Genomic DNA, 288,358 nt, shown 5'->3' with positions numbered 1-288,358 from the left:
TTTTACTTTTTGATTAACTGTGTGTCTGTCCCTCACAAAGACCTCAGCATGGCATATTCCCTACCCTCTACACAGCTACTTACTGTGTTCTCTCTGCCATTCTCAGGGGTGAGTTTAAATGTGTGGCTGCAACTCTGTCAGCTTCCCTTTAGCAGTGTGTCTGCTTTGGCTGTGCTCACACAGGACAGGAATGCTGTATGTGTGTGGCAGAGTTGTGCAACTCTGAGAAAACAGCCCAAAAGGACAAAACCTCACAAGAGCACTTGCAGCAGTCTCTGCAACCACCATGCAATGAAAAACAGTCATAGAAGATTAAAAACACTAGTTGAATATTAGACAGTTGCAAATTTACCTCTGTGAGGAAGAGGACTAAGAGGACTCCCCTTTATCAGCAGCAGTCCTTATGGCTCACGCCTTACAGCCCATTGGAGCAAGGACAGGCTGTGGCACTGCACAATCTCAGGGATGCTGCTGCCAAAAGCAAGAGGCAAGTTCCCACCTGGCAGATGTAGAAATGCTCCTGTACTGAGACAAAACTGAGCTAGCTCACCGCACACTTCCAGCACGGAAGGGCTGAAATAACCTCAGGATTACTCTTTATAGTTCAGCAATAAAAATATGTACCTCAGTAGCTAGTAAGTGGTTATATTGAAATATATGAAATTTGAATGTTCTCCTTTATAACCAGAGTTAGTCGCTGGTGCATTCTTACCTTGTATCCCTCCTCCTGGGGACACAGGTGCCGCAGGGAAGCTCACCACCTTCTGCTATGCTGAAAGATATGTAATAACTCCTCTTCCTTGTACTCCCTAAAACACTGTTCTGGAATAACTCTTGAATTTTTAATGCCTGGGTGGGAAAAAAATCCACTTGTCTTGGATTCTGGATTCAAGAGAAGAAATAATGTAAGAGAAGAACGTAAGAGAAGAAGTAATGTTTTTGCCCTCTGTGAGCTGGCTGGCCAGTGCTGCCAGCAGCTCTTGCTGCACATGCAGGCTGTGTTCCTGCATGGAGGGAGGTGTGTCTTTGCAGCAACTCTGATGCTCTGTTGCCGAGCACCGACTCGACTCCTGCATCAGCAGCATCAGCAGCATTCTCAGCAGTGCTGCTTGTCCTGCCTGCCTATGCCTGCTGCAAAGACAGCATTTGTAATTTATCATTTACTTTCCACCCCAAACTATCTGCTGGCCTTGCAAGAACCAAATTTCTTGATACTACAAGTGGGTTTTGCCCATGGTTTATTTAATCTCATCATGGAATGCATTTCTGTTATCCATTTACCTCTATTTCTGGCAACCTCATGGTGGCTCAAAAAAATGACTTTAAAGAAGCTGAAGCTGTTTAGCTTTGTTGACTGCTAAAATATGTTATCCTGCATGAAATCTTTCACATCTATGCATACTCTCAAAGGAAATGGCATGCACTGTTCTACCACTGCTAAGGACATGGTGCTGAGAATGCAAATCAAAGGCTGAGGGTGTCAAGGCTGCCTGACACTAATGCTGAAGGAGTCACATTGGTAAAATGTTGAGAAAAAGGCTTTGGCCAAGAACCGCATCTTAAAGACATTTGCAGTGTTGGGGGTGAATATGTATTTACCATTGTTTGTTTGTTTCAGGATAATTCAATTTTGCTCACCTGAAGACCATTACGGAGTATTTTATGCCTCCTACTGTTCTTACTATTCTGTAATTGGGAATAAATAATCAAGTTGGTGGCAGTGGATTTGCTGTGAAATAACCATTAACTTTAATATGGAATGTGGGGCTGTTTCTTTTTGACATCTTCCATGTAAAAATCTCAAAATGTGCCATAAATAAAAATTATGGGAGAATCTCAATAGTTTACTTGCTATTATCCTTCTTCCCAGTTCCACAAACAAACCAAAACAAAACAAAGGCGCTTTGAGAGCAGGTAAATTTATTTACATCAAAAAATGGCAATCTGCTTGCTAATGCATTTTCTCTGCATTTTAAAATATGGAATAATCCCATTGTGAGAAGGGACATATCTACATAAAATATGCATGCACACGTGCATACATTGCTAATATGATAAGTAGATTTCCTTATAATGTACATTTACACATGTTGCATTATCTGTAGTATTTTTCTTGTAAGTGGTGGTGGTAAACTGAAATTATATCTTATTTTTTTCTACTTTGGAGTTTTACATTTTATAAGCTCATTCTTCTTCACAAAAAATTGCACAACATTTTATAATATGAATATTTAATAGTTAAAGGTTACAAGTGAGCAGGAAACACACCAAAAAGGTGATTGACAAAAATGTTCCTCAGCTGGTTACACACAGGTTGTAACCCAGAGCAGCTCAAAAACAAATGCTATTGTTAATGGGAAGAATGTGCCTTTTCATACCCTGCAGGGATAGTGTGACTAACAAAGCCATTCAGAGCCACTGAGCATTTCAAACGTTTCTACAAAAGGGAGTTACAGCACTATCATCCTTTCTTCCAGGAACCAATAAAACAGACTGCATGTTAAATCCTAACACATCTCCCGCTCTCTCAGGAGAAGAACAAAACCACGTTGCTGTCAGGATTATAAAGGCTGATGGGTTATTATGTAGTGGATTACTCAGACTCTTGCTGACCTTACTTACACTGAGGGGCAATATCTTTTGCAAGGCTGAACTACTTCTAAACACTTTCTCCACTGAGTTAAATATACACACAATTTCCCAGGAAGGTTTCCTAAAGAAATACTTTATTACAGATACCTAATTTCTCAGTGGAAAACCCTGTGTTGTAGTCATGGTACTGTATTTCTTCATGTCATAAAGGGGAATTTCTGTAGGGAGAGACTTGGTGCCCAACCTTTACTCAAGTCTATCTGTCAGGTGGTGCTTCTCCTTCAAATCACACTGCATAAACCAATGACCTTTTCTAGTGCCACTGCCCCTCTGGGGGATCGAGGCTGAAATTTCCTTTTGCATGTAAAGCTGCTGAAATTAGCATTTATTTTACTACAACACACTGATTAGGTAGCAAAGCCTTCAAAGGCATTGCAAGAAATCATGTCAAGTTCATGGCTAGAAGGGAACACACTGACATTTTAGGACCTTTCTGAGAAGTTCAAAGAATGAAATCCCATAAACTTTCCTTATTTTTTCACCTGAATAAACTGGGATATAAGTGATGTCTCCCGGCACTATCTTTCCGTTTTCCCTGAGCTCTGATGGTTTTTCTCAGAGATGGTCCAAAGACAGCTTGTAGCTCCTTTCCTCACTGGATCTTTACCTGCAGTCTCCATTGTCAGAGTGCATGTGCCTCTCACCTCACTTTCAACATTCTCTATCTCCCTCTTGGCCTTCCACCACCCACTGCCACAGCTTGTTTGAGATCACACCTAGTATATTCTGGGCTGGTTTGGTATTTTTTTTCTTTGTTGCTTCCATGCCCTAATTTCCCCTTTTCCCTCCTTGTTTCCACTTCACCGTGTCTGGATTTTTCAATCTTGCCCTTTTCACCAGTGTGAACATTTCACCCAAGTCTGTCTATACTGAAAATATATAAATTTGTAATGCTGCTTTTACATTTAAGGAAAGTCTAGATGAGTATGATTGCGTAGTGCGTTACCTTGTATTTGTACAATGTAATATAATGCACTGAGGCACTGTACTATCAAGTCATTAGGGGACCAGTTGTCAGACTACGTAGATTGATGTTCCTTCTAGTTTCAGAAAATGCAGAAAAGTCAGTACCTCATAGGCCAAGGCTTCCTTGTGATCACCTTGTTCCTTCTCCAGCAAAACGAGAGAGGAACAAGGTCACTGTAAACTCTTTAAACACATAAACCTCTATAACAGGTCATTTCTAGTGTCACAGTAAAGGCATAATTCTGCAATAGAGAAGTACCTGGAAGAAGAAGAAATGTCTCTATGAATGTGCCACAGAAAGAAAATTATGTTGTCCTGGCTTGACAAAAATATTGCTGAGCAGGCTTTAGTCATAGTTAAGAGATTGCCATATTCAACAGTGATGTGAAAACATTTGGCTGGACTCCAAGAAGAATATTGTATATTGAAAGTAGAAGTACACTGCAGATACAGGGTCCAGCAATGTTTGACTGAAGCTTAGCTGCTCAGAACACAGAAACTCTGTGGCCATCAATCTGCAAACACACAGCAGTTTCCCAGTGAGATGTAATCATACAATAGAAACGAAAAAAACTCCACTCAAATACATGGCTTTTTAGTAAAAAAGTATGTCTCCAGTGGCAAGTACAAATACTCTGATTCGCCATCATCCTACCAAATCACTTCTGTGTGCCTCCTACTTGCACCGTTATATGGAATTTATTACTGATTTCCCCTGAGATCTAATTAGATGACAGTGATAAGTATTCTTTCCTTGCCCTTGTCTGAAGACACTGCCTGTTTCCTCTCACCACCTTCTCTTCTCTCACCTGAGAATACTTTCTTCCTTTTCCCACCTATTTGCAATTATTCAGTTATGCACTGAATGGTTGGCAACTCCTAAAATATTGTTTTCACCTGTTCTTGGAACTTCTGATAACCTAAAGAGCTCCGGTTTTTTTTTGGTGCTGATAATGTGCCATTTTGAAAGTTTCGCTTTTTAGTTTCAAGCCCTTATGTGTGCCACGAAAATGTAAACTTTACAGAGTCAAAAACTGGATGGCATGAATTCAGAGACTAACTGCTCTGTTGCCTGAGGCTCAGAATGATGTTGTTTCTCATCGATAAATGCTTCCAGCAGTTAACACAGAAGAAGTGAAGCCCTGATAAAGACAGTGGCTGCAAACTGCTGTCTGTGTGAGGCCTGCTGTGGTCAACACAAGTCAAGCAGCCCCTCCTCCTCCCAACATCTGTGAGTGCCAGGTTTACAGAGGTGTGGACCATTTGTTCTCTCATCAGTGAAGCCTGTGCTTTATTCCCTTTCCTTGGTAGGTAAATGGTACATAAAAGATGCTTCATGCCTTGCCTAAAATCTAGTACCCTGGCTTGTCCCAGGTTTTCTAACAGTCAGTAGTAGTTCTTCCCTCAGGTGATATGGTCAATTAAATATAAAATGGGAATCATTAATATGTGATTAGCTTAGATATTTTGCTTGTTTGTTTTTTTTTTCCCCAGCCCCATGAGCCCACCCTGTGTGACAGGAAGCCTGTCTTTGAATCAAGGAGGATATTTCAGAGCTTACTGCAATGGCTAGTTTTCTTTTATCCAGAGGGTTACTGAGGAAAAGCCTTTGGTAGGCTTATGGGGCTGTTATCCTCTACCTGACTATCACCCTCTTTAATTAGCTCAACCTCCTTTCTATGAAGGGCAAATGATGAAGTATGTGACAAGTAGTTTAGCCTTGCTGTCCTGGCCTGGGTTCAAGACATTTCCCTTGATTCCCTGGGAAACAGCCTGCTCTTGAAAATGTGGGTGTTGGAAGATGAGGGCCTGCAAAATTAAGGAGACAAAAAAGGCTGGAACAGACTATAGAGAAGGTAAGAACTGAATGCTAAGTGTCTGAGTGGTAAGTGGAAGGTCTTGGTGGCAACTGCTTTTACACATGAATACCAAATTTTTCCAGCAAAAGAAGGAATAATTTACCATGCAAGTAGCAGATGGTGTCACCTGTCTCTAAGTGAGAAGAATTATTTTCCTTTTCTCTTCTGTCTGTGAAGAAGCCACTGAAGCCACATAAAAATTGAGACTGCATAAAGTGCAAGGAATGCCTTTCTATTGGGAGCATCTAAGTAAAAGTATTTAAACAAAGGCAGGCGAGCCTTACTTATAGGATGCTGTTTAACTCACAACTCTACTGATCCTCTTCAGACAGGAAGAAAGGGAGTGCTTTTACTTTATGGTTTTCTTTCAATTTATAAACCTTGTATGTGCAAGTGATGACGATTGGGAAGGAAACCAAAGTACATATTTAAGAGTTTTAAAAGAATACAGAAAATTAAATTTCTTTATAAAGAATGGATCAAATATATTGTACGTGGGGAGAAACAAAAATGGGGAGGCTTGTGATTGTTTCTCTAACCGTGTTTGCTGTCTCAAGTGTTTACACAGCAGTGGCTCTTTCAACTGGGGAGTACAAGCATTCCCCATATTGTGAAATTTGTGAAAGCAAACAAAGGTGACTGAATCCCAGAATCAAAAAACTGTGTTTTAGCTTCTTAACTAGCTGCATGCATAAAATGAAAGATTTTTAATATGTACTGTAATGCACCAATAAGATTCATGCTGACTTCATGACGAAGCTTTGGCTCTTCATCATCCAGATGAGGGTCTGGGTTGAGGATACTAGTCTTTGTGAAACTGTTGTGGGAGTTGTACTATTATGGGCACCTTTAGTACTATGATGGTGTCATATGTGTTTGTAAATGATCATACTTGTTGGGGTTTTTTGCACTTGACCTTGTTTTTCCCAACTTTAAACTACTGGGATTTTTTTCTAGTTGAAAGGAGGTAGATTGAAAATGAACATATCTGTTTTCAGTTTTAAATTTCAGTAAGTAAAAGTAAAAAGTCTTCAAATGAGAGCAAAGTTCAGTAATGTCCAATACAGAAGAAAAAAAAGCCTAAACCATATTTTTTTCCTTCTTCTGAGCTTACTGGTCAAGGATCCATAAGCAATCTCTAGATTTTTGGCAGATATACAGATAAAAATGCCCACTGGATGTGTTACTTTTTAGAGGTATGCCCGATTCTTCTGTATCTTCATCATATACTTGCTGGTTGTACCTGACTGGCAGATGGTAATGAAAGATTATGCAATTTCATTTAAAAAAGCTCATTATTAAATGTTAGTGGAGAGTACAGGTTTGGATAGTATTCATTCCTTTAGTTGAGGAGGTTCTCTCCCTCAGCCTGGGACAGTTTGGCTTGTGAAGAGCAGTATTAGGTGACTTTAAAAATAGCCACACAACTGTAACAAATGGAAATCTGGAACTATATCGGCAAAAAATTAAAACACAGTGCTACTACATGAGATATGAAAAAAAATCCATGTCTTGCAGATGTGGCATGGCACTGTATATTAGGCCTTCCAGAAGCTAAAGAAATCGATTTGGCTTGCGTGGTTTCCTTTGATTTTTCCAATAAATATTTCAAGACACTATTATTTTTAGCAAAGGATAGACGTTGCCTTGTAACTTAGAGAGGGAACTGTCACGATTTCTAGCATCTTTCCTCTTCTAAATTATTGACACGGAATTTTATGGAGGCACTAAATCTGCATTATATGGGAAAACTGTTGTTTAAACATGTTTCAAAATGGCTTTTTGTGGTCTCTTTGCAAACATGTGCTTCTTCTTCCCAAGACCCCCCACGGTAATGTTATCTCAGGAATGTCCTGAGAAGATGTCCTAAGGTGTTCTCATTGGCCTTGTTAACCCCTTCCTGTAATTGGGTGTTCCTGTAAGCCCCTTGAGACTTCTAATTGGTTACTCTGTAAATCCTCCTAAACCCTATAAATGTAACATCCCCAACAATAAACTCTCTCTTGCCTCCTCTCCACGCCCAGTGTGCTGTCTCTGTGCCTGCCATGGGACCACATGGGTGGGTGGAGGAGCGGAGGACACGTCTCCCCTCCAGGCTCAGGGCCTGAAGAAACCCCTGATGGTGGACTTCCCTTTCCCTATCCTTCAAGACGTCGGAATGGTTCCTCAGATGGAAATGGAACTAGAACTGGGCCGCCCCACGCCATGGGGGGAAAGGGATCCAGAGTAACCCTCTGGGACTTAATTGCTTTGTTACAACGCTTTGCTGAATTGGGACCCTGGAAACGTCGCCTTCTCCCGGTGAACCGGCGCACAAGGCGCGGTGAGGGACGGGACGGGCGAGGAGGAGGAAGGTGGATGGGTCGCTTCCCCCCGGGAGGCCTCGGGTGGCCTAGCCATGTGCTCCGGTGTCTCTGGGTACCTGTCGAAAGGCCTCAGTCCGAAGGGGGAAGAATCGACACACAAGACACATGAGGGTAGTGAGACAAAGAGATGTCTGCCTGCTCAGCGCAGCAGGCAGCCTTTTATTAGGTTCTCCCACTTCTACTTTCCCACACACACAACACAAACATATTTCCACAAAAACACTGAGGACTGCGCACCTGCACTTCAGCCACACAGCTCAAGGCTGTGTCCATGGGAACTATCTAGTTAGCTTCACTGCTCCCGTGGAAAACGGCCCAACACCCCGCAACACTCCAAACTCCTCAAACTTCAGTTGTGGGGCTGTGACTTCACCCCGCACTCTGGGGCCCCTCAGGGGTCGTCCTGTCCCATCCCGTCCCGTCCTGCCGGGGGCCGGAGCGTCCCCTGCCCCATGGCGGCCCCAGCACCCCGCGGTGCGGGCAGGAGGCAGAGGGAGGAGGGAAGATGGCGTCGTGTGAAAAGATGGCGGAGGTGGCTGAGGGAGGGGGGTCGGTCGCTGCCGGCAGCTTTCCTTGTTAGGTGGCTCAGAGCGCCGGGAGTAGCCCTGAGGTGCTGCATTATTGCTCACCCAGCAATGAGAAATGCATCGCTGTGTTTATTTGCTCTTTTTTTTTTTTCCTCCTCAGGTGCAGGCAGGAGATATGACCACTTCAGCATTGCAATATTGCTACAAGGTAAATAGGGTGACCAGCTCCCTCAGCCAAAGGCCCGTCAGCGGAGGTAGAAGAGCTGGGCCACGAAAATAGGCAACACCTATTGCTTTAGGATGCACTGGCTCTCTTGCATGCCGGGGAAGGTCACAGCGTGTGTTTGCTGTACCTTCCCTGTGTGGGCTCAGGACAGCGGTGGTGTCTGCAGCCAGTCCCCCCTCAGCCTGCTCAGGGTGCCCAGGGCAGCCCCACGCACCGTGGGAGAAAAAGGCAACTCCCCTTCTGGCATCTGTGTAGTGTCAGGTGTCCTCCCCCTCAGAGATACGGAGCGTGTTGCAAGGAAGACGCCATCAGCAGTATCCAAATGCCCAGCTGCTGGCACTGCGGGGGCTTGTGATACTCCTCTGTAGCTGCCATAGGGTGCTGTGGTGGGTGCTGCAGTCTGGGATCCAGCTCTGCTCTCATTCCCAAACCTGTGTACAGGGGAGAAGGTGTCTATCCCGATGAGGTCTTGACACTTTTCTTGATTTTCCCTGAAAGATACTTCCACCAGTAACCTGTTTTTTGCAAGCGTCTACCAAACAAAACCTATAGTTTTCTAAAAAGATTCCTTAACTTAAAAAAAACTATAAAAGCATCCACAGTACATTTACTGAACATCAGGGAAAAAATGTATCCTCAAGTATCCTTTTACTTTTTTTTGGGGTGTATATATAATGCAAACAACATCTTATGTTTTTAAGTAACTTCCTTAGCATTTAAAGCACATATGGCAAGGGATTACTCAAATTGCTGTTAATCAAAATTCGTTGGAGAATTACTACTCTTAAGTAAAGTGACTGAGTATTTGTTAAAACAAGGGTGTTGAGATTTTTTCAAGGAGTCCAAAAGAAATAGGCAAGAGCTCTATAAAACTTGCAGTCCCTCAGGACCCTTTGAAGACCCATTCTTGGTTTGCTTATTCTAGTGCTGGCACAATAAAAGCCAGCAAAATATAAGTTCTCTGTTGGTTTGTCCCTGAAGATAATAGAAGGGGAGGATGAATTTGAGTAATTGTGATAGAGGAGTGAACTGCTTATTTTGTGTAGTAATGAGATACAGCTTAAAAATAATTTCTGTTCCAAATTAGCATGCAGGAAGGTATGGAATGCAAAGCAGCTCTGGTGAAATAAGTGACTTAAAGAGCCTGACAGCAAACAGTTATTAACTGTTGTGTCAAGAACACAATAACAATGCTTTTAGAAACTTTCTTATCGTTGTGACATACATGCTAACAGTTCTAAAATTAGCTAGTAGATCACAGCCAGAAAAGTACAGCTTTCAGAATGGAGGCACATGAAAGCAGGGGATCAGTATGGACTTTGAGGAGCTTTGCCTTTGTGTACTTTTTTTAAGCTCAGTAAACAGATGAGATTTGAGGCCAGATAGTCCCTGAATAGTCAGGGAGGCAGCTAAAGAGATTTAAATATGCTTTACTTTCAGCTTAAATCTTCAGATGTGGCTGAAGTTACAGCAAACTCTGAGGGCTGTGGGCTGTTCCAGTAGTTTCCTGAGGCTTGTTCTTTCTGTTCATTGCTGCATAGAGCTCTTTGGATTCTCTTCTTGTCCAGATAATTTAATATAAGGAAGGTATTGGCTATTAACTGACAAGAACTGTGGAATGTGTAAAATGATGTTTATAGTGTACCTGCAGTAGAGGAGTAAAGAATTTTGGTGTAACTAATGTAAAATTGATATCTTGAGGAAAATAGACTATATTGAAGAAACAGTTGTTTTCCTGTATATATACAGGAAAATTATATATATTGTATATATTGTCTTTTAAAGTAACACTATTGAAAACTGAAACAGCACCTACTAAATTAGGGAACTTATACGTGACTGGTAGTTGCCAAGCAGTAATTACAAGGGGAAAAAATCATTATCCACTGGGATTTTGTGCCTGGGTAACTGAATGTCTGGTCAAGTCTCATGTCTTTACTGCTTTCCTACCTCCTCCATTTACATTCTCCTCCTATTGTGTTTCCCTAGCACAGAGTCCTACTTAGCATCTGGTAGGAATGACCTCTAACAAAAAAAGGAAGTAGTACAAAGCAGAAACTTTCTCCTGGGGATGATGTTGCCATGTTTTCCCCCAATCTGAAAAAATGATGTAGAATATTTTTGCTCTGTTGCATTGACATGAAGTGTTCGGACGTGTTGAAGTATGTGAATTGGGTTCAATTCATTGAAGTGTAGTACTGTAAATCTTTATCACATGAAAAATGCACCCTTCCTCTCACTGCAGTGAGTTGAAATCCTGAAAGGATTACATTTCCTGAAATGCAGCGTGGCTCAAGAAAGCAGTGGTAAATTAGGGAGGTTGTGTTACTCTTGTCTCAGGAAAGGTGAGCCCAGCCAGGGAGAATGGAGGTGTTCGGCCCCTTGACTCTGAAGAAAATCATCAGGTGTTTTGAGTTACAGGCTTTGTCATCCTTATCCACAGGAATCTGAACTGTTCCTGCCTAAGTTGAAAAAGCATGTCGGAGAAGTCGGGAGAGATGCACACAACATGCCAGGCTAAGGCGGGAAGAGTAACTCTCAGAAATACAGCTCTGAGAGAGCTCTGCAGAAAAAGCCCCAAGGTAAACATGGGTCAGTCACTTTCTTAAGAAAAGACTTAACTGTTGTCCTAGGATGTAGTATAACAGGAGTAATTCCTGTAAGAAGTACTGAACCCATCCTTTTGGTCTCCTTAGCACTGGGAGGACTAAGACCTACTGTATCTAATCATAGAACTACCTTAAGAAAAACATGAATCAGATGAAATTTTTCCAGATGAGTGCAGCAGAACTGTGGAAAGTGCAGGAAAGGTGAGCAACATTTCCTCACAGAAGGAACTGTTATCCAGTCTAGAGAAGAGAATGTGACCCAACTGTCATGGGTCACAGCTTGGTCCAGTGAACTCTCTTTAATGGTGGCCCACAGCAGAAGGCTAGGGAGCAGCGTGAAAACTAGACAAGCTTAACTTGGTAGATTTTCAGAATCCTGTGGCAGCTGGAAGCAAATCTGGAGCCATGGCACATCATTTTCCTGAGCCAGTGGTGGTGGCTGACTAAAGGGCTGTAACAGTCTTCAGACAAATGATATTCCTGTGGGTAGGAAAGAAATACCCTGCTAATCATCTTTTCTCAGTGGATGTGAAGTTGCAGGTGTAAATTTTAGCACAGGAGGTACGGGTAAATTGTTCAGAACAACTAGGCAAGGTAGGTAGAGATAGCTAAGTACAAGCAGGCATGGCCAGGCAGAGTATACAACCTCTAAACTCATTCAGTTTTTAAAATACTAGTCAAACCAAGTCTTCTTGGTGCAGGTACATCCTGAAATAGGGGCTGGAGCAGCTTATCTGTGCTTTTGTATTCCTTCCTTTGACTACTTATCACCACTTCTATATTGCTGTTCTGCAGCTCTAATTTTAGCAAAGATTCTTTTGTGCAGTACCAATCTCACACTGTTCATGTACCTATTAATGTGCTTTTCATGTACAGACATTGTTCGATATAGTACTTGTTCTGCCTCTTTTTCCTTTGATTGATAAAATGAAAACAGGAAGAAAAAAGACACCAGTGCTCAATACAGTAGTATCTTTCTGTCAGGTGCCTGAAAACTGTTAATGAAATGTATTCTGTTCAACCATAGAGTGTTCTTGTAAACTAAAATGGTATAAAATGCATCTTTACAGTTACTTTATTCTTTTCAGTCAACTGTGGAGATACATCTAAGCTGTAGGGTGTAGAACCAAGTCAAGGCTCTGATCACTGCGTGTCTCTGGAGAATTGGAGGCCTCGTTAACTGTGGCTTGTCTCCTGTGTGTAGTTGTAGTATTTCCCCTCTTCTTGGATATAGATTTGTAACCTGTCTATCTGTGGGGGTCAGGTGCTTAGGCATCTGCATCTCTGTGCCTCTTTCAATCTGATTCTCTATATTTTTTCTGATCCAGTGCAGAAGGTGACGGTGATATCTGTGCCAAACAGCAGTGCACCTTCCAGCAGTGTTCCTGGGACTGCTGGCTGCTGAAGGTAGTGATACAGGTAGCTGATCCTTTGCTCACATGTTATGAGCTTATTTTCTTATGCCCAAGTCCTAGAATTAATTCTACCAAATCATTGTAATTTCTCAATAAATTCAGTCACAAAAGAATATCAGAGGAACAGCTATGTATTTAGTACTATTACGTTGAGTGTTCTGCATTTTATCAAATGTTCATAATCCTATTCTTACATGTATAGGAAAAAAATATTTAGTAAGGAATGTGGTAAAAAAGAGATGATGTTTCAAATGCTGCTGTAGTCTGCAAGCAGTTGAAATGCATTTAAGTACAGCAGCTAAAGAGAAGTGTTAAGAAAAGGTGCTTTGCCCCCTCTGCTGTGGCAGCCTTGATTATAAGTGCTTTGTGTTCAAGCTTGATAGTTCTGGGAGCAGGATGCTATCTAATGTATCCTCTAACTGCTGGTGTAATGAGAAGCATGTGTTCCCTTAGCATCTGCTGCCAGATGTTGGCAAGCACTCGGGGACTGAGGCCATAACCTTGTCGCTCACTGCTTGGGCACGCTGCCACTGCTACATGCTGCCAACTTGTATGTTTTTCAGGCCAACTGAGAATAGTACTTTAGTTTGGAATATTTTTAGTTTGCTACTGGTTTTACTTGGCTGGAGCTGCCTAAACTAGTGTCATCACACCAGGAGGGATGGTCTTAGCTTGATGCTACTGCTTGCATGTTAGGACTTCTTTTCCCTTCCACCTTCTTAAACTGCTGTTGAATTAGCTAACTGTATTCTTCTGACAGATTCCCTGAAGCAGCAGCAGCTCTAGTTGAGACACCAGTTGCTCAGACCTTTCTGCAAGGATCTGTGGGGTGATAAGACTTTTTGTGGAATCTCCAGGCTGCATTCCTCCTCTGTTTGCTAAATGACTCATTGTGTCTTCAAGCTGGGATGGGGAGTTCAGGCTCCTTGCATTGTTCTCCTCCCCACAGGCTGATGTCGGAGATGCAGACTTCCTGCTGCCTTCCTCCTTCTCCTCCTTTATCTTGTCGCTTTTTTCATAGGGATCGAATATGCTTATTCTTTGTCTTTCACCTCCCAGAAATTCCCTTGAAATGCTAGTCAAGTCTTGTGAATAGAACAAGTAGGGAATTAAATTCCATCTCTGTTCCTTGTAATTGGAACTAATGAGAACTAAGTATCACGGGAGAGATGATGATGGTGTTTGTGTGCTATCAGTTGTAAGCCTGACCTTTCCCCGAGGACTTTTGAAAAGCTGAAGTTTTCCATTTTCATTGGGTATGATGTAGAAATGTGTATAGCAAAAATGGCTGTAACTCAGTCATGCAAATGGTTAGGAAAACATCAGCTGAAAAAAATTTTCCCCCTCTGAGAGAAATTTCTTCTTCAACACACTAGGATTTAGGTTTTCTTCTAGATAATAGGTTTATAACATATATAGTAAGTTTTCAATTGCACATTAGCCAAATGTTGATTTATTGGCAGGGAGTAAGGAAAAGCTGCTGTGTGAATTCTAGCATTTGTTTCCTGCAGCTTAGATTTGCGATATATGACTTCTCAAAATATATTTGTACTTTGATAAGACATTATGAAATGCAGATGGATATTTCTTGAAAGAAATATGTTTCAAATCAGACGTCCTTATCTGATAATCCGGAGTTGTTGTCTTAATTTTACCACTCCAACTCTGAAATTCAGCTTCTCTGTGGTACAGTAAAATCATAGTCATTCCAGGATTATTCCAAAGCATCCAGTTGGCTTTTAGGGAAAATCACACATGGCTTTTATTTCATGCTCATCAGATAAAATCCTTTGCTCTTGTCTGTGTTTACTAGGAAATTACTCATCCATGAGGGTTTTATACTTTGGGAATAAGAGGGAAAGACTGAGGATAAAAAATGAGGGAGGTAACTCAAAACATTTGATTTTGTCTGCTCACGGGTATTTTCCTTTTAAATGTGGACCACTTGAGAACAGAACTGTAGCTGGGTTTTTGTTTTTAGAAGACATATGAATAAAGAAAGTGTATTTCTCTCCCATAGAATTTTGAGTTTGGTTGCTCTCCTACAACAGTGCTTACTTCTTGATTTAAGAGCTCTTAAGGCTACTTAATGATAAAGGGAGTTCCAGATAATTTTTAAAAAGATTAACATAATATTTGCATGTAATGAAAGGTAACTGTTGGTAATTAAGAATTCTTTTACCTTGATGAGGAGTACAGGCTTCTGAGGTAAGTATTGAGACTTAAGCAACTCTATGCCTCAAGGCTAGTTCACATGGATGAACTTAAAACAGCACTTTTCACCTTAGTTTAGCCTTGAGGTTGTAATTATTTTTCCTCTCAGTGCAGGCATTGCTGTCATTCTCCCATGTTTTACATTCTCATAACTTGATTACTAGTTGTGGCTGTATCTTAAATCAGTCTAGAAACTTCTCTTGGTGCAGAATGCTTAGTAGTGTACTGAATAATGAAGCTGGAGCACAGCAGGATTTAATGTCCTTGGTTCTATTTTAAGTGAATTCCATGGTAGTTGTAGAGGGTAGCAGGTGAGTATTGCTGATGACAAATGCTTGTATTTTCACATACCATGGATGGTAACACAGCAGGCTTCCCTGCACAGGCCTGACAGTCTGACTTACAGTGGTCTTGTGGGATGGGGAAAATATCCCTTTACTTGTGCACAAACCTCTTTTCTGTGCTGGCAAGACTTTTCAACAGAGGCAGGAAATGAGCTGAGCATGTGTATCTTGTAGACGCTGGACTAAAATCCTTTAATGTCCATAGGGAATGAAACAGGCTTCACTTGGTGGAAATTCCACATTGGCAAACAGCAGGAGATGCAGTTGCTTCACTTTTAAGATGAAAGATTGGTTTGTGTTGACTTCAGTTTGAACTTAAAGCTCCAGGGAGACTATATATTTGAAACTTTATTCTTTGCCCAGTTAATCCATTCCCTCCAGTAATACCTACAAGCTCTACTTAATTTTTTCTTCCTTTCCTTAGAAGATGTATCTGTGCAATAGTATTTCCTTCTTGGCATGTATCCTGGGAATACTGTCTTCCAAATGGAAAGCAAGAGAGTTTGTACACACAGAGATTCGTATCCTATCCTAAGTAGTTCGCTGGATAGAATTAGTCAGAAAGTTTTTGTTAAAAAATGTATTATTGCATGTGCCTAGCAGGTGGGAGACTGAAACTCATGCATTTGGGTCTTGTACAGGATAATGGCCAGTTTGCAGTAAGCATACTGTTTTTCATTCATGACTATTCCTAAAAGGTGATGTTCGGATTTCATGCTTCAGCATTTCAGTGTCCTTAAGGAACAGATTTGTTGTATTTCTGTCAGCCATGGCTTTGCTTTTTTTAGGGTTGTTTATTAGGATGGAAGGCATGCAGAGAATTGGAGCAGGTGTCTTTGCTCAGTGGAAAAGAGCTGTGAGATCTCTGGGATCTGCAGGTGATTTGAGTCTAGATTTCACTTTTTCCCCCCATCACATCTTGTGTGAGCAGACTCTCTGATATGATGCTGAAGGTGCCTGTGCCTCCAGGGTCATGGAGAAATGGTTTCTTACCACCTACTGAATGATAGTTCTGATTTTGTACCAACTAATTTTAGTATGCTGGACTCCCATCAAAGTCTTTATGTAAAGTTAAAGTACCTATTAACAAGATGTAAGGAAACTGTAGTTAGGAGTTGAGTACAAGAAGGCAAAGGAGAAATGGAAAAATTATGAAGTATATGAAAAGTTATGAAGTATAAATTGTATCTGGGACTTAACAGATATGGCCAAGCTTATTCCCTGACTTGGTGATGAATGTATTTGCATATGCTGTGGTGCAGCTTTCTGCACAGGGGCTACACGGAGTAAGAAGAGTGTGCAGAACAGAGCTTGAGTTAGGAAGGGGCATTGCACAGGTAAGGTACTGTGTCTTTGCTGCTCAGGTTACCTCTCAGTCGCTGCTGTAAGAATTTGTAGAAGCTGCTTTGAATGCCTTAAAAGGATTTGTTTGTAAAGAAGAGTCTGAGAGAATGGCCAGCTGGTATAATGGCTCCTGAGGTATTTAGCAGTGCATGTCCCCAGCTTTCCATAGACTGTCTTATGTTGTTTGGTGATCACCCTGCATCATTCTCTGTATCCCCACAGCAACACCTCTGTCTAAGGGAACTCAGCTTCTTTGAGATGCCGAGGGTGTTGGGAGGCACTGCTCTGTCTGAAGGTGACAGCCTTACTTTTATTGTGTGCTAAAACAACAGATCCTAAATATTTTTTCAAGAGAGAGGGAGAAACAGTATATGAAACAAGACATCCTGTATTTTTTTTTGAATACAGTCTAATGGAGGAAAACTGTCTTTGGCCTGTGATGTGATAACAAGAAGTACTGAATTGACTTTAGATTGTCTACTGGTTCAAAGGAAGTACTGGCTTCCAGAAGGGTTGTTGTTTGGCCTTTTAATCTCTTTGGAGAACTCTCTAGCAAGCCAGGAAGGGGGTAATCTTATTTATGTAGCAGCAGTAGTAGAGGCTTCCATGCAGAGATGAAGGTGATGTTCTGGGCACTGGTAACCAGGAACCAGGAATTGGTAACCAGGAACAAATGTTCGGTGTTCTCCAGAGAATTTGGGCTTTTGAAAAAGTTACATCAGGGATCCAAAAATTCTTGGAACCAAGTGAAATGCTAGATCAAAGTACGCCTTTCATTAGAGATGCTCTGATATGACATTTCCTGAGTAAAATGAATTTGGGGTGGTTCTTGAAGGTGCTGGAGTGATTTTTTTGTGTATACACTGGCCATGTTGAGACAACAAAGTGCAGATGCAACCATTCAGTGTGAGACAAAAAAAGGGAAAAGCCTAGAAGTTAGAAAAATGGCAAGTGACAAAGCAGCAAGTGATAAAAGGCTAAGCTTTGTTTCACTTGTGAAAAAGAATCTATCCTTTTTGTGAATAGGGGGCACAGTTCCAGTCTGTTATTGTGTCCCCTATCTGTGATTTAATAAGCATTTTCCATCTTATTTCAGTGATAGGAATGTAAATAGGCAGAAAGAATTATTAAGTGGTGGAAGTGCTGGATCTTTTCCCTGAAAAAGCAGTCAAGGTGGGTCACACAAAAGTGACTTCTCCTAAGGGAAGGACAGGAGTGATTTAGGTCATAAGCATTCATTATGTTTCAGCAGTGTGAGCATGTCCTGTGTCAGTGTTAGTGGATAAATGTTCACAGTGTGAAATCTGTTGACCTTCATCTATAGGTTTGCAGTCAACACTAATGATTCTGTTCCATATATATTTTTCCAGAGAGAAATGTATTTTACATAGGATATGGTTTTAAGGTCCTTTGCCACTCGAAGCCAAAATTTAATAATCGAGTTTCCATTGGGACTGAAATAAAACTGTTGAAGACCATGGATCAAATGTCACAATAACTGTATAGGAAATTCTTGGGAGAATTTATTGCAGCAAAACATGGAATCACAGAATGATTTGGGTTAGAAGAGACCTTAAAGATCATCTCCTTCCAACCCCCTCCAATGGACAGGGACACATTCCACTATCCCAGGTTGCTCCAAGCCCTGTCCAACCTGGCCTTGGACACTTCCAGAGATGGGGCAGCCACAGCTTCTCTGGGGAACCTGTGCCAAGGCCTCCCCACCCTCACAGGGAAGAATGTCTTCTTAATATCCAATTGAAACTTACTCTGTTTGAAGCTTTCTCTCTTGTCCTGTCATTTGTAAACTTTCCAGTTCTCTTGTAGCCCCCTCAGGTACTAGAAGGCTGCAGTTCAGTCACCCCAGAGCCTTCTCTTCTGAAGGCTGAACATGGAGCTTGGTATTCTTTAGACAGGTTTTCCTCTTATCTGGTGACCTAGGTAGGAGGAACAGGTCTGTTCAGTCTCTGAACAGCTCTGTTCAACCACTACTGTGCTTTCACCTTTGCTTCATCACAAGGGAATCCTGATTAAACACAATGCTCCTTGTATGCCTGAGGATTCCAAAGGTAAACTGGGCACGGAGGGATTAACACACCACAGAATCCCGTTGTGCACTGTAGCTGATCAGGGAATGGGCTGTACTGCATCTTGTGGAACCAGAATTCTGTAAAGAAAACACAGTCCAGAAAAGTGGTAGTTTGTTTTTTGGGGTTTGTTTGTTTGTGATTTTGGTCGGGTTTTGTTTATTTGTTTTGTTGTTGGTTTGTTTTTGTTTTTTTTTTACTTCTACAGGATATTAAAAAGACTGGAGACTAAATTAAAAACTAATCTTTTCAGTGGTAGCCTACTAGTTTTAATAGTACCCTCTGGCTAGCTGTGGTTGTGCTATTAGCCTGTAATTCTGGAAGCTGAGAGCCCTGAGTGCTTGTTTTATTTCTGTAGCTGCCTTTGGTTTTTTACTTCTTACAGCCAGAAGATAAGAATTCATTAACTCCCTCTCATCCCACCATTTACCTTTCAGGCTTTTTTCTTAACAATGTTTAATAATTTTGGGAGCAGTTGCTCCTTTTCATTTGTTTGTTTTCCCTTTTTTTTCCACTGCAGTAAGTATGCCGGGTCATGCCCAATTAGTATTGATCAACTTCCCAAATTATGACTGGAAAAATCTCTCTCTTTTTATTAAGGAAATGAGATCTATCAGTGATATAAGTCTGATTCAGAAAATTAACCTTGCAAATCCAGCAGTAACCTTTGTGCATCATTGAACTTTGAGCAGTGGGATGTAATCCAGCAATATAATGCTGGCAGGTTGTCTGCCAGTACCAGTAATCATTAGCTACAGAATTAGGAACAAATGGGTTACTGTTTGGGTTGGACTGGTGAGTTTGGTACCAGTGAAATGATGCTTGTGCAACCTGAGGGAAATCTTCCTGCTATTGCTGTGCTGTGGAAGGCCTCAGGCCAGGCTGCTTTGTTTTCCTATTTTCACACTTCTTTCTTTTTGGAAGTATTTTTTTCTTTTTTTTTTTCTTTTTATTTTTTGAGTTGTTGACATTTGCCATTAGCAGTCATCTACTGGCAGGTTACAGCAGTGATCTACAGAAAGAAAATGCTTCTGTAAGATGTCTGCAAAAATAGCTCCTACCCTTCCTCCATATTCTCTGCTGGAGTTCTTGTGACCTGCTGTCAGTCTGTCTAAGTCTAAACCACCTGGCTGCCTGACAGGCAATACTTAGAGGCCATTCAATTTGCTTTAGTACTCAGCCTTCTGGTACTCAGTAGGGTTGGCTCTGTGAGGTCTGAAAATGGCTGGCTGGGAAAAAGTGGCTGAACTATGTGGAGCTAGGCTGGAGTTTTTCCATACAGTCCTCCTCTTGGCAGGGATTTACCACTTCACAAGAAGGAAAAAAAACCAGCAGTGTGATGGCCTCAGCTTTGGGCTTTGAAAGTGACTTCTGAGAATCCTGGGGGGCTGCTTAGGGAAAAAAAAAAAAAGTGTTGAAATAACTTAATTCTTCTTTCATCTGTCCTGCTTTAGTTAGAGTAGGATTTTATGCCACTCCTTTCCTCTGGAAGCAAGGCCTCAGATTATTCTCTGTTCACTGAGTTGATACTCCAGATGGTTTAAAAAAGGGCAGGTTACTTTCAAAAGTTCATACAAAATGCTGGACTATTTCCCTGCGGATGCATCTGGCTGGAGAGATGCTCAGCAGATGCACCTCTGAGAGTCCCCCCATGTGTTGGTAACATCTGCTTCTCACTACATCTTCTTTTGGATCAGCTTTCGGAGCTCATAGTGAGCCAGTTTCCCTGTGAAGGGCTGAGAGAGCAGAGTAATTCTTCGTCTAGTTAGGAAGGAAAAGAGACTATGAAGCAAACGAGCAAAATAATGAGACTTTTGGCTCCTGACTCCTCCTTAGCTCCTGGAACAGTGATGTCCAGAGCGCCCATTAGGGCAGTTTTGTCAGAAACTTGCAGATCAGACTTTTATTGTAGATATTCCTGTCTGGGTAGATTTTTTGACAGCAGATGTTATAACTAATTTAAGCACACCTTTCTAAATTACAATGCAGTAAGGATTCATTATTGTTTCATGCTAATGCACTTCAATGCATTTAAATAGGCTTTCTTGCCCTTCAAGATTAGCAGTGCTATGCAGGGGTAGGGGGAACCCACTTTGATAAAACCAGTATTCAAGTAAAAGTTTGAGACCTTACCAAAGGGAGATAGAATGGAAAAATATGGGCAGAATTTTTTCATTCTGAAAAGCTCTTAGTAGCAGGTATGTTTTGCTACCTTTAATGGACTGCCTATGTGGTTCAGTCAGAAGTCTCAAACAGCTCTAGATTTCTGGAGTCTGACACACCAAGATTTTAAGAGGGTTTACAATTTGGGGCCTGTACACAGTGCTCTTTCTTTATGACTTCCATGCAATTATTGTTGACTTCTGAATGACTCTTTGCTGTCTAACTGGGAGTTGGACATGACCTTCAGGATCCTATTATATAGAGTTTTAAAGAATTAATCTTGTGAAAGTAGGCAATTCTACTCTTCCCACTCTGTCAAATTTTTCCAGGTGGTATTTTGGCCTTCTGCTGCTTCGTCCTGTTCCTGGGTAATTTTATCTACATAAACTACTACTTTGTCATTGCCTTGAGAAGGTATCTTGGATCTTCTAAATATCTTCAGTTATTATGCTAAACTTCACATGGTTAAAAATGAGGCTGAGCCTTCTCCTCTTCCCCTTCCTCATTCCATGAATATCATTGGGCAATTATTTAGCATGTTGTGGCCGTTTCTAAATCTTGTTGACTTCCCTGAGGTACGAGTCCATTTATCCATTCAGACAAAAAAGCCTGTTGTATCCTTTTGTCTAGTTTTGACTCTGTCGCTGTTTCTGATGTAAACAGTTCCAAATTTACTCTCTTCTGTTCATCTGGAATGGTGATGCCAAAGTATCATTTGAACAGAAGAGCTGAGGGTCTGTCACATTGTGGGCTTCCTTTCAAATAGCAATCTAACCTTTCTTGTCTTTGTTTGAAAGTCTTTCATAATATAGCCCTAAACTAGCTAAGATAAATATGACATAAACATTTTACTGTATCTCCTAACTGCCAGTTACTTCTTTCCTTCAGTGTTTCTCTTTGTTTGTTTGCTTTTCTTCCTTTTGTTGCCCTTCCAGTATGTTTCCAATCCAGGGCTTTAAAATCCTTTTCTTGTCATTCTGTGTAGACTGTCTTAATTAGTTAATAATCATGGGAAGAATTGTATTAAGGATATGGTGAACATATGGGTGTATGGTTTTGTGGGTTAAAACTGTTGTGGATATTTTGGATCATGAAAATACATATTTTGCTTAGGTTGCCTTCTGATACCTTTTTTGGCACCTAGATAAGGATACAGTTGTGCTGACTCTCATGTCCATACTCTAGGCACTACAGAGAATCTAGATGTTTTCCATGTTCTCTTTACTTTTTTGCACTGCCATCTTTTCTTATTCTCTAACATTATGGATTGTGCAATCTTCTCCTGTGTGTTATTTTATTTACATGCCTTTCATTGTCCAAGGCTTATTTGTTTCCTTGGAATTGGTACAAACTGTGGTGGTGTCTTGAGTGGTGACCTGAAGTGTGGTTTAAATGGGCTTGTCTGCTGCGTTAGGCAATGTCTGAATATGCATGACCTCTGTGTTCCAAAATGCCTGAACGTGGTTTCTGAATGTGTGAAATACAATGTTGTAGCTGTGATTTTCTCCCTGTTTACTTGTAAAGACTTCTCTCCTTTAGGAAAATTGTTTTTTAAAATCTGAGGTTTGTATGCTAAAAATCTTTGCTTTGGTTGATTTGCTTAATAAATAGTTGAATATTAAAAATATCCTTTCATCTCACTTATTTTTGTTGGCCTGGCTACCGGTTGGGAAAATCAATTTTATAGCAATGCAGCTAAATACTTATGAATGATGATGATAACTATAGACATCTAGAGGGAAAATTCCGTGTTTGCAAAATATCTGAATGTAAATGTCTTCAGTGAGCAAGCTTGACTGAGTCACAAATATAGTCATGTATATATATATTTTTTTATGTATATATATAGTCACCAACCCGCAACTTGTAATGTGAGGAGATGTAGTGAAATTAATTTGAATGTGACAGTATGTAAAATGTGCTTTGTGGTTTCACTGAAGCACTAATCCACATTTTTAGTATGGTTTCTTGTTTTATTGCAACTTTATCATGAGGAAAAGGACTAGATCCATGCCTTGTATTGTTGGACAGATTTGCCTTTTCTGACCTGTTTTGTCATAGTGGTTTTCTTTCACAGAGAAATGAGAATATTGATATTCAAAAGAGGCTTACACAAATGCACTAAAGTTTTTTTGGTAATTAAGGCAAAGCAGATGGTTGCTTGCTACATTTATAATATTGCTTAACTTTTATTTTGATTCATTAATGGAAACCATAAAATCACATAATGAAGCAATAGAGACAAGCCAAAAATGGAAAACAGACTATTAGAAGTACTTCTATTACCAAACCAATAAAAATTGACAAGTAAACATAATTGTCATTTTATTTATATGGCTTTCCTTTAGCGTAAATATTATTGAATATACTGGGGGAGATTGCCAACAGCGCTGAATGAATCAAAGAATTTTCTAATAAATTGCATTTGGATGGCTCTTCCCTACAGTTTGTTGGAAAAAAAAATTACAAAGACAAAAAACCTAAGTGTTTGATTTTCTGTTTTCCTAAATGTATGAACTCTTTCTGATACAAGGTGTTTCTATCGAGTTTTTCTGTAATTAGACTTTTTCCCATAGTAGCAATAAGAAACATTGTATTCAAAATATATTTAATTCTTGATTTATAAAAATAGTGTGTGTACTGTACTCTTCTCCCCACCTAAGCCACCTGTGTCCAAATCCTTCTGTGCTTACTGTTTTGTGAAGCTCAGGCCTTTAAGACATAAACCAGCATGTTTTTCTCTGTAGCTGAAATTTTAATTTGTGGTGGGTTGCCCTTGGTTGGATGCCTGGTGCCCACCAAGCCACTCTATCACTGCCCTTCCCAGCTGGACAGGGGAGAGAGAATAAGATGGCAAACAACTTGCAGACTGAGATCAGGCACTTCACTAAAGCAAATGTGGAAGTTTGCACACGCACAAGCGAAGCGGAAATAAGAGGGTTTATTCTCTCCTTCCCATCAGCAGCAACGTTCTGCTAATTCCCGGGAAGCAGGGCTTCAGCACATCCAGTGGCTGCTTCAGAAAGCAAACACTGTAAATAACGAATGCACCCCCTTCCTCTCCCTTTCCTTAGCTTTTATGTCTTAGCTGACATCATATGGTCTGGAGTAGCCCTTTGGTTAATTTGGGTCAGCCGGCCTGGTTGTGTCCCCTCTCAGGATCTTGCCTGCCCCCATCCTCTTGATGCAGGGGGTGGAATATTCAGAGACAGTGCTGATGCTGTGCCAGCCCTGCTCAGCAGTAGCCAAGACACTGGTGTGTTATCGACACCTTTCTAGCTCCCAGTGCAAAGCACAGCACTGGGAGGGCTGCGGTGGGAAAATGAACTCCAGCTCAGCCCACTCAATACACAGTTCAATTCCTTTAAGACAATATTCATACCATCTAAACTTACATATTTCCTGAGGCAACCAGATTAGGAGCCAGACTGTTGCAGATGCTTCCTCTAGCCAGAGGAAAAGAAGAGGTACTCTGACAGGCAGTCCCACTTGTGCCTCCAGTGGGGATTTGCATAGGTTGTGAGTGTCAGCCAGTTCTTCACAAAGGTCTTAGGCTAAGTTTTATAGCTTTTGGAGCTTTTCAAATGGCAGAGTATAAAAATGCTGTAAATTGTTGTTTGAATTTGATAAAACATCACTCTTCACGATATGAAGTGTCCTGTGGGCTTCCTCTCATCCCTTGGCCCCCTATTCATTACAGGGACCCATGACCTCTTTGGGGCCACCCTAGGTTTATGGTAAGGACTTTCATAAGCTGCACAGGCTGTTTTGCAGCCCCAGAAGAACTTTTTCAAATAGTTTCTGTTGTTTCCACTTACACAGGGCTGGGGTTGGAGCAAGTAGGTGATGTGTCTTTGTTGTGCCATCTCAGGAGGAGTTCTTCCTGAGCACCCAAAAGTAAATGATTATGTATTTTCTAATCTGATCTTCTAAATAAGACTATACATTGTTTTTGTACAGTAACAATGATTTTTTTTATGGTTGTAAATACATTTTTTATAAAATGCAGTGTGATTTTTTTTTTTTTGTGGGCAGTATTGCTCCCCTCATTATTTTTGTCTCCCTTTAATGCTTGTAAGTGGTTAGGCAACTCTGTAGAGGTCGAAGTTATGACACAATAATTTCTTTTTTATTGTTCCATTATGTTGTCTTTCCAAGTTGAGCACAGCATTCTTTGTCTTCCCCCTATTTGCTCTGAATTACAAAAGTTGACAGTTGGTTATTGCATGTCTCAACATAATGGGCTGTCTTATGTAAGACTTATTTCTGTATCCCCTCTGTTTCTGAAAGCAAGTTTGTATACTATTACTGTAACTAGGCAGCTAAATTGTGTTTAATTTCTAGTACTGTGTCTCTACAGTAATTGCAGCCAAAAAACCCAGCATATGTAAAGTCAAGCATTTTGGAATTGCAGGCACTGGGCAATACTACCAGTTCCAATGCCATCTGTATTCCCCAAGCACACTGTTACCACTTGTCCAAGTTGCCTGCTGCTTTCTGGGTCCTGCAGGCAAACCCTTGAATCAGCAGAAGCTCTGCAGTGACTACTTGTGTGTGTTTGAGTAGGGTGCCCTATAACACACACTCGTAGGATTTTGAAAAATTACAGGGTACTTCATTGTCACAGGTTCACCCTACAATGTGGAATTCTCCTGTAAGGCCCTTTCCAACCACAGCCTTGGAAAGCAACATGTAGCTAGGATGGTGCCAGATCACTGGGTACCTGCAGGATGCTGTTCCCCAGGTCCTGTGTTTACATATCCCTGCAGAGAACTTCTCTCTTCCAGCCCATTGTTTTCAGATGCATGTCACAGGCACTGAGGTGCAAGGGTGTCTAGAAGCAGCTCTTGAAGGAGTAGTTATTTTCAGCTGGAGAGGAGGAGAGAGGATGGGTCTTGTCTTTATTTCTACTGAGTCTTTAGCAAAACTTTTATGGGAATTCCACATTTGCTGGCTGCTGTCTTCTGAGTAAGGACACCAGGGTACAAACCCAGTGTTTGCTTGTTGCCACTGTGTATTGGGGAAAAAAAAGGGATTTATTGAGGCATTTTGTCTGTAATTGTTGTGATATAAACAAAGGAATAAATGTATTAAATATTTTATTTTTGCAAGTTAGGGAATGATGCCATAATACAGGAACAGCTGTAGCGTCTAATGAGGGAAGATGGATGCTGTGTATGAAATCAGTCTATGTGTGTTGCTTATACACTGACAGCAATCAAATGTGAAGAAGCTGCCAGTCAAAATGCTGACAATGTGCAAAACTATAAAATAATGAAGCAAGTGCTTCTGATGTTTAGTAATGAAATAAATGTGTCAGCTCTTTCAGTTTAAAGCAGCTCTACAAAGAGGAGAAAAAGGGGTATAATATCAACATCCATCCATCATCTGGTTTATAGCAGTCCATATATTTCTCTCTTTTGATATAATCCCAGCCAAAAAACCCTCCCATCCAGCTACACATTACATCATTATCTTGTAAGTAAATAGATTCTTTCAGGTTTATACAATTTAAAGAATAAGCATCAAAGAGATGTAGTTCCCATCCCCCTTCATTTAAAGGACTGGAGATCAAGACAGTTTCTATTTCTATCTCCACTACTTAAGTCTTCAGAAAATCTCATATTTCCTGAGCTTTTTATTGTTAAAGGGAGTGTTCCTGCTGTATCAAATATTGGAACTCGTCTGTAATATTTCCTGTTCTTCCTCATTCTTTGTTTTCTAGCTCTTTTCTATCAGCCAAGTTTAATATTTTGGTGTTTGCCACAGTAGCAGGCAGAATAATGTCTACATGTTCTGCAGCCACATGAGTACCCTGCAGCCTCCAAACCATTCCTGCCATATCAGTCTGCAGTACAGTTACTGGAGTTCACCTGCATGTGGGTGTGTGTGAGAGAAATTCACTGCAGCAGGAATGCAGTACAGGGTAGCACTTTGTGTAGTATCTGCAGGATGAATCATAGAACCACAGAGCTGAATAATATATTTACAGGGATAAATAATACATAAAAGCAGAGAAAGAAATTAAGAGGCAAAGAAGGAAATGAGTTATAGCTTTAACAGGGTTTAGAATTGATAAAGCAAAGGAGCTTCAGATGGTCAGCTTTCCACTTGGGCCTGGCTGGATCATTCAGATTTGAGCTGAGGTAATAACAACTGAAATGTTTCCCAAGGTTTTCATTCACATCCTTTAGAAATCTGACCAGGCTGTTTACAGCATTAGGTGAACTAAAATACTGTCAGAAAGCTAACCTTACTAAGCTGTTTCTCCAGCTTTGTTTTGTCTTGTGTCTATCCTAAAAACATAGGATTTAAATGTAACTTTTGCATTTTGGCATAATTAGAAAGCATGAAACTGGAATTTTTCTTGGGTTTTGTTCTCTGCAATCCCCCTGTCCCCTCCACCTCTGAAAGGGAAGATAATTAATAAGGAGAAAGATGAGAGGGAGGGGGAAGAAAGTAAAATGTAAAAACTATGCCGTTAAGTAAAATTGAACTCTTCAGCCTGTGTTACACAGGGCCTTCAGAGTGAAGTCGAGAAGACTGCATTACTGTGGAGTGTGAAGTAAGATAGCATGCAGGTACCCCCGAAATGCCAGGCAGTGGAAGGACTGCAGAAAATTTATTTCCAAAGTCAAGAACACCAGACTCACAAGCAAAGCTGTAACGGCGCTTCGAACACACCGGGACTGACAAAGACCCGCCCCCTGTTCTTCTTCGGGCTTTAGCATCGCTAACAAGGCTGTGAGCGTTCTCTCGCTCCTCACACACGGAGGGAGAGCCTGAGAGCCTCTCTGGAATGCAGGGGGAGAAAACATCAAAACTGTCTTTGAGGAAGATGTTTCTTTTAGGCGGGAAAGCTTTCTTAAGCGAATAACTCTGTCTCCTCGTAGTGAAACCTTCCGGAAGAGTATTCTATCCTCACATGGAGGTGAAAAGTAGTTGAAAGGAAGACTGGTTACTTCTAGGGGCCAAGAACATGGTGTTAGTGACAGACTTGGAAAACACACCTATATTTGTTAATGCTTCCCTAGGAAGTAATTCTGCAGGATTGCTGTTCCTTGGCTAGTGCTGTGTTTCCATTTTTGGCCAGCATAGGTCAGCAAAGGGTTTACATGCAGGAATGCAGTGTCATTGTAGGCATGTTGCTTTCTGGAATATTAGTGAGTTCACCTGAGCCTTTACTTTTGTGATGCTTTTATTACTACGATACAATTCTAAGCAACATACAGTAAAAAGAAGAGAATTTACAAGCTTCCCAACTAAAACTATCCATATGAGATGTAACTCTGTAATGTTTAGGGAATTGTCACACCTGGAAAACTTGTGGCAGCAAATGTAAACTGATCCCTCTTTTTGCTTGTCCTGTAGGGAGCTGTACTGTTTCCTGGTTAAACAGTAAAAATTGTTTTAAAGAGGAATGAGTGATACTCATGTAATTAGGGATGCATAAACATAGCTGGGGGGCATTAGGCCCAGCATCGCCAGCCAGCAGGGTGAGGGAGGGGATTGTCCCACTCTGCTCGGACCTGGGGCGGCCTCACCTGCAATATTGAGGCAGTTTTGGGCACCACAGTATAAGAAAGATATTAAGCCAATTAGAGTGTCCAAAAGAGGGACACAAAGATGGGGAAGGGCTGTGTGAGGACACTGAGGGTACTTGGTTTGTTCAGCTGGAGGAGACTGAGGGGAGACCTCACTGCAGTTCCAGCTGCCTAAGGAGGGGCAGGGACTGAGCTCTGCTCTGGGGGGACCGGGGACAGCACCTAGGGAATGGCTGGAGCTGTGCCAGGGCAGGGTCAAGTTGGATCTCAGGCAAAGGTTCTTCCCCCAGAGGGTGGTTGGCACTGCCCAGGCTCCCCAGGGCAGTGGGCACAGCCCCAAGGCTGCCAGAGTTCCAGGAGGGTTTGGATGATCCTCTGGGGCACAGGGGGTGACTCTTGGGGATGGGGCTGTGCAGGGCCAGGAGTTGGACTCGATGATCCTTGTGGGGCTCTTCCAACTTGGCATATTCTGTGATTTTGTGATAGCTGTAGCAAGGCAGGAATATGAAAGCAGGTTTTCTCTGCCAAGTTGTCAGAGGTGTGGAGGAGGGGATTTTTTTTTTTTTTTGAGATCTCACCTACAGCCTTCGTGAACTGCGAAAAAACATCAAAAGGGAAGTGGAAGAGCTTGTTGTGAGTCTTTAAGGCAGAACTGTAATTTAAAATGCTGAATTGTGAGCCCTGTGGGTTTGAATATCAGATATTTTATCCTGTGATTGATAAGGCAAGGAGGTATTCTTATTTGTACTACAGAAGCATTCATGCAGCAGGGAGCTTAAGTATCTTTCCCTTCAAGCAGCTGATGCTAAAATACAGAGGAAACAAAATATGCCTTGAACTGCATTTCTTTGCCTGTTAAATTAAGCTTTTACAAGGAAAAACTCTTCCCTTAAAGCTGAAGACCAACTTTTTTTTTTTTCTGGTTTGTTTATTTTTCTTGCTTTGTTTTCTAATTGCAGATAGAAAAGATAAATTCTCTCAGCCCTCCTTCTTCCCATGTTCTCTGAATAGCCACAGGGGTCCAGTAAATGACCTCTAAAACTCAGGTGCTTGAATGGTATTAAAACACAGAAGTGCTCTTCCTGAAACAAAAGGAAAATTGGTTTCATATTGGACATTTTTCTAACTGAAATACTGAAACATAGTCTTAAATCACGTGGTAGAAAACTGCAGATACTAATTTTGTGAATGGATAGTCCTGCACCTACCTTTCACATACCTTTTTTGGGGGGGTTGAAGTGGGTGTTTTACACTTTTAAAAAATTGAGTCTCTTTATATATACAAAGCTTCCTGCAATATATTGTTAGGATAGAAAACTTCAAGTGTAAAGCTTGGCTGAATGATTCATTCTGACAAAGGCTGAACAATGCAATAATTCCAGTCACCTGAAATTAAAGAAATACACATACAGACATTACTCCTGACATTTTGAATACTTTGAGAAGCAGATTTTTTACAGCCTTTCATGAAACTTCCTGGAGGTCTAGGTGAGATCAGCTCTTGTGCTGCAGAGCTGCAGCTGAAGTTCCCACTTCTGAGTTTCCCAGTCCTCTGGAAAAAAAAACATTGTAAGAGTGTCACCACAGCACCCAGAAGCTAAAGGGTATTTGCCACAGGCTTCAGTTAGAGCTGTGGAATTTAGTTTTTGTATCCGTGCTTCTATGGTCCATACTGCAGAGGCAGCAGCTGTGCCAAGCATGGCTTTTTATTGAATTCTAGACTTGTGTCGGTTTAATGACCGGAATTATGATGAAATGGGAATAACTTGTATTTGTTAGTGTTTTATGAGCATGGGTTTGTATGATTTATGTGTGATTGGATCATCAGAGTTTCCTTAACTTGACTTTTCAGCCCTTCTGGGAGAGAATGAAGAATCCTTTGCATGTTAGTCTTAAAAATCCTGCAAAATTGTCCTGTCTGCAAAACACTTACACAATGAAGTGAATGATGGCATCTGTTCTCTGAAGACACTGAGCTTTCGTATGTGTTTTTCAGTTTGCTTAAGCTTAGTTATTGAATCTTTGCCATGTTCGACTAAACTGAACCTGCTGTGTGGAGAAATTGTCTGCATCTTGGATAGGATGTGAGACAGGCAGCTCTGTGTCTCGGGAACTGGTGCTCCATTAAAGGATTTCAAAGCTGATAAAGTGCAGGCACAGGATAAACCCAATTCTTCTGTGGTGATCGACCACCTGCAACCGCTTGCTATTGTGCACAGTCATGTTCACAAGCCACCTCTCAAGGAGCATTTATTTAGAAAGCACAGAGGTAAAAAACACTATCTAAATTCCTGATCATAAAATTGAGCTTTTGTACTGAAAATATTTGAAAAAGACAGCGGGTGTTCTGTGACAGTGTTCCCTCTGTTTTCACTCGAGTCTCAGCTGTGTTGTGCAGGTTTTCCTTTGTTGTATGCTGAGTTCCTCCTTTCATTAAAGGAGCTTCAGAAGTCCATAGGAGTTGCAAACTGCCCAAGGTAAATGGAGTGGAAAACAAGATCAAAGTTGCCTTATACCATGCCACTTTTGTTAGTGCAGTTGGATACAAAGAAAGATCTTACTTTGTCCTGTCAGATGCTCTGCCAGTTGTATCACTCTTATGTTATCTACAGATGGGCCCTTTGTAAATTCTGTGTAAACAGAAGAGCAGCCCTCCTGACAAAACAGTAAGAACAAAAGCCACAAGCACCATTAGCGTGTGTGTGTGGGGTGGGGGGGGGTGTGGAGTGTGGAGTTCTTCTGGTTGTTTTTGTTTGTTTGTTAATTTTTTGGGCTTTTTATGCGCAAGTAAGAAAACTAAAACGGCACAAGTAGCATTGAGCTTGAAGAGTTTTCCAAGTGAAATAGTAGTAAGAAATGGACATTTCTAAGGAATTTTCTGTGATATGTTCAATTCTTTAAGAGCTTTAAGTGCTTTAAGATTCTTTAAGTGCTTTTCTAAGTTACATACTCATTGTTACAAATAAGTTTCTAAATTTGATTGCAGCACCAAGAGGATGTAATGAAGTTATTAATGCTTTTAAAGAAGGTCAGTGAGTTTTGAGTGATCTACAGCTTATGGCTGTCCAATAAATACAGTTGTGCTGAAAATCTGTATACAACTGCGGCAAAATTAGCTTTTTGTCAATTTTAACAAGAAATGGCAGCTCACAGCTTTTTATTTTGTAACTCACTATCCTTCTTTCCACTGTTATTTTGCTTCAGCTGTGAAGTATTTTGGCCACATTGCAAAAAGTGTGCACTCAGCTCTTTCTAAATATACTTTTTTTTTCAGTAAAGAGGCTTGCACAGAGCTGCTGCTTCCTGAAATTTATCCCCTTTGTCCTGGCCCAGCAAGATGGTACCTGCCAGTTGCTGTTTGGCCCACCAAGGGCCAACCTGCTTGAAAGCAGTTCTTGAAACGTCATCTCTTCTCTGTGGTTCTTGTTTTGGAGCAGCAGTAACTGCAGCTCAAGCCTGTTGTTCTTTTAAAGTGGTTTTATTCATGCTAGTTCTAGCCTTTCTCGTTCCTGAAGATGACCTTTCATTCCCAGTATTTTTCCCTTTTTCTACTCAGTCCTTCTGCCAGTAACTTACAACTGTGGACTTCTTTTACAGCATGGAAAGGTGAGAACTCCTCTTATCAAATTATATTGTGGCTACATAAAAAATATGCAGAAAAAGGAAGGATGGCAGAGATGAGTTTGATTTAGGGGAGAATATGTGATTATACTGAGGATTTACAGATGCTTCCTAAGTGGTCTCTGTTGGTTTCTTCATGCCTATTTACTTTCCTTGCTGAAGACTTTTTCTCCCCAGCTGAAACTAACAATTCCAAAACCTTTAGTTAACCTTTCTGCTGCTTAAGCCAACAGAGAACAAGTAAACCAAAGTTGTCTGAATTAATACCAAATTGCAGGAGAGATCTTTTTTCCCCTGCTTTATTTATGCTTTTATATGTATAAATTATATCCATTTCATTGTTTTGAAACATTTCCTCAGATATTACCGACTTTTTTTTTTCACATTTCCCCCGTCTGCTGAATTTTCTATGAAGAAAAGCCTTTTTTTGTCCCTTGTTCTGGTTATCACATTTTAAAAAGTATGTAGGAAAATTCTACAGGGCTACAGAACAGCCTTAGTTATGAAATACAGCCTGTATGTGCCTTAAAGTAGGAATTGTCCTTTAGGTTTTTCACTTTCTAAGTCTTCTCTTTCAAATGATTGTAGCAAAAAATGAGAAGATAGTCATTAGCCCAGGGGTTGCTCACTGAGCTGGACAAAAGAGTAAAAAAATAAGATAACTTGAAATTGAAGAGGCCTAATTAAAACCAGAAAAAAGGTGCATGTTGAAATTCATTAATTTGTGTAGCAGCTACACTGGGTTCCTACAGATTTTTTGGTACCAGAAGTGGCAAAATCAAGACTCTAGATGTCTTTTTAAAGGACCTAAGACTTCAATTTAAGTTGTATTTGACTTCTTGCGAAAAAATTACAAAAAAAATATTGTCTTTGTGATGTGAGACACTCAGTAGAGGTGATTATAAGGTCATAAAATATATAAATCTCTGATTTGTCCCTTTTCCTGTTTGAGAACTCACACAAGTTGAGTTTGGTTTGTCAGCTAATCCTAACAAACGGGAAGAACTCATTTCAGTGCTGTGAGGAAGTAATCGCCACAAGTCAGAGCCCTCTTCAAATAGTGAGAGACAATCTTCTCTTGTGCCTCTAAATACTTTACTGTTTTGGCTGTGCCTGTGTCACAGTACAGGTTCAGTGTTAGCTTTTCATGCTTTTGAAATCAGAAAGTTAAAATGTTGGGTGACTGTTGGAACTAAGCAAACTCAGCAGCTTTTGTTTCACCATAAGGGTTCTGTGGTTTCTGGAGGAACAGGAGGGTTGGGGAGGTGGCAGGAACTGGTTCCTGGGGAGTGTAGGACAGGATGTCTGCTCACTGCAGACATCTCCTCTGTCCAGTCCTCCCAGTTTATGGGAGCCTCACTCCAGGTCCCTCTGTGGGGCTGAGGGTTTTGTTGGAGGTGACTGAGGCTGGAGAGAATGGGTATGATCTGCCTCCAGCCGGGGCTGGTGCAGATGGTGCTGTGCCAGGCTGGGGGCACAGTGCACGAGAGAGGTGCTTAGCCATGGGGGGCTGTGCTGCCTTGAGGAGCACAGCATGGGCTACAGGGCCCCTGTTGTCACTTAAAATTGCATACATGAAACTGTGATGTTCTTTATTATCTCTGTTTTCTGTATTGGCTAGTTGAAACTGTCTGAGTGTAGTTCAGACAAAATGACCACAGTAATCACTCTAACATGGTAAGGACTGTGAGAAGGTTCTCAAGATTCTGTTTTAGCTTGTATATATAATGTTGCATTTTGGATATGTTACAGCTCCTTCTGAGTAGAGCAGCTGACTTAAAAGCACCAATGGTTATAGAACTGGCTCTCAAAAAGGGAAGCCCATGTTCCAGTCCTTGGACATATTCCTTGAGAATATTTTTATTTGATGCACAGTGCAATAGCTAGCACAGGTCACTGAGAGAGAAGCAAATGTGTGGGAGCAGGAGGTCTGTCATCTTGTAAAAAAAAATCATTCTTGAAGCCCTGTTGTTCATGCTGCAGATCGCTTCTCAATAAGGCTTTTCAGATTGGAGGGACCTGGACACAAAGCCCTCTGTAATCTTGAATTATTACTGTGATCCTCTGGATTCTGGACCTCTGTAGTCTCCCCACCTTTCAGCTGTCACACCTTTACAGTCGCAGCTCTCATCTCAAGGAGTTGGAAAAGAGCTGAGAAGGTTTTTCTGAGCTCAGAAAACAGATGGTGTTTTTAAGGCATAAGGTTTCCTGGATTTGTTTTCTCCTGCCTCACCTTTACTTGCTGAAATAGGGAAGGTACATGTAATTTTTCCTGGAAGAAGAAAATGCTGTTCATTTTGACTTCAATCAGTTTTCTCCAGAGAACCTCTTCATTTTGATGCACTGAAAACTTTTCAGAAGAGAAGAGATCTTTTTTATAAAAAACGTATAACAAATACAGCTGAGATTGCTGTTGTGCCCATGTCCGTGTTAAAAAACTCTGATTCCTACACATTGTGGGTAGCATAAATTTTTCAGGGTGTGTGAACAACTGTTCTACACTGGGGATGAAAGGAAACTGTAGCCAATTCCCTTAAAAGAAATTCGTGACCACAAAACATGAAAGTTCCACGTTACAAGATGGGAAATGAAGTGAAAGAAGAAGAAGCCTTTGAAAATCAAAGCAGCAAGTGTCCTCATGACATAACATAAAGGAGCTTGTCCAGTTTCCTTTTGAACTTTGAGGAGAAGCATCACAGTCAGTTTTTCTCGTGTTTCCAGTGTTTGTAGTGCAGACACTGAAAGGCAGGTGTGTGTTTGGGAGATGGTGGGGAGCCTGAGGAGCTTCTCTCTGCAGGGAAGGACCAGGTTTCCCCACTATGGTAGTGTGGAATATCCCGGAGTCCAAGGGGCGCTTGGAGGAGAGCTGGGGAAGGATAATACCTAGATGAGTCCAGGCTTTGTTTGTGCATGGCTACAGACAAAGCTGGTAAGTTCAGAGAAAAATCTGAAAATTTCAGTTTGTAGATAATAAAATAAATTTCCAGAAATTTGCCTGTGTGTGCCACCCTTACTAATTAATTCACAATGTATTTTTCCCTGAAATGTTGCTAGAGAAGGGGAGTTAATTTTTCAAGAATTGATATGCGTGAGGTAGGTTGGCAATAAAGACTATGAGGACTTTTGGAAAAGACTCTGCATTTTAATTAAATCCACCCTCTGAATTTTTAAAAAGTAGTTTGAAAACAAAACAAAACTCATTCTCACATTATTCATTCAGAAGCCTTAGGACTGTTCCAGCTAATCAGGGATTTTTGGCTTTAAGTATTACACAAGCCCTGGGTATTAGACTAAAAGACATGTCAATGAATATATAGAAAATTAAACAGTGAAGTTAGTTTTTGTCTTCAGAAAATATTAACCTTGTTCGCCCATAAAATGGAAGAACTGTCAGAATATTTCAGTAGGAATGAAATGCTGCAAATGAGAGTGAGTGTTACATGATAACCAATTGTCTGAAAGAGCGAGCAGTGACAGATGGCTTGTTACGATGCTTAGGGAATTTTTTTTGTCATTTTCTGTTGTCACTAGAAATCCTCGTCAGGAGTGAGATCTGAAATGATTTTCTGCTGATCAGGGGTTTATCAGGAAATTCATTTAGTATGAAAGTTGCTGCTCTTTGGGAGAAGAGCATGGAGCTGAATCCTCAGCACTCTCACTTACAATTAGAATTTATTTTGTGTAGCTGCTCTGGCTTCTGGCAGAGGTGAAGTTTGTTCTCTATGAAGAGTGAAGGTCAATATATGTTCTAAGCTTGTCTGTACAGTAAAATAAAGGAAAGCAGAGGTATGCTGGAAAATCATACTTTCAGTCTTCTGCTAAAAGATGTTTTCAAAAGTGACTGAGGAGAATGAAGGAATTGGGGAAATTCATTAGAATGAGGCATTTATTAGATACCCCACATTTTTCTTATTTCTTGAGATGTCAAAGGTACGATAATTCCAAAAGGGGGTGGGGAAAGGGGAATACGTTGTCTTCAAGTGAATGAATACACATGGGAGGTTAAGCTGCTAATCCTGTGCCTGGCTGTGTCCAGCCACTGCGGGGTCACCCCCACAGGTGGGGTGCTCTCACACCAGTCTCTTCTCTGGTAGCAGAGCAGCCAGATGCCACCCATCCCAAAATTACTGTCCTGGGGACTTTCCGTCTGAATTGCTGTGACAAATCCTGAATTACACTTGTCTCTAATTAAGGAAACTATGAATCATTATATAGTAGAAGAGCCCCTAGATCAGTCCTTCACATCTGGAAGGATACCTTTCACCCCTTGCCCTGGCCTGGTGGTTTCCTCTTTCTTTGTTTAAAACAGCGAAATCTCTGTACACTTCAGGACTTCTTTAGTTGAGGAACTTGTGTTCAGCTTCTAAAACTACTCACCAGTCAGCCTTGTAAAGCACTCTTGTTAATGATCTGGCACCAGACACATCACTAAACACTCTTCTGCCTGCTAAGAAACTCTTCACTGCAATTCAAGGTGTACACAGGTTTATGTACGTGGCATGTGAAATTTAAAATATTTGTTCATGGCATTAAAATACTAAAAGTAAGCACCACCAGGTAAGCCCATGAAAGTAGGAAGGAAAAAATAACTTACAATCTTATGGCCCTCTTTAATGCACAAAAATCTCACTAAGTCTATTTTCACAAATATGTAGGAATATTTTTTTTTTAATCTTCTGTATTTACCACTAATGGGAGTTTTGCTTGCAGCTTCCCACACTCCGCAGTTAAGAATGACTCTCCCTTTTAATGTTGTTTTAACATGATTTCCTTGTCATTTCATTACTTATTGTAGATCACCAAAATTACTGGTTTGCAAACTTTATCACGGTCTGGTAATAAAACTTAATAAGATCAGGAAACATGTAAAAGGCTAATGTATTTTAATGCTGCAAATGTTAGACTAGCAGTCACTTTATCATTGAACAATAAAGTTTAACTCTTCTTTATGGAAGTGGAGATGTTATAAGAACGGTCTCATAATGTGACAAAAATGTGCTTCACCTGGGCTCTTAGTAGCTCTCCTTTTCCATGTGCAGGTGCTGTGCACAAAGCTGATTAGTTTGTGAATTTGTTCTGTTATGGGGCTGGGGCATAGCCCCCCCCCATGACTCAAGCTAGAAATGAGGGTGGTCTTCTCCTTTTGGCACACCTCAGTCTAACAGCCTGAGACAGCGTGGCAGTGAAGGCCAGTGATGTTATTGTAGTCATTATTATTCCCTTAAATCCTGACATTACCCAGCAGCTGCCAAGTTCTGGCCCAGGAGTCATTATGTTAGGGACTAGGGAAAAGCTGCTCTTGCCCTTCTGGCAGCTGGCTGGTGAATGCTGCACCACTGGCTTATGGTACTGCCTGGGGGAATATCAAATCCAGAGCTATCAAGGTGATGTGTGAATAGAACGTAGCAGAATAAGTTTATAAGGAATAGTGAAGAATTGCCAGTGTAGAATTAGTGAACCTGTAGTTACCTCGTGCAAAATTAACAAGAGGCATTTGCAAAGGCACAGCCTTCTGTTGGGTGAATAAAATCACTGTGGCCAAGATAAAACAGAAAATAGAACTAAGTGTATATGACATTAGAATAAATAATTCATGACAGCTGTAAGAAGAGGTAATTCATCCTTATAAGAGTGGTTCAAACACTACAGGAAGCAACACAATATTAGTAAAAAGCAGTGTTACATTCTGTAGATGTTTCTGTGCTCCACAGCAGCCTCCTAGGCTGTGGCACAGACACCTGCCCAGAGCACCTTGCTGAACAGCATGGAGTCAGCAGAGGACCATGTCTGAAGGGAGCTTGGATAAAGGACTGACGAGCTCAAAGCTGGTAAACTGCCCAGTGGTTTGGATTGCAGCAGTAGTTGATGGCCCTGGGACAGAAAGCCTGTCCAATGGGCTGTGATCAGCTAATTGATGATTTTGTATGCTTGTTTGTTTAAATGCTAAGCCAGAGCATTGGGCCAGCAGCTTTGAATACAAGTTGATAAATTAGTGTGTGTTTCTGGAGTTATCAGCTGATGAATGTGGCTTCACAAAAATACCCATACTTGTCACTCCTTGCCCCAGAAGGCTTCTCACCTTTTGGAAGTAAAGTACTAATGAAACTAGGGCATTAGCCACCTTTTATGCTGCTTCATATATTTTGAAATAGGTATCTTTACATTCATATTTAAGATCCAGGAGCCTACCATAGCATATCTATTTTAAGGTCTAAACCATCTTATTTTAAAATTGAAGCATGACAAGGGATTTTGCAGCCAGCTCTGCTCAGTGGGGATAAAACTAATCAAATTTTAGATGTCTATTTGTCCTTTCTTCTGTTTTGTACATCATTGATAAATTAACATTTTAATAGGAATGATGTCCTGTGTCTTTTAAACCCACTCCACAGACAGGTGGATTATTATTCTTTTTGGAATTATTATTCAGGAAACCTGAATGTATACTTTTCTACTAGAAAATTCTGTTATCGTTATTCAGAGAATCCTAGAAAAAGAAACACCTAGACTTTTGTTATATTTGATTATGAATTGTATCCCAGTGTCCAGGGTTAGCTCATGAGCATACATATCACCTTCTTTACCATCAATATCCTCTCATTTTTGATTTTCATGATGCAGTCTCTGGAGTACTCTCAGAAATTGTTCTTCCAGTGTATGTAAATCAAGGATTTGATCCTTGTTTCCAGCGTACAGCTTGATTCTTCTAAGGCAGATTGTTTATTGAGATTGTTTCCTAGCTGTTTTTTTATTTCATTAACAGAAAAAAAGTTGTCAAAAAGGATACAAGTTATATATTTTCTTGTATTATATTTGCTGTCTACCTAGAAGCCAGTGTATTGATGAGAGTTAGTTGTGTAGCAGACTTTGCCATTTTTGAGTAAGGGAAATGAGCTAAGCAGATAATCTTATAAAAGTGTGCCATCATGTTAGGGTGACAATATACTGATGGTTGCTCCTGACACCACAAAAGCCTGCCCAGCCTAACTGAGCCTTCATGTCAACCTCATCTGTATTATCTTATAAACCAATGAATGCTTGAGGTTGTATTAGCATAAATCTAGCAAATGAGAGGTGTGTGAGGCAGTTTTCTGGAGGCATGATGTTTAGCACGACCCCTGGAAGCCAAACCTGCACAGCAGAGCCAGGAAGGAAACGTGTCTGTTCCCTAATTGGGAAGAAAGGCTGGTGTCTCTGTGAACCCAACAGCCAGTGCCAGTGCACCAGCCCAGGCTGCCAAGCTTGGCCCAGGAAGCATATTGGGAATGGTATGGAGAGTCCTGCATGGGGGAGATGTCAGCCTGGAAAATAGTTTTTGGAATGAGCACAACATGGGTAGTTTTGCTGGTACTTCTCTAACAGACCTAGATTGAGGAAGAGAGAGTGCACTGAGGTAGGAAAGTAGAACAGTGGGATGCTGAGGAGCCTCTGAGAATCTGAGGGGGTACCCATATAATCCCAAACAACTTCTTAGTAGAAGTAATTTCAGGGTAAACAGCTGCACAAATGATAAGTGTGAAGGGAAGTAAGGGCGATTCAAAGAACTGCTAAGAATTATATAGAGCACAAGGAGAATTACCATCACTTGCTGAAGTAGTTTCATTCAGTTTCTTAGAACAAATAATATTTTGCCTATATAGCATTTTGAAAAAGGTATGTGATACTGTTACATTGCATGGAATGATTCTCCAGTAGGGCAAAAAAATGCCACTCAGTTAAAAGGTGGCTTAAATATCTAACAGCCCTCTTAGCTTGTGACTGCAGCACTACTGTGCTGTGCCAGGCATCGTAGGTTAGAAGAACTGGGTAATTCCTTGACTGTCCAAGTTGGGATGGAAGGTATGAGTGAATAGCTGGAAACAGTGAAATAAGTACAGAAATGTGAAAGCTTTTTCTTTACCAGCTGCATGATGAGATCTGTGATTTTTTATAAAACAATAGAATTATTCTCTTGGAATCCAGTTTACAATCCAACTCATTTAGCAGTCTGGTGTGACATAGTAAAATCTTACAAAAGAGTGGTACAGTTTGAATTTATATGTTTACAGCTGGCAATAAAAAAAAGCCCCAGAAGTTTAATTTCCCCTGTGTACTATACACTGCATTAATTAGACAGGCGAGAGAGTATCTACAGTTTCAGAGCAAATGTGAGTGAATATTTAGTTACAATGTTCTAAAACATTCACAAAAAGTGTTACTGTGGAATGGCTGAGAGCAAGAAAAGGCACAGCAGCAAATTTGCAGTAGTTTTGTCAGAAGAAAACAGAGAATCTCTGCCTGTAGAGATGTAGAATGAGGACATCTCAGGAGCAAATGGCCAAATATGTCAAAACTCTAGACTGCTGTCCTTTCCAGAGTTTGCTGTAATCCACAACAATATACCTGTGCTGCATTGCAGCCTACAGCTATGGGAAGTTTTTGGGGAATTAGGGAACCCCCTTACACCAGGGTCTTACTAACAGAAGGGACAGACCAATGGGTCAAGATGGCGCCAAGAGAACAACATTTCTTATTCTTTGGTTACTTTACAACTATGGTGAGCAGGTGACTTCCTGCTAGCAAAGGCCTTTCCTCATACCTTTGATGTATTGGTGGGGTTTTTTTATGTAAGTGATCTTGGCTCTTTGTAATCCTGCCATTTCTAGGTTTTAGGAGGCTCCTCTGCAGTATGCCAGCCTGGGAATAAATTATGGAAGTCAAGGATGTCTTTGCGTATTGTAAGAAGTGTTCTGTTTGCTGTGCTGGTTTAAAGGTAAACCAGCAGGGGAAATGAACTCAACTCAAAGGAGAGATTATAAATCAGAATAACAATTTAATAAAATAATACAATAAATACAATTATACAGACAAACAGTTGATTTTAACCCACAAAACCCAAATGTATAACCCAGCACCCTGGGGCATGAACAGAGTGGTGTTCGTTGGGCCCCCTGAGTCCAAAGTAAAAGGAGAGGGAAAAACCTGTTGGTGAGGGTGCTGGTGCAGTCTGGTCAAGAGTGGTGATTGCAGTCTGGTTGAAAAGTGGTGGTTGCAGTCCAGTCGGGAGTGGTGGTCTCAGTCTTCCTCTGGATCCCACGAGTGGTTAAAAAAGTCCCAAGACTCCAGGATTATCTATCCTCCAGTTCAGGCAGGAATGCCCAGTACCTCCCTCAGGGCAGGGAGTTCCACAATGGGTGCAAGGACAGGAGCATCCTCCTATCTCACAGGCCTCTTAACACCCAGTTTATAGCCTGAGGAGTCAGGGCTGCTCTGGGCAGAGGGTGAAATTGGTCTATTGATAACAGTTTCTGGGAAATGCCATGGAAGGCTATAGAACACACAGTTTAGGGTTACACCCATCCAGTGATGAACTGGTCCCAGCTGTTCTAACCAGGACATTTGCTCAGACAAACACCAAGCTAATGCCTGAGAGTTGCCATCTTTTTAATGACATTTGTAGTGTAAGTATTCCACATGTTCTGCATTACTTCCTTGTGAGGTGTTGCTATTCAATTAGATTAGATTCACTCAACATCTGAACTTCAACAGGGAAAAGATCAGGATGAGTTTTGAGAAAGATTTTCTTCCATTTTAGATGCAGTTGACCTATGGTGGGAACAATGGTAGTGAGCTGGTTACATTACATTAAGGATGAGAGGTAATAAAAGGGCTTGACTGTTTGTGATCTTTAAGTAGCACAAAATATCTGCAATGGCTGTGCTAACAGCCTCAGTAGAATGTTGTTTACCTTTAATTTGAATAGTTTATGCCAACTATTTTGTCTGCTTAAATATTTCAGTTTGATAGTGTTGTTCAGTTCTTGTCCCAAGCTGGTGCACTCTTCTCAGTTATAAGGCCTGCTGTATCCCAGAGCTGACTGCAGACACATGCTGTACTAACACTTGAGATGAAATGTAGGAGGATGGTGTTACTACAGGTTGTAGTACAAACTGATGATTGGCAAAGATCTAGTTGCTTTTCTGGCTGCTGCTTCCTTTCAGGGAAAGATATTTTGCAATATACTTATTTAAATGATTTTTTTTTTAAAATTTGCAGCACTACACTCAGTAATTGTCTTACACTAAGAATACCTAAAAGTGAACAAGTATTATGGGTTTTTTTGTAAATTAACAAGTATTATGTATTTCTATAGAACACTACCAACATCTTCATATAATTGCTGCAGTATTATTTGCTATCTTGGGAAGCCAGATAGGTTTTGTGAATTTACTTCAGCTGAAGAGACCTTGTCTGATTCTCAGAAGTTTTAGATTACTGTAAGTATTTCACTCCTTTAAAGTGCTTGATTCTAGGGATTATGAGAGGCAAAACCAGTACTTAGTTTTTGACATGAATCTTGGGAATCAAAACAGCTCTTGCAGAAGGCAGAGGCTGAGAAATCACCGATAGCTGTCCTTTAGTCTTCCAGAAACACATTCCAGTCATATTTTGAAATTGCTCATGGGGAAACTAAATCCCTTCTCAAAGTACCTGGCAAAAGGTTTCAGAAGGAAGAGTCAGTAAGGATAAGCTGAGCTCCCTACAATGACAGAGGGACCATAGCCCCACTCCTGGTTGCAGCTGCCCATCCACCTTCATTCCTCCAAGGTCAGCCTTCCCTCAGCTCCTCAGGTGGGTGCATCCCAAGTCTGACCTGGATGTGCATGAACAGTTGTCATGGGTGGGTTTCTTTAGCCTGTGCTGCTTTGACAAAATCCAGGAGCATTTCCATGAACAGCTGTAGCAGAGGGGCTTGTAGGGTATGGTAAGCAATAGCAGAGGCAATAATATTTCATGTGGGTGAAAGAAAGAACATGGACTCATCTTTACTGTATGCCAGGAGGATGGGTGGGAAAGATCATGACTGGTTTAGTTGGAAATACTAACATCCCTCTTCCACCTAATCTCCAGTCTCACTTTTCCATTTTCTCCACTAAACTTCCCACATATCAGCAGTATGATCAAATGAAACAATATTTCCCAAAAACAACTTTCCAGAAATATGAGATAGTTATTTTTGTGCACAAATAGATCTGCATGAAATTGAACAGACTGAGGGGGGAAAAAAACGTTCAAGCCAAGTTGCTTAAGCTAAAAAAGGCCGTCTTCCTCATACTCCAAGACAAAACATTTGCATTCTGGCAATACAACCTCATATGGCCTTGTGCAAAACCCATCTTTCTGTTATATGTGAATCAAAGGATTTCGTGTTGTTAGAGATGGTCCTCGCATTTTTCCTGGGTGTTTTGCATAACAGTGACCTGAAAGCTAAACCAGGTTGATGATGATGTTTTCTAGTAGACAGATGCATTGTTATTCAGTATTCAGTGGTAGAACAATGGGCTTTGTGCCTTGAAAATTTCTTTCTTTTGGGGTGAGAAGAAAAGTTTTTCTGCTATGCCTGATATTAACCACTCTTTCAAAGTTATCAGGAACCTCCCTTATTTGTAGCAGTCAAAAAGATTTGCTAGGAACATACAGAAATAGTTTTAGTATCTGTTAGAGGACTGTATTTTATACTGCTTGTAATATTTGTTTTAAAATCCTTTCCTTTCATAATAAAGGAACCAAATCTTTCTTGTTAACTGCAATATAAAACAGGACCTTCACTTTTACTCCTTCACTTTCCATAACAATATTTAGCATAGAAAGCAGTTGCTTACTGTCTGTTATTTTAAACTGATCTCTCTATTCAATTGTAAATAAATAGCAGCACTGGAATATTTAATTGATTATGTTTAGTATGTCTATGGTTCTCCTTTTACATACCCAAGCTCAAGTCAGTCACAGGAAGGAGGTCCCAGCATTAGCAAATTTCTTCCTTCAGTCACAGTGTAAGTGCTTTTTCTTCAAAACCTCAGAAGGAAGTCATCAGGTATTGGAAAGCATGGCAAAGCAGAGAAGTGGAAGTGTATTTTAAGTCAGTCTGTTATCAGATCTCGATAATAATTTCATGTCCAGCAAAATAATGCTTTAGTTTAACTTACTGCTTTATAGGATGAAGAGTCTTAAGTGCCTTGAAGCAGGTGGTGTTTGGACAGTACATTTGTGCTGTGAAGCAGAGGGGTTGAAGCAATCCAAGCCATTAGGAGAGCTAACTCAAGGGCTCTGTGAGTCCCCTGGGTAAAAAATCATTATACTGTCCAAACACTTTTGGCTGTCTTGGTGATGAAACATTTCCTGCACCAGTTCAGAATGCAGTTTGTGCAGGTCTCTCCTGCTGAGTGAGGTGATTGGATCAAAGGCTCATTGGATCAGTGCAGCCGAGGTTGGCACGGAGCTTGTGAAAACAATAGCATGGCTATCATTTAGTGATTGAGCCATTATTGATTTAATTGGATTTAGTGGGTGTGTAGAGGCCACGATTTCTCTTAAGGTGATGAGGGAATGCTCTCAAAATAAGAATGCAGAAGGACTGAGAGGCTGTAGAGCTCATGTAATGAAGATAATCCTCAGGTACCATCCCTGTGCCTAGTCCTATCTTCCTTACCTGCTGGAGGTGAGTAACAGGGCTGTAGCTGCAAAGTAGAGCAAGGTGGCCCTAAAATAAACAGTACTCAGCTACACCTTGTAGTGGGTATTGGGGGGGTGAACATTTTACATAATTCCCTTTCACTTTCTTTATCTGAACCTCCAGGTGTGCCCTGTGCCTTGGAGCTTCTTTATGCAGTTCTCCTAGAGAAATCTCCTGTTTCAGTGAGTGAAATGCTGGGATTGGTATTGAGTCTGTGTAGACCATAGTTGAACTTAAAACTGTGTTGCTCATAAGCAATGTTTTCTATTTAAGAAGCAAAACAAAAGGAGTAGTTGGTAGCATGTGCTTTGTTTTTCATGTTTTGCTTTATTTTTTAAAGTTGGCAGCATTGCCTCTTCTCACATTTCCCTGGTTTAGCATATGCTGTACACCTGAGTGCATTTCATATGCCTCAGTGGGTTTTCAATAAAAGACAGAATCAGAAGTTATTCTCTGATACTGCAAATGTTCCACAGCTGGTTTGATTGAACGAATTAGGTAAGGATACCTCATAGCCAAACCGTACGTGGAATCAAAGTTAAACTAAGGAGATTGGATCTCTGACCTGTGTCTGTGGTGGTGAGGAATTGCATGTCTTGGAGCATTTTTTTAGACAGAAGAGTGAAATGAGGTCTTTCAGGGAAGAGGCTCATGGGGAAGAAAGAAGTGTGCTTTGGATAAATAAAGCCGGATGAAACCTCACTGTAATAACATTTGAGCTTTTTACCAACTGCCACAGAACCACAGAATATCCTGAGTTGGAAGGGACCCAGAAGGACCATCAAGTCCAACTGTTATTGAATGGCCCATGCAGGGATCAAACCCCCAGCCTTGGTACTATTAGCACCATGTTCTAACCAACTGAGCTAATCACCTTCTGTGCTTCTTTCTTTCCTGGGAGACATGCTGCTTTGGAGAAGCACAGTATGGTGTGATAAGACTGTCATTCAAATTTTTTTTTTGTGATTTTTATTAATGAATTGCCTTCATTGTTACTTCTGTCACTCTAGGGCATGCTGTACCGAATAAAAACTATGAATAAGCATTGCCTGAGCTATTTTCAAGTTGCATACGTAAAGACAGTGAATTAGGAAAAAGTGAATGCTGAGTATGTCCATGAGCAGTGAAAAGAAAACCTATTAGGTGCTTTGATTTCTTTTTTATCATGTCCTTCTGTGTTTCATTTGATTGGCCATTGCATTGAGACAAAACACATTCCAATTATCTATAATTGGAAACCGAATTACATTCTTTAGAAGAAATTCTGATAATACAATACCTGCAGGAGAATGTAAAATGATACAATGTTTTTCTGAATTCTTATGATACAGTAGCCTGATCCTCATTGTTCTGATTTCTAATGGTGATCACAGGTATGCCTGGGACTGGATCAAATCCCTATTGCAAACCTGTCTGGCACATAGCAGCCTTAAGAATAATGTACTGTTGTGCCTCTTTTTATTTAGGATGTATTTTAACGGATGTGGTTTTGTCAGCTAGACAGCTCTGGAGACCATGCACATATCAAAGTGACAGATGTCTGGCTGTTAAAATCCCGTGTCATATTCATGAGGAAAAACAAGATCTTTCTTTTCCATAGACTGTTCGAAGTCATTACATTTGGGGCTCTCCTGGAGAGCTGCACACATAATCTGGTTTTCCCTCAGCATTATTCAGCTTCCTGCTTGGATGGTGATTCTCACTGTTGCAAGACTTCAAAGCCAGCTGTGGTTCGTGGCCCTCGATGCTCACCTGCCCCCCAATACCTGTGAGGTGAAGGTATGGCAGCCTGCAGAGGGGCTGCCTGGCTGCAAGAGGCAAAAAGCAGCTTCATTCCTTCAAAATGTCATATGAGGTCTTTTTAATGAATGAAAATCAGAGTTGATGGCAGATTATGAAATGCAAGGAAGAGAAAACAGGCTAAAATCTATATTACTTAGTTTGATGTAGTTAGTGGGCAGTTCTTTTTTATTATTATTATTACCTTCTGCTTAGTACCCAAATGAATTGGATTTTGGCATTTAGGGGCTTGATTTTAAGTATGATTTTAAGATAACTGTGTATTGGTTCCTCATGGGGCTAGGAGGCTAATGTGCCTTGAGGGATATCTGGCAGTGCTCAGAGCGTGGTAATGAAATTAGCTGGGAATGTTTCATGTGCCCTGAGAGCCTGTTCAGGATAATCCCCTTCTGGCACAGAGGCCCTTGGGAGGACTTGTGGGACAGAAAAGAGGGAGAGAAATATTTTCTGTCGTGTTTCTCTGACACCTTGCTGCTTAGACTGCCTGACTGGTATAGAAACATCAACCCAATTGCTACCTTTGCTGTACTCAAAGGAATTTAGGGGGTGGCTGAGCACAAAATGAGCTCTGGCTGCTCCCGAGGCCATGACAGGTGGTCTGCAGAGCCACCAGCAGGGCAGCCTGTGCCAATGGGACAGTCCCAAGTGCTCGCCTCCGTGTGCTGGAAGAAAGTTGTGGAGCTGGCAGTGGCCTTTTGGCCTCAAAATTGGGAGCTATTGAGGTTGTACCTCAAAGAATAAATAAAATGCAAGAATAATAAGGGTCTTGAAGAGATAAAAACGCAGAGGTCAGTCTTGCAACCTTTTCTGTTTACCATGGTACTGGGAGTTTCTGTGTTATGGGCAATAAAGGGAACAGTTATTTTTTATCCATGTGAGAAAACTTTAAAGTCTGCAGCTAGTCAGCACACAATAGTAATTTGCATTTCAGAGAGAAAATGTTATGTATTGCTGAAACATGCCACAACCATGTCAGAGTTCTCAATATGAAAATTTTCTTAAGCTTTCTAACTATTGCTAGAGATGAAAAGAGAGGGAATGCCAGGCACTTCCTTAGCTGAATCAAGTTAACAAGGTTATGGATACTACCTCTAAATTTTTTGATGATGTATGAAAGCACACTCAAGCACAATCTAAGTTAGTGTTAACATTTCTGAACAAGTGAGACAGCTTTTGCAAGATTTTTCAAGTCAAGCTGCACTTGAAGATTCACAAGCTGACATTCCCATGGAAAGAAGCTTTTTATTTGTGGTGTGTAAGTAGAACTGCTAGATGCATCATCAGTTATGTTCAGAGTAGATGAAAGCTGGGAGAAAATAAATTTGGAAAGCAATTGAACATGGGCTTTGAGAGAGATGACGTAAGTAAGGGTGAAGTCTGAAGAGGTGCGTGGCATTTTGCAGATCAATATGTTGTATTAAGACATCTTGAAGTTGTTTCAAGTACTTTTCCCTTTGATTTTTTAATAATATTGAGATGCTAGTTATTTATCTTTTGCTTTACTGAAGACCTTGCCAAGATCTTGGGGTAACTCAAGTAGTGGTTCAGTCTTCACTCCTTCTGTCTCCAGGCTTTGGAGAGTGTGCTCTTACACTAAAGAAAACCCAGAGACATCCAGCCCCTCCAGCAGAATGACACCATGTAGGGCTTTCTATCTATAGAAAACTGGAAATACACAAAGTCTTTCTAGATCTGGAAGGATTAGCATGGCCTTACATTTGTTGAAGAAAAGAATCTGTTTCTGTTTTTGTACAGTTTTTGCCTATGAAAATTTGATGCTGTTGCAGAACAAAATACAAAACCTGTAACTTCTAAAAGGTATTGCACATGTGACACAGAGAGGTGTGATAGAAATTTGCTCCTTTTTTAAAACATATTTGTAAGCATCTTTTGCAAGAAAAGTAATTGTCCTAATTTTAATGAATGAAATAATTTCTTCCTTTTTAATGCCATGCTATTCTCACGTTCAAAAACAAATAATAGCGATATGTGTGCCTATTTCTTTTTTTGTGTAATTTGTACTGAGGAGAAGAGAGTCTTTCTGGAAGGCAGTCTTCATTCTAGTTCCTGAGTATTAAATATGTTTTCTTTGGGTTACTTGTATAGGGTGCTGTGAATCTATTGACTTCTGCTGTTCCATCCTTAGGATGAAATCACCATTTTTTGTGATTTTTGTTTTTGCTTGTGAGTAGGAGGCAATATCTCACCAAATGTCATAGGAATGAGGCAAATTCTGGATATGGCTCCTATCACCCCAAGAGGTCTGAAGTTGCATCCAGCAGTTCTAATATTGCTTTATTCACCTGAGTCCTGTGAGCAGTGAAACACAGATGGAAGGAGGGCTCCAGGCAGAAACTGTAAAAGCAAACTGAGGAGATTTCAATACCTTCTTTCCTAAATATTTACAGGAATGTTTTGCTCTGATACTGAATAAAATTGATTTCCTCTGGAGATCTACCTCATTCCCAATTCATTAATCAAAAAGCAAAACTCAGCACTGTTTACAAGTGCTCTTTAAGTTGCTAAGACATGCAAAAGTAAGAACATTCCAAACCCACCTGGATGTGTTCCCGTGTCACTTGCTCCACGTGACCCTGCCTGGGCAGGGGGGTTGGGCTAGATGATCTCCAGAGAGCCCTTTCAACCTGTGATTCTGTGAAAATTCGTAGTAGCCCAGTGATCTGCTACTCTTAACTCCTAACTGCGGCACACACATGAAGTGACATTCCAATGTTTCTGTCTTCATGACTAACCACAGTCAGGCCACTCAGATCCGTGCTGGTGCTGCTGTCTGTGTCAGCTCAGTTACAGCTGCCAGCTTCCTACTGACAGGAGGTTACAGCTGTTCCAAGTCAAGTTGGAACATTAGTGTCCCATCTTTTTTTGCTCTTGGCAATGAGCCCAAATTTTCTCAGCTAAAACATGAAGAGATTTACTTTTAACTGAGAACAAATATGTTTTGTGTGGAAGGGTAAAAGAAGAGTCCTGAAAAGATGGAAGACTCTCCTGGAGAGTAATTTTTGTATTGAATCAGAAAAAAAAATATTGTGGTTTTTCACATTCTTTTTTCATTATGGGAGATTTCATGGGGAAATTGAAGCTAAGAGGAAACTATTTATTAATAGCTTCTTGTTAATTGAGACATAGTTGCCTTTTAGTTTATTGCTTGGCAAGTCAGTAATACCCATGCTGTCATCCATGACGTTAACCTCCAGAAATTGTTTTCCTTATTTTCTAATTTAAAAGAGATAAAATGAAATTATCTCTGTAACAAAGCTAAAATGGAAGTTAGGCTTGGGGTTTCTGTGTTTCTTTGAAATAAAAGACCTTGTGCCCACATCTGAATCTCGTATGTTGAGTATCAGTATTATGATTAGTGAATTTTTCTTGAATTACCATTTCTTACTACTGAAATAGATTTTAGACCATAGCAACACTCTCAGTATTTTCTAGAAATACATAGACTAATTTTTCTTTTCTCTGTCAACTTGGTGAAAAGAAGAAAAAAAAAGTTATCAATCTTTATTGCACTTTCTCTGAATGTACAATACAGAAATAGAAACACCCCCCCTATTCTGACTTCTCCCTCCCGTGCAGTTTTGGCGGTGCCCGTTCTGCCCAGGGACAGGTCCCTCAGGAGTGGTTGTTATCACGGGACATGGAAGTCCAGTTGCTTATTCTGCACTTCCCATGGAAATGCCTTTATTGGTAGGGTTCACTGCTGCCTGCTTGTAATGCTGCCACAGTGCAAAACAGGGTGTGTAAGCCCCTGTGTCTTATTAAGGCACAGGAATGTAAGTAGCCCTGCATCATGAGATTTTTAGGGAAAAGGTGTTTATTATACTTCATTTTGCTTTCACGTATTGAACTTGTAGCCCATTGAGGTGTTTCCCATTAAAGGAGAACAAGAAATGGGCAGCTTGGCAGAATGCCAATGAAGGAGATTATCTGTGTTTGAAAATAGTTACCTGTAAGGTAAATTACCAGTTTGCTCACAAGTTACTCCTGTTTTTTAAGAGATGCAAGTGACCACGTTCTGCCATTTGGGACAAATGAGGCGCTATCAGATAGCATATGTAAGAAGCATACAGGGATTCTTGATTAAGTTTATGATCTACTTGTCCTTTTGTGTTGACACTGCAGTTCTGGAGAGCAGCCCCTGCGGGGTCTGCCACAGTGAGAATAGCTGCCTGCCTGAAATTTGTTCGGTGCAGCTCCTGACTTTCCTGCAGGCACAATTTCTTTTGATCGAGTCCCAAGTTCAAGAGGAAAAAGTACCTCTACCACAGAATATTCTGGGTTGGAAGGGACCCTCAAGGATCGTTGAGTCTGACTCTTAAGTGAATGGCCCATAAAGGGGATTGAACCCGTGACCTTGGTGTTATTAGCACCAAGTTTTAACCAACTGAGCTCATCTCAGGGTTATCTTACAGGCTAGAGAAAAATAAAAAGTTTTGCATTTGCTCTTTGCCAGAAGGCATTTAGTCTTAATAAGCTCAGTTTTATGGTGATACAAGCCACAAACTACAAAGAACTGCTGTCTGCTTCCAAGCTTTTAAGGAACATTTAATTTCTGTAAGAAAGGAACCCACAGCCATGGCATTACCTTTTCCTAGTTCAAAGTTTTAACTCTTTCCTCAGCTTAAACTCCTTTTCAGGAAGGTTTTCTGCATAGCTGTACCAACAACTTTTTTGGTTGTTGGTGTGCAGATTCTTATTCAATCTTAATTAAATTTACTTTTTATTCCTGTATTTGTCCCCAGATGTTTGGTCTCTAGTGAGTATAATGCTCAAAGATTTTCTGCACGTCACAAGTCTCGGGAGAGCAGCTAATTTTTCTATTATGTGCTTGCACTTGCTGCAGACACAGCTGAAATGAGGAGAGGTGTTCTCTGACCTTGACTAACAGGTACTTTTGACAGCAATGAGTGTATTTCAAGAGGAATGAAGATACAGTAAGTCCGTAAGAGTCGCTTATGCAAACTGTCATACCCTTGGGAACTCACTGTCGTGTATTACAGCTTTGACTGGTTTCCAATCTGAAAAATACTATAAAGGAGGTGGTTATACATATCCCTGGGCCTGTACTTCACCTGATTAGCACTGTATGGAGACAGAAGGACATGTGAAAACCTCGAGTGAGTGAGTGAAGGCTTTTCTGCAGTGCCCTCGTCAGATGAAGGGGACTAATTGTCAGTGCTGAGCTGCCATATCCTGAATTTGTAGCTCCTCTGATATTTCTCTTTGCATCCAAACCAGGCTGGGCTAATTATGGGGGATCAGGGAAGAGTTAATTCTCACGAGAGCTCTTAAAAAGGACAGCAGTGAACAACTGACAGTAGAGCTTGTAATTTCTGTCAGCCCTGTTCATTTTGAGCTCTTGCTTGCATAGCATGTTAATAGTTCAGTAAGTTGTTAAACTGCACTAATGAAAGGTCTAAAAACTAAAGGAAAATGTGTTTTTGTGAAAGTTCTGTGAACACCTAGAGACAGACAAAAAAGAGGTTAAAACTTTGTTGCCTCTCCTTCATAGTGATACTCTCTAGTTGAACTTGAACACCTCTAGCTGTGGGGCTGCTGTGGAGTTTTATTCCATCCTGTCCCTCCAGGGACACTGTAGTGGCATTAGCCTTAATCTGCATCAGAGATAATGGTATGAAAATTTCTTTTTCTTGGGCTGAAGTTGGGCATAAGAACACTTCTATGTCAAAGTTTTTATATGCCTCATGACCTGGAATAGAAAATGGTTTTTTTTCAGGACCAGTTTCTTCTGTTAATTATCTTTATATAAATCAAAGACCTAATGGAATTCATTAAGCAAGGCCTGTTTTGGTTTTGCTGAAAAAATAAAGGCATTCAATACCACAATGATTAGTTATATACAACAAGGAAGACTAGAGTCTTTAGGAATAAATAAAGTCAAGCATCTTACTGGCAAGTGAAAAAATAATTATTGAACTGGAAGATAAGTTCTTGAGCAGTACAGGAGAGATGACAAAAACCTCAGAAAGTTGTTAGATGTGGTTTGAAACTTGTATTTAATCTTGTGATGTGGTGAGAGAGGAGAAGAGTGAGATACTGAAGGACAACTGCAGGATTAGAATCATCCCCAAGTTTTTACGCAAGCACTTCCTTCGGGGGAGCTCTGTCTGTCCGTACATTGTGCGTCAAATGGCCCATTCCCGAATTTCATGGATGCTGAGCTCCAAGTGTTGTTGAGAGGCTGGCAGCATAATAAGGAGTTGTACAGTCTGTAATTCAAAACCCAGGCAACTGAGACTGGTAAATCTAGAGAAGAATGACCTTGGCCTGCAATTTCAGCAGCAGACTGAGTGAGCTGGTTTTTTTTTTCTTAAATAATTTCTGCTAAACTAAAAAATCTGCCAAATCAGAATTGTTTCATATATCAAGAGCTGGCAGCCGAGTGCCTCAATAATTCTGTTCAGGACAAAGTAGTAACAGCTTTCAGATGTGGCCCCTGCAGGATGAGATTCCCTTTTAAACATCGTGGGGACATGAACATTTGAATTTATTAAATATGTTTTCCTTGGGGATAATGATTTACAAAATTGCCTGAAATTGTGGAAGTCTCACCATTAAGATGGTGTTGCAGCAGTCCTGCAGCAAGTATGTGGACTGGACATCAGTCACTGGGTAACAGCATCGATTCCCTTTGCAAAGAAACTTTGCTCAAGTTTTTCTCCCCTATCATGCTTACTTTTTTCCCCTTTTTCCTCTTAAATGGCATGAGAAAATACTAGAAGTCTGTGTACTCTCAGTGGTCAGTGGCACTGTGGCAAGCATCTATCCACCTTGTTTAATTTTTCCTCTCTTCCCCACTCTTTTTTGCCTGTTGCAACAGTTAATATATCTTTGGGCATGGTGTCTTTTCACCTAAACAGCCGCACACATCGCGTGAACAAACAGTTGAATGTTCTCCCCTCACTGTTCTTCACAAAACTTTTATCTCCAGCTATACAGAACCTCTCCTTTGCTTTGCAGATAATTATTTAAACCTCTGTGTACTTGGTTCCTGTTCTTGGCCAGTTGAATGCTGGCCCTTATTATAATGAACAGTAATCTTGGCTTGTTGCAAGAAGTTTTAGGCACAGGACAAGCCTGAGCTGTAAGATTTCTGCAGCTGGTTGATAAGAAGCTTGACTGCTGGGAACCTTCCTGAGGTTCATAAAAATGTAACACTGGAGAATAACAAATCCTTTAGTCTACCACTACACCACTTCATTTCTGAGCAAAGGCAATACTGTACCTGGAAGATTACAAAAAGCTATAGCACCACTTATATTCCAAGAGTAAGTTTGCTGCTGACCAAAGGAAAGATTTTTAAATCACTTCTGCGTGCACTGAATATTTGAGGCCATGCTTGCATATTTTATATACAAACAATAATCCATTCTTCAGCTGTCATGGTGGATCATCAGGTCACTGCTGAGTGTTCAAGAGTGGAGGTGTGGGAATAGCAAAATCACTGATGTGTGACAATTTTATAGAAGCAGCCCATTACTTTGAGGAAATGGCTCCTTTTAACCTGTCCGGTGATTGAGCTGGTGCTTTCTCAGACAGGAAAAACTCTCTGCTTTAAGTGCAGCACATTTTTCGTGCACAATAACATAATTTCTGTAGCCTTCAAATGTTTTGGTTTCAGAAAGGCCTTTTTTTGCTTTTCTAGTCATAGAACTCAGGTGGTTAAGCAACTCTGTGCTACATATGAGCTGGGATTTTGTTTCAGCATGAAGAGCTAATTTAATTGAGTAGTTCTGAGTCACTTGCTCCCAGCACTGTTTTACTGAAAATGACAGGTTTGACAGAAACCTAAGGAATCAGAGATCCCAGAGACACTCGAGGATTCCCAATCATCCAGGAGATGTTGTTTTTCTTTTGTCAACTGGACACGTATAAAAAAGAATTCTACGATTTATCAGTTCTCAATTGCTGATTGTTCACCTATGATATACAAGAAGAAGAGATTGTTTGGGGCCTGATCAGTACAGTCTCAACAGAAATTCAAGAATTTTTTTAAAATCCTTGACAGGAGTGTCAGAGCAAATGATTACTCTTGCAATGTCTGTCTCATTACATGGTAAACTGTTCTGTTATAGTATTACAACTGCTTAGTTGTCTCTTGTTAATGAATAATGCATCAGTGTGATGTGGTGGGCTTGGATTTGCAACCTGCCAGATTTGGGGCATGAATAGCAGTTGCTTGTACTTGTATGCTTAAGTGTGCTGGCTTTTATATCCTGTGTGTATGGATTTCTGACTGGCTGTGGAGTGCCTGGTCAGCTGTGCAGGGTCACCAGTGCCGTCCTCAGCGAGCCTGTTCTCTAAAGGTGATAATCCTGCTGAAGAGGCATTAGTTGTTCTAAACAGGGAGGAGAAAGACTTCCTGGGGTGCAGCCCGGGAGGCTGGAAAACAAGGGCTGCCTGTCACTGGAGAAGGTTTGGTTTAAACTGTTTGGCTTATGTTGATATCAGCAGTGATACTCAGAATAAGAGCATGCAAGTGGAATTTGTCTACTTCTGATTGGGGTGATACCACCTTTCTGTAGTTTCTGCTTCATAACTGTATGGAAATTGTGTTGCTCATGCAGAGGAAAAAGTTGTATTATTGGGTTTACTTCATTCAGCCAGTGTAAAGAAGTTTAAAATAGATACTGATTCTTGTAACCATTTTACTTACCTCTTTTGAAACGGAGGCTGTAATCATCATTCATGAATTTATGTTAGTGAAATTTTGGCAGCATTTCATGAGAAAGATCACTGGATCATAAGTTATTATGAACTTTTTTCTTAAGTATATGAGCTACCGCACTTGTGAATGGTCCTGCTAAAATAATTTTTAATATTGATGGGAACAGCTGCGTGTCAAGTAGTTTGAAATCTGGCTTTGAAAGAGCTCCACAGTTTTGATGAGTGCATCATCCACAGCATAGCTGAGGAACCTGCAAGCTGTTGGTTTATCAGCTGAGAGAATACAGATATATTAGAAGTCACTAGAGAGCAGGCTGATTTTTTTTAATCTTTTATTTTATTTTTTATGAGAAAGCTCAATTTAGTCAAGCAAGGACATAGGAGGAGGTTATAATTCAAGCCACCTTACTTAGTTCAATTTCTTTCATAAAAGACATAAAACTCAATTAAAGTCGATGATTGAGGAAGGAAATTAGGTGAACTGGGAGCTCTAAACAGATCTACAAAAGCACTTGGAAAATTAAGCACAGATTATTCTGTTCATGTACAAAGTCATTTAGATGGTGAATGGAAACCATATACTGTGAAACCCAGCAAATATTCCGTGTTCATAAATAACTGAAGCTCCTCAGGGTAAAATATTCAGTTGCAGTAGACACCTAATCATCATGGCTGGGCTTCACAAATGAAGATTTGGGGAGGGCTCTACCCACGTTGGTTACAAGCGCGTTGGTGGCTAAATAGGCCAATACGAGACAGGCACGTCCGGTTGCAAAAGGCAGAGCAGAAAGATGAGAAGAAATAAAAAGGACATAAGACCACTGAAGAATATCCAATACATGATAAAGGACTCCGGTGCAGCTGCATCAAATGCCCCAGGTTAACAAATGGTGTCAAAGTAAAGCTGGTGACCAAGCAAAATGAAATAATTGAGGAGGATGGATATTTACCGGTGGTATCTGGTAGAAGAGCCTTGTGCCAACCAATATGCATATTCATAAAGAACAGTAGGTTTAAAGCTTAGTTTTATGGCTTAAACATCTAGAATTAGGTACATGATGTTTGAGGTTCAAATATTGATTCTGGAGATTGATGTTTTAAAAAGTATCTTTTAAATATAATAAATATACAAAGAAGAGAAGGTTACCCAGAAATACTTTGCTACCGTTCTGTGACATATCTGTCTATAAAATGACTGTAATTCCAAAGCTGCTTGTAATTATTACCAGTGCTTGTTCAAACAGTGAGGCAAAGGTGGAGGATGTGAACAGAGGAAAAAAGTCTCTTCAATCCTTTATCAAAAACTACATACACCAACACTGGAGGTATAGACTTTTTAGATGAGGTCTTGTCCCAGATATGTTGCTGCTGCTGTTGTTAGAAAAAGGTAAATTAAGGGACTTTAATTTTTTCCATTGAAGATTCCTGAACTACTGCCATTATAAACCACAGCAGTGACCATGCCATCCCCTCAGGATAAGGGGGCAAATGGACTCTAGAGCAGGGGGGCACGGGCAGTGCTGCAGAGATGAGCCCCAGCCCCCGGGGGGGCTCACCGTCCACTCACCAGCCAGGGCACACAGTCCCCTCTCTGACAAGGGGGATTCACTGCACTTAGTCCTGTGCTTTACATCTTTACTAAATATTTGCACAAAGGGGTGAAAATAACTGTAATGAAGGTAAAGATTAGGCTGATGCAACAAAGACATCTTGGTTCTCTCCTTTGTGTAGCTATTGCAGTCCCACGGAACTGGCTTTAACTGTGTTATTTATCCAGGTTACCATAGTTCTGTTCTTTCCTAAAACAACCTCACACGAACAAATACAACCTGGGCTTGAGAGCTTTTGTTTAACAAATCAACTTTAAAGTACTTTTAGATAGTTTCATGGCAAGTTTCTTCACAAAACACGATGCTTCATAATCACACAAACCATTTGATAAGAATTCACAAACTGTGTCAGACATTGTTGTTGTGCTTTGGCTTCTTTTGCTTTTTCTGATCCCGTGGCTTAGCTGCTGAATTGCTGTATGGTTCTCAGCTTTTCCATAAACACAACATAGAGAACGTTTTGTGGGAGTATTGCAGAATTGCAGCAAGATTTTCCAAGAGCCAACTGTGGTACCTTTAAGTTTATTTCATAAAAAGTTTTTTGTTGCTTTGTTCTTGTATTCATTAAACCAGCCTCTAAACCAGTCTGAGATCTTTATGGGCTTTAGAGGTCTGGTGTGACTCACAGAGTCTGGTCTGATGCTCTGATATTCCCGTCTTTATACAGTGTCTAAAAATACCGAGGCCAGAGCCATCACTAAGTCCTGTGTCATCAGCAGTGGCTGGTGATTATCCTGCTGGGACTCAGGCAGCCCCACAGGACATGCATCCCCGCTCCTCAGTTGTTTCCACTCACACAAGGCAGCAAACGTGATTCCACAGAAAGCTGAGCATCAAATACTGCATGCAGGTGAAATCCAAGGAGAAGGGATTGTAGCTTCACTAGGAAAGGGGAGGAAAAGAGCTGCATTGCATCAGGACAGTGTATGAAATGCTCTGTACAACACCCTGGAAGGGGAAGGAGAACTGAAGATGGCAGCTCATTGCAGCAAACAGTGGAACACAGCAGCCCTGCTGAGAGTATGGAACTACAGCCCTGGCAGTGCTGGGTTTGTGTTCCATCCTGCTGCAAGGCAGGGCTGAGGAAGGGAGAGGGAAAGACAGTCCTGCTGGGAAGGGTGAGAGGGGGCTGGGGTGTGCTTGCTGCTGCTGGAAGTGTCTTAAGCACGTCTTACAGTTCTCACCTTCAGGACTCTGCTGTAGGCAAAAGAGGTAGCAGGATGGAAATGTCTTTGCTGTTTCAAGCAGAGTGTCCTCCCAGGCAAGTACCTGACTTGTCTTGAGCCAGACCTGCCTTGGCTTCTACCCTCTAGCACCTGGTAGAAGGAGAAGGGAGAGAAATTATATTCTCCAGAAAATCACGAGGAGGAGTTATAGCCCAGAACCCCAGTTTTTGTTTGCTGCAACAATAAGCATATCTCCTTGATGTGCCCTGAAAACAATACAAAACAAGGTCTTTTTTTCCCCCCCATTCTTTCCGAGTTCAATGTCAGCTGTCTGCAAACAGGAAAGAATATGGACGATTGGAATTGTCCCCTTCCTATGTCATTCTGGGTTCTACTTCCTATTGTGGGGAAAATCTGGGTTCAGTTAATCCAGATTCTGGGAGACTTCATATGAGTGGGACTGTCTGACTTTCTGTCAGAACAGGGTGCTGAGGTAGGTGAGCCTTTGCTCTGCCTCACTGATTTCTAATTTCCAGTCGAAGACAGTAATTCTGAGTGTCACTCCTGGGTGGCTTCAGCATCTTGTAACCACAGATGCAGAGGGGAGGGAGATTTGTGCTCAATAATTGTTTTCATCTGAGGAACAGAAAGCCTGAAGTGTATTACTCTTTTGAAGTCTGTAGTTAAGTATTGCACTTGATTAGAAATAAGCTAAATATGTGCAAAACTGCATTTTGCAAACTAGCTTGCAGGTTTTTACATGTTTAATACTCTCTTGGGAAAGATTTTAGACACATTTTCTATCACATAGTGCTGATGTTTGTTTGCTTTGGAGGCAGGTTTCTTGTGTTGCATCTCCCTGGTGAATCTTTACTGTGATGTCAATCAGTTGTTCAGTACTTATTTATTGACATAATTATTTCCCTTGCTAATTCCCTATTACCTATTTTTTCTTGTTGCTTTCTTTCATAATGCAGTTCCTCCTCTCCCCAGTGAATGCACATATTCTCTATTTCAAGGGGATTTTTTGGGGTTTGATGTTTGTTTTCTTTTTGCTCCCCTCCTACAGCTGATTATCATTTTTTCATAATTAGAAAATCAATGTGATCAAGAGGTCCTTACCTTGCTAGCTCAGATAGTCTGAAACGCCAGCTCCAGCTGCAGTTGTGTTGATAGCTCCCAGGAGAATTCAGATTACCATGGTGATGTTTGCTACCTGTGGAGACAATGACCAAAAGCTTCTGAAAACGTGAGTCTTGTAAAAATTATTTTGTTATTACACCAATATGTTGCTATAGACATACTGGCTTGGGTGGTTTTGTGGGGAAAGAAAGGCACAAACACAAATACACACAACTATATATTTTTTTCACTTTGATGTTTTCATGCAAACTGAGTGATATGGAGCTGTGGTCTTGCCACAGTTGGACTGGAATTCCCTTCCGTGCAGGACACTTCCTATTCTCTTTTTTCTGAAATTTACAGTATTTAACCTATCTACAAGAAGCCTTTGGAAATGAGGCACAAAATCAAAATGCAGTCTGCAGAGCATTAACTGGATGTCTAGCACTGGCTTTTTCTCTGGGCCATGTGCTTAATGACACTGGACTTGAGCTTCTGTTCATGGCACTGGCTCCTATTTCTGTGCAGCTGCATCACACAATCCTTTTCTATTTTGGCAATTAATTCAGCGTGGGCAGGAATTACTGTTCTATAAATGAAATGAGGATGCTGCTGCTGGAAGAACTGGAAATTATAATTTGATGGTGAGGTGATTTAGGAATACATAATGAGGTAGAATTTTGGATCCTAGCTGTTGCAGGGGTAGACCTCACTACTGGGGGATTTTTGTGCAACAGCGTGTCAGAGGGCTGTATCATTTGGCTGCTTGGTGTTTCCTCAATAAAAATGTAAATTTTTATTTAAGTGCTAGAGAGAGCAGGCTTCCAGATGATAAGAGCAGAAATTGGAGAAATCATCTATGCTCACAGTAGGTTCTGCCTCCCTCGAGGCGTTGTTGCCTCCTGGTGAGATCCTGGAAGGTGCCTGGACTCAGAAGGATGTAGAAGTAATTTGATTTTTTGACAGACATCCTGTATAGATCTCTATGTGAAGTCCGAAATAGGCTTTACCTGTGGCATTGTACAATAAGAACTGTAAAACATCTTAAAGGACAAGGTCTTGTTGGATATAGGGAATTTAGAGTGATCATATATGGACTGTTCTCCATAACAGCAGACTTAAATCTGAAGCTGTAGTACAACATGCAAACCCTGTACCACTTATCAAAAATGAGATATCAAGATATTGTATTATTCACTGATATCAAAATCCATCCTATTTTCTGTCTTACTTTCCTTGTCTGTCCTAAACAGTATACCCTGAGAAGGAGAGGACAGAGTCCTGTGGGCCTTCTGCTGTGGAATGGGCATGGCCAGCTCCTGGCTGAGACTGCCAGACAGAAAGGCAGTGCAAATATCACTTGCCCTCCCACTGCTCTTTCAGCAGACACAGGTTTGATTCCTGTTGCTAGCTAGCCGGGGTGTATTGATCCCTCCAGCAAACTGGGTAATTCCCTCAGCCCTTCCCTCCATTCGCTTGTTCTGTGCTATCAAATTCTTCCTTTGCACAAGTCTGAAGGGAGATGTGCAGGCTGGTTCAGTTCAGGGCTCCTGTTTAGTCTCTGCAGTTCCTCGGAGATGAAGTCATTTTGTTGCCATCTTACTTCACAACATGCAAGTGCTGTTGGGCACATAGGCTGGGGATGGCATTGGAGCACTGCCCAGGAATCTTCCCGAGAGCAGCAGTTCACCCTCTGCTAATCATATATATGCATTTCAGTGACCAAAATGTGATTTTGGTGGGCCTGTGCTGATTTGCACTGATGGCCTCATCTCATGACCTTTCTTTTCCTAATGGTTTGCAGAGAGAAAGAGGAAGGAAATTCATATGGCCAGTTCAGGCTTTTTACCTCCATTGCATCTGCAGATAGTCTGGATGGGTAGCAGAGGTAGTGTTACTTTCTTTGATGCCTAGACTTCTGGGATTCAAGGTCTCTTCTAAGGTATTAAAGAAACTGCAGGAACTTTAGTCCTACTGTTATGCCAGGAAGATATAAAAGTTTCACAAAGGTAAATAACACCAGTGTGATAATTATTTTATTATGATGAGTGAGAAAATTGAGCTTTTTATCTTTTAAAATTCAATCTAAAAGCAGTATTTCATTCTCTTTTTATCCAATAAAATGACTGAAAATAGTTTTCCTTGGAACACAGATAAGAAAACAGCAGCGATTAAAGATAATGTTGTGGAATGTCTGGCAGGGTTCAGTGCATCAATAACCCTGACACGTAATTAAAGTAATTGAAAATGCCCTGTGTGTGTTCTCTGATAGAAGGCAGTAAAAAGACCACTGAGGTAACAAAGCTCTTGCACAATATCAGACATACTTTAAAATCAATCTCTTTTATTTTTAATCTTTTATTTGAGTCCTTTAAATATCCATAAAGCCAAAACCTAAACCTGTATCAGCGCCTTTAGCTAGTCCTACTGAAAGAGAGTGGCTCATATTTCATTCAATTCATTGCTAAGGTCAGCAGAAAGGACTGGATTTCAGCTGAGAAACAGGGCCCAGGGGATCCTCCATGATGCCAGCATCAGGCAGAGCTGAACTGGTGTCTCTCTCCTTTTTCCTAGCAGTATTCTTCTTCCCAATCCAACCTTGATCCCCCCCCATTCCCTCTCCTTTTTTTTTTTTTTTTAAAAAGTAAACATGCTTGTACTTCTCCTTCCTTTCTGTACTCATACCACAGCTGTCTGAAATTAACCCTAGGATAATAGGAAAACTTGCTATTTTGAAATTTTGTAGGAGGAGGACATGTTCTGGTGTAGGTTACTTATTTCCAAATGGGTCCTGGACTTCATTAACCCAGAACTCTGCATTGGAAAAAATTAGGAATCTTTTGGGACCACTCTAATTTTAACAGAAAGGACAAAACCATATGACACTCTGCAAATTACTTAAAGGAATGCACAAAGGAAAGTATTTTCCATGAAAAAGCAGCAAGATATCTGCATTTCTTTTGCCTCAGTGTCAGACTCTGCCAAGGGTTGAATTTCTTACTGGATTTTCTTCATCAGAAAGTGGTGAGGGCATCTGGCCTTTAAAAAATATTGAAGTAAAATGTCACCTTTCCATAGAAATGTTGTTTGAAATCCCTTACTGTTGTCTGACAGTCAGAGCTAGATCAGAATAGAACAAACTGTGGCAGTAGGAAGGGACCTTGAGTGACTATCTAGTCCAAATTGCCTGAGAGCTGACAAGAAATCTGAGGTTTCCTTCTTCTATCCCTCACTCCCTCACAAGATCTTTCCTCTAATACTTGACTGCATCCTAGTTTTTCTGCTAAGGACACATTGAAATCACAGGCTTTGGAATCAAGAGTTCCAAGTGATTATAAATATGCTCATACTGAACCATGATTGTATGTACGTAGTAAGCCCCAGATTTTTTTCCAATTGGAATTATAACTTTGATGATGAGATACTGAGATACAAATGGAGGTAGCCAGGTTGATTTTGCTCCCTGTCTCCCTGATGGACAGTGCTGCAATATGAAAGTATTCTGTCTAGGGTTTTCTTTCATGAAAAATAAGGAATGCTTTTGTGAAAATAGCTTCTTAAAATTAAGAAATATATAATGAAAGGCATATGTTGCTGTCATGTTTTTCTGGAGGAAGATGGATGTGGTTAATGACTTCTGGTGTATTTTATTAAAAAATCCTTACATAGTAAGGGCTAAATTATTCTTAGTTCTTGCACTAACAGATGATATCATGGTCTCAAGAGACTTGATCTATACGAGTAGTTACACGTCAGACAACCTTCAGAGTGATTCCTAGGGCTCTAGAAATGAGTGGGGAAGAGCTCAGCACTTGGGCCCCTGTGAGCTGGACACAGCCACGGCTCTTTGGAGAAGTTTTTGCTGGCTCAGAGGGCACAGATTTGGGATGTTTCTGTACCCATCATCCTTTTGTGTAACTGAGCAGCAGCAATGAATGTTTTATTCTTGCCTCAGGAGGAAATAATGAAGATTAGCATGACTGGCAGTTAAATGTAGGGATGAAGAAAATATGCTCTATACATAAAATTCAGTGTGTTTTCCCTTAATTGGTCTTTAAGGCAAGCACAGGGAATAATCCATGTTTCAGTTAGTTTGGAATTGTATTTGTGAGTCACTTAAGGTTAATTACCACGCAGTACTGAAATACATTACTGCCACACTTGTGATCTGAGGGTGAGTGTACTCCAAAGTGTTACCCTTGAATGATCACCAGAAGAGACGAGTCCTGAGCTTCAATAAATCCTCACTACAGAGGTCAGGGGAACCTAAGTCAATGGAATTAAACCATAACATATGCTTAAACAGAGAGATTTGGGTAGGATTAAAATTAAACATGCAGGATAAAATTTCAAAAAGATATTTAAGCTTCAGAGATTCAGAGAAGGATGTGATTTGCATATTAGTCTGCTCAGTACCTAGTGGACAACAGCAGTTGTTTGCATTTGTAAACATGTAAATACCTCAGAAAAGTATCTTGTTCTTACAGTAGTGAGCTTGTGAGCATCCTGCTCTCCTGCCCCGCTTGTTTTATCTTTACAGTGAACCTGTTATGAACTCCTTAGTTCCTAAGTGAACAGTAAGCCCAGAACAAAGCAGAGCCTTGTCTGTGTAAAGTGTACTGGTGGGGGCAAAATACTAACTGTCAAGAAGACTGAGAGCTGAGATAATGAAAAGAGTGGGTTAGACACTACAATCATGTTTATATTTGGATTGTTCTTTTATTAGTAGTTTCATTTTTCAATTACCAGCATTAACTAACTATGCTGCTTAACCAGAAGGCACAGATAATACAGCTGATAACATGCTTCTGAAGGAGCTGTAGAGGAACTGTACTCATGCATGTAATACCAAACAGTAATTTCCAGCCAAATTCCAACATGGAAAAGTTAAGAGTTACAGCAGTACAGATGTTTGCATCTGTACATTAAAACCCCAATAGTTTTGGTGTCAGATTGCATTGTATGTGCTCTGATGACCTTTTTATTTGCCTTCTCTCATCTCTCTCTTCTTTCATAACAGACCTGTGGATATCTTAAAAGATGAGCTGGGGGATTGAGGGGCTGGTCAGGCAGACAGGCAGGGTCACCCATCCACAGCCAGTGTTTGTCTTGGCAGCTCTGCCTCCAAGAACAGTCTCTAACTAGTCTTTTCCAGTGTTTCACTGTCCATCTTGTGAGTTTGTTTTATTTTCCTGACACCTGACTAAAACTTCCCTTGTCCCACTTCAAAACTATTACTTCTTGTCCTGCCTATGGTAAAGTTTATTCTTTTGTGTTTACCAGCTGCTTTATATCAGATATCTTTCCTTGGTGCTCTTCAGTCTAGGCAACTACAGTTCCTTCAGCATCTCTTTTAAGATCATATCTTTCCAGATCTCAGATTTTGCTGTTCACAGTATCCCTCCTTAATTGAAAAACATCTGCATAATTTGCTTTGGCATTGTAGCCTGCTTAGAACAACACAAAGCATCTAGACTCTTTAAGAAAAAAGCAGGGTTATCAAAATGCCTCTCAGCTGGCACATGCCTCACCTCACATGCTTAGTATGGATCATAGTTTATCATTGGCAGATACAGGGTTTTGAGGGAGTCTACAGGGGCGTTGTGTGGATCCCTTGTCAGAGCAGCATTGCAGGACAGTTTAATGGACAGCTGGCACTGAAGGCAGAGACTGCCTTCCTTTGTGTCACTTCCCTCTAGCATCCAAGTGCTACTGGAATTTACATAGTTTATGGCATTGTAACCATGAAAAACACACAGTTTAGACCTGGAGAACCAAAGCTTCTTTGCCAGGAGATAAAGTGATTCAGATGCAAAAAGCTTTTGCTTTTGTTTGTATGTGCTCTAATTACTAAACAGGGGTTGGGGAGGGGTTGCATTTATGCTAGACTGCTTAAATGTTTAATTTTGGATTGGAATAGGTTCCAAGAACAAGTTGCTGAGCACTGGCTCAGCTGCTGTTTTAGCACTGCAGGAAATGATGGGCTACGACAGGCCAAGAGGAGTGCTTTTGCTAGTGGTGGGTTCAAGATTGAGGTGTTAAGCAGGGCTGGCACCTGGAAGGTAGGAGTAGCTTGACTTTGAGAACACCTCATGGCATGTCAGTGGAACCTGAAGTTCTCCTGCAGTCTCTTTAATGCTTGAGAACAGAACATTTACTGAGATGCCTGTGGACTTGAGGGCTACACATTTCATTACTGTACATTCCCCTCCCCAAAGAAGCATTTGGGAGCCCCATCTGTGTATGTGAGCTGGTGCAGGCTCACAGACATCCGTGGCTCCTGAGCCATTGTTTCCTGGCAGCTGTAGTGAACATCAAAGTAAACCTTTGTGGACTGTTACACAGGAAAGGTAATTGGATGTTTTGGAAAGCTATGAACAGCCCTGAGATAACTGTGTGTCATTTGGTTCTAGTGTCAGTCCTTGCCTTGTGAATTTGATTTGAAAACTGTCAGCCTAAGGTGAAATTCTCGTAAATGGGGTTATAAGCGTAGAAAATCTCTCTGATTGCAAGAAAGAAAATGGAGGAAAAGATGGAAATTCCTGCAAGGTGAAATGTTTGAAAGAATTGCATAACGAGGCTAATTGGATATATTTTTTTATCCCCTAAAAGTGTTATGATGGATGCCAGAGAACGATGTAAGAAATCCACTGTCCATATGCATTTGTTTCCTATGGCTAAATGTAAAACCTCCATTGTGCCTGCAAATGAATGCAGAAAACAGATGATATCCATGAACTACCACTGAGGAAATCAGCACGACAGCCAGACAGTGTAACTACTTTACATGGGCCCTCATCCCAGGCCCCACAGCTTCCAGACATGCTGTCACAGCAGAGAGCAGGGAGTTTCAAGGAAGATAGCTTCCCTGAATTAACAGTAAGTACTTGGGCAAAGATCTGGCTTCATTTGGGAAAATTCTTTTTGGCTTCAATAGCTGGGAGTGCGGCCCAATTAGGAACTGTGGGATTTAGCAGGTCACTCCATGTGGATTTGAGCTGTGGATTTGTTGTTCATTTGCAGAACAGAGACTGGACATTCTCATTGCAGACTGATCTATCTGTCTGTATGTGTGGGCGTGAGAGAAGGAAAAGTGCAAGCCTCAAGGAAAGAAACTATCATTTTCTCAACAAGATGAAAAGGAAATTAGCTACACTCTATCGTTAGTACCATCTAGCTGCTCCATTAACGAGTCAGTGATAATAATAAGTTGCATTGGGAAAATTAGACCATGCAGAGATTAATAAGGAAAAAAATAGAGTGACTGGAACATTAGACTTGGACCCCACTAGAATGATCAGACCACTGGATAAAATGTCAGGTGCCCAAATTAGGGCATGTTTTCTATACTATATTTCTGTCCTATGGGGTAAGGAGTAAAAATTTCAAAATTGTGATAAGGCAAGAAAAGGTAGGTTTGAATCAGACAAACCAAGACTATATGCTCTCTGTCGGTACATTACAAAAATAATGCAAGAAATGCAGGGTATTTTAGAATTTTAAAAACAATGTTGACCTTTCTGGACCCTCCTCTTTTTCTGTACTTCTTTTCCTTCCCTGCAGTCCTCCTTTGCTCCTTCAGCAAGCTCTGAAGCCTCACAGCCCTCAGCCAGCTGTTGTTGCTGGGCTCCGGCCTCTGCAACGCATGGATGAGGATTTCTCCTGGGGCAAGCAGGCAGCCAGCTCCAGGGGTTACCTTTTCTCTTTGCCTTCTCCAGACTCAGCTGGCAGAACTATGGACTCCCAGTGCCACAGAGCTGCTTTTCGTTCAGGATCAGGAGGAGGCTGAGGGTGTGGCCAGCCTGCTCTAGGTCTATCCTATGATTACCTCCAGCAAGACATGCAGCCCTAATTCCAGAAACTACTATATTGGCCCGTTTGGATCTTGCAGACTGCATTTTGCTTCATTCAGAGTAAACAGTGCCAACTAGAACTGCAACAGCTAAAGGTAAAGGCAGATGGTAGTGATTTCTTGCAATAAGGCAAAAATTCCAAAATACTGCTTCAAGATTTTTGTGAATTTAATTTCAGATTCTGTAGGGATTGGATTTCAGTTCACAGTATTGTTTGATCTGCAGGCTGCTGATTAACTTTGTGTACTTTACAAATGTTACCCTTTGACATAAATTAACCGAATCATGGTTAATTCCACATGAAAGCAAAGGGGATGTTACTATTATCTTTTACATGTGGCAGTAAGGAACTGTAAAGCACTTTTTGTACCTAATTAGTTGAGCTAAATGTCCAGTAAATAACTTGGAGTTCCAGGCTAAGCATGAGCTAACAATGGAGTTTTCAGTTAATAGAAAAAGTCACCTGCTTTTCTCAAGAAGAAACATCAATGGGAAAGTGGTTTGAAGTATGCTGGTGGAAACCAGTGAATGAATTATTATTAGTAATACCTGTAGCAAGTTTTACCAGATTTGTGGTACTTTTGAAGCTGCAGCTGCAGTTCTGATGGGAGTGGGATGACTGAGCCAAGGCTCTCCTTTCTGCACTGTCTCCTGTGTGCTCATTCCATGGGGTGAGCCAGGAGGCAGGCAGGGATTTAGGGAAGCAGGTTCTGTGCAAACTCCTCCCTGTTCCTTTCAACTTGTGTGAAGTTAGGTGAGGAGGCTTCCCAGTGTGTTCAGAGAATGAAAAGGTGATGGTGGAGATTAGGATTAACTTTTAACTTCTCCCATTTGCTGCCTGGTTTGGATTCAAATGACAGGAACAGGGTTTTGGGAATCATTACCAATGGATAGACCATAAAGGATCTGAAAGGTAGACTGTGGGGTTGAATGAGCTATGGTGATGGCTACTGCATGGAGGTCTGTTTTCATTAAATAAATATTTCATGATTGTTTTTAAATACAGATAGTTTCCTGAATATATCTACATCTGTCTTCCATTCTTAGAATAGAATAGACCATAATAAAAAATGCTTATAATAAAATAGACCAATACTGCAAAGTTCTGTAATGCAAGGGAACTGATTAAATTTAATTAATGTGTAATCAAAAATTGATGTGCTTGGATCTGTACAAGCTACTTATAACTCAGGCCAAACCAGGAATAGCTCGACAATAATGCTAAAGGTTGGAAGTGTGTGCTTTCCCTTCCTCATACAGAGAAAGATACAGCAAAATAGTGGAACCCTGCAGGATCTGGCTCTAGGGAACAGGCTAGAGGAGATGCCAATTGATGAGAAGCCATGGAGGCAGACTAAAGGAGATGGACTCAAGGAGTATGTGGCATAATGGAGAGTTAACTTTGACTTGTGATGTTCTTTAATCGCTGATGTGTAGCCATTGTGGCAATTTATAGGGAGTTGGAGGGTAAAACCAGGATTGGTCTTCTATGAAGTGGGCATGCAGAGTCCCTCTGGAAGCATGACAAGTGGAGAAGGTGTCAAATGAAATCCCAGGAAGGTTTCCTAAAGGTGCACAAGTCCTACCTTTGCAGCCCTGCGTTTGCAATCCTACTAAATAATGTCTGTGTGTATGTCTGTGAGGTATGTGTGTGCTTTCTTTGTATGTCTGTCTATCTATCTATCTATCTATCAAGTAAAGAGAGAATGTACTCTTTGGGAGTAAAAAACTTAATGTTTCAGGTGTTGTTGTTTATTCAAAAAATCAGTCAGTAACGGAGTCCTGTATACGTTTGATGCAGTGGAATGTTCTCTGAACAGAACAGCCATAATAATTTAGAAATTGGCTGGTTTGTTCAGAATTTTCAGCCTCTTTGCACCAGCAGTGAGCTCTCTTTCTTCCCTTTATTCACTTTTAGTCCAGATTTTTTAGTCTTTTCTCCATGTTTCTGTTTATCATTGTGCATAAACCCCAGTCAAAATGCATCAAACCAAATCCAAGGGAATTAACACTTTTAACCCTATTGCTTGTGCTCTCAGGGAGGTTTTGTATTGATCCAGCTGCCTCCACAGAAGAGATTACTTTCTTCTTCTGTGTATACTGAATGGAGAGCAGCTGTTCTCTTGTCCCCCACCCAACACTTCCATGAGGATAACAGGCAGAAAAGAGGGCTTTATTGAAACACTGGAGAAGTTAGATGAGAATGGAGGAGCTACCCAATCTGCTTGGTGAGGCAGGAAAACAAGAGTCTGCAGTAGTGCAGAATGCCAAGAGCTGAGCCTGGGATGAGATGGAAACGTGTAAGTTTTCATTTGCAGCCTATGGAAGTCCATTACAGTTTGGAGTTTGAGGGTACCACCCTGGGCATGCCACTGCAGAATGGGATTGACTGCAGTGGCTTGCCTGTAATGAATTCCTCTGACTGTTCAGTTACTAAAGCAGGGCACAGCTGCTTGTGCTGAGGCACCTCACCTGTGTCCTGTTTGTAGCAAGCATCGCTTTCACCTTCGGATTGTTAGAGATACTTTGATGCCAGGATCGCCATAAAGGGAAAGGTGTTTTCATCCTACAATGTAACTAGTAAACGAAGTTTGAAAAAGCAGTAATCTCATTATCAATAAACTAATAAATTTGCCTCATGGTGAAAAACGTAGTCTTTGTTGTGTGAGGACTAAAAAAGTTTAAATCTTTCTGGAAAAGAGAAAGGGGGAGTATGGTGGTAGAACAGCTTAGTCAGAAGATGGATGAGGCAACAGTAGCTTGATATTGATCTCTGTCCGTGAACTAGATAGGCACGGGCTGATAAAACATCCCTATTTCTCTAGGTGGCATCACATATTTCCAAAATATCCTCCTTAGCCGCTGGCTGCTCAACCTTGGGAGTGAGACCTGTTCTCCCTTTCAATGGGGACTTTTTATCGGGGACTAGAACGGAGATGTTAAACTGGCAAATGCAGCAGTGTGAGGCTGCAGCCAGTGAAAAGGTTCTGTTTGACATATCAAGTACGAGCTTCCATTTCATGGAAACAATGCCTTTTCAGATGACATTGGCTCAGCATTAAATACCACAGGTAGCAATGATGCAGAAAGCCCACGTGTTTGTAGTCCTAGTGGTATCTGAATTGAAGCAATCCGATACATCTATTCTGAACAAGTTTGCACAACACCTGAATGGAAATGCAGCTCCTGAGCCAAAAGGGGAAGAGGAGGAGAAGGCCCCATTTTCCTGGCATTTCTCATACAGCTTTTTGCCAGAGCTTGGCTCCTTGGGTGCCTGGCTGTGCCTGCCAGGGCTGTCCTTAACCTCTGCAACCTCCTAGCCCTGGAGCGGGGTGAGAGGCTGCAGAGCCTCTGCACCTCATTCAGCACCCCAAATGTCCAGGAAAAAATTGATGCCTCCATTTAATGTGTTAGAAAGAACTTCTGTGATACTGTTACCTAGGTAATAGGGCAAGTAAATGAGCAACATTGCTGTAAGACAACCTGATAAATGAGACCCTACTTACGATTCTAAGGGCTGTAAATATGAATGCAAAGGAGATTAGTTCTTTACGAGGTGTCTCTCTATTTCCTACAAATCAATAATACATGGCCTCTGTTGTGGAAAGCCTTTATCTGTGTTTGATCTTGCCTCCCCCAGAAATGGCTCTGCATCTGCAGACAGGGATTTAAGTGTGAACAAGAGTTTGCACAAGTGAATCACTGTTCAGCAGATCCTTTATCTTACCCTTTTGTCACTAAAGTTGCCTTAATTTATAGGTGTCATTTTGTAGTGCTGCTAATTCTAGTTGGCTGTACCAAAGGAAAGTATTTATCTTCTGTCATTTCTCATCTTTTTAGATTTTAAGAAATTATGTTTATGATTAGCATGACTTACATCAATGAACTTAGGTGGCTGGAAAGCTCTTAAAAGTAAAAGATGCTCATGAATTACAAACCTAATAATTGTTTATCACCCTTTTATTTAATAGCACACTAGATAGGTAATTTGTTTTCTGTCTCAGTATGCAAAGATTGATTCCTTAATGTGTCTTGATGCCCAAAGACCTCATAGAATAACTAAGTTTATATTTAAGTACTGTTACATTTTTCCTTTGTTAGTAGGCACAGAAGGTAAAATATAGCAAATTTGGCAATCTTATTTTAACGTATTTTTTCAGGTTTTTAAAAAGCTAACTATTGACTAAGGAAAGATCTGTTTCTTATGAGCCTATGCAGAACTGTGACTTTGCAGTAACTTAATATTTTCTTTTGATTTTTTTCCCTGTATGAATGCTTTCAATAGTTTATTCACAGGAGCATTGACAGTGTTGTTACCTTCCATTATTTATAGGCAGATAGTTATTGCTTATCCAGCTAAGAAATGAAGGTGAGTTCAAAGCAAAGCAGTTTGGTTTCTTCTGTAGCAAAGACATTCTCGGGTAACCTTTTTAATGCCAACTGCAGACTGTGCAGATAGAAAAGTTCAGTGGTGGTGTTCTGCAGCAGAAGTGAACAGAAACTCCCTCTCCTGGGAGATTTATGATAAAAGCTCTCCAGAAAACAGATCAATATCTACATTCCTGGCTTTTTCTTATATCATTAAATTGTATTAAGAGTGAAAATTACTTCAGAAACTGAACATTTAAAGATATGCAACCTAGTATGTTATACCTGGAAATCCATGTTCCTGGCATTTTTAGACAATTACATTAATAAATGTCCCCTTGCTTTTGCTTTTACTGCTCTTTCTTCTAATTATACTGCATATGGAAGTTTTGTCTCCTCTATTTCTTGGATTGCCACAAGTGACGTGTTACAAAGATTAATATTCTCTCCAGGGGGAATTCTTCATTTTAATTTACTTGACAAAACTGTACATCAGCAAACTGACTGGGAAAGCTGCTGTGCTTTCCTTTCCAGTTCACTATCTGTTTGCATGACCAAATTCCTTTCTCTGGGCAAGAAATTTCCCAGTGGTGCTGGGAGTCTACTCTTCCTACCAGGTAGAAGGGACGTATTTTTAGTTCTTCTATAATGATTTGCACTAGCACATGCATTGCAGGTTGTTGGAAATCTCTCCAGCAGTGCTTTAGCTTTGCCTTACCCCGGAACATTCCTGCTTGTGTTCCTTAAATAGCTGTTCTCCAAAGCCCAGGGGTTTTGTGTGTTTTTGAAAAATATTCTTGCTTAATTTTTCACTGAAAGACCAAGCCATTCACTTGCATTGTTTGCATAGTTACCACTTCCAATGGAAATTAGGCTTTTCCCAACACTTGCATCATAATTAGATACTAGAAATTTATGAAGGGTGAGGTTTTTATTCAGCAAAATTATTCAAGCTGTTGATGGTGATTATTTATGAAACCACCTGTGAATCAGTCTGACTTTATTAGCATTGAAAATTGTCTTGGTAATGAAAAATATTAACTCCTGCTCATATAAATAATAATAAAAAAGACACTTATTTGGAAATCTGTCATGTAGGAGAAAATGTTCTTACATTAAACATTTGCTGATAAGTAAGCATGTACTGCCTCTGTTCTGATAACAGTTTCCCTCAAATGCTGATTCAGGTTTGCAAACTCTTTAACACAGCACTGCAGGCTATGAAATTACTTTGTCTTATAACAAATTATTCAGAAACTTTGTATTAGATGGAGGACTGCCAAGTCTCTACTCTGGGCTGAGAAGCAGTACTCATGTGAGCCTATTCTATATTAAGGCTGCCAGGAAATAAAACCCTTTCCTTGGCATTAGCATCTGACTACACTGAACTTCTCAGCGTGACTCCACAGATGCTTTTTGACAGTGGGAATGCTCACACCTACATGGGACAGGAGAGTGTCTTAAGGTACTGTCTCCTCTCCTCCTCTTTCTCCTCCCAGTCTGGATGCAGCAAGTGGCACGGCACACTGATATTTTGGGCAACAGTCCCTCATTTCTCATGTGCTGGAGTGCTGCAGTATTCCCATGCTGGAGTTCCTTCAGCTAAATCAACCTTTCAAACATATGCTTCTTACAGTGGTTCTATTTAATCTTTGACTGCTGTTCCTTGGGCTTACATTGCTTTGGAGAGGACCATGCGCCCCAGGAATGTGTTTGCCAGTGATTGATGCCCTGTGCTGCAGGCCTGTTGGAGGGTGTGCCAGAGGCCTGTGTGGGCTGTGCAGCCAAGCCTTCTGTGTCAGAGACTGCTCCAGTGCAGCCTGTGGCACCAGCCAAAGCAGCCTGACAGCTCCCAGCCAGTCTCTCACTGCCTTGGAAAGTGCTGGTCCAGCCAACTGGCTGGTGTAGCCAAGAGTTTTTTATTTGTTTGTTTGGGTTGTTTTTTTTTTCTTTTCTGTCCTCAGACTGTTAAGCCAAGCACAAAGCTAGTCGAATTCGTTCAGTTACAACAGAATCTTGTTCAGTGACTGGGATTTCCTCTTGGCAGAAGCTTCTTCCATTTTGATCAGGTTATCTAAGCTGAAGGCAAGATATTTAGGACATTTCTGAGGGTTTTATGGTGCTTCATCCTGGCTTTATGGAGACTGCATTAATACATTTAATAATTTACGGTCAGATCACCACCATCCTGACCTAGTAGTCTAGTGTGGGAATGAGTATGGCTCGTGACTCTGAACCTGCCTGACACTTGGTGTTACACTGTGATCACAACAGTCGAGCTTTTCTCTGTTTCAGTGTAACTGATATCAATTCAGAGTAATTCCACTTGGCCAGCCAGGGTCCAGTCATCTGAAAGACACCTGGGATGTACTTTCTCTGCAGAGACCTGTGCCTGTTTTCTTATTGTGACTACCTACTGAAGGGATTACCCTGGGACAGAATCTTCTTGCCTTTCCATTTGACAACACCTGCCTTTCATCTTTGAATACTTTGTGATGAGTATTCTTACCCGATCCCCATTCAGTATATTCTTTTTTTGAGAGGAGAGAGTGGCTCAGAAAGTCTTCTGCAGGAAAGGTTTTCTTCCCCCAGACAGGTAAGCAGGGCTGCCAGTTCAGTGAAGCCTGTATTGGCACAGCCAGGATCTGTGCTGTCGGACTGCCACTTCCTTCGTGGCCTCACACTCCAGTGCTGTGACTTTTGGAGCTGGTTCAATCCTGTCTGTAGGCCAGCATTACACCCACCACTCATCGGATCACCACTCCATGCTCCATGCATGACTTGACTCCACTTTGCAGTGCCAGGATATCCTGCCCACCCCACTGGCCTCCATCCTCCTCCTCTGTCAGTGGTAATGGCTGGAGAACCCACGGAGAGAGCCAGCTGATGGCTGTGTCTGTAACCTGTGCCACCCTGAGGCTTCAGCTGGGCACTTATGGCTGGATAGTGGCATCGTGAGTGAACATGTGAGTGACACTTTGTGCTTTGGGTCTGGTGTCCTGTCCAGTTCCCTGATCTAGAGGCCAACGAGGGCTGTGAGTCTAGATCAGAAATATGGGAGCAGATCCAGAAAGGTGACTGAGGTAATTGATGAGTGAGACCAACCCACAGGTGATTTTGCACCAAAACAAAACTTTGCAGAGCTCTTAAACCTTCAGATCCACACCTAGGCTCTAAAATATGTGAGTAGGTTCTTTTTTTTTCCCAAGTGCTGAGACCCTGTTCTTAGTTCTTGCAGAAGAACAGTTGCATAACATCTCAACTTAGGTCAGCTCTGTAGGTTTTGGAATACTGATGGGAAGAATAACTTTTGGCTTTATACATATATATATATATATATATATATATATATATATATATATATATATATATATACTTATTTTTTTAATTCAACTTTTCTATTATTTTTCCATAACTTGCGGTAATTGAATAGTATTGTCTCTAGCTTCCTTAATGTCCTTTAGTATTGCAATTCAGCCAAACAGAGGACTTGTTCAAAGAGGAGGAAAGTGAAGGTGGCTTCACTGTTTCATTTGTTGATCACCATCACAGGGAACTGGAAAATCAGAATCTGAATACCATCAATGCAGTGAGAAAGTCAAAATACTGACAGAAACAACCAGCTACTATTACATTAATTAATTGTCATTCATTGCAGGTGAACACAAAATAAATTAATCCTTGGCATCTTGTCAGTATTCCTGCATAGGCAATTTGTCAGATTATTAAAAATACTGCTACCTGCAAGTTGGCATTGGGGTATCCCCAGAGAGAGAGTTAATCCTAAATCAAACTGTGTCATATTAGAGAAGGTCTCTATTAGTAAGTAATTAAATGGCTTATAAAGTTGATTAGTTGGTTTTAACACAGTAAAATTGCTTATTTTATGGGAATATTAGTGTATTGTTGTTCTTACACTAATTTATTGCAGTTCTGTAGAGTTAGCCGTGGTAAAATTGAACAGGATTAGAACTCCTGTATTGGGAATTAGTAAATCCGTTATTATAACTGGTTTCCATTTCTTCAGAAAGCAAGACAGGTCCACATTGCTGATTCTAGTAATTTCTAAGTTCTGTAACACAGGGAGTGGGATCCAAAAGAATCCCCCTGGGTAGATGCTTTGGATTGCATTTCCTTTCCCAGAAAGCTCTATGAATTCACAGATTAAGAAATAATTCTGTACAAAACCAAGCTCCAGTTCTCACATCCACCAGTGCTCCCTAGCAGCACTGAAATTAGTAGGAAGCCCTTCAATCTTTCATCTCAGTGTAAGGCTAAGTGAAAATCTTTCAACATTTAAAACTCTTTTTGTAGCCATCTCCCCCATCTGGGCACACCCAGGTGTCTCTGGGAGACAGCAGGGGTGGAAGGTGGCCACACAGGTGGGAGAAAAATGATGTTTTAGCAGTGCCCTCAGAGTGTTTGGCACAATATGTGGAGAATTGTGCCTAATGAGCTCCCTGGGGCTGGGACAGGGGTTTGGAGCTTTTCCACAGCCCCACACTAGTGGCCAGTGTGGGAACCCAAAATAGGGGCTGTCTGCCTGGTTCCTCGGATGCCCTTGTGGTTCACCAGCCCCACCTTGTGATACAGAATAATTGGGCGTAGTATTTTTTTGAGACTGCCAAGCAGAGCTGGGATTCAGCAATTCTTTAGAATCCCAAGAAATGAGTAACTTTGTGCACACAGTGGTTGGCTTCGTTCTGCTCTCACAAATGAATCTGAGGGACCTCTGTAACATCAAGAAGTGTAAGTGAAAACAGAATTAAGTCATAAATGCATAGATTATGTCCAGTTCCCAGTGGGAATCACACTGAGACTTGGTCACAGTTAATGAAGAAAGATGAGCTATTGTGAGGCTCCTGGGGCAGGAGGGAGCTGTAGTCCATGAGAAATCTGCAGGAAAAGATAACTATGAAGCAAGGAGTGATGGAGGGAGAATGCTAATCTTAAAAGGTTGTTTGGGAAAGCACAAAGCTCTGCAGGAGCTGTTTGCTGTCCCTCATACTGAGAACACCCCAACAGTTGGATGTTGCTGTGGTTTGGTGTTTGCAAACTTGGGTGTTGCAGCTCAGCACTTGGAAAAAATTAAGGCTTCAGTCACATATGAAAGTGTGACATTCCATAGCTTCGTTCCCATAACTAGGAAGCAAACTCCTGACACATCATTGTGCCTAGCTGTCTGTTGTTGTCACAAAGGAAAGACAAGATCTAAGCTATGAGAAATCCAGGAAAAGTTAATCTGGGGAATGAAGTGTTTGTGTGGAGTGTGTGTGTGCACAAAGAGAAATGTGTGTCTAAGGAGGGCGACATGTTTATAAAATATCACCCGTGTGTCTGTACAAATATGATTTCACCATTTTCTGGAGATTTTATATTAATTAGAATTTGATTTTATTTTCCTTTGCTGTAAAGATCCAAGCTGTTGCTTGTTTGGCCGTACAGAGCTTTCAATAAACTGGCTGACAGTTACCCCGGTGTACTTCACAGAAAGGTCTCTCTGCTTCAGTAAACAATCCAGATTGTCAAGACTGGTAAAGTTTCTTAGAAGTCTTTGCACTTAGCTGTGCCTTGTAACCATCTTTTGATGTTTGGTGTTTCCTAACTACCTCTCTGCAATAAAATACCTGGGTTTGTGCTCCCTCCCTTCTCTTTATCAGAGAGAAGTGCAGTTGTTTTTTTTCCCTGATACAAGGCGATCCTTACCTCTGCACAGTTGGAGCAGAAATTGGCTTTTCGTTAAAATCTAGCTGCTCTTTACAAGACTAATTATTCCTTCCTTAGATGCTCAGTAAACACTAAATCTTTAGTCAACTGTTGAGATGAGTGTGAGATGAGCACTGCACTGGGTGCTCATGAGTGGCATGGCACTGAATGTGTGCAGACATCTGAATATGCTCAGTTAAAAATTCCTCATTGGTGCTTCTAAGAAAAACTGAAGAAAAGTGGAAAAAAGCTTTTCATGAGATATATCTCCCAACTAGTTCTACTGCTATTTCTGTACTTCCAGAAGTAATTGGAATTTGGCTCAGCAGCAGGAGTAAGTCTGTCATTCGCTACGATTGCTTACTTTAATGCTTCTACTTCTTCTAGGACTGATGGGGAGACTGCTGCCAGTGCATTCCCAGCACAGAGCTGAAAATGGTTTCTAACTTCTTTTTCCTAATGTCTTTTCTGGTGAGATGGCTGTTTCATACTGCTTGGAAGTGGCAGGATAGAATTTCAGAAGTATTGTGAAAGCATACGCAGGTAGTAGGGCAGGATCCAAAGGGAACTGGAGCTGTGATTGTTGCTGGGTGAAGAGCTCTAACCAGCTGGGATTTTTGGTCCTTGTTTTCCAGGTTTCCTTAACATCACTGGAGGTGGCCTGCCTTGTTGCCATGAACATAAGGTGCAGATAGGTATACACTGCTCAGTTTTCTTTCCTGACTTACAAAGTCAGCATGTTGTTAGCTGTATGGTGGCACTGCATAGTAAGATTCTTCTTTTTCATGTGTCATATTCCAGGACGTGTGCCTTGCCATGACTATCATAGCATAAAAACACCTTAGTAAAGAAAAGAGAATTTACAACAAGAAAAAACAACCAGGAGAAACTGTAGCAGGGAGAATGCCAAAACTGAAACCAATACACCGCTGAAAGCTCAACAAAATAATATTTATTACAAAGAAGTATCCAACAAAACAAGAACAGATTCTCACAGGTGGCTGGGCCAAACACAGAAAAAAGCACGAATACAGAAACAAAATCGTTACTGAAAATAATCCAGAAAACCCAAATTGTAAGAAAATATAGCTTGAATTTCACCATCAAGCACCTTGAGAAGAGTGATCAGCAGAATCTCTCTGATGCTGAGTGAGCCACATGGAATTTCTTATAAGATAAAGATTTCAGCAGACAGTCAGAATTTCAGCATGGACAAAATTTTTGTAAGCACGTGTTTTTAGTAGATCTAGGTCTTGTGTGAAAGCATGTAGATTAAATATCAGATTTAATGTAATTTTGAATGAGGCTGTTTTGGAGCAAGGAACAGCTTAAAAGGGCTTCCACTGATCTTTTAAAAAAAGTAAGAATCCAAAAGCTACATGGTGCTACTCTGAGGTTTCTTCTCTTTGAGAAATGCCTCTCAGAAGGTCATCAAACCTGTATATTATTGCCAGGTCACTCAAAGGCCACAAATCTCATTCCATATCCACTTCCCACTGCTTGCGCTGGTTTTTTCCCTTCTTTTGAACAAAGTGATTGCAGACATTCAGAGAGACAAAATTAGGGAAGCACAGAGCAAACTTCCATTTGATATATTGATTATAATGTTAAATAAACTCTCATCTTTGTTGGAACTCAAAGATTTGGAAGAAATTAGTAGTTTTGGGCTTCAGTGTAAGTAGAATATATGTTATGGTTATCAGCCCATGGGTTTGTTGTTGTGTGTTTTGGTAATGACTCCTATCTATTGAGGAGAACAAATAAACAATTTCCTTTCCAAGTGTTACAAGCACTGGAATAAGTTTAATACAAGCTCCAGTATCTGTATTGATCATATTGTATCTGGCAGTTGGCACCAGCGCTCTGAGGGCTTAACTCTGAAAGTAATCGCTCTTCAGAATCTTTCTAAACATTTCTAAACAATTTTCAGAATCTTCTTAAGCATTTTATCAGATTCAGAATATATCCAGAGCCCTGGATAAGTGTCAGAGCTTTCAGGTTCCCTGTCTCCTTTAGTGCTTTCTGCAAGGTGCTGTGGCATGGGAGCAGAACCTCAGCTGCTGCTCTTCCAACAATAGCAGGGGCTGTAATGGTCAGGGGGAATGGTGAGGTGGGCTGTAGCTGTCTCTGTTGCTTGCCAATGTGCTTGTGGAATGAAAATAATGAGAAACACCCACAAGAGGGGGGTGGGGTTGGAGTTTCTTGATTAGCAAAATAAGAAATGGAGAAGCTTCTTCTTCCAGCCCTTCCTTGCAGTCGTGCTGCTAGAGGGATCAGGCTTGGCGTGTCAGCTGCATGGTGAGGCAGAAACCCAGCACTGCTGCCAGCATGGAGCCTTGAGGCTTTGCTTCTGGCTGCCACTGGGCACAGCAGTGCTGCAGAAGAGGCAAACTTGTCCAGCTGAGCCAGGCCCTGGGTGCCAGCTGGCTGACTCCCTCCCGTGTGAGATATGTTCAGATGAGGAATGTCAGCACAGCATGGTTGTGGCTGGAAAAGTGGGTAGCAAGGACTTTGGGGAACCTGAAACAGAAGAAACTGTGGCATAAGAAAGGCTGAAACAGAAAAATAGATTTGGATATACAGTCTCTCTGTGCCAGTTTCCCACCTCTCTCACACTTTCTGCTTTCCCACTTGGCTCCCAGACTTGCACATCCACCCCTAAGAGAAGTGTCCCTCTTCTTCCCTCTCTGTGTCTTACATTCCTCTGTCTCCAGCTGTCAACATCTGCAACAGGAGAGAGGAGAGCAGAGCAATCTTGCCCTGCAGGAGGGAAGCTTGGTAGCACATGTATTCAGATTCTAGTTGCAGAGACAAAATTCCAGCCTAAAATGAGAGTACCATAAAAAGACTGAAGAGACCATGTATTTGATTGTGTTAAAAGTCTTCTAACTTTGTGGTTAAGAGTATATATGCACCCCCATAGTACGAGACTGTCATGGGTGACAGTGGGTCTGTCAGCACCTTGGCACATACTGACGAAGCAATAGATGTTGACCAGATCAAAGTATACCCCTGAGATGGACTGAAAGAGAGGACTGAAAATGGAGGCCCTGATCCTGACAACATACTGATGCATCCTGAAGAAGCTGTCCCGTGGGAACAGAGAACACTGTCTCATGAGAACAGGAGCACTGTCTCATGAGAACAAGGACCTGTTTTGAACGAGAGTAGTTGGGAAGAACATCAACATGAGAGAAAAATAAGAGCAGGTGCTCGGGACTGTTGTGGGAAAGAACTGGGCTGTTTTGAGAAAGAGCAAAGTTGTTGAGAGAAAGTAGAGTTTAGAAAATGCACCTATTAGCTGTAAGAATTCTGGTGTGAAAGTTTGAACTGTCCTATCCGTGTGCACTACGTGTGTTCAAAAAACTGTACTTAAGGGGCTGCGCAGCAGCCCCGGGGGTCCCTGCTTTTTTCTTGGAATAAACTTTGCTGGAACCTTTTTTCGTGTTGCTTTGGCTGTTCCGACACTTTCAGCGACACGAGACATCTTAAACCCATGCACACTTATGAAGGGGTGCTCTCTTGCAGTAGATTCCCAGATCTCCTTCCTATTTTCTTTTTTTCCTAGAGGGCATTCACAGCCTTATCACAGAATCATGGAATACTTTTGGTTGAAAGAGACCTTCAAGACCATCTCATTCCACCCACCCTGCCATGGGCAGGGACACCTTCCACTAGACCAGGTTGCTCCAAGCCCCGTCCAACCTGGACTTGAACATTTCCAGGGATCCTGGGGCAGCCACAGCTTCTCTGGGCAACCTGTGCCAGGGCTTCCCCACCCTCACAGGGAAGAATTCCTTCCCAATACCCCATCTATCCCTGCCCTCTGTCAGTGGGAAGCCGCCATTCCCCCTTGTCTTGTCTCTCCATCCCTTGTCCCAAGTCCCTCTCCAGCTCTTCTGGAGCCCCTTCAGGCCCTGGAAGGGGCTCTGAGGTCTCCCTGGAGCCTTCTCTTCTCCAGGTCAACCCCCCCCCAGCTCTCCCAGCCTGGTTCCAGAGCAGAGGGGCTCCAGCCCTATAAGCATCTCTGTGGCCTCCTCTGGTCTCACTCCAACAGATGGATGTCCTTCCTGTGCTGAGGACCCCACATGTGGATGCAATATGTGCTCCCAAAATTCATCTCATGATTTGATTCAGAAATTCATTTTAAAAGGACTGGTTTTAGAACTATTCAGAAGTTGTTCTCATTAATGGAAAGGGGGGAATTGTAGGCAAAAAGCCTCCAAATATCCTTTTTTTCTGCAATTTCTCTTATTTCTCTCTCAAATCCAGCATAAGTCACATCATTGAACTAGAGTGCTACCTTGCAAATAATTTTTATCGAAATCCTTAATTGTTCTAAGATGCCACTATAGTGACGTGCTTTTTTGACGTGAGAAATAAGTTGATCATAAATGTTCCTTCTGCCTAAAATAGCAATTCAGGTGAATGGAAACATTGCATGCAAACACTTCTCACACTGTTTTCTGTGGTCTGTTATTAGGGCGTTTTGAGATTGAAATAGTTAATTTTTCCACCTTCTTTAGCTGAAAGTGATGATTGTCAAAATCATTACCTTCAAATTATTTTACTATTTCGTTTAATGAAAATCAGAATTGTTCTTTTTTTTCCAAGACAAAGTGAACTTTCGCAATTTAATTTCCTGCAGGACATAAAATTTACTTTTCACCATCTCTGCTCATTAGGCTTTAAATGAAAGGACTTTTTTGAACTAGAAAGACAGGCATTTATCCTTCCCCATAGTCTGGATCAGGAGCAAGATGTCAGTTCCTGCTCCATTGTTGGAGGCTGACTTTCCTGGGAATTTGTTTAGGCTGTGTGTGAAACCCACTTTTCCCAGCTTTGAATCTGCTGGTTGAACTAAAACCAGTCCTGAGCCACCTGTAGCTGGCTCTGGGGCCTCATAGGCAGTGACCAGATAATAGTTCTGCTATTTCTGAATAAAAAGACATAAATGCAGTTGCTTGGCAAACTCCTGAGAGTTGAGGATTGTTCCTTTTTATTCTCACGGAGCATGCAAATACCTCATTTTCAACTGGGGCTTGTGCCAATATAAGAAACCGTGTCAAGATTCATGGTGGCCAAGGTGGAAATGAAATAAAGTTATTATTTAAGAAAGCAAAGCAAAAATCCCACATTCAAAAAGAATGTGATCCTCCCACAGATGAATTTTAACAGAAATGAAATACAATTTTGTTTGAGCCAGCAAAGCAAAGCAACATGACACCACATTTCTACATCTATTTTCAACACTGATCTAAGTGAAAACTGCTGATTGCTGTATTTGTTCCAAGCAGGGATGTACCACAGTTGCCTTGAATTTTCTTGCAAACAATGAATCGCTACTGATGGCACTGCTGGTACTTCTACAGCTATTATCATATATTTAGACAAGCTCATTATCAGCATTATGGATGTTAACACTCTGTAAGAGCTATCAGCCTATCCTGGGAACAAAGAGAAATAAGCAAACACACAGAAGTTATTTTTGCAGAGGGTAGTTTTAAAAAGCATTCATGTGTATTGCACTGTTTGCATGCAGGTCCTGAGCCAGTGGGATGGAGCCACATGCTGAAGAGTGTGTTTGCCTGTATGAAATAATTGCAGATAAGAAAAAAGGAACCTATGAAAGGAAAGGCTTCATTTCAATATCTTCTCTCTGGTCAGTTCTTGCAATTGAATTCTATTTATGCTTTTAAGTGTCCTTAAGTTCATCAGGTAGGGTTTCATCACGTAGGGTACAGCTTCTGTCTTCAAATAGTTCTTAGTCAGCTGTCACTGAGAAGTGGGTGAGCAGTGCAAGGAAAGTTTTTGCTGTTCATCAGCGACAGAACTACATCTGCTGTAAGGCTTTCACACAGTTCATGTGTGTGTGGAGCTGCAGCTGGAGATTAGATGGAAAAGGCTTGAAGTTGAGGGTTTCCACTTTTGTAGGGGAACATCCACACGAGCAGCAAAATGCGGTCACGGAGCCTGAACTACAGAAACCATGACTGGGTTGTGTGGTCAAACATTCAACCAGGGCATGGGAAGGAGGGATCTATCCACATGAGTAACTTCAGGCATTTGGAGACGCATTTATGTAAATGTGTCGTGATTTGAACTTTTCCCCTTTGTGTAAACGTGCCCCTTTTTCCTTAGGGGTACACCTGAGCCATAGGGCTGTACCTTGGGTGTCTGTCTGACTTCTTCAGAAGTTTGTGAGTTCTGTAAGAGATGTTGTTAGGAGACACCAGCCCCAAATATCTGAAGCTAGGGGACTAGTAACATTTTTTCAGGTCCCTGCTTCAGTTGGGAGAGAAAATAAATTTAAATGGATTCCTCCTTCTGTTTTTGTAGCACCTCTCTTGCTCCCTGTCTGCTTTGCTATTACTCTATAAATCAGACACTGTAATTTGAGCAGCCAACATGGCCGAGGCATTCAGCCTGTGGAGCAGGTTGGCAGCAACTGGGAACACACGTGGGATGGAGTAACTTCTTCCTTCACCAACAGCCTAAAGCTGAGTAAGAAGTCCTACACCTTCCATTGCATTTCCCAGGCAGCACACATAGGAGCTCATTGCTCTGGAGGGTTAGGAGACACAAAGGTGCAAAGAGCTGGAATTCAATGGAAAAACTTAACTTTAAAAGTTTTCCAAACCCTGCAGAACTTGTAGACCTTTTTGTTCACTTGTTCACATCTTCTTTGGCCTCCTTGCTTTATTTAATTTAGGGGCAACTGCAGAATTCAATTAAGCAAGACACCACTCTAGGAATTCATTCAGTGCTGCCTCTTGATCTTCGAAACTCCCGGCAGGCAAGTGAGATTTCCAGGCTGGTGAAATCTGCAGGGAACATTTTGAAAATCTCATATGACAGGGAAAGAGTTTGAATTTCAGGGAGCAAAATGGTCAGAATAAATATGCAGCCCTATAAATGCTTCTTTGAGGGTAATTTCATACTGCTGTAATTTCAGTTTTGCCTGGAATTTTCGTGGAATAGCTTTCAACATCAAAAGCATCAGAAAACACAGTTACCTTTTTCAATGGGAAGCCTCCACCCTTCAAAAGGAGTCTGAGCTTTCAGTAATTTGATTCCAAATAAGTATGTAATTATAGATTTCAATATAAAACTCTTTCACAAAAGAGTTTTCCCTGAGAAGGGTGCAGATCTGGGCTTTGGTGTCCGTGGCTCAGTGACTATGGGACAACTAGCACTTTCAGATAACCCCAGAGCTTTCAGCAGAACTGGGTTCTTAAATTATTCGTGTCCAAGTTGGGAGAGGTTTATCTGAATAACTTAAGTTTATCTGTGAATCTTAAGTGGTATCTCAAGTACAGCAAAAAGGATTTGTTTGCCTTAATGCAGACATTTGAAAACAGTACCAAAGTCTTTGAAGATATTTGTTTCCTCTCTGATTCAGAAGCAGGAGCAGCTTCATTTGAGAAATGTAAGAGGTACCTTTGTAAAGGTAAAGGGAGGGAGAGTGTAAAGGGAGGCAGAGTCCATGCCATGTCACTAGGCTGCAGCTTTCATGTACCCTACCTGAAATGTGGGCAAAAAGTTGCCTTTTTTTCTCCCGTGTGCTTCACCCAATGCCATGACAGACACTGTCACAGCCACCCTCCGGGGACTCCATCACTGACACTGCTGTACTGGAACACAGCCCAGAGGCTCTGCTGAGCAGGGATTTATTGCAGGATGGTCATGTTTTACTTGCCCTGCACTGCACCTGCCTTCTCCTTACCTGCCTCTCAGGGGTACCCAAAAATACCAGGCTGTTTGAAAAGCATAAGCTACACCCCTCAGGATAAACTGCTTTTAAATTTGGGTGTATTCAATGGTATATCAAGTGTTTCATAATGGAATATTGCATTTTTGTAGAGCAGGAAAAAATGTGAGGATAATCCTTAAACTTCCTAAGTTTTTGCATTGTGATGCAGTCATACAGAGTTTAGCATCTTCAGCAGATTTGCTTTTTCCTGTGTGCTCTATTTCTATTTTAATTATCCTAATGAACACTTGCCATGCTTTTATTTTGATTTTATCCTTTCAAAAGACAGGCCAGGTGTTCAGGTGGTGTATGGCGATTTATACCAGGAACACCTTACCCACAGTGTGCTGATGCAGGGAGTTGTTGCTCTTCTGAATTCAAAAGCTGTTTTTGAAAAAAGCTTGGGGGGAAAAAAAGCAAAATAAGGCTGGAAGGAGATAAGGATCATCAAGACCCGATTAAAGAGAAGCTGGAGGGAGAGGCAAAACAATGCCAGAAGGATGACCACTGAGACAAGCTCTCCATCCATCTGTACTGGCTTTTCCTCTAAGCATATCCCAGCAGAAGCTCCCACATAACTTCCTCTGACATCTGGAGTCTCTGGTGCCAGGCAGGGCTCCAAGCAAGAACTCTCTAGTTTGGCTTATTACTGGGGAAGCAGCAGCAGCAGCGTAAGATCCCATTAGAGTTGCACTCAGAGGCGTCCCTGGGTTTGGCTACAGGCTTGCATTACAATTTCTGCTCAGTCTGCAATACAGGATCACAGGCAGCAGGATGGGAAACATGAAAATGCTGCCAAGGAGGCGTGGGAATCTTGGCCAGACTGCTCTCTGCTCCCTCCATCACAGATCTTGCCCCGGTTGCTGTGCCTGGCTGCAGCCACTGGGGCTGTTCTGGGCTGGCTTCGCAGGTGCCAATGGGCTCTGGCAGTGAACAGGGTTACAGCTGACAGTAGTGTCATGTAGCACTGCCTGGTTTGGGGGGTGGGAGGGAAGTTCATTGCATTAAGATATTCTGATATTCAATACTGAGGGGAGTACAATGGTGGAAATTTATCCCAGCATCTTTTGTCCCAAGTAGATTCCTCTGCCCTGAGCTCCTCTGCCCCACCTCTGATTGTGTGCTCATCGTTTCAAGGGTTGCTGTGAGGATCAGGCACCTGGAAGGATGCCCAGGTTATTGGAGGTACAGGATAGGTGTGTGAAAGCAGTCATTTAATTTCCCATAAATCCTACACCTTGCAGGTAAACCCCTGTGATTTATGGCAGGAGGTTTGGGGAGCCACTGGGGCGTGGAGCGGGGTCCCCCCTGAGGCAGATGGCTCAGAACCAAGTGCAGTGAGAGGGGCAGGGGGGACTCTGGCCTTTACAGGCCTGTCTCCCGAGACAGGCACACAGTTGGAGAGCAATCCTTTTAGTCTCCTGCACTTGCTGGAGCCCGATGTTTCCTTAAACATTCCAGGTAGTGCCCACGTCCTCTGTAAGCCAACATTGCCTGTTTGGATAAGATGAATTTGTGCCAGACTGTGTTAACTCTTACTGCACTCACAATGGTTGCTGCATTTGCCTGCCCAGTTTGAGGGTGAAGAAAAGGCTTTCCAGGTGCTTTTGATTGCCCTGAATCTGAATCTATAGTAAATAAATTCAAAATTTACTCTCTTACACAAAAAAACTTACTGAGCTGGAGGAGAATAAGTAGCCATGTATTTGCTTCATAGGCACCAAAACCAGCCTCCCTGAAATCTGTTCTTTCCCCCCTCACTGTCGCTTTTCCCCAGGGAATCCCTCAATAACATGCAATTTGGTTTCAGTGTTGCACTGTAAGCAATTGATCTTTTCCCCCAGAAATTATGGGTGTAAATCAACTAAACATGGCATTTAAGACCACGTGGCAGTTTCGTTGATCTTTATGTATTGTTCTGAATTAGTCTAAACCTTGATTAATTTTACAACACTAAATAACAAATCTAAATATATTAAGTTTACTTTGACTGATTTAATTTACAGATGTTAAGGGGTTGAAAAGGATCAGTGGGTAGAATATATGCTATGGTCTATTATACCCCAGTCCAGCTTAACTGTGTGTTACACTTTAATTTCAGGCTTCAAGAGATTTTGCCCACACAATCTCTTGCAAAGCCTTTTGATTCTTTGATACCTTGAGCTCACATCCGGACAAAAAGCTACACACTTTTCTCTGAGAGACTTCTTTTAATTTGGTGAGAAAATAGGCCAAAATAGGTCAAAAAAGGCCATTTGACTCAAATATTCTGGGCTTTCTCTCAAAGCCTGTACCACATCTTATGTGTTTAGATGAGGAGATGATGGTGCTCTTTTCTGCACCTCTGCTCCGTAGCTGAAACCAATGTGCCTTTGTAAGCACCATGGTGGATGAAGTCCTATGGCTCCATATGGACAAAGCATGGGAACAAATACTGTATTTAATATGTGAAAGAGAGCCCAGCAATGTAGGACTTGGACTCTGCAGGAGACAACTGGGGCTTCTTTTCTGTCCCTTCCCTGTATGTGTGAAGAACAAAATATTCCTCTTTTGAACAATGAAATTGTCATTTAGTTTATAAGCTCAAAGGGAATTCCTCCATTGACTGAAGTGTTTATACAGCCTAATTGCTGGAAAAATTTGAAGGAACAGCTCAGCTGGGGATGGGGCAGGGTGCTTCTATTGAAGTGGGATTAAGCCATTTTTACTAGATGGAGCAGCCTCCAATAGTTCAATGAGCAGGGAAGGGCAGTTTCAGTACTGAATGGCTGCTCTGTACAGCCATTAGAGTGGAGTTTGTTACTGACAGTAAGAAAGAGAATTTCCACTGTTTTCATTTTTTCTCTTCACTGAGGGACATTCACAGTATTTAACATACTTCTAGGAGATCTACGATTGAAATTCATGTCTTTATGCTTCTTGTTATTGTCAACAGACATCCAAGTGGGGGTTTGAGGAAGGCACCTGAAGGGGGATGGAGGAGCTAGAGGGAAAAATGGGTGTAAGTAGAGAAAGGAGAATACAGCTGAGAGGTTAGATGATTTCTTGGAGCCAAGAGTAGGCTTTGGAAGGAGCATGAGCCTCAGGCCACCCAGCAAATGGGCTTGTGTCCTCACAATAATGCACAGGACAACAGAGAGGACTTCAGGAGTATCATCCCAAAACTGTGCTGTGGTAAGGTTCCTTTCTGTGTTTGAACCTCCAGAAGAGTTGAGGATAAGCACACAGGTTAGTGCATCCACAGCAAATGCTGCTGAAGGACCCTGTTCTGCAAAATGGGTGCTGGTGACATGCTGCAAAACTGGGTACCCTTGCATGAGAGAGAGGGGGGAATGGCAGGAGGGAATGATTCAGACAGTGAGTGATGGAAACACCAGGAAGGGATGTTCTCAGTGGCCTTCCAAAATTCCTGTTGACATCATACTAAATAATGATATGTTTTTGTGCAGTGATAAATACTGCTCCTCTGAATGCTGTACTCGCTTCACTGATTTATTTGTTACAAGTCATATCAATGACCTGTCTTTCATAATTAAGTTGACTTGCTCTTCACTGCCCTTGGCAAGTGTTACTCAAAATAATGCGACCTAAAATAGTATATCTCAGTCTCCAGGGCTGAAATTCAACTGCTAATGCTCTCCCAATGATCTTCTTCAGTCTTTTCCAGACACAATGGTGACTGGAGGTAAAATACTTTGGGAAGAAATGGCAGTGTGTTGGTTGGGAATAGTGCTGCATTCCTGTAGTTATGGTCCCAGGGCATAGCTATACAGAAAGTTTTGTTTCTTCTCTTTCCAGCCAAAAATTGCAGCAGATTGTTGAAAATAAAATAGTGACAAGGTAGTAAAATCCCAGCAAAGTAATTGGTGAGGGATAGCTTGTCGTTAACAAATAATGTTGTAGTATATAGCTACAAACTTCCTCGTGTTCAGCAGGGAGAAATAAAAAGAACAGCACAGAAAGTAAAAGGGATCATTAATTGAGTGAGAAAAACAGAAGTATTCACAAACACTGCAAGTGAAGGAAAGAACAGAAAGTTAGGGAAAGTTAAGGAAAGGAAAATGATTACATGAGAAATCTACAGAAAAAATTTACATTGTGTCAGATCAGTCCCAGATTTTTCCAAGGTTCCCAAGAAAGACCAATCCTACACCAAGAGAAACATGAACACAGAGCTGTTCCCAACACCCCTCTGAAGAGAAAAGATGTGTTTTCCATTAAGCTGCTGCTCTAGTACCCAAATGGGCTGAACTCAGTTTCTGACCTTTTAAAATTTCCCAGGTCACATTGGGCAAAGTTTCAGATTGCTCTTGTCTCAAGGTTTAATGACAAATCACTGTGCAGGAAGAGCTGTGAGCTGATGGATGCTGAGGGCTGGCTGGGAATTTTTTAGGTGTATGTTTGCGTGGTGGGGAGCAGGGCTGTGAGCCTCGGCCTCCCTCCCCAGGTGATGGACTCTCTGGCCTGGTAGAGCCTGTACATTGCTGCTCTTGGTTTTCTTCCCCTGCCAGACCTATTAACTACACAGTAATCAGTCAAGCTACTAATTAGGCACAGGCTGGGTACGTTGGGCTGGTGACAGCAAAGGCAGCAGAGCTCATCTGATGGCTCGTTCGCAGTGAGAGAGGGGAGCTGTGTCCTGCCCTTTGCTGAACTCCCCTCCCATCTCCCCCTGACTATTTTCCCCTGCCTTGCACTTGGCCCCAGGCCCCCTTCACCCTGCCATGAGCCAGTTCAATGACATACCAGAAAATTGTCTGCCTTTTGTTTCCTCTTTTGCCTGATTGCTGTTTTCCATCACGTCAGTGCATCCAGGCAGGGCTTTGCTACCAGCTAGAGCCAGCAGAAGGTAGAAGCAGTAGCAATCATGCAGGAGTAGAGATCGGGAAGGAGGGTGCAACCCTTTTGGCAGCAGAGCTGATACATTGTCTCCTCATGTCCTGTGGAGCTCTACTCTGCCAATCACCCAATTAAATGGTTCTACTAGGAAGGGTGGGGATGAAGGACAGAAGAATAACACGGGGAGCCAGAGAAAAAATAAGATAAAATGCTTTCATGGAAGCAGTCCAGCTCTGTGCTGTGTAGACTTCATGCTCTGCAACTCTGGCATCACATTCTTGGTGCATGAATAATGAATTGCTTGCCATTTTGACAGTCTGTCCCAGATTTGGCTCACCCCACAGTAGCTAACTAAAAGTCTCTACTGCCAAGGTTCTTCTCTTGGCTCCCTTTAGAGATGGAAAAAAGGGTCGGGCACACCCAGGCAGTGATTTGTGCAGCCTGGTTGGAGCTGGGCTTTGTCCCTGTGTGGAGGTGCCAGAGCGTGGCAGCGGAGTGCCACAGGAGCTGGGCCATTGCCCTTGTCCAGGGGGAAGGCTCCTCTCATTTAATGCACTTCTGTGTGCAATGAGTTCATCATTAACTGGGCTCTCTTTCTTGGAGAGAATCTGTGCCAGATGTGCTGCTCTTCATTCCCAATCCCTGATGAAGGCTGCAGTGCCTCCCCTGCTGCCAGGAAGGACTCCTGCCCCAGGCACTGAATTGTTTAGAAGCTCATCAACTCTCTTGGCAGGGACAGTCAGTCCTCCTGCATGGATGAATCAGCCCTTGGGGGAGGGTTGATGGGTAAGCAGCAGGTCTGGTGTTATTCCAGATGCTACAGGGAGCACGAGGATCCTGGGGCACCTGCGTCACAAAGTCCAGCCGTGCGTGGGTGCCTCGGCCATCCCTGGGGCTCAAAGCACAGCCCTTGACATGTGTCCTGCAGCTGGGGAGGCACCTCTGTCCCTCCCAGGAGGGACATCTGTGACACTGTTCAGGCTGGGGGAATGAATCACCTCCCTTGCTTGTGTGGTTTTGGCATGTGCAGGGGTAGGGAAGGTATTCTCCCTTCTGTAGGGCAGGGCTTCTTCTGATAGTGTTGGTCTTGTCTGTTTTGGGACACTCCTGCCCTCCTCCTTCCCCGAGGTGTCCCTGAAAGGGAGGATGCTATGGGGCTGAGGGTGTCCTGGTGGGAAGAGCACAGAGTGTGTGGGGCCTCAGCCCCAGCACAGAAAGCTGCCTCCATTAGAGGCCAGTGGTGTCCTTGGGGGACAAGTGGTGGAGTTTGGGGCACAGCTGAATGGATTGGGTTTGGTCAGCAAAAGATTAAAGTTCGGGTTATAAGGTTTTTCCCATGCTTTTTTAAATTGCAAATGTACTCTTCTGTGATGATTATTTTAAGATAGCCCTAATTACCTGAGTATATTTTATCCCAATCCATCCCCAGGATGGCTGGTGCAAGGGTTGACAACAGAAGAGATAGTGAGAGATAATGATAATATAAATGGAGAGATGAAATATCTACATGAGAAATCCAGATGCAGTTGAGTTCTCGAAAGTATTTTAGGTTGTATATTTATTCTGCCATATGAACAATGACCTAATCTGCTGTAGGACTGAGTCGTAAAATATAATACATTACCAGAATAGTCTAAAAGTTTAGTGTTGGTAACACACAGGTAAGTCACTGTGAGTAGGAGGTATTGTCAAATGGAAAGGGGAAATAAAAATGGTAGCATGGGGGTGATAAAATGGATAAAATCAGGAACTTGAAAGCAAACCAAGCCAAACCTTTGGTTACAGGACAGTGTGTTTCTGAGATCCTCTACAGGAAACAATTCTTTTGGGCCATGATTTGAAGGTATATCCATTTCAATATCAGTTAAGTTTGTTCTAACTTTTATTTTGGCAGTGGATATGATGATAAAATGTTTTAGAGTTTGAATTATATTTAAATATTAAAATATTTAAAATTTGTGTATAAGACTTAGAGCACAACAAATGGTAAAAAATCCTATTATTTAGGTATAGTCAGTATGAGGCTTCTTGTTATCAAGGCTGTGAAGTATTTAGAAAGCAAATCTTTCCTTCTTAGATTATTTCCCTGAAAACCGAGGGTTGAACCTGGTAGGGCTCGTTATAGGAAAACAGGAAATTAACAAGAGGCATTTGTACACTTGACATGAGTAAATAATTCTGTTTGCATTTTGAAGATATAATATTCTCGACTGAACTATCAGCAGCTATTTGGGCCTTTCATATGTATATTTGCATGTATCACTCTGTTGTCCCAGATAAACAAGCTTGGAGTTCTTTGCATGCATAATAATGTTATTATCAGTTCTGTGATAAAACCAAATGAAAGTGCTTTCTTTCTTGATGCAGCTTGGCAGCCAAAACATCCTCTGGGTTAGCAAACCTGAAAATAGTTTTGTGCAATTTTGCGCGAAAGAAGAAGGAGAGATGAAGGTAAAAGGATAACATGAGCTTGTTGGTGTGAGAGGGGCTAGCAAAACACCCAGGTCCAGCTGTGGAGGGGAGGAGGAGAGGAAGTTTTAGCCAAACTTTGGTAATTGGTGCTCAAATTCCAGCAGAAAGAGTAATCTCCATGCGCTTGCTAAGTGCTGTGCTGCTGCAGAGCCCTTTAAGGATTCAGCTGAAATTTCCTTGCAGGGTAGTACAGAAATCTTGACCTGAGAAAGCAGCCAGAGCTTCCAGTGCTTTATGTTGGATCGTTAATAGGTGTGGAGGAGCTCAGGATCTTTAAGATTCAGACTGAGTGTAGATACCACTGACAACACTCTGCCAGCTTATAAAATCAATCTGATAAGGACTGTCCCCACACAAGAAGCCAGGTGTTAAGAAGAACATTAACAGATAAAACACTTTTTTCATCACAGATGGGATGCTAGTAAGGATGCCAACATCTTTGCTAGTCCTCCTGCCCCTACTTTTGGCTGTACAACCACTTCCTTGGGCCCCCTTACTTTTACCCTGGCTTAGATAAAGATGGGGATTTATGGAAAAATCTGTCTGTCTCCAGTGCTCAGTGAAAGAAATAACACTATTTTTCTTTACTTTTTTTTTTTTTGTGTTTGAGTCCATGGTGAAAATTCTGGAAATGCAATGATTGGGTTAGGTAATGACCAAGTTTGAAATCTTAAGCACTGAAATGAGATCCTGGAAACAGGGAAAAGTAGACTGAGCTGAGAAGCAACAACACGTAAATTAAGCAGATATTGATTTCACTGAGGTGAACATCAAGTTTTATTGATCCGAGAGATAAATATTGACTGAAACATCCTCATGTGTTCCCTAAACCCTGCGCTGTTGTTTCTCCTCTGACACAGGTTTCCTTCTTTTCCCTTGTCCCTTTCCAAAAAATAATATCTTACCTCAGCTGCTCTAAACTTCTGCTGTTTTTGCAAAGACAGCGTTGTTTTTCCAGCTCACTGTTGTAAACATCAGAGACAGGAAAAATGGCTTTGACTTTATAAATCAATAAACCCCTATGCCCAAACAGTTATTAACAAACTAAACAGGTGCTTTGAAATCTAAACAGCCTCTTATAAATTGATAACAAAAGGCTGTGCAGCACAGTCAAGTTCTTGGCTCCACTTACAGAGAAAATCTTTCACAAAAAATGTAAAATTACACTTTGAAAAACTGATGATTTTTGATACTTTACAGAAAAAATTATTACCTCATTCCTAACGCTGTCTAAAATATTTCATTGAAATGATCCTTTACTGCCTTCATGTAAATAACAGTTTACAAGGACACAGAAACTTTGCAAATAGTGGAGAAATGAGTATTTGGAGTGAAGGAGCAAAATACACAGTATGGGACATAAAATAATGAAACAATTACTTTTGAACTATATGGGTGGATATACCTCTGTGTTAATGTGATGGAAATTCAAACATTTCAGACCTCAAAAGCCTCTACATGATTACAGCATGTTTGTTTGTTTGGACAAGTGCAGGCTCTAGGTGAGGAAAGAGGACTTTTTTCTGTAGATCTTGAATGTAATTTAGGTTGAAATATTTTGAAATGTACAAAACTCTGAAATAGTTTTCAGGATTTTATAGTGCTTGAGGTTCTGTATGCTGCATGGGGAAGACTGCCCAGGAAGGCAAATTAGTGAATATCATATGGTAATACAAAAAGAAGGAGAAAGAGACAAATGGCTACAAATTCTCTCCAGGCAAGTTCTTGCCTTTAGAAGTGCTAAATAATTTTGTTTCCCACTGGAAAGACCTTCACATTAAGCAGTCATGAAATGTGGAGGCAGTAAGCCTCCACTGACTTTTACTCCCTAGACCAGTTGAAAGTTATTCTGTTACCCAGTGTTATCTCTGATCCTTGAGTGTTTGAAATTGTCAGGTTGGGCAGCCAAGAAGAAACCTTAGTAGAATTTAGACCTGCATTATGATAACTTAGAGAGATTTCACATTGACCTTGTTATGAAATTGCTTATTGGCTTATTTCACCATGAGGAAATTGTATGAGATTGTGAGTAAAAATAGGAGGAAGCAAAAAATAAATATGATATTTCAAACTTAGGTTTGATTTTAATTTTCTCTATGGGTTTACAGAGCTGTGGAGATTCTTTCCTTCTCCTGACTTTGTCCTTAATAGGCATTTTTGCTATTCTCAAGATTTCCACTGTCTGTGGAGGTAAACACAGGATTTCACCCAAGGTGGCCTTGCAGTCAGCTGGAGAGAAAGGCTGCAGGAATAGACTGGAGGCTCAGGTGATCCCCAAAGTCATAGGATTAATCTTGATTTGTGATGGCTGTGTATGTGTAGTGTTGAAAAATGTAAGTGCTCCCAGGAAATTTATATCGTAGCTGTTTATCTTATTGGTCTTGTTCTTCAACTCTCTAAAGCTTCGTTGATTTAACAGAGGCATGGCTTTTCCCACAGCTTCCTGCTTCTTCCTCAAAGCACCCTTATTGACAGGAAAAAGAGTTATAACATGGACAAAAAGAAAAAATGTTATGGTGGAGTATGTGACTAAACAGCATGTATCCACAACAACAAGTGGATAGATACGGATCTCAAGCAAAGACAGAATATTATGAGTGGACTACTGTGAAGCATATGAGAAGTTTCTCAGCAAATCAAGAGGCATTTTTAAGTCATTAAATAATTATTTTAAAGCAGAAGGCAAATTAAATTGTTTTCTTTGCAATATGGCAAAATTTAGAAGATGAAATGCTTTTAAATGAGGCATTAAATCTACAAAGGTAGCACTGGTTCTGCCCATTGCCTTGGGCTCTTGAATATTAGATTCTGCCTTTCTTTCATAAACTGCTGGGTTGAGTGTCAGATGCAATTTTGACTTTGTTTTGATGTTGGACATCACAGATGCTTTGAATACACAGTCATGAGTAGAACATAGAAGTAATGGAAGGACTCATTTGTAACTTGATGTCACGAGGGAATACCTCGTGATGTACTAACTGTGTTATTAAGTCAAATGAGATCTGACTCATGAAAATTGCTCTGTAAACCCATAGAGAAAATTCAAATCAAACCTAAGTTTGAAATATCATATTTGTTTTTCACTTCCTCCTATTTTTACTCACAATCTCATACAATCCTGAGACCAGAAAAACAAACTCTGATAGACAGAAGTTCTTCCCTAGTTCTGGTTCTTCAGAGCAATAGGAATCTTTCCAAAAAATCCTGTTCCTATGAGAATTTTAACACATTTTGTAGCTCTAGAAAGAATGAGGTGTTTCAAAAAAAGGATTCAGCGAGCATCTAGCCAGCCAGGTAGCCTTCTGATTAGCAGCTCCAGTGGCTGATCTCTGCAAAACTTTCCAGCAGTACAGATGTAATAATACTTATTTCATGAAATGTGTAAATACTTATTTCATGTCTGTTTGCAATTATTCTGGCTCTTTAGGAGATCCCAGCAAATGCTGCAAGTTAGGATACTATTGGAGGGAAAGGACCTTGTGGCTGTACAGCCTGCTCTAAGTTCTAGCATGTTTTACTGACATTTGCATAAACAACACTGACAGCCAAAATCAGTGTCCAAATTTGTAAACAGTGACCTACCTGCATCCCAAGTTAATTGTTTTATATGAAGAGCAGGTCCTATAATGATTGTCTTTTTTTTTTTTTTTCCTGGTAGTCATTCAAACCAGTCATGTTTGCAGACTAGTTTCTTATTGTTTCTTGTGTGCTTATCTGTTAAAAACAGTGAGTGAAGTTGGAGGATGAAGATATGGTCTTGCATCCTGTTTTCTGGAGGTGGCAGCAGCCTGTGCCCCTGGCTTTACTGAGCACATGTGGTGTCCCTGGAGAGCTCCATCACAATGGCTCTGCATGGGTTGACTCAGCAGTGCCAGCTTTTCAAACAGTACAGAGACAGGGTTGTAGTTTTCTGCTTTGTATCACAATTCCTGCTGTTATAGGCAACAAAAAGAGAGAAGGAAATTTTGTGTTATTTTTCTAGAAAAAGTGACTGAGCTACACCTTCTCTGTGCTGATATTCTGTCAATTGACTTAATAAAAATGACAGAAAATATTACCAGAGGAGAAAGTGAAAAGGTGTCATGCAGGTTTACTAGGAATAACTGTTTACTCTGTGTAATCATAACTTAATGAACAGATCTGGAAAAATGTCCGTTTTGTGGGCAAGTTAAAGAACCGTGTGCTTTTAAACATCATTTAAAGTTTTCAGTTAGTGTGCACAGATGGGAAGTGGATGTTTATTAGTCATAAAACAACACATTAATGGTTCTCTGGTGACACTGAGTAATCTCTTTGAATCTGAGAGAGTAATATTCCAATGAGTCATTCCACCAACAGGGGAGTCAGAGATAGGTGGCTTTCTGGAGGCTCCTGTACCTCTCCATTGACAATTTAGAAAGCCAAAATATGTGACTGAGTCTCACTGGTTCATTTTTTTTGATGGTGAAACTTAGGGATGTAAGCCCTGTCATCTCCATGACGCAGGTCCTTAGATACTGTTAAGCTACCAGACAGATTTTAAAGTGAACATCGAGTCCAAATTTCTTGCATCGGTGTTAGGGCATCTCTCGTGACAGACTTGGGTATCTTGTGAACAGCCTGTTCCCTGCTTGGGTGTGGAGTTAAGCAGCCTTACTCTTTAGAATTCTTTGCACTTTTCCTGGGCTCAATTTCAAGCTTTTATGGCTCTTTGCTTTCAACTTCTGTTTCCCTCATGTCTTGGTGATGGAGTTGTGCCACATCATTAACTGTAAGATGTATGGCTGTAAATGTTCAAAGAATGATGGATTTTATTATGCTGCCACCACAGCCATGTTGAGGAGGCCGTCTTTAATATATTATTGATGCACTAAACCATTATTTTTAATAGCATTGTGCACTGGGAGAATGCTGCCAGTGGAATGGAAGCGTAGATGAAGATGAGTTCTGGAGCAATAATTTGGTAGGAAGTCAGTCTCTCTGAAGCATCTCTGGCTGAGCATATGGACTCTTTTACTTTGAGCCATTAACTGTGGAGGAAGGATTTACTGCTGGAAATGCAGGATAATTTGACAACTGTTAATTAATTCCCATATTGGAAGAAGTCACATGGATAGAACTTCACATGGGAAATGTTTGCTTCTTTGTCAGACTTATCTAAATGAATTCCCTGTGGCAGTACAGCACTGGACATTGTAAGCACATGGCTTGCTTTGTTTGAAGCAGTTCATGCATGATTTCCTCCTTTGCCTCCATTCTTGGTTTGGATTTCATTTTTTTTTTCTTTTTCTCTCCCATTAAACTGAAAAATTAGTGTCTTTTCCAACTTAAAGTCTCTGTAGGCAATTGCAAATCTGGAGTTTGTTATGCCACCAAATATCTAAGCCTTATCTCCTAGGAGTAAAGAATTTTCTCTCCAATTTTCCGTTTTCCAAAGTATAAATTTTCAAACATCTTCCTTGCCAGCATGAAGGTTTGAGTGGGTCTCACCTGCCCCCAGGGGTGAGTGCACACGATGTGCTATTTCCACAATGACATCTCAAAGTCTGTGAGAAGCCCAAAGGGAAGCAGGTAACCCCCTGAGATAGTGGAAAACTCGTGAAAGAGATGTGCTAAAAATTTTGTTTTAGTACCCAAATTAAGGCTTCTGCAGTCTTATTTAGCTCACCTCTTGCAAAGTGAAAACAGGGTTGAACATTGTTATTTACATGCATGTATTGTAAATACAGTCAAAGAAACTCTGCAGCCTGACATTACCCAGAGGAAATGAATCTGTTCCTCTCTTGTTTTGTGTTTTAAAAGAGAAATTCAGTGCTCTGCCTTGAGCTTTTCCCTTCAGAGGAGGTCTCTCCCCAAGGGCCCAGGGCTGTCTGAGGCTCTGTGTCTGCACATGAAAGGCGAAGGGAATGGGATGTGACAGACTCTGCTGCTTGAGCTAGAAAGAAAAACCCAGCAAATTCCAGCAGTAGGAAGGGGGGCAGGAGGATAATTTCAGGCCAGGCTGGCGAATTTCACAGGCTCGAGTTTGATCGTATCTTCTGGCTGGTAAATTTAGAAGCCTAATGCATTACATGGATATTAACACCTGCTCTGATTGGATCCTGGTAAAGGTAATAGGATAACTCACCCTGACATGAATGCTGGGATTTCACCATGTGCATTCCCACTTTTCTGCAACACTAACACAGGTCCTGAGATCGCAAAACATCTCACTGATGTTTAAAAAAGTCAGAACTCTAATAACTCCTACAGAGCATGACAGAACATGATAAAATAAGCAGGTGAATGTCACTGTTAATGTTGCTTTTCTGTCAAATCAGCAAAGCCAAAGGCTGCTGTTAGCACAGGGGTGGATTACTCCGCTCAGGTTCCGGATGTGTTTTCTTCAGGCTCTTTGTCTTGTGATTGCATTGTGACTCTTCCCAAAGCCTCAGTGTAAAACTCTACTGCTTCCCACCACTGCTCTCCCTTAGAGCTCCTGTCTGTGCCAGCTTCTCCTTCAGGTAGAGAGATCCCAGCTCTGCTCCCTGGTTCCATCTCACCTTTCTCCATTAGGAGTAATGGTTTGGTCAAGGCTGAGGATTTGTCCTCCCGTGGTACAGATCAAGAAATTAGTACAGAACATGCTCAATTTCAAAAATAAAAAGATAAGTATTTTTTTTCTGGTGGTCACTGCAGGTGAAGGGCTAATTTTACCTTTATAAGTTCTACCATTCACCTGTAAATCTGCTGTTATCCCCTGGGCTCTGTTCAGTTGTTAATAGTATGTACACTTTATATTATACAATCTGTTTAAAATTTCTTTTTCCTTGTCCTTCAGAAAAAAAACCAAACCAGCACAAAAATATTTTATAGGTATTTTATATATAAAATATAGAGTTCTAAACCATGCTGCTGCTCTTTCATTTTCCATCCTTGTCAATAAGCACCATATTTGTAACTTTTATTTTCTTTATTTCCCATCCTGAAATTCAGTCCCAGCAGCTCTGTTGTTAGATGAGAACCAGTGAAGTTAAAGCAAAGTTCTTGTTGGCTCAAAAGGAACAGAAAAGCTTGTAGACAATAGCTCCTCATTGACTGAAGTCGAAAGGCAATTTCAAGAGGTCTCTGATGTTCCTAATTAGCTTGTGTTCTTTAAAAAGCCATCCCAGGAAGCTAAAACCAAACCTTGTAGATGGAAAACAGCTGAAAATCGTTCTCAAAAAGAAAGTAGCCTTCACTCTGTCAACACTGCAAACCCTGACCCACTGTTCTCCTTTTCTTCGGGCTTCTATGTAAAATTATGAAATATTAATTATTACTCTTACCCACCAAGAGACTGATTTGTTCCCAAAGTAATGAAATAAAGCATTCTTATTGAAACAAGCAAAGTATTTCCTGCTGATTGTTCTGCTGGTTTAAGTTTAGTGTTCTGTAAAAATGGCAAGAGTATATTCCAGGGTGTACCAAACAAAATCTGGAAGTGACATATTTTTTTCACAGAACTGAAATTCTCTCTTATGGCAAGCTCTCATCCTGAGAATCCTTAAAGGAAAACCAACTGAGAAAGGAAAAGAAAGCACTGGAAAAAAAAGCATGGATTGTATGGTATTTATTGTAAGTCTCAGGGTTTTTCTTAATGTACTAAATCTACTTAATTATAGGGAATTGAAGCTTTGGATTGGATTGTTTTTTTATATGTTACATGTATTCCTTGCATGAAAGATGTTATGCAAATATATCATCAGCTTTGGCCTTGGCTCATGTTTAAAAGTAAAATAATCTTTAAGCATGTTGGGATATGTGGAGAGAAAAACACGCTTCCCAGCATGGTACTGGGACCAGTTCTTGAACTGGAGCATATGACTGGGTGTGCCAATACTTGTGGGTGATTAACACTCTTCCTGCCCTTGCCTGCGGGGTCTTTAGCCCGCAGGAGGCTGATGGAATGCCATGGCACACACCAGCAGTCCCTGCTCCCACAGGAGACCCAGCTGAAACCATCCCCCTTAACAGGGTGGCAGAGGCTGCAACCTGAGGAATTATCCAGCAGAAGGCTAAAAAATGAAAGAGGGAAGCTGACTCTTTTCTAATAAACTGCTCGCAGTTGCAGCATTGCGGCTTTCCTGCATTTTTATGGCCCATTGATCTTCTTCCAGGGAAATGGCATTTTAATTGCTGTGTATTCATTTTCTTTTCCTGTCACCTCTCCAAAGGAAGCTGCTACTGCTGCTTTGCCTGAGGAATTTCAGTGGTCTTTGTCAGAAGAGGCTCTTTGTTTTGTTGTTACAATTCTTTACCCGTCCGGTGTCCGATACCGTTTCTCTTGGAATTAGTGGATAAGTGCCTCTGGTGTGTGTCATTAGTTCGGTGCTGGTTGTGCTTAAGTGAATAAGCTCTGAGGGATCTCAGCTGAGCTGCAAGCAACCGGCTCAAATATTTGCATCCATGTCACGGTTAATCTGCAAATGTTAATTTGGATAAAAAGGAAAATGTATGCCTGGAGAATGCATCAGCTGCCACGTTTGCAGCGACATTGGTGAAATATCATGGAAAGGGCAGTAGTTTTGATTTTTTTAAGTGATCCATGTCTTTAAGTGTCTTTAAGTGTCTTTCCTTCCAATTTTACCTTCTTCTCTGTTACTCTAGACAAAGCCAACATGGTATATTTCCTAGGTGAATCAGAAAATCATAGTAAAAATCATGTTAGAAAAATATCTGTTAGGATGATGAATTTCACTAAAAGTATCAGCCAAGCCTTAGGGATTTGAGTGGGTAACACCAGTTCTAAAACTTCTCCTTTATATGTTTTTAATTCTGAAATGTCTATTTTTTCTCCACAGTTATCTTCTTTGTGGTTTTTTTCCCCCATTATTTTCTATTTCTATCCACGGCATGAAGTGTTACTGTCAACCTTGTCACTTGTAAGCTGCTATACTACAGAGGTATATATTGAAATTTGTGGTGGAGGTGCAAGACTGTGGTGGATTTCTACTCAGTCTCTTGCCCAAGTTGCCTGGGTCAGTAAGAATCAGCTTGAGAGATGTAGATAATGTTTACTTTTCCTGTCCTTAGAACTGTTCCCTCCAGGGCTCGAGCCCTTACTGACGAAGGTTTGCCTGAGAGGTGGCGTGGTCTTGAAGCACCTTCCTTGATTCATACCTGGAACTAGCAATAAATGAAATCTGAATGTTTAAATTATTTTTTTGCCTTTAAAAAGGACATTAATTTTGGAAAAGTGTTACTGGCATTTGGGCAAAACTGCTTCTCCTTCCGTAAGTCCTTCGACATGTGTAAGACAACAAATGGACAGAATATAGCCAAGGAAGCAGCTGCTCCTGTTACTCATTGTCTATCACAACTTTTGCCTTTTTTTCCTTGAATTTTGTTGTTTGTCATTTCCTTTGAAGGATGGGTTAGTACAGCCCTTCCTTAGATTCAGAACACTTAAGAATTATATGAAAATATACTGAATATCACCTTTGTTAGATTACATAAAAGATATGTTTTAAAGCCAGTAGTCTTTTGACAGTAAGACAGCAAACTAAAGCACATATTTTTTGGGGAAAACACCCTATTTACGTAGCTGTCATTAATCATTCAGGAAATAATGAGCTGTGAGGAACTAATGAAAAATGTTTTGGAGATGCTTTGTGTACAAATGAGAGGGTGTGCATGATAACACAAAGATAAAGCTAATTTCATAAAGCATCTCACAGTCTGAATATGTAGTCATAAATCAGCTGCAGTAGTGAGCAAAGGCAATAACCACACAAAACCTTCTGATCAGATACTGAGACCTGTCTGCTTATTTCATTATTTGACTTTTAGAGTCTTAATATCTGTAATAAATTTGTGGATTCATAGAAAAATACATATGGAAAGGACTACGAGGTGTCTAGTCAATGAACTTAGGGCTTGTGGCCAAATGATTAAATGTAATTTTAAAAAGTGGTAGCAAAACCAAACCTAAAGAGAACAGGGGAAAAAGTTGGGACATGATGGCTGAGGTGCATGACCTTTCAAATCTAGGAAAGGAAGGAGGAAAAGCCACCATTAAGCAAAGTACAAACAGCCTGCACAGTGTGGTGGCCAACAAAAAAAAAATATAAAAATCAGTGACCAAACAATGCTTTGCTATAAAGTCACCCTGCTTCCCATTCACTGAAGTTCTTCCATGAAGAGGAGTGTCTGAAGGAAAAAGGGATTTTTCAGAAGTAGCTGTATATGTCATTGTTTCACTTAAGCATTGCAGTTGTGCCTTATGCAATTTTAATTTCTGTTCTGAGGATGTTGATTGCATCTGGAGCTGCGTCCAACACTGAGTTGTTACAGGCTCATAAATATTCTGAAACTGCCAATGTTGCTGAGATGCTGCTGAAACCTTTTCAAGAATATCCATCTAATAACAATTTCCTTGGAAGGAAGTGCTTTCAGAAACCTGCCAGGGTCTGTTTAATGGGAAAGATTTAATAACATGGAGCAATTGGTGAGGCAGACAAATTAACAATGTGCGTGAATTTGTATTTGCTTGCTAAGTATGTGCCAGTGTTAAAATCCCTTAACAATAAGCTCGTTTTTCCACCTCCATAAAGCCAATTATTACCCACATTATGCTGCACTGAACTCTCTCAGTTCTCAGTCAGTCTTATACTTCACACTGAATGCTTATATTTAAAGATCTGAAAATTTTTGATAATTTTGTACCAGAAAAGAAAAGGGAAATATCTGATAATATACAAAACTTCTGAGCTTTTGTAGTAATGAGCTTATGTAGTTTATGTAGCTTCTGAGCAATGTAGTAACATTGTGTAATATGTGAAAATAGTATCTGATAACTCCAAACACAAACGTGTCTCTATGATCTTAACCAGGAGCAAAATTTCATCTCTTATGGTCCTGTCACAGTAACAAATTATCTTACAAAAAAAAAAAAAATGGAGCAAGTTCAGTATTGTAACGCAATTATTTAAACTTGTTTGGCTGCTAAATTTAGGGATTAGGAATGAAGGGAGAACAGGTAGAGCATTAGGAAAGTAACCTCCTTTGAGCTGTTTGCCATGAGATTAGAAGAGAGGTCATGAAACTGGGAAAGGTAAAGCATACAGAGTAGTTTTGTGCTTCCTTGTAAAACTGGTGGTTTCAAAACCTAATAAATCCAACAATTGTTCCCATCTGCATGTGTATGAGATTTTAATTAAGACAACACATTTGCTTGTATTTTTAAGGGTCCTTTACAGCGGTATTACATCACTAAGATGCTCTTGATTTTAAGGAGTTTCTTCCTACTCATCTATTTCCAGAAAAGTAAAGGATTTAGCAACTTGTGTTCAGGGCAGAAAGGTGAGTTCAGCCATCGGGCATGGTGATGCTTTGCAGGGAGATGGAAACAATCTCTGTGGCCTTTTTCTAGGCACATCTGGACTCTAGCAGGTGTGCTGCTCTTGCTGGCCAAGAGCAACATGGGGCATCGACCCACCCCTCATTGCCAAGCACCACTGAAACCTTCCTAGGTACCCTGGAGCAGAGCACTCCCTGTAGTGTCAGATTTTAGAGAAACTCTTTTTTGGCAGGGCTGCCCTTGACAGAGGAGTGCAAAGCCCCTCTCTCTCTGCCCTCTGTCTGCTTTGTGCTTGGGGATGTGGCTGCTGCTGGGCTTTGGGGATTGTGCCATGAACGGGCAGAGTTAAGACATGGTCCCTTGAGGGCTGACTTGGTCCCTTTACTCTGTCATGGTCATAACTGGAAGTAAAGTCCTGCTTTCTGCTTTTGAATATGACATGAAATGTTGTGGTTTGTGGTGTCCAGGGCACATCAGCCTCATTCCTTCTGTGCCAGGGCTGCTTGTGGTGTCAGGTGCATGTGTGTAGTGGGGGTAGACTGGCACCTGAGTGTGCCTCGGGGCAGGGCACTCCCTTCACCTACCCCAGCTCAGGTGTCTCCCTTGGCTTGGCAGGGCCCGTGTTTCTCTGCTGAACACAGCCATGCAGTGCTGAAAGCATCCTCAGCCATGACAGTGAACCCAGCCTCTGCTGCCTGACGTGGGCATTTTGTTTAAACATTCTGCTCCACACACTGCAGCAGTTGATGTCATTTCAAACTAAGAATGGCAACTGGTATCCAGCTCCTTAGCTGTGTCATGTTGGGGCACCCCATGATAAGGATGAAGCAGCGAGGCTAAGCTTTTTTACTGCCTTAACATCAGACTTTCCTCATTTCTGTCATTTCCAGGAACTCTGATAGAGCTGTGAGTGCTGATATTGTATTTACCTGCTCCTAATTTAAATGCTTCTAGGAGGAAGCACTCCCTGAAGCCCACTTTTCCTCTCTATACTAAAACTAGATTAAAAACATAGGCAAAGCAGGCTCCCTTGGCCTTTTTTCCCCAGTGGAAGCAAAGCCCAAACCCTAGTGCATGCCTACTGATGATTTTACAGCTTAGAGCAATGGTTTTTTTTAATTCTCTACAGTTTTCTCTATAATACTAACTTAATTTTTTGCCTTCTGCAGGCACCTCTGGTTATGTATTTGAACTCCACAGATCTTGTAACATTCACCCTATGGAAATGTTTTGATCTCTACTGTTAAGAATAGTGTCTGCTTCACTTCTTGTAGCTCACAAGGTGTTTTCAATATTTTGGACAGGCTGTTGCTTGTTTCAGAGGTGTCAGTGTAAAAATAAAAGAACACATCCTTAAAAAAGAATTTGCAGGGAGATTTTTTGGAATAAGTTTGTATGTGTTCAGCCATCTTATTCAATGCACTTTATTAACTGAAATAAGGAGTTTTGTGCCGACTGATAAATCCAAACTGGATGGGAACTTCTGTGTTCAGAAGCAGCATGTTCAGTGGTAAAGTAATAACAGAAAATCCTAAAGGACTTATGGATTTTGTGGTACTGAATGTGCAGCCAAAATTTAATCTGGTCTTCTAAAGCTGTGAATCATCAGAAGATATGGACAAAGTGGAAGAATATTAAATTGTTGAATCATATTTGAAACTGAAATAAAGCCGAAACATCAGTTCCTTTATACCCACCCATGTACCTTCACACATACAGACATGCTTTAACTGGGAAGAACATCCAGGTCTTTGCTTCTGTTGCCAGAGAAAAGTAGTTTGCAACTAATCCATATCTGGACAAGCTCCTGAACCAAAGATGACCCTTGATATCTTTCACACTTGAGCATTTCTATTGCTGCTGTAATTCTCAATATACATTTCTTCCTTTATCTTTCTACAACAGTAATAATGATATTACATCTTCTATTATACCCTTCTTCTATTATACCCTAACAACAAAAATTGTCCTTATCTGGCTGATTTGGTAAGCTGATTTTCCACTTCTGCTTCAAGGGTTCTTGAAACTCTAAGTCAGGGAGGTTTTGCTCTCTGGCAATTTTAATGAGGTTTCACCAATGGCAACACATTGTCAGGTTTTGCAGCTGCATTTAACCCTTAGTTTACTCCTCTCAGTAAGTTTTAGACGCATGAGAAAGATATCTCTAGCATTTATTCGGATAAATGGGCAGATGTTCAGCTGCAGTAAATTGCCACATGGATTTACCCCATGTGAGTGTTGAGCTCTGATAATTAGCTTAAACAGTGTTTAAACCCTTAGATTTGTTTTCCCGAGGGAAAACTGAATTTCTGTTAGATGAAATGTTAGTGGCAAAAGTGTTCTAAAGAGTATGAATATAAATGTGAATTTGAGTCTGCTTATTTCATAAATTCCTTATGTAAATTACGTCTATCTGCTAAGGGAGTAGATAAAATGCAGTGTGACCCTGAAGATAGTGCAGATGGCACATTACAGGTAGCAACTATCTGAAATATTAGTTCTGGTCAAAAAAATTGCAGTCAGAACATGTGCTGAGTTGTGTTCCTGTAAAATTCAAGCCTAATGAGAAAGTTTGCAAGTAGGCAAGGGACATAGCATATCTCCAGGAGAGTCAGATCAGTCATTCATCCCAACTGGGTATGTGCCTGGAGAACATTTTTTCAGGGAAGTTGTACAAGCAGAGGTACTGCTGATGAATGCTGCTTCACATCCCACTGGAACTGAAAGGCAGTGGGGAAAGGAAGGAGCAGCCCCTGGGCCGTGGGATCGGTGTCCTTTACTGGGACAGGCTGTTGCAAATATAGGACTCCCTTGGACATAGGAACACAGGTAGCTTAAGCAGGCTAGATATAATAGCCTCTTTATTAATTGAACAATTAATAAGTCTACAGCATGTCACAACATCTCCTCAAACTTGTGAGTGTCTGCAGGGAGACATTTGCTGATGTTCTCTCATCCTCTTACAGCAGCAAGCTGAAAATCAAACCTTTAATTTACGATCTGAAGTGATACAGGTTAATAGGCACTAGAAAGATATCAAGCATACCAAGACTTTCAGAAACAGATTATCCAAAACTCTAGGAAATGTAGCATTGATACACAATAGGAAAGGAGGAATGGATATGCTTGCAGCCCATATAGACAACTGCAGCCCAGGCTGCATCCCCACAGTGTAGGCAGCAGGGTGAGGTAGGGGACTGTGCCTCTCTACTCCACTCAGGTGAGACCCCACCTGCAGTGCTGCCCCTAGCTCTGGGGCCCTCAGCACAGGAAGGTTATGGACCTGTTGGAGAAAGTCCAGAGAAGGCCACAGAGATGCTTTGAGGGCTGCAGCACATCTGCCACAGAAACAGGCTGGGAGAGCAGGAGGTGTTCATCTGGAGAAGAGAAGGCTCCAGGCAGACCTTAGAGCCCCTTCTGGTGCCTAAAGGGGCTCCAAGAGAGCTGGAGAGGGGCCTTGAGCAAATGCCTGCAGAGACCAGACAAGGGGCAATGGCTTTAAACTGAAAGAAGGCAGATTTAGATAAGATATTGGGAAGAAATTCTTTCCTGTGAGGTTGGTGAAGCCCTGGCACAGGTTGCCCAGAAAGTTGTGGCTGCCCCATCCCTGGCAGCATTGAGGTTGAATAGGGTTTGGAGCAATCTGGTCTAGTGGAAGGTGTCCCTGCCCACAGCAGGGGGTTGGATTTAGATAATCTTGAAGGTCCCTTCAAACCCAAACCGCTCCATGACTTTGATATTGTCCATCTGATTTGGGTTTCCCTGGCCTTCCCAGGAAGAACAAAGCAACTTTTGTTTGTCAGAACAAAGCACCTGTCTAAGGGGAAATACTAACAGCGGGCTCTTTGGGTAATTTTAGCTCAGGCAAAGCTTTGGAACGTAGCCCAGGAGCCATAGACAAAAAGGCAAAGCTCTATGGCAAATGTGTACATTTTCGCCTGACTGTAAAGCTTAGGTTTGCTTCGCTGCAGTTCCTGCTACTGCTGCTTTGCCACCGGGGGGGCTAAAGGTGAGTCCTCTTCCTGGTGCTCCGGTGAAGAGCAGCGCCATCGTGAGCTCAGTTTAGGCAAGGGCGTGGATTTCCAGTTTAGTTCTGTGGAAGTTGAGGGACCTGTGGGACCTGTGCGGAGCATCTGTGAGTCTGCTTACGGAGCTCACTGCTGTGTGTTAGTGTCTCCTTTCCTTCCAGTAATGGAGTGGTACTGCCAGAAACTGCAGACCTTGAGGAGGCGAAGAGGTTGTTTATAGTATTTGAAACTTTTACTGACCTAGTGAATTAGGATATATGACATAAGTTCTTGATGGAAGCAGCCGACAGTGAGACCACCAAGGTTCAGTTTGTTTCTCCCTGATGGCAACTCAGAAATGATGCACAGGTACACCTTAAGTAGGCATGAGGACTGCTATGATTTACTGTTTTAAGTAGATCGGGTACTTTTATGCAGCTAATGCGAAACTAAAAATGTAACTTCTGTGTTAAAAGTGTCCCATAATATAGACATTGGATGCTATTTTGAATCCTCTAAGTAACAAAGAATCAGAACACCTATATGAGGTGGTTTTTCTAGTGTTTACTTCTAATCCTTATTTAAAAAAGTTCCTCCTTTGCAATTACTTTCAGCCTCCAACAGCTGCAACTTTTTCTGCTATTTTTGAATGGAAAGCTACCTAAAATCTTAAGTTATTTTCCCATGGAACCTGTCATAATGTGTTGTAAGCTGATGTAAACCATAATCAAGTAATCTCTGTAACCTTTCTTGAATAAGCCGAAGTAGCCTGAGCTTCTCAGAAGTTTCACTGTGATGATTTCCAAAGGTTTTAATTTTTCATGCACATACCTTTTTTAATTTTTTTTATTTCTAAAGCACACACTGAAAAATGAGCACAGGACTTGGTTAATACTTTTTGCAGAAGTAATGGACTCTCTTTACCAACCTGATGTTCTTCTGGTTATATTTTAAGCAATATCAGCTCTAGTGTTATTCTGCAAGGTAATTATTGATTCAGACCTGGCAGGGCTCCTAAGAACTTGTTGGGGTATGGATTCTGTGTTATGGGGTATATGATCTTTCTTTTATTAGCACTCAGTGAAGTTAATCAATTCCTAGTACTCATTTAAGTGTTGACATTTGTTCTCTAACTTTTCCTCAAGATTGATTTCTGCTTTGTAAAAATTCCTTTTTAGAGATTTATGGGCCAGATTAATGACAACAACAAAATTAGGAGTGTGAGATCCTTAGAGCTCTGGGCTTTAGTGTGTAGGAGATCAATAGGGGCGTGTTGTTCCTGAGTAGGGTGAGGTTGGGGTGTCTAGTACAGCACAGCTGGGAAACACAAGCAAGAAGGGAGCATGGAAGTGAAGCTTGGGTTAACAGGTGTGGGTCTTGTACCTTAAAAGACTTCAGAGGAAATTCTGTATGTCCAAGCAATTTGAAAATAAATATAAAATAACAGGGTTGTCTGCAATTTTGAACAGTCACACAAAGTTGAGTCAGAATAATACCCGAGTCAGGGGAGCTTGTTTATTCTTGATTCATGAAATAGTTCTGGCCCGAAGGAAAAGACAGACTGGGCTCCAATGTGTCCCAGAGATGGGAGGGTGAGGAACTGAGGGTAGTGAGTTTGCAACTTCCTGATCAGCTGAGAGAGTGCTGAAGTTGTGACTCTGGTGTATTCATGGAGGATGTTAGGAAGAGACTCAGGCAACTTGTACCACAGAACTGCAGGCTGGCTGTGAGGGCTTCCAGATGCTACCAAATCTGGGTCCCTTTTCCGACTCCTGATCACTTTTACTGGTGTCAGTTTTCCACACTGGGCGAAGTGCTTTACTGGGCAGAGGACTACACTCTTGCTTCCCCCAAACAGAATTGTCTACAAACTTCTTTTCTCTGGTTTCTGGCTGGTTGGGAAGAATTTCCACCCTGCCTTTGCAGTCACAGGAAATATAACTTCTGCAACTTCATCTTTGGTGTGTTTACAACCTTTGGCTGTTTCCAGTAATAACACCCTCTTTTGTCAGTGTTTGGTTAAATCATACAGAGTTGATTTCTTTGTTGCTGCTTTCTGAACTCCATCCAGTTTTTCTTTTTTGTTTCCTCCTCTTGAAGTGTCAAGAAGTAATTATTCTGTCTTCTCAGGGACAATGGAGAACCCAGGAGGTAAATTGAAGTATTAAAGTAAGAAAGAAGAATGGAAACAGGTTTAAATGTTGAGCTCTGCATGTATATTTCAAACCAGTATTTGTAAATTAGAAACAGAAATATTCTGCAGAGCTTTTATGGTACAGCTGCATCTATATCCCTTTCTAGACAGTATTTCTGCAAAAGGAGACGAATTACGAGATGGACAAGAGGAAGAGGCTTAGGTAGCATAAACAGAGTGAGTGCTTTGGTTTTGGGGAGCTCTTTTTGCTGTAGGCCAGGGAGCTGAGCACCACAGGGGCTCTGAGAAGCAAGGAAGGGATGCTGGGGGCTGTGCGTCAGAGAAGTGCATCAGCTAGAGTGAGGGAGGGAAGGGGGGTTTGGCTGGGTGAAGAAGAGGATTACGGCAGTAAAGGTTCTCAAATTGAATAACTTCATGCTAGCACTGGAGAAGTTTATGTGCGAGAGTTTCTTCTCATAGAAAGGGACCCATTTACTCATAGGTTACCGACAGATATGGACACAAATATTTTCATGTTTTTTTTGTCAAAAAACCCAAAAAGGTTTATGTTTTGTAAGAGGTTTATGTTTTTTAGTGAGGGCATTTGCTTCCCCAAGGAAATTAGTAATTGAAAGTAAAGGTGAGATAAGAAATTTCAGCTAAAAATTATTTTTGACAGATTTTCTTGGGATACTAAATAATTCTTTCATATCATCATTGGCTTCTCAGAGCAAAGATTAAGTAATATAAAAGGCTTGTAAAAACATAACTTTTTCTCTACTTTCAGGGATTGCTTGTTAGCAAAAGAGTCCCTGGAATCATCAGATTCTTTGCCCTGTAGTGTATTCTTACACAAAGAAGTCAGCAGGATTGGGTGGACTCAGTGGTCTAGAAATGCTATTAGCCTAAGAACCTAGTTTGATTATCTTTTTCAGCCTCAGTGCACTTCTGAAAAAATGGAAAGGAAAATGGAAGAAAAGGAAAGGAAATGGAAGAAAACAGGATATTTAGATTCTATGTATACAAGGATATACGTAGCTGTTGCTGGGTGTTATCTGCAAAGACAATTAGGAGAAAATGTCTGAAAAAAGAACCTTTGGGGCTTTCTAGAATACCTTTTGCTAATTAAAAGTGTGTCATGTTGGCTATCCCGTGTGAAATCAGTCGTAGGGATCAGAGAGTGGGTGTCCACCATGAAAGCTTTCATTGGAATGTGTGTAAGCAGTCGGGGCAGAGCAAGCTTGGTGTCTCAGTGCCCCAGGCAAAGACAGGAAGAGCTCAGCCATTAAACAGAAAATAGGAGCCACATTCTCTGTGTGCTGGCACTGTGCCTATTCAAACAGAATGTATGGAAGTACCACATAAATATCCATGTTTTGTGGGCAGTCGTTTAATCACAGAGTGAGGATTTCTGTGTTCATAAACAGGAAAAGCAGGAAAGCAGAAGGGGAGGGTTGAGGAGAAGAAGTCACCTTGTTTATCAGTCTTCAAATCAGAGCCCCAACAGCATGTGCCTGTGCAGGGTGCCCTGCAGTGACCTCCACCCAGAAAAGGCAGCTCCCTCCTGCCCAGAGCCCAGGTAGTTCAGTGCTGCCCTGAACTGCCTGCTCAGTCCTCCCGTGAGTGATCATTGTTTCCCATTGTTTTTGCATCTTTGAACTCCTTCAGCTCTCAGCACCTGGCCATTGGTGAGCTATCCCTAACCCTGGGGTCTCCTGTATCATCCTGGTTCCCTCTTTTAAGGCCACACTTCTCACCTTGTTCATTTATGTCTACTCTGCATCCTTGCCCGTTTTCCTGGTCTCAGCAATATCCCATTGCCACCATTGCTCAGTGCCATGTCATTAGGCTGGTGCTGTTAATGGTTCATCCTGCACAGAATAACTGCTCACTGTCCATACCAAAGTTAGGGTTGCACCACATGATTATACAAAGCTAAGCAAAGCATAAAAAGCCACCTAGTCATTAAGAAAATGCTGGTAAACAAACTGAAATACTGCTCCAGGCAGGCCAGGAAAAACCCAGAGAAAGCAAACTCAGTTGTCAGGCTTTGCAGTAAACCTGTGGCTGGGAACTACTGATGGCAATCCTGCATGGACTGGGGTAAGGGGCACCCTTGCCTCTGAGCATCTCCATCAGGAACCAGGGCGGTTGGTGTTTAAAAAAGAGAAGCTCTTTCCCTTTTGGTAAGTGCCTTCTCTCTGAACATTAAGGAATGTTGTATCTCTCAAGCTTTGCAACAAGAGATCTTCCCAGGTTTTTGTGCATTATAAAAATCATGGACTGTTACAGTGATTTTAGTGAGAGAAGATTGATCTTTTGCCACTGATTGTTTTTATGTTCAAAATTGGGAGTGGCACTTCAGTAAAATCTTACAAAACAGAAGCTGATACAAGGTGTCTGCTTTGTACTCAGGGAATTGAAACAACAAAAGGTCACCTCCTTCAGCTCCTTCACCCTGGAAGCAGCACCCTAAATGCTTAATGTGGTGGTATTATTAACATACCACCTGTGGCTGCTAGCCAAATTCATTGTAATATGGACACTAAGAATGTAATGGGACACAAGTGCAATTAATGCTGCAAGTGACATTTATATGACAGTCTTAGAAAATGTTAGAAATAGGAACTGCTACCCGGGAGTTAAGAGGAATGTATTGAATGGCTGAAGAATGCAGTGGAAATGCAAAGTAAAGAAGAAGGAGGATTGGGTAAGAAATGGGTTCTCTCCTGGGAAAGGGCAGGAGAGAGTCCTGGTATGACAAGTGCTATTTGTAGGCCAGCACTCAGCTGCAGAGACCTACCACTCCCAAAGGCAGCCAAGGCTCCCAAGCACCTTTAGCAGGTAACTGGGAGAGCCTGGGGAACAATCAGTGCAGCTGCTGCTGTGAGAGCTGAGTTGCTAAGGGGAGGCCTTTTCCTTCATCTGTTTTCTTTCTGAAGTTTGCTTCCAGTTTGAATGAACTCTGTGACTTTATGAGTAATGGGAATAAATGTGGCTGTATTGGGTCTGGCTGAGCTGGGGTTCATCTCCCCACAGCAGCCCTCCCAGTGCTGTGCTTTGCACTGGCAGCTGGAAGGGTGTTGATAATGTTGATAACACACCGGTGTTTTGGGCACTGCTGAGCACAGCACCAACACTGGGACATTCCTTCCTTAGCTGAGGGCAAGATCCTGGGAGGGGACCCAAGTAGGCCAGCTGAGCCCAACTGACCAAAGGGACATTCCAGACCATGTGAGGTCAGCTCAGCTCTCAAAGCTGAGGCACAGAGCAGGAAAGGGGCATTCATTGTCTAATGGCTGCCTGCCGAGGAACCGTTCCGCGTCCCCAAGCCCTGCTCCTGAATTTTATTTCTTCTTTTTTTTTTTTTTTTTTTTTTTTTCTAGAGACCATACCAAAAACTCTGCTATACAGGTATCACTCTGTAGCCAGAGACATGAGCGTGGATGCACCTCTGTCAACACGAAGGTGCTTTGTTCTAGTGGAGTTTATCTTGCTTGCTAGACAGGAGACATTGCCTCAATAGATGTGGAATCTGTACACGTGGTGGTTTTTCCCTGTCTGAGTCCATGTAAAGAAGTACAGTTTGACAGCACAGGTAAGCCATTTGTTTTGAGAATTCAGAGAGAGTGACTTTGTGTCTTCATAATACCATGCTTCTCTAAAAATATACATGGACTGCTTTGTAATCTGCCCATGTCTAGAAATTGCTTCACTTCCTACTACACCTCTCTGGAAGGAGCAGCTACTCAGTGATCCAGCATTCAGCACAAACCCATCATGCCCTGACACTGTGCAGGATATGCCCCTACCAAGAAAGGCAGCGTAGCCCCCTACATATAGAGGAAACTGTGAATATAGAAAAAATTGGAAGCATTTTATTTCAACATTTATCTTTATGTTTTCTAAAGCGGAATAAATTGTATGTTTTTGGCAATCAAGTCATGTGGACCTAAAATGTATAACTGTTCTGAAAACTTAAATGCTCTGCTGTCATTGAACTTGAACTTTTATTGTTCCTGTGATTGTCCTCAAAACATCAATTTTGTCCAGCACTAATTTTACATCTGTCCATCTCTGTGATTTCTTTAAGCTGTGAGCCAAATTGAGGCCAACACATGTATCATAAACAGCAAAGCATTTAATTCTGATTTTCATTTGCATTCAGTTTCATGTGCTTCTAAGCCCTCTGCAAGCACTGGTATCTATACATTTCAGAGAGGAAAATACAAATCTGCCACAGACAATTTGCAGGAAACAAATCTTTGTAAAGCAATAACTCGACAGAAGATGTATCTGGAAGAAGCAACGTCACAGCAATTGTTAATGGCCAGAGCCTGGTAACAGCCGTGAGGAATGTTGTTCCAGTCTAAGAATGGATGAGAATATAATCAAGTAAATCAGATCTCAATAAACAAGAAGCCGGTTAAAAGCCTCATAAACAATTAATGAATGAGAAAAAGATTGTTGCGGAGCAAACAATTAACCAGAGACAGAGCTGAAAAGTAGTTAATGACACAGCCATAATAATCATGACTTCTAATGACAATAAATTCAGGAAGACAATGCTGTCTTGCATTCTAGCATGGAAACATTTAGAATTCATATTGTATTATTTTAATGCAGAATTTTTAGAACAGAGTCTAGTCTTGCAAGGATATTTCTCTGCTGTTATGATAGCAAAAAAAAAATTCTGTTACAAATTTCTAAAGATGCAAAACAAAACATTCATTTGTCAGAACTGTGGAAAGCTAAATCCCTAGTGAGTGCCTTTCTCTTGACTTCCTCTTTGTCTAAAGTACTGGGTTTCTTACATATCCCCTTAGTTATACTGTAGAAAATTAAATATAAATAAAAATATCTGAGCTTATTTGGAAACCTAGCTGAGGGGCAATTCATGAGCTAGAGCAGGGAGCTGGAGCCTTGGTGGTTTACTTGCAATGGGCTTTAGGCTCCATTTCCATTGAAGGAGTATCTGGAAACCCAGGAAAACATGGATGAATCTTGGGCTTTATCTGTGGATCAAGACTACGGCTTTCTTATTTTTGGCTGTGCAACAGTGAGCAGCAAACGGAGTAAAACCAATTTCCAGGGCTTTTACAGCTCTCTGGTTATTGGCATTTTCTTTTGATGTTATCAAGCAACCTGGTAGAAAACCTGACAGGTTTTTCATGGGAATTTAGAAGTCAGGATTAATCCTCACTACTGTATTTTGGGAACAGGAGGAAAAAAAAAATTCGGCAAAGCCAGTAAGATTCCACAAAATGTTTTTGCTTTAGCTAAGTACTCTTTTTAACAAAACTGAGTTTGTTGGAGCATCCTCTGCCTTTGGGGTGACCAAAATTCCTCCTTTTTAGAAAATGAAATCACTGGTTACTATTGACTGCTAATACATACCCACTGAAGAAGGGATATTTTTACCAATTCAAATTTGTTTCAGTCTCACTCTCTGTTTTGCTTATGCAGGCCCTCATTCATCTTTGCTCTTCCTTTTTATAAGGCACAGAGTAGAAGGCTCAAAATAAAGCTGTACTTTGGTCTTTTGAGTTCTTAAGACACTCCTTAAGATGATGAGCTAGAAATAGAATTAATAAAGATAAGGACTAAAAATAATATTTAGTGAAACATTTGAAATGAGACCATAATGAGTACTAAAACCAGAGCCCAGTGACGTTGGGGCCCTATGGACAGGCTTTTTGGTATATAAAGAAAAGTGTTCTACAACTACCCTCACTGGAAGTTTCATGTATTCCAGGGGGTAAAGTAAATGTATCTCCCCAGTAAAATACTGGACTCTTCTGTCAAACCTGGAATGACGATGAACACCATGATGTAGCATCATTTTGTGTGTTTTCCTGAACTAAGAGCCAGAACAGAGCTGCTCATTCTGTGCACTGGGATGGGTCTGAGGAAACAGCTCTTTTGAAGTGAGGCTTCTGTTGCAGCCTGTGTGGCCACTTTGGGAAATACAGGAGAGATGGTTCATTGGCTCATCACTTTCCTCTTGATGTAAAGCTGTGGTTTTCAACCTTGTTTTTAGTAAAATGCAGATCAAGTTATAAATTCATATATATATATATGTATATGTATATATAATATTAAAAAGATGATACCTCGAAATATTGCTTAACACTGGCTGGTGCTCCAAGCTGAAACATGAGAGAGGAATGCATGCCTGTTAAGAGGTTGACCTGCTTGTTCTCAGTAGGCTTTTGTGTCCCTTGCCACTTATAGAGGTCCCAGAATTTAATGAAATTAATTTCTTTTGTAACCATTACCTCATGGGAGTTGGCTAGTCCCCAACAAGCAGTCCTGCTGAACTTTGTACAAAATTCTGTCCTCACTGTAACTCCTCTGTTTTCACTCGTTGCAGGAACTGTGCTGCCTTTGTTTCAGTCTATAACTGTAGGTTTTCACTGAAATCTTCTCCCACATTTGTGCTTGATCTGCAGGAGGAAAGTTTTTATTTATTTAACTGCACTATTTGGATATAACAGAATATATGGAGGGAGCTACTCAACTGATGGCACTGAGACCACTTTCACATAGCTCCAGCTCAGGGAATATTGTTGCAAAATCTGCTAAATAGTAGCCTGAGTAAAATAGAGCACAATATTCATTTGAGGCCATTTCCAGAGCTTGCTACTCTCAGGAACCTATGGATATTTACAGCACAGTAAATTTTGTTGCTCTTCATTGTACCGTGCTCCCAGTCTCTTACCCTTTAGGAGAGAAATCTGTACCTCTGAGTGGATGAGGATCATGGGAAATTGTGGGAATTGCCACGTCAGGTCAGTGCTCCTCCCTTTGGGGTGTGTGTTTGCTTTCTCAGCAGTAGTTTCTACAACAATAGAATATCAATACTTTATACTTCCAAAGCCATCTTCTGAAAGGTGAAACTAGAGTTTCTTACAAATTCTGTTAGAGCAACAAAAAGCCATGATATTAGGTCTGCTAATGAGAAAGTCTTATCTATTTAAACTAATTCTGGGGCTTTTCTCTGAAAAAACGTTTTTGGTGCCTGCCTATCTGTTATTGAAAAATCTCCATTATAATCCATGGCTTAAATTATCAGTATTTTCAAAATTAACTGGCTTGCTCCTCTCTTCCCATAAAGGCAAATCCTGTTCAATTTTTCCTAGTTTTTACACCGGGTGTGTTGAACTCAGAAGCTGGCTGTGTGCTGCATTTCCTTATTGATGGCTGTGATGGCACAGCACACCCTGCCCACAGGTGGTGGCAGTGCCTGCAGATGAGGCTTTTTACCTCTTCTCCTGAAGCCTTTCCCAGTGGCTTCAAGGGGACTGGGTTTTGCATTTTGTATCCCAATGAAGGTTTTGTCCATTGTTAATCAAATGCAAGATGTTCAAACACTTGTCCATTTTTAAAATTTAGTTCATTTTTCTCCCCAGAAGGATGATTAAAAGTCACTGAATTTACACTTATGTGACGTTAGCAATGTATTCTATTTAAAAAAAAAGAAACAACAAACCAAAAAAACAATACCCACCCCTGTTATTTCAGCCTTATATCAAAGTGTTGTGAAGTTCCTCCTTGGGGAGCTGGACCAATGCAGTGCTGTGTGCAGGCAGAGGAGAGGGATGGAGTCTAGAAGGAACAGATAGTGGGCTCATTGGACATGAATTTGTCATAATTCATTCTGGATTGAATCTGTCTTTCTGATTTGAATACTACGTGGGTTGGGGTTGGTTCATTTGTTTGTTTTTGTTTGTTTGTTTGTTTGTTTGTTTCCCTCTGATGTGTCTAGAAGGAGGAAAGCTGCAAGGCATTCAAAACACTCTAGGGGAAAGAGTCTGTCAAGTCAAATACCATCAGGGCCATCTCAGCCATCAAGACTGTCATTTCCTATTTTGATTCCCAGTGATTTTTGCTGTAGACATATGAACAGAGGAGTGTTTAAATACTGGATCATTTCACTGTGTATCTGAGTATTTCTTGATTCTGTGATAGTGATCAGCTACCCTGTGGTCACTGCAAACACTAAGGCAGTTAATCCTTTACTCGGGTGTCTTAAGATAGATAAATAATATTTTCCAGAGTTGTAGCCCAGTTATTTAAGTGGGTTTTGCTAAAACCTTAATTTTATAGGCTGTTTTCAAGTTGAAATGGTCAGGTTGGATGGGGCTTGGAGTAACCTGGTCCAAGTGGAAGATGTCCCTGCCCATGAGAGGAGGTTGGAACAAGATGGTCTTTAAGGTCCCTTCCAACTCAAACCGTTCTGTGGTTCTGTGAATCTGTCTTGATTACTAGGGGAAAAAACATAATATTTACTAAAGAATATATTATAATTTATGTGTTTAAAGTACTTGCAACAAAGAAAAGGTTGAAAATATGTATGTGCCACAGCAGTGGCTACTGTGCAGTGGGGCTGGGAGAGGTCCAGGCTGAACCCGAGTGTTTTGCAGCTCTTTTGCAAACTAATGTACAGAAAGGAGAAAGCTGTCCTGTGACCTCAGGGCCATGTGGGAGAGCTTTATTAAGCAACACTGCTAATGTGCTTTGCTTCACAGCTACTGGGTCAGCATTCAGGGGAATGCGAGTTAAAGAATTTAAGCTGTCTCTCAAGGCAGGGTGAGCTTGGGGAGAGCTCCAGTTTGAACAAATGTAGAGTTTCTGTGAATTCTTCATGAATGTCAATAAATACTGAAAGTAGGGGAATGCCTTAAAGGTTCCATTTTAGTTCTTTTAAGGGATTTTTCCTTATCTTAATTCATGCAGAGGTAGAAATGCTAATGAAACCACTCCCCCATTATGCTCAGTGGAGCATAATGTGTCAGTGAGCATGTCTATTAACTGAGTCATGGAGGAATGGCAGTGGAAGGGGCCCTGGCATGTCCAGTGATAACTTTCAGCTCAGTAATTCAAATATTTGGCAGGTCAATTTTTAGGGTCCTGTCCTCTTTATTTTCAGCTGCCTACCCAATTTTGGATATTGTTAGCAGTAATAGAAATCTTCATCTTTGATGTATTCTTTGACAGCTCTACAGAAGAGCTGTTCTGGGTGGTCCTGACAATAACAACTTGTTTTCTGGAAGAGAAATGTTGTATTGAAGTTAGTCTGCTCCCTCTGAAATCATAGTGTCCTGCCTGGTTTGCACACAGCTCCAGCCCTTTCCTGGCCAGGGAATATCCAGCTGCCAATCTCTGCTTTAGGCTTGGCTGGCTATGGAGCATTGCCAGCATTCCCTGCCCAATACCTGGGATGTGACACATTCTAAATTGTACAGACTCCTCCACTCTATCATGTACTGCAATGGCCAGTTGCAAAAGGTAAGAATCACTCCAGTTGCATAAATATCAATCCTGATTGAACCCTTTTAATTCCAAAGCAGATATTTCAGCTAACTACTCCCTTTTCTCCTCCTAAATGTTTCTAGTAGCTGTTTGATCCTTTTGAAGTCTTGTATTTTTAATTCAGTCCTTCTGAAGCTCGTTAGAAGCAGCTAGCAATCCTGGCCAAGCCCTCTCAAATAAATGAGTTTGAAAAGCATTTACTGTTCTCCTAGTAATGTTAAATTACTGTTTAAATAGGGAAAATTAGATCCAGGACTTAATCTCTCATCAATATCCTCTCATGTGACAGTGTCAGCTCAGGATTGCTTTAGTCATTGCAATTTCAATAACACTTGTATTTGGCAAGAAGGGCTCTGTTTCTGTTACAGAAGAGTTCATAGTGTTGGGCTGCCTTTATCAGTTGGTCCATTTGCATAGTAACTTGGTGCTCTTGGTAATTCTAAGCGCCAGGGAAAGGTGGTTTGGCTGCAAGATCAGTTTTCCTGGTAGGTGAGATGGTTTGTAGACACAACGAAATAAATGAGCCTTGAAAGAGAAGTGTTTTAAGTTTGGTTTGCCTAAAGAACCAGGGGGCATAAAGTAAATTATGAAGATCCTTTAGAAAGGATTTTCCATTTTGAGTGTACTTCAGATTTCTCCCAATCTTTAAATAACCACTCCCATTCATAGTCACTGGCTGTATTTCTGAAATAGAGGACAGACATGAGTGTTGTGCCTTTGGTTACATCTTTAAGGCAGTGTGTTGGTCTTTGCTGGAGCCAGGGGGTCCAAGAAAGCAGGCAGGTTGTATACTCATCCTGGCATTTTTTTAGCAATGGTCCCATATTCTAGGAGCGTTGCAGCTCAGAGAAGGTCTGGAACACATAGAGGCAAATAGCTATGGGATAATTCATCCTGATATATCCTTTGCTGTGAGCATTACCAGATCTTTTCTGACATTTTGGGGGGAATTTCAGGCAATAGCCAGACATAAACTGAGTTCATGTGTGGGACCAGAGATTTCTGTAAATCAAGGAGATAGGAAACTTCTAGGCCAATCCAATGGCAGCTCCTTAGGTCCTTTCTTCCATCATATGATGGCAGGCAACCAAGAAGGAGAAATGGAAATCCAGCAATATGGATGCAAGCTTCATCTTGAACACCCGCTGTTGTGAAACACCCCTCGAAGTCCTGCATAAAATCTGTTGTGCAAGAGCAGAAATCCCATTTGGATATTTGTGCCCTGCATGGCAAACAGAAGAGATAAAGGGCATCACTGATGTCAGTGGGCAGCTGCACAGGCAAGGAATGTGTGAGGCAGGATTCCTGGATGATTCCCATGCAATGGAGGCAAATAAAATCCTTCAGCATGTCTGCCAATTCTTTATTCCACACCCCAGAGAACAAATCTATTCTTGGGAGCATGGGCAAGATAGCCTACCCAAACACCTGAAGACTTGCCTACAGTGTGGAGGGGAAGCATGTCACTCAGCCAGACTCTTGGAAAGGAAAATCAAGCAGTCCAGACCAGCCATGGCAATCAAGATACATAGTGGAGGGGATGGTAGGAAGTGGGGGGCACGTGTGGAGAGGAAATAAACAGAATATCTCTAGCCTTTGTTTGTCTAAGGACATTTTTCCTGATGATGAAGGAATGTATTTGGCTTGGATCAGAATGGTTTCCTGCTGCTCCTGCTTCTCTTCCACTCTGCTTCTTTTTGCAAGTTTGTGCCAGTTTTGTGTTACCTTTTTGCAATGCCCTGGCAGCTACTGCTGTCATGTCAATAATCTGCTTCTGAACAGATGCACTTTCTGAAAGGGGCAGAATTCTACAGGAAGTGGATTTGCTTGAACCAAGTAAGCTGTCACTGAAAGATTGAGCAGAAGAGGCTGAGAACTGGCAGGAAAGGAAAACATCTCTCAAACAGCAGCAGAAGGGAGTGTTTCTGTCTTTTCTTAGTTTTGTGTCTTAAGGTCCTATTTCTTCTGCTTTGTGTTCCCCTTTAGCCCAGGCCTTTGTGTCTGCTGTCTGTAGTGCACAGTGTGGCCCTTTCCTGGGTCTGAGGCAGGAGCATGGGACCTGCTGCTGGAGTTTGTTGGCTGTCCCTCTTGTGCTTTTGCTTTGCTACTCTGCTAAAAACAAGGGTGATGCTCTCTGAGTGGCCAAGCAGAGCAGTATGATACTCTGGCTGTTCTGTCAGATTATAAACTGGGCCTTTTTAAGCACTAATTATTCTCTGTCAAGTTGTTTGTTTTCATTTTCTCCTTTCAGGGAAAACAAATGCCTGAGCTCCACAGGCAGTAGCAGTGGTACAGCAGAGAGAAGTTCTGATAAGGCATCTCCTGCAGCTTGCTGGGATCTTGCTAGATGATCACATGCACAGCTAATGGGTTTTCAAAGTACTAAATAAAGTTCCTTTTGTTATTCCAAATAGGTGGGATCAATCATTTCATTCAGAAAGAGAAACACATTTCACTTTAGTTTCTAGCCAGTATAGTATAAATTTATGTAACTGAAACCAAGTGTTTGCAAAATATCTGTGTTGGACTCAGGCTGAAAAAATTAATGAATTTAAAGTATTCTGCCATTGGAGAACTTCAGTCACTGAACAAACAATTTGTTAACCGAAAACCTCTCTCAAGGCAAAATTCACTTACTAATTATTCACAGAGCTCTAGTGTAATGATGCCTCTGTGGGAAAAGTATGGCTGATGAATTGATCATGCGAGGCTTTTTTGCTGTGATGTATCACCTAATGGGTTTTGCCCTGCAAGTTGTTGCACTCAAGGACTCATGAAAAGCAATAATGCTGAGCACTGAAATTTACAACCCAATTTACACCGTGGAAGGAAAAACAGATTTTCATTGAATTAATGGTTAATTATCTGAGATATTTTCATTATTTCTTGTAACTGAATCGGTTTGTCACTTCTGTTAATTAATTAGACAAAAGAAAAAGCATCATCAAGCAACCTATTGCTCAAATTAGCATCAGCTGTGGGATTAGTACATGGTTTATTGCCCCATGAACACACATGGCCTGTGTTCTGCTCTCACCAAGGCCAGCATGGGCTCAAAAGCTGAACCACTGCCAGCTCTGAGGAGAGAGGAAATGAGCCTTTTCAGGCTTAGTCAGCTTAGAAATCTCTGGCTTTCTCTGGCTAGAGAGAAGCACGGTTCCTTTAGCACAGTGAGCTTAAACACGTCAGCATTGGGAACTGTGTTGGCAGTCACTATGCTTGACTTTAAAGGGACTTATTTTGGGCTTGCCATCGCTGCTGGTACCAGTGGTGACGTGAGGGTTGCCAAGGTTGCCAGGAGGCCCTCAGTGATGTGCACTGACATTCACATAGGAGGAAGCAACAAACTGAGTCAACAAAACAATTTTGGAAAATGGACTTTGAAATGATGATTTTCTCACCTTTCTTCCCTGACACCTGAGAGCTCCACATAAGCAATTTATGAAATTATTTCCCAAGGACACAGTAGGCTGGGGATGTGTCTTTCTTTCTGCTCTGCCTCACCTTCCTGTTGGGAGGGATGTTTTGCTGGGCAAAACATGATGGAGTGCAGATAAGACATTGCTATATTTTAATCTACTCTAGAGGAAACATCTTGTCTAATGATATTTTTTTTCAAACTTCTTTTTCTTGAGTGATGAGTATGGAGATCATGAGGTGGAGATGGGGGAACCTGTCCACACCTCCCCTCTCCACTTCACCCATCCTCAGTGCCTCCAAAATCCTGCTGGAAGAAGCCCTAAGGGGCAGTGGGGAGTGATGGGCCTGCCTGGGCTCCACTCCATTCTCATTTGGGCTGTAAAACTGTCTGGCAGAGTTAAGTGAATTTACTATTTTCACTCTTTGGAAAGGAGGAACAGCTGAAGTGGTTTGAGGAGAGTGTTTTGTACGGCTGTGATGGGAAGGCTCTAGAGGGATGGCAGCACTCCTGTACATCAAGGAAAACATCAGCACTGTCCAGATCCCTATGAACTACCTATTTCCTGTTGATTTTATAGGATGTAAATGCCAAAAAAGGAGGCAGACACTTGCAGTCTCTTTCTACAGTGTGTCTAACCCTGCTCCCAAATGCTAATGATGAGATTTTTTTAATGTATGAAAATAGCAGAGATAATCAGTGGAAGGCAGCATGGAAGAGTTGGCTGGCAAGGCTTGTGTTTAAACAGTATCTTGGGGTTTTGGGGAAGTTTTAGAATCCCCTGATTTTCAGCTTCATTTCCTCACCTGCCAGTTTGTGTAATGCTGATGGTAAAAAACACTGGGTTTACTTTTGTTTGTTTGTTTGTTTGTAAATATGAATGTTAGGAAAAATAATACAGTGCTTCCCACTTTCTTAAGTGTTTGCTGTTCAATGAATGGGAGCATAAAACAGAAGCTCATGCACAATTCTCAGTAAATAAGTACCACTGTGATGTGAATAGTATAGCTGTAGTTGAGCTCTATACCTACCATTTAGAGAAATGATGGAAAATAGGAAAGTTTGAAATGTTAAATGAAACATGGGAATATATAGTAATGTTTAAGAAAAAAGATGGGAAAGCATGAAAGGAGAATCCCACTGAATCAAATAGCTTTTCTGAATAAGTATTCTGAAGAGACTACATTGCTGCTGTATTTAGAAATTTCTTAAAATTGTCTTTAATAGCCCTGTTCCAACATAGAATTGTGTGCATTTTAGGTCTCTGAATAAACCTCACTGCTAGGATTCTGGATTATTCTCCTGGATACATAATATATTAGGGTATTTCACAGTTAAAAAGAAACCTCAGAATAAGCCTTTCATTGTCCTTCAAGTATTGCTACTGCCACTCTTCAAGAAACCATGGTCTTAAAATCATGCCAGTGAAGTAATATTCCTCTCTTTCTTTCTTTTTTCTTTGTTTTTTTTTTTTTTTTTTATTATTATTATTTTTTTTAATTTTTTTTTTTTTTTTTAATTTAAATCGGTGAGTGAGTTGTGTGCACTAGAGCTGCAGGAAATGCCTGGCAGAAGGCAGCGCTCCCTCCCCAGAGACCCATGCCCAGGGCTGGGCTGTGGCCTTTGGCCTTGCCTGCTCCCCTCCTTCAGCCCCTCGGGGTCTGCCTCAGGTGCAGCCCCTTTCCATCCTGCCCACAAGGAAGGTCTCTGGCCCCTCAGCCAGGAGAGGGGGCAGGCTGAGGCAGGGGGCTTTGCTGCCTCTGTTGCAGGTGTTCCACTTCACTTTTTTCTTCTGGCTTTACACATACAGTTATTTTTTTTTTCTTTGACTGCTCAATTTGTCACCTTTATACGTACTCCTCTCCCTCCTGGTTTTGGTTCCATAGTTTTTCAGGAGGGTGTGTAGTGGTTTCAGGGTACACATGCAGTATGGAAAACAGCAGCCTTGATCCTTGGGGAAGAATGTCAGACTAATTTGAGCCTGGCAGTCAGAAATACTCTTTTAGCCTCCAGCAACTGGTGTCCCTTGGACTTGCTGAGACTGAGATAGTTTCTTATGACTTAATATCACTAGCTGGATTTGTTATGAACTTGTGTTTTCCCCCCCATCCTCAGCAGTTAATGCTGGTTAGGGTTCAAAACTCCTTGCACACATCACTCCCAGTGACAGATGAGAGAGAGGAAGTGTCAATAGTGTGGTCCTGCCAGGTGGTTATTTAACTGGAGCTGAAAACTGAACTGGGATGGATGGCCAGGCCTTCAAATGAAGGCAGGGAGAGCCTTGCTGCTCTGGAGGCACACCTGAATTGGGAGTTAGGGACTGTCAGTCTCTTTTCTAAACCAGGTGTAGGGTTGGAGAGGGATCCACAATGAGCAGGTAGTGAAGGTACTGAAGGTACAAAACTGGTGGAAACAGTTTGCTTTTTACTTGTGTATATATTAGTTGCAAGTGCAAGTTTATGAGCTGTTCTCACACTTGGCGTGATGTTGTTGGCAGTCTCAGGGAGAAGGTGGCCAAGAAGGCTTTGCTTTCTGAGACAGACAGGGAGACAGGCAGACTCATTTTGGGGAATAGGTATCACCTGCACTGCTCAGGTGCTACCTGTTCTCTTATGCCTGTTCTTTCTGCTGCAGCAGGAAGTTGGCAGAGGGGATGAGCTTGGTACTTTGAAGAAAGGCATGAGGGAGCCAGAAGCAGTTCATTCCTCCATTAGGTGTTTGCTATCACAAGATCTGTACCAGGCAGGATCCTGACCACCTACCAGGATTTTTTTCTGTGTGATACCTGTGTTGTGGTGACATGCCATGGAAAGCTTTGTGCACACTGCAGGTAAGCAAGCTGCAGGTTGGATCTTCCCTCCAAGTCCTTGAGGTGGAGGGTTTCCACCTTGATTAATGTACCACTTTCACACAATTGTAATTTCTCAGACTTCAGTGGGTTTTCTTGTGACATGCTAGTGTCAAGTCAGATTCAGATCTCATAGATTTTGCAAATCCAAGCTGAAATAAAGTAAGAAAAGAAGTTTTCTAACAACATTTGTAGTTTCTTATATGCAGCTTGGGAGTTAATACACCAGAAACCTTTTATCTTGTAATTTTCTTAGTAGTGCTCTGATGATTCTGCAGAGAAAAACAAGGTGAAGAATTACACAGAAATGAAAATTGAGAAGCAAAATACATAGTTTTCGTGCTCCTTTTGGGAGCTTTAGAGAGATGTCACTTTTTTAGTGGTTGGTGATGTGTGACTGTGTCTGTGTCCTAGTCTCAGCTGTGGTGCTGCAGGTGGCTTCAAAACCTGAAGGGCCCCAAATCCCTTCAGAGGTTATAGAAATGTAAAACAGTATTATTAAGTTGGTGAAAAGTTGCATTCAAAATATCTTGCATGTGGGTTTTGAGATGAAAGACTTGACAACAGCAGTGGCTGGTAAAATGAATCCAAAGTATGCTGATAGTATCAGATTTTCATTTCTTGAATAATTCTGACAATAAAAGTAACATTTTGAATTGTAACTGAAATATGTATGTATTTTTAGGCACACATTAGCTGTCTAAAAAAATGGCTTTTCTGTCTTCCACTAGCTAGATATTGAATGCCTTAGGGCATTTTAAATTGTGCTGGAAACCAGGTTGGCACAGCAGCGATTCAGGGATTTGCTGTGTTTTTCTGTCAGGGATATGCATGGCAACTTTTTTCAGATTACAAATAAAAATATGTTTTTCAGGCTATTATTGCAGCACAGGACTTGCTAGCTGAGAGCTGAGCTGTGCTGTCTGTGCTCCCTCAGCTATCAGCATTGGGTAGACTGCAGTAACAGCGATGGCGAGTTTAGCCCAGCTGAAGTCATTTCAGGTCTTATTCAGCTGTTGTTGGCACAGCACCTATTCAGCTGGAGCAGCAGGGTCTGCACTGGGGATACCCATGCATGCCCTTGGTGGCACTCATGCAGCTTTTCCCCTTCCTACCAGGGCATGTGAGCAGTGTCCTCTGTTCTGCAGAGCCAAACCTGGGACCTGGGGATGTAAGGAGAGGCAGTACTGTGTGTGGAGGGTGACATCACTCATATCTGGGGTGGGTTACATGTTTCTGCAATAGAGAAAGAACAGTACAGAAATGTGAACACCTCTGACTCTGAGGAGTGCATCTCTCCATTTGTATGTACTCCTTTCATACTCCAAAATGTCCCTGCTGGGAAGAAGTGCTCCTCTTTGAGATAGTTTTTCCTTCTAGCGGATATCACACCATTAGCTGTTTGGGTTTTGGCTGTGATTTTTGGCACAGTATTTGTCAGCAGCAAAATCAATGCTCTGTCTGCCTTTTTAGGGCACCTTTTGTCAAAAGTTTAGTTTGTCTCTCCAGCTCTCAGCTTGAGATGTCAGCACTGGCAGTCAGAAAAGTCAGCCTCTTCTATAGGAGCTGCTACAAGAAGAACAATAACGTGAGCAAACGCTCTGATGTCATTTTAGATTCAGTTACTGCTTCTGACTCCAGAGAGATGGGAATCCCTTTGAAACAGAAATTCAGAACTGTCTTATTTTTTTTTATGGTTGCCTGTAATGTGTTGGACCTTTCAGCAGAAGTCATACAGTATGCTATTTCCTAATAAGTTTTTGCCTCTGTCTGATAGACAGTATGTTAGTTTGAGGCTGCAGTAACGCAGTGCAGCAGCTTCTGGCTGCATTAGAATATGGGCATGTGTCTCAGTCTGAAGAGACTAGACTGTTTGCTAAAGAGGATGAGTTGTGAGGTAGACCGAACTCCTCTCTCTCTGCAATTGTAGTGTCAGATTAAGGGGCTTTACTCGAGGAAAATGTGGAAAAACAGGAGAAATAACAACCCTTTATTAAGAAATATATGAATGTTGGCAAAAAAAAAAAGAAGAAGAAAAAAAAGTAACACAAAACAAAACAACACCAGCAACAACAACCACAACAACAAGCCTAAAAGAGTACTCCTCTGTCCTTTAACACGGTCCTAATTGCGGTCTGCAGGGGGCGCTGTTGGGCCGCTGGAGCTGTAGGACCTGCAGTACCTGGTTGTGGTCGGCAGGGGGCGCTGTTGGATCGCTGAAGCTGTAGGACCTGCAGTACCTGGTTGTGGTCGGCAGGGGCGCTGTTGGGCCGCTGGAAGGTGTGGGACCTGCAGTACCTGGTTGTGGTCGGCAGGGGCGCTGTGGGCTCCAGCAATCACCCGCGGGAAGAGGGGGACCGAAGGGGTGATCCCGGGCCGCGTGGGGAAGCCGAGGAGATGGGGGGTCCTCGTCTCCGTGGGGACAAAAAGGAAGGCAGGCTGCCCACTCCCACAGGAACTCACCGCTGTCTTGAGTGGCAAGGACTCACTGCAGTCTCAGGCGGTGATGTCTCCAAAACTCTTCCTCCTCTCCCGTGGGCAAGCAAAACTCTCCGATGAAGCACAGCAGCTCCGGCGGGCGGGACAGTCAGGCAGGTCGAAGCCAACAGGACAAAAGGTCGAACTCCCCAGGATTAACAGCCAAAAGGCAGCTAGACCTCCAGTCCCCCTCCCCAAACAAACTGCCTGTCCGCACCCCGAGAGCTAGCCACCCCAAACCCCCCCTCTCACCTTCCCGGCCAGGGCTTCCCCCTTTCCTGCCTCCTTGCCTCTCCTTTTCTTTCTCCAAATGGGCCATCAACCGAGGCTGGCTACATCTTTAGTAATGCTAATAACCTCCCTTCCCCCTGCTCACTCCATTTCTTTCCCTTGGAGTGGGGCAGGGGGAAGGAAAATTCCCTGATTTCCTAGTCTATAACATTATCCACCCCTAATTTTCCTTCCCCATGCTGCCACACTTTATCAGGTTAAATCTTCGATCCTCATACGTACATGCAATACTCCAACTATATACACATCCACTAATAGGTAGATACACATACAGATACAGGTGCAGGGTTACATACAGATACAAGTATACAGTTACAGCCAGCTCACCCCAGAGTAAGGTTTCCTTGAGGTATGCACCGAGTTTCTCCATCTTCTTGCATTACCCACCAGGTGCAGCCGGGCCCTTGGGCAAAAACAATCCCACGAATGGGTTTGTCTTTGCTCGAGGTAGGGTCAACCCAAACCTTTTTCCCTAACACACCCCTCGCGTGAATCACGGGGACCTTATCTCCATCCACGGTGTGGAGGGACTCTGACTGGGCAGGACCGGCTCGGTTGATGGAACCTCTGGTGTTAACTAGCCATGTAGCCTTTGCTAGATGCTGGTCCTAGTTCTTGTCTGTCCCTCCACCCAACGCTTTCAGGGTGGTTTTCAACAGTCCATTATGTCGTTCAACTTTCCCTGCGGCTGCTGCGTGGTATGGGATGTGGTACACCCACTTGATGCCATGTTCCTCTGCCCAGGTGGCAACTAAGCTGTTTTTGAAATGAGTTCCGTTATCTGATTCAATGCGCTCTGGGGTACCATGTCGCCACAGGACTTGTTTTTCAAGGCCCAGGATGGTATTTCGGGCAGTAGCGTGAGGCACCGGGTACGTCTCCAGCCATCCAGTGGTGGCTTCCACCATAGTAAGCACATAGCGCTTACCTTGGCGGGTTCGTGGCAGTGTGATGTGATCAACTTGCCAGGTCTCCCCATACCTGTACTTACTCCAACGTCCACCATACCATAAGGGCTTGAGTCTTTTAGCCTGTTTAATGGCAGCACAGGTCTCACAGTCATGAATAACCTGGGAAATAATGTCCTTGGTTAAGTCCACCCCTCGGTCTCGTGCCCATCTATGGGTGGCATCTCTGCCCTGTTGGCCTGAGGCATCATGGGCCCACCGTGCTAGGAACAACTCTCCTTTGTGCTGCCAGTCCAAGTCCACCTGTGACACCTTGACTCGTGCAGCTCGGTCTGCCTGTTCATTGTTGCGATGCTCCTCATTGGCTCGGCCTTTGCGCACATGGGCATCTACGTGGCGGACCCTCACAGTGAGCTTCTCTGTTCGGGTAGCGATGTCTTGCCACGTATCAGCAGCCCAGATGTGTTTTCCCCCGCGTTTCCAATTGGCCTTCTTCCATCTGTCCAACCATCCCCACAGAGCATTGGCTACCATCCACGAGTCAGTGTAGATGTAAAGCTTTGGCCACTTCTCCCGTTCAGCAATGTCCAATGCCAGCTGGACAGCTTTGAGCTCTGCGAATTGACTCGATTCTCCTTCCCCTTCAGTAGCTTCTGAAACTTGTCGGGCGGGACTCCATACAGCTGCTTTCCATTTGCGCTTCGTTCCTACAAGGCGACAGGAACCGTCAGTGAAGAGGGCGTAGCGTGCTTCTTCTTTCGGTAGTTTATCGAATTCTGGAGCTTCTTCAGCCCGCACTGCCTGCTCTTCTGCTTCCTCATCTGCTAGACCAAAACTCTCGCCTTCCGGCCAATTTGTGATGACTTCTAGGATCCCAGGGCGATTCAGATTTCCAATACGGGCGCGCTGTGTGAGCAGAGCGATCCACTTACTCCATGTAGCATCAGTGGCATGATGTGTGGTGGGTGCTTTTCCCTTAAACATCCAGTTCAGCACTGGTAGTCGAGGTGCCAAGAGCAGCTGTTCTTCTGTGCCAATCACCTCAGAGGCAGCTTGTACTCCTTCATAAGCCGCTAGGATCTCCTTCTCTGTTGGGGTGTAATTGGCTTCAGATCCCCTGTAGCTTCGGCTCCAGAACCCAAGTGGGCGACCTCGAGTCTCACCAGACACTTTTTACCAGAGGCTCCAGGAGAGACCTCTATTCCCAGCTGCAGAGTAATTTTTCACATCTGTCCCCGTCCTGACTGGCCCAAGGGCTACAGCATGTGCAATCTCTCGTTTAATCTGTTCGAATGCCTGTTGCTGTTCAGGGCCCCACTGGAAATCATTCTTTTTTCGGGTAACCAGATAGAGAAGGCTTACGATTTGACTGTACTCCGGGATATGCATCCTCCAGAAACCTATGGCACCCAGAAAAGCTTGCGTTTCCTTCTTGCTGGTTGGTGGGGCCATGGCTGTGATCTTATCGATGACTTCTGTCGGGATCTGACGGCGCCCATCTTACCATTTCACCCCCAGGAACTGGATCTCTCGGGTAGGTCCCTTAACTTTACTCTTCTTTATGGCGAAACCAGCTCTCAGGAGGATCTGGATGATTCTCTTCCCTTTCTTGGAAACCTCCTCTGCTGTGTCCCCCCATATGATGATGTCATCAATGTATTGCAGGTGTTCTGGAGCTTCACCCTTCTCTAATGTGGCCTGGATCAGTCCATGGCAGATGGTGGGGCTGTGTTTCCACCCCTGGGGCAGTCGGTTCCAAGTGTACTGCACGCCCCTCCAGGTGAAAGCGAACTGCGGCCTACACTCTGCTGCTAAGGGAATAGAGAAGAATGCGTTTGCGATGTCAATAGTGGCATACCACTTCGCTGTCTTGGACTCCAGCTCATACTGGAGTTCCAACATGTCTGGAACAGCAGCGCTCAGCGGTGGGGTGACTTCATTCAGGCCACGGTAGTCCACAGTCAGTCTCCATTCTCCGTTAGACTTACGCACAGGCCAGATGGGACTGTTGAAAGGTGAATGGGTCTTGCTGATCACCCCTTGGCTCTCCAGCTCACGGATCATCTTATGGATGGGGATCACAGAGTCTCGGTTCGTCCGGTACAGCCGGCGATGCACTATTGTAGTGGCGATTGGCACTTGCTGTTCCTCGACTTTCAGCAACCCTACGGCCGAAGGGCTCTCCGAGAGGCCGGGCAGCAAGTTCAACTGTTCAGCCGCCTCAGTCTCCACAGCAGCTATTCCAAAAGCCCATCTATGTCCCTTGGGGTCCTTGAAGTACCCGTTCTTGAGATAGTCAATGCCCAGGATACATGGGGCATCTGGACCAGTCACAATGGGGTGTTTCTGCCAGTCTTTCCCGGTCAAGCTCACTTCAGCTTCCACTATGGTCAACTCTTGAGATCCTCCAGTCACCCCCGAAATGGAAATAGTCTCTGGTCCCACATGTCCCGAGGGCATTAACGTACACTGAGCGCCAGTGTCAACCAAAGCCTGATATTTCTGTGGGTCTGACGTGCCAGGCCATCTGATCCACACAGTCCAATAGACACGGTTGTCCCGTGCCTCTACCTGGCTAGAGGCAGGGCCCCTCTAACATTCATCTTCATCCTGCCAGTCATCGTTTTCCTCTTGTGAATGTTGACGGGAGGTGCTCTCTACCGAGTCAGATCCCTGCCCGCAGGATACTGGTACGGCACTCACTTTCGCAGACTTCCCCTTTTCTTTCTCTTTCAGCTCTTGTACTCGGGCTGCTAGTGCCCGGGTAGGTTTCCTGTCCCACCGTCTCATGTCTTCTCCATGGTCACTTAGGAAGTACCACAACTCAGTTCGTGAAGTCTGTCTGCTCTCTCTAGCTGGGGGGCGTCTGGTTCTCACTGGGGCCGTATGGAGATTGTTTCCCTCAATCCTCTCTTTCAACCCTGCAGTTAATTCCTTGAGCTCATTAACTATTGTCTCTACAGAGGAGATACGGGCCTGTAGCGGTCCTCCGGTCATACTGTCGTACAACCGAAGTTTATTTATTACAGACATCACTGGCTCCCGCTTCTCCCCAGCCTCCAATGATGTCAGGTAACCTTTATGTATGGACGGCCCCATACGTATAAAGCTCCACCACATCTGTGGTGTACACTTAACCCTGTCAGGATCGTTGGTAGGTTGCCCACCCCCCCCAAACAGTACTTCTAGCAATGCCATTTCTCTCAGCCGTAGGATTCCTTCTTCGATGGTCTTCCAGCTCTTGGTGTAATGATCTGCCTGCAAGGACTCTCTGTAAATGAACCTCTCTCTCACACCATCCACGAGCCGTGCCCAGAGAGATAGGGGCTTCGATTCCCTCACAAACACCTCCTCAATACCCACATCTTGGGCGATAGATCTCAGGAACCTCGCTTCACCGCCATCAAGGTGTATTGCATCACCTGTAGAGTCCCAAACTCAGATCATCCAGACCAGAATGGGCTCACTTGGACGACGAGCAACGTCTGCCCGTAAATTCCGGAGGTTATTATACGATAAAGACTCAGTGATGATTTCTGGCTCTGGAGCAGCCGCTTGTGAGGACCCTGCCTCTCCATCATCATCAACTAGGCGAACTGATTTGGCTTTACATTTCTTCCTGTGGATAGTGGCAACCTCTGTTGGTTTAGTCTGCTCCTTAGTTTTTGCCTTATCCTGAGTCACCTTGGTATTAGGCATCTTGTCCTCATCTTTTCCTTTCCCCGGAGAATGCTGCACCATGCCAAGCAACTTCCTGTAGGCAATGGCCAAGGCCCCGCATGCAGCTGCCACCTGCTTCTCCATGGATCCATCACGACCCCTCTCCCTCACAGCTTTCATTATTTTTATAGGGTTCAGGAGTTGTTCAAGGGTAAGTTTCCATGTCATGGGAGCTGAGCAACTTTCTAGGAATTTACCCATGTCCTCCCATAACCCACGCCACTCGAGGTTTTCCACCCCTGGGTCAGGCTCCTGAACGCCTTCTCGGTAATTCTTGGCCTTGGCTTGGTATATCAGGTATGCTATAGTGGCACAATTTAGGATGAAAAGCCCAACAATTGAAATGTCTCGGACATCTAAAAATGATTTAAACTTCCCAGAGGCCATTGTATTGTATCCAAAAGGGAGCTGGAAAAAAGGTTGGGCGTGTGCATTCCCCTGTGTGTCTCCATAAGAATGGGTACTATTATCCTTAAAACCCCAGAGAAAACAGCTTAGGCTAGAGCAGTAGTGCATCCTTGAGGATATGTTCTGGATGAAAACCACAGGAGCTGAGTTTGCCGTGTCATATACCCAATGCGCAATCTCAAAGGTACTTATTGCAATGTAAGTACTAGTATCCGAACTGAAACACGTTGACAGGTGGGACAGGTATCTTGGCATGGTTATATGCCAGAGGAAAGCAACAACCCCTAACATCATGGTGCCTACAAGTTCAAAAACGCGTGTCAATCACACAAGGGGTTCAAAACGCGCGTAACTCACACAAAGGGTAGTTATTCTTTTTCCACCTTTCCTCTTTCTATGCCCCACGTTGGGCGCCAAAAATGTCTCAGTCTGAAGAGACTAGACTGTTTGCTAAAGAGGATGAGTTGTGAGGTAGACCGAACTCCTCTCTCTCTGCAATTGTAGTGTCAGATTAAGGGGCTTTACTCGAGGAAAATGTGGAAAAACAGGAGAAATAACAACCCTTTATTAAGAAATATATGAATGTTGGCAAAAAAAAAAAAAAAAGAAGAAGGAAAAAAAAGTAACACAAAACAAAACAACACCAGCAACAACAACCACAACAACAAGCCTAAAAGAGTACTCCTCTGTCCTTTAACACGGTCCTAATTGCGGTCTGCAGGGGGCGCTGTTGGGCCGCTGGAGCTGTAGGACCTGCAGTACCTGGTCGTGGTCGGCAGGGGGCGCTATTGGGCCACTGGAAGGTGTAGGACCTGCAGTACCTGGTTGTGGTCGGCAGGGGGCGCTGTTGGGCCGCTGGAGCTGTAGGACCTGCAGTACCTGGTTGTGGTCGGCAGGGGGCGCTGTTGGATCGCTGGAAGGTGTAGGACCTGCAGTACCTGGTTGTGGTCGGCAGGGGGCGCTGTTGGATCGCTGAAGCTGTAGGACCTGCAGTACCTGGTTGTGGTCGGCAGGGGCGCAGTGGGCTCCAGCAATCACCCGCGGGAAGAGGGGGACCGAAGGGGTGATCCCGGGCCGCGTGGGGAAGCCGAGGAGATGGGGGGTCCTCGTCTCCGTGGGGACAAAAAGGAAGGCAGGCTGCCCACTCCCACGGGAACTCACCGCTGTCTTGAGTGGCAAGGACTCACTGCAGTCTCAGGCGGTGATGTCTCCAAAACTCTTCCTCCTCTCCCGTGGGCAAGCAAAACTCTCCGATGAAGCACAGCAGCTCCGGCGGGCGGGACAGTCAGGCAGGTCGAAGCCAACAGGACAAAAGGTCGAACTCCCCAGGATTAACAGCCAAAAGGCAGCTAGACCTCCAGTCCCCCTCCCCAAACAAACTGCCTGTCCGCACCCCGAGAGCTAGCCACCCCAAACCCCCCCTCTCACCTTCCCGGCCAGGGCTTCCCCCTTTCCTGCCTCCTTGCCTCTCCTTTTCTTTCTCCAAATGGGCCATCAACCCAGGCTGGCTACATCTTTAGTAATGCTAATAACCTCCCTTCCCCCCGCTCACTCCGTTTCTTTCCCTTGGAGTGGGGCAGGGGGAAGGAAAATTCCCTGATTTCCTAGTCTATAACAGCATGGTAGCTCAGGTGTGCCTGCAAAGGGTGATGTTGGCATGCCACAGAGCAGAGTTTCTGCCAGGGAGAGATTTCACTCTTGTTTTCACCCCTTATATTGTATGGTTAATGCAGTAAGAATAATAGTAGTTGCATTGTTAATAATATCACAGTGTTAATATGTTCAGAGTAGTAGTTGTCAGTATTCTTAGGCGTGAAACTCTCGTAAGAATCTATTTAAGTGTCCGAGGACTGTCGCTGCCTCCAAAGGTTTCCAGTCTAAGGGAGCAAGATACAGAAGCCAAGAGAAGGAGCTGAGCCAGTGGTTAAAGGGAGTACACATGGTCAGGCTTTCAGCTTCAGGAGTGAGGAAGGAGAGAGGTCTGAAGGGTCTCAGAGGTCATGAGAAGAGATGGGGATAAGTTAGAGTAGCAGAAAGTGGAGTACTGCAGGTTGGCTGGGGGAGCAGTGCTGGCGTGATGGAAACAGAATGTACATAGATGTATTGGCCATTATACTGCCCAGACCTCTGAGCCATGGGACATAAGTTACATGGCTCAAAATGGCAATTATGTGTTTGCTAGGACCTGCTGCTTCAGTTGATAAATTGAGTTGTAATCCAAGCTGACAAAAACTCCACTGGCTAAAGATCCTGGAGAATCCCAGTCTGCCAGAGAGGCACAAACACCATCTGCAGACAGGTAGATATTTTAGAGCTAATGCTGTAATGCTTAGTTTGAAGAGCAGAATCAAAGATTATCCTCTAGGGTTAATATTCAAAGTGGAAAAAAAGAGGTTCTCTTTTGTATCAACAGGAAGATTTTACACAGTGCAAACTGTTCTTCAGGGAAGCGTCTTCTGTGATGGTCTAAATTATGCACTGGATGATGATTGTCTTGCACCACACAGACAGATCATTCAAGCATGAGATTGGAATCATGTTTGTAATAATTAAAAGTATGTACCTGCTTTTGTGCTTGGATATCCTGTTCTGGCCTGTGATTAAAGTGTTTCAGTATTAGGACATGAATTTTGACTCATTCTAGCAATCATTTGTGTAAAATCTTTGCTCTGGAAGATGTACATCCAGTTCCTCATTACCTTGTGTAATGAGCCAAATCCATAACCTTCTTGGTGTTGTATGAAAATAACACAATGGGATTGGAGGGTTTTATTTATGCTATAGTATATTTTCTGTGACTGGTTGACATTTGCAGGAGCATTGAGACTTGAGACAGTTAACTTTGTACTTCTTGGAAAGTTCAAGAAAGAAACTTTTCTGCCTACTGTAAGATATTTACTGGTGGGAATAGCCTCTGTCAAATCAGTCTTACGATGAGAGTGGCCAACCACTAACTAGATGTCCTCTGGATGTCCCTTCCAACCCACTTTTCCTGTGATTGTTTTTTTCTCTTCTGGCTTCAAAAAGCCTCACCAGCATGGAAAGTCAGAAATCCGTCAGATTAAAACATCAATAGCAAAACAAATTGGGCCACTCAGTAGTCTGCAGCTTTCCTAAATTTTACAGGACATGCAAAAATCTACTGAATAAGGAATTGTGTAGTAAAGTGTACAAATTCCACAGAGAGACATGGCAAAGCCATGAAGGTTTAAGTTGGGCAGCTCACTGCCCATCATGTCCAGCCATGATGTTCTGATGGTCTGTAAGTGATTGGAAATGTATCATACTGTAGTATTTAAAAAGAAATGAAAAATCCCCTAAGAAATAATGTCACAGGGGATCTTAGAAGTGAGTTACAGAAGGCAGAATACGACCCAGTGAAGTGGGATTTGCTGCATGTCACAAGCTCTAGCTGACTCCACTGACTCAGTCTGTGACCCTGAAAGAGTTATTACATCATTCATACCAGAAAATGCAGAAATGGGCTTCCACTCTTCTTTCCCTCCTTGTTTTTGATTTTTGTTGGCAGGGAAAGCATAAGATAGGCAGCCTCTGTTCAAGTGCTCAGCATCTGCAGCAGCACTAAGCAAGGCTGAGCCGGAGGGCAAAGTAATCGCGTTCAGGAAACCACTAAGTGAAAAGTTACATTTCAGGACATGCACCCTGCATTATTTACATCCATCTCTCCAAGCCTGATACAGTGCATGGCACAGCTCAAAGTCTTGCTGAAAATCAGAATGGAATTGCCAACTTAAATTGTTACTCGCTCTTACTATCAAGGAGATGGTGACATACTCAGATATATCAAATGTATCTCATCTCCTTCCAAGTATGTATAACTTCCCACTTTTTTTTCAGCTGATCTCAGGAAAATACAGCTCTGAAGAGGGGTTTGGTTTATGATAATTTCTCGAGTCCCTGCTGTTTGTGAATTGCTTCTCCTGAGAGTACCAAATAGAGGTTTGTATATATTAAATTCAGGCAGAAATTCTGGGGCTGTGTGGTGTCTCCCAAGGAGAGGCCCAGGATGGACACAATGCCTTTCCACCCTGGGCTGGGGTGAGGAGGGGGCTGCAGCCCAGCTCTCTGGCTTTTGCCATGTTGCTCTCCCACATCCCATCTCCTCGCTGGCTGAAGATCTTGCCATGTTTGTTGAGATCTGGCAGTGAGCACACCCTGAGAAGTGCTGCCTGGCTGAGCTGAAGCTGCAGTTCCTGTCACGTGCAGCAAGTCCTTTGTACCTTGCCTAATCCTGTCGTGGTTATTAGAAACTTTTGTGACTGCTGCATCCATTTCCCTGGCCTCTGTCCTCTGCTCCCAAGCCCCTGATTCCCTTGTGTACTGACTGTGTGTGTGGAACACCAACAGCTTGCTGGCTGTTGTTATTTTAGTCCAGTTCCTTGACAGAGGGTCTGCTGCCTCTGTGTAGGCCAATAAATCTCACTTTTAAGACCTTTTTATCAACTTGGTGTATTTTTGTGCAGCGTAGACTGCATTATTTTGGGGGGTGGTTTGGCACTTCTCTACCCCTGTATCAGTGGTATTTTATTGCTGTGCTCAGGGCTCCCCTGAGGAGCGGTTGGAGGGGAACCTGTGCCTGCAGCATCCTCTTACTGGGATGACAGAATTTGATACCATTTTGATAAAGTTACAGGTGGGCAATAGTGCACAAGCCTTCGAGGATTGTCTTTTTAAAGAACCTATAATTAACTTTCCTGATGAAACTCATCTTTCCCCTGGCAACCTAAATGCTAACTTCATGGCAAAGTCTGAGTTACCTGTAAACTTACAGGGATTTCGTTTTAATGTTTCAGCAGAAGAGTTTTTTGGTTTGGTTTGGGTTTTTTTTCAATTCATTTATAATGCCTACATTTCTCTATGGATACAAAATTACAGCAGTAATTATTTTAGGATTCAACCCAGTTGTTTTTTGGACTTGCCAAAAGTCAGGGCTTTATTATGCTATTGATTTTTTTTTTTTTTTTTTTTTACTTTTTTTAATTAAAAAATTCCAAACTCTTGACAGATTATGTTCTATGTGAAAACCATGATATAATAACACCTGGAATTTCTAAATCTGCAGCTAGAATTCTTAAATCCCCGGAGATGACACATTTGATTGTTCAAATATGTTCTTGTTGATCTTGTGCAACAATAGGTTTTCCCATGTGGTTTTAGAAAATATCAGATAAACCACAAGCAAGAGGGGAGGATGTTAGCAGGCGTGAAAATTCAGTGTTTCCTAGTTATAAGTAGTTATTAGTTTTGTTATTTTTAAGCAATAATAGTAGCTGCCATCATCCACAGGGTGATGTTCATCAGTTGAGTGAAACCAGAAATATCCAATAAAGCACAGAAGTAATTATGGGACTGAAAGAAAAATCAAAATATGTTACGTTGTTTTTTGCTTTAGTTGGTGGAGTGAAATCTTTGCAGAATATCCTGCGTTGTTAATAGGCATAAGATGTCTGATGTCATTGGATTGCACTCCTTGGTGACCTAAGCATGGGCTCCTTTGTCCTTTACTCTTTATTGCTGTACCTTTTGGGCACAGAGCTGCCTTCCTGTTTATAAGCTGCTGTTCAGGCAGGGGACTTCGGGGGGGTTTGGAGTGTCTTTTATACTGATATGTGCTCAATGTCACTGTCATGCCACATAGCATCATAAACCCCATCTTAGGTTCCAATGTAATTAATTCTTTAAATTTACTAATGCCTGTACTCTGAATGAGATGGTAAAGGAGAATGAATGTGTCATTACACTAGAGCATCCTGGATAGAATTGCCTCTTTTACAGGGTAAAAGATAATTATCTCTGTAATTAAATGTTCTCCTGCTTGCTTAATAGCTATAAACCAGCCACTTTGCTGGTGTAATTGCTGAGCAGTATTTAAGAATGCTCTGTGCTACTGCCTGATGTGGACCTTTGGGAGAGTTATAGTAGGAAGGAAAGCAAAAAGCAAGTTACTGTTTAAGAATGATAAATACAAGTATTAATAGTAAGTATGTGGTTTTCTTTCTTGAAACTGTTTCCTACAAAATTAAAGCAAGGCTTCAGATATATTAACGTCAAAGGCACAATGCTTCAAAGAAGACACAGCAGTAGGAAGAATTATGTTAATAAAGTTACTTCTCCTCTCATTTTTCCCCTTTCTTTGGTCACTTGCAAGCATCAAAACAGGTCATTCCTATCCATATATATGTAGTTTCATTTTTCAGAGGTGTAGACAATTGTGTTTCTTTCCAAGATAACCATGATAGTTTGCCAGCATGACCTTTTTTTGTGTTCAGTTTTCAAGTACAGATTTTATTGCATTGACTGCTCTTGATTCCCAAGTGAAAGCAAAGATGCTGCTGCTTGTGTGGGTTGTCATGTTGAAGGTTGCTTTATGCTACAATACATTTAATTGTGTGGTGCAGCAAAGTGTTTATCTGTCCTTGCATAGTCATTTTACACAGTAAATATTCCTTCTTGTCTGATAAATGCTTCTTCTTCTGTATGATTTATGTTTCCTTGCAAGATTCTCTGTCTCTGCCTTTAGTGACTGAATAGCAAAACTTTGTTGATAACTTCTTTTGTCATGTTTACCCTGGTTCTTTCTATTTTGAGTCAAAATAGTGTCTGTTAATATATATTTAGATCATTTTCTCAGCAGGCTGGTTCCTTTTTTGTTCCTTCTCTGATGTAAAATATTATGTTTTCCCACAAGTAATTCTCTTATCCTTTGATATTTTGTTAATCACTTTGAGGTAGTCTGCCAGTTGGTTTTATTGTTTGGGCTTTTTTGGGTTTTTTTTTGTTTGTTTGTTTTGTTTATTTGTTTTGGTTTTGTTTTTAATAGCTTCATATATTAAAGGTCTAATCCTGCTCCTGGTGGTGCTTTCACACATTTTTCCTTTGACTATAATGGTGGTATAAACACTAAGACTTTGGCATTCATACTCCTAGAATGTGTGGTATTTTCATGTGGGCCTAAATGCAGGTCATATTTCAGAGTAGGATTATTCACTCACTAGGGCACAAAGACATAAAACAAAGGGAAGGGGGAAAAACTTGTGAGCACAAAACAAATACCTCACTTTTCTGAAATACAAGGGAAGAGGAAGTCTGCCAGGGAAGCCAGAGAGTAAGCAGATGATTGTGGTAGAAAACCAAACCAAGCTACTAATAAAAGCCAGACCACCCTATCAATGATTTCTGCTCTTTGGTTCACTGTGGAGGAGTTTGAGGACAGTTGCTGTTCCAGAACTTTTCTTTTAGGACTCCTTATGAAAATCAGCATAGAAATAAATGGTAATTCTTCCCATAGAGAGGTCATCAGTAGACAGAGTAGCCCAGTGGCCTGTGGTGATAGGTGTGTTAAATATGCCCCAGGTGACCCAAAAAGGAGCAGGGAGGGAGCAGGTTACACTGGAGCTATGGAGTTTTTTGAGTGAAGATGGGGGCTGACTGAAGTGCTACATAAAAAAATCCAGGTCTGATGACCTGAGTGATAAAAGTGACAGGTAAAACACAGGTAAATGCGATGTGAGGTACATGGGGGTGGTGAGGAGAGCAATCCTGAGCTCTTCTTCTGGGCTGAGCATTATAAGTCAAGAGAAAGGTTTGGGGATAAGAAAGATTAGCTGAATTCCCCACAGTCATCAAGAAAACAACTTGCCTGCTTGGGTTTAGGAAGAGGAATGAAAATAAACCTGAAAACATTGTTATGACACTGCATGATGGTACTTCTGCATCTTGAATATTGCATGTAGCTCTGGCCCCATCTTCATAAAGGTACAACGGAATTGGAAAAGGCTCATAAAAGTGCAGCCTAAATGATCAAATATACTGAGCAGGCTCCATAAAGGGAATAAATGGGACTCTCTTCCCTGAACAACAAATGCCTTAAGAGGTTTAGGAAACTGGGAGGTGAATATATCTTCCTGGGCAGAATCCAGCAGGAACCAAATGAAACTCAAGGACTCTAGATCAAAACAGTGAGGTTGTTCTTCACTGAGTTGGTGGTAAAACTCTGGAATACCACAAGATGTTATAGATGGCAGAAGTTTCCAATTGGGAAAAAAAAAAGCTGGATATATTTGTAGCAAAAATTCCTTCATTAAACATTAAATAGAAATAGACTGTGTCTGGTTCAGGAGATTGCTACCAATCCCCCTTGTCCTGCTGGAGGCTGGAAGAGCACTTCAGGGAAGTGATTATGGACGGCAGGAGTTCAGGAGACACACGCAGACGATCAACACGATCAGACGATGTTCAATTTATTATTTAAATGAGTTAGCTTTTATACAGTTAGCTTTTTCCAGGTATGGGATTACAACAAGGTGATTGGATAGCTCAGTCTGTGCACACATCTCATGCCTTCAGTTCGTTGGTTCTGATGCTCTGTCTCCATGGCCTGACATCATTCGTGCCGCCCAAAGTCCCTCCTATTGATCCGCCTTTAGGGACTTTCCCGGGGCTTTCCAGGTGTCCTTTTATCTCCAGTTTCCCACAACTTTCAGCTATAAACACACAGTTTTCTCGTGCCTTATAACTATAAACATACAGTTTCACACAGTTTGCAAGTATAAACACAGAGTTTTTCACACGGCTTGCAACCTCCAAAGTTATGTCAAGCAAGGCCTAGTGCTTCTTAGAACAATCAAATATGGATTGTTCATAAAGTGTTCATTTTCCTGCCACAGATGATCCTGGGATTATGCTGTTTTTCCATTCTTCCTGAGGCAGCTGCTATTGGACCTTGTAGTGACAGGCTGTTGGGATGGATAGACTTCATTCTTCCTTATGCTCTTTTGTCCCAGTGACATCTTTTTGCTCCCCTGTATTTAACAATGTGTGCTTTGAGCGGATGTGTTCATTAAGCAGTGTTTTCTCATATTATGGCAGTGAATGTGACTATATATATATTAATAGCTTGAAATCCCTGTCTCAGAAGACAGGAGGAAATGCACTGAAGTGAAACAGCCAAGCCACCTCCCACACGTGCTGTGGCAGCTGCAGCTGCCCAAATACCGAGTTAACTCTCCTTAAGGCAAGGATGAGTGTGCAGAAAAAATGCAGATAGCAAAACTGTTTTTATAAGAGGAACATGTAGTGAAGGCAAATGCCAGCAAAAAGCTTGGCCTCAAGTGTGTATATGTGTGTGTGGCAGAGTAGCAAGCACTGGGGTCCCGGCATTGCTCTTACACCTGAACTCTGATGTCCAGTATCAGTGAAGTGACTGTGTGTGGGTGTTCAGTATATATGTATATTGTAGTAATAATGGAAAATTTAGAGAAGTTGTTTTTCCTTTTCACTGTTCTCATTCACCTTCATGAGAAACAAGTAATGGGATTCTGTTCTCAGTTATGCTTTCGTAATACATGTTCAACTTTATTAGTTTTTGGTTTTTTTTCACAACTTTGTTCATAGATACTTGTAAACTGAACCTAGACAGGTTCCAAACTGTATTTCACCTTTCTAATTCCAGTCTTCTCTTCTTGGCCCCTTAAGAGAGACTGCTGCAGTACAGATGGGCAGTAGATTTTGTCCTTGGAGAGAAATGCATTGGAAATGCAGCTTTGAAACACCAGAGGAGGTTGTGGCCTAGATCTTGGTAATCGGTGGAATACCTGTAATGTAGGAACTGCTCTGCTGCAAGAGTGGTACCAAGCTGTAGGCTTTGGCCTAATCCTAGAATTTGACATCACTGGCATAAGTGAAACCTGGTGGGATAAGTCCTGTGATTGGAGTGCCCTGTTGGATGGTTACAGGCTCTTCAGGAGGGACAGACAGGGCAGAAGAGGTAGAAGGGTGGCCTTTTATGTAATAGAAGGGTTGGAATGTCTGGAGCTCACAGTTGACAGTGGCACAGCTGGGAGTCTCTGGGCACGTGTCACTGTGGGAGTCTACTCTGGACCTCCCAGCCAGGACGATGACGCTGATGAATTATTCTTTGAGGAACTGAGGGACACTTCCAAGGCAACTGCCCTTGTCCTCAGGGGGGGACTTCAACTTGCCAGAAATCAACTGGGAGCATCACACAGCTGGAATAACCTGGGCCAGAAGATTCCAGATAAACCTGGATGACAACTTTATGGAGCAGGTCCTAAGGGATCTGACTGGGAAAGATGCCCTCCTTGATCTGCTGCTTGTCAGCAGAGAGGGTCTTGTGAGTGGAGTGGAGATTGGGGCCGTCTTGGCCACAGGGACCACAACTGGATAAACATATCCTGTACTGGGTGAGCAATTGGCTCTTGGGTTGGGCACAGAGGGTGACAGTGACTGGGGTGACATCAGGCTGTGACCTGTCCCTAGTGGGGCTCCACAGGGCTCCATCTGGGCCCTGTGCTCTCCAACATCTCCATCACTGACTTGGACACAGGACTGGAAGGGACACTGAGCAAGTTTGCAGATGACCCCAAACTGGGAGGAGCTGTTGAGTCCCTGGAAGGCAGGGAGGCCCTGCAGAGAGACCTTGACAGATCTGAGAGCTGGGAATGACCAAGCATAGGAAGTTCAACCAGGGGAAGTGCTGGATTCTGCCCCTGGGATGGGGCAACCCCAGATGGACGGACAGACTGGGAATGAGATGCCGGTAGGCAGTGCTGGGAAAGGACCCTGGGGGTGCTGGTGGGTGGGCAGTTGGCCATGAGTCAGCAGTGCCCTGGCAGCCAGGAGGGACATCCCTGTCCTGGGGGCATCAGGGAGGGAATTGTCCTGCTCTGCTCTGCCCTGGGGCAGCCTCACCTTGAGTTCTAGGGCCAGTTTGGGGCACAAAAAAATAAAAACCACATTAAGCTATTAGAGAGTGTCCAAAAGAAGGCCCTGAGGATCCTGAAGGGTCTGTAGGGGAAACCTTATGAGGGCACTTGGTCTGTTCAGCCTGGAGAAGAGCAGGCTGAGGGGAGACATCATTGTGATCTTCAACATCCTCATGAAGGGCAATGGAGGGGCATTGTGCTCAAGTTCTCATGGAGCAGCATATCCTAACTCCAGTATCTCATAATCTACCATTAGGTATATAAATTTTAGGTTATATTTCTTTGTGTGCACAATACTGCATTTATCTATGATGAATTTCAACTGTTCCTCCTTCCCACACTCACTCTATTGCGGGGTTATGGTGCTTGTGTTACCCAGCCTAATCCCAGGAGCTGATATTCCAGTGATATCTGTAGGCTGTGTCACTCACTGCTCTACTCACATGCATTTTCAAACCTGTTCACACACCAGGGCTGTGTTGCACAGGGTGTGGTGACCTTCCACCACGTACTTCCCAGTGTTCATCTTCCTGGCAGTTCCTTAGCTAGGTGAAAACCTTCAGTTCCATGCAACAGTTACTCTGTGAGCTTTGGGGTAGAACATTTTAGTTGTGAAGCTTTGTCATTGTGTGTGGTTATTTTTTATTAAGGGAAAGTCACTTAGTTTCATTGCTTACCCCAGCACCATTTAATTCACCGTTAAGCATTGCCTTAAAGGCACCTTAATCGTTCCCTTCCCTTTTCCTGTTCCCTTGCTTCCAGGCAGTGCTTTTGCCTTCTAGGAAGAAGTCTTGCAGGCTGCACCCTGTAACTTACTGCCACTCGTGGTCTCGGTGGACAAACCAGAAGTGTGCAGGTACAATGTGGGGCCCAGCACCACAGGAGGGGGCTACCTTACACAGGCATTTTGCAATAGTTGCTCATAACCCTGGTCGGCTTTCCTAGTGTCTCTCTTGTCATCGCAGTCAGGAAGTACTTGTCCTCTTGGTAACAGTCACTAGATTGCAAAATTCAAAAATTAAGATAAACAGGATGGGAGCTGTCAAACCAGTGGAAGGTTCCCAAAGTGGACTGCATACTGAAAAATTGGGCAGCAATGGACACGTTGTGATAACAGTTTTATTGTATGTCCTTGCATTTGCTTTTTAGTACGCAGCAAAGGTCAATTGCAGTCTAGGAATGATATTGAAATGTTCATCACTCGAATGGCATCTGCAGGTTAGTGAATGTGGACTACCTACAAAACTTTAACCCATGCAGTAAAACAGTACCTTCTCCCATCACCAATGGCAAGTGTGAGCAGAGCTGGAATTCACGGTCTGTGTGCTCTTGGAAGAACTCTGTATTCAAGAAGGAGATGGAGGAGGGGATCCATGACCATGGCACCCTTTGCAGCAGAATGTTCTGCAGGAGTGGCACCATATTCTCCTGATCTGTGATGGAGGACTTGGCAGGTGTTTTCAAACTGCACAGTTTACAGCTCAGTGGAATTTGGAAGTTGTTATTGCTCATTGCTCTCCATTTTAGATGAAATGAGGGCGGTGATGTAAAAGACCCAGCGCAGTTTATCACACGGACTGTGAGGCTGCCCTGACAGCCCTCACTGGAGCAGACTGGGGGGATGTAACAGGGACATAACTGTGAAATGGAAGCACTTTTCAGAACTCACATAAGTTGAGCATGTGTGGTTTCACAGAAAACCTCAGAGCCAGGGCGTGGGGCCATGCCCACGTGGGTCCTGTACTCCAGGAGCTGAGCAGCAGGGATGTTCCCTGCCCCAGCCCCCGTGTCTGAAGGGAGCTGGGTCAGCACTGCACTGGGCTGCAGAGCCCCGGCACGGGAAGCAAAGGGCTGTTGTATTTTGGCTTTCCCAAGTCCCTAAACTAACACGTGCACAGCAGTGATGGAAGCAGGCAGATTCAGGCAGTGACTGTGAAGCACCAGGTGATTACTGTTGTACAGAAAAAGAACACTTCATTTCAGGATCACCACCTGGGTTGGATTTGGATATATCTATCTATCTATCTGCTTGCACTGCCCCATGGGACTGTGGGGGCATCAACTCACTGCCTTCTCTTAAGACAGGTTTTTCTGAGCACAGAGCTGATTCTGTAAGTTTATTTTCAGACAAACTTCAGGTGGTACTGAATGAGTAGAAAGGTAGTGGTTAGTTTTTAGCAAAGACGTTTTTTCATGTACGACATTCAAGGGAGAAAGGAAATTGTCAGAGAAAATGTATCCCTGTACAAGAAATATATAGTACAAGAAGGCATCTGCCATGCTAAGAATTTGGCAATAAGAATTTCCACCCTGTCTTTATATAACAGTTATACAACAGTTTTTATGGTCATTTGCAGCTAGAACTCTGTAATATCAGGGAAGTTTTCTTGCCCAATCCCGATGTTTACAAAATACTACAGTTGTCCTACCCTGTGATTTCTTGGCTCTGAATTACTCTCATAGTGAATATTTTTGTCAGCGAGAACCTTGCCCTGTGCTTAACTTTTAACTTAAAGACTTCATGAATTCTAATTAGAAGTTATATTGAAATTCTGAATGCTTGCTGGCAGGAGATGTTGATTTGAGTAATTGCGCTAATATTAGATAACATTCCTTGAAAATATAAGGATCAAAGTTTCAAAAAGGTTCTAATAAAACCTGAATTGAAACTCTGGAAATATCAGTGCTGGAGAAGTGAGGGTGGAAGACAGCCAAATAAACTGGAAGTTTCATTATTATCCACTTTTATTATTTTAATACAGGTCTTAGACTATTTAGAGCTTTCTCTTAATGGTCCACTTCCTAGAATCCTGTAATTAACAGAAAAGTAGATTTTAATTAAAAGTATTTCAGGACCTCATTGACTGAAAAAAATGAAATCACAGGAAAAAAATTGCAATAGCACACATTTAAACATAGAGGTGCTAGAAGGCACATAATGTATTGCTTTTCAAAGTGTGACTTGAAAGATGTCACTTAATGCTTATTTTTAAATATATTTCAGACTTGTTTTGACTGAAAATTTTTGCTTAAAATTATAGTTTTCTCTGAGACACTCTTAATGTTTTCTTTAATTGAAGGTTTACATTAACAGCCCTATAAATAACTGAACTCCCAAGTGCTTAGATTCTTTCATTGAGTTAAAGAAATTTTTGCCGGTAAAATGAATACAAGAACACTCAGGCAATATTCTATGAATGTTCACAGGTGGAAAGCATAAGCAAGTAGAGACTCATGAGATCACTGAACAAGTCCAAAGCCCAGTGACAGGACCTGTGTCCTCAAAGTTGTCACAGCCCTGAAGGAACTGGGCCTTGCCTCAGAGGAACAAGCTGGCCGAGCTCACGAGCTTGTTTTTCGTAGTGGGTGTTTTCAAATGCCAGGTCCATTACAATTTCCATTTTACTCATTCCCTGTTGATTTGATCAAATGCAAACTCCAGTCCATCTTACTGTTAATTCATCAGTTGGTTATGGCTTTAGTTCAAACCTTGATTTGATTAACAGGGTTCAGTGTTAGTCAGTCTAGTGTAACAATAACTTCATTTGCTTTCTTTTTATGCTCTGGCTTACTAATTTTCAGTAAAATTCACAAGGACATGCAAAACCTCATTTTCTCTGAGTCAAAAGGACTGCCTATGCTGAGAAGGTGGGAGGGAATCCAAGGGAGACATCAGAGCTTCTGGCTCCCTACTTCTCTCTTATCATATGCAACAGTTAATCTGCAGCTCAGAAAATCAGCATGTCGTGTGGATGACTCACGTAGAGGTGGAATATTTGACTTCAAGCTTGAAATACAAACACATAGTTGCAGGTTCTGTACATACAGGTATATCCTGTGTGAGAAAAAGTGATCATAATCCAAATATGGGGAGGAAAGAAAGGCCACCTTGGGCAAATCTATTCCTTCATTCTGAAGTTTTCTAATACCTCTGATGATCTGGAAAGAGTGAGTTTATTTTCCTGTGAGCCCTTCTCCTTGCTTCCCAGTGTGCCAGCTGCATCAGTTCCCACTGCAGCACAGGCAAAATAAACAGAGAAGTAAATAGCAAGATCTTCTGCAGGCAGATCCAAAGTCACAGATCCTATGCATGAAGTGTTTTCTCATTTTAAGCAGTGGGAATTTTTCATTAACGTGAATGGGGTCAGGAGTTAACTCTACAAATCTATACCTGCTTAACCTCCCAAATTTCCATTTGTTCAGAATGCTCCTATATAATTTTCCTAGAAATGAGTGAATGATCTGTAGTATTCTAAGGTCTCTGAGTGCAGTACAGCCCTGAGTAGTGCATAGCAGTGGGAATGGATGGGGAAGGTTGTCCTTCAGCAATGCTATTTCCCACTTGAATCAATGGGTTGTTGCAGTGAACTTGACAAGAAGCATCTTATTTCTTTAAATTCACAGAGCTTAAAGGAGACAGGTTACTTTAGTCAGTCCAGGGAATATGTGTTGACCTGAGTGTTTTTAATTAAGGCAGAGGGGTTGTTCTGTGTAACAATTCAAGAGCCTGCCTTCTTCTTCCTGGGTTTCCCTGGATCTTGCATATGGTGCCCAGAGTCACAGGTGGGAGAAAGGACAAAAGCTGTCCCAGAATAAGCCTCTCTGTTATTTACTTATTGTTGGTGTCACTCTAGAGGCTGCAGTAGGCTGACACAGATGTCACTGCTTGTGGAAGTGAGGGATTATGAAGGACAGGAAGGATCAGGTTGAAATTCAGAAGGGAAGGCTGTGGGGGAAGAATCAAGGGATTTCTGAGCAAAAAGGTCTGCTTGATTGCCCCTCTGAGGAGAGATGGAGTAAAAAGGAGCAGGAGCAGAGGCTGGAAATGGCAGCAGGAAGAATACAGGCATGTTCTCCATATGTGCCTTTGAGGGGTCCACGAAGGTGAGGAACACGTCTGGCTGTTGTAAGGGGAGATGGGGATGAAGACACCTTGGAGAGATTAAGAGGCTGAGGGGAGAATCGTGTTATCATAGTTCCTCACTGTTATAGTGGAGAAGGCTGGCTGTCTTTAGAGCAAAACCACTGCCTCGGGCAGATTGACCCGGTGTGTAGCAGCAAACACATCAGCCCTGAGCAGACAAGGGAGTGCCTGTGCTTCCAGTCAGGGCTCTCAGTGAGACAGCAGCCAAGAGCAAATGGAAAGCAAGCTTGCATTGAGATATTAATCTGCAAAAAGCTGTAATTCTGGAGTTTTGTGTGCTGCTCAGGCCGCAGAGTGTTTAAAGGCTGATGCAGAAGAACGGATGGAAGGCTTCCTGCCCCAGGAGAGGCTGTGTTCACACAGTGCTGGAAATTTGGAAGGAACTAAAAGCATTGGATGAAAACTCATCACCTTCTGAGCAGGCAGCATCCTTCAAGCAAACGCACACAGGATTTTGTAACCAATGTAGTGCCTGTAACTTTAATTGGCATAATGATATTTCAGTGTTAAACATGACATTTTCCTTTGTCTTTGCTGGCATAGTGTCTCTGAGCACTGAGAAGATGGAAGGCAGCAGAAAAGAGGAAGGAATACCTACTTTGGGACCAACTGCAAACATTATCCCTTTCTATTCGCAGTATATTGCTGCAGCAAAATATGAGCTTTTTTATATTTCATGAGTTTTTTTTCAAGATCAATGCTATATATTTTACATCCCATGTCAACTTTTTTGTGATTAACGCTAGTCAGAAACTTTACAGAGGATAAAGTCTCCATCCTGTCATTTTGTACTTTCATACTGGTCAGGGGAAACAGGATATCAATGTAACAGCTCAGGAGAGATACAATTAATATTCTTTCCAAATAGTTGAGATACTATGTAATAATTTGAGATATATATCTTTAACACCTCTGTTTACAAGAAAATAAAGCCTTGGTAAAACAAAGGGATCTTTAAAATACTGGGGAAAAGAAAATGTGGAAATCCTTGAAGACTTGCAAAACACGAATTTACTGATGAGACTAGAAATCTGAATATATGAACACTAATAAATGAAATAATTGAACCTTTGTACTGCTGAAAAAATACTGTAAAACTCAAAGACCTGATAGACTGATAGAAGGCAGGTACTATGTTAATTTTAAACAACAATTAAAGAAATAAACCCGAGACAAACCACAAAAGAACCCCAAACCAAAAGAACAACAAATGCAGGAAGAAAATTAGACCTGAGAGTTGCTCTCTCACTAATGAAAAAAAATAAGGTTTTTTGGTACAAGGAAAATGTCATGAATGTTTCAAAGGCAAAACCAGCATAAATTGTTTATAAAGAATAACTACTGGGATTAACATACATGTTCTTATTAACAGAGTTGCCAAAATGCTTTTGAAGAATAAGCATATTAACTTGTTTTTTGCTGAATCAAAATTGATTTATTAGCTGTGGAAGAAATGCTTCTTTTAAAAATTTAAACAACTATAAACCTCCAGTAATAAAACTTGCTACAAGGACATGAGCTTGCTGACTTCTTAAAAATCTTTGAAATACTACATGGCACCAAGATGCAATTAAATGCAATGGTTGGTGTGAAGCAATGTTGTTCATCTATTTGATTCTTCTATATTTTTGATAAAGGGAGAAAGACATTTAAAAAAGGCATGGAATTGTACATACAGATTGGAAAAGTCCTATGTATAATCAGGCTAACCTGTCTGTTTTCTTGTGGTATGGATAAATTATTCTCGTTTCATAATGTATGAGGATTAATTTGAAAAAAAAAAAAACTTTTAAAAAAACAACAACCCTAAGTATGGCAAAAAGACCTCCTTGAATTCACTGTGCTTGCTCTTGGCTGGCATTATTTTGCAGTGAGAAGCCAACACGACTTGGTTGTTCCCAGTATACAATTCATTGCCACGTGCCTGAAGGTTTTCTCCGTGAATCCCCATAATATTTCAATGTCCAGCCTCAAAATTACCAGCCATGCTTTAACTGGCCATAAAAAAGTACTTGGGCCTGTATTAAAATACTCATTAAACACAAAATATTCAGTATGGCCTTATGAAGTGGGCTCTGTGTTAAAACACAAAGAGCATTATCTGAGATTCATCAGAACTTGAGAGAAATATTGCTGGATATGGCAAAGAATTACCAAAACCAAAAAGGATTAACGTTGTACTGTAGAGAAAAGTCTCTACCTGGATTTAGAAATCACAGCACATATATAGCAAGCACCCACTTTTATACTCACTGCTGTGAGACCAAACTATACTACAAAGCATTTCCAAGAGAGGTTTTTTTCACCTATTTTTTTCTGACTACTTACATTTCTATAGTATGCCAATCTCTCCTTGTTCTGGTATGATAAACACTCTGGGGTGAGCTATTAAATGTCTCATTTTTCTTTCTGTTTTTTGCCTACCCACTGTCTGCTCCAACCTGAAAATAGTCCTTTTCTTCACTGTAGTGGTCAATAATTTTTCTTGGTGTCTCTTGCCCTTCGTCCATCGTGAATTGTGTAATCTATACCCTCTCTTAAGGAAATCTGGTGTGCTGTTCCAGCACAAACAAACAGAAACCCTCAAGCCACCCCATTTATACTGGTGAGCAGTTATTTCTCCAGGTAAGTGTGGCCAGTGGAATAACACTGGTGTTCTCCACATGGTAAGTTTTCCTTAGGACTGGGACAGGTGAAACACCCTGTCGGGAGCCTTTTGAGTGAGGATGCAAAGGAAGGGAAATCCTGCCCCTGACTAAAGCCTTCCCTCTGCTCACTGTGTCCTGTGTCACTGCAGGTTCAGGAAACACTTTGCTTCCTAGAATAACAGGAGAAGTATCTTTCATATTCGGGTGTTGTGCCACAGTTCTTAAACTGCAGTATAAGCAAAGAGTGCCTTTTTTCCACAAGTTAGTGCAATGAGCTAATATTGGTATTAATTTGGAGACGTGTGTAAAAGGCAGTTAATCAATATGTTTTGTGTACTGAGAACAGAGCTGACAGTGTCAACTGGTGCTGTATGGAATATTTGATTTTATTTTAATTACTTATTTATTTCCTGTGTTCCATAAAACAGACTCTACAGGCTTGCTTCCTTGGCTTAATTCCTTGCAGATGAAGAAAAATCAATATAAATGAAGGCTCAGTTTTGCAAATATCCACATTTGGGTTCAGTGTAGTTACTCAAATTCCTAATACTTTGGAAGATCAGATCTTCATTTATAAAGTGAGAATGGATAATTTATTTCTATCTCAGCAAAAGCACACTAGGCATCATTGTCTATGAAAACCATGGCCATGATGAAGTATTAATTATACTGCTGGAGGTAACTGCAGGGGGTGAGAGGCTTGAAGTATTGGCTCTTCGGCTAAAGCAATGTTTTATATATGACATATTTATTATGAAAAAGATTCTTGTAGAACAAGCCCTTCAGAGAGGGACTGCTCCAAACCAAAGTTTCTTTACTTTGGTATTTTTAAAGGAAACCATGTTTTTTGGTTTGTATTCTTATTTTTCCCTTTATATTCCGGTACGCTGTTTTAGAAAATATTTTCATGCTTCAGAAATCAGATCGAGTCAACTCTTTGATTGTGACATGCAGCCACAGGTGAGTTCTGGTCACTATATTGCAAAACCTCTTTTTATTTTGCATGGTTACTGAGTGGGAACACCTGCAGAAGGTCAGGACCTGGTAAAGCCGTAGTTACTTGGGGCTGTGATGAGTGCTCAGCCATTCTTTTGGTTGTGGCCACTCCTGAACGTTTTCAGCAGGATCATACTGCTCAGTGTATACCAGTAAAGAGCTGTATGGTCCTGTTGAAAACAGGTGCTGATGTTTAAAGCTCTTTGGAAACATTACCTGTTTTTAAAAGCCCATATCTAAGGAGAGGTAATAAGGCTTAAATAATACCTAGTGGTCAGATTATGGCCTCTTGGTTCACATCTGCGTTACTAAAGGAAGTCTGAACGCAGTTTTTGTTGTACCCTGTGTGTGCTCACTGTTGTACTCGGTGATGAGGTCCCCTGTGCTTGCTTTTTGGTAGTGTTGGGATCATCCTGTAACTGGTAAGAAAGTTAATGGCGAGATAAATATAATCCCAAAGCTGCTTATTTTCTGGCAGCTAATTTCAGAGGACTCCCTTGTTGTCTCTGAGGTCATAACCTCTACATAACAGGTAGGTAAGTGATTTCAGGAAGAGGAGAGGTGTGTTTAGTCTCTTAAGATCACAGGAGGTTAAACTGCTACAAATTCAGGCTAAAGGTAATTCATTGTTTTGATACAAAGTATTCAAAGAGAAGGTAACAAAGGAGGAAATTTCTGAGGGTTTAGGTAGGTTTGCAGTTGAAAATTACTTCTCTATCTTTACTCCTTTTTCTTCTCTTAATCTCTTTCTTCACTGTGTCTTTAATATCTTGCATAACTTAAAACCAAGTGGGTTGGTTTTTGCTAAGCTGTGTGGATTAGCGTGTGCTAAATAATACCTTTGTGAAGTGCTCTGTCTTGGTTGCATGTCACCCTTTTGAACTTTAGTGAAGATCCTTATTTTCTCCCATATTTTAAAAGTAGAAGTGTCTCCTGAGAAAACATGTGCATCGTATTATCTTTACACTGCCTCAAGGTATGAAAGCCCTGAAGGCTCTGCAAAAGTTCGGTGGGTGAAATTTTGGAGCCTTGTGTATTTTTAAAAGTAAACCTTTTTAAAAGCAAAGGTTGTGGCTCCGTGGCTGGGGTCTTACAGTGTGTGAGGTCCCGCAGCCCTGAGTGCTGCAGCTGCTGGTGGCTTGTGTGTGACCAGCATTTCATTTGAAATGCAGAATTGATTATGTCAACAGGTTTGATATCACAGTGTTCCAAGGAGGGGGATTAATTCACATGCTACCTGTATGGCCAATAGAAGCTGCTCTGAGTGTTATTAATTTAGCTTTGAGGAATTCTCACTTGGATTAATAGCCTTTTGCAAGGTAAAAGAAGACACTTTTTTCTTTAAACTACCAAGCAGTATGTTTCATGTAGGCATTTGTGAGGATTTTAATGAGCTCAAACCATACAGTGTTCTTCAATTAACTTTGATTATACTTGTGTATAATTTATTTTGACAATAACTGCAAAATTACTTTTCATTCAGGAAACAATTGGAGCTCACCACGTCTTGACCTCCTTTACTCTCATGTAATTTTAATGAAGATAGAATTGAATTTTATTAGGGATGAGACCAATGCACTTGAGAACAGAATCTTTGTCTTTTCTACCCAAAAATGGCAATAAGAAGGGTGGTGATGAAAACAGACAGTAACAATGGAAAATGAATCTTTTAATTATTATAAGATATTATTTAAGAGTGAGCATAAAGATATTAACAGCAATAGAAGTGTTTTATGTGCTTTATGCGATAATATTCTGAATAATAATGCCTGATAGAGAGCATTAGTTTCTGTGCTGCTGGGGAAGAGGAAGGACAGCTGGAATAACAAATAAAATAAGAAGGAATGGCGTTCTCTGATGCTCAGTGCAGCACGTTTGCTGCCATTGAGGTAATTCAGAGATATATGTAATAAAAGTCTATAGAACATGCACAGCTTTTAGCAGTTGTTTGCATTCACGGTTTTATTGCAATTACTGTTACTCCTGTTCTGTTTCTTAGTGATACTTTGGATTCTTCTTTGAGTTCCGCCTCAGCTTCTCTGTCTTGTTGGCACTGCAGGGTCTGGTGTTCCTCACAGTCAGCTGCTGTTCTCACACACAGAACTGCTTCCCTTAAATACTCTTCTGGTTTTAATCTTTTTTCCTCTCATTAGGAAAGATTCTGGCATATAAGAAATTAACTTCTCATCAGAGGCAGTATAAACCTCTAAAAGTATCTGAATGCTTTCTACCTGGAAAGCAACAGAGTAGTGAACTAGCTGTCATAGTGTGTTTGGTACGTGCACTTTGGGGACAAAATATTTTGATAAGCTTTTTGTATTTTTGAGGGAATGGTGGAGACAAGACAGGTTGAAGAAAGATGCCTTGTGCAATACCTGAGAGAGAGAGTAGTGTTCCTACAGTGTGTAAACTTGCCATAGACGTTTTAGTGCTCTTGTAACAGGAAAAACCTGCTTTTATTCAGAGACTTAAAAAAAATCTTAAAACCCATAACAATATATATTATCCGATCATAGATGCACATTTGCAGGAGAAGCTTTCTCACTACTGCATTATAAAGACACATTTCCAGCAAAATAATTTGCTGTGGATGTTGCACTGCTATTCTTTAGCAGCAGTCTGTAAATTTGGTGGCCTCTGTCCTGGAGTATGGGCTTCCTAGGCTGGAGGTCATTTGGGGTTTTTTGCAGCAACATATGTGGCTGCCTCAGGAACTTGCCTGCAGTGTATCAGATAAGTTAGAAGAAAATAAAATGTCCACCTGGAGAGCAGAGATTATATCTGGAGCTCATTGCTTATTTCGGCAGCATGCTGCTGTGTTGTCTTTGTGGACACTTGATTTCTGTTGTTCGAAATTTATTGACTTAAAAGAATAATTAGGTGTCTGCTGTCAGCTTGGAAATGTCCCTAACTGGGGAGGAGTGGTTATTATAGCACTTACTCTAAACAAAATCTGGATTTATCCAGTGATGGGAATGTGGTTTGCTCTTGCCTATACTCCATTCCTTCTACCTGCCTCTAAGGTATAGCAGATAAGTCAACTTTTTGCAACAGTTCTGTGTTCTCCCATGGGCAGCCAGCACCTGGGGCGATGCTGAGCCATCCTCTGGGTGATCATGCCCAGCCCAGCCCGGTCCCCCATGGGGTGGGCAGGGGCTGTGCTGAGGTACTGCCCCCCTCCCACTGCCCAAACGACCCAAGGCAGAGAAGGGAACTGCAAAACCACTCTTTAATGAACTAAAGAAGAATGAGGGATGTGGGAGAGGGTTGGGCCTGAGGGCCTGGATGCAGGTCACTGGCTCAGGGTGTCTTCTGGTCTGGGTGCTGCGTCACCGCTGTCGTCGTCTTTTTCTCGGCCGGGATGTGGCCCTGCGGGGAGGTCCCTTGTTCCGTGGAGGTGCTGGCTGGCGCCGAGCACGGGGCCTGGCTGCTTCCACCTCTCCTGTTTTGGGGTCCACCTGGATGGTGGTGATGCCTGGTGGCAGCTGCAAGTGGTTCTTAGCAACCTGGGGCTGCTTCTGCATTGTCTCCTCCCCCAGCTGGGCCATGCGGGGCAAGGGAGGCCGGGGGTCACTGAGTGGGCTGAGGGAGGGGGTCAAATTGGGGGTGGTGGGTACAGCATCCTCGCTGTTCCTTTGCTGTGCCTCCATTGCTGGCTTCTTGGGACAGTCGTCTTCCAGCAGGCATTCACAGAACTCGAGGAGCTCATCGAGGTCCTCAGCGGTCAGGCTGGGGGCGTTGGCGGCCAAGGTGGTGTCCTCGCTGTCCTCTTGAGCCACCTCCACTTGTTCCCCAGGGCACCCGCTGTCCGCCAGGTACTCAAAGAGGTCGTCCAGGAGGTCACTCAAGGTGGGGCTGTTGGGGGCATTGACAATGGTGTCCTCACCCGCTGGGGTTTCAGGCTGGGTGAGCAGGTGGTGGTGGGTGATGTCCTCTGCCTGCTCAGGAATGGCCTCTGTGCTGGTGGCTGGTCCCTCCTCAGGCAGGTCCGTGGGCTTCCTTGGACCAGGGGTGGTAACCACTGTTGAAAATGGAACCCCAAGAGATTGAAGTTTTCCTCAGCTAGACTGCCTACCCATGGGCTCTGCTACCCCCCAAACTCACCTTCGGGCTCCATCGTGGTTCTGCCTGCCAGGGCAGGTCGGTGGTGGACACACAGCACACCAGAGCCCATGGGGTACAGGGGCTCTCCCTGGACCACAGCCCTTGGCTGGTGGGGCAGAAACGCCCCCGTCACCAGCTGCTGTCCCCAACCATAGGCAGAAGGACAGGGAGGCAGCTGCACTGGCCAGGGAAGCTGCACCACAGGGGAAAGTGACAACACCTGCCCCGGGGCCCCCAGAGGCCCTGGGACCTCCTGCCTGACGGTGGCTGGGACCAACTGGTGGGTGCTGGTGTGGAGCTGGACAGGGCCAGAGTACAGTGGCAGCCCTGGGACACAGGGCAGCTCCCAGGGAGCTCCCAGGGCTGGCCTGGCGAGGGCAGCGAAGCTCACGCTGGCCACCTTCAACACTGTCACCTGGAGAGGGAACCTCTCTGTTGGGGGAAGCAAAAAGGGGTGATGAGGTGAGATACTGGGGGGCGTAGCTAGTTGGGGATACCTGGAGGGCAGGACTCCCGGGAGGAATGGGGGCCTGCTGCTGTACCTGCCATGGTGCTTGGCCAGTTTGGGGTTTGTTTGGGGCAGGCAGCATTCTGGGGGTTCTGTCACCAAGGCGACTGTTTGGGGCAAACAGCATTCTGGGGATTCCATTGCCGGAGTTGCTGATCCCACCAACACTTGCTCCAGCCAGCATTGTGATGAAGAGCTGCCCACCACCAGCATGAAGGTGCCCTCCGTTCCCTCCCAGCTCTGTCCCCACTCCCAGCACCAAAGCTGCCACCAGCTCAGGAACAGCAAACTGGGAATACTCTGTTTTTCCCAAAGGGAGCCGTTCCCTGTGGGACAGCCCAATCCCACCCAGACCCCCTCTGGGCATGGCACAGGGAGAGCTGCACCTTTCCCACTCACCTGCCGGGTCTCCATCAGCCGTTTTGGCAGTTGCCAGGTTCAGATGCCACATCCAAGGGCGGTTGCAGAGCCCTCGGCCTGGCCCAACTGCCTGCTGGCCCTGGCACTGCACCTCCACCCTGTCCCACAGCCCTGGGGCTCGTCATGGCCTGGCCACCCCACCCAAACTGGGCACTGTTCGTGCTCCAGAACTGCTGTTCAGGAACATTACAGTGGCTCCAGGCTGTGTTCCACTGAAGTCAATTAGAAGCTTCCAAATCAATCCTTCCTTCCCCTCCTGGCGTTTGTGTGGGAAATGGAGTTGGTGGGTGGAACTGAAAGGGATGTGACCCTGGTCCAAAATCGTCTCCATCATTTTGGGCCCAATTTTCAGAGCTGCTGAACACAAGTCTGCTGAAATTAAACGAAGGCTTTGGTGGTCAGTTGCTCTGAAACCAACTCCAGAACTGGCAACAGCTCTCATTTTGTCTCACTCTGGTGTTGTCCAAAATTAGGTTTCAAGCAGTGTGGAAGGGCGTTTCTATATGTTCTTTCTGCAAATATTGCAGCAAAATGAACTGATATGTTATAAAGTAGATTCTGTTTTATTTATGCTTTATCTTCATGCCTTTAATGAAATTAATTTTCCGAATGAACCTCAAAATTTAAATAACTCAAAGTGTCTTTCCTTGCAGCTAGAATATAGTAGGTCTTTAGTCTGATCTGCCATAAAAAAAATGGAGGATAAGCTGTAAAATACCTTGGGAAATGTATTTTGCCTTTTCCTATTCTGGATGATGAATTGGATAAATTCTGCTCTGGTTTGGTGCAGAAACCCAAGTTCAGATTTCCTTTGTACATCTGAACTTGCAGGAGAGTTTGTTTTATTTCATGACAGTAAAGAAAAAGGAGTTTTATCTTTTTGGTGGGGTAGAGTTTGGTGTTTTGGTGGGGGGGGTTATTTATTTTTATTATTAGTCTTTATAACTCTTAAATCTTACACTTCTTTACAGGTGTTTCAGCTGTGTGGTGCCAGCTGGCAGGGCAGAGCCCCTACAGTGACTGGAGTGCCTGGTGTCAGAGTACTGGTCTCATGTCAGCTCTGGGGTTTGTGTGACACAGGTGGGTCATGGGAAACTGCTTTCAAGGCCTTACCTGGGGTACCACAGTGTCTGCTCAATGTTTCTTGTGTCTGAGGACTCCCTGACACTGGTGTCTGTGAGAGGAACTGTTGAGACTATTTGTGTGCAGAGCAGGTGGTGGGGCAGCGTGGGGGCAACCCAGCAGGGTCTGAGAGCAGCAGATCTCACCTCCAGCCTGTACAAGCTCTGGACAGCAACAGAGCTGAATTCTTTGAAAACTGGGTCCACATCTTCTTTTATAACTAATAGATGTCTGCTTAATAGCTACTAAATGTCAGAACTCAGCTATTGAAGACTTACCTCGTATAAAGATAAATGCAGAGAACGTCTTGGAGTAGGCCATTCACTGGATCCACAGATCCAGCTGTGGATCTGTGGGTTTCCTGTATTTTATTTTCTTGGGTTTTATTTGTTTTTTTTTCTTAGAGACAGAACTCAGTGAAAAGGGACTGGAGTGTAAATCCAATAAGGAACACCTCAGGGAGCTGGGGGGGCTCAGCCTGGAGAACAGGAGGCTCAGAGGGGACCTTCTCTCTCTGCAACTCCCTGACAGGAGAGGGGAGCCAGGGGGAGTTGGGCTCTGCTCCCAGGGAACAAGGGACAGGACAAGAGGAAACGGCCTCAAGCTGTGCCAGGGGAGGGTCAGACTGGATATCAGGGAAATTTTTTTCATGACACATGTTGTCAAGCGTTGGCACAGGCTGCCCAGGGCAGCGGCGGAGCCGCCATCCCTGGAAATGTTCACAAAACGTGTGGATGTGTCATGTGAGGACATGGTTTACTGGTGAACATGGTGGTGGCTGGGTTGATGGTTGGATTCAATGACCTTAAAGGTCTTTTCCAAGCTTAATGTTTCTGTGATGATTCTAAAAAGATATACAGTGCTGCCACTGTGCCAAAGCAACGTTTGGATGGTTTAGAAGTTATTGTTGGAAACACATCCTTTGATTTGCAAGGATGAGGTAGTCAAACGTTTTTGAAAATCAAATCTGGTAGTTTGGATATCATCAGAAATTACTCTGATTTTCTGATGTCTGATAGTAAATTCACTGGATTTCATAACTGAAAATATTGTATGTTTAAAAGACTGTCATGAAAATACAACCTTGTAGGAATCCTCATCTATTGTTTCAATAAGTTGCATGCCAAAATTAGTAACTCACAGTCAAAAGTTTAACTGTGAATCACAGAACTTACTCTGACATCAGGTAGTGAGCCAAATTCCATCCAAATACCATATACTTTCCCTGAGAATAAAAACAAAAAAGGCTGCCTGAAGCATTTTGCAAAGATCATCTCTGATGATGGTGAGTGACGGTCATTTTTGATGATGGTGAGGTTGTGTGTATTTGAAATATGGGACTTAAGGATGTGTGTTACTAGTGTTGAAGGTTGCAGCTCCAATGACAAAACTGAAGGGCTGCAAGTTTTAAAGGAAAACTGGTATTGTAAAGCAAGTTGATAAGGAAATTATGAAAATTTTGAACGTCAGACCCTACAACACTATATTTAGATTGAGTTTATAACTGTTGGGATGTAGAAATGGGAGTATAGTACGATTTTACTTTCCTACCTAGATCTCTGCCTTCTCTTTCATGTTGGAATTGGTTAGGAACCTCTAAAGATTGCAAAACATCTGTTTAAAGAGCTGACCTTCTTGGCCAACTCCAGGAAAAGACTTGGCTGTGAAGTCCCAAAAGGGATTGACTAAAATAAAGTCTTTCAAAAGGAATGAAATAGTCAAACAGACATGCAGCAGGAAGGGGTATTTAACAGCACCTCATCAAGTCTGGCAAACTAGACATTTTATTCTTTCTTCTTTTCACCTCTGCAGAAACTTTTTCCTTCCACTTTGTTTTCCTTCTCTGATCCTTCTAGTCCCAGAGTTTAATTCTTCATTCTTTGTAACAGCTTTGATTCCATGGTATGTGCCAGATCATCTCTGTAACATTAAGACAAACAATTCTAAATAGCACAGGACACAGCTTGTCTTTTGTGAGTGGCCTTCACTGTGTTTTGGGAACTTAAAGTTTTGTAGACTTGTAACAGTTAGCAGAGTAAGGCCCTAAGTAAATGCACTTGCAAATAGAAAAAGGATAAGGGAAATAAATTGGCAGTGATAATACTGTGCAGCATTCACAGATGGTTTCTTACAAAGAAAAAAGTGAGTAACTTAAAATTACAGCCTCCAGGTTTGCCTGCTCCTCATGAAAAGACAAATACAGTTGTGGTTCACTCAGCTGCAGATAGTTTTTTATTTGGTTAATAAACTGAAGTGTATCCAAAACTCTGGTTCAAACAGCAAGCATGCCAAAAAAAACCCTCAGAAAACAAACCCAAACAAACCAAGATATTCGTGAAGGCTTGCCAGTAAAGCATTTATAATCTGATTTTTCATTCTATTCTGATTTCTGCAAATATTTTGATTATTGCAGAGCCTGGATACTAGTTTTCTAAATGTAAATTTTATGCATTAATTAGGCACCATTAAGCATTTCTCCCAAAACACATAGATTAAACATTTCAATGTGCTTTTCTAATTACATTTAAAAAAAATCAAGCTGTAAAATTGCCTGGAGTCAGTTTGTACCCACACATGCAGCTCTCATTAATGTCAGTGAGTGTTAAATGTAGAGGGAGAGAAAATTAGACTTGGGATAAACCTTATTAAAATGTGCGTAGGTGTTTAAACTTAAATCTGTATTGGTTAGTGGAGAAATGCCCGAATAATAGGGTCTGGTGTAGATCCAAGGCACAGTAATAATTTCCCAAACTCGCCATGTGTGGGATTCATCCTACTTCGCTTCAGGCATCTTCCCTGGAGGCTGAACAAATGGCTTTCATTTCCCATTTTCATTTGGGGATGTGCCTCCCCCAGACCTGGCACAGGCAGTGTCCCCTGGGGTCCCTGGGGGTGGCCTGTTTGTGCTGCCCAGCCCAGTTTGGCTTGGATGCTCAAGAGGTGAGGGAGGGAGGTCAGGCAGGTGGGATGATGCCAGGAGCCACCAAGGCCATGAGCCAACGACTTGTAGGACGAGGACTGACACCCCGCATGGAGAAGAAAACCCGGGCAGGTCCCAAGGCTCCTGGGCCTCTTCCTTGCCAGCCCTTTGCCCAAGGCCCCGAGGCAGAGGTGGGGCTCAGCCCCTGCACAGCAATCGGGCACAGGCTGAGCCCCAGGGGCACTGGACCCAGGCAGTCTGAGCTCTTCTTCCTGCAGTGTCTGCCTGGGGCTGCCCAGCCAGGCCTGAGTCTCTCCAGGAGGGGCCAAGCAGAGCCAGAGAGTCCCCTCTGCCCCTTCCATCGTGCTCCCTGTCCTGGGCCTTCCAAGAGATAGGCTGGACACCCCCAGCCTCTCCAGGAAGATGCTGCAAGGCAATTGCTCCTGCAAGAGCTTTGATTTGATGTGCCAGGTGAAGGAAATCCTGGTTTGGGGAAGAGCTGCCTGAGGCACCTGCCCCGCTGCTGTCTGAAGAAGGACATTCTCCAGAAACAAGAGAAATAAAAAAATGTGTGGAGACTTGGAAGAGGAGAATGAATCCATGAATCCACAGCTCCAGCAATGCTCTGGGTATGCAGGATGCATGGGCAATGCTGTCCCTGTGCACTGGAACATTCTCCATCAACAGATGTTTTATATCAAACTGGCTTCATGAAATGAACATTCAAAGATAGAGAGGAGGTTGCAAAGTGTCTCCTAACCCAAGAGAAATCACATTCTGCCTGCTCTGGTGTCTTGATGTTAGGGTGAAAAAGACAGTTGATTGCCAAGCCACTGATTTGTCATTCATGGCATGGTGTACTTGGCTTTTGCTTGACTCTGGGAGTAGTTGTGGGGTTTGTGGAGTGAAGCTGACCCATGTGTTTGTGTATTGCTGTGCTTAAACTGAATATGCTTTGTTCTGGAGTGTGACGTGGAAGTCTCAGCTCTGTAGCATTAGTGTTACCCAGGTTTTGCTTATCCTTCAGGAGCAGTAACCCCTGCTACCAACACCACAGGTTCTGAAGAACCAACAGTATAATGTGCCTTAATCACACTTGCAGCTTTGGGCAGGTGAACTTATTTGCTTCCTAGCCAGATGCATTACTCATTGTGTTACTCAGATTGTGACCAGATTTGCCTGTATATTGTTTAATGTCTCCCTCTTAAATTTGTACTCAAGTGGATGGAGTGCTGACCGTGCATTTCAGTGGGGGAAAGAAATCATCTACTTACATTCAGAAGCTGCAAAGCAAAAGGGGTGCTTCATCTCTGTCATCAGTGAGATTTGAGAACCCAAAATCGTTACTGGGCCTGAGCTGGTGGTGTAATTTTGTGAATGCAGTAGGCAACAGATCATGTGTCTTGTGTAATATCTCTTCCAGTGGGGCTTCTGAATCCTCCCTAGATTCTTTGTAATAACAAGTAATACAGTTTATTAGACAGTATTAGGTTTGCAAATTCAAAATCAGGGGTTCTATCTGTTGGAATAAGACTTGCTGCAAACACTGAGTGGGCTAACTAAAGGCCTGTAAGGAGCCTGTAACAGGATTGAGACCTGTGCCAAGACTTTTGGTCACTGGAAGAAAAAGAATTTTACCTTACCAAAGTGTTTAGAATTTGTCACGCAAGAAAATAACCAGCTCAGACAGAAGCTAATGAAAGGTAGATTTTCACAAGGAATGCAGAATTTCTCCTTTTCACGAGGAGTCTGGAATGCTGTCTGTCTTCCTCAGGCTTGTTGATGTAAGAGAAGGTAGGAGTTCACAGAAAATGACACCCAAGGCTCTTCACTGAACAGATGCAATAAATATCCCAGCATCTTAATAAAGCTGTGCAGAGTGCAAAGGGCTGTGTGAAATACCTGACACAGCTTGTTATTAGACCATTCAAAAATACAGGCAAAGAGAATTAGGTTAGCACCAGGTGAAGGCTCGAAGGAAGAGGCTATCAATTGGATGTTTGGGGATATTTTTTGTTATTATGGTTGTTATCCGTTATTTTGTGTTGGCTGCTGCTGCCATCTACAAGGCTTCTGCAGCACTGGCAGTATCTGCACAGAAGGAAGGGAGTGTGGATAGAAGAGAAATACATGGAACTTGCAGCTCATGAGCTCAACTTCAGGGAAAGAAGGGACATTTTCAGCGGAACAGAAAGCAATGGCTGAAAATCTGAGTTCCTTCAGGAGAGGCTTCTTAAGTGAAAACTAGACTAGCAGTTGGGTGTGTTAAATTTGGCTGTTTCATGAACTAAGTGGGAGAACTAGCCAAATGGATTTACTCCCTCATCTGAGTGGCAGGGAAAAGAAAGGAGATTTTTGATTTCATATAAAGGGGGAAAAAAAAACAACATAGAAAAAACACTTATGTTGTTTAGCCAGCACTTCTTCCTTGCTACCAGAGAAGAAGTGTTGAGGGACATTGAGGACAACAATTTTTGGGTCGAGAAATCTGGCAAATATCCTTAGAAAAGTGAAGCAAACCTTAGTTTTTGTTCACTATCTGTACACACACTTTTATCTGAGCTGGAATGTTACCGCTGTCTGTTAGGCTTTGTCCAGCACTTATATATGTCTCCAAATCACACCAGTTATGTTATGATGGAAATCTAGCAATTCTAGTATCTGAGGAAACTGTGGGACAAGAGCAGTAACAAAGAAATTGGTGGATGATTCCAGTTAGTCCATGGAAGAATTGCTGTTACTGAGCAAGAGAGTGAGTGAAACAAAAGCTGGAGAACTAACTAGAGGGGTTACTGTGGTAGAAGATACTGCAGGTAGTTTCAGGTTAACAAGCTTACTCAGTAGTCAGGAAGGTAGCCAAAAATTTCTTCACTTGGTAAATTGAGTAGCATTTGTCCAGTGTGAAATATCATAATAGAGTTTTCTAAGAATCCAGGAATTTTTACTCAAGAAACCTCAGTCCTGGGGGCAAAAGAATCCAATCCTGCACAAAGCACAGTTTGGCAGGTGCTGGGTTACATCCGAAGAAAGTATGACCTGTGCTTCATATATCACTGAGTATCCAGTATCGGCCTACCAGTGGCAGGGTTAGAAGGAACCTTTGTTCTGGTTTGGCTCTGCATCAGTCCCTGCAGAATATCAATATAGCCTGGGATAATGTGGTTACCAGTAATAGTAATACTTGTGTCTTGGTGGAAAATATTCCAATGGGACAAAACTTTCCTGCAGCTTTGCCAGCTAGTTCAGTTTGCACGCTGTTAGGAGTGATGGCTGTGGCTCGTCTGAAAGAGGCTGTGAAGAATAGCATAGTACCTGGAAATCCCTTTTCTTTGGAGTGGTACCAGAATGATGTCTCATTCTGTGTAAACACTGACAGCTTGCCAATAGAATTAAAGATTGTCAGCGGCTGCTCTGTGGGTTGCAGCGCCGGGAGCTGCTCTGCTCTGCCCAGTGCTTGGCCAGGGGAGGGGTGGGAGGTGGAGGAGCCAGTTCTGAGAATCAGGTTCAGTGAAGGGAGTTCTGAATTGCTCCCCTGGATTTTGAAATGCAGGGGCTGAAAATCTTCACAAGGCAGTTTTATTGTTTAATCAAATAAAGCTGTACCCCAAAAAAAAAATGGTAGTGTAATTTTTAGTCCTTTTCTGCCTTGGAAAACCTAATTAGAGCAATTTTCAAGAGACAGGGTTATTTCAGGAAGTTATAGGCAGGATCTTTTGTTAAAGAAAATGTTAAAAAAGATAAAATAGCATTGTGTAAGGAAGGACTGTGACCTCCTTGCCCCCAGTTCTTCCGCTTGTTTGGAGCTGTGCTTTAATCAGAGTCAAAACAAAGAGAATAAAGGAAGATTAAAACATACTGTCATAGAACAATGTGAATTTCACACTTTTATTAAGTGGAGCTAGCACAAAATCTGGATATTTCCAGTTCCAGGTTAAAAAAGTATTTTGAAATCTTAGGTGGATATAAATAACATCTAACTTTTTGTGTTGGACTTTGCTGAGGTGCCAGAAACTGCTGCTGCCCTCTCCATTTGCTTTGCTTTTCACAAATACAAGGTGATACAAATGACAGAATTAGCAACCTGTTAAATTGCCGCCTTTCAAATTTATTTAATGATTTCATTTTAGTATGGTGTTTCATGTTGATGCTTTAAATAGTAGTGGGCACGTTCTGTATTCTTTCTCTGTAAGTCATTAACATTTAATCTAACTGCAAGTAGATATAGAACTGACATTTATTTGCCGTGGTCAATTTAAACTGTCTGTAGCCCCATTGTTTCTTTTATTAACAAGGAACTAAAATAATCTTTAAAAAAACCCTATAAACCGGTGAAGTTTACTGTTGGCAAAATCTCCTATGATCTTTGAGTAGGATATTGTTATTTAAGAAGTAAAGCAACCCATCAAATAATTTTTTTTCCCCTTCAGTTTAAAGTGCAGTTAAGTAGCTCAGTAAATATTAAATCCATTGATGTGTGCTTTATATTTTATCATATTCAAAGTGATCCACGCACAATTAGGTTTGCTTGAATTAAAGTCTAAGAATATAGTGCTCATTTAAATGCATTGCTGTCTATTAGGAAAAAAAAAAATCCGTGACAACCTAATGTTTTCTCATTTTTTCTATGTAGTTAATTTAATGCCTAATAAAAGTATATGTTTTTCTAATTTTTACAAATAGCAATTCATGACTTAGGCCCTACGTTTGTTCACTGAGCTGAGTCAAACCCTGAAATGAATCCCTGGAAGTAGAAAATGAGGTTTTTTATAATTTTAAAATGCTTTAAATCACCAATTTATTTGTTTATTTTCTAAGCAATTACTTCAATTTGCTGAGTCAGATTTCTGGAAGTTAACTCAGTAAAACAGCTCACTGTGGTTTTGCTGAAGGCTGATTTTTGGGAACATGGCACATGGCATTTGGGAGCGCTGTCAAACAGACCTTGTGAATCCAACTGGTTTATGGAGGCTGTGTTCTGCTGGGTTCACAAGCACTGAGGATCCTTGGGGCTCAGCAGGGGCAGAGGTGGACCAAGACTTGCCAGTGTGATGATTGACAGACACCCAGGATGGATTCAAACCTCTGTCCTGCTCTAAAGGATTGAATTCCAAACACAAGCCACTGGCTGGGAAGGCCTTTGCCCCGTAACTACTGTGAGCATTATGCCAAAGAACCAAGCACGTGGTGGCTGAGGAGCCAGACTGGCTTGTATAGACATGATTCCATGTGTAAATAATCCAAATTAATATGTCTCATTCCATCCATGATATGTGCGTTTTTCAGAACACTATACAGGAGACACTATAATGCAGCTTTGAACATAGTCACAGGAGAGGAGGGGAAATATAGGCGTAGGTATTTCTATTTTTTTAATCCCATGGATTGATCACCAATTCTGTGATCAGTCCTTGGTTATTTAACAGTCACTTGTGGAATTGAAAAGGCTGGAGGGACCTGCTGTGGGATCAAGGAATGTCCACACTGAGCGCACCGATTTTGGGAACAATTTTAAGCAGAATAACATACCGCATATCCCAGTGCTCCTAAGTGCTGATTTTAAATTCTTTTACCTCTGTTTTAACAGGAAACATTTTTTCGAGAATGGAATTAGGGAGTATTTGGCAAAAATGTATTAAGTAGCTATCTTCACCCCTCTTCCCAGTTTCAGCTTCCTGAGAAATTTCCCTGTTAATCGTTGGTCGAGAGAATAAGATTTGCCCTTAATTAAAACATAGACTTATTTCACAGTTCTCTTTGCATCTTCTCCACAGGTTTCATTTATTCTTTTTTCTGCAGAAACAAAATAACTGTGTTTTTCTGCTAAAATAAACTGACAAAATAGCTTTCCATAAATAGAATGGGTATTTAAAGCTGTTCATTTAAACTTATGCAGCCAAAGGTGGATGAATCCATTTAATCTTTTGGCAATTAAAAATGAAAGTTAAATCAATTAGAAACATTACTCTAATGAATTATTCTGAAATTGAAATAATGATCTGTACTAAAGTATTCCTTTCTAAAGTATTTATTTTTGATTATTTAATATTAATGTGTTTTTAATAGATTGCATGCTAAAGAAAACAAAACAAAAAAGCCCCATAGCATGTAAGTTCTGCAAGAATTTAAACATTTCTGTTTCTTCCCATTTCTCTGCCACAGAATATATGTGGATTTGTGGGGTGCATTGTGCATTATTTACCCTGGTTTCAGTCCCTGGATGTTGGTCATTTCACTATCACTGGGTTCTGGTCGGTTCTGAGGGTTGTATCCAACAGGAGGGGGCAGCTGTAAGGTTCATTTCACAAGTGTTCTAGCAGGATGTGTGCAACTAGGAAGCCTGGGCAATGGCAGGTGATTTCTCTAAATCTCCTACTATGAGGGTTTTGGTATCCATTAGGTTCAACTCAGTATGGAAATGACACGTCAGCTTGACTAAATCTCTTGACTAGGTCCTTTATTAAGAAAATGCATGATAAAAATAGCACGAGTAACATAATAATTGTGACTTTCTGCACACATTTCAGAGAAGGAGAAATATATGCATTTAATAGATCGTGACCTTTAGAAAGTACAAAATACTGCTTGAAGCAGCACTACTGTTCTTCTGAACCTTTTATTCAGCCTTTCTTTTTTTATTTTATGGATGAGTGCTTTGAGAGAGGACACCCCAAAGGTCACCTCATCAGTGTCTCTGGGTGGCCCCATAGCAGGGTTTAGGGGCCAGGTGAGGAGGGGAGGCTGTGCCAGGTGCTGGCTGCTAATGGCCCCAGTACTGCAGCTGTCCTGATTAATAGCTGTGGGTGGATCTCTCCAGTGTCTAATTCCTTATGCACCCATTTGTGTTTCTGGCCTCCCTGACACGCCGTGACAAAGATTTGATGATTTTAATGGTGTGGTATGAAAAAGTAGTTAATTTCATTTTTGCTCCCAGTAGTGTCTTAAAGCTCTTGTATCTTGAGAATGAGTGAATAATGATTTCCTGTTCACCTTTTGATCACTACAGTAATTTCATTGGCCTTTATAATATTCTTCATTGTCTTCCTTCATGTGACTGGGTCACAATTTATGGAGTTGCTTTAGGTCTGCACTTGTTCCATACCTGTAGTGTCCATAAGAAGGATAAGAAGACCAGAAAGCAGCAATGTTGACTTCATACCTCTCACTGCACTGCCTAAAAGGATGGGTTTTTCTAAGTTTTCCTCACTGGAACTGGGTCAGTTTTGTTCAGGCAAACAACAAGCTGGGTGCAAAAGGAGCTTTCCATTTTACCAAACAGCTTGTGGATTTAGATTGACGTTACTGAATGACTTACATGTGGCAAAAAATAGTCTTTTCCTGGACTAAACAATCCAGTTTTAAGTGATTTTTTTCTTTTTTTCTTTTGTGAGCCAAACAGGTGGAGAGGATGGACCACTACACTCAGGGAGAGATACCTAATATTGAGAAAAAAATAGGTTTATCCGAGTTTTTGGGGGAGGGCCTCTCAATTGCTAATGTTGAGGGCCAGAATTGCAAATGGGGCCTAATTTTCTGCTTTGAGGGAAATGTCTGAACTAGTCATATGTCTGTTCTGATCTTTAGGAGCAAAAAGCAGAGGGAATTGGCTTCCAATTCTCAGTGGTATTTGCTATAACTTTCTCTTAGGACAATTCTACTGAGGTTAATCTAATCCACTAAGGTTCGATTCCTTTCTTTGTCAACTCTTTTTAACCCAGTCCCTATGGTAACCTTAACAGTTCAAGGATCAACTCTTTTAGGACATAATCCTGTGTGACTTCTGATAATCCTATTGTCAAGGCACACAGTAAATGCTTGTAGGAAAGTGGCATGGAACAATTACATTTGCTCTCTGGGATTATGTGCAATATGCTCTTAGAGTATGGGCTTTAAAATAGGAAATCTTTAAAGTTGAACAGCTCCTGTAAAAACAGTTTATAGTTCTGAAATTAGATTTTCTAAAAAATAACCACATAAAACCTTATTTCAATATCACTCTTCCCCTAAAAAGGGAGGGGGAAAAGGCACTTTCTCCCCCTTCTCTATTTTGAATCAAATGATAAGTCACAAAATAACTTCATTAGCAGCAGTACATGTGAGACATGGACTATAGGCTCAATTTCCATAATTTCCAGATAGCATTAGCTGTATGGACAGGGGTAACATCACAGTCTTCAGTGGAGCTGGAGCAGAAAACAAGGCAAATGATTTTCTCCTTTTATTCCAACCCCAAGGTCCAGTGATCGTCCTCTAAACTCCATGAAATAATTTATTTTTAAAATACATATTTTTTTAGTCACTTCCTATGTTACCTGCAGAAAAAAGGGATGCAAATAAAATACTTTTTAGTTTATTTTTTTTCAAATTAAAGATTAATTTCGTGGGATGGCTTGATGCTGTGTTGTGTCCTGGCAGCAGTGCAAGGCAGTTGCCAGGCTGGCACAGCCACCTGTGTAATTCATGGGCAAGTGCATGGCCATGCAAAAAGTTTAAGAAGTTCCATGTGGCCTGCAGGTGTAGACTTTTGAACTCCCATAAGCTTTTTGTATTAAACACACATGAACATACATATTAAATGTACGTAAGCTTTTTGTATTAAACAGTTCAGCCTTAAATGCTGCACAGAGCATGCAGCGAGATGGAAAAGGCTCCTTGGGACACAGTGTAGACTCAATGGGACCTTTTAAAGTCTCCTTATTTAGATGAAAAATATTTTGAGATCTCAGTAATCTGATATTGCTGTAAATTTACCAACAGCTGCTGTAATCTGCCATTCTGATGACACATAATCAATTTTCGCTCTAAGACGGAAGAGCAGAATTACTGAGGTGTAAATGCCCATTATTTGTAAACAGCTCAGTGCCATCACAAACGTGTTCTCTTGCTTATTTAACACACTTTTGCATCTCAATAACTGCTGATCCCTCCAGATTTGCTCATCCTACTCTCTTCTGGCAAGTGATTTTTAGTGTTTTCTAGATTTAGATAGTCTCAGCTAGCATTTCTGTTGTGATGGACATTCCCTATAACCTTCCTGTGGAACATGGCTGTGTCTTTGATATAGTCTAATAACATTTAATTAAAGCCTGATGGGCATTCTCTTGCTGAACTTATCACCCTTTCCAACAAATGACCATTTTCCTTGTCATCTTTCTCCGTACTGATGATTTGTGACTCTCAAAAGAATCAGAGTGTGTTTCATATGGATGCTGATCCTATCTGCACGTGCATCCTGGTAGAGGATTAGATTTTGATAGGAACATTTGAAATTCTAAACATTCATGTTTTCTCAAGTCCCAGCCTCTACTAATTTGTGGTCCAGGGACTCTGAGCCAGAGGCAGCAGTTTGATACCTACAAGTCCTGTGTGGATTTTTGTTGCATGACTCTTCTCATTCATATCTCCTCTGGTCCTGAGGTAAGGAGATCCACCTGGTGTGACATGGACATGTATTTCCTTTGGTTTCTCCTAAACTCTAGTTTTATTGGGTAGCTACAACTCCTTCTTGCATTGGAAGAGACTGTGAGCAGTTGTTCCCTCATATTCCCCATAGTACTTGTAATTTCTCAAATGTAATTAGAGATAACTGCAGACGTGGATTTTTTAGTTTGAATATTGTTGAATTTACCTCATTTCCATAAGTTTATTAGAGACCTGTTCTCTAAAATTTGTAATATGTGCAAACTGAGTACTACCTATACTTCAAAGGAGAGCAACTGTTTGTCTCAAAGTAGGAAACATGGCTTTTGTTGTGTAATGTTTCAGAAACAAGCACCCACAGGTTTTGTACAAATCTGTAAGAAAACTTAATGAGCTAAGTAAAATACTGTCACATGATTCATGAGTCACAGGTGTGCTTTCCTCTTTACTTACGTTAATGTTACTAGATGAATTTCTGACTTAATATTAGCCTTTATAATGATTGTACTCTTTACCTGAACTTCAGATAAAATGGAAAAATCTCTTTTGGATTACAATTTTGGTCTCTCGAGTTGCTGACATGTATGAATTATTTTTTATTAAGTAAACAGTCCTCTGAAAGGTGAACTATGTAGCATATTCTCACTTCAGAATTCGCATTCTGTTCTCTAGTTATTACACTCAGGGGTGATGTTTATGCTTTCTGATTTCCTAAGTAGTTTTTAGGTAACTTCACTATTCCAATTACCATCTCTTTGTCATGTATTCATATTCAGATGAGAAAAAAGCAGTCAGGGAAGAGACAAGTGGTGACTAGAAGCTGACTAACTACCAGAGCTGGTTCCAAAATCTCTTTTCTTTATTTTGTTTATTTTTTCATTTTTTACTCGGTAAAGAAGACCTAGGCAAAATAAAAGTGTTACCTTTTTTATGGGTATTAATTTACCTGATGGGCCTTTGTGTCTCATCTCCTTAATATATTTTACTTATGGCTCTTTTCTCTTTTTTTTTTTTTGCAGGTTTCTGCTGTATTTTTAACTTTGCATTCACTTTCTTATAAAAATTTTCACTGTCTTGCCAGCAAAACACTAGGCAAAAAAAGACTTTGTGGCTTTTCAAAATGGTACAATCTTGGCAATCCAAAATGTGTGCCAAGTGAGCTGAACAATATTTTACTCCTAAAAAAGTGGGGAAAAAAAGGACTATTTCTCAAAATTTATTTCAATATTTCCATTTTCTTAAGTGTGGACATTCCTTACAATTGGATAATGGCAGCTTTCTCACTGTTGGGCTTTTTTTTTAAAGTGAAACATGTCTTATTTTACATGTTCTTCCTTCGTAAAAAAAACACTTTACTCTTTGGTGTTTCCCAATCCCTGATTTCAGAAGCAATGTTTGGGAATGGGAAGCTGACACACGGAAACAGGGAGCTTCTTGGAGTCTTCTAGAAAAAGCAGCCCTTTAAGTGTCACTTAAATAATCCATCCTCAGCAGCTGTGTATGCAGAGCCTGTCATCCCATATGGATGCAGTGATCTGCCTGTGCTCCTCGGAATAAAGAAGTGTGTGTTTATTGAGGTGGTTTAGCACTGGGTTTGGCACCTTCTCTGTGAGCTGTTAACTGAGCATGGTGTTTCTGTAGCATCTTGTAAGTGATAGCACAGTTTATAGATTACATTATGCCAATTATAAGGACTGATATTTTTTCTTTGATCAAATAAAGCGAGCTGGGTGTAATTTAAAAGCTGCAGAAAATTCCATTCCAGTACTAAATGATTAAAACTTGGTGCAGACTGATCTTTAATCATTCATTTTTAGATAATCCTTGCCTTCAACTACCCAACCAATGGAAAATGACGGTATAAAAGAGAGTTACGATTATTGTGTAATAAAATGATTTTAAATTCTGGGATTTCAAAGCTGGCAGTTGCAATAACGATCAGACAACAGTGAGAGCAGTGGAGAAAACTTAGATAAGAATGAAAGCGACTCCTGACAGACAGGCTGACACACAGCTCTGGAGACGTGCTGGGAACAGCTGCCAGTGCCATCCTACTCAATATCCTTCAGGAGCAGAGCAGAACTGGAAGACAAGAGCAGCCCCAGGTTTGGGGGGCTGTTGCCCGTGCAGAAGGAGCTGTTCTGCACTTTGGGTTTTGGTGCCTGTGCATGGAGAGCTGTGGAGAATCAGCTGTGCTGGAACTTGTGCTTCCTGTTCCTCAGTGGATGCCTCTTGGGTTTGGGGAAGGGCACAGTACTCTGTGGGATGGCTGTGGGTGTCAGGTCTTATGTCTGCTAAGTTATCTGCATTTTCAGTTTTTTACATTTGAGCTTCTTCTGCTTGGGTCTGTCTGTTCAATTAGGCTTCAAAATTTCTCTTTAAGAAGACAGCTTAATATATAATAGCATAGCTCTGCTGTGTATTTGTTCCAAAGTCTTACTGTAGATTCCAAAATAAAACCCAATTAACATTGGAACCTATGAGATTCCTTGCCAAGACCTCATCTTTGTAACAATTATTCAGCTGGTGTTCAATCCACATTAAAATCAGGCCCAATTTGCATAAAATGTCTACGCAGTGCACAGCATCTTGCTGCCTGTTAAATCTGCTCTGGTCTCCCCACCAACTATTTTTTGTAATAAATGATGAGTTGAGATGAGTTTACTTACTTTCAAATCTTACCCTTTCTGCTTCTTCTTATTCTTTCTTATTCTTTGTACCTTTGTAGCACTTTCTTCCTTAATTTTCCCATTTGTCCTTCATTTTATTTGGAAAAAAAGCTCCAGACTTGTCTTCCCCCCCCCATCTGAATACTCAAAGTACAATTCTTTCAGCATATTAAGACTTTCAGTAAAAATTTCTGATTGTGGAGTACATTTCCACTTGCTTAAAAAGAAGCATCGAATAACAAAGTCAGCAAATGCAATATGGGGAGTAAAGAAGTTATGGGACATTGTAAATTGATTTATGTCCTGATTCTGCAGTAATTTACGTGTGTTCTGTCTAATTTTGGAAGGGCAATTTTTTGCAAAAACCTGATGGCAAGATAATCTACTTAACTGAAAAGTTACTGGGAACAAGTTTATCTCTGTTAGTGTTTATGAAAAAAAATGGCACAAGGCAAAGCAGCTTTGCCAAGTAAACAATATTACCTTTCTCGTGGAGCATCTGTGTGCTCCTCATTTGCTCAGGACAGTTCCATCTCCGGTAAAATAGCTGAAATGGTTTTGAAGTCATATTTGAGTATTACCCTTTGCCATGAGCTATTTCTCACAATGAAATTCCAGTAACTTCAGATCCTGAAATAAGGTCAGAAGTTGAGGTAATCAAGTTGAAATACACAATTGATTGTGAAACTAGCCTATTTCCTGTTCTTTTGATAATAGTGTTTCCTGTGACTGAGATGCTTTCACTTCACTTCAGGATGTTTTTACTGCAAGTGTAGAAAATTAAATGCAAGAGACATATTAGCAGTGATGCTGTAAGTTGGGAATTTTAATAATTTTCAGATTTACTTCTAAATCTCTGTTTTGTATTTAATTAGATTTCTTGTCTTTTACTCAGGCCATATGTAGCTTTAAAAACATAAGCTCTACAAGGGAGACAGTGGCAGGAAAAAGCCCTACTGTTTTTTTAAAGCTAGCAAGGACATCCATTCAACTGAAAATCAATATATGTTTTTCTTACTACAGAATCTGTGTGTAATTGATGTATATGCTGTAAAGTGGTGGCAATTGGAGTTAATATGCTTTAGAATTTGCTGCTAAAGTTCCATGCAGAAAACACCTTTAATTTAGCAACAGAAAAACTAAGTTTTGCTGTATGAGAAAGAGAATTAAGTAGCTATAATAGCAAAAAAAAAAAAAAAAAAAAGGCAGTACCGAGAAAACAAACACATTGTCAAATCTAAAAATTTAATTTACAGGAGTAACTTCCCAATTTTAAGTCTATATTTAAGTCTCTAGAATATCTTACACAAAGGCACTAATACCAGACTTTGGCTTCTCCACATCTTTGCGAGCTCCCCCGTTCGTGGTGGTTACTGTTAAGTCTCAGTTTCTGAAGCTCTGAGTTCACTGCTGTTCACTACTCATGTAGCCACCTGGGAAACAGCTGACAGACTGCCTTGGTGTTGGTTTAAGCAGAATGTTAGAGCCTCTGAATAAGCTTGTAGAAAGAGTACTTTCTTTTTTTCCTTGCTACATTCACATTTCTCTTGCTTACTTGTTGGTTTTTTTCCAAAGAATATTTAGATGGTACTAGTGCTTGCAAAACCAGGTCAGGCTGGGGGCTGAATTCTGCTTACGTGTAAAAACATGTAAGAAAAAATCATTCCATGGAATGCTCCTGATTTTCAGAATTTCTACTGGGAAATATTTCTTTTGCTTAGTACCATCCTCCAAAATAAGAAATACAACTTCAGCAACATGTCATAGAGCAAACAAAATCAGGTCCAGAGCTATTGGTCACATTTGTTGTAATAATGACAGACATCCTTGAAGCTTCTTGGGCAAAGTGGATTCCCCAGTGGGAGGTCTGACAGTTCTGTACCAAAGGAGGAGAGTGTGTATACAACATTCCTGATTAGGCCATGGCATTTTCAACTGTAACTTGGACTGGAGCAATACCTGTTTGGTTAAGTTTTTATCATCTTCAAAGCCCCATTATTTTTCTCCTAAGATGTTTCTGGCTTAGTAGTTATTGCTGAGGAAAACAAAAAAGGGACCTGTGGTACATGCAAAAGATTTGTCATAGCAAATGAATCAGAATTTGGAGAAACTATTTTAATTGAGATTTTTTTTGTTTGGTTAAAGAGCAAACTGAGGTAAGAAAATGTGAGGAGAAGCAGATGTGATTTCTTTGGGAATGGTGATTGCTCAGAGCCAACTGCTCTCTAGGAGTCTATTCTGAGATGTCAGTGGTGAAAAGATCTGCTATTAAACAGTGATCCCAAGACTGAAAATATATTGATGCAAGATGAGTAGTGATAGAACAGCAGGATTAAAAGGTGGCATCAAGGGTTCCTTGACTTAGAGTTGGGATCCATACTATCATCTGGCTTCAGCATGAAATAATGTACCATCATCCCCTTATATGTGGTTTGTGTTCTGTGCATCTCCCAGAGGGTTTGCTTGAATGTCAGTTTAGCTAATTTTGCTTTAGTGTTACTGTGTTTCTTCTGCAGTTTCTGACATTTTTCAAAAACAGAATTCCAAGTCCTATGTCTACTCTGATCAGATACCGATTTCTATTTCACTGATGTAAATTAGGATTTCCTGCAGCAATTCAGCTGTTGTTGTTTTTTGTTTATTTGGGTTTTCTTGTTCAACCAAACACTGTTTGGTGAAGTGCTTAAAAACCTGATTGATCTTGGTGTTGGGTCTTTAACAATGTTTTTTGACATGTCATTGAAGTTTTGCTACATAAGCTGTCCTGATCTACGCAGAAGATAAATGTTTGAAAGTTACTTACTGCTAATTGCAAAGAAGAGAAAGTAAAAGTAATAGCAATGAGTTCTTTTACCTGCTCAGTACTTCTTGAATTTTACAAATGTTATTTTGCATTCTGAATCTTGGATAGATATGGGATACAACTGATGCTTTGATTTTACATTACCTGCCTGTTGAACTGTGCTTTGTTGTCATAGCAATTATCTTCTATTAAAAATATTCCTTTGGGGATGGCTGTCTTGCTTGGAACTAACCCAAAGCATGTATTTACCGCTGAACACAGTGATGATGATAGGTTTTTTTGTTTGTTTGGGCAGACAGGAGAGGCTATTTTCTTGATTTTGGAAGTCTCCTTGTGTTTTGCTAGCTGTTTCAGGACTTCAAACTAGTGCTATACAAGTCCACAGTAAAGAAAGTGGTATTTAAACCTTGCAGGTGAAGGTAGCGGTGGTTGCCAACACCTTATTTTATTCCCCATGTATCAGGAATCACATTGAGTTGGACACATTTACTGTCAACTGAGACTGTCTCCTGAGGAGAGGATTCATACTGGCTGCATGGGTGAGCTAAATGCAAAGGGAAATGATTTTATGTAAAAATAAGGCTGTAATTTTCAGACAATAGAGTTCCTCTCTCTCTACGTGATGAGAATCTAAGCATGGATATCATGCTGTCTTGAAGGAATTGATGATTGTAGACGTAAGAAACTACATGAAAGAGATGGGAAAGAGAAATAAAAGAAAGTAGAAATAAATTAAAGCATAGCCACAACAAAGGAAAGTGAAATATCCATCATGTGCAAGTACTATGAATATTTTTAAGATAAAAGAAATACTGCTATTCAAGAAAGTGTGGCAAGTAAAAGCAGGGACAAAAGTTGGACTATGATATTATTTGTGTCAATCTGTTGGATAGGGCTTTCAGGTTCATCCTCCAAAAGTGGCATATATAAATTTTTTCTGTCTAGATGAAGAGATTACATATCACAGGTTTGTGTGTGGGGATATTTCCAAGGGGAAGATAATCCCAAGGGTTAATGCCCTTAAACTGAAGGAGAGCAGGTTTAGATCAGAGATTACAAAGGGATTCTTCCCTGTGAGGGTGGGGAGGCCCTGGCACAGGTTGCCCAGAGAAGCTGTGGCTGCCCCTGGATCCCTGGAAGTGTCCAAGGCCAGGTTGGAGGGGCTTGGAGCAACCTGGGCTAGTGGAAGGTGTCCCTGCCCATGGCAGAGAGGTGGAATGAGATGAGCTTTAAGGTCCCATCCAACCCAAACCATTCTGGGATTCTGATAATATAGAAAATGTGGCTGCTAGAAGTGATCTTTTAACCGAGATCTGTATATCTGTGCATTACCAAATGTGATTTCAGGTGGTGCAACATCATTGTTTTTAAACAGATTTTAGAAGGTCTTTTGGGCTTTGCAGAGTTAATTGAAAAATTATCGAAAAGATTCTCTGACAAGCTTAAACAGGCCAGGTCCATGCTCCTGTTTATACTGCTTGATTGCAGAGCAACTCTGATAAGGTTTCTGTACAGGACTGTCTGACTGGATAACCATCTTGCTAAAGTCAATCAAATTGTGGGTTCTCCCAAAAAAACCCACATCAGCAGAGGAGTTGACAAAGTTATCACAGTATTTGCAGTGTCTGTAGAAATTACTAAAGTGGGAATTAAAATTTCTGGGAGTCTCAGTATTCTGTGAGTCGTGTAATATTCTTGTGAGATGATTTCTGGTGAGAGACATTATGCTAGGTAGAACAGAAAATACCTTTGAATTGTCCCACAAGTAATGAAAGATGGATTCTCTGTCAGAGTTATGGATGAAGTAGGCTGTGGGGGAGCCAGAGGGTTGGATGGCATCAGAGGAAAGGACTGGCAGGCAGAAAATAAAATCATGGCCTGCTGGGAGCACTCACCCTTGCTGGCTGAGAGCAGCTGGGGTTCTGTATGATGTTAGTGATTTAATAACCTGGAACAACCATCAGTGAAGTACAAGAAGATGTAAGTCCTGTCTGTGAGCAGAACATTTTGGCATGAACCAGTAGGTGTTTGGTAGCTGGCAGTGGCATCCTGACAGAATGAGACAAGGAACTTCCTTATTCATTGGCATGTTAGTTATCTCCTGAAATAATAACTGCTTCTCCATTAGAAACTCTCCCTCCTTTTTTATGTAGTTCGCAGTCAAGAATACTCTAAACATTTGCTTCCAGAGCAGGGCGAGTGGTGCAGCAGCACATGTGTGAATTCCAGGTGTCCTGCTGGGAGGTAGTGAGGAGGAGAAGGGCTGCCTTATGCTGGCTTTTCCAAGGTGTCACTAAAAGCCTGAACAGGAGTTTTATCTTTAATAATGTGGGTAGTTTTCTTGAATTCATAAATACAAAGATGAAAGGTCAATTATGGAATAAATCCCTGCTGATCCAGGAAAAGTAACCTTTAATTTTATTGTTATGTTCACACTTTCTCAAATTACCTGTCTAAATACTTTGAATTTTTGAATCTCATTGTAAATTATTTCTCATGGAGAACCTGAGTAAAAATCTCAATTACAAAGCCAAATAGTGCTTCTCCATGATGGAGCAAACCAATCCAAACCATCTGTGAAAAACAAACATTTTGGTGAAGGACACACTGTATTTTCCTGAGTGTGATTATTCTTTTTTAAGTCACTGAGACCAGACTTTAAATGAGCCCAGTATCTGTAACCAGAGACACTTCTTTCCCCCAGAAATAGTTTGCTTTCAGTAATATGAGAAGTAACAAACCTAGCTGGATTTTGATGGAAGTTACAGTATTCAAAATTGGAAAAAGTACTTTCACTTTTAACACAAATTGTTTCTCAATGTTTAGGAGAGAAATATGGAATCTACCAGACCTCTGTCTCAAAAGTCAGTCTTTAGAGAAGAAACGCACTTTAAATACGGAAAGAACCCCTGGTCTTGTTCTAATTATTACATAAATTGAAACATTTCCTATCTTGCCTACCCAACTGAGAAGCCAGCAGCAGTTAATAAACTATATGTAGATGTAAATTAGTAATATAATTCAAATTAAATTGTATTTCTTTCATTTTTAATAGGCAATGTCATTTTATGAAATAATCACCTTTTGTAGTTTTATGAATTGGAGACATGTCAGATTGAACATACTGTAAAGTAATATTGAAACTAAGTATTCTCATTAAATATAGCAGTGGGGAGGTGGCCCAGGGTCTGAGGCACTTTGTAAGGTAATGTCTAAGTTAACTCTTAGAAAAAGAAGTAAAGCACAAGTCTGTTTCTTCACACTTTTCAATATTTTATGAAAACTTAATGTGGGAACATGTATTTTGGATATATAAGAAATGCTCCTGAAAACTGCAGTAGCAATTAAGTTGAAATACACAGTTCCTTTCCAGTATTTCAGACAAATAAACAAAATTATTGTTCCACTGAACTAGAGCTGGATGAATGCAAGATAAAATTTGTGTCAGTTGTATTATGCATTTATGCCATTATTTAGGGAGTCATTGGAGTAGTGTGAAGTATACAATAGAATACATTATGGGATGACATCAGTACACAGTGATGTTTGGCTACTGCTGTACTTCTGTGAGAGTGTGCTCCAAGTTGTCCTTTTTGCTCCAGTTGGATTCTCTTGATGTAATATCAGAAATCCAAGCTTGATACTATTAGTTCTCATGCAGCTGCTCCAGGGAAGGAGCAGGGGCAATCCTGCCCTCCCTTTTCTGTGCCCTCCACAGCTCTGTTTGGGTTTCATATGGTTTATGTCTAGTTCCCAAAGGCTTTCAGCAGCACCAGCCTGCCTTGGTTGTATCAGGAAAACCTCGTCAATGCATAGTGTCATTTTGGTGCCCAGCAGGTGTCTTACCTTAGTGTTAGCTGTGACACAGGCCTGAATCCAGGGAAGTTGAAGGAGTAATAAATTACTTTGGGGTTTTCAAGAGAATACTCTCCTTCTATTGGAAGCTGTCTCTTACCCTTGGCAGAGGGGTTGGAACCAGATGATTTCTGAGATCCCTTCCAACCCAAACCATCTTGTGATTCTGTGATTCTTCTGTGTCCTGTCTCCTGTCCCCAGCTGTAGCTGTCCCAAACATGTTGTCTTACAGTCACTACACACTTTGTCATGGTCCAGCCTTGTTAAAGCAAGATTCAGTTTTGCAATTCCCTTGTCTCGGTGGCAGGGGGCTGCATGTAATAGAACTCTGCACGTACACATTATGTCCCTGGAGTGATTCCTCTCTGGGTCCTAGTCCTTCCAGCCCATCCCACACAGGTGGCTGCAGTAGTTCAGTGTTAAATGTAGATTCATGAAAAGGCAGAACACCAGAGTTTCGTTGGTAATGTCTGGAGGGCTGTGGGCTCTGTGTATTCCAAATGAATGCTCCAATGCTCCTCATATAATCTTAAAAAATGCTATTGTCGGATTGTTCTTCAGATACTTCTTTTTTAAAACCACACAGCTCCACCTAGGAAACTACAATAGGATGTCCAGGTGAGACAGGCCTATGTGTGGGACACATCCATCCATCCATCCGTCCGTCCATCCATCCATCCATCCATCCATCCATCCATCCAATCCAAGGGTGCATCCACAATAGCAGAGACTGAGTGATTACAGAAGACATGGTCTTTCCATGAGCAAACACAGAATAATCGTTACAGGCAACAGATTAATTGCAGAACTTACTGCAGGTTTTTATATTTGTCTTGTTTTGTGCCTAGGCCACTATTTAGACAGAGAGTAGGTGGGGCAGCTACAATTCATTTTGAGATGGATTTTCCAGCCCTGAAATCATGACTGCCTTTAGTGAGAGGGAGCAAGCGTCACTTCAGGATATTAGGGCATTTGAGTCCTGTTTCTGTGGATTTAGTTACTGTTCCTTGTTCTGCTCTTGGGTGTGGGAGGGCTGTTGATGTGCTCTGAAGCACTGCAACCAAACATCCTGTTTTCAAAGTTTAACATTCAAGTTTCATTTGAAAAAGTTCTTGGAATCTCTAATTATCTTGTCCATTTTTTCCTTTGTAGGATGAGGGAGAGGACAGCATTATAATTGGGGATTAAGGACAGTGAGGTTGGCTTTGTTTGGAACAGAGGAGTTTAAACTGTTTCTGTCATTGACGCAAACGCATAAAGTCTAAGATCTGTGTCACGGTGTAGCTGCTTAATGTACCTGATTAATACACCAACTGAAGCAACACCTAATTTTCAAGTGTTCTTTTTGCCGTGGCACCTGAGTTTCCCTTGTGTGTTGAAGGAACCCAAACCCTTTTGTTTTCAAGTTTAATCAATGGCATTCAGTTTCTTGGCGCTTTTTTCCCTTGTTGGCAGACTTGCCAAGATCACTTTTAAAGTGTTAAATCATAGAATTGGAGATCCAGAGCTGTGATGCACAGTATGTTGTAAAATATGAAATAATCTAACAAATGCAAGGAGAAGCATGAGTTCCTATTTCTCATTTTAAATACATCGTTAACCTGTAGTCCTCTCTTCTTTCTTCCTTCTTTTTCCTTCACTTCTTCAGCCAAGTGAATTAAGTGGGAGAGAATCTACAAATATTTTATTGATGATAAATGTTTAGCTCCTTATTTAGATTCTAAAATTATTGTTGTTAACCTTCAGTACTGAATACTCATACCACAGCTATGGAATTTTTGATTTTTGAGCCTTTCAATTACCTTCTTGAATTCAAGAGAGTACTGAAGTGAATATCCTTTACACAGAACTTCCTGATGTCTCTTCTCTTAAAATAGTCAAAAGACAGTTTTTTAGAGGGATAGGTCACTCTGTGGTGGCAGCTGTGCTTGCCTTAACTTGGCTCAGTGAATAAGTCTATACTAGCTCTTGTACCCCTGTGTTCTCCAGTTGAATTACTTATTTTGAACAGATAAATTGCCTATTTTAAAGTAAGATCATGACATAGAACTTAGTGACTTACACTGAGGAGTAGTTGGTCCCACACGGGAGATTCTGTTAAAACTAAGCTGCCATGCTTAAATTATTTTCAACCTTGCACACTGTACAGAATTATTTTCCTTAAGAATTTGCATTTTTAAATCTTTGTTTTAATCAGGTATACTTCCTGAAAATATTATAAAGCCTTCTGGATGGTTTTGAAGCTTCTTTGATTTTGTAATCCCCAGAGTGCTTTCAGTATCTGCATTAGGAGAGACGGTTTTCCAGAATTAATATGGGTTGTATTGAGCTTTGGTGGTAGAAAAGCCCTCTCTCAGAACGGGCATTTTAGTGCAAAGGTAACCTTGGTCTAAGAAACAATCCTCCTTGGATTGTGGAGAAGCAGAATATGCAGTAAATTGCAGTGGTACTTACCTCTTTGCAAAAAATTCATGTTGTAAAGACTTACACCATCATCAGACTGAAATACAGTTGGAGCAGGGGAAACATATTCAGAATTTAGTTAAAACCAAAAAAAAGAACCATTTTATGAGTTATTCTTACAAATATGAATTGGTAATCTCTAGTTCCCTTATGGTTAATGATCAGAAAGAGATGTTTTGTGAACGTAACGTCCCATCCCATGCTCTCTATTCCAACAGCTAGAATATTTTGGATTTAGAAGTGCCATCATCTACAGGTTATGAATTCAGATGTAAATGTCTACATTGTAAGCTCCTAATATCAGGAGAGATTAATCCCTAGATCTGAACAGGGCCTGTCCTTTGCCCTGCAAAGGTCTGCGCTGAGGCTCTGCTGGTGGAACCAGCGCTGCCATGGGCGATGGGGCACCTGCTACAGCAGCAGTGGCACAAAGTGCCCTTCTTCTCACTAGCTGTGCTGAGCTGGTTTTGTTGTATGCCAAGGTTTTTCTTTACCCTTAGGGAGTAAGAGATAGGCATTTAGGTTGTCCAGCTGGATGATTATTTCTTGATATGCAAATATTTGCATTTGGTACCTTAAAGCGTAATTTTTAGCAGAGCCATAAGGACTAGACCTATAGTATGACATGATATTTTTATCCAATTGTTTTAATAGCTCAAGAAAAACAGAAATTAATGCTTCCTTTCGTGCATTTTCAAGCCTCTCATTAATTAAAAAACTAATTACTTTTTCCATTACAGTAATGTTGATATTTTTGAATCAAAGGGCATTGCATTTAACACAATTATAATTATGTGAATCAAGACCAGAGAGGTTAAAGATTAGCTTCACATGTTTGCTAGGGCTTCTGTTGCATTTAAAATTTCTGTTTGTTTGGAAAATTTTTTCCATGAAAGTAGTATGTTTTAACAGTATGACTTTTCTTAGTTCTGTCATCTTAGACCTTGCCAAGCTCTTACTCAGCTTGGAGCAATCATTTTTTGAGAATCAGTCACTCCTTGGGATGAGTGGACATCAATATCCACAGTTGCTATTATGAAATCGGGGTCTCAGTCCCTGCTTTTTTTCCTGGTTGCAGCTGGGCTGACTGACAAGTCTGGAGCTCCATTGTTGTTAATTATTTTAGTCAGGGGAAGACAGCCTCATTTCTCTTTCCCCAGTATTCTGCAGGGGTGTTTTTCTCGTGAGGAAAATAATAAAGGCTAATATTTCACAGCCTGTAATTAAGTAGAGGGGAGTAGATGACATCTCGCCTGTCTCTGTCAGGATAAACCAGGAGAAAGAGGACAGTGTTTGAAGGGGCTCCCTCCTTTTAAAAGTGGCAAGACTCTGGAAGGAGAATGACTCCCAAGCCAGGAACACAGGTAGGACTGTCTGACTGTGTCCATACTGGCATGTGGTAGGGTGCCACAGGATTACATCTGTTTTGGTGAGGTTACTTAGAGCTACCACTGCTGTGTGCCCTTGAACTGAATTGACAGCAGCAGGAGGTGAAGCACACCTCATTTGAGTTCCTCCAAAATAAGCCCAGTTCATGAGTTCTGAGACTTCTCCCTTGGGTGATCTGAGTGTGGTGAGTGGGGCACTGTGGGGATTAACTAAAACAGTAATACAGATGCACAATATCTATCTATCTATCTATCTGTCTGTCTGTCTGTCTGTCTATCTATCTATCTATCTGTCTATCTATCTATCCATCCATCCAGACAAGGGAGAAGTTTTGAAACTCTCAATTGCTAGCAAAAATTTTGTGGCAGAAAGATTGCTTCTGAACTGTTTCCAAGGTTTCTTTTAAAGGTTTCTGCATTTAAGCAGTTGTGCTTTTAGCTGAGCTGGATGGAAGCAAGTCGACTGGCCTAGTGGGAAAAGCAGTGCAGAACTGCAGCCTGGAACACCGGGCAAGGCAAAACCTGTGTCAAGTGAGATCACAGGAGTGACAGCTTTATTGCTGCCAGGTTTTAGTGTACAACAGACCTGAAAACCTGGACAAAAGAGAGATAAAGACAGACAAGTGTATCAGTTGTAGACTCTAAAAAGTCAATAGCTAACAAGGGTATGCTGTATGCTTAATCAGAGCTTAAACTCTGTCTTGAACTGAAGCCTAGCAAAGACATGGTTAGTGCCTAGTGAGTGCTGATTTCATGGAGTTGCCCTTTGCTCTCATCCTTTGAGTGTTTTTGTGGAGATGGAGTGTGTAAAGTGAAAGGTGTTGCTGCTTCCTATTTTCCTGCCTTTCTGTGAACAAAAGTACTGTAATGTAGGAATGACACCAGCCTGCATTCTCATTGGGATGGGAAAACAGGCTGGAGAAGGCCCTTTTTGTCTTCTGGCCCACAGCTAGTTAATCCTAGAAGTGGTACTGCTTACTATTAAGTTACAACTTGCTTGGCATGAGAGGAATATGTTGGTATTGTAGCACTAAGCGACAAAGCAATTGCAGTAAAAGCATTTGCTGTGTGAATTTGGGTGTGGGACCCATCCAGGTGTCATAGCACTTGCCTGGTGCCTTGTTTACAGGCTGTGTGTGCTTCACTCAACATGGTATGAATGTCGATTAATTAGAAGGGAAAAGTAATAGATGTTAATGCCTCTGGAAGAAGAAATAGAGTCAACCTATACATTAATTGACCTTTCTAAAAATTAACTGACATATTTTGTGTTTGTTCTTCCCTTGACTGGCACGCTGCTTTAGGAGTCCATTAAGTGTAAGTTTGTCTGTGACAAAGAATGACGGTCTTTCCTGGCTGAGGGACAGGACTGGAGACTCAGAAATCATAGCCCTTCTTGGCCACAGAGTCCTACCTGGTTTCTGTCAGGATCCATTCTGTCTCAGTCAACAGCAATGGATATTACTTAACCACAACAGTCTTAAAAGTTGGCTCCCTGACCTCAACTACCCATCTGGGTCCTCTTTATAGTCGACAGGGAGAGATTGGTACATGCAGAGAGTGATGAATCATGCTCGAAGACAGAATTGTGTTTGATTGTGGAGGTCTCTGCAGCTACCTTAGACCAGACAACTTTCAAATCATTCCAGTTAGGAGAGATGAATGTTGCCCATAGTCTTTCTGTGGACTTCTAAGTGGCTCGGAGCGGGTATACGCACTCTTCTCTCTGTACTTTCTGTACATGGGAAGATGAAGTTCTTTTTATCACATAAGTTTACTGAGAGTAAACTAAAAAAATAAATACAAATTGTTCAGATAGGTTTGTTTTGGTTTATAAAACAAATAGTAAATCAGAAAACGTGGGAAACAGCCGGCCCTGTTGGTGTACTGATTGCTTGTTGAAGTGCTATAATGTATGTGAGAGCACAAGAAAGAAAGAAAACAAACCTGGTTAAGGCTAATAAATACATGGGCTCATAACAGAACCTACCATGTGCCTTTTGTACACAGCATGCTTGAGACAGACATGCACCTCAGAATGTCTATGCAGGCTTTGTTTTTCTTTTTTTGCTCAGTTCAGGATCAGTTTTCAGCACCAGGCTAAGTTCCCCTGAGCTTGCATTTGAAACTATAATAATTTCACTCACATGCCCTGTTTCGGGTGCAAAATGGATTAAAGTCTCTGCAGAGCTTAGGCACAAGAGCAGCAGCTCTGCAAGGAAATCTGCAGAGGATCCAAAAGAAGTTTCTGGGCTCAGTGGTTAACTGTTACTTACTTTGTGATCATGTCTCACAAATTCATCCTCATTAAATAAAGCCTATTTCTTGCTCCTGGCTTTCCCAACTTCTCCCCAAGTCATTCATTCCATTATAAAGAACAAATGCTATCCAACTGTCAGTTCTGAAAATAGTAGCTTCAATAGAAAGGAGAGACCATGATGAAACTTTTCCTTAAACTGCTTAGCAATGGTTGTATTCCATAAAGCACTGAATTTAAGGGGTTTTTCATTGAGTTTTGAAGAACTTTGTCCTGTTTCTCACTCTTGTCCTATTGGTCATATGCAGTACTGGCCTAGCTCAGAAAAGAATGCTTATGGTTTTTAATGGTATTTTAGACAAAATGAGGGAATTTAATTAGATTAATGTCCCAATGATACTTGTTTGATGGAACATACCAAAATACAGATGCCCAGAAACTTGTTGGCCCTAACTGAAAGAGAAGGAACAGCTTTATCAAAGCACACATGAGACTGTAGTGCACAGAGAAAATACTGCTGTTAAATACTTCTACGTGGATAGATAAGACATAAATACTCCATTTTTTGTCTGCAAATCCGTAGTTGTATTTACATCAAATCCATACTCAGTAAAGATGGAAATAGGAATGATGGGGAGAGAAAGAATTATTTTTGCTTAGTAGCAATAGGGGAGTAGGGTAAAATAGATTGATTTGATCTTGCAATTGCTGCCCTGACATTTTCCTGGGGAAAGAAGGGTGTTGGATATCCAAAGGGGGGTTTTTTAATGGAATTGGAAGTCGTGATTTTGCGATGGAGAAAATGGGAGCATGAAACAGATTGGACCATAAGCCATTGCTCAGAGAAAACTCAGAGAAAACAGGGAGTTTGAAAGCTCTTGTGGATTTCTTCATCTTTTTTTTCCAAGTGAGATAGGAAATAAAGTAGATAGATTATTAGCTTACAGGCTGATAATAAAACAGCCAAAGCAGATGGTAAGAAAGATAAAGGAAAAGAGAAGGTTTATGCATAGCCCATTAACCACAGTTTGTATTTTGTTTGCAGATTTTTATGAGAAACTCTGCAACAAATAAAAGTCCAAGTTAAAAAATTAGACAAAATTAAAGGAGGCTAAAATCAGCCCAATTAAGACAAATATATAATACACAGTTGACTCAGAAAACTTAATTTTTTACAGTAAAAGTAAATGTTTATCAGTTTCTTGCAAGCCTTAAAGGTAGTTAAAAAATTGTAGTTGCTTGCTCTTTGATACATAAAATAAAACCCAGTGATGCTTTTAGAAAGTTTTCATGACAGAACTAAATGTGTGAACTTCAGGGAAAGTGATTTTATTTTACAGAATTTATTTGCCTCATTCTCATTCATTCTTACATCAGCATGATTTCCTAAAGCTCACAAACACTGGGACATATGTTCCCAGGTATCAGCCTGGGACTGTTTGGGACATAGAGAGCAAGGGATGCTGGAGCAGGTCCTTGTTCTGTCTCCAGGGTTCTTCTGGATTGGGAAAAGTGGAATATTTCTTGTGAGTCAGTAGTTGATAGGAGGTGGTGCTTTGCATCAGGGATTGGTTCTGAAGGAATTCTGCAGTTATCCTGACTCTACACAGTTGCTTTTTCTTGGATTCAGTGATGCTGTCTCAATGCAGGAGAGGTCCCGGCTGACTGGAAGCTGGTGAATGTTGTCCTGATTTTCAAGAAGGGCAAGATGCAGGACTCTGGAAACTCCAGGCCTGTCAGTCTTACTTCAGTGCCTGGTAAAGTTATGGAGAGGATTATTCTGGAAATATTGAAAAAAACCTGAAAGCCAGCACTGTCATTGGTCACACCCAGCAGGGCTTCAGGAGAGGAAAGTCCTGCTTCCTTCTATGACAAGGTGACCCCCCTGGTTGATCGAGGTGTGTATGGACAGGTCCATGAGTCGTTGGCCTGTGGCCGGCCCTTGGTAGCCAAGGCTTGGGAACAGACGGTGGGAACGGGAACTTTGCAAGACATGGAATCCCCAAACCCTAGAACACAAGGGAAGCCAGTTGATGTGATCTTTCTGGGTTTCAGTGAAGCTCTCAATCCTGTCTCTCCCAGGATCCTTCCATCTGGAAGATGGATAGACACATCCTGTGCTGGGTGAGATGTTGGCTCTTGGATCAAGCACAGAGGGTGACAGTGACTGGGGTGACATCAGGCTGTGACCTGTCCCTAGTGGGGCTCCACAGGGCTCCATCTGGGCCCTGTGCTCTCCAACATCTCCATCACTGACTTGGACACAGGACTGGAACGGACAGTGAGCAAGTTTGCAGATGACCCCAAACTGGGAGGAGCTGTTGAGTCCCTGGAAGGCAGGGAGGCCCTGCAGAGAGACCTTGACAGATCCGAGGGCTGGGAATGACCAAGTGTAGGAAGTTCAACCAGGGGAAGTGCTGGATTCTGCCCCTGGGATGGGGCAACCCCAGATGGATGGACAGACTGGGAATGAGATGCTGGAAAGCAGTGCTGGGAAAAGGCCCTGGCGGTGCTGGTGGGTGGGCAGTTGGCCATGAGTCAGCAGTGCCCTGGCAGCCAGGAGGGACATCCCTGTCCTGGGGGCATCAGGGAGGGGATTGTCCTGCTCTACTCTGCCCTGGGGCAGCCTCACCTTGAGTTCTAGGGGAAGTTTTGGACACCACAGTATAAAAAAGGCATTAAGTCACTAGAGAGTATTGAAAGGAAGGCCGTGATGATACCGAAGGTCCTTGAGGGGAAGCTGTGTGAGGAGCGGCTGAGGGCACTTTTTGTTCAGCTGGAGAAGAGGAGACTGAGGGGAGACCTCACTGCAGTTACAACTTCCTCAGGGGGGGCAGAGGAGGGGCAGGCCCTGAGCTCTGCTCTGGGGGGACCAGGGACAGGACCCCAGGGAATGACTGGAGCTGTGTCAGGGGAGGTTTAGGTTGGATATTAGAAAGGTTCTTCCCCCAGAGGGTGGTTGGGCACTGCCCAGGCTCCCCAGGGCAGTGGGCACCTGCCCTGGCCCAGACACCCCCCATGCCCTGGGCTGATCCCCCAGCGTGGGCAGCAGGGCAGGGGGGGATTCTGCCCCTCTGCCCCTCAGGGGAGACCCCCCTGCAGAGCTGCTCCAGCCCTGGGGAACAGCACAGTGAGGACATGGAGCTGCTGGAGCCAGTCCAGAGGAGGCCCCAAGAGGATCAGAGGGCTGGAGCAGCTCTGCTGGGAGGAAAGGCTGGGAGAGTTGGGATTGTTCAGCCTGGAGAAGAGAAGCTTTGGGGTGACCCAGTTGTGGCCTTCCAGGGCCTGAAGGGAGCCTGCAAGAAAGACGGAGAGAGACTATTTCCAAGGGCCTCTAGTGACAGAACAAGGGGGAATGGTTTCACACTGACAGAGGGGGTAGGGTTAGACGGGATATTGGGGAGAAATTCTTGGTTGTGAGGGTGGGGAGGCCCTGGCACAGGTTGCCCAGAGAAGCTGTGGCTGCCCCTGGATCCCTGGAAGTGTCCAAGGCCAGGTTGGACGGGACTTGGAGCAACCTGGGCTAGTGGGAGGTGTCCCTGCCCATGGCAGGGGGTGGAATGGAGTGATCTTTAAAGTCCCTTCCAACCCAACCATTCTTTGATTCTATGATTTTGTAGGGATGTACAAAATAGGATAAAAGCCTAAGACTCTTCCCCGAGGAGAGGTGTTTCATTGTGTATTATCTTTGCTCAGCATAAATTTATCAAAAATTCCCTTCTAAGGCAAGAATTCTCATTTCTTTTCCAGAAGACTCCATCCAGGCTTCCCTGTTTCAACAAACGTGTCGCATTGTACGATGTATTTTTGTTTGGATTCTGTTTATCAGTTGCATCATGTATGAGTTACTTCATAGAAGTTTCTGCAGGCATTGTTATACTCTGATTTCTGTCCAAAGGCCAAATCAAACACTGTAGGATTTTCTCTGCAGTTGGGGGATTGACATGCAGTTCACTATAAAGCTGTGCAAACACCTGCTTTGGCAGTTCATCTGCTACATAGAGAAGCCTGAAGGGAAGTTAACTGCACTGTGCTGAGGTTGGCAACTTTCCAGAGGCAGGTGGTGGATATTAATTAACCCAAATGAGAGGTGAAGTGTGCTGGTAGGAACTTATCACAAGCTGGGAGCTGCTGCCTTTCGGAAAGATGAGCTGTTGCTTGTGAGGTAACTGGTGATACCTGTGTTGGCTTGGAGCCCAGGGCCAAACTCTCCCTGCCTTCCTGGGATGCTGTGCTTCCCCCCCCAGCCCTGCATGGGCTCTACAGTGGTCTGCCCTGGCTCTACAGTGTGCATTTCCAAATCTGGTCTTGAGCTCGTCCTACAACCTGTGTCACACAGAATCAGAGTCATGATGGTTGGAAGAGACCTTCAAGGTCACCCCAGCACTTCCATAATCACCCCTAAACCATGTCCCAGGTGCTACATCCAGATGTCTCTTGATCACTTCCAGAGACAGTGACTCCTTCCTCAGCAACTTATTCCAATGCCTGACCATTTATTCAGGGAATTTTTTTTTTAATACCTAATCTGAACCTCCCCTGGTACAACTTAAGGCCATTTCCTCTTATCCTCTCACTTGAGACATGGCAAAAGAGACCAACCCCAGTGCAGTGGATAAAAGGAACACCCTGAAGTGATACTGCTGTGTTTTGGACCTAGCTCTGACTATTTGTCCTCTCCCAGGTAAAATTATTCACTGTGTGTGAGCTCAGTGAGCTTATAGTTTGAGCATGACCAAACCTATATTTTACTCAATGCCTCACAAAGACCTTTGCCCCTTAAATTGCCCTGTGTAATGATACCTGATATGTCTGTTACGGAGTAGGAATCTTCCTGCTGTATTCAAATGGGTAGAAAACTTTTGGATCTCAATTTAAAGGCAGAGTTCTACTTTTTTCTTGTCTGGTTAGTGTTTTACTTGGAGGTCCCTCCATGCAAAATGAAGCTATCCAGTTTAGTCTTAATTTAGAAGAAAATACGGGGAGAGAATGAGCAACAATATGCACATTATGAGGAGGAGGGTTAATTTATGTGTCTGCAAAGAACAAAAAGGTTATAGGTATACCTGTGGCTTACATTTCCAGTGCCTCTAATTGCTTACAGAGTCCCAAGTAAGGGGTTACAAAGATTATTTTGAATGAAGCGCTTGATTGAAATTGGAAAAAAAGACATTATGGTTAAATAGGACTGTGTAGGAATTAGTGTCCAAATTGGTTGGTTTGAAGCTCTCAAACTCATTAGTAATGTCACAAAAGTATTCTAAAAATTATGTGACTACCATGCAGAACACTGGAAGTAATAACCAAAATCTTCAACAAACCCAAAAGCCAGGAACTTTTGTAGAGTGAATTAAACAGCCAAATTATTCAGTACTATTTCTTTTTTCTGTAGGTGAAGGCAAAGTTGTAATCCTCTTTGTTTTTTTCCTGTTGATAGCATCCTCCATAGTTGTGATGGACTGAAATGTCGGTAATGTCTTAAACATTGTCAAAATCACAGAAAGACTTTTTGTCAAACTACAAGGAAGCAACTGCCTGTCTGGGACCACCGAAGCCTGACTGGAATTTGGACTGTGACTGGGGACTTGAGATAAGGCTATTGTCTAATCACCTCACGTCTGAGGAGAAGTAAACAAGGCTCAGGAAAGAAGAATTTAGGTGTGTTAAGAATCAGCCCTGGCTGGGCTCAGGGGGTAGTGGAGGAGAAAGGCTTTGGGTGTGTGATGGTGAAATCTCTCCACACCAAACCAAAGGAGTAACACTCTGGCCCCCGGGAAGACCACGTACACACAGGACATTCACGTGAGAGGCAGCTGAGAAGGGTTATAAACCACCAAAGACCCCCAAAGCACCCCCAGACTCATTCCTGAGGCCTTCCACTACCAGAGCACTGCACATGATCCAACTGATCCAACAAATCCACAGTCTGTTACAAGAGACTGCAAAGCTTCCCCCCTCCGCTCCATGGGAGGTTGGGAGGTGCCTGGGCATCTCCTGAATGTATATTAATCCATTGGACTCTATGTTTTTTAGGAAACCCTCCCCACCAAGCAGACCAGAAGAACCTGACCGACGGGATGCAGCCAGGTGACATGGAGTGGTGATACTTTTTCTATTTTAATCTCTCTCTGTCACTCTCTTTTTTCTATTCCCTCTCCCCCCCCCCGCCTCCTTTTTCCTGTTTCTTTCTTTCTCTCTCTGTCTCACACTTGCCACTGAACAAAACCCATACTATTGATTTTGGCATCTGGTCTTGTTTGTACCTTAATTCGGGTAGAGGCATTTCTAACAATTTTAATAACTGGATCATAACAATAGGAACAGGATTATTGGGCAGGAGTGCCTAAATTCCCAGCTTTCTGTGGTAAGGAACATCACAGGAGCACTGAAATGTGGTGGTGCAGATGAAGGCGTCTTTCAGCTGTCACCCAACAAACCTTTTCATATTTACCATCAAAAACACAGGTTATTTAATGCCACAAGTATTTACTGTTGGCATTTTTAGCTGCTCTTGTTTCTTAAGAGCAGATAAGTGTAAAAGATCTGCAGTATTTTGCATGAGAGGCTTACTGATATAAAAATATCAAATATTGATATAATCTTTGATAAGATTAGTGAGGACTGATGATTCCCTCTAGTGCTCTCTTAATTTTGCAGGAGAGAAAATGTAATTTATTCTTAATGAAACTTGTCAAAAGTCCACAAGATGGTTGTTTAATCAAGATAACACAAAATCACATTCAGAATTACCTTTGATTATAAGAGGTATCGTTGTCCTCCAATAATGCTGTATTTTTTCCTCAAAACCACTTTTAAATTTTGACTACCTACAGCATTTGTATCACATAGCTTAAATTCAGTAGCATTTACAAAGTCAGATCACTAGACCATTGCTGTAACGGTGTATTTCTTAAACCAGTGCATCATTCCACAGTGATTAAAATAAAACTAGCCTTTCTAGGCTGCTGTAATGGTTTCTTTGTTCTTCATCACACCTCTAAATATCTTCCCATTTGTAATTGCCAGAAGGTTTAGGTTCTGTGAAGAGTCATTCTCTCTCTCTTTTTATTTCCTTCTTTTTTCCTGAAGATATATTAAGCCTCCAGCTCTTGAAGTTGGCTTCAATTTACACTTTGGTTACTGAACTCGTGTTTGATAAATCATTTTCCACAGATGTTGTCTGCATTAATTGCTTAATTTTCCAACTAATGGATCAAAACTTGAGCAGAAGTATATTTTCTAACCAAGGCAGGGACGAGAAAAAGTAGGCACAGGATAACTTAAGTCAGCTCGTGGCAGGATTGAGAGCACTCAATCTGCCTTTCTAATGAGTCTCTGCAGTTCACTGTGGGGTGAGGCATTGAGAGCGGTTTAGAAAGGCAAAATGGGAGCAGCAAAAGCTGGGGGCTAGGAGATGGTCAAGCAGAAGATGCTCAGTTCTAGAATAGGTTGAAAATTAACCTAATTGGAACTGGTGCCCAAACAGACCTGTGCAGAATGGGGCAGGTACCTCCTACCTGCAGGAGCACAGCTCCTGTGCCTGCAGCTCGAGGGGAGGAGACTGTGCTTGAGGGGTGTGGCAAGACACAGGAAAGCCCTGCTTTGCTAAAAGCAGCAGGACCCCAAGGCGAGATGTGCGCTGCAGACACAGGCATTAGCTGCTGGGGCTGTTTTGGCAGTGGATTCCTTGCAATGAGGCAATAGGACCAACTTCCTCCTCGCTTTTTCTTCCTCTTGGTCTTTATCCACTGAAGGAGAGCAAACATCCAGCAGTGGCTCAGATCTACTGGAATTCAGGCAAGAGCACAGTCTGCTGGCTGGGACCTCAGGATGTGATTTTCCTCTGAAGTGTAAATATGAAAATGCCAGCAGGGGTTAAATTTTGGCAAAAAAATCCGGTGTTTTCAAAACTATCAGAGGGAGCCCTGGACTTGAAATCCCAAATAAGAATTTACCACATCCACTGGAAAAAGAAAACAACAACTGGGGCGGGGGATTTCTAAATAAGGTGGTTTGTTCCTGGTGGAAGCCCCAGGATGCATTTGCAGTAACTTCAGGGGCTTAAACCTAGTTTAACCTCTGACTAGTTATCCTGTAAACCTGGTCTGTAGTCTCTTTCCCTTAGACAGCCTATGCTCTTCATTCTGGCTCTTAAATTGCATGCCTAAAGTCAAAACACCTTGAACCCTTGGTGAGCACAGCTGGAGCCCTCCTGCAGTACCCTGAGTTAGCAGAGGCACTCGAGGAGCCCCTCTGATGACCCACGATGTTTGCAGCTGTGTTTTCTTGCTTTATCTGTGGGTTTGTTAAAGTTCAAGGCTAAGTGGCGTGGTAGCTGTAATTTCCGGGGAAGAAATGGTCATTCAACCTGAGTTATGTTAAATCTCATTGTCTCATATTTTGTTTGGGTTTTTGGGTATTATTCATTACCAATTTTTTAGCTTTGTCTTTCTTTTTTCCTCACATTTTATGGGGCTCGGTCTACGTGAAAAATTCCCACTGGTGTTTTAGCAAGTGCTTGTCTCTTTCCTTGCTCACCTTCGTGGTAATCCTTGCTCAGGTGATTAAAAATATTTTCTGAGGTTGCCAGAACTGAAACATGAACTTCTGACAGCTTTCATAGTGCACAGGAGAACTGAAGTCTTTCATGTTTTCTTTCTGCTTTCCACTTGTCAAGTCTTATTGGAAAGCATCTAGTCACGTGTTTGCTTACAAATATTTTGAAGAGATTTGCATTTATCAGTGTAATCTAATTATGTCCTTTTATTAGGGTTGAACCTTTAAATGTTTGAAGAAATGTTGATTAACAATGATCTTTTTTTATTCTAACACATTGTAATAGATGTAATCTATTAATGAGAACATTCCAGGTCATGTGTGTACTTCGTCTCCTGGAGCAAATGATGTCATTGCTGTTCTTTTCCTTTTGTGATGAATCAAACCAGTAAATAGTCCTTTGCTAGTAATTTCTTTGACCTGTTTATTTTTCTTTTCTGGTCAAAAATTTTCCGTAAACAGTTCCCTTTTATTGTCTTCATCCATCGCATGAAGTATTTCCCCAGTGATTTCTGCAAACAATATTTAGCTTCTAATTATTTCATATACAGTTGAGTGATTTCAATAACATGTTTTCCATGTGCTGCCAGATAGTGTGCCAGCACGCCAAAGGGTTCAGGCTGCTCATCCTGAGCTACAGTTGTCAAAGTACAAGTTGTATTGTGATGTTACAGCCTTTGCAGCAAGACTGGGGGAAGGAGCCTTATTGTTCCTAAAATGAATTAATTTCCTAACATCTGAGAATTTGGAAGTTTTTACCGTGTAAGTAAAAAAATATCTAAAAAAGAATTAGATATTACTATTTAAAACAAATACTCTTTAAAGTTTGCATTCATAGCCAGGATGTGATCTGTAGGAAATCAGGTTAAAAAGGCCAGTTATTAAAATTATTTAAGAAAACAGAAGAAACTGAGGAGGTAAACAAGACAACTGCTGAACTGGGTTAACTCTGTCCTCTTACTCTTCAATTCTATTGAACCTTTGAATAATTTGAGTTTAATATTGCCATTTTTAACCAGAAAAAAAAAATAGAGACCTTTCAAGTTACCTTTAAGAGAATAAAGAAAAAAGTACTTTTTCCTAATTACTAAAACTCAGTTCATATCCATAACCCATTGAGAGCAACAGTACTTCTGATATATTTCTGTGACAAAAACTGCATTGAACAATACAAAAAAGAAATCAGTCCTTCAGAATTACAGAGTATTTTTCATCAGCTGAGTGTATTTGCAGTTCCACTGGATCAGTCACAGAACAACATAGTACTTCTTAAGTAATTTTTAAAACAAAAGGCTTGTAACAATTCCAGTGTTGAACCTCTGAAAGAAGAAGAGCAATAGACATATACCTGTTTATAAGCACTTTTAACCTGTTGGGTTTTTTTTACAGTGGTTACCCCAATTGTTATTTCAGTATAAATACCAATATTTGTTGAGATGTGGTATCGTGGCCTATGTTTGAAAGCTGTAAATCCTACTCTTGTCAGTCACTACCACTTGAGTGATTAAAATATCAAGAACACTGGGAGAGATCATTGCTGTCAGTTTATTAAAAAACAGGCCATGTTGAGCACTTAGATTACTTGTAGAGGTTTGCATTATTTTCCAAGTATATCTGTACAGTTTTATTTTCTGCACGAAGAATATTGCAGTGCCTATGTGACCAGAGAGTTAAAAATAAAAGAATATCAAAAAGTAGATTATTAGGAATGCAGCTGAAGCACCAGTGAGATTGAGTTCATCGTGGTATGCTCTTTGTACATAGGTAATGCTGTCAAACAGACCAAAATAACTGTTATCTTTGGGAGGAAATTAAATTATTCAAGGGCTAGATGAATAGTGGTTAAAGATATGATTTTATAATATTTCTGAAAGAATATGCCCTTGCAATTTTGTTACTTTTTAAAATATGCACTATACTTAAAACAGGTGTTATGCAGAGCTCTGAGAAGATTCAGTTCCCAATTTCAGTATTTACTTTTTTCTTTTTTTTTTTTTTTTGGGTGTACAACTATCTGTGAGAATATTTAACAGTGAATTTTCATTAATTGGGAACAACTGGGAAGAAAGAAATATTTACCATAGAGGGTTTCTTTTAAATCTCGTTCTCATTTAGTGTTTGCAATTGAAGAACTCTCACTTTTTCAACTGATTTACCTTTCTGTGATATTCTTTACTCCTAAGGAGCTCTTTTTATTTTTTTTCTTTTTTTTTTTTTTACTGCCTTTCATCCCATTTCCTTGTAACAGCAAAGATTTCTAGTACCTCCAAAGTATTCCTTAGAATACTGAGGATGACCTCTGAGTTTGTGTCATAGCAGATTTAAGTAGCCCTCCTTTTAGGCCATGGTAATTAATGAAAATACTTAGCAGGAGAAATTCATGGACTCATTAGGAAACTCTTTGATCAGCTTCTACCTACGTGACAGTTCCTAATTAAAAATGATTTTTTTTTTGTCTGTCATTTTATCATGTTTTCATGTTCTTGTGTTACACCTCATCTTTCTAGTTGTAGCAAAATTGCCACAAGTCTCTGGGTAAACAAATCTGTTTGGTTTTTAGTGATGAAAACTATTAGCTGAATGGAACTGAATAGGTGTTACCAAGAGTAATTTTACATATATCTCTATAAATCTTTCCTTAAAAACATACATTTTATTTTTCCTTTCCACAGTCTAAAGAAATTGAAAGCCATGTGTCCTGCTTGCTTGGAAGTTACAGGTAATACCAGCTTCTTGTGAGGCAAGGGCACTCAGCATGGACTTCCAGAGCCAAGGTCCTGTCCAAGAGAGCACATGGTTGGTAACAGAGGAGGAGGTTCTAGGTAGGGCTTCCACCTGGAAAGCAAGGATATGAGAGTCTTCCAGGTAGCACTCCTGGTACATCTACCTGGAAAACTCAGTAGTCAACCTGGAAGTAGTTGCTGGAATCCAATGCTCTGTCCTCTCTACAGACTTCTCCAGGTAAGAACCCTGATCACAGCATGGTAATTTGGAAAAGAAGCTTTTCAAAGAGACTCCTGGGCTCTGAATCCGAGTGCTTGGAGGCCCTTGTGCCAGATCAGGGGTGCTGCTGTGGGGCAGGGCCTGACATGGCATAGGTGGCTTCCGTCTCGTGGTCAGGGATTTCAGGTCCTCTTTGTGAGGTTGTTTTGCAGTCTGGCTCTTCGAGTCCATTCTACAAATGAGGCGTCTAATTTCCTTTGGGTTTCACTCATTTGATACCTTTAGATCACCGAGCTCGTTTGCATGGTAGTGACAGGGGTTATGGGGTTTTAACTGAACATCAACAACATGTTGCAATACCTGACTGAGCAGACCTTTGAGCACAGGAAACAACCTGTAGAAACGGCAAGGTGGTATGATTTTTGAGCAAGTGTTTATGATGCTGTTGGTGAAATACGTTACTTTTATTTAAAAATACATACTTCGAAAAGGCCTGCCAGAATGAGTAAACACTTGGGAAACTCAAGCTATGGAGCTCACCCAAAGTGAATATTGAAGTAATACAATCACTGCCTCGCATACCTTCCCTTCTGATAACAAAGGCTTGTTAGATAATGCCATAATGTCATCTGGAACTCTGGTAGCCAAATCCAGACAACTGAGATCCTTGAATACTAGAAACTGCAAGGTGGTACCTTACCTACTGGCACAAACAACTAGTTGGCAAATGTATCTTTTTTTAGTTTTATTTTCCTTTACTAGTAATCCCTCTCCTGCCTTGGCTCCATTAAGCAGCATTATGCTTTGTTGACTTGCACTTTGTCAAGCTTATTCCGCTTTCAAGAAAGTGCTGTGTTGGACATTACTACTTCCCTGAATTCTGTGTCAACATCTGCAGCTTCAGAAACTTGTTCTAAGAGGACAGTAGCCCTTGCTACAGTAAAATAGTCATGTACTGCCCTGTCAGTGATGAGTACTTCTCAGAAGGTGGAAAGGTCATTTACCTTCTGCCAGCCTTTCCTGCTGAAAAGGAATTCTCTGTATTTAGTTATGGAACTTCCTCAAGTATCTCTGGGAAAACTGTGGAGCAGATAAAATCTCTCAACAGCTGTATTTCTGCATCAGCATTAACAACTTGTGAGACACTGGATTATTATAATTAATTATTGGCTCAGACCAACTCAAGTGCTTGTGGTGGAAGGGACAGGTTGAATCTCACAGAGGTGGAGTGGTGCCCTGTCCCACACCCAGCCCCTGTGAGCCCCCTGGGGCAGCCTCGGAGCTGCTATCAGTCCCTGCATAGAGGGGGCACTGCCCACACCAGGCCCTGGAGCCCCTGACCCAGCCTGGGCTGTCTGGCACACGAAAATCCTTCCTGGGGGCGGGGGTGTGACCACAGGGGCCAAAACAAATCAAAGCAGCGCCACGTGCTCCCCGTGTGTGCAAACCCTGCCACTTGGACATGGGGGAGCTGGACTCTCATAGGATGCTGGTGGTAGCCATAATTTTCTCTCGTTTCTCTCTCTTTTCTTTACTTCTTCTCCTAACCTCCTTTCTTAATATTTTGGGTAGCTTGAGACCAGATGGGCTGGATTCTGCTGAATTGTACAGGGCTAGCGTGTGCTAAGTCAATGCTTTGTGGAATGCTTTATTTTGCTTGAATGTTACCCTTTAAACTTTTGTCAAGTTCCTTTGTTTTCTCAAGTTTACCACTAGAGGTATCTCCTGAAAAAACGTGGGCAGCTTTTCTCCTTTGCACTCTCTCTGAAGGTGTTAAAAGAACTGAAGGCTCCTCTAATAATCTGGAGGGTGGATGTTGTTGGAGCCTTCTACAGTTTTAAAGTAAAACCCCCTCTGTAACTCGTCACTCAGGGCCCAGGGTCTTGCACAACTGGGACAAAGAGGTCATTCTCCTTTTCCAGTTTTAAAAGCACAGCAGTTTCCTGGCTCAGGTCAGTACCTCTAGTAATTGGGATTCCTTATTGCTGGGTCCTTAACTCCTGTGGTTAACGTGGGGGCTGCAGGCAGTGGGGCTACACAGGCCTGGGGTATGGCACATGGTAGGTGCCTCCCTGTTGTATGATGTGACATGTACCTGCACATCAGTCCCTTGTCACAGACACTAGGTGTTGATCATGTAAGGGATTAGTGTCCAAATGCATGCTGAGTATGGCTGGGTGGCTCTTAAGGACCCTTAAGAGCTCAGTTGAGTAGACACAGCCATTTGTTGGTTGTTTCAGGGTACCAACCTCCTTTGTGTACTAAAGCAAGCAGCCAAATATAATTGCATAAATAAATGAAGACAGCAGCTTCCTGGTGTGCTCAAGGAAGTTGCTGTATCCGGTGATGGAGGATACAGTAACGAAGGAAATGGATTCAAATGACTTTCTGATAGGGAACATCCGGGAGCGAAATGCTGACAGCAGGCACATGCATCGAGTCCTGCCTGCCTTAATGAGTTGCAGGCACATCTGAAGCCAAAGCTGAGCCTATATTTCTCATTGTAGTGTCTGTGCGAGCTTGTCAGTGTTTATTACGTTAACCCTTTGGCCAGATGATTGCAGAAATACTGCGTGCTGTCAGTACTTGACAGGATGCAGCCTTTGAATCATATATACAGAGTTAGCATTTGAACTTGTACCCTCTCTGATTTATTTGCTGCTGCCTCAAGAGTTTCTGTCTGTTTTAAAATCATGCCTGAGTTATATTGGTAGTGGGAGATATATTATGGCTTAGTTGTTCTGTGGCTCCATGTTTCCTGTCCCTTACAGCTTATCTTAATCACTCTTAGCTTAACTAATGTGCAGCTCACTGTTTTGACTTAATTTCCATTAAACTTATGCCCATGTAATAAAAAAATCTGAAAATTTTCTGTGAAGTCAGATGCTGGGCAAAGTCAGCTGTACTTGTTTAGAATGAAACTGCAACATCATTAAATCATAACATTCATTTACTTACTGCCAGCTCAGACATGCAATGAGGAATACATCATCTGCTATTCAACCACAGCCTTTGTATGGCTGATTTGTAAGTGCTTATGTGAAGTTCAAGACCAAATGAACATCAGTGAGCTCTTGCCAGAAGTATGAAATACATCTGTTCACTATTCAGGCTCCATGATGTGATCACAAGTCAAACATCACCTGGCTTCTCTTTTGGTGTGGAACAGCCTGGGCACTGGAACTGTTTCAAGCACAAGGAGATAAATAGTCAAATAAAGGTAAGACTAAGTATGGGTGAATTAGTTCAGCTGAAACCAAAAGTAGTTCATCCCCTAATTGGAGTTGACATTTTTGGTGCAGAAGAACATACAATTAAGAAGCAATATTCATGAAATATGTTCTGTTGAGTGATGCTGAAGTTCAGAGCCTGATAGATGAGACATTCTGGTTTTCATCCTATTTTTTGAATGCTGGAAACACTGAGCCTCATTTTAATGTTACTCTGTACTCTTCCAAGGGAGGAAAGCCTTGGGGTACAGTGACTCTGACTTTCTGGGGTTTGAGACATAGAAAACGGCTACTGTTGGACTGCATTATTTTAGCAAGAATAGTTGAGGTCCCAGTACGTTTTTTTAAATTGGGATCATGGATAGGATTACAGAGAGGTTTCTGAGCTGCAGGGAGCCTTTCGAGGACAGAATATAGGAGGGACTTGTGCCTCCTCTGTGCTGGGTTCCATAGGCTTTGTGTACCTGAAAAACAAAACTATACCAAATATTGAAATTTTGGGTGTTCCCACACCTCTCATGGCACAGCTCTACTCGATAGTTACTGATTCTGTGTATGTATCAATGATTGGAACCTAGTTTTTAACTGTGGCAGGTTCATAGCAGGGATCAAGGTTAGGTAAGTCTTGGAGGTGCTGTGAGACTAAGTTGGAGGCTGCAGACTTCCTGTGTCTGAGCTTTTGTTTCATGACAAAATCAGAACAAGGTTGACTGCTTATCTTTTTTGTAGCCTTTTTAAATTTTTTTTTCCTCCAGCAGAACTTTTTACAAAAGTGTGAATCTCACAAATATAGAATCACAGAACCATTAAGGTTGGAAAAGACCTCCAAGGTCACCGAGTCCACCCTGTGCCCAATCCCCACCTTGTCCCCCAGCCAGGAGCACTGAGTGTCATGTCCAGTCATTCCTTGGACACCTCCAGGCATGGGGACTCCACCACCTCCCTGGGCAGCCCCTCCCAAGGCCTGACCACCCTTTCCATGAAGAAATTCCTCTGATGTCCAACCTGAACCTCCCCTGCTGTGACTTGAGGCTGTTCCCTCTCCTCCTGTCCCTTGTTCCCTGGCAGCAGAGCCTGACCCCCCCCCGGCTCCCCCCTCCTGTCAGGGACTTGCAGAGCCAGAAGTTCCCCCCTGAGCCTCCTTTTCTCCAGGCTGAGCCCCCCCAGCTCCCTCAGCCGCTCCTGCTGCTCCAGCCCCTTCCCAGCTCCGTTCCCTTCCCTGCACACGCTCCAGCCCCTCCGGGTCTCTCCTGTTGAGGGCCCAGGACTGGGCACAGCCCTGGAGGGGCCTTAACAGGTGCCCAGCACAGTTGCAACAAAAAATGAAGGAGTTCCAGATGGGGAGAGTAAAGGAAAGGGGGCTGGCAACAGCATTTCCACATTAAAGCCATGAAAAAGGAATATTGGGCAGTTTCTGGTATGCACAGCTACTATCCAAATGTATTTTGAGGTTTTATATGTATTATAAGAACAAGCAGGTGAAAATTACTGAAAGGAAGGAGAGGATGGGTATGTTGCTTAACTAGTCATAGCTCAGTCAGGAAGTGGTGGCAACCTGAGGCCAGAAGGTCTATCACCAGGACACACAGCTTTCCTGTAATAATATGTCCCTAGTGAATAAGAAGGTGTCTGTTATCTCTTTTTTTATCCATGTTTATTCTTATTTGCTTGAAAGGTAGGACTTTGTCAGAGGAAAGTGTCTTTGGGAGGACTAAACATGAGATAAATGGAATTAATGAGGAATAAAAGCAGTCATCTTTTGGCTATCACCTCTAGATTTTGCACAGTTTCTGTGAATAGTTTTAGTCACTGGTACAAATTCATGTAGTCAAAAGAATTCCTTGGTCCTTCTACTCACTTCGCAAAGTAAGAGGTTGAGGCATTTACATATCCCTGTCTTCTGTTTCAGTTTCATCTGGTGCTGATGTTTGCCAGCACAGAGGTGCTGATGGTAAATTTATCAGTTCTTATCATTCCAGCATCTCCTCACTATTACTTTTGTGTGGCATTTTGCTGAACAGCTTTGGATAAAATGTCTTGTCCAATTGGAGTCCACATCTAGTTAGGAAACCAATTTGGTATGTGGAATATATTGTATTGTTTCTAAGCAAAGCAGTGAAAAGGTGGATTACACACAGTATGTGTTAAAGACCACAGTGCCTAGTGAGTGGATGTGAAGGTGGTTGTTTTTTCTTAAAATTTTCTGTCATTATAATGAGTTAGAGTATTGGGTCCTGCAAATGTGGTTGTGTATTCCATGTGTCACTGTACAACTCTGTGGTGTACTTGCAGTGTTCTGGTCACCCAGGTCACAAGGCAGAAATAGGAAGGATGCAGAGAAGGCTGAGAAGAATATATAACAGCCTCTATACAGGAGGAAAACTACTAATCTGGATTGTCACTCTCGAAAACAAGGTAAGAGGAGAACTGAAAGTGGTCTAGAAAGTCATGAGGGGAGAAGGAGCAGATAATCTGAAAATAGTTTCTCACTGTTCCTTGGAGCTAAAGCATCAGGACAACCTTGTAAAATTATCGGGCATGTGGTTTAAAGCATGTGGTTTAAAGCAAAGGAAGCCCCATCCTATTTTGTCATGTCATACTTACATCATGTCCATGGAATGTTTTGGAGGCCTAAAAAAATAAACATAAACAGAGGCCAAACATACTTCATGAAGGTGGGGGTGAAAGAGATGCTTATAGAGAACACGTGCAGTCGAATATTAAGTGCAGGGCTCTGTACTTCCTATGACTTCAGTTTCAGAAACCCCCAGGCTACAGATTGCTGGCATCAGGGGACAGTAATTCTGTATACTACTCACTTGTCTTTGTTTTGCCCTGGTTGTTTGCTGCTGGCCAGTGTCAGAGGTGACATTGGCCTGTGCTAGTCTGTGGCTTTACTCAGTGTGACATTTCTCATTGCACCACTGTGGGAATGTACTGCTGCTCCAAGACCTTCCCATCTAAACAGGCAACCCAAAAGGTGGGGGAGTGAAGTAGGTACTTACAGAGATAAGGTGCTGTGGTCATGGCTCTGCAGCAAACAAGCCACATGTATGTTTGGAGAAATATGTGTGAGTTTGTGGGACTTGTTTTCACTTTGGAGAGAGGAATCTGGTCTAACAAAAAGCCAGAATTTCTTACAAACCCATGAGGTTTTATTTCTGCAGATGAAATGAGAATAATTTGAGACAGTTTTTCTTGTGAGAAATGACTCAATAAAGCGACTTTTCCTTTCAGTGATGAGTTTTCAGTTTAGGTGAGTCCAAGCAGTCATTTTTGGTATTACAACTGATGCTCTTAAATAAAATCAAGTCCCATTTCTCAAACTGATTATTCTACTTGGCTTTAGGATATAGAGCTTTGGACAGGTTATTTTTAATGTTATACACCTTGCTAGGTTTGTGCCACCACATCACAGTGGTTATGAGTGGGAGTCTTAAGAGCTCTGCTGTGCTGTTTGATTCAAATTAAATGCATTGGAAGAATTCTTCTTTCTGAAAAAAGACTTGATTTCAATGAGTTGGGAATGTGAATTGCCCACAGCTGGTGATGAAACAGTTTTCATTCTCATTTTAAAGATGATACAAACATAATCGTGCTGAGCACTGCAGACACCATTAATCCCACTGCAGTTTTTCCTCAATTTGATTACTTCCTAATCTTTTGGATGAAAAATTGTAAAGACAATGACAGTAGGACATAATCAGGAGTCAGTGGGATTATTCATAATAGTCCTGCTACAGTTTTCTGCCTACCTAAACCAATGGATTATTTCTCAGCTGTTACCAAACCAGAAAAGAACTGAGGTACGTCAACCAGTGGATGAACTTTTAGACTACAAAAATGATGGATATATGTTTCTTGTATGTATGAGTTTACTATAAGAAGGTCTGCATGAGATTAGATGTTTTTATATGGCAAATTCTCTCCTTCTGTTTAACTCTTAGTAATCTTATGATTCTTACAAGTACTGCAGCATGTAAAAAATGAAATAATGTTCTGTTGTACAACTTATTGGCTATTTGTTAATCGTGTTACCTCTAAAATATTCAAGATTATGCATGTCACATGAAATTTCTCAGATTAAAATCTAATTTTAGATCTAAAAATGAGTGCTAATGTTGTAATGGAAATGGCTTAATGGCAAGCTTCTTGATTTTGTGTGTGGTTTCGTTTGCTTGTTGTGTTGTGACCTTCACGTTTCTGGGAGAAAGCCCCTCGTACATTCTCTTTTCTGTCCTTTTGGAGAGGACAGGACTCTCATCTCTTCTGTTGCCAACTCTTTGAAATTACCTATTCAGTACAAGTTCTCTCCAAAATATTACCAGATCAAAACAAGGAGAGTGCTAATAGGGCAAATAGAAATTATTTCCATGAGCAGCCTGAGCTGATGCTTTGCAAAGCCCAGTGCCATGAAAACCAGAATTCTCTGGCCATTTGCTGGGCAGCTTCTTCCTGCTAGGTAGCCAATGTTAGTATGAGTGGTGAGCCTTAGAAAACTGCTGTAAATAGCATCAGGAGAGAGATGTTAATGTTCTCTCACATGCAGTGTGGCTGCTGGATTTATGATGCGTTTAATCTCATCAGTTACCTGCAGTGTAGACACAGGTTTTCTTGTCCCTGGAAAGAACAGTGTATTTCAGAAGTGCAGGTGTAATAGAAGGGTTGGAATGTCTGGAGCTCACAGCTGGCAATGGAACAGTTGGGAGTCTCTGGGGCACGTGTCACTGTGGGAGTCTGCTCTGGACCTCCCAGCCAGGACGATGACGCTGATGAATTATTCTTTGAGGAACTGAGGGACACTTCCAAGGCAACTGCCCTTGTCCTCAGGGGGGGACTTCAACTTGCCAGAAATTAACTGGGAGCATCACACAGCTGGAATAACCTGGGCCAGAAGATTCCAGATAAACCTGGATGAAAACTTTATGGAGCAGGTCCTAAGGGATCTGACTGGGAAAGATGCCCTCCTTGATCTGCTGCTTGTCAGCAGAGAGGGTCTTGTGAGTGGAGTGGAGATTGGGGCCGTCTTGGCCACAGGGACCACGAAGGGATCGAGCTTAAAATCTCTGTTGAGAGGAGGCAAAGTGCCAGGAAAACCTCAGCTCTGGCCATGAGGAGAGCAGACTTGAGGCTGCTCAGGGAATAAGGTCCCCTGAGAAAATGTTTTTGCAGGTGCTGGGGACCATCTGTGTTGGTCACTTCTCAAACCTCACCTCCTAAGGGCACAGGAGCAGCAATTCCCAAAAGTTGGAGGTCAAGGAGGCAAGGCAGAAGGTGGCTTGGCTGAGCAGGGATTTTCCCTTGGAAATAAGGCAAAAAAGGAAAGTGTGGGCCCAGTGGAAGCAAGGCCAGGTGAGATGGGAAGAATTCAGAGATGCTGCTTGCCGCTGTAGGGAGAAGATTCATGTGGCTAAAGCTCAACTGGAGATGAAGCTGCCAGAAATGTGTGGGACAATAGAAAGTTTTTTCAAATGTGTTAATGGCAATAGGCAGTACAGAAATATCACTGACCTGGTCCAGGATGGGACTGGTCACCTCCCAAACAGGGACATGGACAAGGCAGAGGTGTTTAATGCTTTCTTTGCCTCTGTCTTCAACAGGGGTGATGGACCAAGAGGGTCTCAGTGCCCTGAGCTGCAGGACCATGACTGCGAGAATGAACAACTCCCAGCTGACCTTGAAATAGTGCGGGATCTGCTGCTCCAGCTGGATCCCTACAAATCTTTGGGCCCTGATGGGATTCATCTGAGAATCCTCAAATTGCTGCTGATGTCATTGCAAAATCTCTGTCAATGATTTTTGAGCTCTCTTGGGAATCTGGAGAGGTCTGATATGACTGGAAGGTGGAGAATGTTGTCCTGCTTCTAGGAGGACCCTGGAAACTCCAGGCCTGTCAGTCTCACTTCAGTGCCTGGTAAAGTTATGGAGATTATTCCGGGAGGCATTGAAAAACACCTGAAAGACAATGCTGTCATCAGTCACAGCCAGCACGGCTTCAGGAGAGGAAAGTCCTGTTTATGAAACCTGATTTCCGTCTGTGACAGGGTGACCCACCTGGCTGATCAAGGGAAGCCAATTGCTGTCATCTTTCTGGATCTCAGTGAAGCTTTCAATCTTGTCTCTCCCAGGATCCTTCTGGACAAACTGTCCATCCCACAGCTGGATAGACACATCCTGTGCTGGGTGAGCAATTGGCTCTCGGGTCAGGCACAGAGGGTGACAGTGACTGGGGTGACATCAGGCTGTGACCTGTCCCTAGTGGGGCTCCACAGGGCTCCATCTGGGCCCTGTGCTCTCCAACATCTCCATCACTGACTTGGACACAGGACTGGAAGGGACACTGAGCGAGTTTGCAGATGACCTCAAACTGGGAGGAGCTGTTGAGTCCCTGGAAGGCAGGGAGGCCCTGCAGAGACAGCTCAACAAACTAGAGAACTGGATGATCACCAACCATAGGAAGTTCAGCAAAGTGTGAGAACATTTCCATTTTTTTTAATTTATAACAAGAATATTAAATATTTTTTGGTATTTCCTGTTCAATTGTTCAAATCAGTGAAAGAAAGAAAAAGCTCAGCTTCTCATACAGAGATGTGGACACTGTAAATAAAACAAAATATTCCAAAACGATCATTTTTTTAGTCAGAATTAAGAACGTTTCACTGGTTTTGGTTGAATGAAAGGGCACTTTTTTAACTGAAGTTCTGTGGCAGTGTTTGTATTGGTGACACAATTTTCTCTTTTCAGCTAAGTCTGGAGATACTATGAACTACTTTTTTTTTCTTCTTAGGAAATGGAAATTTTTACTATTCAGGTCCACTTTTACACCTCCAATATAGGGCACTTTATATATTCAGATTTTCAGTTGCTGTATGACTTGTGCTTAAGGGTAGGCAGGTTTGAAAACTGAAATATGCCCAAGGGAAGTGCATGTAAAAAACCATATTGCATCCTTGGTGTCGTAGGTTGGCATGAAAGATCAGGTTTATACATTAGGCTTTTGTATTATTTTGTCTCTCTAAAAGCAGGAATGCCTTTTCTCCAATTCATCTTAAATATGAGGGGAGGCAGGTGGAAATTTCAGTCACTTATGTTATCAGAGCGGATCTGGCCCAGTTTTATGTAGTGCTAAAGACAAATGATGACTTTATCTCCCTTCTGCAACAAGACCATGAGCACACTGGGCTGAGTATTCCAGGAAGGACCAACAGGGTAGTTTTTAAAGATATGAATCTGGGCTCATTTTTTCAGGCATGCCAGGGTTTTCTTACAGAAATGCTCAATAAAGGACGAGTTAGCTCATGAAAAATCACAGAAGAGTTTCCTCAGTCCTCATAATGCTGTAAATTACATTTGGTCAGTTGTGAAATACTGTCTGGGAGACACTGCAGGTCTTGATACACATTTGCAATATGTTATTGATTCCTCCCTCTCCAAATGGTTTATCATCTTCAGTTATTTAATAGATAATCCTAACTGTAATTTAAATAATTGCCTTGAGGCTGTTGAAAGCTCACAGCGAGACAGCCACCACAGTGCGAGGTTTGTGTTGATCAGAGAGTATTGTCTGAAGCAAGAGGACTTAAACTAAGAGGATTCTTTCTGGTAGAATGAATTCCCAAGAGTTATCTCCGATGTAAAGGGAGTACTTATTTTGGAATGTGGTTCAAGGCATTTTTCATGTTGGCAGTGAAGCGTCTGTTGTGTGAATTAAGGATTTTGATGAACTTAGCTTTCAGAAGACATCAGAAACCAAAATACTGGATTTGGAGCCTCTGTGTTTAAAAGAAACATGGTATCTTGCTTCAATTTCCAGATCAGTTGTGTATTTCTGAGATGTATCTTCTCTGGTACATGGTTTTAGTTATTATGTTCGAAAAGTGCAGATTAAACTGGAATTGTGTATATGCAGTTGAGCCAGGTTAGCTGAGGACACTGGGTTTTTGCTCTCCTTCTTCATACTAGGGCAGATTGAGTTTGAGTGTAGCCCTTACATTTCTCAATTTTCATTTTGCTTTAATAAGTACAACAATTCTCACCTGCCTCTTTCAGTCCAATAAATATCTTGTGCTCCAGCCAGGAGGTTTTTTTTCTTTTCCTTTAGAGTAAGCTCACCCAAATCTGTAGGAAAGTTTTTTCCAGCAACAGAATTGAGAAACAGATAGCAGAGTCTTCTTCAGGATGCTTTGGGGTGTACTGTGTCCCAGGATTTTAGTGTGAAGGCCAGTGCAGAGCATCTTAGTGTTTCCCACTCAAGAGAAGCCAACATGTAAACAGTTCTAGAAGAGAGGAGCCAGATAATAATACTGGCTTCTTCCATATCATCCCTGACTGGTTAGAAAAAAAGAAATGTGTACACTTCAGGCCTCCTGCTGGTTCTGTAGTTCCCAGAGTATTTTGCAGTGAGATGGTCAGTACAATCAGCAAAAATAACCCTGGAATTATTTGGTTTCTTCCATTATTGCTGTTTTCTAGCAGCAAAGTTCTGTTCCCCCAGGCTCCCATGTGCTTAAAGAGCCCATGTATTATCCTGGAAGAGTAATCCAATCTGCTTGCCTGAAACAACCCCCAGAACATTACAACAGTCCCTTTTAATTGTTCTTTTTCATGTATTTGGTGTTGAGGCACTGTACCTGCTGTCCTACTCACCATGTTGCATCCTGCCTGTGCTCTTCTTTAGCACCCTTTGGCACAGCAGGCAGTGGGGGGAACAGCTCTCACATCACCAGGTTGTTTCATTAGCTTGTTCTGAATGTGCTTTTTTAGCTGTGTGTGGGAAAAAACGAACATTATCCTCGGCTTCCAGCTTAAAGCTGGCAAAATAGGAGTTTCAGTTCTTCCTCATGAGCCTCATACAACAACCTTAACAAGTGACACGACAACTGCTTTGTATGCGTAAGCCTAGAGGGTCTTGTTCACTGCAGCTGAAATTGGTGGTGAACAGATCTTTACAACACGAATTCTAATGTCACAGCAGCTTTACACTGAGTGGTTTAATTTCATGCCAGCTTTAGATAAGATTTTTTTTTTTTATTTCATTCCTGTGGTGATTCAATAGCCTGTTGTTAAAAGTCAGCACTCAGGTAGGTGCCTGTTGCAAGCTAGAATCAGAAAACAATCCAGTAGTGCTACAGCAACGAAAAAGTTATCATAATCTAAATGCTACAATAAATAAGCACAATATTTGATGGGGACTGGTTATCTCTTTATGTCCTCTCAGCTTGTGCTCTTTGCTGTGACAGGAATTTATATGTGAGACTTAGAACCAATAAAAAATATTTAACTCTTCATGGTAATCCTTCTAGAGTCATACACTGCAGAGAATTAAGATTGTTACTGTTTCTGTTTCCTTCATCAGTGGTAATGTCTTAAGAGAGAGATTACTATGGAAGTTTCCCTCCAACTGAGATAGTTTAACTGCAGCTATGGTGATATGTTTCAAGAACATACATCCTCTTTATTTGCTCAGTCTTTGTAATTTTCAGGAGCCCATTTGTTGACTATTTTGGAACCAGTCTATATATTATTGAACACACATTTTGCTACCAAGCATACAAATAGGTGAATATTTACATACATAGTTTGTCCAGAAAAGAATCCTGCACACCTTTCTTATGCATGGATAGTTTATCCTTGTTTCTTTTCTGAAGATTCCACCATTACCACTGGAGCTTTTTAATCCCTGTGCTTTGTGCACCTGCCTGGTACCTAAGAAAGTCTGGAATGACTCGGTGTGGAGAGCAAGGAGAAAATGTGGGGCTGTTTATCCACCAGTCTGTGTGTTTACACATATATCAGCAAAAGCAGGAGGCTCACAAAACTAAGGGAAGCAACAGGACTTGCTCTGAACCCATCATTTGAGGCATGGTAGAGAAATAAGAAGTTCGTCCTCAAGATCTAAGATCTCTCCCCGGAGGTAAGAGCCTGAGTACATCTTAAGAAGATTGGAGAGAGAGTCCTGATAAATGGAGCTGGAGGGGGAGTTTGGGAGGAAGAGATCAACTGAAGCTGGCTGTGGTCAGCTCACTGAGTGAGTAGTTGCCCAACCCCCAGGAGCTGGAGCACACCTCCTTGTTAGGGACAGAGGATTGACTGCTAAGGATGGATTTAGGAAGGGAGACACTGGGAGAGCATGTGAGTCCCATAGGCCCCGGTGTAGTATCCTTCATACCTTCATACCTTCCACTCCTGGTCACCAACATCCTCCTGGAACTCTTGGCTAATAACAGCAATTACTGTTTGCTTGTTACTATTCCAACAGAAGATAACTCAAAATTGCTTGTGGCATAATGAATTTTGGGAGCCCTCCTAAAACACAGTGCAGTAGTTATCTGCCTGTTACAAAGCTGTTTCAAGACATTTCAGGCAGTGGGCTTGGCTTTTCTTTTTTGCCTTGCCTGAAAGTTCAGATGACCAGAACACTCAAAAGTGGGTTTCCTGTCTTGGATATGAAAAGGCATTTGTAAAGCTTTGCTGAATGGTCATCTTAAAAGGCTCGAGCTGCAAGCTTTGCCTGCTGTAAGATACTATTTGGGAAATATGTCCTTTAGAATTTAGCTGGCATTTAATCCTGGAAACCTTTGTCATGTAAGAAATAGGACATTGGATTTATGGGGGGCTTTGGGTTCCCCCCCTCCAAAGGTGTATTAGTATTTTCACTTAAGTTAGCTTTAATTGGATGGTGAAGTTGCTCAGTAGCAGTATGCTGGTGTAGTAGTGAAGTTGTTCAACTATGTTAAAGTATTCTCCATTACTTACTTTATTCTCCTTAAAAGTTTCAATTTATCTGTATAACCTTTATTATAACTTTTATGTCTTTGGAAGCACTCCCTACAAATAGCTGTTACACCCTTCTTCACATCATGATTTTGAGTTTAAAAGTCCAGTTACTATTGTAAGATGCTAAGTACAGAAAATGGGGATCACAAATTATTTTGTCTCTGTTCTTTCTTTTCTAATATATCCCTGCACATTCATTTGATCTCTGCCTCTCTGAATTTTCACAAAGTGTAAGTCAAGTCATCACACAACAGAGTGCTGCTGCTTATATTTTGCATTTAATCTGATAATAGGGCACTTTAGGTGTTAAGAAATTGAAACGACGTTCCTTCACCCAGCTCAAAGCTGAGCTAAAACACTTCATGCCTTAAGCCGAGGCTATGTGAGAAGTTGACCTTTAAAGCTTAAACTGCAGTAAAACTCTGTTTCTAAGCAGGTCTTAAAGTAGATGGGAAGAGATCAGAGACATCCAGTTGAGATCCTTTATTTTCCTTCACCTTCTGCACCACAGAGGACTTTTTCCATGTTCTAGGGCCTCAGTTTGCCATTTGAGGAGACATAACCTGTTGTGTTTGTGGTTTGCTTTCCTCACTGCATCCAGGGTTGGACAACAAAAGATAGTGAATTTGATCTGTCAGGCCCATACATGAAGAAGTTCAGGTTGAATGCTCTGATTTTGCTATAGAGGCGCTTCCGTGGCACGTAGTGTAGCATTTTCAGAAATTTTCCTGTAGCTTTCTCTTATTTTGGAGCAAACCGTTATACCAAATATCCCAAATCCTGCTTTACTTTCAGCAGATTAGTCCTTTGATGAAAGAATATTTAACTGAACTTTTCTCCTGGCTCTTCAGTGATTTTACATCTTGGCATATGAGATGGAATAGTCAATGAGAAGTCCTTTGGAGGTTGTGCTGCTGGGAGTAGCTTGGCTTCTGCAAGGAGATCTGGTGTCAAAGGCTGACTGTACCAGGTGGTTAAAGTACTCCAGTATTGCTGAGACTGCCACTTTCCTCCTCCTTCTACAATTGGCTAGACTTTTGGTGCTTTATATACGAAAATTGTTTGAGAGTTGAACTTTGGGACAATTTTGATTACCATATTGGAGGCATGTAATCTACCATCAAGCTGTTCAGATTTAAGAATTTAAAAATTTGGATTACAGTCTGAAAAATAAAGGTAAATTCCCAGGAATTTAATTTATTTACATCTTCTGCTCATTTTCTTTCTCCTTGGGTTAAATGCCTATTAGAAGAACCTGGTGCCATTGTCTGGTTGTTGCCAGGTGACACCAGAGGTAAGGAATGGCTGTTCCTAAAGATTACTATGTTCTATGGGATAATTTGCATTAAGGGATGCAGGGAGTTAACTGTATAGATCTCATTGATTTAAAATTGGAGTGATGATATTCCATTCACTAACTCATCCTGCTGGAGTTTTTCAGAGAACATAATCAGGAATGGCATCTACTGTCATACTCTTGATATCCTCCAAATCACAAGAAAGAAGAGAAGGTGATCAGTGAGCACTATTTGCTGTGCCCAACATGATTTTAGAGACATCTATCATTTCCCACTTCAGTTTCTTGTTCCCTGGCAGAAGGATACTAATCAAATCATTCCATGGCCAGAAACAGTTTTCTTATCTCTGATCATTCTAGTCACCCTCTCCATGTTTTTCCAACTCTGCTGTACTCCTTTGAGGTAAGGGGGTCAGAACCATAAAGAACCATAAGTAGTGACTTTATAATTTCTGTTTGGGAAACCCTTCTTTGTCTAAGTTTCAAAACCTTAATTCATTTTGTATTGAATTGGTCTTGAACTTCATTAGCTCTCTCATAACTTGGCAGTAAGGAAGTGTCCAAGGCCAGGTTGGACAGGGCTTGGAGCAGCCTGGGCTAGTGGAAGGTGTTTCTGCCCATGATAGGGGTTTGGAATGAGATGGGCTTTAAGGTCCTTTCCAACCCAAACCCATCTGCTATTCTATGATAATTCCCTTTTGGAATACGTGGCATTTTGACTCAAGGATCAAGTCCATTGTTGACAGAGGAGGTATTACCTTCTGAAGAACTTGTGTGGGAAGCAAAGAATAGGAACAGAGAGGAGAAGAGGTAAAAAAGCAGAGTGGCAACATTTGTGTTCACCATGTTCAGAAGCATGTGGAAGTTTCTGCAGTGCTGGGGGGTCCCAGGAGAGTCACTCCTTACACAGGAGCCCTACTGTAGGGGGCTGCTCTCATGCTCTGTGTACAGCTACCTGTGAGGGGTCTGGCCATCCTGTTCTCTATCCCTAGCTTTGTAATGGAAACTCTATGGGATCCCATCAAAGCCAGGGTGTTGCAAGAAGCAGAAGAAAGAACAAAACAAAAACCAGGTGGAGTCAAGTAACTATTACTAAATGCTGGAGGAAATAAATGTTGATGTCTGGCAACAAAATTTCAGTGAACAGCTCTCTGTAAGTTGTTTCCCAAAGGCAAGCTGAGCAGAATAAAACTGTTTGTTGGCAGACAGTGATACAGACAACCTAGAGGTAATTGGATACCCTTCCTGTTAGGAAATGCAGAGTGTGTTTTGCTGTATGAGATGGTCCAGCCAGTGATCCTTGTGGGTTTGCTTTACTTTCCTAGCAACAGAACTGGACCAGTGGGAACTCAGCAGAAAGACACAGCAACAGAGTACAGTATTGCCCACGGCTTAAAATCTGTTCAAAAGAAGTAATGTCCAAATAAAAACAATCAAAAAACTTTATATTGCCTAGGCCCATTAGGGATAATTAGCAGCACTGGATAATAAAGTTTTGAAAGCGATGTTAGCCCATAGCTAGCACTTGACAGCTGGTGGTGTGCATGGGGAATGTGGCAGTAGCTGTTCTCCCTTTCTGTAAGGGCTGGGAGTCTATAAAGTTGAGGTGTTTGGTAAGCAAGTGCATTAATTATCTGCTACTTACTCCTGTAAGATCTTGGGATTATTTGATCTCTGAGGAGAAGAGCATTGACAAATGAAGATTATCTGGACAGTTGCAATTTTCTTGTTTAAAGTTCTCCCCAGTGAACAAATGCTTGGACAGCTGTGAATTTTCATCTGAGCTTTCCAGAGGAGACTTTCTAGCCCAATGTGTCCTGCAAGTCTGTGGGGAGACATATGCAGCAGGGCTTGAGGCTTGAGGCTTTTTGCCTTCTCTCTCTAAAAGAACGATAAAATAAAAGCTAAAATTTCTGTTAGTCTCACTTTATAATTCACACATTTGTTTCTTAGAAGCAATCTCATTACTTTCTGAATGTGACTTCTGGTAATCTATTTTTCTACGAACATGTACTTCAGATGTTTCTCCAAGACAGAGTGTGCCAGCACGCTGGTTAATTAAGCTTGTAAAGGTGAAAGCAGCCAGCCTTTCACAGGAAAGCGAGTATTTCTGTCCAGCCACAGCTCAGGTGCTCTGTCTGTCTGTCACTGGGTGCAATAGTCTCCCAGCCAGCTGGATAGGTACCATTTTACTCCATGTTTATTCACTGAATATTTTCCCTTTGTGACTGTTGTTTACCAAAAATGAAATGGGTTATTTAGCGTGTCAAGGAAAATCTACTCTCAACATAGATTTTTGACTAGTTCCAAGGCAAGGCTGCACTGCATAACTCATTAATCTTTCTTCAGGCCAGAGAATTTCTTCCCTTTTTTTGGATGTTTTGCCACTTCTCTGTCATTTTAAACTCTTTGGACCAGTGCATGACAGCTCTATATCTAAAAAAGGAATGTGTAAGGTGTTTCTATGACTCCCATAAAATAATAAAAAAAAAAATTTGAATGCACAGTAACTGGCATCAACATCAGTCACTGTAGTCAAGGATCCTCTCTGTGCCAGTAGTCAAGTGTCAGATGTTTCAAATATATTAAAAAAATAAATAACATTTGAGTTATGCAATGATGTGAATTTTGCTGTAATTTTTCTTAGCCTAGATGCCTTGTTGATCTATTTTTTAATGTTCTTCATGGTTATTTTTATTTATAATGTCATAATAAGGAAATACCTTAGTGTTTTAAAGTTCTGCTGTGCTTTAAATCTTGTTTGTAACTTGTGGTGTAGAATTTCACAACTGAATCATGCAACTCTATAAAGAAGATTTTTTTTTTTACAAGCTGCATGTGGTGTTACATCTTAATTTCTCCAGTCACACTAGTGCTTTTGTTTGAAGGATAAGAACAGCTAATCAATTTTGCTAACTCACTATTGAAATTAAAAATTTCAAAATTAAACAGGTGCACACATGTGGAAAGGCTCTAAATATCTTTGAGGGTTTTGTTACCCTTCTGTGGACCTCTGCTATTTCTATTACATACCTTTCTTCTCTGCTGGTATCAGCAAGCTCTGGTCTTGATAGGTTGTCAGCTTCTCTAATAGCACGGTATTTCCAGTGCAGAAAACTGAATTTCTTTCTGAGCTACATTTTTTTTTTCCATTTGAATTGTCCTCTAGGTACAGTAGTTTAGGATTATTTTTCCTTCTGTTTGCCTCCAGAGAACATGAGACAAACTGGTAAGCTTCCTTGTCCTTCCTATTTCAAACTGTCTTGGTCTGTGCTTGGTATTTTGCATTGAACACTACAGAGGTGTTCTTAACTTGGCTACAGCCTCACAAGTCTTGTTTTAGCTGGTGATATTTGCTCATATTAGTCCATGTTCAGTATAACAAGGGATAGCAAATGATATTAGGCACTGATCTCTCTGTGAGAAGGGACAGGACTGAGGGGATGGCATGAAGCTGGGTCCAGGGTGGGTTAGGTTGGATATTAGAAAAAGTTCCTCCCCTACAGGGTGGCTGGGCACTGAACAGGCTCCCCAGGTCAGTGGTCACAGCACCAAGCCTGACAGAGCTCAAGGAGCATTTGGACAACACTCTCAGGTGGAATTTTTGGGGTGTCCTGTGCAGGGCCAGGAGCTGTACTCGATAATCCTTGTGGATCCTTTCCAGCTCAGGATATTCTATGATTCTATTATCCTATATAAGTGAGAAAACTCCCATCCTAAGAACATAGGGACTTCTCCAATAGAGATAAAATGTGAAAATGACATGACTTTTCTGAGGGCCTCTGGAAACTGGAGTCCTGGAAACAGGATGCTGACGTGGAAGGAGAGCAGTAGGAGCTACAGGGCCTCACAGCCCAACCTGTTTGCAAAGCTGCAGTGCAGGTACTGCTCACACAAACTACCTCTCTTTGAGCAGCAGTTGCTTTTCTGTAGTTCTGAAGCCCAGGTGTTGTGAGGCTTCATCCAGGAGACACAAAAGGCACTGTGTGCCCAGTCACTGACAACAGTGCCTGAGGCATCTGGTCCCACAGGTAACATGTGAATGAGGTAACACAAATATTACTGGGTGATGGAGAGCTCTGTGCAATGTGAATTTGAAGATACCAGCTACAGAGATGTCAGGAATTGCTGTTGGTTCAGTATAGAAGCAGGTAAAATCAGATATGGTAAATAAGCACTGCACCAGTTGCCTAGGATTTTTGAACTGTGTGGAATTGGCAAGAGCGCCTCATGCATAAAAAAGGACTATTAAAATGTCCAGATTGCAATGCAATCTAATTTTACACATAGTTTCTTTATTTTGGCTGGATATTTGACTGTAGATGCTCCTGCAGATACCTTTGAAAGCAAAGCTAACACTGCTCCTGAGAGTGGTGACAGGCCACCTGAAGTGTCTTAGAAGACCTTTGAGCAAACTTTGTTTGCTGTGCAGGTGAGGAGCTGTAGGAGAGCAACAATCTCAGAACTAGAATGACCTTCTCTTTTTCCAGTGCACCAGAGTACCCAGCCATGTGCTGAGTGTCTCCAGGTCACAGAAACAGGGAACAGCCCAGGTTGGAAGGGAACCTGAAAGATTATCTGGTCCAAACTTTAATCACCACCAGGTCACTGGGGAAAAGGAATACTTTGATGAGGCTGTGGATGGGCCAGAACAGCAGTCAGTGTAGAAGGTGCCACATCTACCTCCAATTTTCCTTTGGTTCTCCTTGTTGTGCCCATTTAGCAGTCTCTTTGGTGTGTATACTCAACAAAGGAAATTATATGTTCTTACAACTGGCTTGTATTTCCAGATTTAGGAACTTTACCTGGCAGCATAGAAGGCCAGTGACAAAGTTTTTCCTTGCTTGCTGAGTTAGCCCAGAGGTCCCTCAGAGCAAAATTATATAGGTCTGCTAAATGAGATCTTAAAATGAGAATACAGAAACAACATTACAGCTTTCAAATCTTTCTGATTGAAAGCTCTAACTGTATATCCAGAGGGTGAATTATATTGCTTTCATACTATCAAGCTTTCAGGACCCATTCGAAAATTTGCTTGAAACAGGACCAGAATGACATCGTCTCTACCTCTTTTCAAAAGAAAGGAGGGGAATGCTGAAGTAGTTTAAAGTCACTGTGAGAAATAAAGTTAGGACTGGCAGGCCATAAAAGTGGGGGTTCGTTATGCTCCCTTCTGCTCTGCACAATAGAGACCCAGCCAGAGACGTGAGTGAAAGATTACCACTGATCACACAATTCCTAGAAATATTAGAAAAATAAGATAACCCTTGTGTAACCCTCTTTTTAGAGAAGTGACAGTTCAAGTCAGACATGATGATTTGTATAACACAGCACTTTTGTGAGCTTGGTCCTGATAAATACTAAAAATTAAAGTCAGGAGGATGTTTTGTGCACATTTTTTTCCTAGATTTATTTAGGTTGGAAGAGACCTCTAAGGTCATTGAGTCCAGCTGACTCATGGTGCTTCAGATGGCTGAGCACAAATCCAACTGATAGCTCCTTTCTAAATGATGGATACCTGGATAAAAGACAGGAATTGTGTCTGTGGTTGCTTCAAGCAGCAGGAATGGTGAAGATCACATTCCTTTCCAGCATTGCTTGTGCTCCTTCAGCTGTATTTATTACCCAAGTAAGAGAAAGAGAGTCAAGCCTTAGTGTGCTTACAGGGGAGAGCAATGCTTCCTCAAAAGGAGGGAAAGAGCTTGAACTAGTGCCTGGAGGGTGAGTGGGACTTCAAAATCTGTATTTACTTGACCTTCAAAGTAAGAATTTTCTTCCCATCTCATGTGGGCAGGAAAGAGTTGTGTCTGTCATGCCATCGATTCTTCTGGTACCAAAAGTAGTCAGGTTTCTCCATCTAGCTGAGGATCTCTGTGTGGGTAAAAATGAGGAGAAGAGCAGAAAGGAAAAACAGTAGGGACCATATTTTCTGTCCCCCTGAATGACGAGATTAAAAGGGAAAATTATCTGCAGGAATCTCCTGTCATGTTCTGGTAATACTGGTATTTCATGGGGAGGACATAATGCTTAAGGGTACACTATTAATGCTCTGTGTATTAGCAAATGGAAGAGAATTGCTCTGTCACTGTAGATAAAACAAATATTTTGAATTATGAATAATACAGATAGGCATTTTAGAGTCAGGTCCAGCATGTACCAGAAGAAGGATCTCTTTTTGTAAATGACTGTGCTTCTTTTCAAACACTCACCCATAACTATTACCTTTCATTAGAGATTTGCTTTCTTTATAATATTCTGTTTTTCCCAGCATTTTTGAAAGCCCAACCTCTTAATCTAATGGACTCAAAAAGCTGCTTCCCTGAAGCAGCCCTTTTAGTTACTGTTTACTACAGTCTTTTTATGCTTCAGTTTGCATTAGCTCTTTCTGTTCCATCCCCTGTGCCCCCATCTTTTTTTTTCCCAGCTTGCCACATTTTATTTCATGGGAAATAAAGTACATTTTTGTTTTGGTTGGGCCCATTCAGAAGTTTTTAGGCCATCCTAGAATAAATTTTAAGTTGTGTCAAATAGAAAGTTCATGCAAAAATGTTCAGCTCGGGTGCATTTTGCCATCACTTTTTCCTTCCTTAAATTGTCTAAACCCATTAAATATACTGGAGGTTTAAAGCTTAAAATATCTTAATATAGGCTAGAGATGTAAGAGCTTAGAGCAAATCCTCTCCAAGTTTATGAGCATGGAAAGAAGTTAATTAAAGCTAACCAAGAAAATACAAATGGTAGGAAAAAAATCCACATTATGAAAAGCTACAGATTCAGAATCTGTAACTGTTAGTTTCACATGAATGATGCTGGGACAGGTCCAAGTTAAAGTTTACATTTCAAAGTGGGTGTTTTTTGATCACGGAAATGATGTGCTTTTATGCCATACCACAACTCCTCTTTGCCTTAGAGCCCTTTTACTTTCAGCCCCACTCAGAATGTTTTACTGCCTGTCCAGTACACGGGGCTGTAAAGGGCCATTTGTATCACTACAAGGCAGATGGAGCTTGGAGAGTTTGCTAAAGCAGAAGTATTCTGGCACACCTATTTTGCTGTTGTTTTATTTCTGTATATTATGTCTATTTTATGTCTTCTGCCTTTGCAAATAGTTTTATTTCACTCTTGATACCTTCAGAAAAAGGGATACTCTGAATTCCTAGAAAAATGGGTGAGAATATGTAAAGCTGTGTGTGATACATCCCCAGTGTGATATATCCAGTTCTCTGTTTATTAATGTTGTGTACTGTAAATGCAGTTTTTAAAAGAACAAACCTGGAAATTCTAACAGTAAATGTAAATATTAATTTTAATGTCTCCTTTAATCAGTTCATTGAAGTGCTCATTATCCATATCTAGGTGAATAAGGAGTCATTTGAGGTCTCTTGGCATCCCAGATTGGAGCCTAAGCAATTTGCAGAGCCAAAGCCTGGACGTTCAGCTGTGCAGAGTGAGTACAAGGCTCACAGAGTTTACTGTGGGGGATCTGTGTGGATCTGTGGATGCCAGGTGCTGGAACAGTAATGATTCCTTATGTGCATCACAGGGAATCAAAATAGGAATAAGGCATCTGTTGCAGTCCTAACTACAAATGTACTGATATCATAAATTAGTACCTATGAACTTGACATCTAGGAACTGCTAATCTTCGTGGTGAAGCTCTCTCAGAGAAGTCTTTTATAGCTCAGGCACAGAACCTCTGTGTCAAACTATGGAATCAGAAATTTTTAGGTCTTCATTATTGGTTGGGATGAAACTGCTTTAGGGACAAAAATGTAATGTTCATTTCAGAAACCTCCTCCCAAGGTTTACAATTTCAAAGTACTGTTTCTACATTTTTATCCTTTTTAAGACCATTGATAGCACATAGAAATGTATCAAAAAAGGAACATGGCTTGAAAAAGGCAGTTAGTCTAGAAAAATATTTAGTACTACTTCAAACCAGTTGTAGTACATGCTGAGATACACTTGAGTGTGTGTGGACTGGCCCAGCAGTTGGATTGCATTAAATTGTCATGCCTGATGTCAGACAGGTTTGAAAGGGGGACAGACCGTGTTTGAAATCTTCCCAAGCAGAGGTTGCTAAACCTGCCCATTTCTGAGCAGTTACAGCCTGTGTGAAAACTCCTACACCACTTAAAGGCAAAGTCAACCTGGAGAATTCTAAATCACATGTTTCATGTTTGACTCTGCAGTAGGAGCTGCCTTCAAAAGTAGCCAAACAGTTGGGAGTCAAGAAGCTTTTAGAAAATTGCCTGATCCAGTCTCACCTTGTGAATGACTTGAACTGAAATGGGCCAAAAGCAAATAGATGAGCTTAAGATTGCTGCTCTTTTTTTCCCCCTTGTCTTTGCACTAAAACAGCAGCAGGTCTTAAATATTCAGGAGCTGCCAAAGGCAGTTTGGGAAGGCACAGTCTCTTTCCTGGTAATTACATCTCCCAGCTGAGATGCTGTGACGCAGTGTTTGAGCACCCTCCTGAAAAATCAGAAAGTATGAGTCACTCACAAAGGCCCAGTGCTGCAGCAGGCTGAGTTATATTCAGTTTATAATGGATTAGATTATTTTCTACAGAACTGCTGTCTGCCCAGTTGTTCTTGTCCCTGTATTTCTGCCATGACTGTCCCAAGAGTAGCTCTCTACCCTTATTCTTACTGGAGTCCTTTCTTTTTGTCAGGGACTTTGAATGATTCGTGCTCTAAATCATGTGAGGCATTCCAGAGGTCTGCCATTGAATTAGATCTAATATGCAAGTGCACATTGTAATATAACACCAATGCAGGGATACACAGATACTTGCTTCAAAATTTGCCCTCTTGGGTGAAGTTATAGAGATTGTCTTCTAAATATCGTTTCAAAATCTTGGAGCTATGCTAGACAAGAAACAATTAGGAGTTGTTACATTACCCAGGAAGGCCTTTTCTGTATTGCTAGGGTTTACCAGCTTCCTGGGATTTTGCACAGAGCAATGAGGAATAGAGTGAAGTTGCTGTGGCCAGGATAACTAATAATAAAAAGCACCATACTGATGCAGTGTTTTGGTACTTTGAGACCGACTGGCTTGGAAGGCAGATAGAGTGTTCCCTTTTCCCTCATTAAAGTTCTTCTCAATTAACTTTTAAACTAAGCAGTGGTTTATCAATGTTGATTGCCTGTCTTTAATTTTCTGTTAATAGTGGAATGTTTTTGCTTTTGATTAAGGTTGGTTGTAATGAATGCAAGCCTGTGCTTAGCTTCATATCGAGCGACCATTTTACTATCTTAGATGTTATCATTTTTCAGACCCCTAAAAATTCAGGTTCTGCACATGCCACAAAAGCATCTTGCAACTGAGTTTAAAATTGATTGAAACAGTATTAGAAAATGGAGAAGGAGGGGAAATGATGTCCAGAGACTATGTGAAATGACAGAAAACTTCTGCTTTAGGATATATCAAATTAAGAATGATTTGGTATTAAAAACAGAAAAAGATGGGATGTGTATAAAATAACTTCAAATCCTTGTACATATACTGTCTCAGAGGAGCACAGTTTAGGATGAAGAGTTATGAAAAACTTAGCAGGATAGTTCTAATCATAAATAAGAGTGCAACCATTCTCATTGTCCTTCTCAATAAAGAAGATGCTGAAGTCTTCCAATAAAATCCCAAGTTTTTCAATTAAACAGAATATATGAGTAGATGACATGATTAGTCTTTACTTTTCCACTAAGGTGTTGATTTTGAGTATTTGAATCTATCTTTAAAAATATGCTTCCTGGGACGCTAGAAATGCCAGTCAGTCAGTGGATGCCCTGTATATATAAACCATAAATTATTATAAAGGGATTAAACCATTTCCAATACAAAACATGAATCACTTGGCAGAAGGCACCAGCTCTCAAGACAATTGCATGAAAAGCCTTGAGAGATAGAAGAGACTAAATCCTTGGCATTTCAATTGAGTATGGCTGTAGTCTGGAATTTGATATAAGGGGAGATTGATATTTGAGATGGTTCCTCGAGCAGCCCAGGAAAAACACCTTTCAAAGCAGGTACAAAATGTGCCAGGATTGCCAGGGGTTGCTGCGCCTGATGGCAGATCCTGAGAGAGAGTCTCTACTAAAATTATTGGGCGGAGCAGGTATTCAACAGTATTTAGCCCTGAGCATTTATTTTCTCCTGTAAAGTAGGAAAGGCACATTGCCAGTGCGTGCTGCCCTCATGTCAGATTCCGAGATTCCAGCCTGCCCCCTGAATCCTCCTGGCCTTGCAAAGTCAGCCTGGCAAGCCAAGCCTTGTGTCGGATTTCTGTGCAGCATAAATGGATTTGATGGGCTGATCTGAGGCTGTTTCGTGTTTCCCTGGTTTTAGATCATTAGAGGCTGCTTTTGCACTTTCTCTGATTCCTCACAGCCACCACAGGATTTCTCATCCTTGCCAGTGCTCTGTTCCCGCTTCTCAAGTTTTCAAACTGACTACACAGGCAGTCAAAACTCATACATTCCTGTCAAGGTTTTAAATTATTTATTGTTAACCTCTCACTGAAAATTAGGCTGCTTGTGTCTGTGCAGAAGAGAACAAAAATTAACACGTTACTGATTGCTAAAGAAGTCTTGAAATACAGACAGGAATTGCTGTGTTATGAGCAGAATAACTTGATGCAATATAGACTTAATATTCCCTTTTTTCTTCCTAACCAATGCCATTTCCCTGGCTAGCATTCTCTTCTCCCCACAGTTCCATAGTCTCTGACCCGGGCATAGTTCTGCTTTACTGCTGCTACCAATGTACTTCTCTTGGATTTCTCTGCTTGAGAGATATAATTAATTATATGTGGCATCAACATACTCATAATGTACAATTGTGGTCATGGACATTCTCTGCATGAAGAAGGTGGCAATACAGGAAAGGGGTTGTCCTGCAGTTTAAAGATCCATGGAACAAATCAGAAAGGAATATCTTGCTACAGTACTTCAGAAGTATTTAAGAGTAAGGAAAGGATTTAAAAAGCTCATTTTAATTCAAATGGAATTAGATTATATTATTTTTTGAAGTTGGTGGTATGAAGCAGATATGAAATAATCAATACCAGTTATATATGTGTCAGATTTCTTAACACACCACAGGTGTAAAATCGTGGACATGCATGCCATAGGATGCTGAGGAAATTTAGGAAAGCACCTTCTGCCTCAGTGCTGCTGTGAACAGAAGCTGTTTTATTCCTCTGCAGTAGTCATGCAGGTACATGTAAAAATGAAATGGCTGATTTGTATGAAGGCTACATTACTAAGTATGTAAATTCATGTACTTACCTGTATTTGGTTTATATTTATATAAATGTAAACAAAATATTTATATAGATTTATAAACATAAACATTTATATAAATGTATTAGTCTTCTAAATATATATTAGGTGATATATTGTGTACATAGCTGTACAGAAACCAGTAAAATAGCAGGCAGAAATATAGCAAACATAAAGAATGTATGGTTAATCTCTTAAAAGTCATGCATGTTATGACTGTACCTGAGCCTTGTGGGCTAGTACAGAGACTGAGTGCTTGCATTTGGTGCTTCTTGATTCCCCAGAACAGCCCCTGTGTCTGTTTGCTCTGGGATGTGACTGCTGCCTGCATCCTGTTTAGGCCTGTCAACTGTTATTTCTAGGAAACAAAGAGTTTACAGCTGAAAGAAAACACTACAGTGGTCTGAATACTCCAAAAGTATGTCTAAAAGCTAGATTTTTTTTTTTTTTTGAAGTTCACAAATACATTTTAATTAAACAGCAAAATGTAGGAAGATACAGAACCTGAAAACTGAATGCTAGGAACTTTAACAAATCACATGAACTTCTGTCTGTTGAGATTTACTGTGAGCTGAGTCGTGATCTTCCTCTAGCTTCTGTGGAGTGGAATACTCCAGAGGCCCCCTGGAGCAGTGAGTCTGTGTGGGCAGCGGCTGCAGAGACAAAAATCCATCTTCCAAGAGGTCACTGTGTCCCGAGTGAACTATTCTGCTGGGAGAAATTATGTCAGAAGTTCCTGGGCTGACAATGCTTCTGCCTTGCAGGCTGCCACATAACACATCCTCCTTCAGTTTTCAGTCACGATTGTTACCCTTTGGACGTGAGGTGCCGAAGCACTGAAGTGCAAGGTAAGGTTGTTCCCGTGTACATCCTGGGTGCTGAGGTCCAGAAGAATTATTTTTCAGGGTCAGCAGTGTCAGCTTATCCCAGCTTGCTCCTTCAGTGCTGCTAAAGTACGGGGAGCCCTAAAGCTCTGTGTCTGTGGTTTTATGGAGCCGTAGCCTGAGTGCGAAGGCTGGATCACAAAGCTGGCTGATTTAACTGCCTTTGGCCAATTTTTTGGCTTCGCCCTTGAGCTATTCCAAGTGCTTCCAGTGGACCTAGAAGTGAGCTTAGAGTGGCCATGTGGGGACGATTTTGTCACAGGGCTGCTGGTGCAGGACTCATCATCATGGCTGGGCTTCTCAAATGAAGATTTGGGAAAGGCTCTATCCACATAAGTGTTGTGAAAAGGCCTGGAGACTTCATAAAGGTGACATCTGCCAGGAACTTAGAATGTCAGAAGGGAGAATGAGAGGAAGTTGAAAGGCAGACTGCTGCTTTTCTTCCCAAGATGTTCATTCTAGTGTATAGCTAGTTTTATATTTTCTATTTAATACAAATTAATATTTCAGCCTCTCTCAAGCTTCCTATTAAAATAAATTATATAGGCTTCCTTATTCATTCCTTTATGGAATTCAAGATATTCTGACATTGTCATAAGATAATATCTTTTGAAAGAAGTCTGCTTTTTTTTGATACAGAAATAAAGTGATTTTCTAAATCACAAGGTCAGTGAAAGTCCTGCACAAGACACACTTGGGACATGAATATTTCTCAAAGGGGTAGCTTAAAAAGAGATATTTTCAATAAGTACAGTCAGAGGATTTTAAAAAGCACAGAAAAAGAAGAAAATGAATTGCAAAGTACATTCTGTGTTAAATCATTTTAAATTCATGTAATAAGTACAGAGGAAAAAATACATGCATTAATCTCCTAATGGGTGTGTACATATCTTTTGCTGGAAGGTTAAAAGTGGTTTACAGCTACAGCTCTGGATCTGGGGAGACCTGTGACAGACTTACCAGTGACTTAAGCCAGATTAAATTGGTGATGATGATAGGCTGTCCAGAGGTTCATGGTTTATTCTTGCACAAGAGCTTCCCTATGAAGGGACTCAAGCTAATTCCTCGGCAGCTCGTGGGTTTAGGTGCAGAGAAACCTAAGGAAATCTCCAAATGAAAGTACAGCAGAAACAAAAGTCTTCTGAAAATTCTTGCGTGAATGTGGGAGAACGATTGAAAAGTGTGCAAACAGCATTTGCTTCTTCATTAAAATGTAATAGCTTAAAAAAATATTGGGAATTAGTTTATTTTTCTTTCTCGAGTTAGTTTTTCTTGTCTTTTAATAGTTTTCAACTGACTGGGGGGAGGCAGCTCTGAAACTGTGTTGTAGTCCAGATGTAAGGAACACAGTATTCAAACTAGAAACGAAACTGATATTATTGGAGAGTTCGATTAAAAAGATGAAAATATAGATAATGTCTGATCTAAGACTGAGCCGACATTATTGCAATTTGTAATTGCTTGTGGAGGAGGACTTGGGAGCTTGCAGTTGACGTCAACAGCAAAACCCCAGAGAGTTTGGAAAGAATCACAATTAACCTTTTTCAAAGTAATTTGAATTTTGAAAGCAAAGGAAGTTATCTGGTCCAGACTGAAGCTACACAAACTTCAGAAGATTTTGTTGCCTCTGGTTCCTTTTTCTACAGGTCTTTTTTTTTTTTTTTTCTGTAGTCTAGAGAACTATGTTTATTTTTTTCCTTTTTTTTCCCCTGAAATTAAAAATGCATGCAATTCCACAAGCCGAGAAAAGCCAAATTATGCTTGGAGAGTGTTGCAAATGTATAGCGGGTCAGATCCTTTTGCTCTCAAATGTTTGTGTTGGTGTGAACAGCTGTATTATCTGTAACCTACAAAAATTCTTCAGAGAGATGAAATACCCGTGGTAGGTAATGGGACACGGTTTGAGGGCACGCATTTAATTCATCTGTGTTGCCGTGCACGTTGAGACAAGGTTGTATTCTCTGGTTTTTGGCAGCAGGTGTCTGGCAGCTGGTTGATTTGTCATCTTCTGAGCCACTTCATCCTGATTTATGCTCCTAGAACGAGTTGCTGTAGTCCTACACCCTTGGGAGTGCCCGTAACTTAGAGGTGCTGTGACCTAAGATCAGCTCGCCCATGCAAACCACACCCAGGCACCTTGTGTAGAATAATATCTTCAGGTAGTGGTGTATATGTGGATTTTAGAATCTTCAGTATATTTATCCTTACCATTTTCCTCTCAAGTATATAAGGGAGAGGTGGTTTCATGTTAGGGCTTTAACAGGGACACAGAGATAGCAGTAGTCCCAGAGTCACATGGAAGTGTGATGCAACACAACCTCTGACATGTCTGAAAGTCCCAGGAAAAGATCTCTACTCATCTTTTATCTTCCACCTCTCCAGCAATTCTCAGAGAATCCCTGTTGTTTAATGTAAAGCATTAAAAATCAGAAAGGATTTATTCCCCCCTGCTTTTTCATGAATTTTTTTTTTTGGTAATCAAAGGATACTCAGGGATCAGGTCTCTGCTGTAGATTAGTATAAATACATTCAGTAAAGTTTAAACAAGCCTAGAGCTGTGTAATGTTTTTACAGGTCATGACAGTATAATTCCCTTTCCATCTGAGTACAGTAATGCTGAAGCCAGACTTGCTTAATGACATGATTATATCACTAGTTCTATTAACGTAAGTGAAAGGGGATCTGCCATTATTCTTGCTACGTCTGGTATGTGTAATTATAAATATCAAATTGCATTTTCCAGAACTATTATTAAATGTAAAGATTTGCAGGGTTTTTATATTGCTTCATGGAGTGGCTTTAAGCGTATGCTAAAAAGCAAAGCCACGTACAAAGGGCACAGGAACTTCTCTGAGAGGGCATCATAAGCTTGTAAGAGAAGGGGTTTTTTGGCTGCAGTTTTCAAACTACAGCATTCTGGGGACTCTTACTCTGTCTGTCTCCCCCTGCCCCCGCATCTGCATGACGTGATCCAAGCAAGATGAGAGTAGGGGCTGTGTCCCTTGAGTCGGAGATCAGAGTGCAGGGGGGCTGGGTGAGGGATCCTCCTTTTCTCTTCCAAGTGGAGAGAGAGAAGTGCTGAGCTGGGTAGGGCAAATGGGCATGGGGTAATATTCAGTACGAGATGTAACCAGGGAGACTGTGCCATGCAGCAGTCGATCTCCAGGAGCTGCTTTCCAGGGGAATGATCAAATTCTCTAACCCTTTGACAAAGGTGAATGTGAGTGGAAAGAAAATTCCTGTATTTCAATTCTCCCTTCTGTGTCAGAGCCATAAATGACAAACCAGTTTGGCTTTAGCCCTCTTGATCAATCTGGTTTGGGTTGTTAAAAACATCAAGTCATTTTATAGGTCTGTGCTTTTATTGCTGTGTGTACTGAGTAGTTATTTTCATTCATTATTTTACTATAGAACTATTATATAACTATTTTGCACTGGATTGCACCTTTAATAGTCATTTTAGGAAGCAGGGAATCAGATTGTATGTTCTTACTTATTATTGTACGATATTACAATGCTATCACTATAATTGTCGTGTTGAAATCTATTTTCCAGATATTCAATATTAGGAACTAATAAGAAAGTTATATAGGATAATAGGATCTTTTAGCAAAATTTCTGATTTTATGTTTTAATTGTTGGTCCCTACTCTCCATTTATCTTAATTCATATGTTCCATATGCTTGCTATTATCTCATTAAAATGAGAAGGAAAATTATGAAGAAGGAAAATCTTTTGTTTGTAGTTCTGCTATACTACACCATCTATAATTTTCCTTCTGTGATTTTTTTTCCTTCATTGCCACTTTATCACCTGTATGATTTAGTCTTTTGAAAGGAAAGTTTTAGTTCAGCTAAGCTATCATTAGAAGGCCCTTTCCCCAGGATTGGTATGCTGAACGAATTTCAGCACATATATTATTGCTGGGGTTGTGGATTTGGTTTTTTCTTTTGTTTCAGTACAGGTCTGAAATGCTGGTTTTGTTAGCAAAATGCAAATCCCGCTCATAAAACAGAATCTTTATCTGTGTGTCTTAATGTATTTAATAAATAGTCCAAAGTTAAACAGATCCAGATGCTTACTGCTATTTTATGTGACAGTATTGCGACAATTGATATGTTCTGTTTTGTGAGAGCAGCCTTCTGCTCAGACATATCATCCTCCTCACTGATTTTTAGTTGTGTCTAGGCTGAGTTTCACTGTAGATGGAGCTGTATCACACATAAAACCAACCGAAAAATCTATTAAATTTTCCATTGGCAGTTGAGGGATCTAAATCACAATGAAGAAAAATCTTTGATAGTTGTCATCTTGCAGGCAGAATAGTGGAAAAGGCAAAACCAAGAAATCATGTGAGTGACCCCAGGAGGCTCCTCTCTGAAGGAATGTTGGTATTGGGAATGCCCAGTAAGCAGATGTTATAGTGCCAAGTCTTCCTTCCCTGCTCGGAGACAAAGGAAATTGTGGAGCATCCTCTCACAGAAAAAAGATTGTGTTGTTGGGAGAGGTGAAAGTCACTGCAAATTACAGGCTGCCAAACCTTGTGTCATTTTAAAACCACTGGTAGATTACCTTCTTTGCCTTTTGGATAACAGGAGAAGTTGGGAGACCGTAAGAGGGAGGACTGCATTTTCCTTTGGCTTATTCCTTTCAAGTTGGCCACTTACACGAGCACAAAGTAAGTGTCAAGTTAAACATTGGCTGTTCTGATTTCATATTGCATTTACACTCCCTTTGCAGTGGTAAAATACCCACTTGAATTGGTGACACCAGATCAATCAGCAGCAAGAAAAGCTGGTTATGCCTCTCAGAAGTGGGGAGTGAGACAGAGGAAACATGGAAACCCTGCATGGCTGGTTAGGTTTCCTTTGATGCTGGCAGTGTGGACTGGTTCTCTCCCATTTATCATAAGAATGGCAGTGATTTTCTGCTTGTATGGTGTAATCGAGGCATTTTTCTCATTCTGTCCCCTCTGAATCCTCAGGGTTCCCAAAAAAACCCCACACAGTTTTAGAGGAAGCACTTGAAACAAAAAATTCTGGCACTTTGGACATGGAGGAGAGAAAGTGCAATACAGAGGAGAGGCAGTGGAGTAAGAAGCTCAGAACTAACACTGCTATAAGACGTAAAAAGTGTTAAAGTGCTGAAAAGAAATATTTTCTGGCTACAGATTGAAAACAGTATAGAAAGCCAACTGTGTTCTAGGCTGATCCCCCAACGGGGGCAGCAGGGCAGGGGGGGATTCTGCCCCTCAGGGGAGACCCCCCTGCAGAGCTGCTCCAACCCTGGGAACAGCCCAGCAAGGACATGGAGCTGCTGGAGCCAGTCCAGAGGAGGCCCCAAGAGGATCTGAGGGCTGGAGCAGCTCTGCTGGGAGGAAAGGCTGGGAGAGTTGGGACTGTTCAACCTGGAGAGGAGAAGCTTTGGGGTGACCAAATTGTGGGGGGCCTGAAGGAGTCAACAAGAAGTCTGGAGATGAACTGTTTCCAAGGGCCGAGAGTGTCAGGACAAGGGGGAATGGCTTCAAACTGAGAGAGGGCAGAGTTAGATGGGTTATATGGAAGACATTCTTCCCTGTGAAGGTGGTGAGGCCCTGGCACAGGTTGCCCAGAGAAGCTGTGGCTGCCCCTGGATCCCTGGAAGTGTCCAAGGCCAGGTTGGACAGGGCTTGGAGCAACCTGGGCTAGTGGGAGGTGTCCCTGCCCATGGCAGGGGTGGAATGAGATGATCTTTAAGGTCCCTTCCAACCCAAACCATTCTATGATTACAGAGAAGTCCAATCACCTCACTATCATCCTTCCCCGTTGATATAACTGTATCTGTTTGCCTATTTTTCAGTCAGACAAGTTTTTTCTTGAGCTTGACCCTCATTCTTCCATCTTATTATACATTCATAAATGCTATGTTCACATTAACTGAAGTTTAATATTATAAAAAATTCCTAGTTCACTTTCATTTTTCAAAAGTCTTGTAGCTTGAATGTTTTAACTTTCAGATGCTGAAAATTCCTCAGGTAGAAGAGTTGAGCTTTTGTTTGCAACTCTGGCAGAATGGGCCATCTGTCTCTCTCAGCCAGTTCCCTCTAGAAAGTAGGATATTAAAGTTCCTGTGTCTACACTGGCACAGAAGACAAACAAGATTTTTCTTTCTGAGACTTATGTTTTCTAAAAATACCAAAGTAGTGGGATAAAAGTGGAGACTAGAAATGGCTTGAGAAGCAACTTGTTCTAAATATTTAAGCCTTGTGTTATTCAGAGCAGAAACATGGACTTTAATCCCCTCTTATACTAAAACTGTACAAAGGTCCCTGCTTGCTTAACACAATCCTCATGCACAGTTGTTTAATAGCTGTAAAAAGGAAAAATCTCCTGGGTGTCTTAAGAATCAGGAGTGTTCACTGACCCAAAAGTCTCTGAGTTTCTGTCTCTGGATTTAGATATGCTCTTTTTTTGTTAATAAAAAGAAGTAGCAACCCAAGAAATGAGCTATCCCATGGGTTTCCAGGTGTTCTGTTTTTAAACATCAGCCATTTTCTTGTTACAGAAGCGTGTTCCATTTAGTGAATTTATTGCTTGAAGACATGACTATCTTGATTACTCCTTAAACATGTGTGTTGATGCCAGGAGTCTGTGAACTGGTGGCTGAGAAACTGTATCTTAGGTTTTTGTGTTTATCATAGAATCCTGGAATGGTTTGAGTTGGAAAGGACCTTAAAAATTATCTAGTTCTACCCCCTCTGGTGGTTGATTTATAATTTTATGTCAGTGTGGTGCTCTCAAGTGGCTTCTTGAGGCCCTAGTAGAACAAGGGAAAGGGAACCCAGCCTTTCTGTTAGTGCATCACAGCCTGAGCATTGTCTTTATCAACACTGTGTTGCATTCATGGGGTTAGTGTTGTAATCATGTTTTGAGATCCACAATCTGGTTCTTAGTACATTTGGGTATTAGTTTTCCTCCCCCAAATGGATTATTCTCTTAAGAGAAGTTGGAGGTTTTGGTTGTCTTTTTTTATGTTACGTTGAATTTAGTCTCTTTGATTTCATACCAGTTCCCTGATCTGTGATTTTGAATTCTGTTCTTGTACTCCAAAGTGTTTACAGTCTGTCCCAGCGTGGAGCCATCCATAGGTTTTATTAATATATTCTACATTCCAGCATCTAAGCCTTTGGCAAAACTGAGAACAGAATTAGGGCCCTGTTTGAAATGCCTTTCATCTATTAAGGCAGCTTAGGTGGCATTGCTTATCCTGGAACAGGCTGTGGGAAGCAGAGGTAACTTTAGGTGGAAGACTGAAAAATGTTGACTTAGTCCCTCAATAAAGTTGGACAAATGAATCAGCTTGACTCACCGGTTATGTAGCCCCTATCTTAACCCTTTTTGCTCGTGTGATTGGAGAATAAGTCATCATTTACGGGCATTTGACATTTTTAAGACCAGTGTAAGTGGTCAGCACATGTTACACCAGTGGGGAGGTTCACCAAACATGAGTGAGTGAGCAGCCAGCACTGCTGCCAGAGCTGTGGATGGTGCTGAACACCAAACAGCCCTGCCTCTGGTGGACCTGGCACTTCACACTCGCAGTGCAGTTTTTTCTGGCATCTGCTGTGTGCTGGTGGTGAATCACATAGGTAGGAAGGTGCATTTTCTTTTTAAAACATATCAAACTGTACTTGAGCTGTTCCAAATGTGGAAGGCCAACAGCACTCCATTAAGTTACGTCAGCTCAAATTCACATTTTTACCTCTGTAGTGATTCACAGAATGCGTTTTCCCCCAGCTTTGAACTACTGATTTATACACAATGTATGCTATGCTTCCAATATTTTTTGTTGTCTGGCTTTATTTCTGCCATCTGGTTTTGTTCTTGCTCAGTCAGGCGTGCTGTGGCAATCTGCAGGCACTGGAGTGATTTGAAAGGCACAAATCCAGCAGTGCTGGTCTCACACAGCAGTGCAGCAGCGTGTCTGTGGGTTTGGTGTGCAGGTGCTGGCTGTTGGCACCTGTGCAGGGAGACTGATGAGTTCATTCCATGTTGTGTGCAGCCTGTTTCCATGTGTCCCGTGCCACGGGGCTGAGGCACAGCATGAGATCTCATTTTGCAAAGCCCAAGGATGGATTTCTCAGGAAGTGACGGGAAATGACCAAATTGAGTGTCTCCATGGAAGAAAAAATTACTTGAGAATATTAGACTAGTTCTTGCAGATACATATTTATGAGATTGGCTAATTACTTTAAAACTTTATATAATGTGATAGTCAAAGATTTACTGCAAACTTATGTATTAACTTCTATTTCTCTTAGTCCTAATATCTTATACCAATGTTTCCTTCAACTCTCTCTTCACACGGTAGTTTAATTAAAATACTGTCATATTTTGACAACGCTTCCAAGTAACTCATCATTTTGTTTTTACTTTTGTTTATACCGAGCTGTCGTGAAATCCTTAATTATACGTTTTGTATGGCTTCCCCAGTTCTAACAGAAAATCTCTTTTGTCCTATCTCTCTTTCAATAAAAGAATGCAACTAAGAGTAATCACTGGGATTACTATGATTAGCAATGTGATGAGAATCTAATTGTAAGAAATATGCTAATGTTCAATTTGTTTTTACTGAGCCACTTTGACGGTTTAAAAGGCAATTTATATGCATTAGTAATAATAACTATGAATTTGTGTTACGGATCTGTCCAGAAGTCCTCTTTGGCAGTGGAGGTGAATTGTACTTGGAGTTCTGTCAATGCTCATGTTGCATTTTCATAGGTTTAGGTTCCAGTTACTGAGTAAACATAACTAAGCTGCAGTTTTCCAGATTTGCAGCTCTGTTCCCATTTTAGACATCTCTCTTGTGAAGGTGATGTCTCTGTACTGCTGCCAACCAGTGTCTCCCATGGTGAGCGTTAGCAGTTCCCTGTTCAGGCCTTGAATTAGAGGTGAAGGAGCAGGGACTCAGGAGACAGAAATCTCTGAGGATCCAGGGATGGGATCCCAGGCTGGGGAGGTAGAGCCATGTCTTAAGGGAATAGGAAAAGACATAGACTAGGAAGCTGGAGCCCCAGTTTGGGGTACACAGTGGGAAGAAAGGTTGAGTTGTGATGCTGATGTCCCCTGTTTAGGAAGGCAAGAATTGCAGACTCGTCTCTCTGTGTAACCCTATACTATTAATTCAGGTGGTTCTTGATCTTGCTTGTAAACACAGAAACAAAATTACTAGTATGAGTTTGTTTTATTACTTCATTCAATCACAAATGCCTCCTACAACGACTGATAGAGGAGATAGAAATTAAATATTTATCCAAGCAAACAGAACAGCTACTGCATTTCAGATGGTGTCAGCCCAGTACTGGTTGGAGAGTCTGAACCTTTGTATTTTATGTCAGAAGTTTACTTTAAGGTATATGAGCATCAGGGGGTTTTTTGGGTGGCTTTGGGAGAAGCTGTGAACGCCTTTGCCCATCTTGCTCAGGATGTGCACACACACTCACCCCCCCCTGTGCACACCCCCCCATTTCTGAAATAGTTTGCATTCTGTTCCACATTCTAGAGGAATGACTTTCAGAAAGAGGACCTAGTAGGCGGTCCCTGAGATATTTGCAATCAAAGCTGAAAATAAAACCCGGGAGGTAAAGGTGTGTGCAAGGATGAGGGGTTTCTGTTTTCCCTTCAGATCACAGGGGTATCATTGTATGTGTTCACTGTGAGCTGGGTGTGTGAGAGAGGACTTAATAATGACCTTTCTTGGAATGTTGGGACAGAGAAGAACCTGATATATTTTGAAATTTTGGGGTGAGAATTGCCATACATCCTGTGGAACTGAGCAATTGGCTTTTGTGTTTCAGGCTTGTTTTCTCCTTGCTGTGAATGAAGATAGTATGAAGTTGCTGGTCATATGTAGGATTATTGGGATCTCCTCAGTGGAAGTGGTCTGAACTGGTAGGAATAAGCTGTTTTCTGTGAAACAACAGGGAAGATAAAAACACTGGAAAAGGTAACTCCAGTTGGGAAAGACTGTATCTCACAGTGCAACAGGGTCTTGTATGCATTGCTTCCTTTGGGTACAGGAACCACTGCAGTTGCCACTGAACAGGCAACCCAGAACTCCTCCTAGACATGTGTCCCAGTATTTTTTCCTTGCACTGGCACTTATCTGACTTAGGAAAGTTGACCAAAGTAATATTGGGCATGGTTACTTTTTTGTTGGATTGGCTGACAGAAGCTAATCTCTGGGAAAACCTGGAGTGGCTGCATCTGCAGGAGGGTGTCTTTGGAGCTGCTGGGAAGGAAACAGTGGTGGGAACACCCCTTTATTAGCCTGTTCTTTTTCAGCAGCTAGCTATTAGACTAGCCTAAAAGCACTGTAAGATTGTACACTCATGATGTTCCCACACTGATGATGTCTTTTTTCTTCCCCCATTGGTTTCTTGGAGGGCAGAGTGTCCTGCCACTGCAATCCTGCTGCAAGGGCTGTCCTGAGTTTCTCAACTGACTGTACTGTGGCAGGATATCAATCATAGAATGGTTTGGGTTGGAAGGGACCTTAAAGCTCATCCCATTCCACCCCCTGCCATGGGCAGGGACACCTTCCACTAGCCCAGGTTGCTCCAAGCCCTGTCCAACCTGGCCTTGAACAATTCCAGGGATGGGGCAGCCACAGCTTCTCTTGGCAACCTGTGCCAGGGCCTCACCAGCCTCACAGAAAAGAATTTTTTCCCGACATCCCATCTAACCCTGCCCTCTGCCAGTTTGAAGCCATTTCTTCTTGTCCTGTCCCTCCAGGCCCTTGTCCCAAGTCCCTCTCCAGCTCTCCTGGAGCCCCTTTAGGCCTTGGAAAGGGCTCTCTTCTCCAGGCTGAACAGCCCCTGCTCTCCCAGCCTGTCAAATGCTGTCACCTGTCAGAGTTGGTGTTTGTCATCTTTGTGTTCTTGGGATATTTGTGTTCCTGTTGGTCTGGCTCATGTTGAGTCTTTGTTTTGTATCTTGTTCTCTACTCTTGTAGTGCAAGTGCTTGGACAAACCGTAGCTTGCTTGTAAGAAGTGAAATTTTAATATGTGTCTAGGTAGAAATGCCCAGTTATTTCTATAAGCAGGGATTACAGAGGTGGGTGTCTTGAGCAGACGAACGAGACAAGTGCTGGGATCATTCCCAAGATGCCTCAAGAGAAAAACAAGCATAAGCATTCACACTCTGACTGGTGACTAAATACAGAAAAGGAAGAGGGCAGAAGCAGGCACAGGTATTCATCACAATTTAAGTCGTATTTCACTCACCAAATTACTATGTCTCATGAAATTCAGCCTATTTCCCCCTCCTGGCTCTGTCCCCCATGTTTGTTGACAGATGAAGGGTTAGCAGACTGTTAGCATTTTTCACATGTTTGTGTTATCGAGCCTGAGACCTGTCTGAAAACTTTGTGGTTTGTTTTTGTTTCTTTGTTTGTTTGTTTTTGGTTGGTTGGTTGGTTGGTTTTGTTTTCGGTTTTTTTTGATTGATAGTCAGAGTCTCCTGAGAGTTTTCTGGGATTTCTAATGCTTTCAGAACTGCTTCTGCCTCCTTGCTCTGGTTTTTGAGCCTGCCTTGCCTCTCAATTGCCTGACATGATAGAGAAAGCTCAGGATTTTAATACTTGCTGTCAGCAAGAGGTCTGGAGAGCAGCATGTCTGGAGCTCCAAGAAATGTTGATTCTTCAAATGTCTTTTCATTACAAATTCTGCAAATGAAGTCTCTGACCTTCAGGGATGAAATTGTTCCAGGGGAAGGAAGGGTCAGCACAGTAATCTCATAGGTATGAAAACCTTCTGCAGGGCCAGTCAAAAATGACAGTTTTGAAAAACGGGACATGTAAGTGTCAGGGATAATTATAGGCAGGACATATATATATGTATATATATATATAAGGAGTAGGCTTAGAGTCAACCACTTTTTTCAGTGTTTTCATATCTTTAAAGTAATGTTGAGACAGAAACACACGTAACAGAAAAATACAGATTTTTTTAATATGCGTAGAACTGAAATGTAAGCATAAGTCTGTGTGAGTTAATGTTCTGTTAGAGTTACTGAAGTGTCTGAATTTCAGCTTTTGAAATATCCCTACGTGTTATGCTATCCTCAGATGGCTAAAAGCTGCTGTTCTTATTAATTTTGTGACTTGTGTGGCTCCTGGTGGCTTGGCTTCGTATTTTTATTTAAGATATGGAAATTTTAATTGATGAGGGATTGTAAAGTATTTCGTGTTCTTCAAAAAATTGTTACTAAATGAATTCAATTATAACCTCTTCCAAAAGAAGTGGCAGAGTTACATGCTTTCATATATAAGCAGACAAAGTCCTTCTGTTGGTTTATTTATGAAAACAATCTGGAGAGGAGAAGGGAAGTTTAGGCTTGTAACAGATAACAGCAGACATTTGCTTGATTAAACATTTCAAAGCCACCTCCATCCACAACAGAATAATTCAATTTGAAGGGAAAAGCAACATATATTTTAAAGTTATACTCTACAATTCATCTAGGTGTAGGGCTGCCACACAGGTTTTTCAATATGTTTTGCTGCTGTGAGTTGTTTTATGGCTAATGTGGTGGTGCACATGAATTCCTGTGAGCTGTGGTTGGGCTGGAGGCACTGGGATGACTCAGTTTGCCTGAATGCTGGGTCTAGTCTGGCGCAGACCCAAGACAACTGTGTCCCATTGACAGTGAGATGAAGGCTGCTCTAAAGCTTCACAGGGGCTGTGAATGACCACTGACATTCATGGAAGCTGACTTCAATAAATGATGTTTTTAAAACAACAGAAAAAACCATCCTCTAATTTGGGATGCTAATTATAGTAGGAATATTCACGAGCCATATTTGTAGAAGATGTTCCTCCTGCTGCTGAGGCTGTGAGAGCCCAACACCAGTCAGGAAAGTCCTGTCAGCTGGTGTTTCACACGAATTCATCAGCAGTTCTGACACTGCTGATATAACACACAGACCCAAACACCCCCCCAGTGTTAGTGAGTAGAGCTGCCATGTTTGTAATTTAGTAGCCCTATATATCATCGTAGTGTCACCAGCCAATACTTGCTAGCATGGCTTCTAGCAGGGAAGGACACAAGGGATCTTTAAAACAAGACAGAAGATGTGATGAAAATGAGCTGAAATCTCCTATGGTTCTTTCACTTCTGTAAGTTGTTCCTGGATACTGTGCATGAACATAGGATAAATTTTCCTTAAACATGTTCCTTTATTCTTTTGTGTGGCTTAAACTTCTTCTGCGTTAAGGTGGGAAAAAAGGTGACAAGAAGTGTGTTGTTTGTTACTGTGGAAGGGGGCAGAGAACACTTTTTGCACACCAGGAGTGTGTTCAGTGACTTCACCAAGGTCTCACCTCAGCCTTTAGCTGTCTCTCCAGGGAGCCTGTGCAGTCCCTCCTAGCAGAGGGTAATACATCACTAACATGAAATTCTAAAAGTAAAGCAAGGGAACAAAACAACTCAGCAGCAACAACAACAACATTCCCTGAAGTCATGAGGCACCAATGCCAGTATCTACAGAACATGTTTTGTGCTCTCTCAGTGCTGCTGCCCCTAATCCTTTCTCACAGTGCCATGCATTCTCTCTGTGCCCCAGCTGAGGCCCCAGCTTCTGACACACAAATGTATGTTCCTTGGAAGTACATACACAGCATCCTCACTCCAGCCTGAGAGGCAGTGAGGGGCAACATCTTGTATTTGGCATTCCACTTCCCAAAGCTTTTGTTCCTCTCCCAGCAGAATGCTGTAGTGCAGAGGGACGAGACAGGACATGGATATGTCATCCTTGGAAGGGCAGCAAGGCACTGGGAGGATTTGTGTGAGGATAAAGAGGAGGAGGATCCCTTTATCAGAGATGTTCAAAGTGGAGAAGTGGCACCTGTTCTAGCAGGCTCCAGCAGGAGACCAGTGAGGGACTGAGACCCCATCTGAAGTCAAAGAAATAGTTATGGCTCTTTCCCAAAGATATTTTTGCTTGTGATCCATGGTGATTTCAGCACTCTTTTGTGTCTGTGCATATCATAAAGACTGTAAGACACATTTCACTCGAGTAGTATGTGCAGATAGAGGAGCTGGATCTCACGCCTGCTGTTCATTTAGTTTCCAAATAAGAACCATGCCTTGTAGCAGCAAAGCTGTGCTGTGACAGGTTCTTTCCCCATCACCTCACTCCTACCTCACCCACATAACGAACCAGGATTTGGGTCAAGTGTTTATGAAGTCAGTTATCCATATGGATTGGGTGTCTGTGGGAACATGAATGTTTAATCAGACATTTGTTAGCAAGCTAAAGAGGTGACATTATGCCAAGCACTGTGCTGTCAGAACATTCCCTGCCTGCTATTGCTATGGTAACAACCAACAAATACCTGCTTGTTTTGTGTTAGCATCTGAGCTGAAGGAAAACCTCCAAACAATAAATTATGAACATCTAGAGTCTGGAATGGAACCAAAAAAAGGTACTACCATTTTCTAAACCTGTTTTTCCTGACTGATAGGTTTCTTCAGGAGCTCTTTCTGTTGATCATCAAGGAGCAGAAATGGATAGCACATCCGTTAACCAGCCACATGGACTGAATTTTAATTGAAATTGTTGGGCAAAAATACTCATCATTTCTCAAGAGTTGGCCCAAATATGTTCATTAAAAACCTCAGTGAAGCATATATATATATATTTCAAATAGCAAAATACCATGAGCCAAGTGCTTCCTCTGAGGAATACATTGCTTCCAATATTAATTTGACTGGTTCTGCTGCTGAAGAAGATAGTGGCCTGGCTGGCCCCTTAGTAGCTATTCAACAAACCACAAAAGAAAGTCTGTTTCTGCTGGACTACTTGAAAATTCCCTCATATTAGTGTTTCATGGTATGTCCTAGGAGGGTTGGGGACAGGCTTGTGTTAGGGATTCCTCTGGCAGAGCCCTACCTTCTCTAAAGGAGCTTTAGTCTCCACATAACCCACCTCCCAGCTTAAGATCACCCAGTGGATGTTGCACTAGTGGGTTTCCAGGCCATGCCTGTATCCTTTGCATCAGTACCTTTTTCCTTTCTCCCTCGTCCTCGAAGTAACTCTTTAGAAGCAGCTCAGGCAGAACCTTTCAGAAGAGGAATTAAAGAAGGAAGATAATTCCCAGTGGTCTCCCTGTCCTCCCTCCTCACCAGAGATCTGTGCTAGGTAAGAAGCTGAAGCAAGATGAATGTTTCCATCTTCCCCGATGTCCCCAGTCCACCTTCCTGCTTTTTTCTCGGGAGGAGTCTGGGAAAACACACAGCCTTAGGGAGCCTTATCTCACTGTCATGAGGGAGCAGTTGAAGGATTAGAGCCAGCTGGGTAAACCCTGCTGGGTCTGGTGTAAAGTTGGCAGGTGAAGCAGAGTTACCTGGGCCCCCAAGGAGATGTTGTGCTTTTTGACTCGAGGTTCAGGCCATGGGGATAAGACACCTGTCTGTGGAGCCAGGCTGCTCTGTCTCACAGGTAGCTGTGGCTGGCAAAGCTCCCACTGATTCACAGCAGGTGGAACACACACAGTTCCAGCAATTAGTAAAGGAAGCTTATCTTTAAATTTATATTTTCTACAGATTAATGAGACTGAGAAGCCTTGCTGAGATACCTAAAGACTTTTAACTACTTTATCTTAAGCAGCTCTTAAGATTTGTTCCTCCAGTCATATCTTAGTACATATTCTGTTTCTGGAAGGAAATTAACGGGTAGTATTTTATTGCTAGACTGTATTGTTTTAGACAGTTCTGTGTCATAACCTGTCTTGGTAAGATTCTGAAACTGAGAGGGCTAGTTTCTGTCTTATGAGTAGGATATGTAGGCACAGTTTTGATCTTGGAGTACTGCAGTGTCAGAGAAAACCTGGTGCACTGGCAGGGGAAGCTGCGAAGGCATTCAAGTGCTGTGCATATCTTATGTCCTCTGTCTTAGACACTTTTGTTTAATTGAATGTTAGTTATTTTCTTGAACTGTACTGCAGCCCTCATTCTTTCAACAAAATCCCTCAGTATATTTGGACAGTATCGAACCGTTGATAATCCATTTAGAAAGGCAGAAGATGAAATTAAATGGAAGTGGGGTTGTGCAGACAATTTATCAGGCTGTCTCAAGTGCTCCCTGAATAATCTCTTGCCAAGGTCATGTGCAGTTGAGAGGATCTTGTGTGCAGGCCACGGTGATTACAGGTTACATGCACTGCTATAATCTTGTGGCTCTTAAATGGTTAAGAGGCAGTTGTGGTCCTTGCTTGATATTAGGCTGGTGCAATAGGACTCGTGCAAGTAAATACATGAGGGAGCTGGAAGGTCACTTTGATACAGGCAAACTGAAAAATACATATACTTCATCTGTAAAGATGAGGTAAACTGCCCTTTTAAGTGAATTCGAATTACAAAGTTCACTGTTGAGTACTGCTAATTGGGTAGTTAATACACCTGAAAATGACTGCATGCTCTTTAAAATGCCTGTTAAAAAAGAAAAATTCTGGAAAATAAATTTAATAGAGCTTTAGGTACTTTTTTTAAGATAACAATGTTCAGTCACAGGTGTCTAAATGCAGGTACCTAAATAAAGACCTATTCTGTTTCCATGGGAGTAAACTGACATTTTTTTCATTGCTCTGACCTGAAATTGCCACATTTTTCGGAAATAACTTCAAAATGAACTGTCGGTACATAGCCTTTTGAAAAATCAGGCTGATTACTTGATTGCCTAAATTTTGACACCCATATGGAACACCCTTGCTATATTATTTTAACCATTAAAGCCAATCATTCCCAAAGAGCAGTCATTGAAGCTGTACAAAGCAATTCAAAGCTGCTTCTCAGGAGAAAACAATTTCTTGTTATTTTCATTAAAAACTTGATACTGATACTGAGTGGTTCATGAAAAGCAGTCATGGAAAACAGTTCACAGTGTTCTCACCAAAAATTTGGGAAGCCCTGATCTATGGCCAGCATCAAGTTCCAGCCTCCTTTTGATATGGCAGTATGAATACAGGAAGTACCTGTAGCTGTGGGTTGGCCATCTTGGCACCCAGAAAGTGTATTTTGGGAGGGAAATGGAGTCCAAATATGACAGAAGGTGTTATAGAGATCTGATAGCATTAAAAGCTGATCCCTTGCAGAAGTTGGGGGAAGTTTGTTGGTTGTGCCACACAGGAGAGGGATGATGGCAAAAGAACTTGTTGCTGTAGCATAGCCTCATGAGAATTCCTATACATAGAGAAAACACAGGAAAAAAGACAATAACTGTTAATATATGATTTCTGGACTTATATTTTTGATAAACATGTGAGATTTACATGAAAAATACGTTTGGCTGTTGGCCTGGAAAGATGAGATGTGTCTATTCAGCTGCACACAACTCTGGGATTTAAGTTCCTTACATTGTGCTCTGATGGCTGTGACTGCACCAAAATTGAAAGTGAAGAAGAACCAATTTCACCCCAGTCCAAGCACTGAATAAGGCAGATGTTGGTGTATCATTTCACTGCTGTGAAGTTCTGTCACATGTCTCTTGATTACTCTGCTTGGTGCCGTGGTCCAGCCTGGCCTCCCCTCCTGGCTGTGACATGTGGCTGAACTGTGGTGTTTTCTGGCTGATTCTTGGGTACCCTCTGACTTACCCCTACTCCTAGGAAGTCGTGGTGGCTTTGTCCTGGCCTGCTACTCAGTCTGCTACTTGAAAACTGTTTGAGAGACAAAACATGAGATGTCAGAGAGAAAAGGGAGAGTAGGCTAGGAGCAGAGGCAAAAGATGGAAGAGAGGGAGCAATGTGTCCGTGGAGCAGGGGGTTGTAGCACAGTTACTAGGGAGATGGAAAGCTCCTGTCGAGAAATTTAGCATCAAAACCACACAGGGATGTAACAGCCTAACTAACAACTTTCTCCAGGAATAAAATTTCCTAGATCACATGTGTTACATCCCTAAGCTTCTGAGATGAATTGCAGTTGTAAATTAAAAACAAGTTAATCAAATAACTTTAATTGCTATTCAGTTATTATGTTTTGGGGCCCTTTCCATTTATAATGAAAATTTTCCTGGAATCCTAGCGTGATATAACTATTGTATAAGTTATTAGTTCTACTTAATAACAAAAGTTACACATCATCACAGTAGAGAATTGAAGCAGATGTTGAACACATTTCTTACACGCTGTATTTGTCATACTTTGTAGTTCTGGATTATTCATTGCAATACCTAGTGCAGAGTTTGCATTTTCATTAATCTCTTGTTACTGCCAGGGTGTTGCTGCTGATGGGTCTGTTTTACATCTTGCTGCACAGTTCATGGTGATGACTGGAGAACATTTGCAGCCTTTTGTATTTCTTCAGATTGTTAATCGATTCTGTTCAGGTGGCTGACCACTCTGTCACAGTCAAATGACAGCATTGTCTAAACCCTATTTTAAGTTAAATAGGATTGATTAGTGACAAGGCAAAATGTAAATGGCCCTTAGGACTTTTTTAAGTGTGTAGCACAGTGTCTCACTGGAATAAGAGCAAAAGTTAATAGGCATGACTTGAGCCCATATTGACTATTTCTATTAATTGCTAAATTAATTATTTAGCTGTACTTTCTCATTTTGTGTAGTGGACGCCTCAATTGTTTGTTTTGATGCATCTCCTGCATTTTATAAAACCATTTTCTTACATTTACACATAATTTAAGAAGGAGGGTGAGAGATGATGGCTTATTACATCTTTTAAGAGACAGTTCTGCTTGGGTCAATCAGCCTGGCCCGTGGGGAAGGAATGTGCAAAAATTCTGGCGAGGGGGACACAAGGTGTTTCAGGTCCTTTCTCTTAGTTGCAGGTGTTTCATTGAAGGTGTTTGCAGGAGGGATTCTTTCAGGTGGAAACAATAAGTGCTTTTCTGGGGCGATCTGTGGTTTGTTTGTAGCCACTGAATATTCTATTCATTTATCTCCCTAATACAATTGCTTTATATCTATGTGAAGCTGTTTTTATTCAGTTTCTTCTTTTCCTTTTTACCCTTGAAAATTGTTTAATGCACTCTGGCATTTCCTATTTTTTCAGTTAGGTACTTACTATTCAATGAACTTTGCAGTCCTTGAGCCTCCTTCTCCACATGGGTACCTGTTGGCTTGGGGATTGCTCTACATTTATGCTTTTCCACATAAAGAAAGATATCCAGCCGGTGTTGTTTGGTTTATTTTACTCTCCCTTTTGTATCATGTACTAGGAAGCTTCTCAGAGTAGTTTTGATCTGCTGTTGCTGTTAAATTCTACCCTCATATACATATGTATAGCTTCAGCTGAGAGCCAGGAAAAACCATCATGTATATCAGACACTGAAACTGGGTCCAAGATGTGTCTTTTTGAAGCTATTTCACTGCAAGACTTTTTGTGGTGTTCAGCCAGGATGCAACAAAGTGCCACTGAAGGGACACACAACCAATGCTGTGCTGACTTCGTGGCTCAGTTTTACTGGTGCCAACGTGTGGCCAGCAGAGAACAAAAGTTTCTCCTTCCTAGGACGTAGCTAAATGTCATTTTGTTTGCATCTTCTTTAGATGCTTAAAAGACTGTGGAAAAAAATGAAATCGTCAGAAGAGCAATGTTGGGGTTTTTTTCCTGTAGTGTCATACAGAGTAACACTTGGAAACGACCTGATTCAGAAATGCTACAAAAGCTGCATTGGATGATTATTAGGTGTAATCAACATTTCCAGCTAGAAGCCAATTTTCCCCTGCTTTCATTCTTCATTTATGTAATGTGATTTGTGACAACCAGGTTAATCTTTCCACTTCACACCCTTTCCCAGGGGGTTTGTGATGTGATCATGCCTCCAGCTGAAAGGTCCAGCGGTCTGAAGAGGGAGGGTGCATATGAAAAGCTCCTTCCTACAGTGTAGGACGTGCAGAAAACCAGGGAATCACTGAGTTACTGGCTGCTCTGTCCATAGGCAGGCTTCCACAAAGCTGGATTGCATTTTGCTCCTGTTGGGTTGTGCTGTTATGCTTCTACATCAGGGATTAAGTACTGGCTTCATCAACCCAGTTACTTGTCATTGCCTATATCTGAATTTGGGTTGGCCATTTAAATTTACCTTAAATTCTAAGTCTTCTCTGCAGATAACACCTTTGGGAAAAGAAACCCCCCATTGTCCCAGGGAGTAAGTTGTGCCAGGAATAAGCGTGGATACTGGTTAGTGTTAATAAAATTGTCACTGTCTCTGTATGTGAAGTATTGTGACACAGCATACGACACATAATAAATTTTAAAAGATACTTGCAATTACTGAACCAAACCAAGGATTCTGTTAGCAGACTCTGCCTCTGGCAAATACAGTGGAAAAAGTGACCTGAAGAATAATTGCACGGTAGGAGCAGAGAATGGGAAATGTGTCTTGCAAGGGGACTCACAAGGGGGCACCTATAAAAATTCCATGTAATTGTATCTGGGGACATGTAAGAGCACTGTTCCTGTGTGGTTTTTGGTAGAGGATGTATGTGGGTTTATTCTGCCAGTGCAGATTGCAGATAGCTATGAAGAGAAGTCCAGGTTCAGGATCAGATTACCTTATTCCCTAATATGTCTTAAAATGCTTAGGCAGATTGAGCCCATTCTGAGTATCAGGATATATGATGGATCCCTGGGGCACGGGGAGATTAAGGGTTTATTTTCCTGCCTAAGAGTCAAAATACTAATGCCACACACAATGAAAACTTGTTTAGCTCGCAAAGGGATTACAGGGACTTCCAGAGATTTTAATCCATGGAGGATCCCTAATTGCTATAATAATGCTTTTTCTTGCAGTAGATCATAAATCTTTGCTGAGCAAAAAAGGAAAGTGTCGTGTATGCAAACAAATTCAAAGGATTCAGTTTTAAGTTACTTCATAATTAACCTATAACTGAACATATAGTTGATAAAAGGCCTATTACATTGTACATATATGACTTAGTCAGTGACTGTAGGGAAAGAAATTTGTGTAACAAACCTTTTTGGAAGGTTTTGTTTTAGTGCAGACAGTTACTGAGAATAAATTCTGACTTAAATAGAATGTGGAGTGATTGCAGTATAAATACCAGTCTTTTCTGGTTTTGTGTTAATACTACTTAAAGGTACAGTTTATAATTGACTTTATATGATAGTGATCTGCTCCCACATTCTGAAGTTCCTTCATGCAAAAATTCCAGACTGTAGAGTAAGAGTCACATTACAAGGTTGACATGGGTTTTTTTTTTGTTTGTTTGTGGGTTTTTCTCAAAAAAAAAAAATCAAAAACCAAAACAAACAAAAAAACCCAAACACCTGTATCCACTGACTATACAGTTGATCCAAAAGACTGATTCAGATGCAGACCCCCAAACTAAGTTAATCTAATATTAGATGTGAAGAAGCCCACCACAAGTTGTCTATTTTGCCACTTCCCTGGGTAGAATCTCCATTTTATTGCTTACAGCCAGTTCAGCCTCTTGTGTATCTTGTATTACATTGTAGATCTTCCCATACATTTTTTGATGCCACTTATTATCAGGTGAAATCCCTTTGTTCTGAGAAAAATGACTATAAAGGAATAGAAATACATTGCATTATCAATCTTTACTCTGACTAAGTAGTGGGATGTATTTCATGTTTCTGAAGATTAGCCAACCTCTAATTATTTGAAATTAAGAGGAGAGATCTTTAGGAAGCAGGTAATTTCAAACCCACATGATTTCCTATGTCTTTTAATACCTGCATTTGGAGGGAAAATATGTGAACTGCATTGAAAATTTCTGTGCAACTTGTTTTTAAACATTTTTGTAACTTTGGAATATTATTAAGATTAAAGATTTAATCCATGCAGTTATTTGCATAAAGTATCTGTCCTATCATAGCTAGATTATTTTAATTTATTTTTTAAGAAACATTTTGATGTGGGTTTAACATACATGCCAATATTTTTTATTTATATTTCTGCACAAGCTTACAGATACAAGATTGTTGTAGGTCTTGGAATCAATGATAACATTCAGTTTTGCACCTATTTCCAGTAGATTTCCATCTTTTGTAATGTTCAAGTATAACTAATATGCACATACCTGAAGGGAGTCTACAAGAAAGATGAAGAGAGACTTTTCACAGCGGCCTGGAGGGATAGGACGAGGGGGAATGGGTTCCCACTGCCAGAGGGCAAAGTTAGATGGGATAGTGGGAAAAAATTCTTCCCTGTGAGGGTGGGAGGCCCTGGCACAGGTTGCCAAGAGAAGCTGTGGCTGCCCCTGGATCCCTGGAAGTGTCCAAGGCCAGGCTGGACGGGGCTTGGAGCAGCCTGGGCTGGTGGAAGGTGTCCCTGCCCATGGCAGGGGGTGGCACTGGATGGGCTTTAAGGCCCCTTGCAACTCAAACCATCCTATGATTCTCTGAGTTTGATTCTACAGTTTGGTGTCTTAAAGGATATATTTACATTGTATTTGCATCACAGCTCAGATTTTAGGTTCAGTTGGAGTAATGCAATATAATTCCTGAGTCAGCTGTTTTCTCCCATTGCTGCCCTACCCAGCCAGGCTCGTTGCCTGCCTCTGCCCTTTCCTGTGCTGAGTCGTCCCTGGCTGTTTGGATTCAACCAGCAGCCTGTGTTGGAGAGCCTCAGGCAGCATCCTAACACGCAGAATGTGAATTTGTAGCAGAATGCTAACAGTATTTATCAGATACTTTGTCACCTTCTCTGTAAACAGCCACAGTGGATTTGCTCTACATCTCTCTCACAGGGATCTGCCCTCAGAGTGGGCTGCTCCTGCCCACAGAGATGGGCTGGCAGACTCAGCAGGACTGCAGTCCAGGCCACACACACGGTATAATCATGTTGTAAGGAAATTTTTCATGATGAATTCTTGTGTTTTCTCTACCGCCTTAGTAACACAGGCCATTATTTTTTGGCAAAAACTGATTTTTTAGATCAGTGCTGAGATGTGTAGATTGACAGACCAACTCCTTCCCTGTATTCTTTTCTGTCCGAAGTGTGTCTATAGATGATGTTGTTGGTGCTCATTCTGAATTTGTTTGTTCATGGTGGTTATCTCTTGCTATGCTGTCTGCCACCTTTTCTTTCATGTGCTAGGCTGTAACTTGGAAACCACCTCAAAGTGATGGAAGGTTTTCTCCTTTAATTCCCCCCCAGCCCAACCTCAGCCATCCTTAGAAAGGATCAAAGGGCTTCCTGGCCCTTCTTGTGGGTGGCTACGCAGCTGGAACACAGAAAAATTGCCATTTACACCAAAAGTGGGGGCAGATCCAAGGATGGCATGTGTGCATGCCATCAGCATGTTTGTGCTGAATGATGTGTGAACCTTTCTCTCCATACACACACATTTCATGGAAAGAGTCTGATTTCTTTTGGGGTGATTTCATTTGTGAAGCAGTGTGTTTCCTCGGTGAGAAGATCTAATGTCACTCTTCTGAATTAAGAAACAAGCCTTGTTTTGCCATGGCTCTTTTTTTTCCCAGTTGTTTTTCTTAGTAAATGTGCCCAGTTTGTGCTGAAATTTTCCTACTGTCAAGCAGATGCAAGTCTGGGGAATTTTGTTAGTCTTGGATGTGAGAAGAATGAGCTTTATTCTCCTCCTTGTACAACTTAGTATGGAAGTTATATTTTTTGTGCTGTATGAATGCCAATTTGCTGCTAATTGTGGAAAATGTATTTTCTGCTTTTCTTCCTGAGTTGAAAGGCATCACATTATTGTTCCATTTGAGCAATAAATGCCTGTCTCCTTGTGTTACAGCTCTTATTTTCGTTTTTCGTTTTCAATTTCCTTTTTGTTAGCTGCTAGCTGTCTTTAATGTATTCCAAGGATTTAAAAGATTATGTTAATTCATTTCACCCACAGTGTGTCTGTTGTTGGTTTAGTGTTCTGGAAAGCCACTTTGTTTCTGGGTTTGAACAACAGTCTGGTCCTTTAGTGTCCTTGGTAAGGAGGTTTCCATGTTACTTTTGTAACTTGTCCTTTTTTAAAATTAATTAGAAAGAATGTCAGTCATAATTTATTGTCACCTTCCTCTAGCTGAGTCCACAGAATCGTTTGGGTGCTTTGCACATGTGCTTTCCCCTTTGATTGCTGTTGGTATCCCTTGATGTGCCCGTGGTGCTCACAAGCCCTCTTACACTCCATCAAGGTACAGCTCTCAAAGAAACAAATTTCAGTGAGACAGAAATGTGGTTTGGTCCAGCACTGGAATTGGGAGAAAAGGTTGGGCCATCTGCTCGTGGTGCTCAGGGCCATCACACTCTTCCTTAACCCTTGACAGCAAGTGGCTGTGTCATACCCAAAGTATAAGGATTAATATAGTTTATAAATGTTGAATGATATCAGAAGAACCATGGAAATTCTTAGTGCCTATATAAATGGCTAATCCTCCTTTTAGGTCTTACTAAGCTGTTGACCTTACTGGTCTTTTAAGTCAGTGAGCATGTTGGGTTAAATACATGTAGTGTAAAAAAGCTTGCTTGTCCTCTTTGAAGTTTCAATTTTTGGCTTTTTTCCTTTATATCATATATCTCTTCCTGTGTAATATGCCTAGAAAGAGATGAACTTACCACAACCACATTTGGTTTATAAACTGGAAAATCCTTTACTTTTTTTTTTTAGACTCATAGGATTTGTAGATTTTTTGGGAAGCCCTAAACATCAAATAAGAATGTGAGAGAGGAGGAAAGATGCTGCTGAATTATTAAGATTGCCTCATTTTGTCCTTTAAAAATACCATTTATGATTTCCCTAATAAATAAATAGTTACGTAACATTTTATTTCAGTGCCAACTTTGTATTTCTGGGAAATCTGAGGGGTTTGCCAAAATAGTTGTTACACTCACGGGCATTCAAAGGGCTGGAGTTCTGCTGAAATTGCTTCAGCATGTTCAACAGCAGCTGCAAATCGTGGGGGTGGCAGTGAAGATGATGGCAGGCAGTTTGCAGTAACATTTAGGTGAGATCTGGGCACCTCTGAGCTGATAGTAGACATTGACTCAGAGTCTGGTTTCCAGTTCATTTTGTACTCAGAAAGTCCTTCCTGTAACTGAGATTTGAATCAGTTATATTCTCAGGATCTCTCTAATCCTTTATTTTGTGTTAGTGTCTCATATTCTTTTGTAAAATTGTTGCTGCCCATGAAGAGATTGTCATTGATTTCACATAACAATAATTGGTCAGTTCTGCTGACTCATTTGCAAGCAGTGAAACAGCAGCAGCAGAATATAGAGTTTTTGTCCCTCAGTCATTGGTTTACTTCATTCAGTGACCTTGTGCATTTTGGCTAATGGGCACATGTCCTGGTCTTTATTTCAATAACATTTCTTTCTGCTAGAGAGACAAAGAATCAGAGAAATCCATTGGAATGACATTCCCCCTTCCTCAAGGGCAGAAAAACATCTAGATGTTGAGAGACAAACTCATTTCCTTATTTTGAGCATGAGAGAGGCAGCAAGGAAGAGGGAGAAGGAAAGACAGAAGAGAGGAGATGTGTAAACATCATGGTGATTCAGGAAAGATCACTTAGTTTGTTCTGAAGAAAGGAGTTTGTTCCCTCTAACTCAACTTGCACACAGCACACAGAAAACACTGGGGCCAGCCCTCCAACAGGGATACAAAGCATCGCAGTCAGGGCACGGAATTTATGTGATCTCTGAAGATCATGAGGTTCAGTTTCTTTCTCAGAGCAGAGCTAATTTCAAATGTAGACTGGGTTATTCTGGGCTTTGTCCAGCTGAGTTTTGAATATTTCCGGGGTTGGATACTGTACTATGACCCTGGAGTCCCTGTGCCCTCAGTGGGGGCTTTTTTTCCCCCTTATGCTCAAGCCACAATTTATTTTTCTACAATTATCACCCCCCTACCCTAGCAGAAGTCCAGCTTGGTCTGCTCCACTGGGGAGCTGAAGATGTCATTTAGATCTCCCTTAGTTTTCTCCTCGCATTCCTTGACTTACTCCAAGTATTTCAAGACTATATTAATTCGTTCCTGTCATCCAGCATTTGTTGCTCTGGAAAGGCACTGAGTTCTTTTTGTTTGATTGCTTTTAGCAGGGCAATGTGGGCTTCTCCTTTGGTGTGCTTGCAAAATTGAACACAAGAAGAAAACCTGTTCATGAGAGAGAGAGAGGCTGAGCTGAGCATCAGGAAGGCAGTAACCAACTCCTGACCAGTCAGAGCATGCAGCTTGGAATTTGAAGGCATGTATTTGTGCCTTCCTGTCTGCTGTTACTTTTTTCCTATAAATTCTTCCTTATCCTTATCACTTTTATCCTTTATTTTCATATATTTTTCTGCTTTTTTTAAAAAAAATGTAACCTCAGATGAGGGAGTGGGAGCTCACTAACTAAAATGGAACACTGCCTAGATTTTGAGAGTCAATCACCTTCATCTACATGGAGTGTGATTTGATTAGGATGAAGCAGAAGTTGTCACAGACATGTCTGGGCAGGGTTGAAAGGTAAATTTAGCTGGAATTTGAGGCCTACTGACAGGCAATAAAATGAACTTTCCCTGCAGAGGACTTATGCAGTTGGGGACCATTTTTTCTTGACCAGCAAAGAGGTGACAGGGATTCCTTAAGGTCAAGGAAACGCCACAGCGAAGGTTTGTGTTTATTTTCTTACAAGTGTAAATGATCATGGAATCAAGGCTTATAATCTTGATGGAAGGGAAAAAACCTGCAAGTTTATATACAAAAAGGCACAGTGGCTCTGTCTAGAAAACCCTTGCACCTTTAGGAGGGGCTGTGTAGAGCCCTCTCTCTTCAGGATAACCCACAAATCCAGATCCATTCCATGGCTTGCTGCATTCATTTCTTGTGCTGAGATTTATTAGGTTGAGAAATAAATTCCTGTGACTCTTTAGCAATGGCAAAAGCAGAACATTTTTATAGTTGTGAGTTCATGCTTTATGTGGAATCAGTACCTGTGCTCCAACTCGCTTTTGGAGATGGAAAAGTAACCCTGAAGCTTTACTGTATTAAAAGTTGATGTCTGAAGAAGCCTATTTAAATGTTTGATTATAAGTAGCCACATGTTAATGCAAACATTTCTGTCATAACGTTGTTCAAAAATACTTTCTCTTGGTATCTTGAGTAATTACAGCTGATCTGCATGCAGTTTATTTCTGTTTATTTTTGAGTAAATTCTCCAGCTTCTTTCATCAAAATCCCACGTCAATGTTTTGGATCTAATGTTCTGTGGCTTTAGAATTATCATCTGCATGTATATTCCAAAACTGCAGTTCTACTATAAAGTCATCCTGCAGGGAGCTCTTGAGGCTTTCATGACCTCATTTACTCAGCAATAAATTCCCAAATCTCATTCAGCCAGTGCTTTCTCTGTGACTTAATATTTCACTCACTCACTATATGAGATAATTTTCTGAAGTTAAAGTGGTATGGGAATAACTTTTACAATTAAAGGTATAATAAACTGTTAAACTTGAACAAATGAACTGTTGCTTTGGTGGAAATAGGCAGTAAGCTTGTAAAACCTATTGTTCCTAATTGCAGTAATGGGGGCTTCTGCTGCTTGGCCCATGTGGCTGTTCCATACAATCCTCAGTGCTGGGGCTGATCTTGGAATGGCAGTTTCCTTCTTGTTTGTTTATGGATTCCAGTAAAGACACCAAACCTTCACCTAAAAGGGGGATTTCGTTGAAAACCCTTTCCAAAATAAGAGTTCTTGTATTCTTTGTTCCTTTTTTGCCCCCCTGAATTACACGGTGAAGGCACAGGGTAATGGGCATAGTGACTGTGTGTGCTTTAAAATGTGCACTGTGTGCAGGGGCAAGGTAATTTCCAAGAAGCATTGAAGGCAGATTTTGGTTCTCTTGTGATCCCAAGCTTTCTAGCAAGTTTCCTGTTTGAAGAGGAGAGGAAGTTTGCATGGTTTGCATGGTTTTACTGACAGGAGCCCCTCACTGGAGTTACTGCCAATGCAGACACTTCAATGACAATTGATAAAAACTAAATAAAACACCCTTGAAAAAGTGATGAGGTTTTTTTTCTCTTTCTAAAATACATTAAGGCAAGTGTAAGGGCTGTAGCTTCGAAAATAAATTCATCAAAACTAATGAAAGCGTGGTTCAAAGATATGTAGTTGCTTTAATTGCAGAACATGTCTTAGTCTTTAGCTATTCAGTAAATGCTTTTACTTTCAAGGCAGACCATCTATTCCCATCAAGGTCATGTTTGATACCTTCTTTCTTGGGTAACAGTTTGATGTGTCCTTGGACTCAAGGCTCTCTGAAATATTGAGAAAGGAACAAAATACTTGGTTTGGAAAATTAAAGAGGTTTACTTTATTTTTGGAAATAAAACTTTTATCTTCATATAAACCTAGGCAGCTGTGTATGTTTATGTGACTTCTACAACTGAAGTGTCTTTTACAAATTTAGGACTTAAATTCTGCTGTTAAATCTCTCAATTCCATTGTCATATCATGTATTTCTTTTGTCTGTTGGTTGTTCTCTTAATTATTGACTTATTCTTCCCAATACTGTCCTTTCAAGTTGGTTAATACCAAGACTCTTGAATATCACAGAATCATTGAATTGTTAAGGTTGGGAAAGACCTTTAAGATCATAGTGTGAACACTGAAAAAAGAAGCAGGAAAGGATAATATTAGGGCAAGATACTGTCTTCTTCGTGTATACGTTAAATTTTGTTTAGATAATTAAGTTGGAGGATAAAATTTAGCAACTGTTCCTGTTTCCACAAATGCTGCACTGTGCCAACACAAGCTTTGACACAAAATTAACTTATTTTTAGAGCCAAGTCAACATATCTAGGAGCTCCTTTGCTCATCATAGTACTTTAACAGTGTTTCTCATAAAAATATGATCCACGGTTTTAGTAAAGTGCATTGTGTGATAGTGGTTTGGGCTTTGTCTAGTTTGTCTTGGCAGTGTAGGATAATAGCAACCTGCCATGGCTGTACAAGAGGTTAGGCAGCTGAGGAGGGAGAAAAGATCTTCTAGTTTTAGGATTTGACCTGGGAAATTACGTGATAAGACACCAATTCTTCAAGCATCAAAAATTATGTGATGATTCCAATCTAAGTGTCTCTGAGGACCTCCAGTTGACTGACAAGTTTTGTTTCTTTCATGTAGATAATTAAATATTAACTAAGTGATTTTAAGAAACTTTGGCAAGTCATGTGTTCTCTTCTGCTTGAAAATACTTTTGAAATAACCATAATATTTATTAATTATTTCTGGTTCTTTTATACTGTGTTTGTAATCTTGTATTCTTTAGAAAAATAGTGTTGTATTTTGTAGACCCACAGAGCCCTACTAATGCTTTTTGTTAGGGGCAATCTGAAAAGGTAAGATTTTAGAAAATAAATCCAGGAGAGGAGCAGGGCTGTCAGTATCTGATAAATGGTGGTGAACTTTATTCAAGGAGAGGATGATGTCTGTGTTTTGTTCTTGACTGGTTATGTTTGATCTCAGGTTGTGAGGTCCTGAAACCCACATCACAGGCCTGAAAAAGTGCCTTGCTGGTTTTTTTTGTATCCCCTGGAAGCAGATGTTCTCCAGTAAGGATGTCAATGTTCTTCAGTGAATATCCCCACTGATCCCTGCCTTGGCTGTTGTTGCTTCAATTCAGGTTTTGAAAAGGTATTTTCTGTAAAATTTACAAAAACTGTATTTGTTATCAGCATCCAGCTTAAGATAAAATATTGTCCCTGAAACTTGTCCTTTATCTTTTATGAGAATATTTAGGCAGATTGCTGTCTTCCATTCCTTCCATAGGCAGGGAAGATGAAAACACTGAAGTGCTGTGCTGAGTATGAGCTTAATACCCAGGAGGTGTTTCAGAGCTGCCTTTAACAGGGTGGTTGAGGCTGTAAGTGACCCCTGGGCAGCTCTGGGAGGAACCTTTTCCCCACATTGACCAGTGTAGAGTCACAGGGTCAGTCGTGCCTCAGCCCTTCCGTTTTCCAAGTGCTGTACCCATCACATAAATTCAGGATTTAAGAAATATGAAGGTGGTGGGACCTGGGTTTGCTGGTCTTCATTATAAAGAAAGGCCTTCAGAATCTGGGGATGTGTATGAGTAGGTTTTCATTTTCCACCCATTGCTAGAAGTGGAAGAAACTAATGCCTGGATCAGATCGCTGATCATTTACTGATCTTCACAGAACCATCATAGATCAGATTTTCTTTGGTCACCAATAAAGCATCTTGCTGGCCCAAATGTCCTCTATATCTTCAGCATTCATTTCCTCTTCCGACCTTTCCTTCACAAGTCCTTTGGTAGATGATATTATCGAGAGTGTGTTAGTTTTGCTGGTGGTTTGGATTTTTTTCATGCCATCTCGGGCTGCATGGGGTTTTGTCGTTCACCAGCACTCAGCAGTGAACTGAACCTCCTGACTGTCACTCAGATGTTGTAATTTTGGTTTTGACTGGCATTTTACTAAGCCTCTAATAAATTTCCATGCTTGACTCTATCAAAGCATCATTGTTTTGTGCAGACTGAGGCACAGTTCAAATTGTTGTTAATATAACTGCACAAAGAAACTTTATCTTTCACTACAGCACTTCACTGTGTTGCCTATGGCTTAATCATGATCTTTACACAGCTGTAAAGCTTGTTTTGGTTTACAGAGATTGTAGCACAAAATGGCTTGCTGTGCATCTCTCTGCTTATATTGGCTTTTTTTTAGTGAGGGTTTAGGTTTTCCCTTTTCCTGAGATTTCTTGGCCTTTAAACTCATTTTATACAATATTTTACATTGTTACATGTCTTGAAATGGCTTCATTCATTAAAAAAAAAAAAATAAAAATCAGGCAGTAGTTTACTTTGAAGTCTTTTCTTCCAAAGTTTTGCCCTGGACAGTTCAGCCAACCTCAGGAGAGTACTGGATGCTTGAAAACAGGGAAACATAGTGTTCTCTTTATCCTTGTTGCTAACTCCCTGCTCACAGTGTAGTCATTCCCATGCTTCTTGACTAACTCCAGGATTTTAAATAGCTTTCTGAGAATTGTATGGGCTAGTCTCCCTGTCTTTGCTGAGAAAGAACTATTTAAAAAAACCACCAACATCCCAACAACAAACACCACTTTTTTCTTGTTTTCTTTACAACTTATTTTTAAACACTGTGATTTAAACCCATTGGAATCTAGTGATGCACGCATCAGTGGAAACAATATGAACTGGTTAAAGAATTTAAAACATTCTAATGTAAAGCAGTAATATTGTGAGTCAGTCATTTATGACAAGAGACCATTTTGCTCTGCTTCCACTCTCTCTGGTATTTCTGAAGTTGTCTGGTGCTATCAATGTGATGGAACAACAGAGAAAGAAAACTCTTGGATTATTTGTGGATATAAGTGTGTATTTCAAGGGACTTCTGGAGTCTTGAAACAAAATCACTGTTGTTAATGATAAATCTCTTGTCAGTGATGCTGTAGGGCTCCTGATCAAGCGGACTACAGGACCATATATGAAATGCCATTGGAGTTGGAAGTAGGAGTTAGCATGACTGAAGAGGCATTGTCAGAAACTCTTTTAGCTGTAGTATGTGCTCAAAGGGAGTAATAGACTAGAAAAGACTGTATTTTTGTGTTTCTGTTGTGTGTATTTGGAGATAATGGCAGGGTGTTGATGATGGATGTTGACATAAAGGAATACAGAAATGCACCTTTCCCTCTGAAAAGGTGGTCTTGGAGATGTGCTATCTCACAGCTTAACGTGAACCTGTTACTCCAGCTGTCTTGCATAGGGGTGTTTGCTGAAGTATTCTTTAGAGAAGAATGGTTTAAAGGAAATGCAGTTAGCTGGCAGTTGAAACCCATACAGATAGGTTTTGTTATTTTGCTTTAGTTGATTTGTGTAGGCACATTTTAGAGTCAGGTCCTTAAGAAAAAGAAACTGAAGTTTTAGAAGGCTGAGGAAAGTCAGCATGAATCCTACCCCAGAAAAAGGAAGAGGGGAGGGGGAGGGAGGGGAGGGCAGGGCAGGGCAGGGCAATGTTGGTTGTAAATAACAGAACTCCAGTATGTTGGTTAAATCTCCCTGTGATTTTCTATAACAAACATAAAAGAAAAAAATTAACATTATTAACATCTTTAACTTCATTGCACAGAAGTAGCCCAGTACCTTACACTTAACCAAGAGAGGAGCTGTGGTTGGTTGTATATGACTTAAAAAATAAGTCTCCACTCCCTGATTAGGTGAGTGTATTTCCCTGATGTTACATTTGCATGATCTGTTTTCTTATTTATACTCATTTCGTTCTCTGAGAGTTTTGTTGACTGGGTAATGAACCAAACGAGTGAATTCTCTTGTATTGTATGCAGAATGTTTACTAAGTGATGTACCCAGTAGTTTAATTTTGATTGAAGCCCTGACCATGTCAAATATGTCAGTCACATATTATTACAGCTCATTACTTTTCAGCACCATCACATCTGACACATGCTGAAATTTAAATATATCCTTTGTGAAGGCAAGTGCAAGTATTGAGGGTCAAATTGCAATTACTCCACTCTTCTCTCTCCTTAAAATCATCTCCATAATATTATTTTCTGCCATACTGTTCTATACAAAACTTTCTGTTCCATCTACCATAGGAATATGATTAAGAAATGCTTGTCTGTGTCTGTGTAGTCTCTGTATCAGACAGAAAGTTAAAGACTAATAGTATGAACAAAGAATGCAGTAGTTGTTCAGGACCTTTATATGCCCAGTTCTCTATTTTTAATTTTCACCTTCCACTATATTTCACTAAGAAATTTTGGTGCTTTGGAATGAATGCATGGGAGGATAGTGCTAAAAGGTTAAATATAATTAAAAACACTTCTGCAACAAAGAATATTAATAATTTTTCCCTCTTTAAGAATTCCACAGGAGAAGTGATAATGATTTACTTTCATATGCTTTAGTTCCCTGGATGCTAATACCCAAACAAAGATCAATATATTGTATGTTTCTGAATACAGCCTATTAATTTGTTATTTTAACATCTCAGGCTAGCAGTTTCTCTGATATCTTTGTTAATTTTCTTGTAATTAGAGAAACTCTTGAAACAATGTGCTTTTCAATCCCCTGCAGGGTTTTTTTTGCCATGTTAAAATAGTTTCCAGATAATGATCTGAAGTGAATTAAAGATTAGTTCTATCAGTAAAATTTAACAAATGAGGCGGGTGTGGAACAATAGAGGTTGAAAAGTTAAATCAGTATTGCTGCTGGACACAAGAAACTACTCTCAGAACACATACATACTGCCTTCTCAGTGTGACTATTCCTGAAAAAAAAAAAAAAAAAGAAAGATTTTTTTCCTTTCCACTGGTATTTTATAATGGTGTCATGTGAAAAAGGGGCAGAAAAGATGAATTTTCTGTCCAATCTGTATTAATTTATTTTGTCTATCAGCATCCCCTGGGAGATCAAACTTTTTAATGTCCAAAACGGTCTGTTAGCATCTCACCTAATTAGACATTCACTTCACAGGTTCACAGACAGGACCCTTCATACCTTTTATATAAGGACTGCACTAAATAGCAGTAGAAAAACCCCTCAGCAGGTCTCTCCTATGAGTTATTTCGCCATCAACAAAACTGTCAGCACCTAAAAACGGACTCACTCTAACAGTTCATGGAATAGCACCTTTATTAATACAAATTTGTGACAATTTATGGGGTTTGCTATGTCTGGAATAGGGTCTAACTGCAAAAAAACCCACACTTAAACTATGCAGTAATAATAATAATGCAAAGCGTAGGCACACACGCTATGCAAAAGCAGCTTGCAAAGAAGTAAGACAACTTACAAATAATAAGTAAAGCAAAAACTTAAGCACCCACCCTAAAGCAAAAGAACTAATAAAGAATAAGTAAAGATTTTAAAGTACTATGGAGCAAAAGGTTCTTCCCCCAGAGGGTGGTTGGCACTGCCCAGGCTCCCCAGGGCAGTGGGCACAGCCCCAAGGCTGCCAGAGCTGCAGGAGGGTTTGGATGATCCTCTGGGGCACAGGGTGGGAGTCTTAGGGATGGGTCTGTGCAGGGCTGAGGGTTGGACTGGATGATCCTTGGGGGTCCCTTCCAAATCAGCATATTCTGGGATTCTGTGAGTTTCTTTGTTTAAAAAAGAGATAGAGCAACTGTTGTTACAGTGAAGTTTAGCTTTTCCTGTGTTTAATGATTTTTCAATCTTCTTTCAGAAGCTCATACATGGAAATATTTGGGCAGCTCCTTCTCAAGACTTCCCAGTGCTGCAGTTGGATCTACAGACTGAAGCTGATTTACGTGCCTATTCTAGCTGGGGCTCAGCCATGATTTTGCTGTGCTTGGGTCATGTTTTCTTCCTCAGTGGAGCAAATTGTTAAATGTTGTATTACCAGTTTCATCCCTTTCAGTTGCATCAATCACCCTGAAAATTTGCTGATGACAGCTATTGATCAGAAATCTTAGTGTTCTCTCATCCTTCCTCTGATACAGCAACACTGAACTTAAAATAATACTGTTCTCTGTTGTATAAAGTGGTATCCTGCCTTTAAGTGGCAATGCCTTTCCCCAAGCCAGAGAAATAAGATGTTTCCCCCTGCTTCTCATTCTCAAAGTTATCTTAAAATCTTGCATCAATTCATTAGTTATTTGTGTGGTACTGGTGCTACTATACCTTCACTGACTTATTTTTTTTCAGTCTTAGAAGAGCTCTTGTAAAGACAATGCTGCACACAGTTTCCCTAACAAGTTATGCCACCATGATAGGATTTTGCAGAATCATGCTATAAATCCCTTGAACAGGTGCTATTGATTTCTGAAGAGGTCTTGCTGGAAAAGGAATGTGCTGCTCTGGTCTCCAGAGGTGTTACTAAAAGGACAATAGCACTGAAGAAGCAACAGCAGGAGAAAATCAATTCTGTGACTATTTTTTGTTTGTTTGTTCTCAGCTAGATTATACAGGGGAGAGTAGATGGATTGAGCTGTGTTATTTCAGCTGGGCTGAAAGTTGCTTTCTTTTTATATTGAGAGGTATTTGATGTGCCTGAAAAACGTGTGAGCTGAAGTCTCTTGCTGGGTAGATGTGGCAAACAGACTGTGGCTTGTCAGGCTCTTTCTTTACTTGGAGTGTGTGAACAGTGGTTCCTTGCACAGCACGTACACATCACCTTTACAAAGGGAGTAATCCAATCATGGTGCAAGAGTTACTTCAAAGAGGAAGGTGTTTGTCTCATTCTGCCACCTTCTCTGGTTTGAGACCAGGCCCTATGTTCTGTCAACTCATTCATTTGCTGTCAGGTGGTGACAATTTTTATTAGTTTTTTTTTACTGAAAGCATGGCAAAGGAATTGTATTTGTAGGAAGGAACTGTACTATTCAGAGCTATCCTTTCATTATATCTGCAAGTGACATGTAATGCTCATATTCACACTAGTATGCTGTTAAATGATGGGAGGAGAGGAAAAAGAATAAACTGCTGGAAAAGAAAATGAAGGAAGAACCCAGGAAAACTAAGCTAAAAATCCCCCATACTTTATTTTAGAAGGATCTCTGATGTGCTGATGACTTGAACTGAAATCTCCATTCTGTTGCTCTGAAGAGTAGTATGTCCTCATTCCTCCATGCCAGAAACAGCAAAGGTAGAACACTGATTTTTAAATGAAATTTTTAAATGAAGCTAAAATTACCTGCTCTTTTCATTTACCTTTTTCCCAGTCGTTCCCCATGTCAGTATTTATTGTACTTATTCCTTAATCTTTGGAAAGACATCATTATCCTCAAGGAATATGTTTATCAAAGAGATGTGTTTTAGCATTTTTCCTTTATATTGTTGTTCTTTACATCATGTATTTCAGCTTGTGTCTATAGGAGCAGATTTTTGAGTGCATTTTAATTTGTCGTGGATGAGACTACCAAGCAAAAAGCACTTGAAATACTTAGAAATATCTACATTGTTTTGGAGCCTATTTTCAAAAAACAGGGCTTTTAAAATCTTGAGAAACCCTTCTGTCTTCTCACAGGAACTGATGATATTTCTAGTCTGGTCCTCAGGCAGGGCAGGCTCAACTACGACAGTAGTGTTCCCATTCACACTGAGAATCCAGTTTAAAATGTTGGCATTTCCCAGATGATTTTGTCCATCTCTCATCCCTGTCTGTAGTAAAGGAAGAGAAGGAAACATTTTTTTCTTGTGCAAAAACTAATCCAGAAAGGCTTTTTTTTTTTATTAACAGCTGTCATGTAACTGTTTTCTTGATAATATCAATCTGGTCTCATCAGATTTCTACCAGATTTTTTTTCCCCAAAGACTTTTTTTTTCCTTTTCTGTCCTCTGAATTTAGGCAGTCTTACTTTGATGCTATCAATGTACAGACTTTGTTCTGTCCCCTGTCTTCTCCCAGCCTCACATATGTACATTTTACAAAAGTATTTGGAGTGGAAAAGGGTTTTTCAACTTGGCTCAAACCTGTTCTTGAAGGAAGCAGTCCATTTGCATGGACTAGTTTCAGGTAACTACAGGGAAGAGGGAATGAAGGAATCAATATGTTCCTTCTCTGCATTTTTGTGCCCAAGCCTATTTAGAATTGTAGAACTGAAGAATAATTGGGTTTGGAAGAGACTTCTGGGGGCCCCCAGTCCAATGCCTTGCTCAAAGCAGCCCAGATAAATCAGGTTGCTCAAGACCGTGCCCAGATGAGCTTTGAATATCTCCCAGGATGGAGATTCCCCAGCTGCTCTGAACTGCTGCTCCTGTGTCTGACCACTCTCAGGTAAAAAAAGGTCATTCCCTCTTTCTACCTTGTACCTGTTGATCCCTGTCCTTTAGCTGCACACCTGGGAGATGGCTCTGACTCTGTTTCCTCTACCCTCTCCCACGAGGCTGCTTTTTTAAATAGGCAGACACGAGTTGTAATAAGGCAAACACAGTCATTTTGATTAGTTTGCCTTAATTAGAACTCGGTGCTTGTAGCAGGGGTCCTTGTATAACAAGGAATGAAGACGCTCCTCGTGCGGTGGTATGGTCAAAGAGAATTTATTCAAACTCACGCGCCCTTTTATCCTTACAGATCATGTGACTTTCTTAACCAACCAGTTTACTAACTCTGGGGCATGCTCCTTGGGCTCTGTACCTGGGCACATCCTCTGTGCCACCTTGACCCGCCCCTACACATCCCCTCTTTTAATTATATTAAGAAGTCACAAAAACAGTATGAACAAAAATGCAAACAACAATGCAAACAACAATTTTAACAATCAGAACATTATAAAACTACTAAGCTTCGCAGTGATCCGGCACATTGCTTGCTCAGTTGCTTAACTCTAAAGTAAACCTTTTTAAAACCTTCTTATATTCCTATAGGGTAGTGCAACTTGGATAATTACTTTATTAACTGGGGGCTTATCTTAACTGTGTATAAACTTATAACTTTTTTAATCTGAGGGTTTTTTAATAACTGGGGATTTCAAACTTTATTTAAGAACAGGGTAATCTTAGCAAACTACAATTCCTTAAAAGCGACTTGTGGCTGAGGTAGTGTTATTTGTGAGGTGTTTGTCTTTTATTATTTGACTAATCACACAACCATTTTCATTCACACACTCATATCATACATCGGTGGCCACCGCACACTGCACACACACATGAACACACACACACACACACATTCCAGAGACTGCTTTTCACCACGTTGGTCATTTCCTAATGTAAACTTGAAAACATAACATAACTCTTTTCTAAACTTCTGCGTTGCTCTGGTTCCTGCTGCTGTGGTCACATAGTTGAATAGGGTTTTACACACCTGGAAGAAACCTGCTTGAGTTCTTTCTTATAACTTTTAGGCATAGCTTTCTCTCCATGTCACAAACCTAGGTATCTCATCCATCGTCCTGAAATCAAATCTTACTATGATTAGCAACTTGGGAGAAACAAACGCCTGAGGTGCGTGCTGCTTTTCAGACCTGCTTCTTTCAGCACTGTCACAACTCAAAAATTTATAACATACATGGCTTTATACAGATGTTCTTACAGGTTACACCAGTTCTCCCCCCTTTTGTTTAAACTTAGCATGTTTTTCAATATGTGTTTTTACTGTTTTATGGATTAGTGTGAAATGCTTGATGTGAGAATTTTCCTATTTCATAGGAAGTAACTGCTTAATTTTAATGTTAATCCATTTTAGAGTACCAAAGGTTTGCTAAGCAAGTAACTCATGTGTTTTACACCTTTGTGTTTTGTCTAGTGAATGTAGTGGCAGTTATGTTTTGTGAATGTATATCTATTTGCATGTACAATTTCAATATGTCCAATTCAAAAATGTATATCTCTGATCGCCAAGCCTCATTTGCTATTAACTCTCTAGGGTGGTTTCCTGACAGTGTGGCATACTTTGATGATGTAGCTTTATTGATTGTTATTTTGAATGGTCTCTTAGAGAACCTGTATTCTGATGGAGAATGAATGAGGCAATTGCTTGCCTTAAAACTCTGGGTATGGTGTTAAACATTGCTGCTTTAGCAGCTTTCCAGTTTCTGTCAGTCATTGGCTGTGGCAGGTCAGGATGTGATTTTGCGTGCATTTGTATACAAATCATACCTTTTGTAACTCACAGGAACCAACTAGAACACATTTCAAAAAACAGGTAAGGGTTAACAATATCTCAAGGAAATTAACTTTCAAAACAGATTATCAACCTCATAGCATAAAAAGCACAATCATAACATCAAAGGATTGTTTTAAATTTTTCCCAAGGTAATGACAATCAGTCCAGAACTATACAGAAGCTTAGTTCATGGCTTGTAGTTTTCTCACTGTTCCGTGGCAGGATTTATTTAAGTCTATTGCAGCATATTGTGTTTTCCTAGATGCATATGTGAAGGCCCTGAGGCCTTTCATTGGTTCAGTTTTGCATCTGGTGTGGCCTTTAAAGGTAAACTGTTGATTTCTGCCACAATCTGTGCTTAAGGAGATGGATTAAAATATTACCACCAAAACTTGCTAGGGCATCTTGAAATCCAGCGTCCTCAGCTGTCATCCTATCCAAATTGTCCTTTCAAAGCTGGAATGTTGGTAAAGGCAGGATTTCTTCCGTCCAGATCCTCAGTCGTGCTCTGCCCTAAATGACAAGCTTACAAACTCAATAGCAACTTACACAGATTTAGGTGGTGGGGTATGACTGAAAGAGCTGTTTTAGAACTAACAGCGGCTTCTCACAGTTTGATCCCACTGAAACAAAGCTGCAATGCTTCATACCTGCTGGAAACAAAAACTAGGCAGATTTGCCTTTCAGGATCTCCCCTGTTTTGTTTACTCTTTGTTACCTTGGTATAATTCTCTAATATTTGGTTTGCCTCAGCAGCTAGCAATTCGTCAGACCTTAAGTTGGAGTTCTCCCCTAGCAACACAAGGAGAGGGTGTAGGTTCCCTCTGTTTACGGCTAAAGCCGGTTTTAAGCAACTGGTAGCCTTCTGAGGTTTCTGCAACTCGTGTAAATACAAATGTTTTTTACCTCGAGCTGTGTCACCTGTGTAGAGCTTTTTTGCTGGGTTGTCTTTTCCATGGCAAGTCCAGAGTTGTGGTTGTTGGATCCTTCCTGAAACAAACTGAAGATCTGCACCTTGGGCAGTTTTGGTTAAAACAGCAGGAACAATTAGCAGTTCATTTCTTGTGGCATTGGTTATTAATGTGTCCTCTGCATAATGATGTATTATGGCTGTCTGATACTTCATCAAGGTATTTTGCATCTCCTGAGGAGGTACAGCCCAGCAGTGAGTTTGAATAGTTTGTGCACTGCTTAAAACCATGATGGGAAAGAGGGGTTTCTGGGCATCCTCAGGGTGACAGAGAATGGTAAAGGAATGGTTTTTTGAATTAGTTACCACTTGTGACAAATTTGCTAGAAACCCTTTAAATAGAGGCAGTCCAATCTGCAAGGCTTCTGCATGTGTTTTGACTGCGTTTTCTGCTGTTAGCATCTGTAATGTTTTCCACCTGTCACCTTTCTTTGGGGTACAGGGTACATGGTTATTTTGGGGGCTGGTTATTGGTGTATTGTGGCTTGCCTTAAGTAGTTTTCTCTTTTGCACATGAACAGTAGTGCTAAAAAAGAGTACAGCTAGCAATGCTATTACAAGCAATACAATACTTGTAGCATATCTTTTGTTTTGCGTACGGCACCCTTGGTACAACTGAGTCATTTCTCTGCTGCTAGGGTGTTTATGGAATGTTGCAATTAGGGGTTTCCAGGGACAATTCTCCTGATAGTGATTCATTTCTCCACAACTAAAACAACTAGTTGTGTGTCTGACTTCTTTGTGTGTTCTTATCTGGGCATCTAAAGCTGCAGCTAGAGAGGCAGGTAGCTGCTTCTCAGAGCTAGCCTTTTGGTAGGGTTGCACTAGCTCAGTAAAGTCACAGTTCTCCCTTGCAGGAGAGCTCTGCAAAGCTCTTGCATTTTCTCTTTCAAAAGCCAATTGCTTGTACAGCATCTTTCTGGCTTCATTGTATTCAATTTGCTTATTTAAAGTCGACTGCAGCTGGTCCAAACATCTTAAATTCAACTCAGTATAACCTTGTAACTCTTCACTGTTGGACAGATAATCATTTTGATCTGCAGTGATAATGTTTTCCATAGCCTTTAGGGCTTGCCTGGCTATCTCTTTATGGTGTTTTGATTGTGAATCTAAATTATAATTTGCTTTTCCGCCTGATTGATGTGCCGTGGTGTCTGCCTGTAGGTATTTAATCCCTCCCGTTGGAACTATGTTTGGCTCTTTCTCTCCCTCCTTCTCCCCTTCCTTCTCTCCCTCCCTCCATTCGTCCCATCCCTCCCCCCTTTTGGTCTCGGCAAAACCGGTTCCTTGTGGGGGGATGGTGAGCGGTGCAGGCAGCGAGTGGGGGGCGGGGCTGGGCTCTCGGCCGGAAAAGAAGGGTTGGAGTTCAGTCTGTGTGGGGGAGGAAAATGGCTGCGGCCATGGCTGCCCATGTGTTCGCTGTACATTTGCAGCGAAAGGGGATGAATACATTAAATTACTGTGAGAAATCGAAACCCAATCGGGCAATTTCCAATCAGAATTTTATTATATGATAAAAGCAATTTCAGCGCTGGGTGATCAGGGAAGGGGTCCAACAACTCCCAACGCCTGTCACACCCAAAGAAGATAGTTGTCCTACATTTATTTCCAGCTACTTCATGAATATTCATTATACATAAGCATAAACATTACACATTGTTGAGTCAGACATTCAACAGATGTTTTCTTGCTACAAAGTTATAACTTTCAAGAAAGGTCCTATTATCTAGCATCCATAATATATTGTCAAATCAGACACTCTGCAGATGTTTGCTTGCTACAAAGTTATAAATTTCAAGAAAGGTCCTATTATCTATCTAACTAAACAAAATTGTCTCACTATAAATCCTACACAAGGTAAAAGGGAGGTAACTTGTTTTATCTCTTTATAGGGGCCCAATTAAGTTTTACGACTTGTTTTTCTTTTCTCTCCAGGTCATATTGACCCTTCACTGTTTCCTCTTAATCAACTCGAATTATTTTCTCAATTTATCACAATCCCTCCTCTCTTTCTATAAAATCATTAATTCGAGTTTTTTGCTCTAATCTGGACAATATTAATTTGACATTTTCTTCGTCCCGAGAAGGTGGAGTTCTGGTGACTAACAGTACTTTGGCACTTTGAGCCGTCTTTGGATCTATCAGCATTGCTGATATTTGCATTCCTTGTACCACAGAAACTATCAATCTAATGAAACAAGGGCTGTCATCAAAGGTCCATTACAAATCCAGCACTTAGGTAAATTTAAGGTTTGAATAATATGTTCCATTAGATCAATATATAGGTTAGTTCCATAACTCGGGAGTTGCCAATCTTCTCCTAGCTTGTCTTTCAATTTCTGGTATAAGTCACTTGTGTTGAAAGGCTTTCCTTGTGCCGTTTCTTTTAATGAAGTTTGCACCCTCTGTTTTATTATTTCCTCCCTTTTCATGTCCTGCCTTCCACCACCGTCAGAAATGTCCCAATGGCCTTCTTGAGTGGAACAAATCTATTCCTCTCCCTTAGGACAACTAAGTCCCAGCCTGGTTCCCCCTTTTTATTAATTTTTACTACCCATAGTTGCCGAGAACCCGTGTTGCAAGTGTTCAGTTGTCTAGAGCCATAGCAGACTTTGTTGACAAATGAGTGGTAGCTTAAGCTTTGAATCATACGGCCTTTGTATCGTGTAATTTGGTAGCATTTTGTACACTCGTCAGACTGGACGTGAGCTTAAAAGCAGCAGAGTATCCAAAAGGGTCCAGCATAACTTAAGCCTCCACGGCCCATGCCCAAACGGGGTTGCATCCCGTGGCTGGCTGTCAGTGGCAGGTTCAGAGGTTAACCTGGTCTTGCCCCTTTTAGATTTTCTAATTTAATTAAGGCCCAGTTTTTCCGTTTCCAGGTAAAGGTTCGCTTTATCTCACAACAACGGATTCTGTCAACAAAATTATTCCCACTAATTAGTCAATATATAAATTGCTAGCCATTGTGACATTCTTTACATGGGATCTATAAAGTTAAAGTCATCCAGCAGGCAGTCAATTTGGGCTGTTTCTTCGGAGAATTTCTTCGCACTGTATCTTAATGCTGCATACCAGTCAGCTTCAAATATTTCCCAATTTACTGGTAATAACAGTTCCCACCCACAGAACAGCTTATTTATCTGTACTGACTCCAATTGGGGTTGACCTCCTTGTGTGTCACGACACACAGGGCAATGTATATGTCGGTTAAAGGCCACACAGGACCATTTACAGTGACAGTGCCTACACTGACACTCTACCCAACCATCATGCTGAGCCCACGGATGTTTTATACAGCGTATGCGATCTGGTGGTGGTGGTCCAGGAGTTAGGGGATCTTCTTTTTCAAGGTCACAAGCTAACACCAGGATTAGGTTAACTAAACGATTAGTAAAATATGCACCTGCCCCTCCACTCTGTCAGGGGATGGCTCCTTCTTTCCAGGAAACAAAACGCTGTCTCCTAAGAATTTGTCCTGGGACTAATTGAAACCAAGATCTCAGGCTAGGTTTTATACAGAAACTTTCAGGAAATACTTCTCGGGTCTTTAAGTCTCTTTGTTCTGGGGATAACTCATTCCAGCCTTCGATATGTTTTCTCCATTCAGGTGATGAATTCATAAAGGTCTTTTTTGGAGTTTAAGTCGTAGGTCCCCAGGCGCTGACGACACAGTCCACTCTTTCAGAGGTGATGGAGCAACAAGTCCCTTCACTCTGGTCGCGTGTTTGCATTTGCAGTTGAGACATGTGTCTACTCCTGCATAAAAGTTGTTCTCATGGCTTCTCAGTTTGAATTTTAGTGGTACAGCTTCCAGGGTTGTTTGCTGGAACAAACTGCCTGTGAACATTTAACTTCTGACACATTGTTAGTTTACATTCAAGACAAAAACCCCTTTCCGAGTTAGGGTAGGAAACATTCTTTCACAGGTTATGAGCCTGCGGCAGTTTTAAAAGACAGGGGATGCAAGGGTTAGTAAATAGTTTCTTTTCCCTTAGATAGTTCTCACAGTTTTCAAAGCACCACCTTATTACCTTATGATATATATATTGCACCGGCAGGTTTTAGTTTTTGTGTTCGCCGGGAATTTACACTGCTTTTGTCTTCCCTCCCCTTTCGGTCTGATGGGGGAGTGGAGGGTTCCGAGTTAGACTGGACTGGGACTCTAGCTACTAACACCGCTCTTTTGTTCTCTTGCAGCCTCTGCACCCCAGCCGATCTCTTGCTCGCAGCCGCTAAGGTGTTATGAGTTACTCCGCTCGTGTTGGCCACAGCCAGGAAATAATTTGCCTTTGCCCCTGCTACGGCCCCCGCTGTGTCTGCAAAGGTGGCAGCAGCTCCTGTACTAAACTTAGATTTTGCCTGTCCCACAGTTGGATTTATCCTTTCTGTGCGCGTGGTTAACGCTGTCCCGGCACTCGCATCTGCTGTCTCTGCCTGGACCACAATAGCAGGAACTAAAACTTCTTCACTAGTCAAAGCAACAACTAGGACTAGCTTTTCCTGTCTTCGCTTTATTGTGCTCGCCACAGTTTTAAACTTCGGGATTGCTTTCTGCTCTAATTTCGCTCTCTCTGTCCCCAGATCTTTTCCTGTCACATACATTCCCACTGTATCACACACAGGTAACACTTTTTTCTTCACGGCGCCAGCCAGTTCTGTCGCCATAGTAACGGCCATTCCGGAAGCCTCCCCTGCTCTCTGAGCCGGGAGTTCTGTTGCTGCAGTAACGGCTGTTCTTATAATCGCCTCACCGCCCACCGTACTAACTTTCTGCTTTCTTTTCTGATATACTGCCCAAGCTATCTCTAATAATTTCTTCTTTATATCGTTTGTGGACTGCCCCACAAACAGGTATACCAGCTGTTTCTTTCCCAAGTCTTATTCTAAATCAATATCAATATATTTTCTAACAGCATCTTTCAATCTGCTCAAAAAGTCTGTGGGCTTTTGCTTTTGCCTGGTTTCATACATTTTGACTCAACTTATTTCTCTTGTCGTTTCCTCTACAACAGTACAGCCCGCAGCAAACTTTGGGGTCTCTCTTGCACTCTCTTACACTCTCTTGCACTTTCTTACACTCTCTTGCACTCTCTTACACTCTCTTGCACTTTCTTACAGCTCTCATATCAGTAGCGTCACCAACAGAATCAACTGCCTGAGCACCTATCAGTGGTGCTGAGCTGCTCGTTCTCAGAAACACCTCTACATTTGGGGCCGTCGCCCCCCCTGGGGCCAACGCCTTCTCTTCACTGCTACTGATACAACTATCAACCTTAGCTGTTACTAGTTTCTCTACTTTTGAGCTCACTTCTGCCGTTGTTATGGCAACTTTATCTACCCCGGCAAAGCTGCCAGCTGCTGCAGAGCTACAGACTGCTTCCCTGCTAGGTGGAACAGACAGGGCAGACCCCGCAGCCATTGCCCTTGTGGGGCCGGGAGTTTCTCTTGCTGTTACTCCCGTTGCAATCAAACTAGATGTTATTTCTGGGCTAGCCAGCCCCGCAGCGTCCGCGTAAGCCTCCCTCTGCTCTGCCGCGCTGAAAGCGGCTTCAACAAAAGTTGATTTCACTTGCACCTCTGTGCGTACTCCAACTAAATCGACAGGACCCACTCCCGCTGGACCCGAGCTAACTTCTCCAGAGGCTTTAATTTGCCTAATCCCTCCCGGTGCAGCCAGATCCGCACCAGGGGGTCCTTCAATGGCTCTTTCCTGCTCAGCCAGAGCCGGTCCAGGAGGAGCAACCACCACCCCGGCAGCTCCAGCCCCCCCCCGCCGCTGCTGCAGCAGGGAGTCCGATTTGTGGAACTCCCGGGCTACTCTCTCTCCTGTCGGGTGATATCAACATATCTAAATCATCCTCTCTGGTGTTCTTAAATAGGATTTGTGGGATAGGAGCAGCTTTGACTCGATCTTTCTTTTTCCCTCTTTTTCTAACTCTATTTCCGATTTTTCTGCCCTTTCTGAGCTTCCATTTCTCTTACTTTCCACCCCCAATCCAGGGCGTGTTAATAGGAACAAAAACAACTCTGCGTATCGAATTTCCCGCCACCTCTGTTCTACATGTAAAAGCGAGATTAATTGAAACACTGTGTTCAGTTCAAACGGACCAAATTCCGGCCATGCTACTCCTCTCATTTGTCCAAACAACGGCCAAGCATTTAGAGACAGCCTACACAGCTCTTCCTTCTTTAAAGATGTCTCAGAACCAGCTAACGTCTTCCAATGTTTTAAAACCAAACTCAGGGGGGATTCTTTAGGGATCTTAAATTTTGAATCCACACCACCCATGCTTGCAAAACAAAAGCAAACCACAGTCACACACTGGGTTTCGAACTTGCTACCTTTAGGTTACAAGGCTGTTTTGCAACCTCTCGGCTATTTACCGAGTCACACTGACTCCAGAGCCCCACTGGCTCTCCCACAGCGTCAGAGCACCGGAGGGCGTCCCCTCCAAACCGCACAGCCCTAGGCTGACCCGCTCTGACCTGGGTAACTGGCGAACCCCCGTTCGCCTCCCCTGAAAATTGACTCTCTAGACTGTTCCGAGGGCCCAAGTCAAAATTTTCAGGAATCCGTGCCCCCTATCCCGGGACACAAAACTTTCCCGCAGCTGCTAACTAACCAGATAGGTACCGTTTCCTTATTTTTCTTTAGTCCACCCAATCATGCAGTACTGAATCATTTTTGGTTTTTCTTTATTTTTAGTACTCTCCCTCTTTTCCCAGTTTAAAATCCTTACCCTAGCGGACTGTCTAAGGGTATATCCGGCAATGCCTGCCTGCTCCTTTCCTTCCTGGGGCAACTTAATTTACTAATTCCCTGCCCCATATGCCTGAGGTCCCTTCTAAAGTTTTCCTACCTTTCCACCGATCCTCTGGGATCCCCTCTAGGATTTTTCACCGACTCAGTGGTCCTTTCTGACAAACTCCCACCGACCCCAGAGGTCCACTCATCAATTCAACCGCTTCGTCCCTTCACCTGCCGCATTCCTCGCGGAAAAACGGAAACGAGGTTAGAAGGACTCCACTATCGTGTCGCAGCTACGCTGCGTCTCATTCATCATTCACTCCGACCTCTTTATCCGCCCCCCGAAGTGATACTCACAGTCCGTTGTTCTCACTCGGGTCTTCGTGCACAAGAATTATGGGCTTTTTGCTGCAGCACTCCAGGAGCTTTTAATTCCTTGCTTTTATCATATACATGTGTTACCCTTGGTCCTTGTTGAAATATTAGGCCTGTGAATAGGCCGCTGAAAAGCAGCGGGCGCGCTCCTATCTCAGGCGCTAAGTATCTCCCAGAACACAAAGGGTATCACGTCGGGGTCACCAAGTTTGTGAGAAATCGAAACCTAATCGGGCAATTTCCAATCAGAATTTTATTATATGATAAAAGCAATTTCAGCGCTGGGTGATCAGGGAAGGGGTCCAACAACTCCCAACGCCTGTCACACCCAAAGAAGATAGTTGTCCTACATTTATTTCCAGCTACTTCATGAATATTCATTATACATAAGCATAAACATTACACATTGTTGAGTCAGACATTCAACAGATGTTTTCTTGCTACAAAGTTATAAATTTCAAGAAAGGTCCTATTATCTAGCATCCATAATATATTGTCAAATCAGACACTCTGCAGATGTTTGCTTGCTACAAAGTTATAAATTTCAAGAAAGGTCCTATTATCTATCTAACTAAACAAAATTGTCTCACTATAAATCCTACACAAGGTAAAAGGGAGGTAACTTGTTTTATCTCTTTATAGGGGCCCAATTAAGTTTTACGACTTGTTTTTCTTTTCTCTCCAGGTCATATTGACCCTTCACTGTTTCCTCTTAATCAACTCGAATTATTTTCTCAATTTATCACATTACTCTCCCCATCACTGTAACAGGACTGCCTTGTGTGGACCCGGGGGTCAGAAGTTCGCATGGCAGTGTCTGTCTCTTCCCAGCGACTTGTTTTACGTGGCTCCCGTGGCTCCCGGTATGATCCCTGAGTTTGTATTACCATGTTGTGCTGTGCTTGCTTTCAGCAGTGTGTGCGGGGGGGTGTGGTGTGGGCTGTTTTGTCTTTCTCTGTGTGCCTCGTGCAGGCAGAGTTTATCAGAGTAAAACTGCTTTATGTTGCAAAGTTTAGCAAAGCGCTAGAGTCTGAGTTTTGTTTCAATGTATCAGAGGTTTCTATGGAAACAGGTGTCTTATGTTACCTTATCTCCAGCGGCTGGGAGCACACGTTTTGAGTCCCTTTGTAGCAGATTGGGCTAACTGCAGTCTTTTTTCTGCTGCTTTGGGAGGTCCGGGCTGTGTCGGCTGCGGCGCGGGGGTGCGCTGTGTTTCTCCGGCGGCGTGGGCGGTTCTGCACACGGCTGGGGGCAGCTGCAGCTCTGGGCAGGTCCCGGCGCGGGGGCAGGCTCGGCAGATGCTGGTTCGGCGATGGCAGGCCGTGGGGTTCCGGCGCTGGTGGCTGGTGTCCCGGTGCGGCTGCAAACTGCGGGCTCGGGACAGCGGCAGCGGCGGCGGCGGCTCCGGCGCCGGGTCGGGGTCGCGGCGGGGCAGGGTCGGTAGACGCCGGGCGTCCCCGGCGCGCGCGGCTCGGCGGGCGCCGCGAGGCGTGGGGCCGGCGGGCGGTCCTAGCACTGGGCCGGTGGCGAAAAGCGGCGAAAAGCGGCGGAAAGTTCTTTTGGGGTTTCCGCGGTTTCTGAAAGGGTTTTCCTCAACTTGAAGGGTCTACACTGTTCTCACAAACAGGCAGGGGTCCGCAGGGGGCGGCCAGCACACGTGCTTGGCTCGGCCGCTTCTCGGGTACTTTCAAATTACGGGTTTAGTAGTTGCTAGGCAACAGGCACTAGGTGCCGGGCCGGCGGTGCAGCGGCACGGAGTTCTGCGCTTTCCGCTGGGCAGAAAGGCAATGCGGGGGTCGCGCGGTGGGGCTGGGATGGTACGGGCGGCAGCGAAAGCTTCTCGCACGTGATCCAGCAGCAGTCGGTAGCGGAATACCGCTTTTACCAGATGACCGACACTTAGGGAATCAACAGGCTTTTCCCTGACGATCTTAAGGTGCTCTGCAGCTCGGGGCTCCGAGCTGCAGCCACGTCTCGCCCAGGGATCAGTCTTAGACGTGCGGGTTCGTTCCAGACAGACTCACCGCCTTTGATGTTGCATGGACCCTCTCCGCACTCTCCGGCTGCCTGCTCTGACCTCTCGGCTTCTTCCTTAACTCTTTCTTCTCTTCTTCCGTGCACTACCTAATCTTTTTTTTGAGCTCGTTAACTAACTATCCGTCTCTTAGATGCCACTAAGACCACAGGGTTTACTGACGTCAAGGTTTTTTGCGGTAAAGACTCCCGTCTCCGAAAAATCGAGACGATCCCGGAGTCACCGGCTAATCTCCTGATCCAGGATATTTATCTCACTTAATATAAGCTAAAAATGTCCCTGTCGGATCGCCATTTGTAGCAGGGGTCCTTGTATAACAAGGAATGAAGACGCTCCTCGTGCGGTGGTATGGTCAAAGAGAATTTATTCAAACTCACGCGCTCTTTTATCCTTACATACCATGTGACTTTCTTAACCAATCAGTTTACTAACTCTGGGGCATGCTCCTTGGGCTCTGTACCTGGGCACATCCTCTGTGCCACCTTGACCCGCCCCTACAGGTGCTGTTTGGCTGGAATTCTCCAATAGTTTATTCTTTACATTTGTTTCCAATATTGTTATAAGTATCAAACACTTGCTTGATAATTAAAGGTCAGTGTTTTATAGACAGAATGAAAATACATATTTATACAGTGTACCTACAGACAAACCATTAAATAGGATTTCTCTCAAGGCATTTAACACTGTACTGGCAATTAGACAAGCATTTAGTAATAGTTCAAGGAAAGCCTTTTTCTTTATATTGGTTGCAGTGACAGCCCCACAGTGGTACCTGAAAAAGATGCTGTTCAGTGATAACCAGGTGCATTGTTAGGTGAACTACAACATGAGTGACTATGCGAGTTGCTGCATGACACATTTGAGAAGGGAACCTGTAAAACCCCCATCTGTGAGGTTCAAAAGAAAATAAAGTTGCCAAGAACTAAGAAGTTTGGCAGTTCAGACTTAAGACATACGTAACACTTCCAAAAATGGCTCATTTTCCCAGCCTTTCCCCTGGCATGGCACAGTAATCAATCACATGCTCCCTTACAGGTTGTCACATGCCATTTTGCATGTGGTTGGCTAAATATATGCAGGATTATACAAGATGCAAAGTCTAAATGTGACTGACAAACATAACCCTTTTTGCTGATATCACAATCTTTGTACCCATCAGAAGCTGTCTGTGGCCTTGCTAACACCTTTGCAGTTGTAGCTGTCATTGCTTATGTTGCTCGAAAACTCAAGTTTTCGAGCTTGAGTCACAGCTATGCCTGAGGGAAATGTGCATTTCAGATAGTTTTCACTTGTGAACTTGTCAGATTTCCACGTTACCTTTTGGAAACAAGTATGTAAAGTGAACAGGGGTGAACCTTGGCTGCCCTGCACAGATCGAGTGAGCAGGAGCAATGCCTGAGCTGGGGGTTCATTTCTGTGCTTCCTGAGTTGATGTTATCAGTGAGAAGGTTTTTGCCTTGAGGTTGGTCTCAGGATTAGATGCCAAACTGCTCAGGGAGGCTTCAGTTGCAGTGTGTAATGCAGCTTTGACTGAGTGACTCTAAGAGTTTGTCCTCTGCCTGCTACTGCTGCCTGTGTGTGTGGTTCAGGGAGGTAACTGGAATTTTCTCCTGTTGCCTGCTCTGATTGCAGACGAGTGTGTGGTAGGAATGTGTCTGCCTTGGTAAATCAAATCTTGCATCACCCATCAGCAAGTATCATCGCTGTAGATATGCTGTCATTACATTTGACAGCATAAAAAGCATTGGTTGTATGAAAAATGATTTGAAACATCCTCAGAGTCGTGACAGAGGAGACATGATAAGTATTTGAAGGGGTTAGAGATTTTTTTTGGATTTTGATCTAGACTAACATTGGCATAAAATACTCTGGAAAACAGTTAGACTGCATCTACTTTACAGTGGACTTGCATTATCTGCAAAGAAATACAAATGAAATTGTGTGGAAAACATAATTTTTTATGTGTAACATAAATGCATGATGGAGATTTGAGCTAAAACTAGTTTTAGTTTTGTGGCCGATGTAGCTTCAGAGAAAAACTAATGCTGTCGGTGAATGTCCTTATACTGCAACTTTTCTTCAAAGGACGGGCTTTAGTCCAGTCAGACTTATTTGGTACCAGCTTTATTACAGAGAGTAAAGTGGTAGATTTCATTTTAGAAAAAGCTAATTTCCATTTGTGGTGGAAAGCTTACACGTAACTCTTGAGAAATATTTATTTAAAAAACACCCCAACAACACACACAGAACCAAACCAAAGCAACACTGTTTTAGGGACCGGCTTTATGCTTTATTTTAAGTTTTGAAATTATGTCTTATTTTGTGGTTATTTCTTTACACACAGCTTCCAGCATATGCCACAGTCACACAAAAGCTGCCCCTGATGACCTCTGATCTGACAACACTGCAGCAGGAAATATCCTCACAGTGTATTTTTTTGACAGAACAGAAGTGAGGAAGGAGATATGTGCTTCTGTGTTGGCCTCTGGCAGTTAATTTGTTGACCATGTTATGCCTAAGCTATGAACTGGATCAGGCCTGAAAACTCAGCAGTGATCCCTGATATGGCAGAGTGAATGTGGAGGAAAGTCATGTGCAATCACTGAAGTTGAAGGGAATAGCATTTTGGGGAATAGGATTTGGCAGTGACTCCAAGGTACAGCTCCTGACTGCACTGAACATTTTTTCCAGGCTAGGGATTAATTTAACTCTACATGGCTTTATAATATCTAACCACTGCAGTGCTTGTGGCTATGTACTGTAATAATCCTGAGTGGATCTCACTCTGAATGACTGCCACACTGCATCCCTGTGGCTTAGGAGTACACCTGCTTCCAAAAGCAAAAAGCAATAGCAGAATAAATAGATATAAAAAAATTAAATATGTATAAATATAGTAATTTTATTCATATAGGTGTTGCTTATAGCTTCTACCTTTACAGAAAGTGTGAAAAAATGAGGTAATGGGATCAATGAGTAATTTTTGACCTGGTTTGATTTCTACATACCCTTCCATACCTTGTCCCCAAACACAGCTTGCTCTCCTAAGCTAATTTTTGCAGGTTTTCTGAATCCCTTGAAAGCAGTCAGGTGGACCTCAGGGATTTGCAAACAGAAGGTTGGAATCCACATCTGTGGGTGTCAGAGCAAAAGTGACTTGTATGCCATAAACTTATTGGATTTTTGCTTCTCTCAGGACTGCGTTTGAACCAAAGCTTTTCTTTAGACACTCCAAATCCTCCATCTGGTACCTTGTATTCGGGAGAGACAGAGAAAAGACAAAGTTTGATCTGCATTTAATGGGCTTGATTCTGACTGTACATCTGTTGCTTCACTGACTTCAGTAAAGAAAGAGTGCTTCCCTGTCTTTCTATGATTTCAGAATTGGGCCTGAAATTGATACTGGTATCACAAAAAGGAAAATACTGCTAGGAACTAACAGTCAAGAAAAATGACAGAGCCTGGTTTTGAAAATGAAGCTAATTTATTCACTCGCTCCCTCGGCGGTGAAGCAGAAAGGAGTGGAAAGGATGTGAAGTGATAACAGTGATGAAAGCTGTGGCATCCTTCTGTGGGCAGGCACTAAGGCTCTTTTAAAAATGTGAAGTGAGGTTTGTGACACCATCTTCTGAGAAAATTCTGGATTTCTAATGTTAGGCTTAAGGCTCAAGAAAAAAAAAAATTGCATCACTTCTGCCCACTTCTCATTCTTGTCTTCTGTATTCTGCTGCTTGGCATTGGCCATTAGCAACAGAATCCCATTTGGTATGTGGGGATCCCTATAAAAGTACTCGGTTCAGCTCTTCAGCTGGAAACCAGCAAAATCCCCGTGCTGGTGGGTGTTCTGGAAGCACTTGCAGAGGTGGGGTTTCTGTTGTCGCTCGGTCTGCAGTGACCAGAGCCTGCCTCAGACTGGAGGGTCACTACTGTGACCACATTGGCTCAGCTCTTGTTGAGAAACCTGAGGAAAATTAACCACACTGTCTGATGGCACTGAGTTAATCTTCCATGCTTGCATGCTTAAATTAGCTTGGCAAACAAGACTTACCCTGGAGGGCAGCAGTAGATTGTAACGTGGCAGGTAGAGTAGCAGGCACTGCCATGCCTTGGGTACACATAGCACTTTCAGAGTGCCTTCATCTGTTGAACCCACGGTCAGACCAGCTGGTTTCTTCCCTGACTCCAGCCTGGCATTGTTCGAGCTTGATGGGAAGCATGGCCTGATTTAAGTTGTCAGTTTTTGTGTGTTGACCTGCTTTTTTCAGGCTACCTTGTTGCTCTCTGCCACCCACTGTTCTCTCTGTCTATACTGGCCTTGCTAACAGCTCTTCTTCTTGTGGCTTCTCCAAAGAGGGCATTGAGAGCTAACACTGTCTTCTAGCTGATCAGGGACCCTGGAACAGCTTCTCCCAGCTCACACCTTGGAGCAGGCATTACATGAAGCTCCTTTCTCAGTTTTCTGGGTTCTTGGCTTTTGTATCCTGGTGCTGGCAAGTCTTGGCTGTGATTAGGTGGAGGCATGTGTGGGTGATTTGTTTTAAGTTCAAACCTTATCACCAATGATAGTTCACTTATACTATATAATACATTTGCGATACTGTCTATAAAAAATACCTCTAGCTTAGTAAACTCCTGAAAAGGAGTGTGTTAGTCTCTGCCAGTTTCTCCTTTCTGTTTGTCATTCCTCCTTTTCACTAGATTCTATCAGAGTGCTCCTCTATTTCTTGGCTTTCCTGTCCTCCAAAACTTTCAAGTTGAAAGATGCTGACCGGATTATGCTTTATGCACTGGGCTTGTGAACACAGTATATAAACGTACTTAAATAAACAAAACTTTGGTAAAATGGAGAGGGAGAGAGAAGCATAGATGATGTCAGATGTGGAATCCTGAGCAATCTACATCAGATCTGTGTAAGACCCTGGGCAGAGTGGCAAAACCCCATGGTCATATCCTCTTTCTCTAGGCTGGGTATGACTGCAGCAGCAGCCAGCTCCTGCATGCTTTTTTTCCTTGAGTGTATGTTGTCCATACCGTGGCAAACTGGCTCAGAGCAGTCCCATCTGTACCTAGATCTCCTGTTTCAAGAAGGATATGGGGCTTTCTGTGGCATTACTAATTAAGGCATTACTAATCAGGGATCAGGGAGGATTCTTATGTCACTGAATGAAATTTGAACTTTGAAATTTGAACTTTGAAATTTGAACAGATTTTGAGTTATCCTCAGTCTTTGCAGTCAGATCCCCAGAAATCTGTGTTTTACCTTCTCCCAGAAACGTTAAGAACAGAAGAGCATCTTGCCTCATAAGCAAAGCTGGTAGAATGATAGAGCCTGTAAAACAAGGGACATCCACCTTCCCTGAGTTTCACTGCTGGCATTACCCCAGATTAGTGGTGTAATCCTTTTTCTCCTGTTTCTGGAGAATCTATTTCAATGTCTCACTGTGTCTGTTGCCTACCCCATTCTGCTTAGAGTTTTTCATCTTGTTATGTGAATCAGGCAACTATTGGGATACTCAAAACCATTGAACCCTTTCAATTTGAGTTGTAGGCTTTCCCCATTTGTGCTGATAGCTAACAGGGCTTCGCTTTGCCATTCTTCTACTTGTATGTTTAATGTTTCTGCAGTGACTCTTTGCATTTTCTGTTTGTAGTGCTGTGACATTCAAAGACGCCAGTGAAGATCAAAGCCAGGTTGAGCCAGCAATTTACAAAGCCCAAGTCAATGAGAAAACATGGTATGTATCCCAGAGAGCTTTACTTCCTGTGTGATGATTAGACTTTTTTAAGAACTTTATATAGGGCTGTCAGAATGTGAGAAGTTGTCTAGTTTGACTGAAAGGAAGGAAAAAAAGACAAGTTCCCTGGTAGGAATTTAGGTCATGACTAGCATGAGCAGCCTCCTGCCTCACTCCTCCTCTCCCATTCAGCTTCAATATTTTTGAGTAAATAATAAGAAAGTTTCCTGCAACCTATAAACCTATAAATCCAGACACTAAGAGTAGAGGCAACTCCTGCATCTAATTCGGAGGATCAGTGCACTGCAGGACTCCCCAGTAACACATGCCACAGATGCTTGTCACTGCTATTTTTTTCTTTCTTTAGTAGCTCTAGCATCTTATTGAGTGCATAGCACAGAAGAAGTGACCAGCATTGCTCTAAACTGCCTGTTATTACCTCAAGATGGGCTCTTACTAAAATATTCAAGCACCATTTGCTGTATTCTGAGTATATAGTACTCTTCATAGATGTTTGCAGATTGCTGAGATAGGATACTAAGCAATTATGAAATGGAAGCGTTTCATGAATTTAATTTTCTGATGTTCAAAGCACAAGGGAAAAGTACAAGTATTAACACAGAAGAGTCTCCAGGATAATTTTGCATGAAAAAGTTACGGTTAAATATTTTGAGTAAGCTCTGCAAGAGCAGACTGGCCTGGTATGGTAGTCAGCAGCCTGATTACCATACCAGGAGCCATATCACTGAGAGCTCTGTGGCCCTCAAGTGAAAAGTTTCATTTCTAAAAGGATCTTGGAATCATTCTTCCCCCTGCTGTTTTCATCATTTGACAACTGCCTTCACAGCAAGACACCATTTCCTTCTTGGCCTCATCTCACTCATTCAGTACCCACCTGGAACAAGCCAGACAGGTTTTCTACAGGCAAACAACAGTGTCATTTGAAGTAGACTTCTCTCAAAGCAGGATCCCTTTTGTACCTTTTAAGACAGGGTCTTAGAAAGCCAAAAAAAAAAAAAAAGTAGCTTAAAGATCTCCCATTTCTATGGGTCTTAGTAAACGGACCCGCTCGGAGTGTTTGAGGGATTCTAAGATATTGCTGATGGCAGCTGAAACTGTAACATTTTTCTCACCCATTTTGTTTCCTTCCCTCGAGGTTTACATTTTCACTTGCTTTCATGCAGAAAATAAATTCCATGGAAAGGAAACTCTTAATAACTAGCCTGTAGTAAAGAGTATGGCATAACTGGCATAACTCCTTCTGTCTGAGAAGCATGAAGATTGCGTCACTGAAGACTGTGCCTGTAAGTAAATTAAATAGAAAAAAAGAAAAAAAACAAGTTCAGGAGATTAAATTCATTATAATGATAATAGAAAATTCTGATTTTCCTTGCTGCTGTAGTCATGCACACTTTAATTGTTGCCTGAAAGAGTCAACACCTTGTAAAGAAAATAGACATCCTCTTCTCTTAAGACACTCCTCAGTTTTCTAGGGATAGGTGGTGGTCTGTTTTACTGCTAGCCTGGATCCAGTCAATGTCTGGGCTTGTGGGTTTCAGGGAATGTCTGCACTTCCAGGTGCCATTGGCTGTGCACTGTCCCACAGTGGCTGCCCCGAAGAGTCACACAGAACTCTTCTCAAGCACACTGAAAAAGTCCTGTGACATAACTCCACTGAATTGAATGCACTATTCAAGCCGTATTTCAACCTGGCCTGTTATGTAGTGTTACATTCTGTTCATCTTTATTTAACGTGGGTAAACGTGGTTGAAATGTTTGTAGCCAGAGGAGGAAAGGGCTGTGCACTTCAGTGCTGGGGATGGCAGGCTTTGGTGGAACAGAGTAAGGAGCTAAGAACAGATAATTTTGCCCAGCTTCATTTGTTAATCAGTTTATTTCACTTTCTCCAGTTTTGCAAATCAGACATAATCAGGTTTCCTTAATAGCTTGATAGATCTGTGTGTTCAATTATACAGAGCAACGTTATTCATAGGTCCTTTTAATTTCCCCATATAGACTAGTCTTATTAATATTTATTTTATAATCTACTTACAAATTCAGAGTGGGTAATCTCTGTCTAAATGAAGCTGCTGTTCATACAGAGCTCTCTTTGTTTTCTTTGAAGAAATCATAGTAGCACTTAACATTACGAAAATCTTAAAGCACAAAAAATATAATTGTGAAGCATCATTACCAATGCCAGTGCCCCGAATGTTTGTCTATGTGATCTTCAGGGTCCTTTCCAGCCCAAACCATTCTGTGTTGCCAAAACAGCTGGCAGGAGGGAGCACACTGAAGCCTCAAGTTCAGAAACACTGAACCACGTTAGGTCTCAGCCCCTGCCATTGTGTTTAGCTATAAAAGTCTTGTTAAGATGTTTAAGAAGCCATGTGCTTGGATAATGGTGGATTTCCTGCTGAGCTCCCAAATGACCTAACCTCTGCTCCCTTTCACCCCTTGGTTCTAATCAATGGTAGCAGAAGGGTGGGGGGAAATACTGAGCAGGCTTCTTGAAAAATGCAGGGTATGACCTAAGGATGATTGCAGCTTCTTCCAGTTCTGGGCATTGTGTTGGTTCTTGAAACATGAGGAACTGTGTCTGTAGAACCAACCTGGAATATATTCACTGTATGCTTCTTGGAAATTTGTAAGTGGGTATTTGAAGGACTTAGGCACCCTTCAGTGCCTGTCAGTGGTAACAAGTGTTTTGTGAAGCATTTAGGCACACGCACAAGCCTGTCCCTACTCAGTAAAGCACTTTATTGTGCTTTTAAGCCCCTTGATTTCTACTCTTGGGTTTATCAGCAGGAGGTTTTTCAAAGGTAAGAGGCTGTCCTTATCTCACAAATGGGCTAAGCTGCCTTATGGCAAAATAGTTCTCAAAACTGTTTGTTCCACAAAATGTTAATGTTGTTCTCTCTCCTCTGCTGCCATGGTCCATGACTTTAGGACTGTCCCTTTCTTATCTGTGCATTTGGGAAATATTGATTCTAACAATGTCACTTCTGCTGTTTATTCCCTCAAAGTGGCACTAAAAATCCTGTGTATTTTCCCCAGTATTGAGGCATTTGCAGGATGATGCATCCATGTCAGTCACTACCTCTGGAAATGTTCCTGTTCTTGCATCAGCTTGTTCAGGACAGTTCTTTTGGATGTGCACAAATGAAGCAAGGAAGATCAAACAGATGTTAAAGCAGGAAGAAATGTCTCATATTTCTTCATAAGATTTTGTACAGAAAGACACCACATTGAGATTGAAAACACCACATGGATTCTTGCAGCTACGTGGAAACTTTTTTTACTGCTATCCCCTTTTTGCCCTGAATAGCTGGGCAAATTTTGGGGTGGAGGCAAAGGATGTCCAGGTTTCCCTGCTGACTGCCTTAGACTGGGGATGATGCCAGAGATTTTTGACATTCAGGCATCATTAGAGTCATCTTTTCTGATGTTCTTTGTAGTCCTGACTAAAGGGCTTCATCTGGTAATGCTGAACTAAATTATCTCCAAAAGTACCCATTTGTGACAGAGAAATAAGAAAGCATTGTACATCCCTCTGTAAGCTGGGCAAGTGTCTGCTCTCACAGTGTAAAAATGTGCACTTCCAACTCATTTCACTTAGTTTTGGATCTCATCACGAGTTTTTCTTCCAAGTTAAAGCACAGTAACCAGGAAGGGATAACAAGAAAGATTAGGGATGTGGAAAAACTTTTTTATGAAAGACTGACAAGACTGATGCTGTTCAGTATGAAGAAGCAGTAAATAAGAACAGATATGAAAAGGTCTCTTATCATTTGATACTGTGAAGCCAAGAGGGGCCTCTTGCCTTTTCTCCTTCTCCCGTGACAATAGGAGATAGAGATATTCATTTAAATGAAAGACCTGTTTGAAAGGAAATTACTTATTTTTTCCCTACCCCATATTTTTAGCTGTTTCAAGATATCATAGAGATGAAGAGGTTAGTGAGGGTTTTTTTAAAGCCTGCTTATTCATAGACAGAATACCCCATTATAAATCAAGTGTGACAATACTACAAATAAACCAAAGCAAAAAATGCTTACAATATTTGAAAGAATCTTAGTGTTTCGGTGCCATTGTTTGTAAGCAAAGTTCCTGTACTTTCAGAGATTCACTCCATGTAATATAAAATGTAACAAGAGTCAGAGGGATCAGAAACACAAAAAACTTCATGCAATCTCTGAATAATGTTCCTTCATAAATATATAAACAGCTTCTATGAGCATCAGCTGGACGTAAAGTATTATACTATATCTAACATATAAAACAGTAAAGGAAGTTTCATATAATCTTAAGACTGCATACCTGATTTTTTTTTTTAATTTTAGAGTTTAAGAAAGGAGATTTACTATGGGCTTTAATTTTTGGATTGAAGCCCTTTGAGGTTCCTCAGAAGCTTCTGGTGCTGGCCATGCAGCCCCAGCATCCTGTTTCAAGAGGGCTAATGAACTTTGGTAAAGAAGCTAATGTGTCCTGACATCCTTTGGCCTGTTTTGCTTAAATGTCAGATTTTTTTAGGTTGAGTAATCTCTCTCTTTGTATTGTATTATGAATGTGAAAGGCTTTTCTTTGTGAGTTGGAAAGTTACTTAAAATGAGGGATAAATTGTGTCTCCTGTATGCATGTAAGTAGGTATTTAGTTGAGACACCAGTAGTTTTAATGTCTAATTGACATGGTTCTTGAGTTTTAGTATATTCTTCTCAGAGAACTTGCTGATGTTTTCATTTTCTGCTGTCTTTCCAGCTTAGCAGCAGAGGTGATTTGATGCTGAGGTTCTTAGCATGCTTTTGTTACTTACAGATGACATGGGTAATCTAGAAACTTGTCCAACAAAAAAACCAACCATGCAGCCAAGTGAACTGGAAATGAGAAGTGTGTCTGGTAATGACTCCAAAAAATGGCAATCCACTTAAAAAAGAAAACAACACAATGACCAACAAAAAGAGCTTACTAGGAACTCCTTGTAGAAAAGGGTTGACAGGTCTGAAAACATTTGGCAGCAGATGTGTCAGCAAGAGTTTTATCCTACACCCTGATTTGCTTTCTCATTCTTTAATTGTTGAGCTGGGCTATGGTATTTTAGTTATACTATAAGAATCCTGGCTCCAGAAGGGTAGTTGCACTCATTTGGTGGTGTTAAAGTTAACATTCATCTCCCTGACCAAACTCTGTAATGAGGGCTTGGTATGCAGTCATTGAATCCTCTGCCTGTAGGTGGCTCAGGGCTGCAATTTTTTTGGTTTTCCCATCTAGTATTGTGCTGCATTCCTAAAGGTATCAAGATATGAGGGGAGAGAGGGAATAGGGGGAGACTGATGGAGAAGCCAGAAAAGAAGGAACTCACAAGAAGGGAGCCAACAAGAAAGATGGAGAGAGATTCCAGCAGGATGAGGTTCAACAAGGCCAAGTGCCGGGTCCTGCACTTCAGTCAAAACAACCCCCTGCAGCCCCATGGGCTGGGGACAGAGTGACTGGAAAAGAGAAATCTCAATTATCCTCTGCATTTTCAGCTGAAAAGGATGAGAAATTCAAGGATAGAGCTGGCACAGTGGGGGCCTCTCTGGGAGAGGAGCAGGGTCATCTCAGCACGGAAAGCTGCTTGCGATCTCACAGCCTCCAAAGTTAGCTTCTATACAGAACTGAGCCAGCTGTTTTGCTTCCCCCTTTTTTAAGAAAACATTGCCAACAAAGAAAATCTGAGCAGTCTGTTCCACACCTAGGCCTGAGCAGGAAAATGTGTGGTCCATGGGCAGAGCTGGACAGTATTGCTTCTCAGAGCAATACTCAGAGTGTTTTATTCCTTGGTTCTCTTGCTGTGTCCCCCAATTGTGTAGGAAGGCTTTTCAGATGAACATTCCTATGCAAATGTTGCAAACATAAATTGCTACAGGAATGACCTTCAGTGGAGAGTCTGTGGAAGCAATGGCAGAAGATTAAAACTATAGTGCTTACAGTCTGAGACATCAGCCCCCCAAACTCACATGTCAGTTCAGCCTGGAGAAAAGGAGGCTCAGGGGGACCTTCTCACTCTCTACAACTCCCTGACAGGAGAGTGTAGCTGGGGGGGTTGGGCTCTGCTCCCAGGGAACAAGGGACAGGAGGAGAGGGAACGGCCTCCAGCTGTGCCAGGGGAGGCTCAGGTGGGATATTGAAGAAAATTTCTTCACAGAAAGGATTGTCAAATGTTGGAATGTGGCACTTGAGGACATGGTTGGTGGTGAAGCTGATGGTGGTGCTGGGTTCGTGGTTGGACTTGATCTTCAAGGTCTTTTCCAACCTAAACCACTCTGTGATTCTAATAGAGTAAAACCAGATCAGTTGTTTCGCTTGTTTGACTTTGTGAAGACACAGGCACTTGTTTGCTTCCCTAACAAGAACTCCCTCCAATCCAAACTCTTCCAGTGGAGATTTTGTGTATGAAGGGATGCCAGTTTTGGTAGATGTTTGGGTGATGTTTAGGTGTGTACCATTGGAACATGCTTTCAACACAGTTGTGAGTAACTTGGCTCAATGATCACTAAATGTGTGCTTCCTTTGCCAAAGGGAGCTCACATAGAAATCCAAGTGAATTCTCATGGAAAACTTTTGTAGTGTTTGTGTCGTTTGCAAAACTGGTTTTTATCTTACTGGAGACTTATTTAACCTGGGCAAATCTGTATGTTGTAGTTGGTTTTTCACTGAGCATTTGAACCTAGAGCTGAAGCTGCTTTAAAGGAAGTAGTATAAATAATGTATGTTGAAGTACTTAAAATTGCCACCCCCCAATGGTGGCAGTTCACAAGCTGTCCATGTGCCCACACAAGGAATGTATTGATTTATTCATGGCTTTCTCACTGCCTAACTTTGGCACAAGGGCAACTGCTGGTACTCAAAGGAAGGGACTACAGCACAGGGTTGATTCAGTGGCTTGGGCAAAATAGCGACAAACTGGAGCCAGGCTTCCTGATTTATCCAGCATTTGCTCAGATTTCCGTGAAGCCTGTGTTTCCTTTGCTGTTGTGTTCTGAACAGGTAACATTAACACCATATATCATAAAAAGGATGTTCAGTGTTTGCAATGTTTTCACAGAATAGTTAAGGTTGTAGAAGACCTTTTAGATCCTCAAGTTCGACCATCAGCCCACCACCACCACCATGTTCGCCCTGTCTCCAAGTGCTGAACTCCACCACTTCCCTGGGCAGCCTGTTCCAATGCTTCACAACCCCTTCTGTGAAAAAAAATCTTTCCTAATGCCTAATCTAAACCTTCCCTGTCACAATTTGAGACCATTTCCTCTTGCTCTGTTGTTTTGATAATATACAAGATATAATTGATTCTAAGCAATCCATAATGTATTTCGTTTTAATAGTTTGCATAAAAATATCTACAAAATGAAAAATATTTGGACAAATGTATTTCACAAGTTATATTTATTAGGCAAAAATGTACTAGAATTTCAGGGATCAGTTTATTTTCATACATTTTGCCTTCATGAGTCTGCTAAAGCAGAAACATTCTTTTCCCTTATTGTATACTTATACTGATCAGACATCCAATAAATCATAAAGCTGGCATATATAAAAACATATCCTGTTCATTTCCCTATAAAATATCTCTGTGCAGTGTTTTATACACTTTTTTCAAACTGTTGACAAGCTACTGGTTCATCCCTTGGATTAATTTGTAGCAAAGTTTTATAGACATTGCTATCTTTCAGTTCCAAAGGCAGCTGATATTGAGAAGGATATTCCAGTTGGAATGAGGCTGGTATTTCAGTCTGTTCAGTAGCAGTTATTTTTACTTTTAATAACCTGCTGCCCTTGGAGCTTAGACAACAGTTACACTATAAGTTCCATACCTTATGATGATGATTAATTCTTTGTTCAGGCAAGCACATTATGAAACTAAAATATCACTTGTGTTTTAAGATACAGAAAATGTAATAAATTAATTAAGTAAACTCTAATCTCCTTTTCCTGTTTGAAGATATTGGTAAGAATATTGCTGTGGTTTTGATTTTACTTAGTGGGCTTTTTTCCTGTTTGTGGACTGAGTACAAGTATGGCACATTCACCGATGTGTCTGATTTGTCATTGCTTCAGTAAGTTCCTTCTGGGATAACCAGGTGCATCCAAAGCCTCTTTCAAATGTGGAAGTTCTTTTAAACATTCCAGAGCAATGGTCGTTCAGGAGAATAATAGGGTGAACATGAGAGAGAGGTCAGTTAGAATAGAACAGAATCATTAGTTGGAAGGGACATGTAATCATGCTCCAGTCCAACTGTCTAAAAAACAGGTTCTAAAACCCATTCAGATATTCATACAAAATTGGGGCTATGTACCTTAGGCAGTGATGTACTGTTTGGTTATACTTCTCCCTTCATTGGAACAGGCTTAAAGCCTTTTCTGCTCTGCATAATGCAAAAGTGTATATATATACAGAATGCTGGCATTATTAAGAAATTTTGAAGGTACTATAATCAAAATTTTGTTGGCAAAGCTTGTAATTTGGTCAGTCATTTGACTGCTTGAGTTATTTATTTAATGACCTTTCACTTACCTTTCGAGCAAGCTGAATGTTTTCATTTCAGGAAAGAAAATTGGCAGTTCTTTTAAATGCTGTAAATGCAGTCCAGAATATTTTCCTTATTTTTGTAATGCCCCATTGCTGCAGTATTTCAAAGGGGCCATGTGTGCCTGGAATGCTTATGCCAGAGAGAGTGACAAGGGGACCTGAGTGCTGCACCTGGCTGCCATTTCTAACCTTGGCAGAGCATCAGAGAGCCCAAGCAGAGAGTCCAGTATGATTAGCTGTTGTTTTGTAGCCATATAATGTCACTGCTCACCAAAATTAAGGAGAAAGCTTGATGATTAATGTAGGCTTCAAAATAAGGAAGTGGATTCCACTTAACCCGTCTAGTCTTAATCAGTTTATTATTGTTTATGGAAGGGAAACTGGGGACAGGAAGACTGAAGCTTTTCTACAGTCATGATTTGGATCAAGTACATAGCCCTTGCCCACTAGATTAAGTTTCAGATCTTTGATTACAGGAATATATTTGAGTTTCTTTTGCCCTTGAAGGGTTTGGAA

The 288,358-nt window shown here is 41.6% G+C and overlaps 1 protein-coding gene and 2 long non-coding RNA genes across 4 annotated transcripts; 1 reads left to right on the top strand and 2 right to left on the bottom strand.

Annotated features, from left to right (window-relative positions):
* Positions 1 to 142,002: 142,002 nt before the first annotated feature.
* Positions 142,003 to 142,421, bottom strand: LOC135418443 (uncharacterized). Its single transcript, XR_010432443.1, has 2 exons — positions 142,269 to 142,421; positions 142,003 to 142,187 (listed from the first exon to the last, which is right to left on the bottom strand). It is a non-coding gene; the product is annotated as an uncharacterized LOC135418443 (long non-coding RNA).
* Positions 142,422 to 155,182: 12,761 nt separating this feature from the next.
* Positions 155,183 to 156,635, bottom strand: LOC135417758 (mucin-2-like). Its single transcript, XM_064662189.1, has 3 exons — positions 156,614 to 156,635; positions 156,072 to 156,503; positions 155,183 to 155,988 (listed from the first exon to the last, which is right to left on the bottom strand). Exons 1-3 carry the CDS (start codon positions 156,618 to 156,620, stop codon positions 155,297 to 155,299), a joined length of 1,131 nt encoding a protein of 376 aa, XP_064518259.1. The 5' UTR covers positions 156,621 to 156,635; the 3' UTR covers positions 155,183 to 155,296.
* Positions 156,636 to 156,727: 92 nt separating this feature from the next.
* Positions 156,728 to 280,571, top strand: LOC135417759 (uncharacterized). Of its 2 annotated transcripts, none has more exons than XR_010432197.1 (5): positions 156,728 to 156,796; positions 157,971 to 158,079; positions 191,331 to 191,980; positions 279,189 to 279,272; positions 280,429 to 280,571. It is a non-coding gene; the product is annotated as an uncharacterized LOC135417759 (long non-coding RNA). The 2 variants fall into 2 exon arrangements; XR_010432196.1 differs by lacking the exon at positions 156,728 to 156,796 and adding an exon at positions 157,049 to 157,282.
* The last annotated feature ends 7,787 nt before the right edge of the window (positions 280,572 to 288,358 follow it).

The sequence above is a fragment of the Pseudopipra pipra genome, chromosome 8 (assembly GCF_036250125.1).
Source record: "Pseudopipra pipra isolate bDixPip1 chromosome 8, bDixPip1.hap1, whole genome shotgun sequence".
Taxonomy (NCBI): Eukaryota; Metazoa; Chordata; class Aves; order Passeriformes; family Pipridae; genus Pseudopipra; species Pseudopipra pipra.
The sequence above is the reverse complement of the archived record's forward strand: the minus strand, read 5'-3'. Positions and strand labels throughout refer to the sequence as shown.

Excerpts from the sequence above, each read along its gene's own strand:
- LOC135417758 (XM_064662189.1), bottom strand. Across the intron at positions 155,989-156,071 it reads AACCACGATGGAGCCCGAAG|TGGTTACCACCCCTGGTCCA; the intron begins GTGAGTTTGGGG and ends CATTTTCAACAG.